We start from the raw sequence: 285,686 nt of genomic DNA on the forward strand, positions 1-285,686 counted from the left end.
TGAGGATGGTGGGCGTCTGGCACAGATAACACGATGATAGCTTTGTGATGGACAGCCGGGAAACTTTTTTCCTTTGCTCTCCTTTTCCCATCCCCCACTTAACACTATGACAACCTGCTGTAAATGGAGCTCAGAGGTGAGTGAGCGAGTGTGTGCGTGTGCATGTGTGTGTGTGTGTGTGTGTGCTTCTGATTGCAGGATTGAGTGTGGGTTGAACTTTATTTGAAATAACATTATACATGTACATCTTGCCTTGATGAATCCTAGAAATGAAGAAAACAGCCTCTCAGAAACTCAAAGCGGGGATGAAAAAAAAGAATACAAAAAACCTCCATGGATAAAACAAAGAACTTTTAATAAGAAATGTGAATTAATTTCCCTTTTCATTCCTTTTTTCTTTGTTTTAGCAGCATGCTTCTTTTCTTAATTATATCACCATTTCTAATACTGCTACTTAACTTGCTCCTAAGTTGTCAGTGGTTGTTTGGTTATTCACAAATGTCATTGGCATTCTTTTATTCTCCCCCTTCGGTGGCCTGTGGGGGAAAGGCTAATATGTTGTGTGTCAATTCACAGCATGAAACTGTTAGATCTATATAAATTCTATATATTGCAGAACTTATTTTCTAAGATAGAAAAGAAATCCATTATTTATGAACATATTCCCAGTCCATGGCTAATTGTATATTTTCTTCACAATTGCTTTGATGTAACCAGCTAGACACTTATAGAAGTCTGTCGAAAGCTGAATATGTTCCATTACACTCCTTTATTATATGATTTTTTTGTGTCATTCCACTAAAGTTTATTTTAATTCAATAATAATAACAATACAAATAAATTAAATAGATACTGGCTTTGTCCTGCTCTAAAAGATGCCACCGTGATGTATGTAGTATATTCCATATTTGTATTTCCCCATACAAACATTTCAATCCTCCCCCTCCCCTGTCACTGCTGGGCAGTATTATATTTTGTCTACATTGTGGTAAACACACATTTACTCTCTTTGGTTGTGCTAGTAAAACAAAACAAAAGGGAAATCACTCGCCTGCTACATGAGTAGAATAACAGAAAGTGCTTTTCGAGTGAGCTGGGCGGAAGGCGCTGTGTTCTTCACAGCGCTTTCTGTAATTAAGCGGGCTGCACATTCCTCAGTTAACATTACGTCTGCCTGATCAGCACTCCACAGTATTTAGAGAAGTTTAGGGTGGGCGCGGATGCCCAAGCCGCAGAAGAAATCCAAAGTTCATAAAATTGGTTGAAACTACAACAAAGACAATGCCCCACTATAATTAGATCAGGGAAACATAAAACATAAAAAAAGCCAGGGTTATGTATACACATCCTGCCAATATTGAATGTCTATAATGTCCTGAGTCAGGCTATTGTTTTGTTAAGGGATCAGTTGTAGTAGTCCCAGCGTGGTTTATATATATATATAGAATATATATATTTAAAAATAAATATATATATATATATAGAATATATATATATATATATTATATATGTATAATATATATATTTTTTGTTTTTGTTTTACTGATTTTTATTTTAGTAAATTAATTGCTATGTCACTGATTATATTGCAATACCTTCACCATTTACAAAGTTTTGGGTAGTTTTGTTATTTTTCCAATATTTGTAATCAATGTTACGTGCATTATAACATACATATATACATGGCATCATCCTACGTGCACTCGTATTAACAAAGTTGTGTAAAAACAATACAGCTGATGCTAACTACTTGCATGTTGCCCATGGGTTACTGTGCTGTCTCCATACAACCGCTCAGGTATGATCAGCGTTAGACCAGCCAGCCCCACCTGTCTAGACTCAACGTTCCCAGCTGGCAGGCTATAGGGGAATGGCCTCCTCACTGAGGCTTTACACAGAGCCATGTCGTTCAAATGCCAGGGTGCCCAGTGGCGGGATCCGCAGCTCTGTTCTGGATATCAGCTTTCATAGGATCAAAGCACTGGCAGCGATATCCTCCCCCTCATCAGCCGAGCAGCAGTGCACAGACCCAAGGGATATGATCGGCGGAGGGGGGGAGTGAAAAGAGAGAGTGGGGGAGAGAGAGAGACAGACAGATAGACAGGGAGGAGAGAGAGGAGGCAGAGGAGGGGGTGAAGAATGCTGGCGAAGAGGGGGATGGTTTAAGGGATAGGGAGATGAGAGCCAGGTTAAGGGCCTGCGGGGCTGGGGAGGACGAGAGTGGGTGAGAAAGGGTTGGAGGATGGAGAAAAAGGGTAGTTAGGGATGTTTGAAGACAGCGGGGGAAGTGCTGCTGGGAGAGCGATGCAAGGAGTGCAAGAACGGGGGGGGGGGGGTCTGTGTGTGTGTGTAAACGAGACGGATACGGCAGTCTCATCAACATATAGGGCCTGGCTCTCTAGATGGAGCCCTAACAGCTGAGTTTCCCCCAGCACAACAGCAGCTGTGCATCTCCCCCCCCCGACCCCCCCCCCCCCCCTTTGCCTCACCTACCTTCACCACCCCTTACGCCCATGAGTCTATTTACTCACCCGCTTGTTTGCCAAGAGCGACAGCATACCCCCCCCGCTCCATCTCCTTCCCCCCTCTTCCTATCCCCTCTATCATCTCCCTTAGAGATATGAGGAGCGAGGTGCAACACTTTACTCTTCCTGCTCTCCTCCTTCTCTCCAGGCGCTTTTTGATTTCTCCTCTCACCTCCTCTTTTTCTCTTCCCCTTCCCAGAGTGCTTCTTTTCTTCTGTTCGTCTCTTCCGATCGCGAGTTCTCCTCAAGGTATCAGTGTGTGGTATAGAGTCGTGGCGCAGTCTTTTCTTAAAAGTGCTGGCTCATTAAGGAGTGGGAGTGTTTGGATATGCGTAGTTTGTATTTTTAGTGTGTTTGTTTGTGCCGCTGTGCCGGGGCTGTGTGTGTGTGTGTGTGGCATGTGTGCGTGTTGGGTGTAAAGTAGAGGTAAGAACAGTGCTGAGTGTGATTCTTTCTGTTCCACCTCGACATTTGGGAAGCACAAACTTTATTCCTGCATAGCAATAACATCTGTTTACAGTGTTGAACATACCGAACACCGGGCGAGGTGAAACAACAAGATGTTTTTAAATCTTCCTGCATAATGTAACGATGTGACGGTACAGTAGACGGTGTTGATTCAAACTTTGCAAACCCGCTTTCTTATTATAGTTGTAGGGAATAGGGATCTCATCGACTGTACTCATAATATGTTGTTTTGACATTAAAATGTGACCTAAATAAAAAAATTCAAAAGAAAATGACAAATGTCAAATGTTTTATTCAGACATTTAACCTCAAATCTGCAAATAAAACCCTGACCTGTCAAAGGTGTCTTAAATGGACCCGCCCCTTGTGGATGCCCTGAAATCAAGTTGGGAGACACGTTTAAATCTCCATCTTTCTGAATGTTATTTGGTAAACTATGGGCTCAGAATGGTATATCTCAGTTAGTCAGTAAAGTATGCAGACATGTTCTGTACATGAAGATATTTCACATTTGGTATCTCGTCACATGGGTGTATTTTAAAAGACTTCTGATTGACATACTGTAGGTGATTCAAAGAAAGGCCATGACGTGCGTGGTAGAAACAACTGTAGTCATATTGAAATGTGTCACATGTAGTGTTATATTGCTCCAGTCTCACAAAACTTACCTATCTACAATTATCTATATGCATAAAAAAATGTGCTTCCGTCGTCATATTGAACCATTTGTCCATTTCACTCCATTTCACTGGGAATTGCTTTTAAATTGCACGATATTCTGTCTTTGACAAAATACCACACAATGACGAAAAAAAGTATTTCCGTGGCGTGTCGAACAGGCGGAGACACTGGGACAGCAGCAGCAGCAGCATGCGTGCCACAGAGAGTTCACCTCCTGAAGAGCCATGTTAGCTCTTGGTCAAGACAGCAACTGTCAAAGAAAGTATTGTTGTAAGTTAAGAGAGAAACTAGTTCTCGAGAGGAATCGGTACTGCTGAAGGGTATGGAGCTTATTGTAAGTCAGTCATGAGGGTAATGTTGTTTTAAGCTAGGCCCTCCACAATGTTATTCATATTTTGACATGTCTTTCCCTCCCCTATGATATTTCAAAAATAATAAAATCACAGTATGGCATTTAAAAAGTAACATGTGATGTTTAATAATAATATTTAAGGCTCAAACCTGACCCAAATCCTCACTACACACACACACACTGATGTGCCTTAACAGGAAGGGGCATCCAAATAAATAATCAGCCAACCACATATTAGCGAGCAGACTTCAAATGGATATGTTGCTGTCACCTTATCTTCTGACAACAGATTCCGTTACACACACACACACACACACACACACACACACACACACACACACACACACACACACACACACACACACACACACACACACCAGGATGTGTAGCTGCCCAGCTCTCAGTTTTGCATCCCAGCAACAGTCTGGCAACTCCCAGTTGTCAAGTCTGGCCCAGTGTGAGTATATGTGTGTGTGTATGTGTGTGTGTGTGTGATGGAGTCCTCAGCATAAATACTGCAGCTTTGAACCAGTTCCGCCGTGCTAGAGATGTCCCGTCTCCACCAGAGGAGACGCATGGTGTCATATATTCCAAGTGGAACTGAGTCCCTGTGACACTGCACTGTGACATCTCAACCCGCTTCCACTTAATTCATATGCAATCAGGATGTCAACTAATACTGTGCAGGCGCGATGGAAATTCATCGTGGACAAAATGCACGACTTCTATTCCACACACGGTGTAGACTGGTGCTTTGAGTTATGCACAGTTTATATCTGTGAAAATAAAAGGCCCGCCGACCCTCAACGACTTCTGAGATCACAGACAGAGAGCAAATATGCACACTTTCTTTAACGTGTGTATACACACACACACATACACACACAACCATGGTACACTAAGATGCCTTCAGGTCTATCCTGTATGTGCAGAGTCTTCCTGGAAAGAGGAAGGTAGCAGTAGCTGGCAGGCTCTCTGCTCCAGATCGATACAGGACTGCTTTTACTGCTGTTTGTGGACGCCTCCTCTCCACTGTGTTATTTTATCCTTCACTGAGCTCTGTTCATTTGTTGTTCATTTGCTCTGCTCTGTTGGTTCAATACATCTTATATCATCTTTGTTTTCCCCCCCATTACAAATAGACGTCTCTCCTTTGCCAGGCCCTCCGCAGTACGTCGGCTCATCCTCGGCACTTATTGTCTTTCCAACATTATCCGGCGGGCCCATCTGGGATCCGTGAGAACAGATTTGATAAAAGCGTGTGATATACAAAGAGAAATCCAATTTACATATGCACATTTCACATGCAAACATACTGTACGGTCTACTTTGAAACAACACACAAGACTGTATACTAATGCACGGAAACACACATCACAGCCCTCCCTGCGGACCTATACACACACACACATATGCTATAGCTACCCTGCCATAAGCTACATTTAGGTCACAGTCTGCCTGGCCACAGGTGGTCTTCCTGTCACAACCAATGGACCGTGACTATGAAGGATTACTTTGGAAAGGTACCGTACCACAAAACACAGTTTATGTTAGACGGGAGACTGAGAAGCTTGAGTTTCAATGAAAACAAGAGAGAAAGGTGGTTAGCTGTGGGACTGTATTGGAGGGAAGGGGAGGAGTCTGAGTTGCTCTGTCCAGCAGACTTCTGCAAACAGAGGGTGCCAGGCAGGCCGAGGAAGCTGTCACCGCTCCCACTGCCGACGACCCCGGTGCCACCCGCCTCTGTTTGTGTTTTATTCCCCTGCTTCCTTGTCATGGCAACCTGCAATGTTTCCCCTCCTCTCACCATCCTTCTTCTCCTTCCCTCCACCTCGTCGCCTCTAATTCCCGACGTAAAGTAATTCGCCAGGTGGACGTTGGCCATTGGGAAGTTTGTGGGACTGGCAGTTGACTGGTACGCGGTTTCTTCTTCAACCCGTGCTCACCCCAGGGACCGAATCCCAGGGGGCTCTTGAAGCTCAGTGTGGCTGACGTCCAGCATCTCCTCATCGAGTAAGACCGCCGCCTGGCCACACTTAACGCTCCCAGCTCCAGACAAAGGCGGCCATGTCCTGTAAATACTGTCAGAAGCAGTTATGAGTTACTCTGATGGCTGATTCATTTGCGTGGGTAATTTCCATCACAAATTGGGCACAAACCAGATTTGCCTACGGAAAGAAATTGTGTGACCTTATTCGCCACCATTCAGCAATTTTCTGCCATCTGTGTGTGTGTGTGTGTGTGTGTGTGTGAATGAGCAGTGTGATCCTGTGCATCATTTCAATCGGTCTGTTTTGCGTTGTCTGTCCGTGTGTGTGTGACTGTGTGTGTCCCTGTGAAGGTGTGTGTTGTGGAACAGAAGATCACCTTGACTGTGGCCAGTCAGAGAGAGCCGTGGGCACAACAACTGAGAAGACGGGGTCGAACGAGCTCCCAGAAGGCCGTTCAGTTCAGCACAGCCGTCTGTAGCCCTCTTTAGACTGCCCTCTCTCTCTCTCTCTCTTACACACGCACACACACACACATCCCCCCTCCAGCTGGGAGGTCCCGGGAGGTAGTGCGGCTCACTGACTGATTAGGTCCCAGGTAAAGCACTGGCCGGGAGCCTGCTACAAAGCCAAAGTCAATGATGACGACAACAGACACACACACACACACACACACACACACACACACACACACACACACACGACAACTGTACACCTCTCCCAACCCTTTTTTTTTACAGTACATGCACAAACACACACACACCCACACCCACACACGCAGACCCACACACACACACACACATGGAAGCTTGGTTTTTACACACAGACACACACACACACATGATAATTTGGTTTCACACACACACACACAAACACACATACATACACACACACGGAAGCTTGTTGTTACACACACACACGTACACACACATGCAAACTTGGTTTTACACACACACATGGAAGCTTGGTTTTACACACACACACACACCCCCACACACACACAGACATGGGCATGCCTACTGTATCTATCAGACAGCTGCTCATGCAGTCTGCTCACCACTGGGATTTCCCTGTATTGTATATGATATAATGATAATATTCCCTCTATTTGCTGGGTAGTTAGGCACCATGCCAAGCGTCTCGCTTGTGAATGTGGGGTAATAGCACAATGTTATTTCAGGAAAACAAATGACTATGGAGTAGAACTGATCTTATTTGCACTCTCGGCATTATGTTTCTGTTCCTCGTTTAATCGTCTCCTCTTCAGTCGTCTTTTATCTTATTTACTTGTCTCTCTCTCTCTCCCTGATATCCTCGCGTCTGAACTTTCTTAAGAATAGTCTCGCCGTTAACAATAGCTTTCGCAGCACTGTACCCACATGTATAAACCAGGCACCGAATCAGGAAGTTACTGGACAATGGCTGCATCCCCCTCCAATCCACAGGCAGTAAAACGTCTCTGGTTCTATTCTCTGCGCTCTGCATTTTACAGTCCGTCAGCCCATTCGTCGCTCTGGAGTTCGGAGCTCAGACCGGAACCCTCCGATGCTATTTCCAGCTCTTTTCTGAAAACCCGCTCTTGTGGAGGTGTAATTACAGGCCTATATTCTGTGCTTAATTCTCAAACAATAGGTTATACTTTTACACGAGGACATGAAATTACTCTCCATTCAGAACATGCTTGACTAGACAACAGAGCGCTTCATGTTCAGAGGACGTTTATGCTGCTGTGCAAAAGCCAGACTGTCTCTTCCTGTTTTCCCTCTCATTACTGTTGATGGCAACGATGACTCAGGTAGTCTTGTTTCTATCCGTCTGTCTGTCCATCTATTTCTCAACCCTTGCCTCAAATGAAAAGAAGGGAGATAGTGGACCGTCACAAAAATCCAATAAAGCCTATGTGGCAGATAATACTTTTTTCTATTACATTTATTTCCCTTTTCTCACTTTCCTTTATGGAACAAGTTGACAAAGTTCCTCAATTAATTTACTGGAATTCACTGGAACTAATTTTCTCCTTTTACAAACACTGTTTTTCGCCGTCTTTCCTGTGTTTATTTAATGTTCGCATCCTGCCGCGGCTCTGTTGTCCCTCAGTGGTCGCAGCCTCGTGTCTGACTCTGACAGTGATGGTGTTGTTCCCCCCGCCCGCTGTTGGCCTCCTTCTCCTCCGACAGGCACCCGGCTCCTGACTCCTAATTGGTGGTAATGCTAGCAGCAGCTGGTTCTGGTGAGCGTCTTTGTCGACGACGGTGGTTATCCAGCCGTTTGACAGCCGGTTGCCATAACGTCATCACCTTGGCGACAGACTGGACTCTGGCGCTGTTCTGGAGTACCTGCCACTCAGCATTACCAGCCAGCCTCACAGAAGAGACAGGGCATTTCATGCATCCAAGAAATGGGGCAGTTTCAGAGTGGAATTTGATAATAAGCTTATTTCGACCCCCACCACAACACAACACAACACAGCAGACGGCCCTTCCAGCTCTCCATGACTAACCCCGGCCTGTGGGAAAGGGACTAATATTTTAGTGGATGAATTATATGGCCTGTTAACTTTGAAAGATTTTGTCGACAGCGCGTAATGTTAGAATGCCGTTTCATATGATGCCATTTCCTTTTTCTACTTTTCACTGTAGGATTCCAGCTTCACTAGCGATAGGGGAAGCAGAAACATCGTTGGCCTGGAAAAGAGAACGAAGGAGAATTAAGTCTTTGAGGGAATTTTCTCTTTTCCCCTCATCTCTCTCCTAAATCCCTACACTCTCGTCATCCCCCTGTGGCCACATCCATGGTATTCCAGGAATACTCGGGCTCCATGCTAGTTTGCGTCTGCCATTAGTGTAAGACACTGGTGCGTCTTCTGCAGCTGATGGAGTCATTGTCAGGCCACACTTTGTATTTTATGCTTTCTGTGCATGGGAAAAAACAACAAAGTTGTGTCAAATGTATTTGTATTATTTGTTTTGACAATCATATCACAAGAAACGTCTGAGAAAAGAAACAAATATATGGCGCATGACAGACATATAGATGTTATTTATTCGTATTACAGTACTTTTTTTGTTTTTTTTGTTGATGTTTTGAATCTTAAAAAATAAGATACTAATTATAAAGATTAAATGTGCAATCACTTAGCTCAAGCCATTTATCCAGCATGTCAGCACACTAGCAGGATATGATTTGAAAATTCAGCAAAATCTAATTAAACTACACATTACCACTCAACCTCTTCTGCTTAATAATTGATGGACACGCATCTTTATTCATATCGCTACAACGATTGTCAGGAGTTAGACAAACAGACACACAAGCTACGATAAGCTGAATAAAGTAAAATAAACACGCATCTCCGCTCCTGCAGGGAGGCACTCATTTCCACACATCGCATCATATTTGCTGCTATTTCATATCCACGGATGAGCAAACACAGAGCTGGCCATACAGGAGAGGAGGCGGCAGAGGAGCAAACAGCACGAGGGCACCGTGTTCAAACTGCGGTGACCAGTGGCTTCTGTCTGCCCGTGGCCTCACAGCATTGCCTCTGACCCAGTGGCTCAATGCAGGTATTCACAAACTGGATTCCAGTGGCCACCAAAATATCCAACCCGAATGGGCACAGTGACTCTTCTAGGTAAATAGGGGCCCGAGCCAAAATCTAAACCGTACAGCCTCTATTTCTCTCCCAGTATCTAGGTCTTATTTTAGCACGCTAGCTTTGTCTCCCTCCGCAACCTTCGCCAGCCTAAAAATGAAAATGGGCATGCTGTGAAACAGATCTCACAACTCACATCCCGGAATGAAATGCTCCCAGTCAGTAATAAATGTAAATGCTGCGTTGGTGCTATTTACTTCCACGAAAAGGAACTAATGATGATTTGGGGGAAGGTTTATTTCAAATCTACGTTTCTAAAAAGATTAATCGAATGACATTACTTTGTGAAAAAGAACAAACGTGGTAAGCAACAGAGAGTGATTTCTCATCCTTTATTGTTAAATTGTGCAATTATTGTTCTACATTTAGTGTCTCACCTAAGCAGCTGCGGATGCTGGAGGAGACTTGATGATTTGGCAATTTTTTTGTGCAAAAAACAAACGGCAAACAGACGAGGCTACAGAAGAGGCAAGACAGCTCACGAGAGAACAAACCACACCACAGAGAGAGGAATTAAACACACGCACAGCCCTCTGAAAGCAGACAGCCCGATCTCACTGCACGCTTTGGCTCGGATTGTTTCTGCTTATTGTTTATTTGGCTGTTTGACTGATTGGTTTATTGGTTTCATTCCAAAGTGGAAGTGTAATGATATGAACTTACATGTTTAATGGATTCCAGGGAGTACTCCAAAGTTAGTTGCAATGCCCCTCTGACATGTTTTTATTAATCCTTGTTCCATCGTTAATACATTTACAGTAGCAGCCCGCGAACACCTGCATTTACAGAACAGTCCGGCTTGTTTCATCAACTGTGAAGTACATGACATCACTGCTTTTCATATCAGTTGATCAAATTTCCTGTGAGCTCATAAAACAATGTGCCTCCTACAAGCCGGACGGACTATAGCAAAATGTTGGAAATCTATACAGAAGCCGACTACCAAAGGCTGGCTAGAGGACATTGTACAAGTTATAGCCATGGAAGAAAAAAACATACTCACTGAAAGGAAAATATGCACATTTTTGAAGAGATGTGGACTTCCTTCTTGGACTTTGTAAAGGGCCCTTAATTTCTTAGGGCTCTAAAGTGACCTTACAGTCATTACCCCTGTACAATCTCTGAGCAACCCCCTGTCTAAATACTCCAAATGTACCAATGAGTGTGCCATCCAGTATTGAGTGTCATTTAATATAATTTATTTTATTTTTATCATTATTTGTATTTGTATTTTATTATTGTCTGGTAGCATGTTTCTTATGTTTACTGCATTTGTAACTTGTTCTTCCTTGAAGGGAAAAAAAAGAAAAAGAAAATAAAACAATGTTATGTATTTTTTTTTACTGTTACAGATGGCCCGGGGTCTCCAGGCCAAAAACATAATCGTTGAATACATATAGTTTAGGACCTGCAGTGGGTTCTGGGCCCGTACCTGATATTGAATCAAATATTTCTCACTCAACCTTTCTGCGTGATTTATTGGCTATGACATAAGTAGCGACGAGAGTATTTTGGTAGAAGCCTCAGCTTCGTCGATGGCAAGCAGTGGTCTACATGCTTTACACATTTATCGAGCATAATTGCTGCTTAAAGTCTTAAATTATTTATTATTGTGAGATCTGACAGGGCTGCTCAGAAGCAAATTGGGATCATCTTCCATGACCACCAAGGATTTACAGATTGGAGGCAGAACTAAATTTATTTCCTCCGCTCTGCTTTTATCCCGGCAAACGAAGCGTTTAAAAGGATCACCCGCGACAGATAACCACGTTACTGTACAGACGAATAACGCCGCTGCTCTTAAGATCCTGATTTTTTCTGTGGATTTTTTCTCTCTCTTCCCTTCACCCCAGTCTAATTGTGCCGATGCTCTCCCTGTGGGTTTTAATGTTTGACACGGCGAAACGCTCTTAAATCCTCCACACTGCTCCCTCCCTTATGAGGCCCAGTATCTTAAAAGCAAAAAGAGTGTATGTCTAATTCACAAATGTATCACTTCGCAAAATGATGCATTAAATGAGAGGGGACACGCTCGGATTCGAAATGCTGACTTTAGAAAAGAAGTTCTGATTTTTTTTCTCGAAATGAGTTTAGATGGGCTTCCCTTCACCCCTCACCCACCCGCTCGCCCACGTCATCCTGCTTTCTCAGTTGTATCACTCTCGCTCCTTGAGATGGGAGGCTATAGCGCTCTTTGTCTGCTTCTCTTTCTCTCTCACTTTCTGCCTCACCTCACACACACACACACTGTATATTTCATTGCTTAGTTAAGCTGGTTGTCAGTTTAACATGTGTTTGTACATGTCTGCGTTTTGCATGTGTGCGTATGTGGCTGCATGCTGTGTGTGTGTGTGTGTGTGTGTGTGTCTGCATGTGTGTGTGTGTGCATGATATATAGCACTGCATACAAACATTTCTTTCTTTTTTAAGATTGTGCTCACATGATCGCCTGCATGCAATTATCCTAGCTTTTGAGGACAAGGCAATAGATATACACCCTCTTTCACAAACCATGACTGATTTTAATTTCTCTAGCCTTGAGAAACACGGCACTTACATCAGTATCTGATTAAGGCCAGTTTAACATAATCAGACTTGTTGCAACAGACTGTTTAGCCTTATATTTTTCATTACAGACTTCCTCATATGTGCTTCATGTTAGTCCTCTCTCATGTATTGTTCATAGAAAGCAAACCGTTTAGTAATAACCAAAACACAGAACTTCATTTAAACATGGACACTGATATATGATCAGCAAGTTAGCGAATTTGTTATAAAAGTTGAGATTTTATTGACATCATGTCCTTGTGTTTTAATGCACACAATTCTTGAATGCATTCTTTTTGCATTATCGTTCAAAACTTTGTCCATTTTCTTTGTAATTGTATTTTCAAGCTCGCCGTTGATAGGAAAGCTGCTCCCCGGAGCATTCCGGGCTCCCAGGAGGCTGAAACCAGAGGAGGCCGTTTTGAAAGCAGTTGTAACAGCTTCTGAAACGTAGCTCAACTGGCTGCGAGGCACCGTGGGCTTCCTCTCGACAGGTCAACCTGCCAAGAAACACGTTTAAAGAGGAAAAAAAAAAAAAAGTCTGTTTAAAAAGAGTAAATGCAAATGTCTGCTCGAGCAGCAGTGATCCCTGGAGATGTGTTAAAACAAGGGCGAGGACTAAACTGATGACAACTCCATCCACACGATCCACACCGGAGAGAGGAAAAGCAATACAGGCTGAGTTTTAAGAGCTGCTCTCTTGACAGTGTTAATGACAGTGTTATCCTACTGGTGAAATCATGAAGGAGAAGAGGCCAAGCAGCATGTTTTGCTCTCGGGAGTGGGAGTTGTGTTTGGACAAAAACACATTTTAGACATCATTTGCTTTTATTTATTCGTGTTGTCTTAGTATCCCTCGCTGTTGATGAATGTGATCACTTAAAATTCAGCAATTTCTCACATGATATTTTTTCCAAAAGGTTGAACATCACCACTAAAACCACACATCTATATTTACCTTTCTTTCACATTACATTTAAATTATTCATAATGATTCTGAGCATATGATTTGGATGTGATGTTGAAATGCAGTTTTGAGGGGTGTCCTGATGATGACCATAACACAACCACGTTCCCGTCCAGTTAGACACTTTTTCGTTTGTACGTCAACCCTCCTGCATCTCATTTCTCTACCGACTTCCCTGAGTTTGCCTATAGATATATACGATACCTGTATGAAAATGTGGTAAATCAAACACGAACAGAGATAGTCTTTCATTCAGAAAAGCCAACCGTGACACACACGTTGTTTTGTACGGTACATATGGTGAAGGCCAGTGGTCCAATATACGGACTGCAGTGTCAAGTTACCAGGCAGCCAGAGTTATTTGGCTACTCACCAGACATAAAGCTGTAAATCAGAAGCAGTCAGCATATTACTGAAGCATGGCGCGTGGTTAGAGGCTGGCTGCAGGTGTGTGTTCTCAAACACGAGAGACGGAGGGAGAGAGGAATGGTAAAAAAAGCCAGAGAAGAACTGAGAGTGTGTGTGGTAGAAATGGTCACTTCCCTCAACTCTGCAGGTGCCGAATCGTATTGTTGGGCGAAAACAACCGCCCAACACTCAATCTTATCATATGAGATTCATTTATATTTATATATATATATAAATAAATATATATATATATATATATATATAAATATATATGTATAAATAAACATACATATATATATACATATATTTATTTATATATATATATATAAATAATAAATTTAAAAAAAATATATATATATACATACAATAAATAAGAGAAAAATAAAGACATGCATATATTCTCCCAATGATCAGAACGAGGGGCTCTTCACAACGTGGACGCACTTTGGTTTGTGTTGTTTTTCCCAATTGATTAGGATGCCAGGATGCACAGTCTATCTGTGTTTTTTTCCCGTGTTTGTGTGTGTGAACGAGTCCCAAAGGGTACATCATGCTCTATGTTGCACACTGTTTCATCCCTTATTGTATGTGACTCAAACACTGCTGTTCCCGTCCGTGTTCGTGCATCCCCCCCTCTTGATCGAAGCAAACACAGCCTCATTAGACGCAAACACACTCGCGCAAACACACACACACACACACACACACACGTAAACATACAAGCAGCATACATAATGAACATGGAGACTAGAGTAGGACAACATCCTCATTCTCTGGGTTTTAGAAGGTGAGGTTTGTTCCACAAAATAAAATTCCCGGCTTGAATTAAAAGCCACTAAATCAGAATCAGAATCAGAATCAGAAACCGTTTTATTGCCAGGGATGTTTACACAAACGAGGATTTTTTTTTGGCGGAAGGTGCAACATTTAGACATGACAAACAACAATCAAACAAATTAGATACTGCTATCGTGAAAATGTAAATAGACTACCGAGGGTGTATTTGTATTGCAATGGATACTGCTTATGGGAATGTTTATGATCAATGCACATAGGTACACACATCCATGAGAAATGTACAAGCGATTACCACTGCATCTGCTTTTATTTTATAGATTTGCAAGTATACAGGCAGGTTGCGTTTTCTAAACTTCATGAGACATCTGAGACCTGAAAAACATAAATCTGCACCACCAGTATCCATGAACCCACTGGGTATAAGGAATGGGTGGGGGAGAGTTTGAAGAGACTGTAAAGGTGAACAGGTGAAAGAGAAAAGCTAGCGTTGCCTGCCACCTCTCCGCCCTTTGTTGCCCCCCCCCCCCCCCCCCATCCCTGCATCACCTCGCCTCGGGGGGTTGAACAACTGCTCTTGAAGGGGGGGGGGGGGGGGCAAGTGTTCTCTCTGTTCTTTCTCAGTGCCTCTGGGTGTACAACCGACTCTCACTACCCTGGCGATCTCCTGCTGCCTCACACTCTCAGACTTCCACACACACACACACACACACACGCACACACACGTACCAGCACACAAGGGCGCTGCAGCATCCGTAGCATCTTCGCTCTCTGCTCCCTCTCATCATCCTATGTGGGGCTCTTTGTAGCTGATGTGCCTGAGCTTGGTGAGGAAAACAGAGAGAACAAAGCGAGGGAAAAGTGGGAGGGCTGGAGAGAAAAAAAAAGAGGACCGAGGTAGCGGCGGATGAAAAGGAGAAGGGAGGAGATGAACGAGAGCGAGAGAGAGAGGGAAGGAGATAATGTTCCCATCGCGTCGGGAGCGTCGCCTGTTGTTGCCTCGCAGAGCACGGGTCGGCGAGCGTTTGTGTGCCACAGCTTGATTTGGGGGTTGTCCCCAGCTGCACACGGAGACGTGGCAGAGACTCTAATTAGACGGGCCTAAGTGTGCTGAACTCAGGGAGAACCCCGGAGCGCGAGCAAACGCTGCTCAGCCCCCCTGCAAACAGAGCGGGAGGAGACCCCCAGCAGTAATTACAACGTTTCACAAACCAAGCAAGACACCTCCAGGAAGTTTTCAATCAGAAAAATCCTCTTTAAATCGCTGGGGAGCTGAAGAGGAGTTGCATTTCATTAGCCCTCACCATAGGGTCCTTTTAAAGAAGTGGGGATTAAGCTTCGACTGGGGGAGGTCATCCTGTTGCATCTGCCATAATGGCATACCATCAACTGGGATTCAGCATTGGTGGCAAAAATAGGTTAGACACAGTATCTCCAGGGACAACTGCAACATCTCAATAAGGGTTATATAAAATCATTTTTGGAGGTTTTTACTTGAGAACATTAACACGCTGTGTGAGAAAGTCCAGCAAAGAAAGAAATGGCTTCCTGGTTGGTGAAATAAAACTATAGGGAAGACATCTTAATGGCATGGAAGTAACACTGGAACCATTTTAGGGGATTTTGGTGAATTTATTCTAATATTTAAGAATTCCATTTGGTGCAGTAATGTAATTTAAATGAAAAGATTAATAATTTCATGGCATGCTAATGATGCTATTTGAATAAGTGTTCAGGGCACGGTCAGTAAATGGCGTGTAACATCGTGTCAATATAATATGACACGATAATATGTTTTGCACAACATTTATATATATAAATGTACTTCTGTCAATTGTATTCATATTTAAACATTAAAAAGCTGTGTTAATTTGTGAAGATTACCTTGCTGAGGAAAACATTATGGTACCATGAATATGTGTTTGTCACATAGTTTATTTATTTACGACAATAATCCAAAATTCAATGGTAAAAATCACATTGTGTTTTTGTACCAGCGCGATGCTGATTTCCAAGTTGGCCCACAAAAATATATAATCACTGCAACTCTATATTCACACTAATTTCATGAAGGCAGTTATCACGATTGGATGATATGAAATGGGTGGGCGACTCGCTTTCTGCACTCACGCCGTCTCGTCCCACGGGGGCTTCTCTCTCTTTTTTTCAGTCATGGTGAGGAATCTGATGCAGATGTGTTGCCTCAGATTGACGTCCTTCTCCGATCAGGTCGACATTACTACACTATATCTTTAAATGGCAAATAGCTGTTTACTGCTATATTAATTCTTGGATATGAGTCCTTAACATTGCCAAATAGAGCATCTGGCCTTGGCAAAGCTCCACCGCTCACTGAGTGCCCTTGTAGTGCTTTCTTTTAAACCTCTACGCTCCCTGGAGACACACGTTATATGTATTTTTTATTGACAGTTTGCTGGATGCAAGCGGGAGCACCTGCAGTTTGTTTATATTAGCCTATGTCACAGTGTCATGATGATGAACACGGGTGTCAGGTTTACAGCAGGTCTGCAGTTTTGTTTCGTATTCGAAGGTAAGAATGGCAAAACTCGCTCAGACGATCTCACAAGAGAAGTCAGGAGTGATGAGGGAACCTCAGAGAGTTACCTCAGCGACCTCAACCGTGCTGCTTTCAACACTTCCAATCCATAAGTTATCACTAGCATCACACTTTATTGGAAAACCTTGGAAATATGTATGAAGAAAAAAAATTTCCATTTGTAGATGGTTGTATAGCTTTATAAATGATGTTCAATAATACGCTAATTCATATTGTTAATTTTACATACACATTTAGAAGCTAAATGATTTTGGTATTTGGTAAAAATCTGTGTTATACAAATAAATGCATCACTTAGGACCTGTGTATTATCAGTTAAATATTGTTATAAATAGTGGCTGTATTCTTTTTTTTATGATATATATTTATTTGGATTTTACAAATGAACAAGACCGGACTTTAAGGATACAATACAAAGGGAAAGGAGAAATAAAAAGGTAAAGAACAACAAAAAACAGACCAAAAAATAGATACAAAATAATTAGAAAAACGACAGCAAATAAAACATTCGCACATCACCAGTCTGACATAAGTACAACTTCAGGTTATATCATCAAATCCAGTCAGCATCGGTACCAGTGTTTTTAACCAGGCAGGGCAAAGTCCACCCCAGAGGGGTCCACCACGTCTAAGACCGGTTTCCATATTTTGACAAATCCCTTGACCTTGTCATGGAGGGTGTGGGTCAACTTTTGGACCAATCATCCGTAGAAGGGGTATCTTTAGAAATCCAGAATTTAAGGATAGTCTTTTGTGCAATGTACAACAGTATAACAACCAGTTTAGCGCTGTTGTTACTCCTTGATACTGGCTGTGTTCTGATTGCAAAGGTCAAACTGGAGTGTAAGTTACATTAGTGTAAGTCCAACGATTAATGCATCTGTATTCATAAACACAATGTGGGAGTGTGTTTGTATGTGGTATATGTTACTGCTCTATGTGTGTGACAAAAACATCCGCAGCCAAGGTGTGAAGGCACTCTCACCTGTCTCAAGACAGAAGCATGCCAAACCTGCACACCCTCACACATGTACACACGGATGCATATTCACTTTGTGTCGTGTGTCACGCAGAACAGATGTGAAGGAACAACGCTGCATCAATTATCCCGCCAAGTTCACTCAGTAAATTAGAAAGGGTGAATTATGTTGTATTTTTCTAGCATGTGTATCTTTCAACTGTTTTCGTTTTTTTGGCATGGGTAGTGTCAGTTGTCATGGAGTGCATGTAAAACCATCGACGCAGGTACACATGTCTAATCTATGCTTTTCCTGTTGGGATTAACCAAGGATGCTGTGGTACGGCTGTCACACAGTATTAAGGAGGAAAAAAGAGAGGAGCAGGAGCAATATGGGACATCTACAACTCCACTGCCAGACTAAAATTCCCCAAATATACATGAAAAGTTCCGAAGACGCGTAACACAACCTTCAATACTGAGTTGCAGTTTCAGCCGTGAAATGATTACACTAAACACATTCATTTATAATTCTTATATAAACTTAAATCATAACCATCAAATAATCATGTTTTGCACTTACATTTTCTGTATATTATTTGTGAACATCTGAAACATGAATATATATTAGCTTTATCTGCTCTTCCGCCTCACTAAACCCACATGCTTTTACTTCACCGCAGAGATGCTAATTACAATCACGCTAAATAGGCTCGAACCGTATCAAAAAATAATTAATATCAAATTTATTTGGGTTATCCATTGCTAAAACACATCTTCTGTTGCATGCTAATGCCTCATATTTTGAAGCATTCCTTCAATTCAATTACTTGGGAATATCATTAAAAGCAACACATTTACAGTTTAATTGGTGTGGACTATTTAAGTCGCTCCAGAGCTACAGATTCCCCTTCCTCTATAAGTGGATTAATTAATTTGAATCAATAAAGTCTCTTAGTCGGGTTGCTCTACTCCACCAAAAAATAACTAACTCCAAACAAAGCCTTATCAGCGGCAGCGGCCGAGGTCCAAGCTCTTTCAGCTCGAGAAGGAAGTTTAGTTGAGAGAATTGCCAGCAGATGATTTCCCCTCCGTCTTTCGCTCTTTCGCTCTTTAAATCTGTGCAGAATATTAATTTGTTGAGCTTGTTTTTGCCCCATGTTTTGTTTTGTGATATTGCTTTTATACAAGCAGCTCTTTGTATTTACTCTATGGTGAATATAGGTCGTGGACACATTTAGTATCAATACACTATAACTAGAGCTTTAACGTTCATACTCTTAACTTTACAAAGAAATGTGTATTTTTAGATGTGAGCCATCATCCAAAAATGACCGAAAGAATAAATAATAATAATTACGCTGTTGGCTAATAACCCCACGGTGTTCAGTGCAGGGTGTGTACAGGCCTTTGTTATGAGACGCTTAGTTTTCAGTAAGCACAGCATCATAGAGAGACAACACCCTCCATCTCCTCTCCCTTAATGGATGAGCCACAGACCAGTAGATCAACAACATGGGCTGCAGGCTACAAACAGCACCACCCTTCTTCTTTCCCTGTATATGATAATGTTGTGCATGTTGTAATGCCACTATGTAATGATTGCATGAAAAATGTCTCAGACTGTTTCATAAAATTCTAATTTATGAACCTTTTTTTTCTGAAAAAATTGATGTTCCAGCGTGTTTGGTGATGGTGAACCAGAACTAAACATTCAGAAAATACTGATAGCTTGCGAAAACCTAACTATTATTTTCTTATAATAGTGACATCATTATTTCTTTCTGGTGAGTTTATTATGGATGGCCTCAACGCACAACTCAATAACATGTTTTAGGAAAGGGGAAGAAGCGAAGCGGACAGAGCAACTGAAACGCTGTGATCAAAATCTACTTGACTGAAACATTTCCACAACTTTTTGATTGTATGAGAAATAGAATGTATCCTGCGTCTGAGTAAAGCTCAAGGATGAAAACACAGTCACCACTTGACGTGTTTTGTGCGAAACAGCAGGAGACTGAGTTGCTCGATGAGTCACTATGACTACCCTGCAATGTAAAATTCATGTAAAGAACAATATTCTGCCTCCACATGTCAGTGTTGAACATTAGTTTTGCAGTTTTAGTGTCATTTTACATTATTGGGAAAGCATAAAAGTGCCGCGCTACGCCTTAACACATAAAACAGCTCCATTGGATTACTTCACATTTTTGTGTGCTCATGTTCATGGTTCATTTGGTTCTTACTTTCAATTAAGGATTAAGAAGAGCTGTCTGGAAACATTAAGATTATATATGTGATTTGTGTCTACTTTCCCTCCTGGATTCATCGAGGAAAGCCCAGTTTAGTTTTGATACTCGCATCAGAGTGAGTCTGAAAATAGTGTTGACAGATGACTTATTCATAAACAGTCAGAGGGTGTTTTGCAGATTGTGAGAACAACATGTTCATCACTGCACTCATCCAGTGTGTTTTCTGAATCGACAGTAAACAACGCAATCTCATATTAGTGTATATATAAAGTATATCCACGGTATATATATATGTATTCGTGCCCACACTATGTCTGTTTACCCTCCCCCTCTCTTTCTCACTCCTTCCTTCAGCCGCGGTGAGGAATCTGATGCAGAGGTGTTGCATTTCTGCTGGTGTAAGTGTCTGTCAGAAGTCCAGTTGGGAAAATGTGAACAGCTCCACTTGTCCTCAAACGGAAAGCCGTTCGACACGGAAGACTAACGACAGGAGACATTATTCATCAGATAACCCAAGCCTCCATGTGTTCGGGATCTGAGGACAGCAGTTCTGCGAGAGAGAAAAAAACATACGCTTGTGCAAAATGCCCCTCGCGGGGTTTGTCTCTCGCCGTCTGTCTTTTGTCGGCCATAGATGCATTTTATAAATCCTGTTGAAAATGTCGGATTTTTTGCCTTTGATTTATTCCTAGTCTGCATTTTATTTTCAGCCAAAAGTAAGTATATCTTCCTTTTTTTTGTTTACTTTTTCGATCAAAACACAGAAATTCTTCTTGTCACTCAGCGATATGAAACTGCCAATGAGAAATGAGGAACAACACTAAATATAACACGGAGCATCGGTTCCAACGACTCCAAACAGACGGATACAAAGGGGCTGTTTTCTGATGGGGAGGCCGTGCGTTTGCCTGATTAAATTGTCACGTCTGTGTTGTAAAGCTGCAGCCAAACCTGGAATGTAATCAAAGTCTTAATGAAAATGAGATCAGTGGAAGACACTGAAAGATGAAAGAATATCAGTGGATGTCCTCCACATTCAGAAAGGTCCCCAGACCCCCACTGAGAGACAGATTTTACATTTAAGGCAAACATGTCTGTAGTCATAGTTGCTGTTTGATGTTTGGCAAATCAGGCAAATGGAGAGTATCCGTAAAAAAAATTTAAACTCTGATTAGTTTCACAAAATGGAAATAGACAATGGCAAGTGATACAAATGTATTGATCTCTGTCCGTCATTCAGTGGAAAACGGGTCTATAGAATATAGTTACGATGTCTGTTGGCTTTTATAAATTGATATTGAGACGTACACATCTCTTCCAATGTATTACTCATGTATTATAATGCAGTCAATCGCAGAACCCATCGGTCTGACAACAAGCCTCTGGGGGCATGGTCGACGTTACAATTGTTGTTATTAAGAACTAACAGGAACATTGCGTGCAATCGTCTACCGGCTTTCAACTTATCTTCTCTCCACTTATCCCCTCTCTCTCTCTCTCTCCCTCCCTCTCTCTCTCTCTCTCTTTCAAAACACACAGCGAGCAATGCGCCGCTGTGTGCTAGTCTTTGAAATTATCTCAGTCTTCAGTCAAAATGTCAAAGAATGTTGGAAAAAAGATTAATGTCATCACTTCCAAAATTCACAACATGTTTTGAACTGTATTTGTTGCCGTGTAGCTTTCAATAAACTACATTTTCACAGCGGTCAAACACTGTTTACTGAACTGCACGCATGCACCCAACGCGGCGGTCTAGCAGCATAAAAACAATAACACAAAATCAGACTTATACGAGCATGTTTTTTTGTATACACTACACAGCAATGTGATGAAGCATAAAGGAAGCTAGAGGAAAAGAGAGAGAACATCTAAATGAGGCTCACAATTCATGACAGTCGTGGCTTAATTGAAATTGAATATCGTTTCGTAATCTTCTACACATGTGGACTCTCACTGTGGCCAACTGAACATTGCCTAGCACAATGGGTTTATATATATATATATATATATATATATACACATGTATATTATATTACAGATGCATTTCATAAAAAGCATTTTAAATTAGAATTTAAACCTTTTGTGTATTTCTCCATTCCCACTTTAAGAGAAGATGAATATGTCTTGATATGCCGGCCTTGGCTCTGCCTCACTTTGAGAGCTGATGGATCGGATCAAGTATTTGAGTCACAACCAAGGACACATGTTCCATTTCAGCAGATCTTTCAGATCTATTCTAATGAGTAAGAACCATAAGCCAAAGATTTTTAATGTGCCAACAGGACTGAAGCATCACATTTGTTCTTAATAAAGCTGCATTAACTAATGAGTGTCTGTGTGTGTGTGTGTGTGTGTGTGTGTGTGTGTGTGTGTGTGTGTGTGTGTGTTTATGTGTTTGACCAGTTTTTAGAATTTACTGTGGTCTCTTATTTCTGTCATTAGTGGAACATTTAACATGTTATTCCCACTGATAGAATTGTAATTCTTCCTCCTGAAAGTTGTTTGCAGGTAACTACTTTTGTTTTATACCTATTTGCTGTGAATATACAAGAAGTACACAACAAAGATTCTGTCAATTGAAATACTAAAATTTAGAAAAGAAAGGTCTACAAGGTCTCTGATCGTGCTCTGAATTTTTCCAAGAAAAAACATTTCAGTTCCGCAAAGAAGAAAAAAGAAGAAAAAAAAGTAAGGAGGCGGTGCCCTGAACCCATTCACTGTCTTTTCAGGTGCATTTTATTTAAGTTTGGAGAGTGGTGTACAGTTGGGCACTTTAACCTAAAACCCTAATGGGAGACAAGGTGGTATTCCACATCCATCTGCTCAGAACAGCGCTGACATGAACTGAGCTCAACCAAGAGCTGCCCTTTCAAATTGCTTTTACCACTTTGCTCCACACAAAGCGAGTAAGTTCTGAACTTGTGAAATGGCATAAAATCAATACTGAGAAGAATCAGAGCTACCGCAAGCACAAGTAATCAAGTACTGAAGTCCGAATAGCTCGTCTACTTATGTAATGCTAAATCACCCTTAGACCTAATAAGAAATTACCCTTTTACATGCTGTCTCCATTATTCTTCCTGAGCCTTACAGCAGGCACGTTTGTATTCCTGCTTCGCCTTTATTGTAGAACGAAGAACATGGTTGTCAACAGACAGAAAACAACCGCTCGTATTTCCAATGTTGACGGTGAAAATCCAGCCGGATGTGACCATAATCCAGCAGCAGCGCCATGACATATGGAAGATGGAGAGACATGCCTCTCCATCTTGGTGGATCCATCTGTCAGTCTTTGCCGGTACGTCGCTGCTTTCTCTGGCACATTTGACAGCCCCACGCTTTGGCTGGATTAGAAAATTACACAAAAAGGGTGGAAAGGTGTAATTGAAGATGGCAAAAGGGCTGATTGGGAGACACTTAAATGAGTATTCACCAGTGTTAAACATGGAGGGCGTGGGGATGTAGCACAGGACGCAGAGAGACACACTTTGAAATAATGACTGCTCCTGAAGGGTGGATAACAAGTCTCGCTCTCCCTTTCTTTCTGTGAACCTATGCAACACCGTGTCAGTGTATGCATGTACAGTATGTGTGTGTGTGTGTTTTTTTTTTTTTACTGACTGTGGATGGGTTTGTGTGTCTCTTTGCAGGTTGTGTGAACGTGCGTGTGATTTGTCTGGCGGGCATGTGCATAAGCCCCACAGTGCTCCTTACTCAGAGCCACCACAACATCAGACAGATTATTAGAGCACCGTGACAGTATCTAATGGAAGAAACAAGACACCTTTTAATGAAGATGCTTATTTAAGAAATATCACACTCTGCTTTGAAATATACATATACAATATGAATATGAATCAGTCAGAGATGCAAAAGTGGATGGAGGACATGAGCTGACACAGGGAAGTCCCACCTTATTAAGTGTGTAATCAGTGCTATATTTATATCTCATAGAGCTCTTCAAGTAAAGTAATTATGTTTTCCTTTGAAATTATTAGGTTTTTTTTCACAAAAATGTAGCAAGTCTATAGTCATGATTAATTTTAGTGTATCTTGCAGCATATAGGCAATGGAATTTAACAATTATTAAATTCATCAAATACTGTATGTGCTTCATGTTTTGTGTATTTCTGGATGGGTAAAGGTAAAGGTTTTACATTTCCCAAATGTTCTGAGAGAGATACACAAGATTACAGTTTCCACATTTTAGCAGAACGGTTCTTTTTTTTTTTTTACTCACCCCATTATTGTGTATCTGGAAATATACTCGACATGAAATATCAAGAATTGCTTTTTAAAATTCCTTTCTGTTTTTCTTCCACTCCATTGCATGCGTGGCAGTCATACATTATGCCACGATGAAACGACTGACACTTTTCCCCCTGACATATTCAGAGGTTTTCTATCTATGTGGTCTGAGTCAGAGTTGTGTTCTGTCATGTTAAATGCAGTTGACAGAGGAGCCAGGCAACACCCTAAACCTCTGGCCTGAGACTGCACTCCCTTTGGTCTGCCGTGAGCTGCAGGCTGCGGCTGCTTCGCTGTACTCTCTCATGTCGGGCATTTAACATCAGCGGTCAGAGAGCTGCGGCCGTTTGATTCCGCCATTTGAAGCGTGGCCGAAATAAAAGTTGGTGATAGTTTAACCTGCAGCCAATCAATAAACAACGTCCTGTGACTCCTGTGATGTGTTGACTCATATTACATGTTTGTTACAACTCGAAACCCGTGGACACGCCTCCGAGGCCACGACAAAATATAATTAAGCCGGCGGGGCGCACTTTGCTGATACTTGGTGTTTTTCCAGCGTTACACTTCTTTTGTCATCATAATCTTAAAGGGTGAATATACCGTAGACTACCGTATCGTCTTCCACTTTCACCAGATATCACTGCACACATGACAAATACCGGCAGTAGCTTTAAATCGGCATTACTGGAAAGATTGTAAGGCGTGTTAAAGACCAAAATAGATTTTATCAAAAGCTCATCCTGTCTAAATAACATACAAATGGGACACTTTCAAATTACACTAACCACACACACACACACACACTCACACAATCACACTTGTGTATGATATCAAATATCAAATGGGCATTTCATACTTTAGACCACAAATAGATATTTACACAGTCAACATTTCAGACATTCTATTCAGACTGATGATGATGATGATGATGATGATATACCTTTATTCGTCCCACAGTGGGGAAATTTCAAAAATTTCAAAAATGTGCAGTTTGATTTTCACATTAAATGCCAAAATGTAATTAGTTCAATCAAACGCTTGCAGTGGCAAAGTTGGAAAAAGAGCAAAATCATGAAGCCCATCAAGAAAAGCCGTCAGTTGCGTTCAGTTCTGATATAATTGATGCTCTTGCAGCATCGACGCTAACCACTTTGGAAGCCGCCATTGTCGGCTGTCTGTGTCGTCTCACACACACCGAAGCCGTCTGCCTGGAGCTCCTCACAGGACGCTGATTGGCTTTGCACCGGCTTGCCGGACACAAAAGCGTTACTTGAAGTCCGGATGGATTGTTCGTGTGATATGGGATCCCACAATTCTCTCGTGACTTGTGACATCACGAGAATCAGCTGCAAAAGGGACCTCGGGTCAAGTGAGAATGTATCATCCACACCAAACTACATCAAACTCACGTTGAAGCAAAACCAAACAAAGACCTCTGACATTTGAGCTGTGAGATTTCATAACAAAGCAGTAATATATCAAACAAATTATAGAATCAATTCCAAAATCTTAAATAAATTGAATATGAGCCATCAAAGTGATATATCACTTCCAAAAAACATGGAAACAAATATTTGAAAAACATTAACATGTGAATTTCCTGCAAAGTGTAGATATTCATTCTGGACATTAAATCGTTTTTTTCACAATGTCTTCAACATATTTACAAGATAATTATGCTTCAATTTTCAAAAACTTTAAAAATAGTAAAATACACAAGCACACAGGCTTAAATGAATTTCGCAAAAGAGATTTTATGAAAAATGTGTGATTTGAGGATATCAAAAATATTTCTTATTATTACACAAGACTCTAATTTAAGAGAATGATTATATACTTAAATTATAATCATTCTCTTATATTATCCTATAGTTTATGATTTAAAGCAGGATGGGGAGTATTGTGAAATGAGGTAATACATTTCTATTTACAGTTAGTAGAAAAGAATAACAAATATGTTTTATATCTGTATTCACCCTTTCTCTTGTTTTAAATTGGTTTACCTATTTTGCAAAACCCTTTTTAGCCTGAATACTTGTGCATTTCACTATGTGTACCACACTATCCGACAGCGGGTGTTATTATAGTTATTATACAAACATTGTAAATACATTAACATCACAATCATATCTGGTAATAATAAACGCAATGCTCTGATTCAACAAGCGAAGGATCAACTCCTTAAGCGTTGACTCTATATATAGCCGTACTTTGAAAAATATACTAATAGGCAATTTCTTGCTTGGCATGCATTCAAAGGAAGTCAGGATCATATACTGAGTTAATATGGCATTATTGAACATGGCACAGTTTGTTTAGTTGGGTTCAAATGGCATCACAAGTTCATCACTGTCTCTGTTCTCATTGGCTTTCAAGTCAAAACATCTGCCATGGAGGTGAAAACACTCAAAGAGGAAAATGAGAGATAAAGCATTGCGATTTAATTGAATAATGTCGTTGCACTGTGTCCAACGCCAGTGATTAAAACTTAAAGCGTGAATATTAATCAAGAGTTCATTTATGATATTGTGAGGTTTGGTCCAATCCACTTGTGAAGCATATTCAGTATGGCTCATCAAGAAGTCGTCCTATGTTTGCCCTTTCTCACCCTTTTGTTAATATCTTTGACGTTTCCGACATTTCAATTGGTCTTTTAAAATATGGTGCCGGAGGCCATTGTTTGAATCGCAGAATGGGAAGAAAAGAGGAGAGGAACGCTTCCGCCGCCACTCCCGATCTTCTCGTGAGTTCAGAAGGCACCGAATTATATACCTTTCATTATTTTGACCATTTTTATATACAGCAGGTATTTATTTCACATTCAATTAAAAACTATGCATAGTGTGTGTGATTTATGTTCTGAATGCTCGATAGTAACCGCAGAACTCCCTTTTATTTCCTGTGTAGCTGTCCTTTAGGAAAAATGTCCGAGTGGACTTACAGAAGGAACAGTGTGGGATAAAGAGTTAGCCATGGCACCAGTCATAATCCACCCTTCAAAAGAGCCAGATGGAGTGGGTAAAGTTTCACTCAAAATATTGTTTTTGGATTGTGGTGTGGACTCGCTCTCTCACTCTCGCGTTCTCTCCGTCTCTCTATGTCCTTGTCTCTCTCAATCTGTCTCTCTTGTACTCTCCAGCTCCCTTCCAAACCTGCCTCCCGCTGTGTTTTATCAGATCCCGTCACAGGGGGCTTCTTATAAAATCAACAGCGCTCATCAGGACAGAGCTCCGGAGGACCGGCTCGACCAGTCCACCCTTCGGTAATCCGCCGTGTTCCTGGGTTTAGGCCTCAGCTGGTATTTACCAGGCATATCAAATGCTGAGTGCCAATTCAAAGTCAACGCTTCAAATCTGTTTCACGAAGAGTGATTTGTGATGAAAAACGCTCCTGAGCAGCGGTCCTAAATCAGCAGTTCTACCCTCCGAGACGCTTAATAAACATACAGCCCCTGAGTTTGTGTCTGGGCTGGTGGAGGCGGCGGGGCAGAAGGTATGTGCTTAGTGGTGATTGTGCGCCGTGGCCTCCCCTCATTCTCGGAGGCCGAACACACACAGAGCGACCTTGTGTGGAGCAGAGGGCTGGGCGGACACGCTGAAGTCAGCTCACGGCATTCAGTGCTTTGTCTGCAAAAAAAAAGAAGAAAAAAACGATCCTTTTGGATTACACACAGACAGATATTTACCGATAAATCATGACTTCTACCGTGGTGTTCTCCATTCTTATCATATTAAAATAAATGTGTAAAACTAAAATATACACGCATGTATGAAGTGATTCTCTTAATCATCCGCTCCAAGCCACACTCGAGGGCCGCCCGGGCCCACTGCAGAGTTGTTATAGAAGCGCTCGTAAATCCACCCAGAGTTACATAAACCTGTCAGTGTGTTCATTACAATAATTACTTTAATTTTCTGCTGATGATTTAATGATAAACCAAACAGAAAAAAAGGGAGAAAATAAAAAAAAAAGAGTGAAAGGACTTTTCAGAGGAGAGGCCGTGCCACGTTTCCTGTCGAGCGCTCGTCACCTCTCAGCTGACAGAACGCGTTGTGTTCCGCCGCTGGCGAAGCCCACGGCGCCGTGAGCCACGGACACGCGGCCTCGCCCCTCGGGGGCACACACTCATATGGGCAAAACACACGTGTGTACACTAATGAGTGAATTTCATACTCGCACATACACTACCGTTCAAAAGTTTGGGGTCACCCAGACAATTTTGTGTCTTCCATGAAAAATCACACTTTTATTTATCAAATGAATATAAAATGTAATCAAGACATTGACAAGGTTAGAAATAATGATTAATATTTGAAGTATTAATTTTGTTCTACAAACTTCAAGCTCAAAGGAAGGCCAGTTGTATAGCTTATATCACCAGCATAACTGTTTTCAGCTGTGCTAGCATAATTGCACAGGTTTTCTAATCAGACATTAGTCTTCTAAGGTGACTAGCAAACACAATGTACCATTAGAACACTGGAGTGATAGTTGATGGAAATGGGCCTCTATACACCTCTGGAGATATTTCATTAGAAACCAGACACTTCCACCTTGAATATTAATTTACCACATTAACAATGTATAGAGTGCATTTTTTATTAATTTAATGTTATCTTTATTGAAAAAACAGTGCTTTTCTTTGAAAAATAAAGACATTTCTAAGTGACCCCAAACTTTTGAACGGTAGTGTAAGCTACACAAAATCCTTACACCTGACCAAACAGAGTGTCGGTGGGCTGGCTGGTCCTCGTTGGATTAGGACAGGATGTAGTCTTCAAGTTTACCGACCGGACTTTAGCCTTGCTGGTTCTTGTGGTCGACAGTGTGCCACAGACTGCCGTGCTGCTCCCTGTTTTTCCCCTCCTTGAACCTGCCACTCTCATAAAAAGACAGCCAGGATTTAGTCTTCTGTCTCTTTACATAGTCCCTCCAGAGGAAGTATTTAGTCAAAATACACAAGCTGATCAAAATGAACGCAGCATAATGGCTTAAATGGCTCTTACTTATGGTACTTTTGTTGTTCGACTATCTTGAAGAAATGTTACTTTCTGTATTTTTGTTGTTCTTAGTTTGTACTCTTGGTTGATCCACTTATTGTAAGTCGCTTTGGATAAAAGCGTCTGCTAAATGGCATGTTATGTAATAATGTAATGTGGATGTGTGGGTACATGCAAATGATTGTGTATTATTACCTTTGCATTGAAAATGCGGAAGGTTATGTTTTGATCGCCGTGTATTTATTTATTTATTTATTTGTATGCGTTTTAGTCGCATAACTAAAAAAGTATTAAACCGAATCGCATGAGATTTGGTGGGATGATTGGTTATTATCCGGGGACCATTTGATTAGATTTTGGGATCGATCGGGTCAAAGGTCAAGGTTATGAAAAGGTCAAAATCTTCTTTTTACCATAGCGTGGTCAATTTTTATCCAATTGGCATGCAACTAATGCCAAAATGTTCATAATTCAATGCCCAATCTTGTGATATGCGAAGGTATGCGCTCTACCAAGTGCCCGTTCTAGTTATTATTATTATTATTATTATTATTATTCAAACTCTGTTTTATCAAAAGCAATATGTGTTGCTTTGTGTGTGCAGCACAGATCACGTCACCGTATTAAAGCTTTGATCAAGACACTGAATCCCTCCCTCATCGAGGGATGTCATAATTAAATGAACTCCCACCAACATCCATCAACCTCTCCACACCCACAAACATCACTGAATTCCTGGCCATGAGGTCATCACACACACCAGACTGGGCCGACACTGATCCCTCAATGTATAGGGGTGCAGGTAGTCACGGCGACAGACATTTCCAAAAATAAAGCGATTAGTTGATTACCTGTGCCCAGAAACATGTAAACAATACAACCGGATCAATACAAAATATATTTCACTGTCAGAAGAGTGTGAATAGCGATCATCAAGGGAACACCACTGTTTTATCTTCTCTAACTGTGTTTTTTCTTCTTTTGGATGCATTCTGGGAAAATAGCAATCGATAATTTACTCATCTTTTCCTGACATTATCAATCTCCACATCTGCAAATTGGTCCATTTAAGACGGATATGTGATATGATAATTTGGGTTTATGATTCACTGTCATTATCATTATATTTTGGCATCAGGTATGAAACCCTGACGGAAAGATACGTGATAAAAAACCAACCCTACAGTATTCTGATGGGAATCAGTCACAGAGGATATTGCAATTCAGGCTTGTTGATATGTACATTATACTGAATGTATCAATTAGACTGAGTCGGATCAGGATGCCAGCAGCTTAAGGAAACTCAAAACTTTTCTCTTTGAATGGAGATATGAGATTTTTATCAGGTATTAATGAAAAACTGACATTCCCTGGGTATTGTGGTTCTTTGAAAGGCTGCCAGCGGATTTTAGTCATAGATGTACTTAGTTGAATGAGTTTATAATTACCAAATTATAGGTGTATACCATTGCACCTGGTATTTTGACATTTGACAAGATGCTATCAATGCCAGTTAATCTCTTCCGTTGGGTAATTTATTTACGATTGACATAGATTACACTGATGATGGTTGTCAGAGGGGTAATGGTATTTGTACAGCAGAGTTTATTTAATATTTTTTTGCAGCTGAGATATCCTACTTCATCAGATTAAAGAATAATAACCTTTTAAATGAGCTCCTAATCTGCGATTGCCCATCATACAGGTTTTTAGAAATCTGGCCCATTTAATGACACACATTGAAAGTGTAAAGTGAGCAAACTCATGTCGCTCCTTCTGTAACAGCTCTGTTTCAAAATGAAGAATGTCGTCCGTACAGTTGGGAGTTGTGGATGTGTGAAGGGGGAGAAAGAGGGAGGGGGGGGTGGGGTGTGTGTGTGTGGGGGGGGGGGGGGTGTCTTTTTTTGCCACTGTGAAGATGGCAACATTCTTAAGGGGGCAATCATCCAGGGCATATATGCCTGTGCTGACAAAGGTCTGGTGTGTGTGTGTGTGTGTGTGTGTGTGTGTGTGTAGGTGCGTGTGTGTGTGTGTGTGCTTGTAAGGGAATGGGGTTGGAGGGGGAATTGGGTGTCACCGATCCCTCGGAAGGCTAAATTTATCGAGGAGTGATGGGGGCAGGTGGATTCAACACGGACAGTGGGGGTGGGGGGGTGGGGGGCTGGTTGGAAAAGAACCCGACCCGGTTTCAGTCAGTCCAGACAGAGATCGGGGGGCAAACACACAACCCAAATCGGGGGATTCTATTCAAAGCCAGCTGGTCTGGCTTTATCACATGCAGGACATTGATTTCAGGCAATTTGCAATTATTTATCTATTTGTTGAGTCAACTATCTCTTTTATTTTACCTTGTTTTTTAAACTTTTGAACCTTTTGATTGAGCTGGGCCTTAGTCGGTGCTGCGGGTTTGAACTTCCTGGGGAAGCAGAGAAACCGCACAGGTGAGTTTTCACAGTACACCTATTCCCTCTCTTTTCCCCTCCTCTGGATCTCTTTCCGGTGGTGGAAAGCTTTTCTCTGTGAGGACTTAAGACCGTGCTCCGCACAGTGGGTCGTGACATGTTTAACAGATTAAGCCATCATTTTGATATTTGAGCTGCTCAATTTGAACTGAAATTTATTTTAATGTGCTGTTGCCTAATTGTTTCATTATAGCCTCGCTGGATTCGGTGAATGATGCCTTTGTCATGTAGCCCGACACAAAAAAAGACTGTATCAGTGTGAAAAAGCCCAAAAGATACACTTAATCGGTGTTAACTTTGAGCTTTTCCTGCGCTTGACAAAGTCAAAAGACATCGGAGAAGCTGAGGGAGGAGTCAGGTCCCAGCTGTCGACAATCACCTCTGAGCACTTGGCGAATCACTTATTGCAGCTCCTGAAAGTGTGTGTGTGTGTTTTAGCTTTAAAAGTCTACACTTTTATTTCTCTCAGGCAAGACAAATGGTTTTAGTCGCTAAAGTGGAACTTTATATTGTGTTTCTGTGCTAATTCTTCACAGTCAGTTTAGGTTACTGGTACTTAGAAGGGTAATTGCTTAGAACATCTCATTGCACAATCTGGAATTATCAGTGAGAGAAAAGAACATGACCTTAACATGCTGTTTGCTTTAGAAATGACTCACTCCCTCAAGGTAGCTACCTAAGTGGCAACTACACACTTCAGTGGCAATATGTGTCATGCAGTTCTGTGTTTAAGTAAGACATGTTAGGCAAACTTCAGAAACAAAGGAGAAAACTTTTGTCATATTAAATGAACTGAGTGAGGTTCATTCCCAACCAAACGGGATTTGGAAACGGTCTCTACTTCAGGGCACTTGTCCCAAAACAACCAAATGGAATTTCATACTAAAGCAAAGGCTCTGTTTGATTTTAATGAGTGGTGAAAGACTCTGTTGGACATTTTCCTTCAATATTTGATTTAACTGCAGCTTTTGGGTAGAATGGAAGGTGAAGTAATATTGTTCCTGAATGTGATATGCTCGTACTTTGAGTGAATTTTATTTTTTGATTTTCGTTTTGCATCACTTTATGCTGCAATCTGTTCCAATAACTACAAAAAAAATATATATATAAACGCAAACATTTTAATTTCACCCTCATCCGAGCAAAAAATACTGTAAAAATACTGTAAAAAATGAGGAAATGAAAAGATAAAAATAAGTATATATATATATATATATAAAAGTGAGTTTTCATGGAAGACATGAAACTTTTATTTATCAAATGAATTGAAAATTGAATAGAAAATATAGTCAAGACATTGACAAGGTTAGAAATAATGAATAATATTTGAAGTATTCATTTTGTTCTTCAAACTTCAAGCTCAAAGGAAGGCCAGTTGTATAGCTTATATCACCAGCATAACTGTTTTCAGCTGTGCTAACATAATTGCACAAGGGTTTTCTGATCAGATATTAGTCTTCTAAGGCGATTAGCAAACACAATGTACCATTAGAACACTGGAGTGATAGTTGATGGAAATGGGCCTCTATACACCTCTGGAGATATTTCATTAGAAACCAGACGTTTCCACCTAGAATAGTCATTTACCACATTAACAATGTATGGTGTGTATTTTTGATTAATGTTATCTTTATTGAAAAAACAGTGTTTTTCTTTGAAAAATAAAGACATTTCTAAGTGACCCCAAACTTTTGAACGGTAGTGTATAAATATATTAAAATATAAGTTGACATTATTCCCTTATTCATACCTAACATCTTGCAGGACCTGATAAACCTTGACCCAGTTTACAGGAACTGCTCGGTCCTCACTTAATAGCCTTTCTACCCCTGAATTCCACGGCTTTGATGGTCAGCGGAGTTGAGGAAACGCGTTGTTTTCTTTCTCTGTAGGGTGGCGAGCGCTCGTACGCAGTTGCCTCTCTGCCTTTGAAACTCTCCTCATCCTGTCGCTTCACCTTCACACTCTGCTGCTAGTTTCATTGTCGCCGTTCATAACGATATACGAGGGGATGTTTGTTCATCTCCACTGGTAACATCTGATGTGTGAGTGTAGATTACATCAAATGTTATTCATAAATGAATGAGAGAGTTACGACTAGCACAGACGTAATTTGCCGTTTGATTACTCTGTAACAGCTGCTGACAGGAAGCATGGCAGTAGATAGGATAGAAGTTAGTTTCCATGGTTATTTAGTGGGCACCACTGATACAGATGATTTTGAGTTACCTACGTATGTTACTGTAGAAACTGCATTTCATTTGTAAAACTAATTATCACTGAAACCAAGACCTACAACACATTTGGAAGCAGTTTCAACTGTGATTTGTTCCACTGCCGTGGCTAACAGTAACGGCATTGCAAGGTCTTCTCTTCTTTTCGCTTTATTATTTCATTTTGGAATATTCCCAGCAGCATACCAGCCTCTTGTATAAAAAACTATCTTTTCCTCTACCCCCCTGAGCTCTGTTGAGGCCAGAAAACCGTACGACGCTCTGCCGTCACCGTACAGCGCCCGTGTGCCGGGCCGCCTAGATCTACAAAGGCAGCGTCTTTGATCTACAAGCTCATCTCGGTCGCCTGCCTCCCCTCTGATCACGTCTGAATGAGAATGAGTCGGGGGTGATCCTGGAGGCACAAAGAGCTTAAGACGCTGCCGCTCATCTGCCGAGCTCCGCCGGGTGACGCGGGACTCCGCCGACGGTCGCTAGGCTAGGCCCGGCTTACGCGTCAGGGCCGGGAAACCCTCATTTAGACACACATTATATTCCACTTGCTTTTCTTCACAGTGAGATGCTATCAGCTGCTTGTTGAGAGTGTGGGAGAAGTTGCATAGCCATGCTGAGTGATCCTTAATTGTCAGGGGAATTGGCTGAGGTCAACAGCTGCAGGAGGGACTTCTGCTGTGTCACGGTTACTATGGGAATTGGAAACAGTGATGACTGTCGGCTTTTGTGCTAACGCTGAATGTACTACATCGTATACAGTTCAGGCCTCTGTTAGTCTGATACGTTATTAGTAAAAAAGAGATCAAATGATGACCTATACGCAGATCCTATGCTAAATCCTCACCCCTCCAGTTTAAGAACTATAACCAAACGACCAAATATATTGTAATCGCTTTCCAAAACAACCGAAATTCTGATCTGGGATCAATAAATTCTTTCTAAACGCACATCATAAAATATCTTCTTATGACTGTTTTGTGAACAGCCACCACTATGGTAAGGACTTTGGTCACAAACATACTTTAGAGGTTAAAGTTAGGGAAATAGGGTGGTTTAATTTTTAAAAGAATGTTGTTTGATTGCTTAACCCTCCTGTTGCCTTCGGGTCATTTTGACCCGATTCAATATTTAACCCTCCTGTCGCCCGGTCGGGTTGATTTGATTCAATGTTATTTGTCGTCGTTCTTTCTCGTCAACAACAAACAAACAAAAAGTACCTCACACTTAAAAAACAAAAAAAATTAATTCTAATAATAATTTTTAATTTTATTTTATGGGTCATAATTGACCTAGGTAAATAAAATAAATAATAAAGTAAAAGGGGTTAGGAACAAACGGGTTTATCAAAATTGATTGGCAAAGGGAGGTTAAGGGAACTACAGAAAACCAGGAAGAGGAAATGGAAATCAAACAGCGGCCTCCCATTATAAAGTCTGTCTAAAACAACAGGTCAGGTAATCGGGAACATCGCCAGGCTGTCATGGTTCTGCTGAGCAATATGTTAACCAAAATGTAATAGAAAAAAGTATATAATTTAAGTTCACACTTTTTGGTGTGTATAATTTACACATTTTCATGTTGTTTATGGAAATTGTGATTCATTCCATGTCTGCATATTTAACACTAACACTGATTCAGACACAGCTTTTGCACCACTTGAGGAAACACCGGTTGGAACTTCTTGTATAACAGACACACGAAAAGCTATCATTGGCATCTCCCCTTTATGCGCACTAAAAGAGAAAGGGCAGCAGGAACAATGAAATAACTGTGCCAGAAGTTCATAATACTTTACAACCATTCCACCACAAAGGAGGAAAAATCATTAGCACTAAGTGAGTTTCTTTTTTTCCCCTCGCATGAAGCAATCTAGTGCAGACAAAGACAACGTTGAGCCGTGATGTACAGACAGAAAGTCCAGCAATTACGGTTGCAAGAGAAGAAGACACAGGAAGGGGAGGAGGGAGAGAGGAGTTCCGATGTCTAGGAATAGAATTAATAAAATGAAGGAATTGAAATAAGAATATTTGAAATGGTTTACATGGGTTAATTGGTACTGATATTTAATTTCTGTTATAGTAAAAATCACTTTGCTTAAATGTTTAGATGACTTCTCGAAATGAAAATTTTACCCACTGAATAAGAATAATGTAGGGTTGAAAAATAAAATAGTGGTTAAATTTGCATGGAGACCTCCCATTAACCCATACAGTAAACTCGTTTATTCTGTGCTGAGAAAGATGCAGAGCTCCCCTAGAGGCAGCACCGTGTATTACACAGCAGTGCCTGAATGCACCTCTGTAGGCAACATGTGCTTCTCATATGAAGCAGGTGGGGAACTGATGGCACCTGTCACATATAAGACATTCAGGATATTAAAGCATTTTTATTATGAAATCCCAAACGCATTTTTGACAGTTTAATCAAAATATTTCATCTGCAGATATCCAGTCATAATAATAAAAAAATTAATGCCAACAGTTTCTAAATATCAAAATATCATTTGGATTGTTGTCGTGCGCAAACAATGTATTATAAGGCATTCAATTAATGATATTAAATGATCTGGTTGTTACATTTTTAAGTTTCATATATCCAGCACAAAGATCAGTGTGAATCTTCTCAGCACATGCCACTGCATGTGTGTGCGTGTGTGTGTGTGTGTGTGTGTGTGTGTGTGTGTGTGTGTGTGTGTGTGTCCATATATCTACACATATTCACATATACAGGACTGTCTCAGAAAATTAGAATATTGTGATGAAGTTCTTTATTTTCTGTAATGCAATTAAAAAAACAAAAATGTCATGCATTCTGGGATTCATTAATTCAATTCAATTCAGTTTATTTATAGCTCAACAACACAAAAATACAAATTTGTCTCGAGTGCTTTACAAATGTACATAGACATCCATCCCCCCAAAACAACATCGGACCAGGAAAAAAAAAAATAACCCTTTAAATCAAAAATCAAATATTGCAAGCTTTATCTTTTTTTAATATTTTATTATGGCTTATTAATTAAGAAACTAAAAAAAATCTAAAAAAAAATTTTTAATTTTTTCAGACCAAAAAAAAAAAAAAAAAAAAAAATAGTGTGTGTGTGTCAAGGCTCAGGAAACCCTTGCAGGTGTTTCGAGTTAATTAGACAATTCAAGTGATTTGTTAATACTACTACTAGTATACTTTTTTTTTTGATATTATTTATTTAGAGATATATATTTGAGTTTTTTTTAAGTAAGCCATAATCATCATAATAAAAAAAAAGAAAAAAATTGCAAATCAGTGTGTGTGTGTGAATCCAGAATGCATGTCATCACAATATTCTAATTTTCTGAGACAGTCCTGTACAAGGTAGTATACAAAGTGAAGAAGCAACAGGTCTGATCAACAGCTCGGCCAGCGGCACTGTGTCTCCGCCAGTCAGCGCAGTCACAGGACCATGGGGCTTTTCCTATGATGTAACTGGAGCATCAGGCAGAACAAAGGGAGAGCTTGTTGTTCAGCTTGTGCCTCATCCATAATGCATAAAAGGTGTACAGACAGAATACTGTTGGTTAAACACGACACATGCAAATCACCAGCGCCGTCTCTCCTTTAACACTGCTCGGTAAGGGGTCGTTACATGTCTATTACAGTTTCAGAGGCCTTCTGACTTTGTTATTATTGCATTCAAGTCTGTTCTGTATGGTTGGATCCAACAGGGCGCTGTTCTGAAACTGAACTGTAAGGACAAGGAAATATATGAAATGGTCGAGTGAATTTACTGCTGGCCAGTCAGTCAATGGCCAAACCACACAGAAAAAACATGTTATTGAAAATAAGGCTCTTTATGGCTTCACTGAAGAATGAGTCATGCCATTATAGAACACAGCAGCTAATGAAAGTTAGACAGAAGTTTTTTTTTTGTCCTTTGCTTTTTTTCTTACTTAGAAAACTACAATAATTGCATCTGACGAAAGCTTACAATTACTGAGGGGGATTTAAGTTTATGAGATGTGCGAAGATGTAGTGTGAATTCTTTACTTGAAAAAAATGAGAGAACCTTATGAAAATAATATAAATGACGATATCTAATGTCATTTAAGAATTTGTAGTGACTTTAATTTCCATGGTGACTTATCTACATAATATATTATATTTACATATATAAATCATTTGAAAGGTAATTGCCGCAAGGTGCTAATACCGTATATATGGTCTTGACTCAAACACTGCATTATTTCAGTGGTGGAATGATCAAGGGAATAGTGCTCGCAATCTAAAATTAGGAAGGCGAATATCACGTTACAAAGATTCATTTGAGTGTACAAATAAATACTTCTCAGAATTTCTTTGTTTTATATATTTTGTTATATGAGGACATATGATTTCAGTTAATTAAAACCGATTTTCTCACCTTTGCTACCCTAATTATACTGTACAGTGGTACAATTCATGCAACTATAATTACTGATGATATTGCCCTCTGAGTTTCATTATAAACCTTATTAATATGGATCTGCGAATCATGTGTAATATAACGCTGACTGAGACCAAGTGCGTATCGGCAGGGAAATGTCTCACATCTCTCCTAAGTGTGAGATTACTTCCAAAGAAGTTATGTTTTCTCCTGAGAACTGAATCCAGATGTTCAGGCTCATCAAGTCCTGCACAAACATTCATGGAGAATATTAGATTCGACATTATTCTCTCAAACACACTGATAATGGCCTTTAATAATATGGATATTGATCAGGTGTCATTAAGATATTACATAACATTTATTAAATTCACTTATTTATTAAAACTTTTTTTCAAACTTAATTGAGTATTTCTTCAGGCTTCTGTCATTTGCAACAGCATTTCCTACAAGTAAGAACACATCATTTATTGAAAGATGTTCCCGTTAATAATAATGGCAATTCATACACTACCGTTCAAAAGTTTGGGATCATCCAGACAATTTTGTGTCTTCCATGAAAACTCACTTTTATTTATCAAATGAATTGAAAATTGAATAGAAAATATAGTCAAGACATTGACAAGGTTAGAAATAATGATTACTATTTGAAGTATTAATTTTGTTCTTCAAACTTCAAGCTCAAAGGAAGGCCAGTTGTATAGCTTATATCACCAGCATAACTGTTTTCAGCTGTGCTAACATAATTGCACAAGGGTTTTCTAATCAGATATTAGTCTTCTAAGGCGATTAGCAAACACAATGTACCATTAGAACACTGGAGTGATAGTTGATGGAAATGGGCCTCTATACACCTATGGAGATATTTCATTAGAAACCAGACGTTTCCACCTAGAATAGTCATTTACCACATTAACAATGTATAGTGTGTATTTTTTATTAATGTTGTCTTTATTGAAAAAACAGTGCTTTTCTTTGAAAAATAAAGACATTTCTAAGTGACCCCAAACTTTTGAACGGTAGTGTATATATTCATTAATACAATCCCAATCAACTAATATCATGATTTATAAAAGCGTCACTCTTAAAATATTGTGATTGAGACTGTCCCTCAAACAACCATAAAGGTCTACCCTAAAGTCATGCACACGCACACACAATCACACACAGATGTGCAACAGTGAGAACCATAGATCCCCAGCTGAGCCCGTGTGTTAAATTGGCCTGCAGGTCTCTCTGTTACCCCTGTGAAGCTTGGTCGTCACATCATGTCGCATCAATCTACCGTCAGCACACCAAACGTCTCTCAGATTCATTAGGGAGCGAACGGAGGAAGAATGACTGAAAGCAGTAAATACCAAATAAAGCTCGCAGCATCCTCAGACATATCTGATATACAACAAGTACTGCGTGTGTCTCGCAGTGCTTCTGTAATAAGCACTGAGCTAATTCTCAGGAGCAGCGAGGCAGAGTGCTTGACAGCATCATCTACTGTGACAGGCAGATTGTGTTTTCACGTGAGCGTGATCGACAACAGATTGCACTGAGCCCGGGCTGTTCCTGTTTGCCCTGGAAATGTGTTAGTGTTTATCTTTTGCTTGAGAGAGGCATTCCTTTCTTTCTCCCTCTGTTTCGAAAAAAGCACACACGTTTTTCCGGCGAGCTGTTTTGCATGTGTGTGACAGTCTGTGAAGTGACTGCCAGCAGAGGCTTAAGAAACAATCCGAGCAAGATCAATATCAGCAAACCGCACTTATGTGTTTGACTTAACATGCAGTCGCAGTTTCCCCTCTTCTCTTTTTATGCGCAGTCAATGCCAAAACTTGCAAAATTGCATTTACCCAAAAGCCTAAAGTGTGTGTGTATATACAATATGACATATTTGAAATGACATAATTGTATTGGCAAACTGTTGATTTTTCTCCACACACACACACACACACACACAAACCTACCTCGAGCACGGTCTGCTTTTTTGATCACACTTATTCTGTTGCTAACTAAATCCATCAGCTGTAAAAGGCATCATGTGACACACCGTGAATGACATACTATAATGGAACAATAAACTGGCTCCTCTGAGCTTCTACCATATTCAGATTTAGCCGTAGACCACCGCTTTGTAGTCTACGGAGCAAAAAAATATACAGTCGGTCTTTCCTACTTTGCATTAAATGAGTGAGCAAAGAAGGAGGCGGTACGTATGCCTTCACTATAACTTCATCCCTGTAGAAAAGTTAGACAGTCATTTATGAATATGCATGAGCCAGTGTTTGCCTCGTTTAATGATTTTTCACCATCCAAATATATTCAATCCCCCCATTTATTTATCTGTACTTCACATGGACATTAAACACACACACACACACACATACACTACCGTTCAAAAGTTTGGGGTCATCCAGACAATTTTGTGTCTTCCATGAAAACTCACTTTTATTTTTCAAATGAATTGAAAATTGAATAGAAAATATAGTCAAGACATTGACAAGGTTAGAAATAATGATTAATATTTGAAGTAGTAATTTTGTTCTTCAAACTTCAAGCTCAAAGGAAGGCCAGTTGTATAGCTTATATCACCAGCATAACTGTTTTCAGCTGTGCTAACATAATTGCACAAGGGTTTTCTAATCAGACATTAGTCTTCTAAGGCGATTAGCAAACACAATGTACCATTAGAACACTGGAGTGATAGTTGATGGAAATGGGCCTCTATACACCTCTGGAGATATTTCATTAGAAACCAGACGTTTCCACCTAGAATAGTCATTTACCACATTAACAATGAATGGTGTGTATTTTTGATTAATGTTATCTTTATTGAAAAAACTGTGCTTTTCTTTGAAAAATAAAGACATTTCAAAGTGACCCCAAACTTTTGAACGGTAGTGTATATTAACATGAATTCTGCTCACTATGTGCAAAGTGCATGCAAACAATTACAATGTCACCAGCAGGTTGACTCTCTCCTCTTCCTCACGCTACCCTGTGTTACTTCTCCTCCCAGGTGCCAACCAAAGACAACCGCAAACGCTGTTGAACACGAAGAAGTTTTCCGATGAATTGCTGACAGAAATCTACGAGACCGAGGGGACGCGAGACGGCTGACGAAGGAATATCGAACGTGGTGAGTCCGATCATCCGGGCGCCCGTAGGTTCTCATATGTCACTGACATGTTCAAGCAATTGCCAGTAGCATGTTCTATGTGTACGGAGGAACTTGTCTACTCAGGGTGTCAAATCTGTATGCTTCATGCTGATATGTGAGTATATTGATATCTGCCATGTTGCATTTATGAACCCACTGTGTCTAACAGACTACACCTTATTGATTATTATGGAGGTCTGGGGGGCCAGAGGAAATGCTATTAAAGATTAAAGGGTCAGGTGATCTGAAGGTGGTATCCCGAGTCATCAGACACCAGCGGCTTCGGTTACAGGCTGTAATGCCCGCCCGTCAAGCAGATTAGCCAGCTTGATTTATTTATTAACTGATTTCATGTCCCGCCATTCGGTACCCTGGCTGAGTGACTGGGTGACTGGCTGCATACATGGCTTACGCTTCACAGGTGAACTTCTAAGGAAGGGAAAGATTACGGTGCTGCTTGGTGTCCACTTACACTTCACGCAGTCTGTAGTGTAGTGACAGGCATGTGCTGCAAAGCTGTAAGCTCATCGGGAAAATGCTTTGCCGTGTGTCTGTATTTGGACATAAAAAAAGTGTGGTTAGAAAAATGTAGTTGGTGCTCAACTGCCAATACAATGAAGATGAGAAGAAAGATAAAAACTCAAGAAAAGCTATTTTCAGCCCGACGAGGAGAATTTACAGTCCTTGAATGATTTGAGTATGAAAAATGGAAAACGATTATCAACTGTATTTAAAAGTTCAACGATCCAAAAAGATTACTTGAAACTGACTTTATCATGTTAATAAGAAACCAGGAGTATTTTCTTTTTCTGAGGGTGGATTGATGAAAACTCACGCGTGAGATCTGATGATGTATGGGAGTATAACAGGCTCCATTCAAGACAACCACTCTTTAGGCTGATACCGCGCCCATATAATGTGAGTATAATATAACTTTAGTATAACAAGGCCTATCTGGGATACATCTCTGTACAGACTGCCTGTCTGGGCCTTATCTGAAGTGGCAAACTTGCTGTTCTAATTGTTATCTTCACACTAATAGAGTGCATGTTTTGAAATAATTTGGTTGGATGGATAAAGGCTTGGTAATTCCCCCATGCTTACTGTCTGTGTCAGGGCTTATCTGAAGGAGATAGCTGGGTCCTGGAACATGATTGGCAGCATGCTGGAGGTGGAAAGTTTGTCGAGACTCAGACAGGAGCAGCATTCATGATGCACAGACATGGAATAAATCTGTTGAGAACTGAATGATATTATTTGGGGTTTACTGAACAAGATATACGAGTTGAATCAGATTTAATAGCAAGAAGCACAATTAAGTTTTCCTAAAGGATGAGATCCGGTCGTATAGAGATTTGTCTTTTTCTGTCTTTCTCTGCATGAAACAACAGGCCATAACTAAAACATCAACTTTGGTGGCTGGATTTAGCTTTAAATGGACTAAAGATGCTTAACGTGCTCTCCGTCGGTTCATTAGTTAAGCACACATCCCCGCATCATCTTCCTCTAGTGGTCCTCTCTGAGCAGTTAATTGTCCGTCCACTCTTTCGGGACTGGCGCGATAATAAAGCATTAAGAGCCGAGCCTCTTTCATTAAAGTAGAGTTGGGAAATGTGAGCCCGCCCCCTTTCAGGAGTAAAAAAAAAAAGAAGAAGAAAAAAGAAGAAGAAGAAAACATCGATTATTGCTCGTCGCACTGGGAGAAGAGAGGGTTTGGGAAAAGACTCGGTCAGGATTGTGGGAATGAGCAGAAAGAGCCTCTCTGCATCTCCATCAAGATCCAGACCTCCAGCACCACCTCCACCTCCACCATCACCGCGCCACCGGGTCCCTCTCCGCTCACCGGCACCTCGCGGAGAGACCAGGCGAAGCGTCCTCGCCGCCTGCTGAGCAGACACTGTCCGATCAGAGAGAGAGGGAGGGAGGGAGAGGGAGAGAGCGAGAGAGAGAGAGAGGGAGGGAGAGAGAGTAGTTGTCTCTGACATTATAGAGACTCCTACCACGTACTGTAGATTACTTTTTTTTCCCCTCGCGGCGACGTCCTCAGCTAAATTGCGCTCCTGGATTTTAAGTGCGTCTTGGCTAAGTCCGTCCCCATCCAGCAGCAGCAGCTCCCCGCGTCCTGTCAGCCGGCCGGACCAAACAACCGGCGGACCGCTTGTTGTATCTTTCACTTCCACCGGACAAGATTCCACGCGAAATAAAGTAAGTCACCGCGCTCACACTCACGCGCAACTCTCCACGAGACGCGTCGTGGCGTCGTAGTATTCCGTATTTTCAGTGTTTCTCAGAGAAACTTGAGGCTCCTATTTTGATGCGCGCTTCCTCTTCAACTAAGTACAGTTTCTGCGTCTATTGATTTGTTTGGGACCCCGATCGACTTGACAGCTACACGTCATGTAAATTACAGGCTGACATCAAATAGCTGTTTATGGTCCATTAGGAGCGAGTCATGTTTGAGGTAGTTATTCCTGTTGTCTCGACCTTGTGGATCTTTCTCGTGTCCACATGCAGGCGCGCAGCCCCGAAGCCACATCTACTGAACGCGCTGCCCTCCTTAATAATATAACATAACCCAGTGTGTTCTTCTCCTCTGCGCTATAGGGGGTGGGGGACATGAAAAGTTACTCTCTTAGTGTAAACGGTCGTGCTTAATCTACCTCAGGTATACAATTTGATTAAATACACTGATGAGAAACTTTCTTTCAACTGAAGTTTGTACTTCTTTTATTACAGATAATTAGCTTAAATCAACATAATGAAAGACAACTCACAGCACATAAAAAAGCCATATTTACTGAGTGAATATGGTATCATTTACCAGTGGTTTACACGGACTAAACTGTGGTGCTCTAATGATCACAATAATCACATTAAATAAGGATAACCCATGGCAACTTTCATAAATATATTAGAACAGGCTGAATTAAACATTTCCAAACTACAATACAAGAGAGCACCGTTTGCTCGACTTGTTTGATCGTTAATTCATACACAGAGAACTGTGAATCAGGGTTTAAAAAAAGGTTTGGAAGGTTCAGTTATTATTATTTTTTCTCTGTGACTGAGATTGTTAAGATTTATTTCACTAATTATTCACTGAGTTCAGTCTCGTGGTTCAAGTGAACCTGTTGCAGTGAGAGGATTAATAATGACACCATAATTAACCTGTGGCAACTTTCACAGGTTGCAGCTTTTGAAAACCAATTGGATGTATTTGTGATGTCCTTAATTAAAGTCTGGATATGAAGCCCGCTGATGAAACGTGCAGAATAACTAATGATGAAATTTAGAAGTACACATTTCATTTTAATTTAAACCGAATTTGGAACTGACTCGGCTGTGTGCATTTAACTCATATTCATTAATATAAGCATACGTGTTAATATCTGTAAAGATATGCTTTTGAATGTGTTCCAAAGATAAACATCAATTATAGTACAGACATAAATAACTTTCCCTTTTTGGAAGATAAATTCTATTTTTCAAAATTAATAAATCTGATATGATATTCATAGCACATTTGATATACAACAACTACTACATTTAAAATTGCCTAAAGGGTAAAGAACCTTTTTAAAGTGACAAAGTGTTTCTGTCTACAACAGCGTATCAACCTAATTTGTGACTCTGAAAAGTATGCTGCATACACTTACATTTCTTACATAACTTACATTTAAAAAAAATGATACAGCCTAAATAAAGTATGTGCAACATGTGATGAACAATTTCTTCATAAAACACGGTACTTTTCTCTGCATTGTCCCATCACTTTTTATAATAATTTATGCTTCATATGAGTTTTTTCCTCGTGTAAAAATATCTAAAAGTGTATTAGTTTATAAAAAGATGTTACGCGTTTGCCCATCGTCAATGAAGTTGTTCTGTGTGGCCTGTCTGGCCTGTTGCTCTCTTGGGATTTAGCGTTAGGTTAATCCGCTCAGTGGAAGGTGAGCACTCGCATGTGGACCCACGATTACACACAGAGGACTCTGTGAGCCAAGCTCTGTAATCTCAGAGACCCTATATACAAACACACACACATGCGCGCACGTATGCAGTCGCACACAGATTCACACAAATACAGAAGCAAAAGTATGGTCTACCTCCTTTCTCTCTCTCTGTGTTTCTGTTACACACACACACACACACACACACACACACATGCACGCACCGACACCCACACTAACTGGCCCGTGCTGCTTTTGTTTCTCCTATTCTCTGAAGACCTCTCCTTCTTGACAAATCATTTGGGATTTTGGCCGCTGATTCACAAAAGCAACACTGACAACAAACTCTTACCCCCTCACACAGAGAGGGATTAGAAGGTCACGTGTCCCTGTGATTGGCTAGAGCATTGAGCCGATTGTCAGGGCACTTTGCTGTACACCGGGGGCTCAGTAGAGCTTTAGTTAAGCGAAGGGAACGGACACACTGTGTGCCACGGTCAGGGTTTTGCCATGTGCTTTTAAAACGCTCAGACAAAATCAGCATAGATGGGATGGGCTGCTGCTTACGTCTTTAATCATAACTGTCCGATATAATTCCTTTTTTTTAAAGTAGTAAAGTATACCACTGTGCTGCCTCAGAGCATAGACATGTAATACTGTATAGCAGGCACATTTCACCATTCCCTCCTTCTATGAAAACATTATTCTTAATGGTAACATCAGAAGCATTTATGTTTAAGCAAATAATTTTATGGCCCCTTTTGCTATGCTTTCAAGTTTTCTTTTCACTAATGGTTTCAAATATTTTGGAAAGGGTTTGCAGAGTTTGCTCAGTGAAACATCAGTAAAACACTCATTTGCAGATTGCAGGTTGGCAAGATCTGCAGGGAGATATTGAAGTACTGTAATTGGACTGCATGCCCTTTGGCTCAAATAAGAAGGTAATATAAGAGTCAATTGTGGAAAATCATATTTACCTCATATATGAGAAGCATATAATATCTTAAACTGTCAAGAGACATCTGTGTATATCCTATAAATAAGGAAGCATACTTAACTTTCTTTCAAATAAATGTAACAGAGAAAACCAACAATCTAGACGTCAACAAATAAAGTTCACCTCTCTTTATCGTAAATTTATCTCACACAAATACGGTGGAAATGTTCTCTCCTGTTTATAAGCAGATAAAAATACCTCCGTTTCATAATAACTTAAGGGCTTGTTGTATTCTTGTTTATTGCATAAGGCAGGTGTTCCCTCTTTGGCTGCATGGCACTTTTTCATACATTTTAATAGTACAAATGAAACGTGTCGGGCTCAACCTCAACATGTGTTTATTGGCTCATTTTGAACAGACCTCCTTTCTTTGTCCTAACTGTTGTCTCTGTATGACTTCATAAGAGCTGCAATTACTCGGGAAACTTATAAAGTAATAATCTAAAGTAAATAACACAGTCCTTGAATGGTTTATGGTGGATTGAATGCATATATTTAAATTTGTCCTGTTTCTTGCATAATGATGCAAAGTATCCTTCTGTCTCTATCTAGTAATTAACGGTGACGTTCAGCAACTTTCTCTGTACGCTGTAAGTGGATGGGGGTGTATGGGGTTTGTTCACTGGGGTGTTAAAGATCACAGAGGAATATATCAGGCTTTGATGTTTAATTGTACTGTAAAACACACTTTAGAATATCTCTGCATAAAGTCGTCTTCTGGCTGTGCTTTCTGTTTGCTGTTTCTTTGTGTGTTTGTCTGTCAGCGTGTGCTGTGTGTCTGGGAGGTGTGTGTGTGTGTGTCTCGTCTCCGTCTGTTTGCGCGTTGGAATGTTTGTGCTTTTGTGTTCTTTTTTTTGTCTCGAGTTTCGTGAGGTTGTCGCTGGTGTATATTCAAATGAAAAATGCGTGTATTTTTTTTCTTCTTCTTCCCCTCCTTTATTCTCACACTGAATAGGGTAGGATTTGATGTCTGGGATGATGGAGCAGTCTGGAAAACAGTGTCAGTGTGAGGGCTGAAAAGGCAAACTGAGAAGACAGATGCGCAGAAAGACAGCAACAGAAACACACAGAGATAAAACATAGATAGAAATGTATTTGAGCGGAGGTGACTTCAGAGCACAGCGACAGAATATTTGGCCTCTGATCAGGTATTCTTCATTAAAGAGTGACGCTTTCGTGATGTCATGCTTAACACCTTGATGATCCGGATGTCCTGCCTTCTTCTTCTTCCTGTTTCCTGTTTCCTGCCCGGCCTGTTGGTCTTCACGGCAGCAGCTGCCTGCTGGGTGGTCTTTGCTCAGTAGTGCTGACCACACAATCGTATCGTCAGCTGCAGCCCACCTAAAGAGTCGCCCAAAAAGCTCACCGTGCTTGAGGCCTGCTCCCTGAAATATTTGGACAGGAAGAGAGTCCTGTGAGGAGGAAGGCAGGATGAGTACAGTGAGCAGAGGACTGCGAATGATAAGACATAGAGAAACATTTAGAGTAGAACAGAGGTTGGATTTCATTATCTAAACATTTGACGGTTCGGATCAGAATAAATCTCTCAGCATCGAGACTGACATCTAGAGATGAGAGTCAAATGAACACGTTTATAAATTGGTTCATTGACTTCACCACCAAACACATACTTTAGTTGCCTTCCTCTGAGATGTGTAACCTTTATTCAGCAGCAGTGTGGGAGACAGAATCCAGCAGCCCGCGATACCACATACACACAGTGCATATCTGTAATCGCTGCTCCAAACATGTGTGGAATTAGTCGGGAATCCTTTTTAGTGAGTTTGAGTAGTTAGTTTGAGGCAGACATATTTGCTGTCCATGTATATAAATCTGGCGACAAGGCATGTTCCATCATATCACACAGTACCTAACCTGTGAAGGTCGAGGGGCAAGAGTCCCCCCACCCCCACCCGCTTTAGCATCTCCCTTTAGTGTGGCACACATTTGGACGACACCCAATGCCATTAAAAAAAGGAAAAGCGGTGTGGAGAAAGGCAGAGGGTGAGAATTTTTGGGGTCGAAATGTGTTCCAGTGGCTGTAATTTATCTTTGTCACGACTGCGACGCAGCCGAGTCATTCCGCAACGTAGTCCAGTGCGACGCACAGAGGCAGCTCTGTGCCTCGGCCCCACACAAGCTCATGTCCATCTGAAACCCCTGCCACAATCTGCGCCGCCGCCGCTGCTCCCCAATCCGAGCTGCTGCAGAGCTTCACATCGCCATTGCATATTTTTTCAGCGGATCTTGTGTTCAACGCTAGATTCAGAGGGAATAAGGACGTGGAATTTACCAAGTCAGGCTTTCGTGTGATGTTGCTCTTGTAATAAAACACTCTCACATTAAATTGGCGCTAATAGGCAGCGTGATTGATAAGTCCATCTCATTTTTCTGCCTTAGGAAGAATATTAAAGTCTTAAATGCAATGTTTATTTTTTCATTTTAGAGTCTCAGTCTTCTGGGTAAAGTGTCTAACGTCAGGAGGTTTGCCGAACAACTCCGTGGGGGCCGTGCTGTTGAAAATGCTGTTAACACCGTCTAGGCCGAGAAACGGCGAAGTAAGAATCCACGCTCAGTGCTCGCCCTCTTCTGCGGAGCACACAGCTTAACCAGGCGGTGTCCTGCCAAAGTCCACACCAGTGTTCCTTTCCACTGTCATCTGTGCCATTCCCACACCAAAGGCCAGCCTGTAAAAGAATGCGCAGCACCGGACTGTTTTGAACACTTATTTTACTCAGATGAGGAGAAAAAAAAAGGTCAGGACAGAGAAAAGAAAAAAGAGGTGCTGCTACATGAAGACGTTTGAAATAGCGAGAAATGTATTGTGCTAAAACTTCTCAGCGAAAGTGTGTCTGTAATAACACACAGTAGCATACAGCAATAAGAAGTGCCCCTAGGGTGGAGAATGGTGAAGCAACGCCCCCCCCAACACCTTTTTTTTCTCTTCTCTCTCCCTCTCTCTCAACTCCTTTTTTTTTTGGTACTTTCTTTTTTTCCCGGCTCCTTCTGCCATGTGATGTATGGCTTTTTCCTACAGTGGCTCTTCCAAAGTGCAGCTCGTGATGTCATTAATTTTATTCATACTTTATGGATGCTCTGTCTCGAGAAAGAAAAGAAAAAAGCGAGAGAAAAAGGAGAAGATAGAGAGAAAGAGATCGCCTATAGAGGCAGAGTGAGAGAGAGAGAGAGAGAGAGAGGGGCGAAGAGATGGAGTTGCGGAAGGAGATTTTCAGTGCAGTTGCATGTATAATGAATGAGGGGGCACTTTGTTTGAAACTCCAGCCCGGCGCTTCACTTCAAGGTTTGCTGGGCAGAGTGGGGCCTTGTGATCTCACACCAGCCACTCTCTTTATCCAGCCAATAGATGCTTTCACCTGGCACTGTCGTTTCGACCCAGTGGAAAAACAAATAACCTTGTGTGTGTATGTGTATAAGAGAAACACAGAGAGAGAGAGAGAGAGAGCGCACTGACAATGGAGCAAGGGGTTGGGTGGAGAGGGTGAGGAGCGGGTGAGAGAGGAAAGAGGTGAGTTGTATAACAGCGGCGGTGCAATGACGCCCAGACGATACTGAGGAGAATACTGGCACCCGGCCCACACTTCCTAAATAGTGCTCTCTACAGAAATAGCTCAGCCTTGATATTGACTTTTTGTCTGGTGTGTGTGTGTGTGCGCGAGTGTGTGTTTGTTTGTGTACGTGCACAAGTGTTTATGTGTGTTTGTTTGTGTTTTAATGTTCGATAGGAGGACAGCGATGGTTCTGTTGTCTAGTGAGGCGTTTTTTTATTTCGTTGTTATCCGTCGTTAACGTTTGTATCGTGTCGTCGGGCCTTCTTTTACCCTTCTGGTGTGTGCGTTTGCGTGTGAAGAAAAGGAGCGAGCCACCTATTATTATTATTTGCGATAAAAATGGCCTCTGTCTTATTTTTGGCCCCGCGCTGGACTCATGGCTTTATAAATAGCCGAGGAAGTGCGGGGGATACCTGTCGTGACTCCAGCCCCCCTCTAGCAGAGTCCCGGATCCTCCGCGTCACATCCATCCACCGCCGGCCCACTCCGGGCTGCAGCGGAGCGGCGGCCCCCCTCAGGGCCGAGCAAACAGGATGGGACTCACATCGAGGGTGTGAGAAAATCCGTCTCTGTCGTAAAACACAAAAAGGGCTTACAGTTCAGCGTGAGATTTAGCAAAGTACGGATAAGAAAAGAAAGATGGCGAGTTAATTTCTCACCACCGACACTGAGCAGTGTATACGAAGAATGTCAAGATGGCAACACAATAGATCGTCTTCAAAAGGAGAAGTGTGTTTTTTTGACACTTAGTCTACGAGTGTAAGGTCACAGGGTGGTTTTCTCTCCACTCCGCCGTCTGTATTCCGAGGTGTCTTGTTAATTTAATTTCAGCGTCTCCGGCATATGCCATGTGAACAGCACTGGGAGTGTTAACTTTCTCTCTCTGCGATGTACACTGTTTTCCTCACATTCTGCTCTCACTTTGATTCGGGAGGAGCCGGCTCCACATTATTGAGGGTATAATCAGTGTTTTGGTACGATGGAGCCATAAGACATAATGTGTGAGCAAACGTATCTTTTACTGCCAATGGTGTTTGAGGGTAGAATTGACTGATCGTCGTCTTTTCTATGATGAAAAAGGTTCAGACCTTCCAAGGTCAAACTCATAGTTCATACTCAATCATGTGGGCGGGTAACAGTCTTGTTGCTTATTCCTCTTGCGCTTTACTGGGCATCCTATTCCTCCATCGAACCATCTAATTATTTGGTCTTGAACCCACATTACAACCCGAGAGGCTCTTTTATCTGTTTAACTGTCATCCAGCACAAGTGGATTCTGTCTTGTAGAAAAGTGGAAATCCAGCACATGTTAATCCTGTAAATTCTGTTAAACATGAGCACCATCACCATCCCTGCTGCATCCTATCTCGAGATATTGTCACCCTCTAAATGAGTGGCACTCTCCATCTTGCCCCTTCATAACAGGGGCCCCGTAATCACATTAAGAATGAAACAGAAAGAGAGAAATAGAGAGAAGGAGGGATCTTTGAAAAGCTTTGCTGCCCTTGGTGGACTGTCTCTTCACACGGTAAAAGAGAAATCATTCCCCTTTTTTTCTTCCGAATGTGCTTTTCCCCCCTCTTTCTCTGTGAAGGGAATTGTGCCGCCCGTTATTAATATGCTTTTCACAGCTTAATTTGATAAGCGGGCTACTTGTTAAAGAAGCCTTGGATTGTTCTCACAGAAAGAACAGGCTTTTTTTTTACCCCCTCCCATGTTCTTCAAAATGCTGCCGCACATTCTGTCGATGACCCAGTTCTGAGAGATGGTCGAAAACAAGGAAGAGCAGTGCGAAATCCACAGGGGAAAGAAAGGAGAGAAGGCAAGAGGGTAGCGGGAGAGAGAGAAAGATAGAGTGGGAAGGGATACTAGAAGTAAGAAAGGCACTTGTGGGAAGTTAACTCAAAATGCTTTTCTTTCTTCTCTCTCCCTCTTGCCGCCTCCTCGCTCGTCTCCTACCTTCCTTCCTCTCCCCTGTAGCCTAATCGGTGGAGAAACGCTCAGAACGATAACGGGGATTAGCTTCCCCTGCTCGCCAGCTCCCCTTGGTTAAGTACACGTGTAATGAGTTGTTTATTTGGGATAATGCACAGTAGGTGCAGCAGAAGCCCAGAGCAGCCCTCACCTCCTTCCTCCTCTGCTTATATTAACACACACACACACACATGAATCTGCACATCAAGTAAATGTATAACACATGCAGTAACACAGCAGCATATGCGGCGTGAACATTGACGTGCGCAGGTATGTGCAAATGCATACATTCACACACTCTACCCTCTCAAGAACACACCCACTCGTACAAATTCCCACACACAGCTGTGATGCAGGTCACTTTCTGTGCAGGGTTGTAAGGAGGGGGTAGAAGAAGAAAAAAAAAGGGGGGGGGGGTAACGTTCTCAGGCCTTCATTGGGTCATAAGGCCAGGGGACTTTTCTCAGGGTGAAGAAATTGAATGATATGAGAAGGAAAAAAATGAAGGGAAGGAGCCAAGAGAAAAGGGAAAAAGGGGATATGTTGTGCCCGCTAGACTGAGCGTGCGCGCGCGCGTCCGGCGATCTTGTGAGCACGCACGCAAAGTTTGAGCGTATGTGTGTATGTACGTGAAGTGGAAAAAGCTGTTGCCTTGTGGAGGGGACGTGCTCTGCTATCATTAGCCTGGGGGGAGGGAGTAGGAGGGGGCACGCGAGGTTATGTGAACAGTGCAGCTGTGCTCGCAGCGGAGGGATTTGAGTGGAGGGGGGAACTCCAGGCAGCCAGGTCCTTCACTGAACCACCAGCTCGCAAACACAGAGGAGGAGAGGAGAGAAGAATTCAAGCGAGCAGCGGGCCCTGTGAACCAAACACAACTCTCCGCCGCCCCCTCTGTCCGCCATCCCTCCATCCCCCACTCCTTCACTCCTCCACTCCTAGCCCTTTACTTTCCCAAATAGGAAAAATAAATAAATAATGATTGATGCTCGATGGCAAGGATAAGAGTGCAAGAAAGAGGAAGAGGAAGAGGAGGAAAAAATAAATACTCATGATTTATAGATAGTGAAGTGTATGCTTCTCTGTCTGCCATTTGTGGTGTTACTGTCAATTCTCATCTCAAATTTTCAATTTCAATCAAAATTATAATATCTAACATAATAATAATAATTGTTATTGGTATAACCATTATTATCTTAACCCTCCTGTTACCTTTAGGGTCAATTTGACCCCATTCAATGTTTAATGTCGGTGTTCTTTCGGGTCAATTTGACCCCAGGCTGTTTTTCACTGTGTCAAACATATAAGAAATATCAACTTTTTTATATATTTAAAGGGCTATTCAGGTAGTCGACAAACAAACATAAAGTACCTCACACTTAAACTTGGAAAACAATTTTAATTCTAATAATTTTCTGGAGGTTTTAATTGCTGGGGTCAAATTGACCCCAAGGGTAAAATATGTCAGTAAATATAAAGGTAACAGGAGGGTTAAAATAACTGTATTATTATTAAAAACTTGCTGCCTTCTTTTTGTTTGGGGGGGGGATTTCCCTACGATTTGACGTAGAATTTCAAAATCGCTCAAATTTGTTTCAAGCTTTCTCCCCGCCTCTCTTATTTTTTCCCGCTGAAAGAGTCTGAGCCCACGTAGCGAAGGATGGTGCGGCAGACGAAGACCCAAACTCGCTTGTCAGCCCGTGTGATCAGTAGCGGTAGAGAGAGACAAGGCAGAGGTGGCTGAGAGACGACAGAACACAGAACGGCATCGGCGTGCACTGCTAATGCATTCAGCCTGCCACAAAATCCCACAACAAGGCAGCGCATCACACAACTCACTTCATAAGATGTTCCTACGACGACAACATCAACAATAACAGTCACATAAATGCACACATATGTGCAGACATAGTCTCACACAGGCGTGCACACATGCATAAATAACCACACAGCATGTTAAAAAACCAACCGTGAGGAACAAGAATTTGAAGGAAAACAAACAAAGTCAGAATGTAACTTGTCGGAGACTTTCAGAATAAATGAAAGTTGAAAAAAACAACACCTTTTTGGTTCATGAGAAAGGGAGATAAATTGCGGTGGTGCACCAGGCATTCACATTTTGGGAGGAAAAAAAAACAACAACAAAAAAAGAAGAAAAAAAAGTTCCTAGTGAGCAGAGGGCTAAAAATAGAGCGTAGCCAAACAGCAATAGTGCTCTGGCAAGAGGGTCATCTCCGTGTGATACAGTGGGCCTCATATTGAGAGTGCCAGAGCATGAAGCTTCACAGCAGTAATTTAATATTTGTTTGTCTCTATTATTTAATTCCCCATCTCTCTACTTCTGCCTCTCTCCATTGCTTATGGGGGTTAAGTAACAGTACGCTTTATCAGATTACTGGGTCTGAGGTCTCTTTCAAACCTCTCTTTGCCATTTTGATTTTGTGCAGCTGTGCAGACTCTTTAATCATACACTATCTTTTTTCACTCCCCCCCCACCTCCCTTCTTCACGACGTCCCTCCTCCCTTAACATATGTTAATTGGCTGCTTTCTGTGACAAATTACGAGCGCTGGCTTTGATGAGGTTTGGTTGCGATGGTGCTGGGAGTGGAGTAGAGTGAAACTGCCAGACCCTCGCCGGTTCCCCTTAACCACTCCAAAAAGAAGCGCGGCACCCAGCCGATGACTAATGAGAGGCTTGGATCGGGTCTGGCCCGACTCTGGCCTTGGTGGGGCCACTCCCCTCTATCGAGGCTGATCTGTAGGTACCGTATGCCGCCACACGCCCTCCACCCTCCATACAACCTTTATCCTCATGCAGCCCACCACCAGCGCTCCTCTGGGAACTGCAAACCACTGTGGGAGTAGTTCAAACTACGTACTAATAAAACCCTTTTTATTCGATGTACACTTTTGAATCATAGAGATTGGAAAAGTTTAAAATAATTTTATTTTTGGATTTACTTTAATTGTATGTTTGACTTGAAACAAAGCATGGGAGTAGCATTCATTATAGATGCGATGCACACAACTTGTGTCTCGAGTTTACATTGTGTGTGTGTGGCTGGGTTTGTGTGTCTGTGGTGAAGGGACAGTGCCTGGAAACATTATACCAGCCTTGCTTAAACAAACACAAACACTGGAACAATCTCTGTCTAATGATGCGCAGCGTCAACAGGAAAACAATGCTCACCAATAATCAGCACAATCAGCTTGTGGTAACCAGAAAAAAAAGTGAACCTGAATCATCCTGGTAGAGTTTTTTTAAGTGTCGGTGGGGTGGTGCGGTGTCAAATTCCGACTCTGTCTCTTTTTCTCAGTCTCTCTCTACTCTCTCCTCATTTCAGTATCTCTCTTTCTCCGTCGCAGTCCCTCTCTCCCCTTACTCCGCAATCTAGGTTACTCGGTTTCCTAGCAGAGCACAGGGACCGGAGGAAGAAAAAAAAAAAAAAAACCCAGAAGGTCGAATCTATGAAGGACATCCTTGTTGAAGTGTGCAACCTTCTACTTCTCTGCAAATTACCCACATGCTGTGCATACACTCAAAGCAGTGGTGTGGCTCTCACTTCAGCTCAGCAAGGCTGCGACCATGACACATTCTGCTGTCAGAGTGTCACCGTTACAAGGAGAGGCAGAGTTCTTTCTTGTTAACTGTAATTTCTATATATATACACTACCGTTCAAAAGTTTGGGATCACTTAGAAATGACTATTTTTCAAAGAAAAGCACTGTTTTTTCAATAAAGATAACATTAAATTAATCAGAAATACACTCTCTACATTGTTAATGTGGTAAATGACTATTCTAGGTGGAAGTGTCTGGTTTCTAATGAAATATCTCCATAGGTGTATAGAGGCCCATTTACAGCAACTATCACTCCAGTGTTCTAATGGTACATTGTGTTTGCTAATCGCCTTAGAAGACTAATGGATGATGAGAAAACCCGTGCAATTATGTTAGCACAGCTGAAAACAGTTATGCTCGTGATATAAGCTATACAACTGGCCTTCCTTTGAGCTTGAAGTTTGTAGAACAAAATTAATATTTCAAATATTAATCATTATTTCTAACCTTGTCAATGTCTTGACTATATTTTATATTCATTTGATAAATAAAAGTGTGATTTTTCATGGAAGACACAAAATTGTCTGGGTGATCCCAAACTTTTGAACGGTAGTGTATATATATTTTTTAAGATTCATTTCTAAGACATCTATGCAGCCAAGCCTGAAAAGTGCCTGTTTTATGGGTTTTTACGTACATCAGTGGAAGCCCTAAGCACACTGAACTCAAGGCTTAACAGTTGATAATGAGAGGAGATTGCCAGCAGCTTCAGTATTTGCTTGTTACAGTCACAACTTCAAAAATAAGCCCTCCACGTAATAGTTTCATTGTGGAATCCAAATGCGCTGATGAAGCGAGACAAGCAAAAATAGTAAATTCCACAACCCATTGAGCTGCCTGCCCCCACATGCTGACTTAGTTACAACAAAAAGCCTGCAAAAAAAAGAGGAAATCATTCAATTTACCTCTTTCCATCGGCAAGTATTCAAAACAGATAATGTTCCGTAAGCATACAAGCATTTTCATACCCACCAAGTTGAAAGACACACACAGATGCACACGCACACACACACACACACACACACACACACATGCATGCTCCAAAGGGTGACACAACAAAGCTGGTGAAGAAAAGGGAAGTGTGCAGGCACCTCGTGGTTGCATGAGGGTTAGCCATGTTAGCAATAGCCTGCAGGCCTTAATTGAGGCCAGGAGGGAGCATTTCATAATTGCTGTCAGAAGATCAGATTTAATTCTCCTCTCTTCACAGCCACCACTGCTGTAGGGTAGAGTGAAACAAATTGTCATCAGAGATTCCTAAATGAACAAAGCTTTTAATTAGGGTGATTAGAATGCTGTGGCAAAGAGAGGGAGTGAAAGGGGGTGGGGGAGATGAAATCATCAGCGGATCGTCTTTAACAACGATGTCTGGAGTCGGTGCGGCGTGGGGTGAGGCGGAGGCTGCAGCGCGGACACACCACCTCTGGGAAGTTCACTGCGCTCGAAGCTAAATAAGCAACAAGCCCGCAGCCTCTGTTTCAGCCCTCTGACACACACACACACACACACACACACGTGCTCTCTGCCCTTCTCCCCCGCTGAAGAACATCGCTAACATCCTGAGACATTGTCATACTCGGCAGGGAACATAATTGGGTGAATATGTCAGTGCTTTGTGTTCTTAGTGACATGACTCCCGGCTGTTCCTGTGGGGGCTGGGTACACGCATTGAAGGGTTTATCCTGTTCATTACAGAGTGTGTTTTTTATTATTATTTTTAGCCTTGTTTTGTGAACATAATAGATAAGCAGGGAATTATCTGTGCACCTAGACGCGCTCTTGCGTGTGATCGCTCATGTGCGCGCGTGTCCGTTTTCTGTTCCCGTCCCTTCAGTCTCAGCAGTCGCTCACACCTGGGTCCCGCATGCGAACTGAGACTGCCGGTCGCTCTCTGTGGAAAGCGTGACCTGCGCAAGATCTCTTTGAAATGACTTCGCAATGACTGGAAAGAGAGACCGAGAGGAAGAAGCGAAAGACGTTGTGGCAGTGTCGATCAAGTGAAACTTAAGTGAAGTTATTTGCGTTTGAACATCGGATTTGCGTCTCACCACAATGTGCACCACTTCCATAATCAAAACCATTTCAATAACTCTCTTTCTCACACTGCTGCTCTGCTCCACTCTGTTTCCTCCTCAGACCACGTCACCTTTATGAAGTCGATTCTTGTTTTTCTCTATCATCTTTTCTATCTCTACTTTATACTTGAATGCACTCATCGCCCCACCTTATGCTCATGCCATGGAAAGACTGAATGCACTAAATGGTGATTCATTCCAGCCTTTCCGGGGCCTCTCCAAGTTGTGGCTTGCCTATGCTTCTGCTTTTTTTTTCTTTTTCTCTTCTCCTTTTTTTCTGATACCCATTTTTCCAGCTTGGCACAAGGGTATGTGTGTGGCAAGTTTGTCATTGCTGTCCCCTACGTTTATTTGTGTATCAGTCATGGCTATAAGCCACTGTCACAACGCAAAGCTGCTGACCGTCGACTGGGAATGTCTTTTTAACCACAACGGCTTTACCCTTCCTCCCGATCCATGTCTGTCTAGCTTCGCCCGGCTTCATGTGTGCCCTCTTGCTCGCCGGCCATTGGCCTAGCAGCTGCGGCTTTACAGCCCTTGGCCTCTTTTCAAAAAGGGGGGTTGACGCATTGTGTCAAGTCATTTTGTCCTCGGGGAAGTCAGCAATGGGCTATGGAAAGATGGCTCTCACCTGTCTCCATACTGGCTCTGACGGATGGCTACCTGCCTCCATTGCGGCTCTGATGGCCCAAGGCCCCTGTGTGCTTGTGCTGAGTGAGACGAGCAGCTGCCCAAATGAAGGGCGGGCTCCGTCCTCCTCTCCCTCCTTTTCTACTTATTACTACCTTACACTTTGCCAATACAGTTGTTAATACTCTTCAGAAAGTAGAAAATCCTAAAAATATATGAATTCATCATTATATTTAACAGAAAGTGTTAAATAGGCAATATCTTGTATTGCATTCAGTCACTAGATTTGAAATGCCACAAAGGACAAGTTAGGTACATATATTAAAATGCTGAACAACTACATTGAATAAAGCATTGTTCAAGTTCACAATAAAGAAAAATACTTTAGGTAAATACAGTGAGAGCAAATGGTGTATGATTTTGCATTACATTTTACAAGAAGAGCAGACATAAAACGTTAATTATATTTCAGTAGGACTGTTGTTGCGATGCAACTCTTGTGCAGCAAAGATGCTGAATTAATTGCTCGTAAAAATTATTACATTTATTTTGGTAATGCTGATATTTTTATCTCATTACGCTCCACTCCAAAGACGTATTTACCAAAAATGGGCTTCATTTAAAGTTCTGTATTTTAAAAAGTTCATATAATGTGTGTAAGTAAACTCTTTTATGAGGGTTTTTTACTTAAAATGTTTCAACCCAGTTCCCAAGAATGAGTTGTTCTGACGACTCAATGAAAAAGATGTTAAGCCATGTTAAGTTTAATTGAATTAAGACTTCTTAAACCACATTGTAGGGAATTCAAAGTAAGGCCTCGAGTATTTAACAGTCTGAGAGCATTTTGCTTCTGTATATTTGCTCATCATCTGCTGTTTTGCATTCCCAATTTCTGCTCTCTTAACAGAGTGATTTGGGAAGGAAGCACCTTTCCCACCTTTGATTGTCTGTGCCTGCTGATGTCACATCCTTCCGCTGAAGTGTCTGTGTGTGTGCGTTTCCTGTCTTTCTGTCGCCCAAGACCCTGGGGCAGAGCTGTTGGATTGAAGGATAAGAGAGGAAAGTACTGCGTAGTCTCATTAGTATTCAAATCAATTAAGTTTAAAGTTAGAGGATGAAGTTTTCAGTTGAGACATTTATTGAACTGTGGTTGGCCAGACATTTAGATCTCATCTTGTAGCACTTCAACTGGTACTTATAACAATATACTTTGTTCCATAATGTCAATCACACTTATGAGTGTCTGACAGAGTGTATAAAAGTTGTGCCAACCACAGGCTATTGGCTCACTTTCCTCCACATCAATAGACAGGTGTCTCAGTCCTAAGGCGCATAGAGATTGAAAATAGAATACATGTAAAACCGTCTCTGTCTCACTAATGATCCAACTAAATCATGAGCTAATAGAGAGAGACAGGTGAAGACATATCCTCCAACACACACACACACACACACACACGCACACACGACATCGTCTGAAATTCAAGTTTAGCTCAAACGCTCACTGGAAAATAAAAAGGAATGAACACATTATAAGATGATCCGCCACTATCACTCTAATCCCCAGATGTACATGTTGCTAATCTCTTTAGCCGCTAACATGTTTAATTAGCCCTAATATCTGCCGAGATTCAGAGCCATAGAGGCCCACCTACGCGTGGGCTACCGCCCAGGTTTAGGTCACTCTTCTCCCTCGGCACTCCAAAACGATACAGACATTAGAGTGGGGGTGGTGGGGGCTGAGAGAAGCAGCAGTGATGGCCATTCGTCACCCTGCCTATCTCGCTCTGACAGATGGGGAGTGCAGCGTGCCACATAGAGGAGTCACTGCCTGTAATGACATTAGAGGCACAATGAGACCTGATACACATTTCTTTGCCATTCCCATCCTGCCTGGCCATCCACTCGCTCTTTTGCTTGATCCTTCCCCTCCTCTCATTTCTGCTGGTACGTCTCCATCCATCTTGACAGGAGATAAAGGTGCTGCGTACCACTATTTCCAAATCCAGCACAAACACACATACATGAGATCACAAACACATTTACACCGGCGCCCGCGTGCATATAACCACATTAAAAACCCAAAGAAGAATCCCCAAAGAATCGACACATCTGAAGAAAAAAAAAATGTTAATGTTCTCGAGGAAAAGAAAACCATGACAGAAATGTTGGAGTAAAAATGAAGCGCTGTGAGTGTGTACGGACATTCAGATTGTATTTGGAAAACTATATGAAAGTGCTTTTTTTCATCCTCTTCAAGGAAATGGGAGTTTATTTAAAAAGAGAGAGCGTTTATTTAATGTACCATACACCTCCTAAAAGGTTTACTTACTGCAGTGTAATATGTTATTTCAAATCCTCACAACCACATTTCCTAGGAGGATAGGGGATAGTGACGATACATATATATATATATATATATATATATATTCTTTTTTTCTTTTCTTTTCAGGACACATGCTATTACCAAATGTGTTGCAGATGTACCATGAGCCGGGGCTGTGCTGCCGAGGTGGGGTTCCTTGGAAAAACATCGCCAATCCTGTCATGATAAATCACCTTCCCCAATTTGCTCTACCATGTGTAGAATTAGGATTCGAGAACATCGGCATCAGCAACATTTTACACACGCTGCATTTACAAGAGTGCCAGTTTCACGTGAACATTTCCTCAACATTCAATTGTGAAAAAATAATCTGTTCGATAATTGGGCAAAATGTTTGTTCTTGGAAGTCGACTTCATGTGCATTTCCTCTAAGTTCTCCTTATTCACAAACACAACCATGCAGCTGCCTTTCAAAGTGCCAAATTAGTCCTGAGCATGAGTCAAGGTAAAGTTCCTCTTTTTTTGTCACCTTCATCTTCAGCGTCTGTCCTCAAACGCAACGCCACATTAACAAGCACCCTACAGACCGTCGATTAGAATGTGGAAAAGCGCAATGTGCTGTATATTAGTTTTTAGTGACGAAACACTTGGGAGAGAGGCGACCTAGAATCAAGCCTTGTGGAGCTCTGAGTGGATGTGTTCTCATCGTCCTCTCAGCTCCACTTGTGAGACTCGGAGAGAGAGAGAGAGAATGCTCATTAGATCTATGTGCTGAATCGCTGCTCCCTCTCCATCTCTTCCATCCTCCCCCAACCTTCATCTCTCTCTCTCTCTCTCTCTTTTTCATTCTCTCTCTCTCCGTGTCCGTCTGCTTAACAGATGGGAGGGTCGTGGGTACAGCTCTTCCCCTCCCCCTGGAGAGGCCTGGTGCCTGTTCAAAAGATCCCTCTTCATGCTTCACTCCATTTCCCTCGCTTCTCTCCTTTTCTCGGTTTGTTCCTCTCTCCACTCTCCTTCTCTTTCATTGTCACCTCTCCAAACTCAAAGCACAGAGAGTTGGGACCCAGGGTAATAAAAAATAAAAAAAGCAGAGGAGCAACCGTTGTCCTTCTGTCTGTTCGGTGCGAGCGTGCTCTCTGACCCTCGCGGTCGCTCGCTCGAGCCTCCTTCCAGCTACCGAGCGAGTGTGAATGCAGGCATACCATTCGTCAGACTCCACAGAGAAGATAAAGGCACCATTTAGTGTATTTGTCATTTTTCACAACTTATTCCCTCTTTCCCTCCATCGTACTTCAACATAAGCCAAGCGGCGTAATGTGTACAAGCGCGTTAGTTCTCTCTAGTTTCATTCTGTATGTTCTCATTTATCCTCTTGTTTCTTTCTCGCCCTATTTGCCCTCTCAAGGTCAGGTGTCAGTGTCAGTCCCCCGTGAGAAATTCCTGCTGAAGATAACTGCCTTGCGCCACCGTCCTCACTAAGCAGCGCTTGTTTTGTCTCGGCGCCACGAAGCTAAATCGAGTGATTCCGTGGTAATCTGTTAAATGAACCGATGCTTTATCCGCTATGAGGGAATAAGAGGGAAGGGAGCCCGATGAGGAGGTGGGCTCTCGCTTCTCATCCAGAAGCTGCCTGGCACTCGTATGGGATGGAGGCGGGTGTGAGGAAAAGTGAGGCGTATTGGCGGGAGAGGAGGGAGATGGGGACGGAGGAAAAGGGGAAGTTAGATCGTTGTGTGGGAGGAGGTAGAGGAGGCAAGAGCGAGAATGGGCGGGGGAAGGAGGGGGCGGCTGAGTCGGGGAGGCGCCAACGCGGGGCTAAGCGACAGCAGAACCTCACCTCGGGGAGCGTGAGCTGGCGCTGGGAGCCAAAAGCAGGGATTACATGTTCAGGACACGGGTTTAGTCGTCGCCTTAATGTCACGTCAGGCCGACGGTGGTGTCGCCCCAGTGGCTGTTGACATCGAGAGGTTCGGATCGGCTCAGTGTGCTTTCGGGAGGAACGAGGAGGAGGAGGTGGAGGCCAGGAGGCAGGGATCACGTCGGTAACGCCTCCTTGTTTGGAGCGATGCCCGGGCCGGGTGGTGTTGAACACAATGACGAGGAGGGGGTGACGCTGTCAGCCCGTGATTGAAGTACGCCAACTTGATTGATATCCTTGTCTGGCTGCCAAGCGCCTTAGTGGTGGCTTGTAATCCCAGTTTTTCTGACAATCTTCCTTTTTTGTGTTTTCTTTCCGGAGGGCAGCTCTTTGTTTTTCCGTCTGTGGATGGATGTGTTTGCGCAGAGCGATGCTAAAATGTTTTGGATAGCCTCCTCAGAGCTGCCAACGAGTTATTTTAGATCTTGTTATTATTGTGATGGTGCAGTCCGGCTGTTGTCCTAACTGCCAAATGATGCATCTCTGTTTGCATCTCGTTTCTTCCATAAAGTGGGCGTATTCCAAACCATCAACACAGGAGGTTTTTTGTCATGTACTTTTCAGCATTGTTCAAATTGTATTGTCTCACTTGTTAAATAATCAAAGTGACGTTATTCCTTAAATACATTTACTAAAGAATGCATATGGACTGCAAATCGCCCACATCATCATCGTCAGTCGTAACTAAACTAAACATGACAGGACCCGAGGTCCTGAAGGAACCAAGCAGGTAGTACACAGCCTGTCTTCGGTTGCAAATGAAAAGATCTGCAGTCATGTACGACTGCTACAGGCCTCCGTCTGTCACGAGGAGACGCAGCATCCTTGGATGTCCCTATTACGCTCTTTCATTATCAACGTCCTACTCTCGAGCACAAAGAGGTCAAGTGCATAGCAATGTGCTGCGCTCACCTCAGGGGTTTAGAGGTTTCCTGTGCTTTCTCATGCATGTTACTCAATAAATACATGGATTCAGGTTAGGGGGAGACAGAAAAAGGGAAAGCAGTGGGAAGGAAGTGCATTACAATGTGCATGTATGTGTGCGAGAGAAAATATGAGAGATTGAGGAAGAGAGCGAGGTTGTATGAGAGAAGAGAGAGAGAAGGAGTGATGGAGAGAGAGACTGGGACTGACATGTCTTTTGGTGAAGCAGTGTCGTCTTCCACATCAACGTCTGATGCTTGTGCTGCCAGGTGCCGGAAATCTGGTTCAGAAAGGAGAGCAGAGAGAAGAAGGGGAAAGTAGGAGAGAAAAAAAAAAAGGCAGGGTAGATGGAGGATTCTTTTTTTTAATTCTTTTTTTTTATGTGACGGCACTGACAGCTCCCCTGCATTGCACTGAGCTTAAATAATGGGATGCTCATTTGCATAACGAGGGACGTTATCACCTCTACTGTCAAAAGAAAACACAACAACAGTTCTTCTGCTCCTCCCCGAGATAGATTGGGTTGGCCTACTTTTGCACTCTGGAGAGATGCACTGGAGCTCTGGCTTAGCCAAGCTCAGACAAGAACACACACACACACACACACGCATGTGCACGCTCACACACACACACGCACACACGGACACACAGTCACTCACTCACGCAAACTTTTTGGAGCACAGCTTGCTTCTTCGCACATGCAGTCCAGCTCATCAGCTGCTGGCCTCCACTCCTTGGACACGGGCAAACACGCACTTCACCGCGCGCACACAGACCAACGCGCAAGTGCATTTTATCAAAATGCTCTCACTGAAAAACAATGTCTCCAGCTGGATCAAGTTCATATTGGAATTTTCTTTGATTTCTGTCTCGAAGAAACGTCCTTCTACCGTGTTTGAAAAGGCCTCTTCTTCGTCTGCTTTTTTTTCTTCTTTTTTCTTTTCTTTCTTGGCTTTGTTTTGCCAAGATGTGGCAAGAGTGATGATCTCTGTTTTACATCTGTATTCTATCCCGCGACTCATGTCTACCATTTTGGAGATGAGCTGCAGAAAGAGCAGAAAAAGCTGTGTCTGGCAGTTCCTCTGTCAATACAGTGCAGTTCGTGGGAAGAAACAAAATGTGTTTCTCAGTCTGGAGGTAACGTTACAGTGTTGGTGATTAGAGCGTTTAAGTTAGCGGCACTTCCAAAACACTGTCAAACTCTCTGCGAACGAAGCGAGATCCTGACAGCGCTGTCTCTTCTCATAGTCGGTGCCTGGGAAAAAAAAATGCAAAAACTGATTTGCATGATATCGACAGTGAAAAACACAGCCGTTCTCACAACATTGTTGACAGATTCTTTGTCTTTCTTCACCCTCCCTTGTGGCTGCCGTGATGCCACTTTTATTATTTTTTTTCTCTCGGTATTTTGCCATATTTCACTTCATTTAATGCTTATGCTCTGCTCTCCTCCTCCCCCCCCCCCCCCTCCCCATTTATTTCTTGCAGGTACGGATGCTGGAATCTTTGAGTTGATTGGAACAAATAGAAAGCAGAAAAAAGCCAGATAAAGGAAGAGCGGGAGAGTGAGGAGAAAGAAGAAGAAAGAGGAGCGAGAAGAAAGCGTAAAGTTCTTTAGGGGAGAGAAAGAAAGAGACGGGGACGATGGGGAGGAAAAAGATTCAGATCACGCGGATTATGGATGAACGCAACAGACAGGTAAGTCCCTGGGGGAGGGGAGGATGGATGAGTATGAGGGTGAAAAATGGGAGGGGAGGAGGATGGAGGAAGGAGAAACACCCTACACCCCACATAGCCCTCAACAATGAAGGTCTTCAGGGAGTCTGGGCAATATGCGGACTGGGCGACAGAGAGGTGTATTCAGAGATAGCACAGTTATTGCTTTGGGTGGAAGAGTTCCATTGGGTAATAGCGGCAGCTTTGTTTCGCCACAATTTAAAACAAACCAATGTGAGGGCACCAGGAAGACCTGACCAAAAAGAGATTTGCATGAATTCTCAAAAAAACCATTCTGCTTATCACGCTCTGAGGGCTGCGGCCTACACACAAGACACAACTGTGTAGCACCCTCCTCACACACAGCATCACACACCATGCCACCCAGTGTAGCTCACAGTGGAATCTTACCGGGAAGAGGGTGGTAGCACCAGAGAAAACATACACAAACTAGAACGGGCACTCGGTAGAGCGCATATCTTCGCATATCACAAGATTGGGCATTGAGTTATGAACATTTTGGCATTAGTTGCATGCCAATTGGATAGAAATTGGTAAAAAGAGGATTTTGACCTTTTCATGACCTTTACCTTGACCTTTGACCCGATCGATCCCAAAAATCTAATCAAATGGTCCCCGGATAATAACCAATCATCCCACCAAATTTCATGCGATTCGGTTTAATACTTTTTGAGTTATGCGAGTAACACGCATACAAATACATAAATAGATACACGGCGATCAAAACATAACCTTCTGCATTTTCAATGCGAAGTTAACAACCAAACAGAGCTGGGATGGTCCGTAATGACACGCTGGAGTGGAGATGAAGAGCAGCCTGGTAGGCAAACACTGACGCAATATCTTTTCTTGAGCTGAGTCAGTCACAGAACGCCCGCTGTAGCTTTCCTCTGCACAACACGGCATTCAAACCGTTTTCAAACCGGCGATACTTTACAGACAAACCGACAACGACTCTCGCGACAATGGAATTCTTGCAAGACACTTTTTTAACAACAGCTGGCATCACTTGAGAGGGAGACATAATAAATTGTGAACGGCGTGATTCAAGCAGACGCTGCCTCTGTGGCAGGAAATAGATAGAGACAGAGCTCCCTGCACTGCCCTCCAGGCCCACAATTGATCACTTCCTGTGGCACGACTGACCACTGACACTTTGTCAGCATCCTGGCAGCCCAATTGGATCCATACGCTGCTAACGTGGCCCCCGGATCACAGGTCAAACAGGCACACACAACTCGTATGAACACACAGAGACACTTCATTTGCTTTGGTCTCTTTATCGTCTGACATCCACGAGAATAGTCCCCGACAGTTTTCTCAGCGTGCTTTATCAAACGGGGCCATTCGCAGCGAGAGTAAAGCGACATAAGAAGGTTCAAGGGATCGATCGGGCGACACTGAACGGAGTAATTGAAGTGGATTGCGACCCCTGTCGTGACTGGTCTCAATGAGTGTGATGCGTGAGTCGCAAGAGGATACTTAGAGCGAGGATGTGAAGTGAACATGTCTCCTCTCTAAGGCAGGACGCCTTTTAAAGCCATTCAGCATGGATTTTATGAATAAGCACGGACGTGTGACAGCATGCATCCACGTTCCCTGTGTTCTGATGTATGTATGTTTGTTATTGAGAGACAGGCAGACAGAGAGACAAGAGCAAGGGGGAGGTCACGGAGTTTCAGATGAGGACGAAAGCTATCGTGTTGCTGCAGCATCCACACCTCCTCCTTGCTGTTATCTCAGCCCTTCGCTCTCATCCCACCTTAGACTGGGCCCGCCAGTTGTACCAGGCACTCCGGCTCCTGCGGATAAGGAGGGAAAGAGGGAGACAGGAAGGACACCTGAGGGGAATCGATGCCTGAGATATCCGGGCTTTACTTACAGAGAGAGGAGGAGGGAGAGAGGGTTCAGGGAAAGGAAAATCAATATGTCACTGTATTTTGTTGTTTTGATCTCTGATATGATAGATTACTTATTTAGTTGTTTGTTTTAGTCGAACAGCGAGTCGTACCGACACAACGTCATCCAGTCATGTGCAAGCATTCTGAGCATATGGCATTTAGTGTCATTCAACCTATGCCCTAAATAAATGACATCACTGCATTTCGTCGAAGCGGACATCACAAGACAGAGACGACTTACATTTTCTCGAAAGAAAAACGGAAGCTTTGGCGTTGCATATTTCCACTTCCTTTTTGAAGAAACGTATCAGAGCCCAAGTCAAATAAACACCACAGGATTTATTGTTTTATGTCTGAAAAGGTTTCCGTTCAGACTTACAGTCTGCGGTCTTCTGCATTTAATGGATGGATGAATTATTTGACCCTTAAAGTTGTATTAAATAGAACATGGTTCAACACCTTTTCCCTCCAAAATAGAACTATAAATAAACAATCAATAAAACGTCGTTGACATTTCCCCTGATTCTTCAATGTTCATACTGCAGTCCTCTTTGGCGTGGCGCCGCTCTGCGTGGCTGTCAGCGCCACCTCGCCACCTTCGGGGGCCACGGTGCCTCCCGAACCCCGGCCCTCCCTGCAGCGCCAGCACGGTAGGAGGCCGAAAAGCCTGACTCTCTCTCTCTGGGCGGCCACTTTGGGCTGCAACCCTCAGGCCCAGAAACACTTCCCCAGAGCAGGGACAGAACGGCCAGGCCTCCCTGGCGTTGACTGGCTGCCCGGAGCTCTGGACAGAGGGCAACAGTGTGGAGCACTGGCTCCAAGCCCCCTGACCACTCAGACCCTCTCCCAGCCTCGGGCACATGAAAGAGCCCCCTGTGCCATAAACTCATGGACTGCACACAGAGAGCAGGCTCTCTTGCCACAGCTAGCATGCAAACACACACACACAAAGATAGGCACACACACCTGCAGTTCAAGATGCATGCACAGGTATTTGTGTGCACACACTTGTATAGATTTGAGACATTCAGATAACACACTCAAACTCATTAGGTGGTGTAGTTGGTGTCAGGTTTATGCAGCGTGGACCAATGATGCTTGTGAACATATGTACCCATCTAAAACGTGTATATCTCCCTGGAGTGGGTCTTGTGGATCGACTAATTTGCTGCAATTGGCTCTAATTAGTGCTACCTCTCCAGCCAGTACACTCAGTAGGCTTCATTTAGGATGACTTGTTTGTACAAATGTGTGTGTGTGTGTGTGTGGGGGGGGGGGATTGGGGGGAGGCATGCTGTTTTCAAGGGGGAAGGGACCCAGGGCCAAAGGTTAAACATGGAGCAGGTCATGAGTGACCGGAAGTAAAAACAGCCGGATCCCCGAGCTCCCGCCAACAGCGGTCACACTCACATATACTTGGCTGGAACAGATAGTAAACAAATATATACACTACCGTTCAAAAGTTTGGGGTCACCCAGACAATTTTGTGTCGTCCATGAAAAATCACACTTTTATTTATCAAATGAATATAAAATGTAGTCAAGACATTGACAAGGTTAGAAATAATGATTAATATTTGAAGTATTAATTTTGTTCTTCAAACTTCAAGCTCAAAGGAAGGCCAGTTGTATAGCTTATATCACCAGCATAACTGTTTTCAGCTGTGCTAACATAATTTCACAAGGGTTTTCTAATCAGATATTAGTCTTCTAAGGCGATTAGCAAACACAATGTACCATTAGAACACTGGAGTGATCGTTGATGGAAATGGGCCTCTATACACCTCTGGAGATATTTCATTAGAAACCAGACATTTCCACCTAGAATAGTCATTTACCACATTAACAATGTAGAGTGTGTATTTTTGATTAATGTTATCTTTATTGAAAAAACAGAGCTTTTCTTTGAAAAATAAAGACATTTTGAAGTGACCCCTAACTTTTGAACGGTAGTGTATATTTAAAAAAATCCATGTGTTCCTGCATAAAGCGCTTCTCTATCCCTCACCATGCTAACTGCGGCTGAGAGAAGGGGTCTTTTCATTTCCGCGACAAAGCATTCTTTTCTCCAATCAACAGCACTGGGGTGAGAAGATGTGTGAGAAAAATTAACAGCAGGAAAATAATGAGGCCCACAGGGTAGCTCCTCACCCTTGCACCCCTTGCTCTACCACCTTCTCCCATCTCCTTCTTTCACCCCGGCGAGTCGCACTCCTCTCCGTCATACGTTCAGCGCTCCGAGACCTCACCTGAAAAGGTTCCACTGAGCTCTCGCCTCCTCTCCGCCGTGTCGTTGTCGTCTTTTCCCTCCTTAACTTATGTCTTGTCGTGCTTCTCGCTCACATGCTTATCGCACGGCTCTCTCATCCCACCCCTGTGATGTTATCATTTTGCTAGTTTATATATTGGCTAGAAATAATAGCGACATTTGATGAAATATTCAAAATTCATACATATGAGTAACAATCTGATTACAAACATAGATTTGTTGCACATACCGACTGTCGTCTGGCAATTCATTTATTCTTTTTTTCTGCTTTTTAAAACAACTTTTATGACTTGTTCATTTACATTGTTCTATTTTGCTACTTGAAGCTAATTCTGAATCGTGTTTTTCATAAGAAAACTTCATTTCGTGAAAACCTGCATCGGAAATCGCAAAACCAATTTGATTTGCGAGTACATGATTTTCCTTAAGTATACAGTGTCAGACTCAGTGCCACGACAAAAGTTCATCCACCTCAAATGAATGACAACAAAGTTATTTTTGTCATTCCGGCCCCTAAATTTGGGCCCTGCATCGTAACTTCCACTTTTTATTTTTGTCAGTGGGCATATCCTTTTCCAGTTGTGGTTTTTCAGCATAAACAGGAGCATACAGAGAAGGAGCCCAGCCAGCTATTACAGTGCTGTCCTGAGATGTAATTACAAGTTTTTGGTAAGAGGAACAACTTAAACTGGCATGTATTTTAAGACAACTCTACCTAAAATAGGCATAATTAAGACACCGCGCAATCAGTTCCACAGGTCAGCTTTTAACAACTCAAAGTGGACACTTTCGATTCAGACACTGAAAGAAAAGTGTTTTGGAGTCCGCTGCCTCCGGCTCCTACTGTATAATGAAAGTGCATGAAAAAGGATGATAAGTGGGGTTTTAGAAGAGCAGAGCATATATTAGAGGTGGGACAAAGCCTCTTTTGTCGTCGTGCCCTTTTTAACAGCTTCTTTGGCTGTGAAGCAGAGTTCAGGCCCGGGTCCTGGGCTCCTCTTATTCCTTCTGCGTAAGCCCTGTGTCTTCCTGCTTGGCCCCTGACAATGGGATAAGTGTTTGTCTCAAGACAAATCGTGCTGCTCCATAGCTGAGAGACATCTACGTGTGTGTGTGTGTGTGTGTGTGTCCGCACAGCCATGTTTGGTTTGCTAACCAGCAGTTTTTTGGTGCCTTTCTCTCCACTCCTCCTCTTCCTCCACCTCCTCCTCCCCCAGGGAAGCAGGCAGGAGGTGGGAAGCAGAAGCGAAGCCATTGTGAAGGGGAAGCCACTGGCCTCTTCCTGTTATGAGAGGAAATGCATACAAATGTGCTTCCTGTGCGTCCGCCCCCTCTCTTCTCCCTCCCCTCTTTCTCTCTCCCCTCTCACCCATGTGGCATAGAATCAGCCACTATCCCTCCTTTCTTTCCGTCCCTCTGTTTATCCTGGGCGTTTTTCTCCTTTTATGCCCGGAAAAAAAATGTGACGAGTCAATTGTGCATGCAGGACAGAACCGATTATTTTATTTTTTTAAATTTCTTATTTATTGGTTATTTTCCAAAGGTAACATACTATTATTTGCATTTAAACAAACATGTAGAAAGAATAAAAACAACAAAAGAAGAAAGAAAAGCTTAAGAATTTTGAAAAGCAAATATCTGAATCTCTTTTGGGGAGTGCTCATTGTGGACAGAGGGCCCATTATGTGCTAAATATAGTTGAGCCTTATGTAGCATGTATAAAAAGTATTCATGTACATACGAAGTAGATATGATTGGGCAGAGATGTTTTTGTCTCCTTCACAAAGGATCGCAAATTCTGAAGGAAAATGTGGTAATATCGCTACCACAAGGTTTTCCATGACATCTCTTATTGTGTCCCATGATGCTATTATTATTTTTTTATTTTTTTCTACAACATTTTCCTGTGTGTGTGCTTGTGAAAATAGGTTTCACACCCTGGTTACCAATTTGCTGTGAAAAGACAAAGTTGGGATCACACTCAGACGACTGGACCGTTTTACCAGTAAGCACAGTTCCAAATGTGCCGTAATGTAATTCCCTGTGTTATTAACACAGTGGTGCGTCTAACACAGGGGTGCTCAATACGTCGATCGCGGCGACCTACCAGTCGATCGCGGCGTAGTATTGGAAGATCGCATGACATTAAAAAAAATTGGCCCGCCCCCCTGTAATTTTCTCGATAGCACGTCTTTGTACCTTTATTAAACTAAACAGCCGTCTGTTGTTGATCGTATCTACACAACAGCATGTCATTTCTGTCTCTACGTGTCGCGTTAACACTTCTCGGCTCTCCAAAAAAAGTTAATTGCACCCCCCCCCCCCCGTAGGTAGATCATTTTGACTTGGTCATTTTATAAGTAGCTCGCATGCTGAAAAAGTGTGAGCACCCCTGGTCTAACAGCACCCACGACCAAGACACGAAGACCACACCCACTCTGACATAGGGCAGGCGTACAATCTTTTGGGTTTAACAACAAGGACAGAGACCTCATTCAGAGAAAACTAAAAAGTCTAACGTAATCCAAAAGCACAAGCATCAGAATAATGCCCGCTTTAACAAATTCAAAGTATGAATGAGAAATAAGATGTAAAATGGTGATGAATAAAAGTGAGTTACTGAAACAATTTTTTTAAATACTAGCACTAATGAAACCTTTTATGGTCTTCCATTTAAAGCTTCCAAACTAAGTTAAATAATCATTCACTATATCATGAACATAGTCTATACCTTTTATAAACATGTTTCTGCTAAGGAAGGCTGATATATGCACTTGTCAGCTGTGTCATACGTAGCATTGATATTAGCCACTCAGCAATCGCTCTTGGAATAAAGGTCCAGCACACTAGTTTACAGCTGCTGTTGGGGAAGAAGGCACCAGCTTGAATGTTGGTGGGTTGAAAGGGTCACATGACAGCATCATGTGAGGCCATGAAGTCACGACAGCGTTGCCTCAAGCAACTGAATCCTAAAAATAAAGACTATATCGCTGATGCAAAGCACAAATAAGATCATCTCACGTGTTTTGCAGTATTTACCATCGAGAAAGTATTTTTAAATCTGCGTCGTTGATCGAGCTTCCACTGTCTATGGATGCCTGTGTATTTATGGATGTATGTGCATCGCGTTAGAAATATATGTGATTTGGGAGGTAGCAGGTTGTACGTGTCAGATTGAGATGTGGGGGTTGCGCTGTGATTTCCATGTCGGTGTTATTCTTTGGTCAGTCGAGGCTTTTCATAATCACGCTCCTTCTCTTCCTGTGGTGTTGTTAAAGTCACTCAATGTGAGAAGCAATATATGTGCGGAACATACGAGGGGGGGGGGGGGTTGTGCAGTAGTTTGGTATTATGTTAGCAATCCGTTAAGACGAGCTGCTCTGGACCTCTGGGACTCACACCCGGCCCGCTGTGTGCGCCACGTGCCACCTTTTGAAACATTCATGGCCCCAGCAGAGTGTGTGTGTGTGTGTGTGAGTGAGTGGGTGATAACGGAGCTGGGCCGGCAGCTAGCTGTGTCCTGCGTTGGCCCCGGTGCCCCTTGCATCACAACACCAGGGGAAGACAACACTCTCCATGTCCTTTTCCCGAATACTCTGCTTTGACCTTCCGTCTTACGGTCCGATCGTTTCATTCGCTCGCTCCGCCACACTTCGTACTGCAGCTCTGCGGTTGCGAGGCAGAGCAACCGCTCTGCAGCATGTTTCAATGTCGGACCGTACGGCTCGGAGTGGGTTGGATACGACGATTCGTTTTCTTGTCACAAGATGCCTTTTGATCGTACGGCGTTAAGAATGTGACTTGTTGTTTTCTTCATATTTCCTTATGCCCGCGTACATGTCAGCCTGGTATTTAGAGCCCAGGGGAACGTTCTCTGCCGATGTCGTCGGAGAATCCGATGCGTGTTTGTGTTGAGGTACAGAAGCTGACGTTGCACACACCGCTTTGTGAGGAGTTAGAATGTCGTCCGTTTCTCTGGTTTCCGCCTCCGCTGTCTCGCACATCGCTCGGCGTGACATGACGACATCGCTGGAAAACTTTACCTGGTCCAGAATACGGCAATTCACGCAAGGTTTTATCCACTCGCATTCAAGAGGGAGAAAGACAGGGTGGCTGTGAGGGATAGTGTGATATTCAGTTTCCCTGGTGCATCCTGGGAGATTTTATTTCAGGAAATCTAAAACTATCTATCAATATCCATTCAACCCTATGCCCTTTTTCAGACCTCAGAGTAGTAAAGAGAAAATATGAAGGGCGGCGCATGATAGATTTATGCCGCAAATCATGCATTACCCTGATTTACCACACGGAGATCTCTTCTTTAAAGCTGTTCTTTGTTAAGGTTTTTAACGTCTACGGTTATAGCCTTTATAACTCTGTTTTACAGAGTGTTGGGAGGTTTTCATTCTGTGGTTTTTGGCCCACTTGAGCGTCAGAAGATAATAGACAAACATGCAGTTAATCAACAAACTGAGATCTTTAGCTACCAGCTGGGCACAGCGTTGGCAGTATTTCCTTTGTAAAAGAAAAAAAAGTGTTGTCAATACAGATCTCCAATGTAAATAATACACACAGTCACTGAAAGAAATGAAAGAAAGTTGAATACAAAAACCCAGCGTCGCTCAGACAAGGAAGCTGGCCGTGGCGCATTTTCTCGTTTTCCCATAGAGCCGAAGAGCTCGCACACATGGCTTGGAAAAGAAACCAGGTGCAGCTCACTGGAATTAACTCACTTTCACTGCTCTAGTTTTGATCCAAACAATAGAGGAATAGAGGCTGTTCTATTTTGACAATGTGGGCACTTGTATGTGTGTGTGTGTGTGTGTGTGTGGTTACCAGTCTTACCAGCACACGCACACATACATGCATATACACACATACCCAGAGAGAGAAAAGGCCCTATTAGAGAAGACACATTAAGTTGAGTGTATTGTCATCATTTGAGCTCTCACAAACGGTTTAAAGCGCAGTCAGGGAACCCATCCGTTATTTATATCAACAGCTTGCTATTCCCTATGAGAGGCGGTTAATTAGGCAACAAAACAACTGAACAATGTGTGTTAATGTCACTGTGAGAAAATAAATAGTATGCCTCAGCTATTTTTTTTTTAGATGGAAATAGTTACAGGTATGTGTATTTATTTGTGTCAAATCCGGAACGAGAGAGCGAGCACATTCGGGCCACGAGGAAGAGATTATTTAACGTGGCATATGTTGCACGATGAACCTCGGTGCGCTTTGATGTACAAGCGATAACCGTTATCCGTCTGAGACTGAGTATTTTCAGTTCCTTAAATACAAACCCAGCTTTTTTTTTCTTCTTCTTCTTCTTTCTTCCTGGTATAGTTGATGGACTCGTACAGTCAGGGAGCGTTGCATCATCGGCAGACTCCACTTACAATTAATTCAGTGTCCCTGTGAATTATTCATTTTAAAGATGAAGCGTTAGGTCTTATTTGTATTTTAATTGTATTTTATTCATTGTCTCATTACAGAGCACATTATATATATATATTTTAAATATAATAAAATCATGACTACATGTGAGACATATTGATTGATTTGATTATGAATATATTGCAGTAAAGTGACAATAGATGTGGGAACATAAATCTTCGCATGGTGAACATATTTTTTTGTCTCTCTCCTTCTCGTCCCCAGGTGACATTTACAAAGCGAAAATTTGGCCTGATGAAGAAGGCGTACGAGCTGAGCGTGCTGTGTGACTGTGAGATCGCCCTGATCATCTTCAACAGCACCAACAAGCTGTTCCAGTACGCCAGCACAGACATGGACAAGGTCCTGCTTAAATACACCGAGTACAACGAGCCCCACGAGAGCAGGACCAACTGCGACATTGTAGAGGTAAGAAGATGCAGACGACGTGCGTTAATGCGCTCGGACTCACGCGCGCAGACACACGCACACACGGAAACGCACAAGCAGACAGATGGTTACAGCATTTGTGACTCATTCAGCAACCCTTACTTCTCCCTTTTCGTCTTCACACCTCACATAGTGTAAGAAATAATTGCTCCCATAGTTTGCTGGACTTCCACAAGGATTCAGTCTCCCAATATCAATTCGATATTTTTTTATGTAAGCAATTTTAACACTTCATATTGTTAATTTCAAGAGAATATGTTTATTTAAATTGCCTTCTTGTATTGTGTGGATTTTGTAAGCAAAACATGTTAGCCTATCATTGATCTGGACCTTTCAGACAGTCGTCTGTGATGTGCGATCACCCGCCCTCGGTGTCGCGTCACCGTTGATGTGCCTCTTAGACGAGGATGTTGATTCGACTTGCCGTGGACACATGTCGCTCGGATAGCTCAAGGCGATGTTGAACACCGCTGTCAGGCCAGCCGGTAGGCAGGTAGATAAAGCAGGAAATGACGCTGGCACCCTCCAGGATCGTTAAGCTCCCAACGTGAACCTGTCATGCAACATTCACACTGTTGCTCTGACAAAACTGGCGAGCCACACACACACACACACACATACATGCATGCAGGGTGTATCCATATCTCTTGTGCACACACATGTACACTCACACCGTGCTTGCTGATTAAACTGTCCCACAAAGTATACTTGAATAAATTAAATCATTTTTACTATATGAAAATATAACATACATTCAGTATTCTTTGTCTTCTTGAGACATTAATTATTTCAAGCAATGTGATGCTTACAATGTGTTAAATATGCAACTCCAGATACACATTAAATAGAAGTTTTTTTTTTTTACTGTAGGCATTATATGGTAATAAATAACAAAACTTATAATTTATAAAACATGTACGATCTGGCAGCTGAGAGCGTCCAAATGTATCCCCTTGTTTTTATTTTGTATCCATAATCAGTTTGTAATGCAAAAGCGTCTTTGAGTACTATGAAAAGCGCTATAGAAATTGTATGTATTATTATTATTATTATTATTTTATTTTTTATTTTTATTATAAGACAAAAGAAAATACATAGACATAACACCTAAAGGACAATGAAACAATGCGGATGACAAAAAATATTATTATTATTATTATTATTATTAATAGGCACCTGACGGTAGCACAATGTTAATATGTTTGGGTGTCTCTGCGACGATTTAAAAAGACCAAAAGAATCGTGGGGACCCAGTGAGATATAATGAATGTACACTCTCAGCACACTCACACCTATGGAGCTGGCTGTCCAGTCCAACACAGGATCAAACAGCATTGGACATGTTTTTATCTTCATTCATTAGGGTGTTGCTGTGCTTGTCGCCCGCCCACGGGTGGACAGGCCCACCGGGAACAGTCCTGCTATTCCAGATGGCACTCTGCACCTGACTATAAACCTTTTGTATTCGCACATTGATAATAAATGTATTTTCATTTCGAAAATATTTTGTCTAAGATTATTCCCATTCTTTAAATAATTACCTCTTCCTTCCAATCAAATCTGGAGGTTAAAAACCAGCATCGATGTATTTATTGCTTTTGTTCCATCACCTAATGCACCTTTGTTACAGTCACATATGTAGTGTGTTAATGTAACTCATACATCAAGGGATACGGCACTCAACATACTCTTAACCTTAATGACAAGACTGGGTGCATTATCATGGACAATTCTTCGAACACAAATTAATCCACCGGAGACAGCATAACAGCTTATTATTTTCTGCAATGCAGGTTGTGCTCTTATTCCCACCCTATAGTTCATATTATTGAGCCTTTTTTTGACTTGTTAATGTTGATAAGGCTATAACTACGTAAGCTTAGATTATTTCTCAAAACATGAAATCGGTTTTGCAATATTAAAACACGCGAGAATCAATAAACGCTGTCTCCATTTATTTTTAGAAATACATAATTCAGTTTGTGCAAAATGAATCATATCAGAGTATATCAGGAGGGATAAAAAATAATTCTCTGTGCATTATATAATTGACATTGACCTATCTTGCTACCTCTCTACCTGTAAGGACTGATATGTGTTATGCAGCACGCCCTTCAGCCGCTGTGGTAACGCACTAGTCAGTGTATTACCCGGCTCCGGCTGAAGAGAGTAGTCACATGTTTCCGCAAGTACCCGTGACGAGAGCTCCCTGCTTTGAAGCTCTCTCTTTTAACACTGTTCCCATTAGAGGGTAGAGGACGGCTAACGTGTAAACAGCCGTGTCGGGGGAAGCCGCGGCGCACTACCGACACTGCGATCCCCGGAGGACACGGAGCAACTCACAGCGGTAGAAATTGATCAGAGGAGGCCTTCAGCCTCGGCTGCGGCGTGCTTACGGGATTGGCCACAGGGCTGACACTAGAACGTTTAGCATGGGTGGGAGGAGGGTGTGTGTGCAGAGGGAGGGTGAGCGAGGGGAACAATGGGGGGTGGGGGGGGGTCTGGATCTCTCCCGCCGAGCCTCGTGTGCCGCTGCTAGGCTACGTCACAGGTCCGGGAACGTGGGTGGATGAGTTTGGGGGGGGCGGGGGGGGGAGTGAAGCGGGCTTCCTGTTGAGAAGGCAGGATGATGAGGAGGAGGAGGTCAAGACACTTGAGGGGGGTGGGGGGGTCTGGATTCAGAGGTGTGGATTACATCTAGGTCCACCCCCTCCGCCCCCCCCCCGGAAAGGAACACGAATGCCTTAACCCTCCTGTTACCTTTCGGGTCAATTTGACCCCATTCAATGTTTAACGTCGGTGTTCTTCGGGGTCAATTTGACCCCAGGCTGTTTTTCACTGTGTCAAACATATAAGAAATATCAACTTTTTTATATATTTAAAGGGCTATTTAGGTAGTCAACAAACAAACATAAAGTACCTCACACTTAAACTTGGGAAACAATATGAATTCTAATAATTTTCTGGAGGTTTTAATTGCTGCGGTCAAATTGACCCCGAGGGTAAAATATGTCAGTAAATGTGAAGGTAACAGGAGGGTTAAATGTGACATTTGATACGTGACACATTTAATTTCAAATGTGTATCAAGCGCTTGTCTTTAGAAGTATACAAACGGTATACATCTCTTTCCCTCTGTTGCTGCTGCGCCTGAAGGTGTAGTGGGAGGAGAGGCAGAGGTAGGGGAGCGGAGCTCAGAGAGTGGGCGGATGGCATAGAGGCCTGCTACATTAGCAATAAAGCTCTATGTAATTAGCATGTCTTTGGTTGATAATTAGCGTTGTTCAGAGAGTGGCACTGAGAGCGCTGCACAGCCTCTCCAGCTACAGCATGTTTACAAGAGGCTGGAGGGCTTTTTTCTATCTCGCCCTCGCTCTTTTTTTTTCACTTCCATTGAACGTACATAATCCCCCAGAGGTTTTTTCTGTATTAGGTTGAATGTATTGATGGGTCAATCGGTCGATGTGAGAAACCGAAATAGGGGGTTGAAAGAAAGAGAGATAGAGAGAGGAGTGGTGATGACTCACTTGAAAACAGTCTCAGCTGGAAATGACACTTCCACAAATATCTGTGAAAGCAAAAGACCAAGAAACCAAATCTATCCCTTTTTGAACACTAGTGGTAAAAAAAAGAAATTAAAAAAAAGCATTTGCTGATCCAAATGGCTACAAGTAGTGTCACATTGACAATGACCCATAAAAACTGTAATAATTACTTAAAAACTGTTTTTCAAGGTTAATCTCATTACAAGCCACACGTATCATGCAGGATGCATTGACATCGAATCTCCCTCTAAGAGACTGTAATAAAACATGTACTACATGCTGTCATCAGCTGTTACATAAACAACCGAGGAGGTCCTCCTAATTAATGCTAATTGTTCAAAGACGTGCAAGCTCATCGAGGCTCTTGTCGTCTGATGAAAGCAAACACAGAGACGGATCCTCCCATCGTTGGATGTCCGAACGGAGTTCAAACGTGTCGTCCTGGCAGGTCTACAGTACACTCTGAGTTTGGCTCCAGATAAAACAGTAAAACAAGCAGATAGATTTCCCATACTGCGTGTCTGCCAAGCTGGTTTCCTGGACATGCGAACGGCATTAGAGAAGAAATGGGAAGCCGTGTTGGGAAAGGACAAAAGAAAAGATCCATCCCTCCTTTTTGTATACCTGCTTAAGAACAACCACTTTCACCTCTTACTAGTGATGTATTATGCCGGTAAGGGGTTTGTTATTTGCGTTAACAAATAAAAGAGTCCTTTCGTTCCCCTTCCGATGAAGGCAGATCAAGCCAAAACCTAAGCAGCGCTGGCTGCTTCTTGCTGTGATTCGACGGCCCCAAATCCAACGACACACTCGGGCTGTGCCAAATCCCTGTCCCGCAATGTGTTTGTTTACCCCTCTGTTGAAACAAAGAACACAGGTTTGTGAAACAACTAAAGCGTTAGTCAGTGCGTTTACATGATGGTATAATTCGAATCTTTCTTTAGTCGGACTCTGCTATCTTTTGGGGGATCTGCTGTTATCCCAATATACATGGCAGTGAGTAATTCGAATCATTGGCCTTTGAAAGCATGTCATATCCGATACGATAGGTGGCGCTGTTTTCATTACAACTCGTGGTGATACAGCCATTTCCGCTTGACCTCTTCACCACTACCAACAACAACCAACAACAACAACATCAACATTTCGAGAAAGATGGCGAACAGAGAGCAAGGCGAAGCTACATCCCTCTACTATTCTTGCATGATGTTAATAGTGACATTATCGTCTCTTTCGACTCTTTCGACTCTTTCGACTTCCGGGTCACGACATGGGAGGGAGGGGGGAGGAGGGCGGCGGGATCTCAAGCATGCGCAAAGACGCAAAGTCCAGTTCCTAATCCAATTCACCGTTACATGCCGCGATAGTCGAATTATCAACCGGATCGAGTTATCCAGGGGTGTTAATCGGATCGTAGTCGGACCGCACATAGTCGAACAAAGGTGTTTACATGAAACGGATCATTCGATTTCAGTCCGACTAAGCCAGTTATTCGGATGCATGTAAACACGGTCACAGAGCAGCTATGCCCCCTGAATGCCTGGATCTACCTGAGGGCTATAATGCCGTTATATTTGTTCGTACTGTATTTGCACGTGAACAAAAGTGTAATTAGCCCGCGTACGCCTATACTCGCAATGACTGCACTGCACGCGTGTCTGCATGTGTGCATACACAGGGACAGTTGGTTCCAACCCTGCAGACTTGACGCCATTGTGATGACCTCCGCCAGCACAGCACACGCTGATGCCATTGGCTCAACGATCACATGGAGCGGCACATGCCTCTCGGTGCTGAGCTGACCGGCCTCTACCTGCCAGAGGAAAGGTTGTTGGCCAATCCCATTTCCAGCAGATTAACCGAATCTAAAAGTTCAGCTCACCCTGTAATCTTAAACAGCAGCGATTGAACTATTGAATGAGAGGGGGAAGGGGAGGGACAGAGGGATGGATGAGTGCGAGAAGGGAAGGAGGGAGGGGAAGAGGGATGGAGGGAGGAAGGCTGGTAATTATTTCCAAAGGTCATTCTGTTAATGACTACCCGCTTGGCTAATGAGATTCAGCAAAGCTCCCTCGCCATGTTTCACCCTGCGTATGTTTCACCCGTGTGCCGAGATGTGTGAGAAGCACAGGTGTGATTTCAGCCCAGTGACAGTCCACTGAAGGGAGGGAGGGAGGGAGAGGAAAGTAAGAGGGAGTGGGGGTTGGGGTGGAAATGAAGAAACATAAAGAGAAAGTAAATCGAGCAGGTGCGCCTGGAAGATGGCACAAAGAACACGAGTAGTGGAGCATATCCACACTGTACTGCAGTTTACTGCAAGCAATGTTACAATGAGCAATAGAACATGAGTTATCCTCACATTTTACACACCGCAGAGACTCATTTCACACATTTCACTGTCATATGCTTAAGAATTCCAGTCTTTATTGATTCACATATCTTTTTCTCTGCTTTCTCATAATATTCGCTCAAGTCAACATGACATGTGATCTCCCTCTCTGAAGTGCCAGTGTGCTCATGTTCTCACGCCTCACGCTTATAAAAAATATGTTCCAGCATGTGTGCTATTCTATGTGCTTATTTGGTTTCTAAACAGCATGTAGAACATTAGCCTTAAGGTGTTTTCGTGTCAAACAGACTACTGAATGACTTCTTCTCATGGCTCTCAAACACTGTATAATTGCTCTGGCTTGAATGCCATCGCTAATTCATCCTGTATGACTTTGACATGTGTCAGCATCCAAGTAATAAGGGTAGTAAAAATAAGGGAGTCATATCAAATCTCCTGTCCACAGTAATTTAGTGTGGAGTCATTTTGAGGATATAAGGATAGGGTACATGTGGTGTGACATGGGGTGGAGGTAAGGGGTGGGGTTGTCCCAGAGATCAGAGTGCCTCAGTGTTTACTAGTGACGGGGAGATCGGCAACATGGCTTGTTTTTCCTAATGCGCTGAGGATTAAGGTCTGAAGCTTCTTTGACTGACTAAGTCCATTAACCTTATGACATTGGAAAGCTCACAGTATCACAGTTTGTTAAAACAAAGACTGATAAAAGTGTGCAAGCAACCGCGCATCCCCAAAAGAAAAATGCTTAGTTAGTATATGCCAGGGGGGAGAATCACAAGAAAAGGGCAAGAGGAATTCTTTAGATATGAATAACTTCTCACACACCTGTATACCGTCAGATCATACTTTATATTTACAGGGATAATGATCATTGTAATATTGGCTCTGGAAGTCTCTATACACTTACAATCAAGTTTAAAGGTTGGTGGGAAAAAATAAATAAGCATATTTTAAATATATGTGAAACACTTTTTGTTGTCCAAACTTCACCTGTTTAAACACATCTATGTCTTCTTTGGTTTGGACTTGAAGCTTTTAGCTAAACAGTTGCTCATTTATAATGCATGAAAAAGGGTGGGACGACAAAAAGTAGAAAGTTAAAAAAAGTCACTCCATTTCCTTCACACTTGAAAACCTAGTTCGTTAGATGGTCAAAATAAAGCGCCACCCCCAAACAACCACAAGCCTCACTCCTATTTGATGTAGTCTTTTTAAATGCCTCAAAAAGTGGTCCCGGTCTAAAAATAGCGTGTGGTGAAGCTAAAAATAGTCGCCTAGCTGGCGGTCCTTGCTGGGAGAGGGTAGAAGAATAGGCATGGAATCACTCTCTCGCTCTCTCTTTCACTCCCCCCTCGTGTTTGAAAAAGGGTGGGTGGGGGGTTGTTTTTGAAACAGAGGAGTAAGTAAGCGAAGTGTCTGAGTATTCATTCGGCCTCCGCCTCTCTTTCTGAGTACCGACCATGAAGAGTTGCCCTCGGCGACCACATGCATAAGGCCATAGATCTGAGACCACGCTGTGCCTATAAACATTTGATCCCTCGGATAAAGAAGTCTATCATTCAATTCACTTGTGTTTCTACCTCCACACTTTACCAAACAGAGGCTTCCTGTCTGGTTGTTTCTGAAAACTTCATTTATTCCGGGGAAAATACATTCCTGTAAATGTATCTGTGTCCATAGAATGAAGAGCACTTTAATCAGCAGGTCTGCCCGTGATATCAGAAACAAACCCCGAGAGGAGGTCAAGCTCACATAACCAAGCCAGTCTCCTCACTCAGCTGAACATTGCCTGTCATAAGTTTCAGGCTGGCACAGTACAGCACATCTGTCTGCGGCGCCAGCCTCAGACATAAAGCGAGCAAGTTTACCGGGTTCCTATTTTATAGACGATATGCCTCATCCACTTCTAAAGAGTGGCTAAAAGCAAGATGACAGATAATGCATATGATCTACAGCCTCAGCATTTTATTCCACATCAGAAGCCGCTGCACAGAAAAGCAGAACCCCAGAAAAGAAACTAAGTAGCACTTGGATGTCAGAGGTGTTTTTTAAGGTCAATATACTGAAGCGGAAGTCTGAGGTAGGCACACAACAACAACAAGAGGTTTTTAAAAATAGACTGTTTGAAATGTGCCAATATGTGGTCCCTGTGGTGTGGAGCGGTGAACGAGGCACGCCACTTCTGAGGCCACACTGCCAAAAGGGAAGGCTTTTCCATTACACAGCCCAAAACAATTCACGCCAGCCATTAAGATGAAATGATCCCTTGTTCTTTGAAACTATTTGTGGAAAATTCAGAATAATGAAGATCTATTTTTATAGATGGCATTCCCTGCCCTGCCTACAGCTCCCCCCCTGGCCTCAGCCCCTCCCCTCCCCTGCCATGATTACTGCTTTGGACAGGGTGTGGAAACTCAAGGTCACAGTATAGAGGTCAACCGGCTGGTCATTGTTACTCAAGGCCTCCCTCAGGCTCCCTTTTCCTGCTGTGGTACCACACGATAAGAGACGGAGAGACAAAAGACGATAAGTGACGATTGGTGGGGGGACAAGTACGGGATAGAGGGTCGCTTGAGTTGTACCCATCGCCACCATAACAGAGTCATATTACACTCAAACTATCTCTTTAAAGAATGTAATTGAAGGCTTTATTGACAATGTCACAGTGCAGCCCCGTAGTGACATGGGTTAAAAACTGAAATAAACGGCTCACAGTAAATTAAGAAAGTATAAGAGTGTTTTCCACATACAATTTAGCCTTAACAAATCGATTTTCATGGTAAATGAGAAACACGAATGGAAACATTCTCATGTATGTCTTTCATTTGAATTGAGACAAATTATGCAACTGGAGTGTAGACAGGATGGAAGATGGGTCGGTTGAAGGGGTGCAGACATAAGTGCCCTCTTTATCCAATTTTCACTGAGCTGGCATTGTGTCTCATCCTTTTACAGCGTAGTGACTATAGTGTGAATGACCGCTTTGTTGCCATGGCCGGGATGCTGCTGTCGCAAACGGGGTTGGATTCTGACATGTGCTTCGTGTTTGTCTATTCCATATGGGAAACACTGCACCATCTGGTATTGTGCGATGTACTGGCTAGCTACGACTGTCTGTCTGTGAGCGAGCTGCCGTTTGAAGTGGCGTCTTAACGGCGATTTTAGCACGCGCACCATCGCAATGCCACATTTTGGAGACATGTGAAGGAACCGTATTGCGCACAGGACCCTTTCTGTCTCTTTCACTTACTCTTAACACTCCTCTGAAATGTGTGCTCCATTTCTCACTCCCTTCTTAATGGTTAGTCAACCTAGTAATCCCTAGACAGCTAGTCATTACACACACAGTTAGCCAGCGTTATTACTGAACACACGACCACTTTGCCAGGGATGATGGATCCCAGGCGCCAGCCTTTGATTCCTGATTATAGTGGAGCGGGGCAACAGGAGTAAGGGCCTTCAAAGCCACCGAGTCATTGACGCATCGTTTTTCAAACGTCGCCTCAACCAGCGAATCAGGGTGCACAGATGATGACTGAAAAAAAAAACACAGGCAGGGGTAGGCTGGGATTTGGGGGATCCCATTCCTCAGATTGGTAACCTACAAAATCAACCAGCGAATGGTCGCTCACACACACACACACACACTCACACACACACCGTGTAGCCATCGTCCATGGGCATGCCCCTCGACATGGTCCTGGCATGTTCAAACCACGCTTCATGAAACTGTGGCCTTCTTGCCTTTGGTCTGCCATCTGCTTCCAATAAACTAAGCCAGCCTGATCCCTCTGATGTTGCCTCCACGATGAAAAGCAGAGAAAAAGAAAGAGTGAGCGAGAGAGACAGAGAGCGTGAGGGCGAGAGACAAAAACGAGAGCAAGTCAGAATGAGCCAGACAGACAGAAGAGAAAAAAAATGGAAATAAAGAGAATGAGAGCACATCACCAACTATTACCCGATCTGTGCCGCCAGGAAGGCCACCCTGGGTGTGCTCGCTGTGCAGTGGTGCTGGGGGTGGAGGGGGTGTCCTAATCCACAGCAGGTCCACTTCGTGACAACCTCCATCTCGTTATGTGTGATGGGAAGGGAGAACTTGTTCTCCCCATTGCGTCACCCTTACTGACGCTGAGCCACGTTGCTCTTTGCCAATCTAATCTGACGGAATTGAATGTTCCCCCTGTTATCACGTGGTTTTCCAAACCTTTCCCTTTTTGACACATTTTTACCCTAAAACGGTGATAATCTAAACTGTGGGTTTGTAATAGTGTAAAGACCAGTCAAAGGACGTGTCGATTTGTTACGGTTACACCTCCTGTAACCCGTTCAGACATTCATGCATTGTACGATTTTAGAAAGCCTATTTAAATATTGTACCCCTAAGCTTTACATTATATTTTCTTGAAGATTATTGCGGAGTCCTTTTAGATTTTCTGTTATTCACGTTTGAGTCCTAAACCAGTTGCAGAGAAATCTGTCGTGCATGCTGTATGTGCCCCCTGTGGTCACACTCGACCAACACTAATGGTGACATAGTGTCTGTGAGTTCACACTGTCATGTTTTCAAGGAGTGTCTCTGATGGTCAGAGTAACTTTTCTCAACATTGTGACAAACAGAGGCTGAGACCCTGCTAGGCAAAGCTGTTTATTCCACTACAATTTTATGATATTTTAACAGCACATCAAACATGAGTATCCATAATTGGCACAGTTATTAATGCGTTCATATTGTGCTCATCTGTCAGCAACTTGTTTTCCATCGCCTGCTGGAATATACTGCAAACCATAAACTGCTGCATTTATTGGGGAACATTCTTTGTGCTTTGTGTTACTATACTATCTTCTTTTATAAGTCTTGTTTTTGCTTACAATATTATGTGTATTCTAAAGACCATACAGTGCTGGCAAAGATATAAAAGGCCGATTATAACTGGCTGTTTTTGTTGAGGTTTTTTTTCTTTTCGCTGAAGCTGTCAGCCATTGAAGACATTGAGAAACATTCACTGGCGTGGCTGTCGCCGATAGCCATAAACACAATATTGAATGTGTCGTACCCTTCAGCCACTGCCAAGATAACTGGGGAGGGGAATGGTCAGCAATGAGGCTCTTTCCAAACACAACCCATCAACTTGCCCAAGTCTATCAGAAATAAAGATGTACCCGTCGAGCCAACAATGTTTTGACTCAGCTTATGTTGAGATGTGGTCGTGCTGCAGAAAAGGAGGGAAAGAGGACAGAGGTAGGGAGACGGAGACAGACTGCGCAGCAGACTGAGACAGAACGACGGGGGCAGAAAGATGGATAGAGGGATAGCGAGGGTGAGCAGGGTGGCAGAATGCCGAGCAGACGGATCCTGGTATGGCAGGAGCTCTGGGCCGGCGTCAGCTGTCCCTCGTAGACCCCCTGGGGCCTCCCTGAATTCACACCCAAATACCCTCCACAGATTTTCTCAAGAGCCACATGAAGTTATTACCCACACCCTAAACTATAAAAGGAATATACGGCGGGACTTTTTTTCCCTGCAAATTAAAACATCAGAGGACTCAAATGTTTGACAGATGTATTCACGCCAAGCAATATACAATATGATTCAGTTCCCTCGTAGCTCACACCTGCCTCTAAATTATTTCAATCCTGACCTGGCCGTAGTCCTCTCGCCCATCTCAGCCCAGCCCAGTCGAGGCCGGTCTAGCTGAGGGTGCAGAGCTGAAGGGTACCGACAAGACGGGTGTCTAAAAATGTAGGACGCCGTGTCTACGCTGCGCCTGCTTCACGCAGGCCTTGTGACAAGTCGAGCCACGAGGGAGCATCATGAAGAAGGAGTTTAATTAGGAGCAAGCCTCCAAAGGGGCCGCAGAGAAAGACACACAGCCAAGCAAGCATACACGGCTTCTTTTCAGTCTCTCCTCACTGTAATACTTTTTTCTCCTTCCTCTTATTTTCTCACATTAACTCCACTCACTCTCTGTAGCACGTTGATTCGTAGTCTTTTTTTTTTCTTCTCGAAATGAACAGACTGACTTAAGAAATATATTAATTAATCAACAGTGAACATACTTTTGGAATCGGTAGAAATACAATTTCCATAAACTCGAATAATGCTCGAAGAAAATGCTCTGGCTTTTACGCCAGCAGTCATTTTGTAAGAATAAAATAATGAGCATTTCTTTATGAGACAGAAAATCCCAGTTACTTGTGAAATTGAATAATTTGAATATGAGAATGATCATTTGGAGGAACATTTTTGCATAGAATTCTTGGCACAAGTGAATTGCACCAAAGTGTTTTTTGCTTAATCCTCATCTTATTAGCATATACCCCAAAGACTCTATTTTCATGACAGCTCTTCATACCCACACTAATTTCTTTCAATATAAGGGGAGCAGCTCATTTTCCAATGATCTTTATTTTCGCCGTCATTTTTAAATGTATGCCTTTGATGTGTCTTATATGGTGATGATGTCACCGAATAAGAGACTCGAAGCCTTGTTTGGGGCAGCAGTCGATGACTCTGTGGCTCAGAGCCATGAAACACATGTTCACGGCACAGATTAAGCAATGGGCTATGAGAGAAGGACATATAGGATGACGTGAGTCGGGCAGCGAGGCGGAGAGCCGAAGAGTGAGAGGCCCTTCTACGGCTCTATGAGCTCTCCGGTGGATCTGATTGGTTGTGGGCTTGTGTGTCAGCCTTTGGCAACAGGTGTGATGTCTTTAAACAGGTGGGCATAACTGGGATGAGTGGCATACCATCCTTGTACCGCACCCTCAATGTGCTGAGCCCCCGATGGAAAGCTAAGCCTTGGCCACATGCTTCAAAGTCATATGACACCCATGCCCTGCACCCAATCAACACCCAACGCAACTATTGTCCAACCCTCCGTCCGACCACCAGCTCAGTCGCCCCATTTGGGTGTCACCTCTACCCCTCGTCCTCCTCCCCCAGCAATGCCCCACTGCTATTCTTCCAAGAATGGAAGTGAATCTCTCGTGCGCTCAGTGCTGGCGGAGGTAGGTGGTGGACTTACTGTGCAAGTAAGAAGAAAAGTTGCTTTTCTCCGTTGCATGCATTTCCATGTGAACAGAAAAAGGCCACTGGTTCAGCTCTTGTCAGTTCGATATGATGCATCGCCAAGTCCAGAATGAAACGACACCAAAGAAACAGCAAAAGTTTTACATCTCGCACCTTTGCCAAAAAAGACAGCGTGCTAAACCTTCGCAACCCCTTTGTTCCTTTGACTCATCCGCCTCTGATGGAGCAAGAGCGCCCGATTCACTGCGGGTCTGTTAGAAGTCAGATCTCCTGCACCGCCTCGGTTGATTTGTTCGGTGTGATTTCCTGAAGACTGTCAAAGATGTGAGAGACGCTTTCAAATTCTGAATTCCAGATTTCCACTCCGGGGGCCGAGTGAGAATTCAGAGAGAGAGAGAGAGAAGAGGAGAGCCGGCAAATGTTGACACGCTTACAGTAGCTGCCTCGCCACGAGACGCCTCAGGAATCAAACAACAGTTATCGCACACACAAAAGAAGCCCTCTAAGTTTACTAAAACCACACTCAAAACAGGCCTTTGTTGTGCTGACATTAGAGATGACTGGATTGTTATTTGTTTTCCAAGCAGGCAGATCGCTCCTTGTCACTTGGGCTGCGGGTTGTGATGGAGCGGCTCGCGCTCGTATCTCCGCCGTGAGTGAGTACTGACGGAGACAAACAAATGAGAGGAAGAAGTTCACTAAGATTAACTTATCCTAGCGTCTATCTTCCTCTGTCTTTTTTTTCTTGACGCTAACACCCACTCGCACACACCCACACATGCACACACATACACAGACTGGTTCCCCTCTTTCCCCTCCCACACACACACACACACACCAGCAGACACATACACACACTACAACATATACAGAGAGTGAGACAGACACACACACACACTTGATCAGCATCAAATACAGGGTGTGCTAAAGTAAATTTAATTATGTCTGTCTGATATTGAGCTTCAGATGAAAGTAGGAGAGCGCAGTGTGAAGCGACGACTGCACCGACAGGAGCAGGCCCGTGATATTCCTCCTGTAGACTAATCTCCCTTTATTAAAGCCAGGAGGAGAGAGAGAGAGAGAAGGGGGGTGGGAGGAGAGCGAAAGCGGGCTGGAGAGGAGGAGGAGGAAGAGGGGGGGGGGGGGTGCCTTTGATGAGATCTCTAACTGTCAGCTACTGTACTTTTCTTCTCTTCCGCTCTCTCTTTGTCTCTTTTTTTACGAGGCGAGTGAACACAGCACCTATGGGTACATGCCCACTTGCTCAAGCAAACACACCCTGGTGCTATCACATACAGTAATGTCCTGTGAAACTTATCCCTGTTGTTATGGTTGTCAACCATATCTAAAAAAAAAGGACAGAGGCAGCTCTCTCCCTCTTACGCTCTCTTTGTCTCTCTTCCACTCAGAGGGAGTGGTGAGTGTGTGCTTTTCCGCCCGTCTGCTGTTTTCCGGCCACTCTAATGGGGGCAGGTGGCCATCAGGTGGCCAAAACAGAAACTGCCACTTTTAATAACATATATACCACAGTCGTGAACTCAAGTCACTCAATTGCATTTTAATTCTATTTCGTGAAACACCGATGATTGTGGTTATAAAATGTGTTCTACTTTGACGACGTTTTCCTTTCCCGTGTAATTACGAGGTTTCAAGGTCCCACGGTTTTTCATCGGTTGAAGAACTTGATCACCTGTCACGTCTGGTTATTGGAGGCGATTAAATCCGTTGTGCCATTTTAATGTGTCGCTGCATGTTTTCTTGTTCTCAAAGCGGCCGATGTATTTTCGCGTCACCCCGTGTTAAACGGAGCCTGCCAAAATGATCAATTTATGTCGGCGAACAATTTCTCAGAAACAGACACCATTTTTTTTACAGGGAAAAAGTACTCAAGTAAATCAATTCATTTGAAATAAATCAACACAGTCGAGCAGTTTAATTCGTCTTTTGGCAGGATCGATTCTAAAGGGTACCGCTTCACAGGTCGTCAACGTGTGTTCCTCCCAAACTGTTTACCTGGGTCATGTTTCCGATCCCACAACCCTTCAACGATGTTGTGCAACTGCTCTGTTTGCAGACATTGAGAAAGAAGGGCCTAAACGGCTGTGACAGCCCTGACCCCGACGCAGATGACTCGGTCGGCCACAGCCCCGAGTCCGAGGACAAGTACAGGAAAATAAACGAGGACATCGATCTGATGATCAGCAGACAGAGACTGTGTGTAAGTACCTCTCGTTAGAAGCTTCCTCTCACCTTTCTTTCCTCTCTTTTTTTCTTTTCCCCCCCCCCCTCCCGCTTTCTGTCGCTTCGTCCTCGTTTTTGTCGTCCGTTCCTATACCACCCGTCTCTCTCCGTCCCTTCATTCGTGTCCCCCTCCCCGCGTCTCTGTGGTTGTGGGACCCGGCAGGCGTTGAGCAAGAAGGCGAACAAAGGCGGCGAAAGCCCGGAGCTCGAGTCTGCTCTCGTCCTCACCCCACGCACTGAGGAGAAATACAAACAGATTAACGAGGAGTTTGATCACATGATTCAAACGTATAGGATACCTGTAAGTACTGGGTTGACGCGTCGCCGCATCCTCAGCAGGCTAACACGATGCTGAGTTGCCAGTAACTCCTTGAGCTAACCCAGCTAACCACCATTGTTTGCCAATAGACTAAACACACAAAGTGAGAGTGAGATGAGACTGAATTGATATTGTATACTTACAGTAAAAATAAGTACAGCTCTTTGATTTTGCTTGATTACAGTCGAGGAACGGTCCTCTAATTTGACACGACTGTAACCATAACGAGCGGACATTTTCACTGTATAATTCCAGACTTTCGCTCACGACAAATTTCAACCTTGCTGGGTTCCCTCCTTGAACCCGTTACCCATAATGCCTTGCCTTGCTCTCAAGGGAGGTGTGGTCTGCATGTGCTTTTCCCTGCACCAAAACACAGCGCTCAGTCACCCTTCACAACAAGGACAGGCATTGTGTCAATGAAACAGCAGCAGACATTCAGAAGCTCCAAAGCGTATCTCCGTACCTCACAAAACTCAATTATCTGTCGTCCTTGCTGGAATAATGAACGGCAAAGTCTTCCGTAGCCGAACAACATAGCTGTTAATAGACGTCAAAACAACATTAAAGGCTGCTCTCTGTGTAAACTGAGCCTGCCTCTCCGTCAGAAAGCACCACACTGGAATGGTTAGTGCTGTAGCCTTACAAAGAAAGAGATACTTCCACGGCAGATCATTTAGAGAAGAACAGTCGTGTCTTAAGCCACGTGGAGCAGGGGGAGATGTGGTTAGAAGCAAGGCGGGGGTTGGTGAGCTGGGATGGCGTGGCGGTGTAGGGGGTTTGGGATCAGAGTTGGGTGGGGACGGGGGTGGAACAGCAGGGTGGTGGTGTTTGAGGGGTGGGGGGGGGCCTCCGCAGACAACAAGTGGCAGTTCAGTGTGTGGTCAGGGTGGCTGCCAAGCACTGGGCCTCTGGATTGCAGGCGACTGTGAGGGGAGGCGAGGAGGAAGATGAGTGAAAACAGGAAGGATGGCACCAGTTAAAGGACAGCTGACAGACGGGGCCCTCACACCCAGCGGAGGGATGTGTGCACACGCAAACGTGCACACATTGAAACAGCTTCCCCGCTCGAAGAAAACACAGCACAGGGAAGTATTGATGTGTAAAAAACTAACTCCGACAAGGAATCCGAGATGGAAGAAATTACTGAAAGTCTTCAAAAAATATAACATAACCAGAGGCCGCCCCTTACTTACATAAGGAAGCTCGCACAGCTCTTGGCTCGCCGACGCTTATGTGAAGTTGCAGTAAAAGCGAAACGTTTAGAGGCCCACAATGAAATAATATTTGTCCTACAAAAAGAAGCAGACAAAGCATCGCAACGGCACATATTCCACTTCCACGTAAGCCAGGCTGACGATCCCCCTGATGGGTTCTCGACATGGCTCTGAGACACATGGCAATAATTTAAGGCCCTATTTTCTACTTCCTAAAGCTAACATGCAGGATGAACCACTTCCAGGGCACTCCCTAGGTTAAGCCCTTCTGCCAAGTGACACAATAAACATGACAAACTGGACGCCTGGGGCCGACGAGCTACCTCTCCTCATGTTCCTGATGAGACTGCTGACTGATCTCAGTCTACCCCTTAATAATGCTTTGCATTCGCTCCATGTGACAGACAAATAAATTGTCCCTAATTGCATTCAGTTATCCAGTCTTGAAGCTACTTTTGCGAGAAATATTGCCGATGTTTTTAGTGAGGGAAAGACAAACTGAATTATCTTTAGCTCTTTGAGAACAGTTTCCTCCCAGTAAACCATTTCCTTCTTATTTATCTAGCATCGTAAACGAAGAATGGATTTCAGATCAAATTAATGAGTGTCCACAACATTATATTTCCAGGTCAGCTTTTTGCCTTCACTAGGAAAAATCTCACAACGTATCAGCGACAAAATCTTAGGCCTTTGCAGAAAGATATTGTAACCAATTCTGGAACGAGTTTGAGTGACTGAGTATTTCCAACCCATCATCTCGGGGGCAATTTGAGTAACTCTGGGAGGAGTTTTCTCGATGCTTACCCTTTCATTTCAGTGCTCCCATCCACCATCCATACTGTCTTGTATTTTTAGTCTTTGTCTTAGACCCTTCATCTATGCATGGCTGTCTATTGTTAGTTGTCCATTTTTCCTTTTCGAACTTGGCTGTCTCTGTCTTTTTTCCTTTTGTTTCACTGTTTTGACTGCAGATAATCAAACAATGTAGAATGTCCATTGTCTTCCTGGAGTGTTTCTGAATTGTCACGTCCGTCTCTCTCTTTCTGTGTCCATTCCTTTGCTCGAAGGCCTTGTTTTAGTTTCTTCACTCACTGAAATCATTACTATCTTTAGTCTAATCAAACGTGTGTCTGTGTCTCTTTTTCCCTCTCTCTCTCAGCAGGCCGTGCCCCAATCGAACTATGACATGCCTGTGTCCATTCCCGTTAACAACCAGAACAATCTCATTTACAACCATCCCGGTGGTTCCCTAGGCAACCACAACCTGTTGCCATTGGCGCACCATGGCCTACAGAGAAACAGCATGTCTCCCGGAGTTACACACAGACCCCCCAGTGCAGGTAACACATGCACTCATGCTCCCGTGAACACACTGTTATCCCCTCTCTTTACCTTGTCGACTGTGCGTCACCCTTCTGCGATGCTAACAGACACACACATCAAATGTGTGATTTATTATATGACAGCGACCTGCAATATTCCTAAATCTAAAATAATAATAATAATAATAATAATAATAGATACTTTATTAATCCCCAAGGGGAAATTTGTGGTCACAGTAAGCACCAGTAAACTAAACACACAAGAATAAAATATAAAAAACAGGGATGAAAGATGTATACAAGTAAAATATAAAATACAAAATATAAAATAAAGTATATATGTATATAAAATAAAATGAAACATACATGTATATATTTATACACACACACACAAACAAATATAATACAATGACAAAGTATACAAAGTATAATATAAGTACAAAATAAAATATATATGTATATATATATACACAACATATATGCATACACAAATATAATGCGAAGTGAAAAGTAAAAGCAGTGATTTAATTAAAATCTATATTCAGATATTGCTCGCTCAGTATTTTTCTTAAAGTAAGTTATAGATTTAATACCAACAATCCAAGGCCCGCAGTCTCGTTGATTGAGTGAGATGTTCTTCACATGTGATGTCTATGTGCAAGCTTTGACTGGTGACACATGTTGCTTTGTTATTGTTGTCCAAAGTCCTTTTTCTGTCCCTCTGGTCTGAAAGCTGCTGCCCACACCCTCATCCTGTCATTACAACTGGATGCTAGAAGCGCTAGCACAAACTAAATATGAGTTTTGGCGCTCGCAGCATCCACACCAAACCGCACACGTTCTGGACCCTCCCACTCTTCCACCTCGCATGACTTAAGAATAATAACGTGTCATTTTTCTTGGACGGCTGCTCCATGTATCCGCTCACAGTGTCCAGTTGCTCAGAGTGTTTCAATTTGAGTGGGAAGCAGTTTTACTTTTCGTATCAGTGCACATATGATGTACCGACACCCAAACACACACACACACACAATAGTGTGATTAAATGGAGTTATCCTCTGAAAGGCCACCGAGGTAAGAGACAGGAGGCATCGTGGATGTTATGTGGGCGCCTATCCTCTAATGGTTTTCTCTCTTTTGCTCTCTCCTCTCTCTTTCATCTTTCAGGTGGCCTCATGGGGGCTGACCTCACCACTGGCGCAGGCTCCAGTGCTGGTAAGAAAGGCCTCCTCTTCTCGCTTACAGTTGTCTGCTAACACGCACAACCACACACACACACATGGCACCCACTCACCCACTCTGTGCCATAAAATACATGACTAATAGTAACCCAAACTCGAGTGGAGATGTGTCTCTGATGTGTTGATGTTAGTGGTCGTGGAGTTCATCTGGGAATGTTTGCCCAGTCCTGAGGCCGTGACACATCCTGCCTGCGTTCAGCTATAAAACGGTCGAACAAGTGTGGGGGAAAGATAAATAAAATCATACGAAATACTGAAGCAGTAAATCGACTGACGGGCAGTCAGAAGAGGTGCTTGATTTTTGAGCGTACTCTTGAATTTCCTCTGTTTCTCTATACGATGAGCCATCTCTTCATTTCTACCAATTCTTGGATTTAGATGATAACTTAAAATATCAACACCGCTAGCTCCTATTTGACGCTCACGGAAACCCATGGCACCGTAACCGCTATCATATGTCTGCAACCAAATTAGTTCAATGTTTGGAGTGGCTCGCCATGCCATAAAGATCCTGTGGAGAGTGGAACAAACCATGTTTAAGGAACATATGTAAGGAATCTTATGTGTCAGCTTCTGTGTGCCGACGGATTTGTCCCCGAGGACATGTCAGGGCCACGTTTATGCTAAAGAGTCCCTTTTAAAGGGTTACATTTTACAGCCTTGACATACAGTGCAGAGTGTAAAAATGGAGAGTGTGTGTGTGTGTGTGGGGGGGGGGGTCAGAGGGGTACAGCTGGGCAGCCTTGTCTGGCCCCTAGGGCTCCATCACAAAGGGTCAATGCCTGGCCTCGCTGTCTGGTCACTCATCACACACACACAGACAACAGGGCCATTTGTCGTGGCGTGTGTTCCAGCAACGGCGTGCTGCAGAGCATGCTTCAAATGTAGCCTTTGTGTCACTGCGCCGAAGGAACAGAGGCGCTCTGTGAGAGCTGCGCGACGCTCGGCAGCAGTGAAAAACACGACGTGGAGAGAGAGAGTCATGTGGGAGCTAAAAGATTCCATTCAAAGCTCTCTTAAATCTCATCCAGGGGGTGGAGGGCGGGGGGGGGGGAACCCCCAGTGATGAATATCCACTGATGGTGGAAGCATGTGTGCGAAGGAGAAACAGTGGGGGAACACAGATGGAAGTGTTCTGTGAACTTGGTCGGCCGTTTTAATGATGCTCCTCTAAGTGACTCAGTGTGAGGTGGCCCAGCCGCTGTGGCACCACAAAGACCTTTTTACTGTTCCTCTTCTCCTCACAGTAAGTTGTGATAAGCTGATAGCACAAGTAGTTGTCTGGCCTGTGTATGGGGGTCTTAAGTGGCCTGGCCCAAGTGACAGACGAGGTGCCTTGCGTGTGTGTGTGTGTGGTTCAGACGTGCACATAAACATAACACCTCTTTTGTACCTCAGATGTCATTGTTGTCTGTAAAGAGAGAAAATCACAGATTTTCACATGGAATTATTATTGCATTGCCTCCCCATGAAGTTTGAAGAGAAGTTTTTCTTAATCCCGTAAATATTTGTCACGTCCTCAATCTGTAAAATTACAATTCTACTGCTGGTAATATACATTTGACCAAAGTAAACTCAGTAAATTGTCTTTATATATTGACTCATATCACAAAGATTCCTTTATTTCTTTTCCTTTTTCCAGGCTTACAATGATGCAGGTAAAAGTGTAAATAATATATTAGTTAGCATTTACAGTGAAAATGCAGTCATGATACAAATTGACATTTTAAAAAATACCATAGGCTTAGTATAGTTATCAAAGTTACTTTCCATTTTTCCTTTTACTTTTCGTAATAATTACAAAGTTGCAATAAGTACAACATCCTTCACTAGGGCATGTTTCTGAAAGGCTGAGTCATCATCTCGTCTCTTCAATGGACATATTATGGGAATTGTGTACGTGCATTAGCTCATACAGTATGTGTTCAATCTGTCAACTCCTGGCTAGGAGAGAGCGCGAGGTGAGGAAAGAGACAGAATGCGAGGGAAGGAGAGAAAGAGAGTTGATGAAGGGAGCTCCGGACTAAGGCCCGAGCTTGTAAAAAAAAAAATCTCCCACCTCCATCTGTGCAATTATGTAGCTGTCATCTATGCTCCGATCAGCACAAAAGCACTGAGAGGAATTAACGAGAAACTCGAGCCACCTCTCACCTTGATCACGCACCAATTACTTCTGCAAATGAGTTGCACACAAGGTACATCTTGAAGACATCTGCGGTCAAAATCACACAGAAATACAGCTAAAGAGCATGCATACAAAAACTGAAAACAAGTCGGGTTCAGTAGATCGCACGACGCTCGTCTCGATCTTGGCGGCACCTCACACCAACTGTACACGTTGTACGCGTGAGTGTGACACCTTAGTTCAGTTGGAGAATTCAGGGTTGAATGCACATTTGGCCAAACCGCAACGGAAGAGTGTGTGTGTTTGGGGAATAGAACGGAGTGCGCCTGTTAGACCACAACAGGACATCAGAAATTTGTTCAGTAACAGTAAAATGTATGAGTTTAACCACACATCTCTTCTTTGTGTGTGTGTGTGTGTGTGACAGAGACAGAGAGTGCAAAAGAGAGAGAGAACAAACTCTCTGGAGGTGGCTTGTCAAACACGTCTATCTCGACTTGAGATGCGTTGGAACCGTGGCACCTATCGTGACAGATTGCAATCCTTCAGCTTTGACCTCAGCTGTCCTCTCCTCCCCTCAGAAATAGCAAAAAGCTGTTTATCGTAATCTCACATGTTTTTCTCAACGTGTGAATTTTACACTGCAGCAAAACAGACTCCTGGCTGAGCTGCGTTTAATCGTGGTACTTCCTGTAAACGGTTGACGCCAGCCTTTGCCGCAACTCGACCGTGCGGAGGAGCGTTTGAAGAAGGGAGTTGAAATGAACTCTGGAGGTTGTGTCTTCGGCTGATGTTATAGTTGAGCCTCCTGAATTCAACTGTCCTAAAAGCAGGGTGATCAAGCTGCAGAATAGAAATAGTCATTTCTTGCTTCATTGGCTTAATTAGCCAAGGATTTTGCTTTTGAAGTGCTTAAGGACTGGCCTCTGCCACTCATGATCATAGCCAACTAGCAGATAATTGACTGGACTGCAGCCATCTACGCAGGGCGGCAACACACAGATGTCTGATTAACTGTCGCCGAGATGTCGTCCGTGTCATCTTGACCAAAGTGTGTATTAATGTCTCTGTAAAGCTCCGTCTCTTTTTTAATTCATCTGTACAGGAACGCTGATGTGCTTCCTGCTGGGTTATTTACTAAAGTGTGTGTACGTGCGGTGTGTGCGTGTGTTTCATGTGTGTGTGGGTGTGCGTGTGTGTGTGTGTGTTTTTTTTCTTCTTTTTCTCATTCATCTCCACATGCACCCACTCAATCTCACAAAGGGCCATGCCATGAGAATGAGAGAGCGGGAAAACTGAAGAGGCAGCTGCCTCTTTGCTAATGTGAAATTGACACTGGAACTAAGAGGGTCCAATACAAAAAACACACGTGCACCCATATGCATGGCTCGTGCATAAGAGTCACACAGCATGTCTCACGGAGTCTCAAGTCGCTCTGTGCTTACGTCCTCTCTGTGCGATAGACACATGTCGCTTGTGTGGAATCGTGCGCATGTAAAGTTGGATGCAGCAAAACATACAATAACACACAAAGTCTAGGTTGTTAACATCGACTTGAACACGCTCGCACATCACACATGCCAGCAGAGGCACGAGCAGTCACACACACACACACACTGTTTTTCTCATTTTCTCTCACCGCTAGCGGTCGTTTACTCTTCAGATTGTTCAAATTGAGCTTTTGAGACTTTTCATTTCCAAACAACAAAAACCTCGCTCTCAAATTAAACAAAGATCAGCGAGGGAAATTGCCCAGGAAGACATCTGCGACTCATTTTCCCCTGGAGTATATGATTAGGAAATTCATTTATGTCTAACGTATAATTCCTGCCCGTCTTTCAAGTGGGAACGTCCACACAGTGCCCTGTGTTCTACCCCTTGGAAGAGGGAAGGAAAAGTAAGGGGAAAAACAGCCTGTGGGATTGGGTTAGAAACAAAGACCATGTTGCTTGCGAGAATGCTCCACTCTCAGATTTTTTTTATATGATCTGCTGGGATTTCGCCTCACCGTTATTTGAGAAGGAAATGGGTGCTGCACTTGGTCCCTCCGTATTTCGGGGACTGATCTGGTGGAAACCCCAAGGCAGAGCCTTTGTCTGGGAGAACCACACATGTGTTTAGCTCTGATGGCCAAATGATGGGTCCCATCCCTCTGTGGTCTTGCTACCCGTAATTAGATGTTTTTTACACAATTCACTGGCTGTTGCAGGACACATGTTGCCTTAATTGACAGTGACAGAGGTGGAGGGTGAGGTCCTCTCAAGTGGGCGCCTTCGTTGTATGACTGCCAAGCAAACGGTGGTAATCATCAAAGCACAAAACTGTTTGCTTGTTTGAACATACGCCTCGCCAGTGTGCGCCACTTTCATAAAACACCATTTGCAACTCGGAATGGAGAGCTAATACAATGTCGACCGCAGGAAGTCGAGATGAGACAGAAACAGGGGAAAGAAGCGCACGGTGGAAATGGATTCCTGTACTTCACTGCAAAAATTCAGCCTCAAAAAACAAGAAAAAAAAGTAATTAAATGAGGGAATATTACTTGAAATAAGCCAAATTATCTGCCAACAGAACAGGAACATTTGACTTGCCAAGATTTCTTAAAACAAGTGAAATGCTCTAACCCTAACCCTGCCTTGTAAGAAGAAATATCTTGTCAGTCAAAAAACAAGCATAGATTGCCTTAATTTGAGATATTTCATCTTACTTAGATTTTAATTGTTCATTTGGCGACACTGTCAACAAAAAGAGGATTTGATTAAACTTCAGAAGCAGGTTTTATAACATATAGATGTGTCCTTGGTTCAAATACCATTCGAGTATGTTTAATGCGTCTCCCACACCTTTCTTTGCTCTCTCAGGAAATGGATACGGTAACCATCGCAACTCACCAGGTCTGCTGGTTTCTCCAGGTGGCATGAACAAGAACATGCAGGCCAAGTCTCCCCCACCTATGAATTTAGGCATGAACAACCGCAAACCTGACCTACGTGTGCACATCCCTCCTGGCGCCAAGAACAACATGCCCTCCATCGTGAGTAATCTGTCCATCCCTCTCTCCATTCCCCCACTGTATATCGTCCTATCTATGGGGGGAGGGGGATCTTCCGAGTGTGTTTGCTATTGTTGATTTCCTTTCATGTCCCCTCTGCTGCTTTCATCTCTTCATATCAGACTTGGGTTGATGAGGTTATGTTTGAGAAACGCTTGGACTTTTTTGTTTTTTCGTGTTCTCTGGCAGCTTCTTAAAGACATTTACGTTGGCCCAAGTCTGATATACCGTCAGATATATTTCCTCTGCTGTGTAGACATAAGTGGTCGCTTATACATTAGGCCCTCATATGTCTCCTCTCTTTCTAATAAGGTGTGTATAGTTACAATAGTTCTTAGCATCCTTTTTTCACTCAGTTGACTCAATCCCTAGATCCGCACAAACTCTCCCTTCCACATTCCCAGTCACACTTCTAATTTGAATGTATTGCCCTCCCCCTTTAATGCCGTCAGTCTGAGGACGTCGATCTGCTATTGGTAAGTCAGACTGCCCCTCAGATTTAGAAATCTGAAACTTGAAAGCTTTTCTAATAAGAAACTGGTAAATACAGTCCTTGAGCATGATGTGCTTTGTCGAACTGAGCGCGGTGCACTCACCTCAGTCTGACGTCTTGATTAGCATTCTTTTTTTTCCCCTCCGCTACTGACGTTATTACATTAAAATACAGCGTTTTTTTGGGTAAAAGCCGTCCTGACTGCAGACGAACCTTAACCTTTATCGTTGCTGACTCTGCAGAAGGCTCCAATGTCACCCCCTCTGCTGTCTTGTGAGGGCACATAGTGCCATCCAGTGGTGCGCCAGAGGAGAAGCAGCCTGGCCTCTTTTCTGCCAGAGACGTCGTCGTCTCTTCTCCTCCCTTCCTTCCTTTTATCTTTTCACCTGCACATCGAGTCTCACGTCGCTCACGTTTAGCTCACGGCTTTTATTATTCAGCATTCACAAGGGCGACGAAAGACGACTCGCGTCGAACCTCCGTTATTTCCTGCCCCTCCGCTACAGTAAAGTGTCTCTCCCTCGCTGTCGCTACCCTGCGTTGCCTTGGAGACCGATGGTGTTACTATAGCGACGGCGGGCCCTCGGAAAAGGGTGGTAAATGATAGGGTTGGCAGGGTTCAGCCGTGCCGCATGTCAAGTGATTAATTTCCCCAGAAGTTGGCGTCACGTTCATTCTCTCAGCATCTGTTGAGTGAAAGAAAGAAATGAAAGAAAACGAAAGAAAAAAAGTTTCTCGGTTTATTGCAGTTTTTTGTTTGTTTTGTCTGGGAGTTGGTTTCATGTTCTCAAGTCTCTGCCGTCTCTCTTGCTCTCTGTGTCTTCCTTTCCTCTTTCACAGAACCAGAGAATAAACAACTCTCAGTCTGCTCAGTCCTTGGCCACCCCGGTGGTATCAGTAGCAACTCCCACTCTTCCAGGACAGGGCATGGGCGGTTACCCATCTGCCATCTCTACTTCTTATGGTACCGGTACGTACTGTGTCATCTTTTTATACATTAGATAGATAGATATAGATAGATATATACTTTATTAATCCCCAAGGGGAAATTTGTCGTAACAGTAGCAGCACCAATAAACCAAACACACAAGAATAAAAAACAAAATATGAAAAACAGGGATGAAAGATATAGAAGTATACAAAGTAAAATACAAAACTAAATATATATGTACATATGCAACACACATGCATACACAACACACAACACCAATGATTACATTAATGGAGTGTAATATAATACACTCTACGGTACCCAAATAAACCAACGAATAAAAGTTTAGTTTTAGACCTATTTCAGATATGTGTGTTGCTTTTAAAAACCAACCATTCTACCCACATGTAAATATCATACATCAGTCCACCTGCAGAGGGTGCTATTGCCACACCAACAATAACATAACTCATCGATGTAACATCACAGCAGCATTTATTAAAACTGCCCTCTCTAAGGAACTGCTTGGGCTTCTTTGAACAACCTGTAATCCTCCTCCTCCTCCTTTCCGTTCTCACACAGAGTATTCCCTGAATAGCGCGGATCTGTCCTCCCTGTCTGGCTTCAACAGCGGCAGCTCCCTTCACCTCGGCTCGATGAGCGGGTGGCAACAGCAACACCTTCAGAACATGCAGCATTCAGCCCTCGGCCAGCTAGGGTGAGTGCATTGAACTTGAGGTGTTGAAATGCATGATGTAACGTATGAATCACAAGAGTCCTTCACGGTTTTCAACTTTCACACGCAAAGGTCCCACATAAATATCACAACTCGCTGTTTTCTTGAATACAAGTGTGTGTGTGTGTGCGTGTGTGTGTGTGTGTGCATGTTTGGCTGTGACAGACTTTGTTTCTTCCTCTGTAACTCTGTAACCCCTTTGCGTTTCCTTTCCTTCCTACAGAAATTGCTCTAGCTCTCACTTGTGTCAGGGTTCAAATCTCTCCCTGCCCTCTGCTCAAAGCCTGCACATCAAGTCCGAACCTGTTTCTCCTCCTAGAGATCGCACCAGCAGCACGGGGGGCTATGGTGGGCTCCCACCTCCCCAGAACCCCTCGTCCCGCCTGGACTCGGGACGCTCCCCCGTTGATAGCCTGAGCAGTTGTAGCAGCTCCCATGAGGGCAGCGACCGCGACGAGCACAGGAATGAGTTCCACTCGCCTCTGGGACTGGTCCGGCCCACCCTGGACGAGCACGAGAGCCCCTCCATCAAACGGGTGCGCCTGTCAGAAGGATGGGCGACATGATAGCTCTGTCCCCTCCCCGGCAGAACCCAGAGTTACCCTGAGCCCCCCCCCCCCCCCCCAAAGTCAGATCCTCTTCCTCCTCTCTCCTGATATCACGAGTCACTCAACCACCCAACCCCCTGGCCGCTCTCCTTTTATCTTGTTATCGCTGAAGGAAATGAAAGGGACAGCCCTTTTCTCTAAAAATATGTTTGTAATTTTTTTCCCTTTTTTATTTTCTTTTTGCTGAGTGTGTGTGCTCTACATATTGACATTATATAAACCAGTGGGGTGTTGTAATGGGGGTTTGGGAGGGAGGGCGTGGGTTGGGATGGCATCTGGGGGTATTTCTGTCGGGGGAACTATGCATAAATTGTATCGTGTGTGGATAAAAAGAATCACGTATGCATATATCTTTACACGTGTGTGTATGTGTATATATATGCATATCAACAAATAAACAAAAAAATAGTCAGGTACTCTGTTTCATAAAACGTACTTACACTTTGCCTCAGCGATATATCAGTGAGTAGAGACAAAAAAAGACAAAAAAAAACTTTAACATGAGAGTGAGTGTGTCCAATGGAAAACACCTTAGCACTTGAGTTGGACAGACATGTGGACATGTGTACAGTGTCGGTTTCATTGCTATATACCTTCTCTGCAGTTCTCCCTTGCAAAAATGTGTGTTAACATTAGATGATGTCATGTTGCAGGTTCAACGTATTTATGTAAATAGAGGGTCGAGGGGGGGGAAGGGCAGGCGTCAAAAGTTGCCAGACATTACAAGATTTATTTCCTCACTCAATGAAAAAGCTATTATGCAACATTTGAAGAATTGTACAGGTAAAGAGGCAGACCCAATGCTAGACGTGTGGAACCTTTGATGATCTTAGCGCTCCCCTTAACCAACGGAGCCGAGCGAGGACCAGCCTCGGATCGAAGCGCTGCGTTAGTGTAATCAAGAAATCTCTGGATCTAGTATTAATATTCAGTATTAATAAATGAAAAATGGAAAAATAAAAAACAATTGTACGATACACTTGCTTATATTTTCATATGAAAGGAATACAATGCAACGCATTTTTGTGGCTTTTTGTAGTTTCTATAAGCCAGAATGTGTTTTTTGATAGCTTTGCTAATAAGAGATGGATAGTTCACCCAGAGGGGAATTGACAGGGCTCCGCTGCCCCAAGCCATTAAAGACAGACTGAGATCCAATGCTTTGCTGAACTGTTTTATCTTTGTCGAGGTTTGTTTTTAAACGTGTATTTCTAATTATATATAATAATGGTAATATTAAGATTCTTTTAAAAAAGTCTGTGAAATTAACATGCTTGTGTATAGCTTTCTAATATATATATATATATATATATACTAATGACTTCTGTTGGTTTCTTAGTGGAGTTTCAATGTGCAGTTGCACATGTTGTCTGGTTTGTTTCATTTGAGCCCTGAGCAGTGCTGTTCAGGCGCGTATTTAGTCTAACCTTCGAGACCAGCTGGAGAGCGTTGCCTGGGTTTGTGTGACGGAGGGAAGACAGGCCTGAATGCAAAAGCACCACCTGTTAGTGGAACATGTCATGAGACTGGAACTGGGAATGACACATGATGTTCATGATTGTCATACTGATGAGGAAATATGGCTGACCGTCAATCCATGGCTGGATGTATTTGAATGCATCCGATATTTCATTCTTAGCCTCACTTATCTGATTTCGTGATGTTAATCTCATAAAACGTGTTATTGAAAGTAGTAACCACAATCATAGCTTGTGTTCTCAATGTTGCACAAGCCCTGACCCAATCAATACCATTTTTATTTTGAATCATATTTATATAATGTCATTTTGTGAGTGCATTGTGATTAATTATCCCAGATCATTTGCAAACCTAATTTGATTCGGTGTCGCCCTGCGACTCCTCATGTTCCACTCTTCAGAAAAGGGTTCCACATCATTTACTACATGTCACATGACAGTTGAGTGTCAGATACACAGGGGAACATGTAACATGCTGGTATGAAAGAAGCACAATTGTTTATTTTAAGATAAATAGCTGTTTTGTTTGACTATCTTTCAAACAATGAAACTAGCCACGTATCTCTCTGACTCCCACTCCTGTATCTGCTGTCACTTAAGTGTTATAATATTTCAATGTGCATATTTCATGCAGGTTCACTATGTTGTTACTGTATACAGTCTGTGTAGTCAAACAGGGGCAGAGCCTCTATAATGGTGTTCTTCTCTTTATTTTGTATTTTTTATTCAATACAAAAAGGTTGAGAAAAAAATAAACATGATGTTTCAGGCAGCAAAAGTGTGGAGAAACCAAAGCCAGTGGCATTTCTGTGTTGTAAACTCAACTTTATTTTCACATTCATTTATGGTTTTTGCAAGCATTGAAACAAGACAATAAAAGAATATGCTCAAATGTACAATTGTTTTCACATTTCAATTTCAGTCCGTCAAATGTAGCTTCAGATGTCGATACCAACCGCAGCAGTTCATATTGTGTTGATCATCTGTCTCCCTGTGCATTGAAAAGGTTATATTCAAAAACGTATTTTGTATTTACAAGTTGTTATTCGCTGTGAATGAGCTCAATCATTCAGGCCTGATCATGTGCCGCATGCTGGCTGTCCACTTGATCACCGCCTGCCGCAAACCAATTATCATGCTACTTGCTCACTGATTGAAATAATGCCAACATGTCCTGGTGGGTGATTACAGTGCTGTAGTTTTGACAACAATTTGACCCAAAGACAACCAAGAAAACTTGTCTTTCTATCTTTTTTTGTGTGTTAAATTTGAAGGCGTTCTTTATCATCACCTGTTGACCAGTTGTTCATTGTCATTATTATAATAGACTAAATGTTGGTACCTCAAAATTTACCCGAGCAGTATCAGCTGATGTTTTGAGAAACTTGCAGTGAAAAGAGGAGACCATACGCCTGTACAGCCATGTGTAATAACCATGTAATAGCAATGCCTATACATTCATATGGGATTGGTTGTTGCTCCACCGTGTTTGTGGTTTATTTAAGTTGTATTCAAAAGCTAAAAAAGATTTTTTTTTTTCAAAAGAGTAATATGTTAAAAATGCTTAAAAAGTCAGTCTGTAGTACCAAATGTAGCTTGTAACAACCTGAAAATGGTGGAGGTTTGGAACTAATGTTTTCTGGAACGCAAGAGCGGCTTTCAGCGGCATAAGCTGGCCTTTGTCGCCACTTGAGACTAAGATGGTATTAAATTAAATCCACATCTCTGTAACTCAAGGCACTTGATTCAGCTTTATGTAGTGAAAAGGTATGGGGATGAAATAAAAGTCTCCTCTGCTGGAGGGGAAGGCTATTTGTATTTTGCAGAGATTTCAGTAAAGTTACTGGCTTTATAGTTTTCCTGATGTGACTTGGTGTGATTTCATTGTGTTTGACTTTTTTCTGCATGCTTCTCCAATCCGTGCATGGTTATAAAAAAAACCTCAACATGAAAATACTGGAAATCAGGGCATGGTGCCATGTAGCAGCTTCCTCATTCCCAGAGCGTCTTTCCATGTCCATTTAAAAAATATATGACTTTCTGACATATGTATTTATACTGGAGACATTTATTTGACATTTAAAGCCAAAGTTTATCTCACTTATAGCATTATACAGCAGTTGCATCACCATCTCTGAGTCATACATTATGCTCTCGACAAAACAAATGGAGCTTACAGTCACTGCAGGGAGAAACACGTGCACAAACAATGCACACATGATCTGCTTATCAAAGATGTGCAAAATACCAGATGATATATAACAGGGGAAAGAAAATGAGGGGAAAGAGAACAAATGAGACGAAGACGTTTAGTTGAATCCATAATTTCCTTTTATTTATTTCGTGTCACCCTGTAACAATCGTGTCGGACAGTGACGCACGCACACACACAGACACAAACACACACTCACACACACACACACTCACACTGCGCATTAAATAATAATGACAGTGGATGACGCATATTTGGCTACTTAAAATGCAATAATCAGTTAGAACAGATTGTACATGAAGAGATCACGGTGTGACTAAACGACGTGTCAAGACGCAAACACTGATTATCGAAATTAGACACATTTAATCTGGCGGATTGACGCGTTTTACCTACAAATCAATGCTTCTTTTTCTTTATAATTCATAGCGATTTAAGATTAAAAACAATCAAGCAAAACAAGAATGTATGTTTGTATATTAAAACTCGTTGGTGAGCTTTTCTCACTTTATTCTGTAATCCGGAAGTAGCCTTTTTCCGTTGCAATTTTGTTTTAATAGATAATATCTATGATTATTGTGGAGTTATTGTTTAGTTTTCGTTAGCCTCTTGCATAATACTGTTTGTAAGACCATTCTCACGCCATTATAAAATGCATCTTATATCAAATATTTAACTTGCCAGGCTGACTCGTTGGAATAAAACCCGATCTTGAAGTGACGACACATTACTATTTTAAATCATCTCAGGTGTGGAAACATATTTATGTTTCCTCTTTAAACGAATCAGTCCCACATCAATTAATTCAAATAATTTCAAGAAAAAAGTGTGTGTTTTTTTATACGTTGACTGAAGGTTGACTTACATGGCCTACAATGAAGTTAATGTGAACCGTTTCACTGTCTCTAGTTACTTGTAAAAACATCCAGCTGCAGCTTCAGGTTGTGTGTTTGCGTTTCTTCCCATTAAATATTTAATTTGAGAGTTACATTTTCCATCTCACTATTTATTTATTTTTATTTAAACCTTTATATGACCAGGTGAGTCCCATTGGGATTAAAAAGCTATTGTTCGAGGGTGAGCTGGCCAGGAAAACATAAGAAACACATATTTACAAAGAAAAAACACAGAACAAGACAAGTTCAAAGAAAATAAAAGCTAAGAGACATTACCAAGTTAATTTAAGACACTTTGACATTTTCGGGAATATATATATATATATATATATATATATATATATATTATACACTACAAAGTTAATGAAAATTCAAACTAATAATAATAATTTAACGGCTTGTGACCCAAAAAAGAAGATCAAACATTATTTGCATCTTTTTCTTTCTTTCTTTCTTAACATGTAAAACTACAAACACAAATACGTTAATTTCTCAAAATCGAAGATAACGAGATAACGCCAATGAAATCCTTTCAGTCTCCTGCAGTCTGTCATGAATCATTTTCTTTAAAATCATAGTATGATTTTCGCTACTCAATTGATAGTTTAGGTGACATTAGAATAACGATAGTATAGCAATACATTGTACTTGCTGTAATACTGCAATATATGCACACTTTCAACAATGCTCTGCAATCCTAAACTGTCTATAGAAGTTATTCTCAGGTTTGAATTAGGCCGCACTGCTTGAAGTCCCTCCACTTCTTTATTACATTACGCTCCTCGAGAATGTGAAGGGTTAACAGTATAGCCTGAGGTGAAGAAAGTTGATCAAGTCAGTGGAGGCACAACGTCATTTATTATCTGCCAGACATAATCGATTGTGACAACAGTTCTCACAGTTTCTCAAAAGGTCAGGCTGATGCACAACTCGTCACCGTTTGAACTGTTTGCTTAAATCTGATCAATCTCTAAACGCTAATGCAAGACAAATAAAAAACAAGAATAAGGTATTAGAATATGAAAGGAATATACGCACATTTTAGTTTCAATCTAAATGTACAAAAAAATCAAGACAGCATGGCTTACACAATACTTATTTATATGTTTACTAGATAATAGTTCATATACATAAATGCATATTTGTACTTAATAATAGTTCATATACATATATGTATATGAACTATTATCGAGTAAAAATATAAATAATACGCCTGGCTAATGTTTTAACTGCAGAAACTAACAGCATAAATCCGAATTAGTGCAGTAGTTTATAGATCTGACGTCAGGTGGGACATATTATCTTACTGAGCTGTGGCAACAGAAAGGCAACTGTATTTCAAGAACGTACACGTGCATGCACTGTGTATGTAATTACACGTGCATTCATGTGGGTGGGGTGGCAGTGCCAGCAGGTGTACGTGTAATCTACGTCAGTGTCCGTATAGGCCACATTGTCATCAGCGACATTCTGCAGAGTCACCACTAGGTGTCACCATTTAGTCGTCTTGTGGACCTCCCCTCTCCCCCTCAGCCTCCTCTTCCTCCTTGTCGATCGAACAGACATGTGTGCTCTTCACGAACATGTGTTTCTGGTGAGGGTTAATGTATGATATGTATTCCTCCCTGATAATTACAATCTACACCTTATTGTTTAAGAATTTGAAAACAAGTGATATAATAATAATAATAATAATAATAATAATAATAATGATTAACAATACATGATAGTAAAGCATAATAATAATAATACAAATACACATATACGGATCTAATAATACACATTTAATATGAACTTCTGTTTGCCCCCTATAACTAAAACATGTTCGCTCTAAAAGACTATTTCAAAGCTACAGGTAAACTATGTTTTTTATTTGGAGGTGTTTCATACGCCAATATCAAAACAGTGCTGATAAGCTCGCATGTTTATTATTATTATTATATTAAAACTGCTTTATAATGCATCATAACGCTGATGTGTGGCTACTGACAAAACATGTATTTTAATATATGAGTTGCCTCGCTTGTGTTTTCTGGAGAGAAATGAGCGGCCACACTTTGGCTTGGCTCGTTTTCAATTAACTATGTTTTAAAGGATTGGCTCACACTACATCTCTGGATGAGAGCATTTTAATATGAAATATGTAAATACGAAAATCGGTAAATAACATCAACTTATTTGTTTGAAATCGACACGCCTCTTGTGTGTGTGTGTGTGTGTGTTTATACACGCGGCCTGCACGGCCACACAACGCCGTTATCGGCTATTAAATGCAACCAATTCGTTTAATCCGCAGAGACGCGGAGAAAACTCGGTGTCCATAAATCGTGTCACGATTCAAATGAGGAACACCGAACAGAGCCCCGCGCTGCTCTCCAACTCCCTGCAGTACAGACTCCGGACCTGTCTGTGGTCAAGAGAAATATGGTGGTCTTAAAAAATAAAGGTGAGTAAAGACCTCGTGCGATTTGCCCTGCTAATGTTGTAGGTCCACCTTTCCCAGAGAGAAGTGAATTGTGATAACGAACTCATTTTTTTTATTTTGTATGAGAAGATGACACCCACCAATCGAAAGAATTAAGAGGTTGGCCTAGATTATACATTAACAACCACCTCAGACCCCTTTTCCCTTTCCGTTGATAAACTCATTAGAATACATGAATCTTATTGAACAAATTATACTTACATTTTATTCCAAAGTGTGAAACAATACACACTTAACACTTAATGAGTTGGTTATTTTCATTTTGGAGGTGATACAAACGTGGTCCGACAGAGGATGGATATTCAAGCTCCCATCGAGCAACCACATGAGTAAAGTAGTATTCTAATATGTCATAACAAGCAATGAGTGAATATGACTTTGTAGAGCAAGAAGCCCTATAGGTTGTGATGGACTCGTGTGGCTTTGAATATCTTTACGCGAGCCAGCCCGACCACATGGCGTGGAGCCACGAGCAGTTTAAGAGCAAGGTTCAATGACGAGGGGAGTAGCCTGCAGGGACTGCATCTGCTTTGGCGGATACCATTAAGTTCGCAACACGTCCCACCAACTTGAAAGAAACGTCGCACGTAACCAAGCACCGAGTTACCGCAGCGGGACCGTTGGATTGTGTTAATTGGAGGTAAATTACATTTAATTTAGGACACGCTCAAAGAGAGAAGCCATACAAATAGAGACAACTTAAAAAGGAATACACGTCTTCTATTTGTATATTGGGTCGTAACAGTATATATTTCTCTAAGTTCAGTGCACTTGCATGCGCATGCACGCTCGTCCCTGGCACTGTGCGCGCGCACGGGACCGAGGAGACAACCTGAGCAATTGCCCCCTAAATGTCAGCGCTGCGTCACCGGATTTCTTACAAACCGGGCAGGATACTTTTAGGTTATTAGTTATCCCACAGCCCGTGTCCTTCTCTTTTTATGAGCCAGCCGTCTCCTTCTTAAAGTATCACCTCCTCGGTATTACCTCTGAATCTCCTCTTTTGTTTGCCCAGCGGAGAGCTCTTTGTTCATGCATGCATGTTATATATGAGTAGTCAAAGCCTTTCGTAGATTACATCATTCAGATTAAAGAATAACTTTACAATTAAGACACCGCAATGCCTCTTACATGGTAGCACTGCAGCCAGCGCATACACAATTTGAAGATAAGAAGTCTGATATTTCAGGTTGTAAATGTCATCGCTTTAACACGATAAACAAATGGCTGGACATCGATCTTAAGGCAAAGACATGGGAAATAAACACTGAACAATACGTGTGTAATGCAAATCTACCAACTGAATAATCATCAATATTAAAAATAATACGCACACCAGAGCCAACGGCGTCGGAGTATTGAGCATGGCGGAGCGGGTCGTCTCATTACGCATGGGCGGTTTTCCACGCAGGAGCCTCGGTCTCTCTTCTCTTCTCCTCTCCCGTCTGTCCCGTTCACATTAACGAAGCCTCTTGGAAAAACCAACATGTTGGCTTTAAAAACAGCAAACAAAAACCCGAGTACTGGCAGGGGGGAAATTACTCCGTCTGCGGCCAGGCGGACTATGTAGTCAACGGGATTAGCATATTTTGATGCGCTAATTGCCTTGATGTATTTAAATATGGCTGCACGTAGCTGATATGCTTGTCGACGTCATTGAACGTGCCCTCGCTGTTAAACTGAAACGTGAATGCGGCTGAATGTAATGGTTACGCCTGCAATTAGGCAAATGGAGAGGTTGGAAGGGGGGGGGGGGCAGCAATATGAGAGGGGATGCGTTGCAGTTTGCTGTCCTTTCATTCACATAATTATCAGACATTGTTAGTTTTAAATTCTGAAAAATAACAGAAAAATAGAAAAATAAATCAAAACATTGTGAACGGGGGACATATCAAATCATGTGTAGCACAAAGCAAATTAAATATATAGTATAATTGTAGAGTATAGCGCTCTTGAATGTTTTTAAAAAAAGAAAGAGAATGATAACTTATTCACAAAACAAATAAAAGTATGTTATCAGCTATAGAGAATTAGCGGGAGACATGATGCTACTGGGGCTACTGGCAGGTCACCACCTCATTCAACTTTTCTTGCGTGAAATATTTCTCTTATATGTTCACTTGTGTGTGTGTGTGTGTGTGCGTGCCTGCGTGCATTGAGTCTTATGAGATAACTTCGCATAAGGCAACTGGGAGGTTACTTTCATAACGTAATACTGTACACATCAAAACACGTTGAATGAAGTTTAAAGCCGGTGTTTTCCCTTTTCTTTTTTCTTATAGACCTCATTCTATACTTAGTTTGGGAATTGCATGTAGCAAATCATTTCCCCTCTGTCTGAAAACCGGTAAATGCGTTCCGTTTGTCAAAGCGTGTTAGCGAAGCGCCGGCAGCAAATTCATTACCACCCAACTGCGAGGCTCACTTCGTAACCTGGTCAGGGAGAGGAGGAAGAGGAGGGAGAGGAGGGAGAGGAGGGAGAGGTCCACGCCAGCCCGCGAACAATGCTGCCTCAGTTCGTGCGTGCAACAAAAGAACCGAGGGAACTTGTTTGAATTTCAGAGCACGTCCTCTCCTCAGACAGAAAAGATGGACTTTACACCCCTCCTCCTCCTCCTCCTCCTCCTCATCATCATCATCATCATGACCTCCTCCCTCCTCTTCCCACCCCACCACCAACAGGGGGAGGAAAAAAAACTTGCACACTATGATCGCTCAACTGTGCAGGCACTTTTCTATTTGGTGCTTGTAGCCGTTATGGGAAAGTTGTCTCCCTCCCTACATCTCTCTCTCTCTCCCTCTCCCTCTCCCCACCCCTCCCCGCCCCTCCTTCTATTCGTCTATCGTGTGCTTGGGATATGCTCATGCTTTGCACAGAGCAGCCGAAGCACGACTAATGCAGGCAACTGAGTGTTAACGGCAATTTTAAAGTGTTGCTTCCCCCCCCCCCCCACACCAAATATTACGGCTGGGATATTTGAGGGGAACATACCACATCACGGCACACACGGAGCCGACTGAACGCCGCGGTTCTTCCTCTGCTTGGGACGCTTTCATGGTCGATTGCAGTGATTTGACTCACCTCGAGGAAGTAAGTGCAACTTTTGTGCCTGTTGTATTGGGTGCGCGGAGGCAATCGCGTGCGTAAAGGTTTCCCCTGTGCGCAGAAGTTGAATATATAAGGCTATTGGTAAATATATGCGTTGTGTCAAAAGTTGATTAGGAGAGACAGTTCATGGCGAGATTGCATGTAGAAGGACATGTGAAGTTTGTGACTGAGTGCTTCTTCACTGATTAGACTTTTTGGCACCGTTTAAAAGAAACTGTATTCTCCAATTGACTGGTAACTCAGCAAAGTCTGCATCAGGACCAGGTGTGTATATATATATATATATGAACATCTGTTTTTTTTATTTTCAATCATGCATTATTGTAATTGTATTGTAATAGAAATTATACAAATGGACATATTCTTTTATGTGCAGAAACAACTCAGCATTTCTTTCCCACCTGGAAACAAGATGATATGTGCTGAAACAAAAGTAGAAAGTTCGGTTCACATTGAATGGGGTCACCAAATTCCCCACACCATGTATTGAATACAAATGGTTAATTGTATATGTGTATGTGTTATTACGCATGAAAGCCTTGTGTGTTCAATTAACACAAGTCATACTATATCATAGCATCACGCAGCCTTCTGGTTTTGTTCTTTTTATGTAACATTAACCCACATGGCCATACAGCTTATTGAAATGTCTGGAGGATCAGCTGGTTGTAAGTTTTAAAAATGATGTGATAAACCATGGCCTCTGTGGGAGGCCTTTTCTCAAGCCTAATTTACACTAATCTTGATCTTGATGATACCAAGTTGGCCTTACAGTTTAGTATTCACCAGTTCTACATCAGGGGGACATGCTGATTGTGGATGTGTATAAATCGGCACACTAGACATTTGTGAATTTGTAATATTTTCCATCATGCAAGAGCCATTTGGCCACATGCTGCAGGTGGAATATATTATTTAGAAAGGGAGGATGAAGACAAAGAAATATGAATGTAATAGCTGTGGCTGAACATTTGAGGGACAAAGTGCTGTTTATAGTATATAAGAGATCCCTTTTTGAAATGCACAGGCCTTGTGACTCGTGTTTGCTCATTAAAACATCTCTGATGAGCCCCTCCCACCGGCCAGAAAACTTGAGAGCCAGATCTAAAACTGTAACAAGTGAATGGGACCCCTACATAGAAAAAGAAGAAGCTGATGATGCCATTGACAAATAATACAGTATTAATGTATCGCCACCTGATAGTTCAATTCTCCTGTCACACGAGAGCGCACGCGCGCAGACCCACACACATGCACACGCTCCCTCACACATGCAGGCACACACTAATTGAGTCGATTAACGTCAGAGGCTTACTTTTCTTCCTGAAATGGGAGCGTGTTATGCTCCAAACAGAATCAAAGTTGTGCACAAGGTACCACGGCCGGACTCGCTATCCTGCAGTTGCATGCTCCTGCGCATGATCCATCACATGTTCCACATTGTTATTGTTTGACCCACTTCCAAAAGATCCGATATTAACCCGTGTGCGCTGTAGCTATCGGTTAACTGCTCACATGTCTGTGGAAAAAGTGAGCCGAGTTCACTCACACACTGGTACAGGGTGAAAGCGCGTGGGCTTTCTTTTTTGCGTGAGGCGACATCGCCAGGCTACCTGGACACCATAGTCTCCCCTTCGGATGCGACGATGACAGGCAAAACACACGGGGTTAGTAAGGAATTCGACGCAAAACCGAGCACGTGAAAGCAATTTAACTCATAGTGGTACCTCTTATAGCAGGAGCGAGCCAGCGAGTATATAGCGTGTTATTGTGAATAGAAAAGGCAGCCAGCACGAGATGCTGGCGCGCAGCCAGCTCAGGGATTCTCTCACAGAATTGTTTCATTTTTATTGTCTCGTCGATACGCATCTTCCATTAACAGCAGTTGAATTGCTTTCTTTCTGTGTAAAAAAAAACATGGTTACCTTGCTATCTATTTTCATCCACGAGTGTGTGAGTGCGAGGCGGATTTATTCCAGCGCGCTCACTGTAATGGATTGAGAGATTGTGCATGGATAGCAGGGTGCAATTGCGATCTTTTTTTTCTCCTTTTTTTTCATGACATCACCGCAGTTACATTGTCGTGGTCCGAGGCCCTTGACCTCATCGGGGTTGGTCCATATTTTGGCCACCCCCAGCCCCCCTATCGTTTGGGGATGGCCCTTATTCCCCCCCACTCTTTTCAGACCGACCGACCATGCAGCCCGCAGAACGGACCCTTTGGCTCAGAGTCATCGGCGGTATCCCTCCTTAAATAAACGCTGGATGTGAACGGACAACTTAATTCTTTGGTCAAAAAAACAACAACCTCCTTTCTTCATAATCCGAAACCTTTGCGTCGTAATTCCCCATGCCGTTATTGCACTTTCCACAGGACAACCGGATTTTCTCCTCTTCTCTACCGCGTCTCTTCTCCGCCGGCCTCACAGGATATCCATTTCTACTGCCACAGCGATTTAATAGAGGCGAACGAGCCTTGTGTGGGATTGGAGTTATTTGCATTGCAAATTAGGGCCCATGTGCAAGGATGACTGCACGTTACCCGCGATTTTCAAGGCCTTCTTCAACTATAATATTGAGTAATGTCAAGCGAATATGGCATTAACATTGGGATTATATCTCGTTTTTTCGAAGAATTGCTCTCTTTTCACGTCGGGTGTATAACACTTCGGGCTGTATATGGCCCTCAATGGCAAGAAGGGAATATAAGGAATATAATAATATGACTTGAAAAAGGACACTGATTACTTTTCCTTTGCATATTTGAGTTCGAAGAGCTGGACACTTGGAGACCAGAAGAGGAAATGTTCATGTGGATTATTGCTGAAGATTGGGAAGTGGGTTGTTATCTTTGGTTATCTAGCTGTATGAGTGTTCTGCTCGTCATAAAGCTAGATAACCGAAAGTAAAAACTACTTCCAGACTCGTCGAGGACTTGTGGATGACTCATGACATATTATTAAATTATCCCGTGGACCAGATGTTATTCATATAACTGACATTAATCTTGAGAATATGTTTGCCTTTTTCCCCACAATGTATATGTCTATTAATTTGATATGTTCCCCATCAAGGGACAGCTTTGTTTTTGCATTTTCTTTAACTTGATGATTCACTTTTTTCAGGAGCACACACACACATGCACACACACACACACACACACACTCTATCTCTCACACACACGCACACAAACACACACTAAACTTCCCTTCTGCCCTGCATTGCATTGTAAATATATAGCCTATGCGATCCTTTAACATACGGTATGATTTTAAATGTTCTTTCCTTTTAATTACATTTTAATTTATAGGCTCATCTGGAGTATTTCGAGTGAAAGAGTGACTTTTATGGCTTCTGTAGCAACCCACGTGTGCTTCTTATTTCAGCATGATCGTATTCCCGCCAGGAAACGGCGCTGGCATCCCAAACAGTAATAATTAGGACCTATACTGAACTGACAAAAATGGAGAGGGAGAGATGTGGGGGAGAGGGGTTCAGAGAAGGAGGGAGGGGGCATGAGCGAGGGGATCGGGGAAATGTCTGTGTGTGTGTGTGGGGGTCGGGCCTGCTTAATTGATTCCGTTAACCGCAGTGCAGGAGATGTGAACGACTGGACGATCCCATTCCCACGCTCGGTGGGGCAAGTGGCAATGCCATGCCCAGGCCCAATATGACAGACAGCGCCGCGAGGGCCTGGAGAGGGGGGCTGGGGGCCGACAGGGGTCATGAAAAGACGTCAAGTGCACCAGACTCATCTGCATCCCCAAAGAAAGAGGCGACGTTTCCCAGCCCCAGCCGACGCGGCGCTCCTAATGTTGGAGTAGTAACGCTCTTGAATGCATAATGTCTCGTCAATTGTACTGCTAATGAGGGCGTTGGGTCATTATCTTAAAACTATCCGGGTGTATGAATTTGAAAGGGATGTGCTGCAAGTATGGAATCCTACATGGCCTCATTGCGGGCCGCGGGTCCAGTTGTTGTAATTCTCCCATAATAATTAGGAATAGCGCAGATAATGTTTTGAAAAAAAAGTCTGGGGCGTTATGTGCATCGTTTGTGTTTGAACTTGACCGTGGATAGATTTGCATCTGAAGCTTTCTAGAAGAAAAGAAATTTCAGAAGCATTTGGAATTTCTAGAAACACAATTGTGGGGGTCAAAGGGAAGGTCTCATATACATATATTACAAATACAGAGATACAATTGATGTATTCTTTAATTAATGATGTGAATCTGCACTTATGGTATATATATGGTATATAGTTGCAATTATTTAATCATAAATAAGTGTTTTTTCCCCCAACCCCACAACTTGAGGTGGCTACATCCACAGATGACAGGCTGTTTCCGGCATAGACCACGTGTTTAGAACATGCCTAGTCAATTAGAGCATCTATATGTACCCACCTGTATTGCACTCTTGTTGAATGTGTATATCCCTTTCCTTTTTCAAGTTTCAAAATATCCGATTAAGTCATATAGTTCAAGTTTAGCGAATGTTCAGAAATCTGTGACGCTGGCTTTTTTTTTTGCAACAGGGGATTATTCAGTGCAGTGTTAACCAGCCACAGTGGCTGAATTCAACACTGCCTCTGCTGAAAAGGTCTCTTGCCGACATTCTCACACTGTCGGACAAAACTAGTGTCTCGTGTTCCCGACCCCTGTCAAAGACGGCATACAATACCACGTCGTATACCCGAAAGAAAATTTGAGAACACAATTTGGGTTGAGAAGCGCTGAATAAAACAAGTGTTTTTGTCCTCGGTTAAGTCGATTGCTATAGCCGTCTAGCTGTATGAAAGAGAACACTGTTTTCAAGTCTGGGGGCCGCACTAAATGACAACCCAGACGAGGAAAAGAAACGTAGGATCTGTAACTAAGCCTCCACTCACTAGGTTTTTTTCTGAAATCTCATGCTTCTCATAAAACCTGTACAGTTGTTTCTACATATTTTTCTACAACTGCTCTTCTGTATTTATACTCAAGCCTAAGATGCAATATATATGTTTGAGATGTTTACAGTTAAAGGTCAGAACACACAAGATAGACACTCAACAATACTAAGCTGTAGGTCAATTCAAGGCATCTAATTAACCCTCCTGTTACCTTCACATTTACTAACATATTTTACCCTCGGGGTCAATTTGACCCCAGCAATTAAAACCTCCAGAAAATTATTAGAATTAATATTGTTTTCCAAGTTTAAGTGTGAGGTACTTTATGTTTGTTTGTTGACCTAAATAGCCCTTTAAATATATAAAAAAGTTGATATTTCTTATATGTTTGACACAGTGAAAAACAGCCTGGGGTCAAATTGACCCCAAAGAACACCGACGTTAAACATTGAATGGGGTCAAATTGACCCTAAAGGTAACAGGAGGGTTAAAAAGGACCGTAGTCCACATAGCTAATAGCATATGCAATGCTAAAATGTACTGTTGCCAGAAAGCAGCATCCCATGTATATACAACTGCAAATCCCACGTGCATGCATGTCCTTTCTTAGCTTCTCTCCGTACTCCTGTGCTGCTTGGATGAGAGATGCAGTCGGCAGCGGTGATCATGTTCTTTACTGCCTGTATCTAGAAATTGAGTAAATCTCACTAATATGGTTCACATTAGTGTTTTGTTCCAAACACTGACAACCACTGTTGCTGTGAATCCTTCAGAATAATGACCTGTCTTCTCGATCTGCGACGATGCCGTGGACTCACTCCATTTCTATATTTAAAATGTACCTGATACTGTGAAGTTCATTTCCACTCTTCCCTGTGTGTCTATAAATGAGTTTGAATTGTGTCTTCTAGTGTGTGAGGTGGTCAAAAGTAGGCTTTTAGATTATTTATAGAAGTGGTCCTGCATGTTGGTGTGAAAGAAAGGCCCCATTATTCATTTCAAAGATCCCCATTTCCATATATATATATATATATATATATATATATATATATATATATAGCGGTGTGATTTGACTATGCATGTAGAAATGGGTGGTGACAGGCCCCTTTCCTTCTCAGTAAACGGGTGCTACTCGCTTGGCTGTGCACTCCTTCAACGTTCACACACACAGTGTGCCGCAGCCATCGTCGTCACGTGATTTGTTGAGTAACAAAACCATGGCGACCATGCAAGGTGTTTTCATATTCATTGGATGGGCAATCAGCATATTTTATATGAGCGTTCCCGGGTTTTTTTACGTGCTTCCTCTCTGCCTCTGTATGGCAGGTGCAGTAGCAGGTTCATAATCTGGATCTCAGGCCAGTGTCATTGCTGTGCCAGACAAAGGATGTAAATATCGTCATCATACGGGTGCCATTTGTTAATGCATGTGTTGCATGGCTATATTTGTTGTTACTCACTGCTGCCTATTCACAGATGTTTTTGCAATAACAAAAATGATTAGATATATGTGTTGTTTTTTTCCGAAGGAAAAGTCGTTATGCTCTGCCGTGTTAGCCGCAGTCAAATCATTTGTATCGAGGTTAACTGAGAGGAAGGCGGGGCTGTCTTCACGCTGCCGGGGCTGGTGGTGGAGTGAGAAGCTGCATGTGCGTCTACTTACGCATGTCTGTCTCTGCATGCGTGTATCTTTGCCTGTGCGTTTGTCTCTGCGATTAACTGACGTCTCGGATAGCGAGTGAAGCCACGACGTCGTGTTGATGAAAGGGAACAATAGCTGTGTCTCAGTCAACAACGTCTGTTTGTCTGGCTTGGGCCATGTCTCTCTATTTGTGTGTGTGTGTGTGTGTGTGTCTCCTGGATGTGAACTTGAACTTGAGACACGCAGCCAGACACCATCTGTGCACCAGGGGTAATGAATTCAGTGCATTCATGGCGGTGGTGCAAAGCAAGGCCACCGCCACCCATTGATGAGCAGGTGACCCCGAGTCTGAGTTAGCTCTTCATCACTAATATAATTCAACAATACCAGCTGGGATAGGGGAGGTTATTTTGTTTGCCGAAAGAGAAACAGGAGTAGTGATGTCCCGGAAGTGGTGGGGTTTGCGTGTGCGTGTGTGTGCCAGCCTGCGTGCATCTGTGTGCTTGTATTCATGAAGCCTCGCATGCTTCTCTTCCTGTTTATCTTTGTCTCACAATCTAGTTTATGCAAATGATTTGGCATGCTCCCTTTCCCTTCCCATTTACTGGCCTTTCCACATTAAAGCAGCGGCCTGCTACTTTAACGACACAGCCATGCTGAATTTATTGCCTTGATAATTGAAAGGGCCGGTTCAGTATTCCCCCTGATAAAGTGTAGTAAGTGAATGAGGCATAAACCTTAAACAAGCCAGGCACAATGTGAATTCCTGCAGGCCCTCCTCCTCCTCCTCCTCCTCCTCCTCCAGCTCCAGCTCAAGCTTCTGTCACAATCACAATCGCACACACACACACACACACGCATGCGCACACACAATGAGGCTTTTCCCTCTGGTTGGTGTCGCCACGGCAACGGTAGGTGAGATCACCGTGAGCATGGCAGCATCAGCCCCTGCCAATGATGCTGTTTTTTCTCTCTGTGCGTGTGTGTTTGTCTGTGTGTGTGCGTGCGTGTGTGTATTTGTGTGTATTGACTGCCTAATGCAAGAAACTATAACGCCACCAACTCCTTCTGTTCGTAGCTCAACGTAGACACATTATAGTGTGCATGTGTTGTCTGTCAGGTAACTGCTCATTGGTTCATTGATTTAGTTAAACTGTCTGTAGTTATCTGTATAACTAGATAACAATGTAAGATTGTGGCTCATTTATGGCAAAAAACTTCGTCTGAGATTGTTCATTGGCCTTTTACACACATACTGACACACAGAAACAGTCAAAAGGCGTCGTCGGCTTCATCAATGGTGTCATTGCCGACTAACAGGGATCCATAACAGACCAGCCGGCCATAACTTGCCTATAAGCCACGGTGGAATGTCATGGTTTGGCCCTTTTTAATGACATCATGCATGGCCACTTGAGCGTCTTGTGGGGAGCAGCAGGCATGCTGTGCTCTGCCACGCTGTATGGCCCTCCCCATCAGCTAAACTGCGACAATATGCATGGCCGACATGCTAGCAGACCGTCAAAGATCTATTCCACACATGAGATCATGTGATTGTGTTTGAAAGTGATAGAGTTGTGTTGCGAGTGTGGTGTGGGTTTGCCGTTGTCTTGTATGATTAGATGGTTCACCTCTTATGGTATTAAAATAATCAGTTTGGTAGTTTTACCACTCAGTGAAACTTCAGCCTAGAACTAAAAATGGGTTTCAGAAGATCTGTCAGTTTCATGACGAGGATGCTCCGAAACTAATGAAAATGATCATAACTATGATTATGAGAAATATAGTCAGCTTATTTTAAACGGTTAGGTTTGGTTTATTCCTTTAATTGTACATCAAGCTGACAGTTACAAGAAAAGTTTCAAGAAAATGAATAGTACTAATAACAAATAAAAAAATTAAAAAAGATGAGTCCAACCATCCTAAAGTTCTGTAACTGTTTTGATTTTTTCGGGGAATAAGTGTCCTTTGTATTTTTAACATAAATATATATATATATGTATATATACATATATATATGTATATATATAGATATATACATATATATATACATATATATATATATTCATATATATATACATATATATATGTAGATATACATATATATATATATACATATATATATACATATATATTTACATAAATATATACATATATATATATATAATCATCTGTAGACATTATTAAGATACTATAGTGGTTATGTTGCATTATTGTATATTTTAAGTGTAAACACATTACAAAATGTAAATGTCTCTAAAAATATATCTCGGAATTGTTTACTTGAATTATACTACAGTCATATGATGCCAACTTTCAACATACACTAGCCTATATTTTCTTATTGTAATACAAATCTAACTGCAAATGTTGTCAGGCTTTAGATATAGAATATGATGCAAATGCTGTGTTTTACACTTTGTACCTATATTGCCAAAGATAATAACGCCAACAAGTACAATATACCTTCAGCCGTGTTGCCGCCCTATTAGAAAGCAATACTGCAGCAGCAGTTGTGCACAATAAGGCTAAATGTGTAAATGCTATTTTTGAACTATCAGCCTGTCTTCTAGGATATCCGGGTTCCATTGGCTTTTGATTATTCAAATGCTATGCACTATAAATAAATTAGTATAATTGCATCTGAAATATGCTTTGAATCTTCCTCGAAGATAAAAGGGTGTAAATAATATATTTCGTGTCACTGCATTATTCATCCTCTATTAATTACAAACATCGGGGTGCTCAGTCTCACCATGAAATATGTTACACTGCGTAAGTAGTCTTTAAGTTGTTTTTTCAACATACAGTGCACCTTATGTATGTTCACAATCTGTCAGTATGAATACCTTTCTCTAAATTATAATGCTAATTGTCTCTCACTGTATTCACTTTCAATTTCCCATGAGTAAATTCCTCGTTTCCAGACCTTAATTGGCTTTTATTGTTGAAATGGCAATTCATGTTTGAATAAGCCCTGACTGTCAAACCCAACGTTCTCGTGTTCATCGTCTGAAAATCAAGATTTTTTTTCCTTTCATATTATGCGTAACGTCAGTATTTTCATTTCATAGAAGAGGAGGGGCTTCAGGAAACATTAAATATGCATAAGTACTGCAGTCGTGCTGCCTCTATAATTAAAAGATGCCCGTCTTCATGCTGTTTGTAAAGCATATGGTATTGAGGTCCATATGCAATTTGAATATGGGGAACCATTTGAAAAATATATGCTGTTCGGCAATTAAATGACGGTCTCTCGGACAAGGGAGCCATAGTGCATATGGAAGAGTGAGCAGTCGGTGCTATGCTCGCATTAGCATCTGGCCCTTTTATGTAAATTTGATGAGAAAGGACTCATGCATATACGCCAGGGCTGGGGTGTACTCGCCTAATATCCTTATTAGAGAGGGGTGAATTAAATATTTATTCGGGGGGCTGAGGGTTAGGAAGGGGGGCCTGTCCTGTGTTGTCGTGAGGACCCGAGGTGGATAAGGGGGAAAGGGAGGAGGAGGTTGGCTTCTCTATGACTGTCTCTCTCTGCCTCAAGGTGCCACCATCTTAAGGCGTTTGGCAGTCGTGAGAGTGCGAGGAGGGTAGACCTAAAATGTCCGCTGGCATAGACACACGCACGCATACACATTAACGCATACACGTTAACGCGTACGCATTTCTGTGTGGTATGTGAAGAGGAACGCAGCGCTCTGAAAGTCGATTATTCAATTACTGTCATCGGCAGCTCTGCATGCTGAGCGTTTCATTTGCATGTATTAATTCCCTCGATTACTGTCACCTACGAGATCAGCCGGCGTTTAGCTTTCTGGCGCGCGAATACGAGCATCGTCAGGAGTAAACTGCTATTTAGTCGTATTTAGGAATTTCAGTTAACCATTGCTCTGCGTTTTCCGCACGAGAAACGATTTGAAGGTGTTCTTGTTTTGAGGTCAGTTTGACAAATCGCTATATTTAAATATTGAACATATTTAAAGTTACAGAATAACATGTTTATTTTAGGTACGAAGCAGTTCATTAAATTATTTGATTGCCGTAACCTTCAACCAGAGCTTGCCAAAGCGTGTCACTCGTCATAGAATTAAAGTCGACGTCTTGTATATATCACACGTGTGTGTGCTTACCTCAACGCTATGATGGAGGCGCAGCCATTAGCCTGACAGTATCTCTCTGTGTGAGAGTATTACTTCTGTTACCTAAAATCTACTATTCAGATGATTTAGAGTCCAGAAAGAAGACAGTGGCAATATTGCCAATTTATTAAATCCGTGCTATATGTTCCACCTATCATTTTCTGTCTGACTCTATCACTGTCACATACACACACTGCAGCTGACCTCTCCTATCTGTTAATTATCATCGCTGTGCATAGGGAGGCAGCTTCCACACGGGCCAACACACCTGAGATACAGACACGGCATTAGTATTCTCTTTCATCCTCAAGTGCTCCTGAGGCATAGCGTGAGGAAGAATGTGCATGAAATTATTCAAGATGAATTATACCACCTATAATACCTATTTTTTCAGGCATTGACAAACAGACGAAACACACACATGCGATTCACCAGAAATACGTTATGGAAGGTATTTCACTAAAATTACAGTTTTGATTTGAATGGTTTGTTGATGATTTGCTTTTGGAGATACATATGTATGGCTGTGTGTGTGTGGGTAGTTATCTGGAAGTGATCATATTTTGTATATTAGAAGTACACTACCGTTCAAAAGTTTGGGATCACTTAGAAATGACTTTATTTTTCAAAGAAAAGCACTGTTTTTTCAATAAAGATAACATTAAATGAATCAGAAATACACTCTCTACATTGTTAATGTGGTAAATGACTATTCTAGGTGGAAACGTCTGGTTTCGAATGAAATATCTCTATAGGTGTATAGAGGCCCTTTTACAGCAACTATCACTCAAGTGTTCTAATGGTACATTGTGTTTGCTAATCGCCTTAGAAGACTAATGTATGATTAGAAAACCCGTGCAATTATGTTAGCACAGCTGAAAACAGTTATGCTGGTGATATAAGCTATACAACTGGCCTTCCTTTGAGCTTGAAGTTTGTAGAACAAAATTAATATTTCAAATATTAATCATTATTTCTAACCTTGTCAATGTCTTGACTATATTTTATATTCATTTGATAAATAAAAGTGTGATTTTTCATGGAAGACACGAAATTGTCTGGTTGATCCCAAACTTTTGAACGGTAGTGTATGTATGTGGATATTGTGTATGTTCGAGCTGTGTTTCGTACATCGTAAGCCTGTTGCCCCTTTTTACATGCATAACATGTATTTACAATATCAGCTGTTCCCGTTTCCTATGATGAGCGGTACGCCCCCCCCCCCCTCCCCCCATCTGCCAAAGAAGTGAGAATAATTAAGCGACTGCGTGTTTGAGCCTGGCGTTGGCTAATGGATTGTTACCGGGAGGAAATGAGACAGGCAGCATGGGGGAGCTGGGTGGCAAAGCAGACCTCGACTTTGGATAATGAAACACTGAAAGCCACCGAGGTGGAGAGGAGACACACCTCTCGTGAAGGAAGTGCTTTTGTTCCTTGACTTCTTCTTTTTGTCATGTATGTCGGTGCAATTGGTGAAGCCTCACACTGTGAGAAAGGCACAGTCGGTTCTGCATCACTGAAGTCAAGATATACATGTCGTTTTCCAATTTTGAAATTTCTTACACTTTGTTTCAAATCAGTGCATCTCACTCAGCAAGTTTTGTGTTTCATTGTAAGTCTAATATCTGTGTGTTTCTTCTCGCGTTGTGAAATAATTCCTGCGCATGATTCTATGTAATATGTATACGTACGCAATTTACATTAGATTTAGACTCCTCTGTATCACCACCCCGTTGCTCTGGAGAAAGCACTGTCGCCAGCATAGCCCACCCACCCACCCTCCCACCCTACACACACACACACACACACACACATGTAGGCTAGAAGCAGAGTCGTGGTGAGGAGAAGGGGGAGCAGAGAAGAGGAGGGCGATCGGATGAGACAAGCCACACAAGCCGCAAAGGGAACGGGGTGAAGGAGCAGGGGGGAAGAGCTGTATCGTTACCCTAAACCCTGCCGCAGGGCTAAAATACACACACACACACACACACACACACTCTCACACATACACTCTCACACTCACTTGTTTGCCACACAACCGCAAAACATCCTGTGAACCGCATAGATCATTGCAACGGGAGTATGAGAATATGCCCTGCATAAAGGTATCTTAATTGTTTTGATTGATTCTTCCTATTACGCCTGAAGTGTACATCTAATTTAAAGATTATGATTGCCTGTTGTTCCAGTTTTTTTTTTTAGGATCCTTGATTTGATGCATTTTTTTAGTTTGAAGGATATTTTATGGATCAAAAACATCAATAAAATGGAAAAAAATACCGTAATCATGAGATTATTGTGTGGTTGTATTATTTATATTGACATGCAGTATTCTGACAGTGAGTGTGTCGGCCCAAATACAAGTGTTTGGTTATGCATGTGTGTGTGTGTGAGTGTGTGTGTGAATGTGTGCGCTTTGATGTGGAGCTCTAATAAGAGGTGGCATCTGTCAGTTTGATATTGACATGCTAGAAGAGCCTCACAATTATTAAGGAATACAGTTGGAATGAAATCCAGAAGAAAAAACGATGTATAGTGTGTGTGTGTGTATATATATATAGCCACCACATGAAAATCAAATTATAAAATGAACTGCTGTATCTGTAATATCAAAAGCGCACTATTTACGAAAATATCTTTGACCTGTAACCAGTTTTTGAAAGCTATCTTCACATGAGGATGAGGTTAATGTACAAAAGCTAATAGAAAGACTGTAACCCCAAAATTCTTATGGACTCAAATGCATCGGCATGTTTCCGTGTGAGGTCAAAACATTTGTCTCGAACTTCTGTTACAATCTATAACAGTACTTTTGACCTCAAATGGACTTGTACGTGAGCTCTAGCATCTGACTGTTGACCTTGATCACGCCAGTATCCATGTGTCCATTAAACTTTCAAGCTAATTTTACGAACTTTTAAAACATCAGAGAAAAAAGAAGAAAAAAAGCGAAATAGGCTAATTTCCATGAAATAGGTTTGGAGCGATTGAACCACGGCTAACGAATAGATTATTCAGAAGTTGGCTATAGGCTATGCCTTTAATAACAATATTAATAGGTATTTTTATCCAAAAACGAAACAAAATTGTATCGGCCATCGTACCATCTACGATCATATACAGTCTTTTTGTCTACAATAGATACAAAGATAATGGATAGAGTCTTCATTTGACTCTTTCAATTGGGAACGTTTTGATCATGTCAGCTCGTATTGTTCATGTGTCATGCTGTCTGCTGATAACAAGCATTCCACTTTATGGAAAACAGCTGATCAGTCATGTGAGTTAAATGTTCCCTACTTCTGAATGTTTTCAGTTTAGGTATGCCATAACCGATGAAGCGCTTCAACTATGTTTTGCTTCGGGAGCAACAAAAAAATCAAGCAAACAAAGAAACTTATTTTTCTCAATTGAGGATGTTTTATGGAATTTCCCGTCCGCATGCATCGATTTGTCAAAATGAGGACGGAAACATGGCGAGTAAGTGGAGGCCGAGCAGAAGTCAAGCAGCATGAGCCTGGAAGACCTATACTGACATTAACCCAGGTTTAATATGACATAATTAAGTCGACTATCTCTGCTTTGATAAAACAACTTCAGACCTCTATTCTAACACTCAAGCAAAGTTTAACGTTGAGATTTTTAAGTATGAAAAAACATAACTCCAATGACCTTCTAAACTGCAAACCAGCTGCTCCTGCGCCAGAAAAAAGTACGGAGTTTGACTTGGTATTTGTGGCGAGGTGTAAAGGTTGAGAAGACATTTGCACAAAGTTATTGCCAATTTGAATTCCCGCAAGTCAACTTAGCAATGGTAAATGCTACCTCAGTTTCCCTTCTTCTCCCTTCATTTTAGTGTAAACATGTTAATTGTGATTTGCTCAAGAAGAAGTATTCAACATGGAAAGGTTACCTAGAAGTACACATCTTCACTCCCTGCCTGTGTGCTTTCACTGCTGCAGCGATGGAGAAGCGGAGCTGTGGAGGACTGCAGGCAGCAGGAAGTAGAGGTCAAGAAGAGATCTCTGGGATGTTTCTGTCCATTGAACCCAAATGAGGTTTGTCAATACACACAAATATGTGTTTGCAGTTTATATCGTCGAAATGTGTAAACTCAACATGACCTCTTTTCTTTGTATCTCTTTTTTCTTATCGATGAAACATAATCTGAGAACTAATGCAATCACGGCAACACAATCATTGTTTTTTTAAAATTATTATTTACAAGTCGCTTAGCTCTGAATTATTTACTAGACCAATTATTTTTGTAATTATCTGACTAATTTAATGGCAAAAGTGAAAACGTCCAAAACAGCCAAATGTCGTTGTTGGCACGGGTTTTGGTTCTTCCCCCTGTGCCAATCTTTGAGTCTGTGTTCACGTGTGTTTGTTTGCCCGCAGCAAAGTTAGCCCGTGTGTGTGTTGTATGAAGGCAGAGATGTTAGTCGTGGTCCAGTAAACAGAATAACAGGGAGCTCAGGCAATGTGGGCAATATCAGATCCCATGACCCATTCTTTGCCCTGTGATCCATATACCAAAGACAAAAAGCACGGGAGAAACAGAGGCTACTGTTCACTGTTTACCATCGCAACAACATTACACACACACAAACAAACTAACTAACAGTAGCATTAACAAGGAAGTGTCCTTTTTCCATTGTAATCCATGCGCTAACAGTAATTGCCCTCGCCCTGGCATTGTTTGCATTGCGTGCAACACATCTCGCTCTATCAATTAGACCTCCAGCCTTTATTACATTGAATGTTTTATGTCATTGAAGAGAAACAAACATTTTAATGAGCTAAGCTCGCTCTACTGACAAGGACAATATGTATCATATTACTATCGCAGCTTCTTACCATCCGTGCCGTCTTAATTTCTTAACTTTGACCTCATTTGTATGACAAGGTGACAAAGTGTCAGATACACACTGTGCACAATTAGCTGAAGTGATTGACTGTCAGCAGCACATATGCAGTAGCACTTGTTTTTGCCGTGCTTACGCCCTCGGCGATGAGACGATACCACGCGTTGACACCCTCGGTATGAAAAAATGAAACCAAATAAAAAATACTTTGGTGATTCTACACGTTCTCCGTCGAGAGTTCTCAGACTTCAAAAGTGTATTTCTTGGTGACGCTAGAAAAAAGAATAAGTGGCTGACAAAAGAGGCGGTATGTCAGCGCCCATGAGCCTCAGTGTGTGCGAGGAGTTACTCGTCCTAATTACTCCCAATACTCTCTCACACATTTGGTGGACTGCTCCGAAGGGCCAATTAGAAGGGCAGGGCAAGTCACTGGGTAGGAAAAGTCAGCGCTCAAGTCTGTAGCCATCGAGAATATACCACAGAGAGATGGAGCCTGACAGCCAACCCTGCAGTACGTTTACACAAAGTATTTATTTATATACAATTTATGCTTTTCAGAATCAGAATCAGAATTGTATTTATTGCCAAGTAGGTTTTCACCTACCTGGAATTTGCCACCATAGCATTGCTTCAAATGCAAATTCTTATAACTTCAACATTGTTATCTTTCTGTAATTACTGTACACATCATTTTATTCCAGCATAACTTCAGTTCAGCATTCAGGAATGCTGCTTTTAGTCACTAGGGTTAGGGTTAGTGATCATATATAGTCACTAGATGATCCAATAAGATAGAGTCAACACAACATTTTTGCAAACATTTACAAGACTATCATATTTAGATAGACATCATCCCCTCTACTAAGTGTGTCAGAGTCATAAGACCCTTACATATAACTTTGCATTATTTAGTTAGCGTAGTAGACGTTTCCCCTACCAGCCATTCCCTGTGTGCAGAATGTAGCAGCGTCATAGATTTGAAGCTGCAACAGGAAACTAGAGCAGCTTTTTATCTTTGCAGATACAGATGCACTTTGACAATATCCAGGTTACCACCTGAAATAAGGACAAGTACTCTGTATTAACATTTCTAAGGTGATGATTCATCTTTTTTTCAACGCTCCGACAGTACAGATAAGACGATGAGCACACATGAAAACATTGCATGTTTACTATTGTATACAGTATAGTTTGTTAACATTGCCCCGCCTCATTTGTTATGCTATACTCATAATTATTCATCAGACATGAATATTTTAGAGTACGCCTGCTTACTATCAGGGTGCCAGCAGGGGTAAGTATTTATAATGCGGCGCCCACATTCGTGGATATGAACCCTCTAGTTGTAGGCCGGCTTCTGTATCATCAGAGCGAGCACGGCGCGATTAATGAAGTCGTCCGTATTTGTCTGCATGATGAAGGAGCGCTAAAGCGTCCGCGTGCATGTGCATGTTGTTCCAGATAAAACAACCACAGAGAAGTAAAGCCTGAATACTACAGGAAAGCTTTGCAGCAGCTCGATTCATAAGCATCAACATAGTGAACAGTGAAGACAGCTTACTAAATGCAAAAGCATCATTTATGATGACCAAATACAGGAGCAAAGAATTATTAAATATAACTAAAGCCGGGGAGGCAACAGAGGGGGGAAATAGTCGATTATGTTTTAAAATATGGTCAAATATGTAAACGGTGTTTATTTCCTTTTCAATTATTTACTCCAAATCTATAATTTTTATTTTGTTCCTTACTTGTGAAGTAATTCCATATTTCATGCTCGGGTGCAACCCCTTCTTTGTGCTATATATTGCAGATGCTCTTGCCTCTTAGAGATAGCACAATATGTCCCTTCCTTGTCCAAAAATTCCATAAAACTAAAATATTCTCCTTTTTTCTCTCATTCTATCTCTGAATTTTTCTGGTATTTGTGGAAATCTTGCTTTGTCAATTCATAAATGAAACAAAAATTAAATATATTTGAATATCCAAGTAGCGTTCAGCTGGCTGTGTGATAGCGCTGCAAGGGGGGGGGGATTCTTCTGCATCATCATCCAGTCAGAACAAAGGACATGCACATTGTAAAATCATGCAGATGAATGCAAATCACCGGCAGCGAGGAATAGCGAGGTGGCAGGAGGGGAGTTTGTGTAAGCAGAGGGATGCCAAGGACTTTGTATACAACACTTTGCCAGACAATCTTCAAATATATTGGTTTCAAAATGTATTTTTCCACTATAAGGCAAGACTTTATAAAGTTATCTCTCTATATAAATGCTGGATTGATCTGTTTTGCTCCCACTGCTTAAACAATGTGCTGTAGCTTTGTATTATTCCTTTACTGCTGGAAATTATTCTTTATTTTTCACGATGATACGAAAAGAATAGTGTTCACTCAAAGAGGCTGTTCTCAAATACCTGGAACGCAAATACAACACAATGGCTGCAAACAGCATTGCAGTACGTGTGTGTTGGGATGATGGAACCGCCTCGTGGAAATGAAGAGCAGAGTTAGTAACGCCAGTGCTGATGAACAACCTCCTCCTCCTCGCCCTCACAGTAAAACTCCAACTTTGTCAAACACGTGTGATTTTGATGAATGTGTTCAGTAACTGAGGGGATGAGGTGACGAGGAAATGGATCGGTCTTCATTTTGCTTTAGCCACGAAAAGAAAAATACGCTCGTATTTATTTCCCTGAATATTTGATTTGGTTCTCGCCATGAATATTTAAAACACTGTAGTGACCTGTGTACTTCTTCTGGGCCATATCACTAAAAGTGAAAAAACATTAATATTTACATAAACATTTACATTTGCTTTATTTAATTTGTTTTAGGATTCCTAATACAAAACACATATCTGTGTCATGTAAAATATCCCAGTCTGTCACACTCACCCCAATTTAATACAAAGTGTTATTCAATCCTAATTTATAAACCCGAAAGTAAGTAATAAAATACAAATATTCAATAATTTTGCAAAGCATGTATTTTCTCATGAAATAAATTCCCCCAACAAAATGTTGATATTAATGACATGGTTTGACAATATTGCATTTAGAAATGTAGAGGTTCTCATAGACATACAACAATCAGTAATTAGTTTCAACTTGCATACAAAAAAACATAAAATAATGCTGCCCTCGGTTCGACACCACACACACACACACACACACAGACACACACACAAACCGGCAGACACAATATGGTAGGGCAGTAAAAGGGGGGAGGGCACAGACAGACATTCACAATTGTGCATAATTATGTTAACATTCCTGCATGTCTAATGCAAAGGATATGGAGACGGACACTCGCCGGCCGTCGGTCTTGCGGTGTGTGTTCACGGGAGTAAACTGGAGCGGCATAATGATGTGTTAATCGTGGTCTGCTCTAGCTCGTGGTGTTTGGGCTCCTTGCCGAGGTTACGCAGCCTTTGATGCGATCGTTAATCTTATTAAATATATGCAAGGTCACGCTCCACTTTATATTCTCGTCTGCTTGGCTGAAACGATAGGTGCACTGTAATATATGTGTGTATATATGTGTAAGTAATAGCAATGGCTTGGGTTACTGCTACTTACAAAATGGCGATCATTGGGCAAATGCTTATTGTTTTATTTTTCAAATGATGTTCATTTCGGAGGGATCACCCCAGATTTCCAAAGCTGTTTGAATATAAAAACTCAGCAATGGGATCTTTGTGTAAATCAGAGGCGGCATTTTAGACAAAATGCTAAATTGAATGAAATAGCATGACAACAACAATTAAAAAGAACTCATCTTCACTCAGTTCATATTTGTATTCGCAAGGAGTCGCGTGCGTTATTTTTCAAACGCAGGCGAAAAATCCTTCAATACTGTGATACATTTTCAATCATCCTCATCCGAAATAGAAAGGGAGGGGAAGTTGATATGAAAATGAAAAGATGGAAACAAAGAGGGACAGACAGCGTACACTGAGGAGGACGGGCACAAGATGAAGCTCATTTCTCCGTGGGCGCCCAGTGGCGTCTGCATTGCAGATCGCTGAAATCCCCTTCGAATGCATCCCTGGGCTTAAGGGGGGTCGGGTGGGGAAGGGTGAACAAGGGATGGGTTTATGCTATCTCTGCTTTAGTACACTTTGTTTTTTTCCCTCCCCCCCCACCGAAATATATTTTTTTCTGTCTGCATCAAATGTCAAGTTAATTTCCTGGGTGCTATGAGGGATGTGTCCTCCCCTCCGGTACGTGTGGCAGGGCGCTAGATTGTGGCAGTGTGTGTGTGTGTGTGTGTCTTTCTCTGTATGGGTGAATGGGGAAGGGGAAAGGGGCATGGCAAGGCAAAGAGGGAGATGAGAGGTGGTGAGGGGGTTTCAGTACAGTATCTATAAATTGGCTCTCTCTGAAGAGCCAGAGAGGTGTGTTGAAAGTGTGTGTGTGTGTGTGTGTGTGTGTGTGTGTTCGAGTGTGTCTGGTTGTTTAAGAATATGATCCAATTATTCACGGATGCTTTTGTCAGTGTACCTATGTGCCTGTCCTTTTTTGTGTTTTCAAATATTTGGTTCTTTTGAAGCTACATCTGAATTCAATACTAATGCAGGAAAAAAAAGAATACTATAGAAGCTTAGTCATGTGATGTCATTGTAAAAAAGCAAAAACATCTTATAATCAGGTATTGCTCGACAACAATGTGCATACAAAAGTGTGGATACAAATGAACTTGGATTCTCACATCAGCTGAGCTGCATTTCTTGGTCAAAGGCAATAGAGCTCATTACCAATTGATATCTTGGAGAACATTATGTTAAACATCCATGCGTAGCAGTCCTGTTTTAACCTCGTTGCTTGGCAATAGCAGTATTTGTGTCTTTTTTTATTTACTCCAGGTTTTCTCCTTCATCATTGAGTAATTGTGTCCCTCTGATATCCTCATTTCTCCTCATTTTAGGCACATTGCAACTAGTTTTCTCCTTTTTGTATTGTAAACACAAATGCACTCTGGCTACCTGTCTCTCTGTTGTTGTGTTACTTTTTTTTTTTAAATAGACTGTGATCTTGAGTTTATATTTGTGTGCAAACAGATTTATTTTAGTGCTCATTTCAAGTTTATTTTTGCATGTCCATGCAGGCGTGACTGTACACACGCATGCCTGTGTGTGTTTATCTGAATGACGTTTAGCATTTTTTTGCAGGCAGCGGTTAAGCGTGTGATGGCTAACTATATATTTTGCATTGCAAAGTGTAAAATGTCTTATTGTAGAGAAAGGGATTATGTATTTGTCAGTCGTGCTTATGCTGATGAATATTCCTGCCCCACAAATGTCACATCCCATAACCCAGAAAAATTATACCAGTCCCACCTAATCACGCATATTCATGATGCTGTTTTGCATAGTGCTGGTAGCTTACTTCTGTTACGAGCTGAGGGATGTGATTGAGTGAAAGGGCTTTCAATCCACTGATTCTGTGTTTCCGCCACGAGCATCAGCTTGATAACACTACCTCCATGACAATTTTTGTTTTTTATGATCTGAAACCATTATGGAAAGAGAGTTTTCTCCTATTTCTTGCAGTCAGTCATTGTGCCATTGCCTGCAGCATGTTCAAACCTAGTGGGAATGTGTAATAAAGAAATTAGCCTTGTCCTAGATTATGAAGGTCATTTTGAAAATAGATCTAATAGTTCCGATTCCATGTTTTTTTCTGTCTATCTTTTTTTATCTTTGGGTGTCGTTCCTTTCTTCTACAGTAATGGTGGCTTCCTGGTTACTGGTAATGAACAATATGTACATCAGGGGGAGTCCATGCTAGAAATCGGAAGCAGGGATATACAGAGTGAGAAAATCCAACTAAAGTTGTGGCTGTAGAAGAAAGACGGGAGGAAGTGTTGGAGAAAGAGATATAGATAGAGCGAGAAGGCAGAGGAGAGTTGATGAGCTAAGTGGCTTATTGTAGTACTTAATCAGACTTGGCTCGAGAGGGTCCAGGCTGTAGAAAGTGATTGTTTCAGTCCAGGGTTCCCAAAAACAGGCAACAATGGTACTATTGTCCTGCCAGCTCTTATTAAGAGGCGAACCGGAGACGGGGTGAGGTGCGGAAGAGGGAAAGGGAGGTGGGTGTAAAAGGGGCAAGTGGGGAGAAGGTGGGTAAAAAGGAAGAGGTGAGAGCAGGAGCCATCGGGAACCTGACAGGAATAGAGGACAGGGTGGGAGGGTGGGAGGGGGAAGTGGGGGGAAAAAGAGGGATGGAGGGAGATGCTGGGAGCTGCTTTCGGATCTGGATTTTTTTCTTGCATTATATCTTCGTTTCACACCTTCTTCCTCTTGTTTCCATACCTTTTTATCTTCTCAGACATCAGACCTCATCCTTTCATCCATACTTCCTTCCTGCATTATCCCACCAACCACCGACTCTATCCCTTCCATCTGTCCTTTGTTCCTCTTCGTTTTTTGCATGTGGGATGGCGAGGGATGCATCCCTGTCATACCACCTTTGCATCACCTCTCCCATCTGGTGTGGGAGAGAGAGAGCGAGAGAAGCGAGAAAGGGGCAGAGAGAAGAGGAGCAAGGCAGAAAAAGAGGACTGGGGGGGGGTGGGGGGGATGAGAGGAGCAGGGAAGAGAAAAGGCGCAGGAGCGAGACGAAAAGAAAAGATCACGCCGCTTCCTGGCTTAATGAACATGGGCAAAGGATGATCACAATAGAATACATTATGCTGTTGTTAGTTGAGGCAATCAATTAGCAGAGAGTACACCACTGGCACACCATCGTTCCCGCTTGGGTCCTGGCTCATTCACAGCCCAAACGAGTGGCCCAAGGAACCCCTCGCCTCGCCTCGTTTTTTCCCACCCTCAATGCCTGGGGCCACAAAAGATTTGATTTCATTCCTCAATGTGAAAGGAGACAGCATTGCATTTGCATTTCCGCCACATTCACTCCAAATTAGTTGAAATATTGGTCAGGTTTGGCTATAGTCAAAGGTCTGGACTCGATGTAGAATGTGTGTGTGTGTGTGTGTGTTTGAATGTGTACGAACATGTAATAGCAGATATAAATTAACCAAATTAATCCCCAAACCCTATTTACTGTAGATTCAGTTATACCCATAAAAGCGTTGTGATGTTGATTGGATTTCCTCAATGGAAAGCGGTCCTCTGACAACACTCTCCACCCACTGCAACCTGGCTCCACCAGACGGGAGTCAGACATGACAATGTCTCTGTGACTGACAATGACAATTGCATACCAAATTGTCTATCAATCTCATCAGCTATTCATACATTGGTCGGCTGAAATTCCTTCATCCTTTCCCCCACCCCCATGTTTTCGTCTTCTTTTTTTGTGTCGGCTCGAGGAATAGCTCCGGATAACGGCAGCAATCTATATTGTGAAAGAGGCAAGGGGTAGTTCTGCCTTAGCACAGGCACAAATCACCACTCGATGGCTGGGGATCTGTACAAGTGTTGGTGATGAGTAGAACACACCGCTTTCACTGGGGAACTTTGCTGTGATTCCAGGAAGTGGTTAGAAAAGAAAGAAACACAAAGAAGGAAAGGGAAAGATTGTATTCGGAGTCATGGATGTAGGACTTTCTTTTTCCAAAGAGAGTTCATGCTAAAAAGAAGGTGGCTTCTGGGTTGGGTTTGAGGGAATCCATTGTTGCTGTGTTTGACAGCATTTACACTTTTTACAACCTGAGACATAATTGATGTGTTTGTCTTAAATAATGCGAAAAACATCTATCATCATATATTTTAGTTCTACTTGGACAGGCACATGACTCTAAACCTCAGCGTCCTTGCCACCTATAAAAAAAAGACACACACGTTGATTACATTGTACAATAAGAGCTTCTTCACTAATGCGTGGATATATAAATGCATCCGTACATATTTTCTCGTCTTGCCCGTGGAGCTGTATAGTGGATTTTTATCTCTTTTAACATTGAATGCAAGCATTGAAGTGTTTTGTTGTGTGATACAGCATGGTGCAGGGTTGTGTTTTGACCTTTAAAGGATATACTGTATGCATGTTTTTTTTGTTTCTACCTGTTGGAATATTATATATAAGTGCAAAATGCTTTCAGTGTTTCTAGACTGCAGAGGGAATTGTGTTCTCTCTCCACTTTAAAAGTTGAAATGTTCATCATCGAAGCAGGAATGGAAGAGCGCATGAAGGAGGGACGACACAGGATTGCATCTGAGTCATGAATTTGACTGAAGGGGGATGTTTTGGAGAATAACCTCAGGCGTTGGTGTTTAATTAATTTGTGAAGTCAGATCAATTAATATTCCACTTGTGTACAAATAAGTTAACAACTAAATTGTTTCATACAGGTTACCTGAAAAGAGTTTGCCTTTGTCCCGTTTTCCCAGCTTCTTCCCTCTTTTCATCTTTTAACAAAACACACAAAACATGAAAGATTTAAAAAAGCAGAGCACTTTGTTATCTTCCAGTTCAGTTTACTTTGAATGAATCATTTTGGTTTAACAATTTTCTTCATACCTGGGCTCAACATTTCTTTTTTACATTGTTATTACATTACATTACACCTTCCATCCAAAGCGATTTATAATCCTGTTACATTCATACACCGCAGACGCAGCTACAGGGAGACATTCAGGGTTAAGTGTCTTGCTCAAGGACACATCGGCTAGGGCGGGGATTGAACCTCCAACCCCCTGATTGAGAGACACGCCTGCTACCCAGTGACCCACAGTCACCCATGAAACTTTTTTCTACCTCGTATTTTTTCTGGTCAGTAATGTCTCTCTCCATCTACTTCCTCTTGATTATCTCCTCTGCTCCCTCACCACTGGGTCTCCATGTCCAGCTCGTCATGCTGCTGACATTTGTGTCCGAGCAGGGCTGGGTGACACGGCCTCCCTTTGCCATCCTTACCCCCTGCTGCCATTCTTAACCCACCAAGTCCTTTTCATCCGCTTGCACAAACAATGTGTGTCTGTTTGTGTACTTTGGGACATTCCCGTGTGTACAGTGTGTGTGTGTTCAAGCCATGTCCAGATCAGCCACATGCATGCTTGCCTGTGTGCACAGTGCGGACATGGCATGGAGCGAGCATCTCTCTCTCTCTGCTGGATGCAGGGTGAGCAAATACAGCCACTGCAGGCAGGGAGGTTAACGTGGATAGCTCACTCTCAAGTGACCAGATAGTACAAACACACAAGGTCTATCCTAATGAGAATATGTCCCATCATGTCATTGTTGTCAGGAAATTTCGAACATTTCCACTTTTGCAGAAAGGAACACTCACGTTTCACTGGCCATACGATCTCGCCTACATTATTACCTTCGCATTGAAAATGTGGAAGGTAATGTTTTGATCGCCGTGTATTTATGTATTTATTTATTTATTTGTATGCGTGTTATTCGCATAACAAAAAAAGTTTTTAACCGAATCGCATGAAATTTGGTGGGATGATTGGTTATTATCCGGGGACCATTTGATTAGATTTTGGGATTGATCGGGTCAAAGGTCAAGGTCGTGAAAAGGTCAACATATTCTTGAATCGCATGAAATTTGGTGGGATGATTGGTTATTATCCGGGAACCATTTGATTAGATTTTGGGATCAATCGGGTCAAAGGTCAAGGTCATGAAAATGTCAAAATCATTTTTTTTACCATAGGACGGTCAATTTCTATCCAATTGGCATGCAACTAATGCCAAAATGTTCATAATTCAATGCCCAATCTTGTGATATGCGAAGGTATGCGCTCTACCGAGTGCCCGTTCTAGTTCACTATAGATTACTGGGAAATATTTGTATCCTGACTGTGATACAAAATCTTTGGAAGAGCTATTTTGTGCACACCTATAAGTGCAAAGCCTCATTATTGTTCTTCTCAAACCCACGCACACAAACAAACAGACATGCTCACTGTCCCTGCAGCCATGGGAATGGAGAATGCTGAGGTTCAAGGTCATTTCAAGTATTCAGCAGCCCGGGGCTGTCCTTTGTCAGCGCACCACATCCTTTTGTACACACACACACACTCAAATGCATGCGCAAACACATTGTTGTTGGTAGGCGTACATTCTACACATCGCATCTCAGACTGCAAAGTGTCTGTCAGGTGAGAACACAACACTTTGTAAGTCCACTCACACGCACTAACAGTCGCAGGTGTGACTCTTCAATACAGACACAATTATCCAGTTTTGTTTCCGTACCATAGACTGTCCAGACACAAAAGAATGAAAGCTTTGACTATTGGACGATTGTTATTTTCCGTCATCATTTAGCCATGCTGCTGTGATTGTTTAGTCGTCGTGCTCCTAGGTCGACGTATCGTGTTGTATTGTCTGAATTTCGGTGGACAGTTGGCATTATTTGACCTACATAGTATTACCTTCGCATTGAAAATGCGGAAGGTTATGTTTTGATCGCCGTGTATTTATTTATTTATATGCGTGTTATTCGCATAACACAAAAAGTATTAAACCGAATCGCATGGAATTCGGTGGGATGATTGGTTATTATCCGGGGACCATTTGATTAGATTTTGGGATCGATCGGGTCAAAGGTCAAGGTCAAGGTCATGAAAAGGTCAAAATCTTCTTTTTACCATAGCACGGTCAATTTTTATCCAATCGGCACGTTGGGCAGAGTTGTTGGCACTCAGACTTTGGCATTAAACCGTCAGAATGACAACATCGTGGAGAAGCTGACGGCTCTGCAAATGAAATTGGATCGATTTGAAATCCTATTGGCAAACGGGAGGAACGTGGAAGAATAGTGGGTGCGCAAAACTGAATTGCAGCTACTGGAAGACCAAACAATCCCAATCTTATCTACTTTCGGCTCCCTCTACCAGGACGGGCCCAAGGCCGTGACTGGAATAACAACTCTGCCGAAGATCACTGAAGAGACTCTCTCATTCCCATTCCTTCCCCTATCCACAGACACCTGTGGTTGTTTTCTCCCAGGCCCTTCAAGGCTATCTCCATGGCGACGACCATCTTGTGGGCTGAGAACTTTGTCTGTTGTGGACTGGGGAGGGACCGGCCATTCACACACGAACTTAACAAACTGAAATGCACTCACTACCCCCATCCCACGCGCCTGCTTTGCCCCCAGGGTGACAGGACGGGTTCACGTCCGGCGATGGACCGGCTGGCTGCTTGTCGGTGCTGGTTACCTTCTGCCCCAATGACGGGCTATCGCCCAATCTTTGGATTACCTCCCTCCCCCTCCTCTGTCCCCCCCCTCCCTGCAAGTCATGTCTAAGATGTATGTGCTTATGTGCAATGGTGTTTTTTGTTTCTCCTGCTCCCACACTGTACCCCTCTAGGGGCATAGTTGAACTTGGGGTGGCTTTTCTTTTCGCCTCTCTCCCTCATGTTATGCTGTCATCTTTTATCCACCCTTTCCTAGATGGCGCGTGACGGCAGCTCAGTTGTCTTGGTCTGATTCTTGCACCTTCCGCCAAAAAAAGTTCCTCGTTTGTTTGTGTTTTTTTAATATGAACATTCTTTGGCAATAAACCTGTTTCTGATTCTGATTCTGATTCTGAACTAATGCCAAAATGTTCATAATTCAATGCCCAATCTTGTGAAAGGCGAAGGTATGCCCTCTACCGAGTGCCCATTCTAGTTCATATTTGTTTTTTTCTTTAGTAAAGGAGTGAGATTTTGTGTCAATGGTGGAGATAGAGTTTTTAAAGATGGAGCGAAGGTGAGGGAAAGAGAGAGAGAGAGAGAGAGAGCAGCAGTGGGTGTGATTAGCTCCTTTGTTGGAGGTCTGTTGAGCTTCATTGGCTGCAGAGAATAGGTTCCTAATGAACCCAGCCAAGCTTGGACCAAACTTTGTGCTGAAGACAAACTAAGTTATGGTGGTCTGGCAGAGCGCTGAGGGCGAGCCGACTGATATACAACGCCTGGGCATATGGTCCCCCCCCCCCCCCCCCCATCAGGGCCTCTCAGACACTTTCTCATGTCCTGGCTTCTGTGTGTGTGTATTTCTGTCTGTGTATGTGGGGGATACACACAATATGAATATTTATAGTGTGATTTTTTGATGCGTTTTTGATAACTCATTGGAACAGAGAAACGGGGAACTGGCATAGAAACACAGGGAGTGGAGGGGGCGAATGGGGGGATGGTTGATGCTTACTGAAAGCGACAGAGGAGAGAGGGCTGCAGGCATTGTCTTTCCAGCTGACCCCAATACAGAATCCTTTCTGACACGTCCTACAAGACAAGGAGTAACTGAGTAAATCAGGCCAACCTGGCAGAGACTGCACAATGACAAACGCAATATGGAAGAGAACCGCGCGGTATCACGAAGAACTCCGTGACATCAACGAGAATGTGAAAGAAAGACGTTCGAAGACCTCGACGTACTTTCAAATCTCAAGTTGCAAGAGCGCTATTAATTTGCTCAGAAGTGGAGGATTAAATAGCACATGTGACGTATGTGAAGAGGAGGCGCAGGTGAGCCTGAGTGCGGTTTTAAAGCTAATTGTTTAGGTCAGAGTGGGAGCGTGGGGACGGGTGGCTTCCGCGTCCCACCAACAAGGCTCTCAGTAACTGAGCCGGCGAGGGGGAGAATGGGCCCACTGCAGGGCCACACAGCGGGCTCAAACAACACTTATTCTACTGGCCAAACTGTCAGCCAGAACAACTTCATTGTGCCCACAATTGGAGTTGAAAGCAAAGGCACAGACTGAGGGGGAGGGAGGAGGAGGAGGAGGAGGAGGGGGTAGTGGGAAGGTTGGGAGAAAGAAGGGGAGGATGCAAAGAGAGAGATGGAGAGAGGAAAGAGGGGGTCTGTGAGAAACCGGGGGACTGGAAAAGGGGGAGTACCAGGCAAAGTGCAGTCTTGGGGGATGAATAGGGTCGGACAGTGTGAGTTCATTTCAGTGAAGAGAATTCCCACAGATGCTACATGAGGGGCAGACGACCAGGAGCAAGGCAGGAGCTCGAATGGAAATGTATTAAAATACGTTCCGGGTCGAGGGGATGAACTGTGGGAGTGGTGTATTCCACTGTCTTTATTGCCACCATTTGTTCACACTGTTCAGACATGATAAACACAACATAACTCACTGATAGTCCTACATACAGAATGTTACTACAACTAGTGCACACTCCCTTTAATACTGCCCTATATATATATATTTTTTTTTTACACAATCTCTCTTCCTGTGTTGCTGTTGTGTGAAGCTCCACCCCCAATAACTCATGCCAATATAAGATTATATATTTGAGCAATATTTCTAGCATATGCAATAAAATACTATGGCACACACATTGGCTTCCCACAAGAATTGGATACCTCCCCACGGGATTTCCCTGCCTTGGACCCCAGGAGGGAGCCCAGTCCCAGGCTTTGAACTGTGATTTGTATATAGTGCAACAGAAAGCCCATTTGGACTGACACAAAACCTAAATCTAGTCTAAATCAGTCCAACGCTGATTTAAGTCAACATTCTCCTCTTTGTCTCTTCCCCCTTCTTGCTGGCTATTTCAAATCCATCTTCCTGCCCTCAGTAACTCTACTGCACAAGAGTGAAGAAGTTAACTTAGTCACACTGAGTCGAGGGAGTAGAGGAAAGTCTGTGAATATATGTGTGTGTGTGTGTGTGTGTGTGAAAAATGCAGAAATGTACACACACCCCTGTTTGATCCAGAGCTAGCCCTACAGCTCCCAGAGCCTCAACAAAAGGCCTCCTCTATCCATTGTATGAGCGGTGTGTTTCCCAGGAGAGCTCTGGCTCAGTGAGAGAAGGGCCCCAGATCGCTTTCTCCTGACATGGATGTTTATTCACTCGATGGTCGAGCAGAACACCCTCAAAAAAGGACTGGCCCTAGCATTTTGACGTGCATGACACACAGTTTGGGGAAAGAGAAGAGGGGCTAGAGGGTGCGAAGAAGAGAAAGAGAGAGCGAGTGTCTTGACAGATGCACTGACAGACGAGACAGACAGACAGAGAAAAGGGCCCGTCTACGAAGGTGTCCTCTGTGCCTTCCGATGAAAAAGAATATTCATGGTGTCTGCCATTTTATTTGTTTTTCGTCTTTACACGAGTCAGCTTTCTTGTCAACCTTGTTCATGAATGTAGATCCTCCCGGTGGGTGGGTAGAGATTTCCCCCTGATCTTGACAAGCTCTCCCATCCCTCACTGCATACTAATTCTATCCAGAACTACTGAGCCAATGTAAAACAAATACACATTGCCAGGTCTGCTGTTCAATGCTTGAGAGGCAGGATCTTAAGAGTTTAGCAGAAAGTAAGGCTAACTAGTGTGTGTCTGTAATTAATCAGAATGTCTGCTGTGGACAGAGAAGCTTACAGGGACTGTATTACACTTTTCAGCCATGATAAACACAACATAACTCACCGATACTCCTACATACATAATCGTACGAGTGTACACTCACTTCAATACTGCCCTACATTTCATTTTTACACAATTGCAATCATCCTGTGTTGCTGTTCTGTGCAGCTCCTCTCCCAATAACTCGTGCCAATATTAAACAATAACTGACGTCCACCAAAGACGTCTCTGTATTTTACTTGATGGGCAATGATCTCTTCTCAACTGCTTTCTCTTTACCAGTTGCCTTTATCTCAGACGTTGGAACGGTTTCTATCAAAGTACTTTCTCCGGCAATATCCAAAAGTATCGTTGAGATTGAGAGTGCCTGCGGGGTTGACCACAGATCTCAGTCGATCTGGAGAAGCCGACAGTTGAAAACAAACATGTCGGGCTGTTATCCATCTAATCTGTTGAACACCATTATCGTCTACGATAACGCCATACCCCCCTCCGTCCCCGCACGCCCTCCAAACCAGACTCACTCTCTCCCTCTACACCCTTTGAGGGAACAGCCTGTGTGTTGAGTGAATGTAAGCCATTGTTATGGTGTAACCCGACTCCACAGCAGGTTGTTTGATCCTGTTTTCGGCCTGAAAAGCCTTTTTTTCCCCTTTAAAAAAAAAAACCCCACCACATCAGCTGAGTGGTTCAGACAACAGACTCTATTTGTAGTGTCCTCTGTCTGTCTGCTTCTTCTTTCTTTCTCCTTTTTCTTCCTCACTTTTGTCCCTCTTTGTCAGTCTAAATCTCTCATCCAGATTCAGATTTGAGTCCGAAGCTTTAATTACCATAAAGAGGAGCGTGCCCTCATTCACGTACTGTACTTACACACGAACATATGCTGTTGGACACACTCTGCCGCTCTCTATTTCTCCCTTCTTCTTTCTCCCTTTTTCTTGAAACAGGATCTTCTTGTACCTCTCTCTCTCTCTCTCTCTGCAAAGACACTGGGATGGCAGAGCTCTGTCTTTGCACCTCTGGTGTGGCAACAGGAGAAGAGAATGTGACGGAAAAGAGTTTAAATGACAAAACTAGGAAATAAAATGTAGCCCGCAACACTCGCTGTGATATATCCAAGCCCTTATGGCGTGTTCATGTTTACCCAACACCGTCCCGTTATTTACATTACAACATAAAACCGCCGGATAATGTTAGGGGTGCTTACTTGCACTCCTATGCTTTTGTCAGTGTTTTGACCCATTGTATTCTCAATTTATGTTCTGTTTGGCGTTCAGCGTGGACAATGTGCATGCAAATATCCTCGTCCCATTATGCTGGCTGTCTTTGTACGTCAGCTTTCTTCCCATAGAGGTATAGATGAAGAGTTGGAGGGGGGATGGAATGGCGCTGTATGTTTTTGGAGGGAGATTTGTGCAGGCACACACACACACACACACACACTCACTCGCCCATCTGTGACCCGAACCCATTTCAGACGTGAGAAACTGTACCTTCATTTGCATAAGAATAATTGACACTTCAAATTAGCCCCCCAATCACGATCCTTTTTTTCAGCATATGTTGAGCACTGCCTTAATGGAGAATATGAAAGCGAGGGAAAAAGAAGAACACGGGAGGGGATGCATCATAAAGGATTAACCCTTTCATTTTCTCAACTCAGAGTAGAAGGTTGATGTGCCTTTTTATTGCAAATATAAATTGATAAACAGTTAAAAACGAATTTTGTAGTGAAATAATAAAGCATTTATTCTCTGAATCAAGAGTTCCCATGACTGCCTTGTCGGGAAAAACAATCCTTCTGATTGATAGGTATTTGTTTTTCAAAGCTTCAGGTGCACTGACTGCGTTATGTGAACGTTTACACATCGATATTCACCTTAGTGGCATTGGGCGCAGGCCAAGAGAGTGAGTGCTCCTAATTAGAGTGTCTGTATGTGTCAGTGTGGGTGTTTGTGAATTGAGGGTTTGCCCACATTAAACCATTAAAGCAAGTGCAATGTTGAATTATTGATAATGGCTAATGAAAAGGATCAGGATAAACTCCAGGCTTAACCATGGCCCTGAGGGCTAACACACGCATCAATACACACACAAAACACCAGTCATTTCCCCTGTTCTACATCTATTTGAGGTTTTCTCAGAGAAGATTTCAACTGGTGTAAGCATACGAGGTGATCTGTCTGCATATAGTTCCCTCCATGTTCCCGTTACATTACAACCCCCCTCCAGTTAAAAGCAATGGAGGCCCCAACGCCGGGACAAGATAGCAGCTGTTTTCTCCCGAGCCGACCCAGCTGACAGGCAGAGAGACGTTTTTGAGGTTGAGCCGGTTTTTCGGGGGAGAATGAGGGACAGGGATTCTGTTTTGGGGGAAGGGGATAGAGAATGGTTTGGGGGATGAGGGGGGGGGCAACCTCGGCGCCAGACCCTCTGAAGCGCTCAGCATCCCCCCCGCTTATGGGATGGCGGATGTGTCTGGGGGTATCCATGACAACACTGCTGCATTCCAGGGACATACCACGGCAACATGGCCTAGTAGAGTTGCTGTGTGTGTGTGTGTGTCCATTAAGGCCCACATATCTTGGTGACATTAATATTCACTCAGTCAGACAGGGAAGCTGCTGCAGCCTCAATCAGTTTGCTGTTAGACAGGCATGCTTCACAGAGCTTTATTTCAGCCTTTGACTGAGAGGCTCAATATGTCAACTGTATACATACCGGCCATGACACAGTTGTCAAGAAAAGCACCTACTTGCTCCAGAGTCGCTATATACCACAGTTTTATTCTTGTATTATGTATTTCATGCTTTCACAGTCACAGAGAGGTGCGTCCCCACATTCACTCAGGTGAGGAAGCACAGGTCAGGACTCACTGACTCGCTAACAAACATGCACACACATTAACACACACTCTCGCACACACACGGTGACACAATCCCACTGGTGGCTCTTGCACAGATCAAGCTGTTATAAAAATCCCATCTGGGACAACCTGGATTCTCACTCAGAAAGTAGCCACATAATGATGCTCTGATGAGTTCCTGTGTGTGTACAGGAGATAATGTAAGCTGCTTTATGTGTCACAGGTTGTATATACTGTATGTTTTTCTTTTCTTTTGAAACCCACATCCCTGCCCACACACACACACACACACTCACACACACATGCATGTCGACTCAAAGTCCGATCCTGTGGGAGTGTATTTTTAACCCCGACTGCCTGTGCATTTTCTGGGGGGTTAAAGGGCCGAATGTGAATCAAGTAAATAATTCACAATCCCTGAAACTCTTTCGATGTAACCTCAGAATGATCGGGGGAGGGAGACCAAATGGAGTTACGCGGTGGAACAAAGTAGTCCTGCTCATTCCTGCGTATTGTTTTGAGTTAACTGCACAAAGTAAAGAGAAACAAGTAGGTCAAAGAGAAAAAGCGATAAGTCTTCTTGGACCGTCGTCGTTTAATAAAGTCGGATTTTTAGCAGGGTCTGTACAACGATATGATACCTTGCATGCACTAAACATTACGCCTATCCCGTCTTTCTAGGTTGGATGGAGACCTCGTAAACCATGACTCAGAAACGAATGGCATAACGTGTGGAGTCTTCAGGCTAAAGACGTCAAGGATATTCAGCTGATCTCAGAGGTGACTGCGCTCTCTCCTTTCAAGCAGAACGATATCTGCCATCTCGTTATATGGGCTATATTTTACGAATCGCCTGCTACGGATCAGTAGTCTCTGCATACTTTTTCTCGGTGAAATATGAACATGTCTGCATTTTGAGTGACATTGCTTCTGTCAAACGGCCGATCGAAGGAGAAGCAGAGAGAAATGCTGAGCCAATGAAATTGTCTGACCCACATCTTTTAGTGCTATCCATTTCTCCAAAGACACAGAAAGGGCATTTTACAGGTAAACCAAGGCTGGTCCCTGAAGTGAAAGAGGGTTTTTTTTTTTTCTGAAGGAAGAGTAACATCCATTATTTACTATACTGGGGTTTCTAGACACTTAGGAGATAATGCAGTGTTTCAAGCATACAACACATAGAGCCTCCTCGGTGCTGGCGAGGCCATTGTTGTGTGTTTTGAACATGTCTGTTTCCATCCATACTGACAGATGAAAAATAATATGTCTCCCTAAGGTTCAGAAGCACGGACAGAGATGTATAGCAGAGAAAGTAGGAGAGGGATATAATATGATGGTGGAGCAATGTGTTTGTGTATGTGTCAGTCACAGCGGCATGTGGTGCATCTTTGGTATTAATGTCTGTATATTTGTGTACATGTGTGTCTATTTATTGCCCCCAGTCTCTATGTGTCTAAAGTTACCCATGTCCTAGATGATATGATGGAAATAAAGTATAGTCTTCCACATGCTTGTAACTGTATGTGTGCAGGCGGGGGTATTCATCAGGTTCCTCCTGCGTCTGATAGGCTTCAGTCGAGTCTTATTCTCTGCAGGTCAGCCGCAGCATGAGTAGAGGGGAAGGCACCTGACTGCAGTCTACTGGGAGTCGTTAGCAGAAGGAGAGCGCGGCATACAACTCCTCCACCCTGTTATCAGATGTAGGCAACACAAGGCTCTACTTTCTGCCTTTGGCAATTTCCCAAGGGACACTTTGACAAGAAATCCTTTTTTGTGGATGAGGGGAGACCACTCCCAAAAAATCCTATATTTTTCCGAATAAATGCGCATTGTGATGGTGAACATGACTATCCGTGATTGTAAATCTAGTTTGCCAAAATATAAGTAATATGTTACTTGTGAATTGTATTTTGTAGAAAATTACTACACTTTTACTGTAAGCAATTTTCTTGTTTTCCATGTTTTGGCTGTTGTTCCTGGAGTGGCTAATACTTTAGCAATAGTGTTAATCAGTTTCATTGCAACGGCACCAAAGACCTTGGCATTACTGAAATCAGATTGTGTGAAGCAAGGCAAACATTAATGATCAGAACCTTTTAACCACCACCAATACTGACCATATTGAATCGGTCAAACTGGGTCATCTGGCAATCAAAAAGAAAGAAATATTAAATAAACCTTTGAACAAAATGTGTTTCAATGACCTGTTGGTCTGCTACAAAGCTCCATCTAGACCTGTCTCATAATGTCAAAACTCTACAGTCGATTTAGTCAATGAACTTTTATCACAACTGACGCTGATGGATATGCCCAGTGTGTAAGAGTTGACTTTACTTTCACACTTATTATCCGGTTTTGAGCAGATGGCTTGTGTCAGGGAACTAGTTTCTACTAACAGGCTTTTGTAGCGTCCTTAAAGACAGAAGTACACTTGTATAGTTATTTTAAGGCATTTTGTTTGAGTGAAGGAAGCATGTAAAGGGTCTGAGAGCAATCATTATTATTCTATAACCTACATTTGCATAGTGTTGTTTGCACTGGTTTTGTGCAGCATTGTTTCGATTTTTAATTCACCTTCTAAACATCAAGCTCAACTCCACTTGTGAGTGAATGCAAATGCTTTGTTTGATGTAACCAAAATATCAGAGGCACTGAGCACACTCAGCAAAGACCCACACACACATACACATACACACATTTGACACACAACTCCACACATTGCACAACTGCAGTGTCAACGGAGAAGATGAGGAGGATGCAGAGAGGCACATGTAGCTTTGACGAAGATCAGCTGCCACAGACAGACAGGCAGGCCAAGGAGGCAGCGTGTGCCCTTGAGGTGCCGTGTGCAGACAGGGTGGTTTGCTTGTCTTGTCTGAATCCTCCTCCCTTCATCTTTTGCACTTGGGTTGAGTTTGGGTGTTGACGTCCCAGGGACCCCTTGCCAACCCTGATCTGTTCTAAACTGTCAGACAAACTTCAGAGAAATTTGTTGAAGGAGACAACGTGGACAAAACAGTCCTTTGGTACTTTTTTTTAAATCCTTGGAAAGAAAACTGAGGGGAGTTACTGACTTTCAAGAGATTTCAAGTGTCTGACAAGATAAATCAGCAAATACATTCAGCGTAAACCTTTAGGAACACATCCGTCATCAGATCCTCAAATTCCGCGTTGGTTTTCCCTTTGTTGTCTTATGCAGACAACGACACCAGACACCGAGGATTTAACTGAGCCAGTCGGACATCCTTGCCATCTCAAATGACCCCAGATGTTCTGTGCAGCCTCTACATCAGGGGTCAGGAACCCTTTTGACTGGGAGAGCCATAAAAGCCAAATATTTCTAAATATATTTCATTGAGAGCCATATAGTATTTTTAACGTATAATAAGAAATGACATGCTGGTGTGTAGAGACGATCAATAACAGATGGCTGTTTAGTTTAATAAAAGAACAAAGATGTGCTCTTTAAGAAAAGGGACCTTAAATTACTTACTAGATTATTAATTACTAGAAAATTACAGGGGGGCGGGCGGAGATTTTTTTTTTTTAAACTAAAAATTGTCTGGGAGTCATATGCCGTCACCGGAAGAGCCATAGGTTCCCGACCCCTGCTCTACATCCATGTCGGAGCCCAGAATACTGCTCATGCTTGTCAACAAGCTCTATAGTTTCAGAGAAATGTAATACCATCATGTCTTTCTGGAGGAAGGAGTGTCAGGTATGGCAAGAGTAATGGAGAAAGGGCTAGAGGTGCAAGTAACCCAGGTTAGGCCGGGTGTAAAGGGGATCCAATAAGGCTCCCCAGACCCGACATTCTCCCGGGATAATAAGCAGCTGTAACCCTGAGACACTCCCAGGCCTGTGTCCTCAGCGACAAAAACCTTCACCTGGCGTCTTATCAGGTTCTAAGGATATCACGTAAGACAATACATGTGAGAAGTGCAGTGCAAACAATGGGGGGAAAGTGCAGCGTGATATGAGGTGGACTCATGTCAGCGGCTATTGTTGAGGCCTTTGTCACTGTCAAGTACACTGGGAACGCACACCTCACTGAACTCCTTTTATTCAAGGATCCTGCTTTGGGATGTGATGAAACACAACAAGTCCAGTGCCTCGGTAAAGGCAGATTTTACACACGCAGATGTTATGTGTGTGTTGTGGAGAAACTGCAACGAACAGGTTGCTGTAAGACCCTTCTGGCTGGGAATTATTATTTTGTTTCTCCAAAACTTTGCAGTAGGAAGTGTTGTGTTACAGCGGACGAGGTGAAAATTCACCAACTGTTCATCATGAAACTTATCTACAAAGATGAATGTAATGTCTTTAAGGTGTTTTTAATTATGTTCCTATTCTCTTTTTAGGTAAATGGGCCATCCTGATCATCTGGAGAGGAGCCTGAACCACATCACACAAGGAGTATCGAGATGTCCATTCATAACTCCCTTTAGCTCTATGAGCTTCACTTCACTCGACAACAATTGAACCTGCACTGTACTCTCCAATTCTGTGTTATGGTTATATATATATATATATACACTACCATTCAAAAGTTTGGGGTCATCCAGACAATTTCGTGTCTTCCATGAAAACTCACTTTTATTTATCAAATGAATTGAAAATTGAATAGAAAATATAGTCAAGACATTGACAAGGTTAGAAATAATGATTAATATGTGAAGTATTAATTTTGTTCTTCAAACTTCAAGCTCAAAGGAAGGCCAGTTGTATAGCTTATATCACCAGCATAACTGTTTTCAGCTGTGCTAACATAATTGCACAAGGGTTTTCAAATCAGATATTAGTCTTCTAAGGCGATTAGCAAACACAATGTACCATTAGAACACTGGAGTGATAGTTGATGGAAATGGGCCTCTATACACCTCTGAGGATATTTCATTAGAAACCAGACGTTTCCACCTAGAATAGTCATTTACCACATTAACAATGTATAGTGTGTATTTTTGATTAATGTTATCTTTATTGAAAAAACAGTGCTTTTCTTTGAAAAATAAAGACATTTCTAAGTGACCCCAAACTTTTGAACGGTAGTGTATATATAATACTGTACCGGTCAAACAGACCCATAATTTGACATTGCACTAATATAATTATTGATTTATATATTCTTGTACTTTAAACGAGTGAATAGAATGAAAATGTCTTTCATATTGAAACTTGTATTCATTTCATGTAATTGATTGAGTCTAACAAGTCTATTTTATGACAGCTTAATAAAGGCTTTCTTTTCTTTTAAGTGATGTTTCAGTGCGAGTTATTTTCTACTTTCTGCGTAGTGCTTTGGCACTCCAGGTAAAGAACGATGTGCCTGACATAATTGGGTCCTATTTGGTTCTGAAAAGAGCATGCATGCTGATAAGAGCTAGAAGGGTGATCAAAGCACCATGTGTCGCGATCAAAATCATACACCTGACACCGTGATAGTGTATCCTGACAGACGAACGAAATGTGGGGAAACAGGTTCAGACAATACCAAGAAGCCTCCTTGTTTAACATTTTACATTGTGTGTTTTTGATCTACTTCTGTTTGTCTGCCAAATATAATGTACCTGTTTGTGCAACATGGCATAACAATTAAAAACTAGAATTATTCTATGTTTCTTTACACATTTTGCTCTCCATGCTGCATGTCAGGTTTATTTTTATGAATGAAGAAGAGATTTTTGTTTTCCTGTCAAAGTTTCCCTCAAGTTACATTCAAACTACAACAAGACAGATCAAAAGTAGGATCCATAACATCTTTGACAAATTGTTTCCTTTGGGAAAAGAAGCCATATTTCTCACCCTTTTCTATCTTTCATTACTCTTCATCGTTTTGGCTTCTCATTTTACCTTCTCCCTCCTAATCGCATTGACGTGTGTTGGTGGATCTGAGGCTGTCTCCATAAAGGAGCTGGCTGGACAGCAGATCGGGAGTCAGGGTGGAGAGCAGAAACACAGTCTGCCATGGAAATAAACATGATTACCAACTATCCCTCTGGCTGCTCAGTCCTTCTTGGTGCTTAGGGGGGGGGAACCTACTGGTGACGGCAACACGCGTGTCACATATGTATTTCATGCTTTCACAGTCACAGAGAGGTGCGTCCCCACATTCACTCAGGTGAGGAAGCACAGGTCAGGACTCACTGACTCGCTAACAAACATGCACACACATTAACACACACTCTCGCACACACACGGTGACACAATCCCACTGGTGGCTCTTGCACAGATCAAGCTGTTATAAAAATCCCATCTGGGACAGCCTGGATTCTCACTCAGAAAGTAGCCACATAATGATGCTCTGATGAGTTCCTGTGTGTGTACAGGAGATAATGTAAGCTGCTTTATGTGTCACAGGTTGTATATACTGTATGTTTTTCTTTTCTTTTGAAACCCACATCCCTGCCCACACACACACTCACACACACATGCATGTCGACTCAAAGTCCGATCCTGTGGGAGTGTATTTTTAACCCCGACTGCCTGTGCATTTTCTGGGGGGTTAAAGGGCCGAATGTGAATCAAGTAAATAATTCACAATCCCTGAAACTCTTTCGATGTAACCTCAGAATGAACGGGGGAGGGAGACCAAACGGAGTTACGCGGTGGAACAAAGTAGTCCTGCTCATTCCTGCGTATTGTTTTGAGTTAACTGCACAAAGTAAAGAGAAACAAGTAGGTCAAAGAGAAAAAGCGATAAGTCTTCTTGGACCGTCGTCGTTTCATAAAGTCGGATTTTTAGCAGGGTCTGTACAACAATATGATACCTTGCATGCACTAAACATTACGCCTCTCCCGTCTTTCTAGGTTGGATGGAGACCTCGTAAACCATGACTCAGAAACGAATGGCATAACGTGTGGAGTCTTCAGGCTAAAGGCGTCAAGGATATTCAGCTGATCTCAGAGGTGACTGCGCTCTCTCCTTTCAAGCAGAACGATATCTGCCATCTCGTTATATGGGCTATATTTTACGAATCGCCTGCTACGGATCAGTAGTCTCTGCATACTTTTTCTCGGTGAAATATGAACATGTCTGCATTTTGAGTGACATTGCTTCTGTCAAACGGCCGATCGAAGGAGACGCAGAGAGAAATGCTGAGCCAATGAAATTGTCTGACCCACATCTTTTAGTGCTATCCATTTCTCCAAAGACACAGAAAGGGCATTTTACAGGTAAACCAAGGCTGGTCCCTGAAGTGAAAGAGGGTTGTTGTTTTTTCTGAAGGAAGAGTAACATCCATTATTTACTATACTGGGGTTTCTAGACACTTAGGAGATAATGCAGTGTTTCAAGCATACAACACATAGAGCCTCCTCGGTGCTGGCGAGGCCATTGTTGTGTGTTTTGAACATGTCTGTTTCCATCCATACTGACAGATGAAAAATAATATGTCTCCCTAAGGTTCAGAAGCACGGACAGAGATGTATAGCAGAGAAAGTAGGAGAGGGATATAATATGATGGTGGAGCAATGTGTTTGTGTATGTGTCAGTCACAGCGGCATGTGGTGCATCTTTGGTATTAATGTCTGTATATTTGTGTACATGTGTGTCTATTTATTGCCCCCAGTCTCTATGTGTCTAAAGTTACCCATGTCCTAGATGATATGATGGAAATAAAGTATAGTCTTCCACATGCTTGTAACTGTATGTGTGCAGGCGGGGGTATTCATCAGGTTCCTCCTGCGTCTGATAGGCTTCAGTCGAGTCTTATTCTCTGCAGGTCAGCCGCAGCATGAGTAGAGAGGGAAGGCACCTGACTGCAGTCTACTGGGAGTCGTTAGCAGAAGGAGAGCGCGGCATACAACTCCTCCACCCTGTTATCAGATGTAGGCAACACAAGGCTCTACTTTCTGCCTTTGGCAATTTCCCAAGGGACACTTTGACAAGAAATCCTTTTTTGTGGATGAGGGGAGACCACTCCCAAAAAATCCTATATTTTTCCGAATAAATGCGCATTGTGATGGTGAACATGACTATCCGTGATTGTAAATCTAGTTTGCCAAAATATAAGTAATATGTTACTTCGTGAATTGTATTTTGTAGAAAATTACTACACTTTTACTGTAAGCAATTTTCTTGTTTTCCATGTTTTGGCTGTTGTTCCTGGAGTGGCTAATACTTTAGCAATAGTGTTAATCAGTTTCATTGCAACGGCACCAAAGACCTTGGCATTACTGAAATCAGATTGTGTGAAGCAAGGCAAACATTAATGATCAGAACCTTTTAACCACCACCAATACTGACCATATTGAATCGGTCAAACTGGGTCATCTGGCAATCAAAAAGAAAGAAATATTAAATAAACCTTTGAACAAAATGTGTTTCAATGACCTGTTGGTCTGCTACAAAGCTCCATCTAGACCTGTCTCATAATGTCAAAACTCTACAGTCGATTTAGTCAATGAACTTTATCACAACTGACGCTGATGGATATGCCCAGTGTGTAAGAGTTGACTTTACTTTCACACTTATTATCCGGTTTTGAGCAGATGGCTTGTGTCAGGAACTAGTTTCTACTAACAGGCTTTTGTAGCGTCCTTAAAGACAGAAGTACACTTGTATAGTTATTTTAAGGCATTTTGTTTGAGTGAAGGAAGCATGTAAAGGGTCTGAGAGCAATCATTATTATTCTATAACCTACATTTGCATAGTGTTGTTTGCACTGGTTTTGTGCAGCATTGTTTCGATTTTTAATTCACCTTCTAAACATCAAGCTCAACTCCACTTGTGAGTGAATGCAAATGCTTTGTTTGATGTAACCAAAATATCAGAGGCACTGAGCACACTCAGCAAAGACCCACACACACATACACATACACACAATTGACACACAACTCCACACATTGCACAACTGCAGTGTCAACGGAGAAGATGAGGAGGATGCAGAGAGAGGCACATGTAGCTTTGACGAAGATCAGCTGCCACAGACAGACAGGCAGGCCAAGGAGGCAGCGTGTGCCCTTGAGGTGCCGTGTGCAGACAGGGTGGTTTGCTTGTCTTGTCTGAATCCTCCTCCCTTCATCTTTTGCACTTGGGTTGAGTTTGGGTGTTGACGTCCCAGGGACCCCTTGCCAACCCTGATCTGTTCTAAACTGTCAGACAAACTTCAGAGAAATTTGTTGAAGGAGACAACGTGGACAAAACAGTCCTTTGGTACTTTTTTTTAAATCCTTGGAAAGAAAACTGAGGGGAGTTACTGACTTTCAAGAGATTTCAAGTGTCTGACAAGATAAATCAGCAAATACATTCAGCGTAAACCTTTAGGAACACATCCGTCATCAGATCCTCAAATTCCGCGTTGGTTTTCCCTTTGTTGTCTTATGCAGACAACGACACCAGACACCGAGGATTTAACTGAGCCAGTCGGACATCCTTGCCATCTCAAATGACCCCAGATGTTCTGTGCAGCCTCTACATCAGGGGTCAGGAACCCTTTTGACTGGGAGAGCCATAAAAGCCAAATATTTCTAAATATATTTCATTGAGAGCCATATAGTATTTTTAACGTATAATAAGAAATGACATGCTGGTGTGTAGAGACGATCAATAACAGATGGCTGTTTAGTTTAATAAAAGAACAAAGATGTGCTCTTTAAGAAAAGGGACCTTAAATTACTTACTAGATTATTAATTACTAGAAAATTACAGGGTGGCGGGCGGAGATTTTATTTTTTTCAACTCAAAATTGTCTGGGAGTCATATGCCGTCACCGGAAGAGCCATAGGTTCCCGACCCCTGCTCTACATCCATGTCGGAGCCCAGAATACCGTTCATGCTTGTCAACAAGCTCTATAGTTTCAGAGAAATGTAATACCATCATGTCTTTCTGGAGGAAGGAGTGTCAGGTATGGCAAGAGTAATGGAGAAAGGGCTAGAGGTGCAAGTAACCCAGGTTAGGCCGGGTGTAAAGGGGATCCAATAAGGCGTTCCCCAGACCCGACATTCTCCCGGGATAATAAGCAGCTGTAACCCTGAGACACTCCCAGGCCTGTGTCCTCAGCGACAAAAACCTTCACCTGGCGTCTTATCAGGTTCTAAGGATATCACGTAAGACAATACATGTGAGAAGTGCAGTGCAAACAATGGGGGGAAAGTGCAGCGTGATATGAGGTGGACTCATGTCAGCGGCTATTGTTGAGGCCTTTGTCACTGTCAAGTACACTGGGAACGCACACCTCACTGAACTCCTTTTATTCAAGGATCCTGCTTTGGGATGTGATGAAACACAACAAGTCCAGTGCCTCGGTAAAGGCAGATTTTACACACGCAGATGTTATGTGTGTGTTGTGGAGAAACTGCAACGAACAGGTTGCTGTAAGACCCCTTCTGGCTGGGAATTATTATTTGGTTTCTCCAAAACTTTGCAGTAGGAAGTGTTGTGTTACAGCGGACGAGGTGAAAATTCACCAACTGTTCATCATGAAACTTATCTACAAAGATGAATGTAATGTCTTTAAGGTGTTTTTAATTATGTTCCTATTCTCTCTTTTTAGGTAAATGGGCCATCCTGATCATCTGGAGAGGAGCCTGAACCACATCACACAAGGAGTATCGAGATGTCCATTCATAACTCCCTTTAGCTCTATGAGCTTCACTTCACTCGACAACAATTGAACCTGCACTGTACTCTCCAATTCTGTGTTATGGTTATATATATATATATATACACTACCATTCAAAAGTTTGGGGTCATCCAGACAATTTCGTGTCTTCCATGAAAACTCACTTTTATTTATCAAATGAATTGAAAATTGAATAGAAAATATAGTCAAGACATTGACAAGGTTAGAAATAATGATTAATATGTGAAGTATTAATTTTGTTCTTCAAACTTCAAGCTCAAAGGAAGGCCAGTTGTATAGCTTATATCACCAGCATAACTGTTTTCAGCTGTGCTAACATAATTGCACAAGGGTTTTCAAATCAGATATTAGTCTTCTAAGGTGATTAGCAAACACAATGTACCATTAGAACACTGGAGTGATAGTTGATGGAAATGGGCCTCTATACACCTATGGAGATATTTCATTAGAAACCAGACGTTTCCACCTAGAATAGTCATTTACCACATTAACAATGTATAGTGTGTATTTTTGATTAATGTTATCTTTATTGAAAAAACAGTGCTTTTCTTTGAAAAATAAAGACATTTCTAAGTGACCCCAAACTTTTGAACGGTAGTGTATATATAATACTGTACCGGTCAAACAGACCCATAATTTGACATTGCACTAATATAATTATTGATTTATATATTCTTGTACTTTAAACGAGTGAATAGAATGAAAATGTCTTTCATATTGAAACTTGTATTCATTTCATGTAATTGATTGAGTCTAACAAGTCTATTTTATGACAGCTTAATAAAGGCTTTCTTTTCTTTTAAGTGATGTTTCAGTGCGAGTTATTTTCTACTTTCTGCGTAGTGCTTTGGCACTCCAGGTAAAGAACGATGTGCCTGACATAATTGGGTCCTATTTGGTTCTGAAAAGAGCATGCATGCTGATAAGAGCTAGAAGGGTGATCAAAGCACCATGTGTCGCGATCAAAATCATACACCTGACACCGTGATAGTGTATCCTGACAGACGAACGAAATGTGGGGAAACAGGTTCAGACAATACCAAGAAGCCTCCTTGTTTAACATTTTACATTGTGTGTTTTTGATCTACTTCTGTTTGTCTGCCAAATATAATGTACCTGTTTGTGCAACATGGCATAACAATTAAAAACTAGAATTATTCTATGTTTCTTTACACATTTTGCTCTCCATGCTGCATGTCAGGTTTATTTTTATGAATGAAGAAGAGATTTTTGTTTTCCTGTCAAAGTTTCCCTCAAGTTACATTCAAACTACAACAAGACAGATCAAAAGTAGGATCCATAACATCTTTGACAAATTGTTTCCTTTGGGAAAAGAAGCCATATTTCTCACCCTTTTCTATCTTTCATTACTCTTCATCGTTTTGGCTTCTCATTTTACCTTCTCCCTCCTAATCGCATTAATTCTCCGTCCCTCCCATTCATTCTCACTATTTTTCTCACGCTTAAGCCGACTTCATTTCCTCTACCAGCATCACTCTTCCCTTCTTTCCTCCGACCGTCTTTCAGTCCCTTCCGCTCCCCCTAGTCTTCCCCCACCCTCACCCATGCTCTCGCTACCTTTCTGTCTCTCTCTTTCGCTCGCCCTTGTCTTTCTCTCCCTCTCAGATGTCAGATCACAGTCTACTCTTCTACTTGCCCTGTCATCACATTTTTCACACAACCCCATCCCTTAATTGGGCCTGTATCATCATATCATATCATGTCGAATATCTGATCACAGCAAGAGATGAAAGATGGCCTCCACCTATCCCCAACAGACAGAGACACACACACACACACACACACACACACACTGTGGACTCATACAAACACGCACACACGTCAGTGGTCGTATGGGACATGAATCCAAGCAGATGGCTGAGTCTGTGTACATTTTTACACACAGTGTTTGCACCAAGTTGTCGATGTGATGGTTACAGTGTGACAGGTGAGATGGTGTGTATTCCAAGAGTGTCCACTGATGTTTGTATCAACTGCTAGTGGCTTTTGTGATGAGACAAAGGATGCCCTGGAGCCAGCAGTATCACATCGACAGGTAACTAGCTAAAGGAAAAGGAAAACCTCAACAGAAAGTGTCTCAGGAATGCTAAAAAAGCTCCATCATGTCTTAGCATCAACTTGCAGGATGGAGCACAACATCTTCTGCAAGATATCCAGTCCTTCCTGCAGCTGAAGAAGCTTCAAAAATACAGAAGCAGTTAGCCATGTGATGAAATTAAAGGTAATTAGTTTCTGGATTCAACTGTATTTGTGTTCTCTATGGCTACCTTAATCAAGATGAATAAAAGTGGCAATGAAACAGAGGCCACATCTCCGGAGTGCAGCATCAAACCGAACCCCTACCGACAAGCATATGGTGCTACTTAGCTGCACAATCTTGAGCTACCTTTCCTGAAAACTAAAATTCCAAACGAATCCAAATTGTTGTTCTATTATCATTTTTGTCATTTCTTGGTCTTAAATGGTATCTTGATCATTTCATTTTGGACGGTCAAAAAATGTCTTGAAAGGGCCACAATGTGCAGGTCTGGCCTGAATCAAATCATAATGGTTCAGCAACATAAATGCTTTAATACATGGAGGTGGTCACAAATCTTATCAAGCCAATCAATTTTAGCAAACATATGTATATAATATATAATAATATTCAGTATAATATTATATATAAATACCATATAATATACAATATAAATTTCATAAATATATTATAATAAAATATAAATATTATATAATATAAATCACATATATATATAAAATATAATAGAACATGTTTATATATTAAGATGTCCCTATGAACCTTGTTAGGGTTAAAGTGTGCCTGTTTTAATCCACCTCCTCATTGTGTTTCTTCACCTCAATCTTGAAGGGTTAAAAAATAAAAAAAATGCTTGTTTTTACATATAGCGTTTTTTTGGCCCGGGAACATGACCTTGGAAGCTGCCGGCAAAGAAAAGTAAAGAATAAAACTACTAAACTCCATTATGTGAACTTTTCTGTTATATTCTTTGTCTCCCTGCTCTTTTATTTTATTTCATTTTTTTCCCTCTAGACGGCACAGTATTTCACTTTTATCTACAGATAGCAGTACTTTGTGTTATCTTATTTTGTCTGTGAGAAGATTCACAAGTACAATCCTTCCCATTATCCCAACAGACGACAAGAAACAAAACTCCAAGTCTGGAAACTTCACAGTGAGAAAAATGAGGTCTTACTGAAATTACCTTTGGTGTCTGTTTACATCTCTGGTCAAAGAAGATCTGGAAACTATAAAATGGCACTATAAAATGTATTACAAGAACGTGTGCAGATTTTTTTTAAGCACGTTGTTTAAGATCACAACTGAAATCTGGTGCTGGAAACTGGCGTTTGATTGGATGGTTTAAGGTTGTTGGGGGGCTTGAAAAAGTAGACGTTTTCAAATAAGAAGATTGTCAAAAATTAATATCAGATACATCAACCTAAATATTTTATTCTGCTAAATAGTTGTTTCCAATCTTTTTTGTCTGATGTACCTCCACAGATTTCCGCCCGGTGGCCAGCCAGGCTGCCACCAGCAACGTGAAGAAAGTGTAACACCCTGTTCTGTGTCTCCTGTGTCTCCTGTGTTCCGTGTCTCCGATGTCTCCTCTGTGTCTCCTCTGTCTTGATTGTTTCATTCCCTGCACCTGCTAAGCCACTCTTGTCTCGTTACCGTCTGATGTCGTACACCCGTTTCCCCCCGTATATATTGTCAGTCTTTCCCTTGTCATCCTGTTGGATTGTTCTGTCAAGTTCGTAACACGGGGTGAGGCTCAGGCGCAGAGAAACAGGCAGGGCTCAACGTGAATAACAAAAGGCGCTCTTTAATGAGGCAAAAGTTTACCAAAAAAACAACAAGGTTCAAAAAGGGGCAGGCAGAAAATCAGGGTTCAGGGCAGACAGGCAGGGTCAAAACAGGCAGAATCAGGAATACGCATGAAAGACAGGACGATGGGAAAAAGACACAGAACGACAGACGACAATCCAACAGGAGACAAACGAAAGACTGACACAATATATAGGGGGGGAAACAGGTGTAGCACATGAGACAGTAACGAGACAAGAGTGGCCGAGGGCAGGTGCAGGGAATGAAACAATCGAGACAGAGGAGACAGAGGAGACACGGAACAGGGTGTTACAGAAAGGGACTTCCCTGCTCCCACTAGATGTTATAATCGTACCTCTGATTACAGTAACACATGTGTCAATCAGCTACGTGCTACTGTAGGGCAGGTGGTACCGACAATCGCCACCTCCCCTCACTCCATCAAGTAGATCATCCATGTCATGCCAAAGGTTAATAACAATAAGGAAACATACACAATCTTAATTTCTCATGAGCAACATTTATCTTATTTGCATGCCAATCCATTGCCCCACTGCCCACACTCCAGTCCAGGAGGTGTCAGTAAGCCTGTCAGTTGGTTTGCTAATTGCCAAAGAAACAGGGGTCAGAGGTCAGGTGGGGAAATTAAATGAAATCAAGACAGAAAGAGTGGAGTTAAATGAAAAAACGCATTTAATCGGCTTTAATTGAGCTGCGCATCTTGTGTTGGTGATTTTATTTGTTAGTCTGTGTTATTGGTGTTCATGTACTTCCTGTTGATGGAGGTAAATGTACGTCTCTAATAATACATATATATGCTGTCGGGTTTAATGTGTGTGTGTGTGTGTGTACCCTGTCGACAGCCCATTAATTTTAACTATTTCCATTACTTTCAGCCAAACGTTTAGACTTCTCTGATCGTCATTTCCATGCACCCTCAATTGTAACAGTGTTCAAATGTTACAGCTGACTCAATATATCATTCTTCTTTTTGATTGCTATAATAATTTTCTTCTAATTCGTTGAGAGCGACGACAGAATCTTTCCCCGGACTCCCTAGCAACTGCAGAAATACCCCCTGAGGCACCCGTACCGCTGGTTGGGAATCACGTAGATGACTTCTGCACGAGAGATTTGGTGATCGGACATTTTTCCAGCAGCCCGACATCATACACGGCAATCACATGCCCGGGCCGACTGGTGGAAGTCTTTGCGTGTATGTTTTTCGAATGAAAATGTTTGTGCGTTTGTGAGCGTGAACATATGTGTGGACATGTGTGTGGACATATATGTGTCTTTCTCTTTGTGCTCAGCCGAGAGTGATTGATTTTGAAGTGTAGAATCTTGACAGAGTGTTCGACTATCCCAAGAGGCACGAGACCACAGGGCCGAAACAGACGAGCAACATCACTTTCTTCTTCCCTCTTTCTTCTTACTTTTTTCTCTCTCTATCCCCCCATTCCCCTCTGCCCTCTCTCATTCCCCACATCCATACTCCCCCTTTCAATCCAACCCCATTTTCTCCCCGCTATTTCTTCCCAGATGGGTTTATTGATATGTAATATTGATATTTATTGCTGGCTAAAATGAGCTGCCGTCTTGCAGGTAGTGGTTGGGAATTCCTGATGTGGGTCAATAAGAGACAGACATGGTGATTTGCTTTGTGGGAATTCACAGCTGCTATAGCTTACACTGCTGAGATGCAGCCCATGTCAAACTCTCATCCATAGGAATAAAACAATAAAACAGCAATGTGAAATGGAAGGGTCTCAGGGAACATTGCAGATTCCCAATATTGTTTAAATAGAATAGCTTCTTTGCTCTCTCTGCAATTTGTTCACTCACCTATCACTTACTGTTCCCAGCTATGCGTATTTATAGTATATAGGTACCGTATATGGAAGGGAGTGATATGGCAGGAGCAAGTGAATCCATAAGTGCTCCTTCTGCCCTAGATCATGTATTTGTGGCAGCATGAAAACTATATCAAAGGGAAAAATATGGAATTCAATTTACATCAAAACACACACTAAAAAGACATATTCATTTCTTTGAATTACGCTGATGATTGACAATATATTTCCTAAAAGAAATGAAAAAAACATTGAAACCAGCACCCATGAGTGCTCTGTCAGATCCTGGTGAACCAACTCAAATATAGCTGTGCAAATTCCAGATTTGATTTTGTGAACATTGTGTAGTATCTTCAGCCTGCTGGTTGTCACAAAAACTAAGGGTAACTAAAGAGAGGCAGTGTTCCCCTTCTGCTCTGCCATTAGTGGTGTTGTGTCACGTGCTCCTAGGGCTCTGGCTTTGTTTTCCCATCATGCCCTCACTGCCTGCTGCTTGGTTTAAACAAGCAGTATTCTTCTTCTGCCTTTCAATTATACCATGCCCCGGAGCATCACCCTGCACCCTCCATACACACCAAGACAGGAGCTAGAAGAGAGTAGGAGGGATTGATTTGAATTTGGCATTAATAGGTGTTTTGCGTTGAAGTTTTACACACTGATAATCTCTGTGGTTCCGACACCTTTATGAAATATACTTTCTGTATGACGGTTTTGTTTCGAGGGGCACACTCCTGCAGAGGAACTCAACAAATGTAGTAGTTCAGCCTTAAAGGAAGACCTGAACTCAGTCCGGCCCATTTTGGGGTCAATCTCAGGCTGTGAAACAAAGTAACTTGAAAGTTCAAAAGTCCAAATATATTTCCTAATTTTATTCCACTAACATGTTTTAAAAGTCAGTCTCGCTACTTAATTGGCCGACACTTCTTTCACTGCTTTCCTACTGTCTCGTCAGTCCATCTCTCCCTGTCTGCTTGTCTCTTGAGTCCCACGGCCGCTAGACACGGGTCAAGTTCTCCTATTGAAAGGGTGAAATAGAGGCTGAAACCCTGCAACCACAAAAGCAGGCAGTCTAGACAAGGCCCCATAGTCCTGACCTCAGTTGGACCCTTTCCCCCCCAGGGGCCTATAATACCTTTGTTTCCATGTTGATAAATTCTATTTCCTGTCATACTAGTCGCACAACAAACACTGTGACATCCAAACTTTGAAACTTGGACTACAGACATGTAAGTGACTTAGTGACTTTCAAAGTATAAACACAATTGGAGGCGGTATTTTACAGATACGGTGGCAATATTTTGAGAATTTACTACTTACGAAATTACAACAAAATAAACCACGTAGTAAATGCTGCATTTATAGTGTCCAAACCGTTTGGAGAAATGTGTAACAATAAGTGGTGATAAAGAATAAATACATCTTTAGTTACATTGATACTTCATTTTGTTTTAATTTGGTGAGCTAATTTGTTTAAATGTTCGTGACGCAAATACGTCTGGTGTCATGTTGACTTCGGGTCTTTGGTTCCCATAGATGCATGTCTGGATTTTGGGGTGCAGTCTGGTGATTTAGGCATGAATTATCATCTAGTAACACAGCGTAAATTAACATACAGGCTTAGATAGAGTACACAAGAGCAGGCCACTTCTATTCAATGGCCAACAAGGGAACACGGTCTGCTGGCCTGAGACTCCTCGTAGTGTCTGCTCACGGCGAGGTGTTATGCTAATTAGTAGCTCGCATTGTGTGCATCAATACGTTGTTATATTGTCTACATGCCAACACCTATTATCTGAACAGGAACAAAGACTTTCCAAAGACAAGGATGTGAACAAAAACTTTTATCAGTAACCGAAAAGGGGAGAACATTTTTAAAATAAGATGCATGTTGGCATTTACAGTGCAGAAATACATCAGTCACAGCATGTCGTCATTCAAAATCATATCGTCTGTAGTTAGTAACCTTCTCATATTGGCGGGGATACTCTCAGAATAGTCAGCTGAATATGTAATAAAGCACAGAAGCATAATATTGCGGTTTATAACCACAAAGCTTCATAAATGCAATACGTGGGCAAAGATAACTGGTTTCATATGCAACATTTTTAGGGTTTAAAAAAGAAAATTATAGCTATGTGGGTGATGTTTAGGGTTGCACCTAACCATTGTTTATCCATTCATCTAATGATTTTTTAAAAATAGTTAATAAACTATTCTTTTTTTTTTTTTTTTCAAAGATCATTAAATAAAATTAATATTTCACCCGAAATAAATATCCCAAAACGTGTCTGATTAATAATTTAGTATATTTATCTCATCATATTCTCTTAAAATCAAACAAATGTAACAAGATAATAGACCCTTTTTGTCAGATGCCTGATGATAGAAAAACTGGATCTCAAATTTAAAAGTATTGGTGTAACACATAGATTCATTTAGATTTCATTTTAATTTGTCATAACTCTTTCCCTGAATTGGAAAATATGTAGATTTTGCAAAGTGCTTTACTTATGACATAGATCGATGTAATCTCTGGAGTAAAATGCAGTTAAAATAACGAAAATCACATTCATTCTCTCGTCGTACTGACTGACGTTATGAAAAGTGTTGTATTTCTTTAATAGATGATATTGATTGCTTCGATGAGTTACCCCAGCCCTCGTTACGTTTTACTCTTTATCAATAAGTATCTCAAGCGTAATCCGGTATTTCAAAACCTTACTTCTTGTTCTTTGTTTACTGCCCCCTTGCCTTTGCTGAACTTGCCTTGGAGCTAAAATGTACACAAAGATAACACAAGGTCACGCAAGTTTTCTTCCATTGTTCATACAGACTCCTTGTCCTCCAAACTCCATCTTCTGCCTCCCCACAGAGAGCCGTGAAGTGTCTGAGTCATTCTCGATTACAGTATGTATTTATAGACGGTAGAGTCAGGACCCAGCATGCAGGCCCTGTGTGTGTGTGTGTGTGTGTGTGTCTGTGTGTGCGTGGGTGGATGTGTTTTTCTAACTCGCACTGCCTAAAACTAGTGCCAGAAGTCCGATGACTCACCTCAGCCACTGGACGCTTCTACCAGGAGAGCTGACGTCACCTGTCCTGAGACAGAGAGTTACCGCTCGCGGTGACCTCATTCTCTTTCAGGTTAGAGAAAAAAAGTGCCAGAGATTGTCTGTCATTTAGGGGCTTAAAGACACTGCCTCATTTCCTCCTTTTCCGAGCACAGGTCAAAGTAGATATGTGGCCTTGCACTTTGTGATGGTGAAGGTGATGAGGCCGCGGTTGTTTCAGGAGCCAGGAACGGAACAGTAAAAATTGTGCGAAAAGAGTTATCACACACTTTGTATCTCCGTCACTCACACTGTCATTCACCATGTCTGTGTATTTCTGTATGTGTACGTCCAGATGTACACATGCATGAATTGTCTGTGATACTTACATTTGGAAGAACCAGAACAATGGACATACACACACACCCACACATACACACACACACTCGTACAGACACAGGGCTGAGGCCTTCGTGTTGTTGATGTTTGAACATTTCAATTGAGGAGGCTATAAGACCTGCAGCTGCCTGTCTCGCCTGGTTGAATAGGGGTGGGGGGGGATTTTTTGGAGGGACGGGAAGGCGAGGAGGCGGTGAATGCTTTCCCGATGAGAGATGAGGCATATTGAAAACTATATTAAATTACCCTGATTAACAATTTAGCCACGATCAGGCTAGCCATGGGGGTGCTCTATGGGGAGGCCCAGTGACTATTCATTCCCACAGCGCCAGGGTCGAAAGGTGCCCCAAGTTCACAGGCTCAGGCCCTTTGTTATGCTAACACCCTATCCCAAATCAGCTGCCTGCTCCATGGCCAGACACAAGCACTTCCCTGAGAACTTTCAGGGAGTCGTCATTCCACTTCATCTTAACCCCCCTCCCCCGCTCCCCTCCCAACACACAGACAGACAATCGCCATTGCCAAATTCCATGCACAATTCAACATTTTTTTAAAGTGGAAAATGGGTGGGAGTGGCGTGTCTGTTCTGTGATCTTAAGACCTTCATGATGTCTTTATATCTGTAATATGTTGTCATTTCAAGCAAAATGTTGCAAAAAAATTGCATTGTTTTGGAGTGACTTTTTGAGTTATAAAGGGACGGGGGGAACTCTTATTTCAATATGTTTACAAGTGCTTGTTTGAACTGGAGAAAAAAGCTTTCCAAAAAAGACTGTCAATAATATATTTCAGTCTTTCTGTCTCAAGGGAGCCAGGATCAATACACATTAACGGGTCAGTTGATAAGACATGTATTAGAGGTCAAGAGTCAAATGCTGGTCAAACACCCTTGACCTAAGGTCAAAGTCTTTAGCTTTAACATGCCATTGGTGCAGAATCACATATTTGTCAAATCTTGACTCAAAAATGACAACAGTTCATTTATTTGGATTAAAGAGAGTTGTGAGACTTTTATTGTATTTTTTATACATTTTATCATATGAAAGAAAATATCACAATATTAATTACAATATTTCTCAACCCCATAATATGTTGATTGTCCATTAATTCCAAAATATCTTTGTGTCCTCAAAACATTCCGAATTATAATAAAAATGTATTCCAATTTTAGGATCAAGCATACATGATGCACTCACAAACACACCCTCTCTCACTCACTCTCTCTCTCACACACACACACACACACCCAGACACACACATTCTCCGTTTCACAGACACTAACGACATTAACAGCAGTAGCAATGCACATACTATACCACGTGAAATATAATAAAATGTAAAAAACACTGTTTGTGTACAGCCATGGTCCTGAGTTGTAGGCGTGTATAACTGCCCTCGTCTCTCACAACCGCTGAGCCAAAACCTCAGGAGCAGGAATGAAAGGAGAAAAAAAATCCTATTCAATGCAAATTAGAACCCATAACCTGTGGAGCCTTGCTTGAGTCCCCGGTTTTCCAAAAAGCAAAAATCACAGGCTTTTTACCTACAAATCTCGTTGTCATACACGAGTACAGATGCTCCATATTAGCACAGAATAGTCATATCCATGGATTAGTCTGCAGTCACTTTAAAAAACGTCTCCACACTCAGGCTGCCGGAAGAGAAAATAAGGACGCTTCTAATTCTACCAGCATAATTGCCTGATTATAATGAGCTTCTCTCTCTCTCTCTCTCCCTCCAGCTCTGCCTTTATTCCTCTGTGTATCTGTTGCTGGATGTGCACACACACACACACACACAAACACACACACACTCATTACACACACATTATACATATTCACACACTGGCCTAATTCTGATATAAATCAGTATTCAATTGAATAAGGGGGGGGGAATCAAATTTTCTGCTGCTGTAATGGTGCTCTGCAGGGTTTTCTTGTGACTTCGACACAATAGAGTTCATAGCGGGAAGTAACCAGTAAGAAAACGAAATACTGTAACCCTTTCATAATGAATTGATTTTTGTGGATTTTCACAGAGGCGGTAACTGCCGTGCTTTCAAGCATTCTGTGCCTTATTTTGCATTTTTGTTTTGCTGACTTTCTTTGTGTGAGACATAGAAGATGAAAACAAAACTCTGGTGTAAAATGTGTATTCTGGGAATGGATAACCACATGCACCCAATTCAAGTAAAAAAACTGATCAATTGCACATTTTGGAACATCTTAAAATAATAAATGCTGGCGGTGTAAAGTTGAGAACGTATAAAATAAAGAGCATAAAGGGGTTAGTCACACCTAACATAAGTAGAATTTACAAATTAATAAATTCTTGTATCTTATTCTTGTACCTTGCGGCTGGTAGCTTCGGATACTATGAATATGAAATATCAAAACCCTTGAACAATTAAAGAAAGGCCCAAAAAGAGATGTAATTCTTCAGTCTGAATAGATTCATCTCATTGTTTACAAAGAGAAAGCCCTAATTTATGATCGTAGACTGAGATTTTATTACCGAGCCAGTATCACCTAATTTCATTTTTGTGACTATTTTATTCAAATGAGAAAACAATATAATTAGGTAAAATTGTAGTCTAACATATTATTATCAGGATTGTGTGTGTTTATTGTGTTCATTATTATGTTTATTGTTTTTATGTTGACTTCATCCAAAGCAATTTGGGTGCACGACCATGCACCCCAATTTATATTTAGAATTAGTATTCACAATAATGTCAGCTTTTAGGCATAACAGTTAACACTTAATAAATATACCCCAAAATACAAGGATCTTGGTGTTCTTCTACTTCTGTTTATACTTCAACAAAAATAATACATTCATTCAGAAAATAGGGCTTTTGTAAATATGTTTCCACAGACATGTTCAGTCCCATGTATGTCCCAGCCCCAAGCATATGTAGTTTAACAATGTAAGGCATTTTCAAAGTAGCCTAAAGCCCACAAAGAACAGAAAATACACACTTCTTATGACAAAAGAAAATATTGCTGAATGTTGCTGGGAAAAAACATGCATATAAGTTTTGGATTAATTGTTATTCTGTCTGCAACGTTTTCACTTTAGCTCTTGCATACATTGCCTTGTTCGACCAGGATTTGTTCTTTCATCCCTCTCAAGCAGCCTAAACCCAGGCGCAGGCTAAATGAGCATGCCCACTCATGAATGTTGTTGCTTAATTACAATCTCTGATGGAAAAACCACAGAGGGAGAAGCCTGAACATAGCCACAGGTTAGGATGAAAACGCAAGTGTTTCCTTTTCCTCAAAAAAGCCTAAATGTATGTGTTCAAGTGTACAGGAGTGTCATTAATTGTAATAGGTGTAATTATTGACCCAGCCTCCAAACTAAATACAAAGGCAATCTGCATGTGCTTCAACTTGATTCACAGACATCGTATTGATGTACGGCAACAATCCAAAGCCCTGCTACTGTTTTGGATGCATTGTGGCATCTGAAAATGGAACCTAATGTCAACAGTGGTTTGGACTGACATTTACATTCAGTACGTTGGAGGTATCAGCTGCACTAAATATGGAAAATAAATGGAAAATAAATAAATTACTGTCAGTATAATTTAGTTTCTTGTTGCCATTACATGGGCCAAATTACACCTACGCATCAACACCAAACAGCAATCAGGAATGTAAAATCAAATATGTTTAACCGGTAAGACAAAGACATGTCTGTGGTTTGATGTGTGCACAGCTTGACTTAGTCCAGCTTTCAGCAATATACAGAGCGCACAGTTGAGTACTGCATTTGAGATGATATCATTCAGAAATAAAGATTGCGCATACTGGATATTTCATTCTGATACCTTCAAACCCGTCACTTAATTGTTGAACGGAAATCCGAACAGTGAATTTCTCTATGGTATATCTTTGCAGTTAACCAAATGTGTGCTCTGAATGCCACATTACTCTATTTAAGCAAAAAGCTCCCGGTTTCTGTAAAGGAACTCCACGCTTCACATAAATTATTCAGTAGTATTTGCATTTACATTGTGATTTGCATTATTGTAGATTACAGAGAGTGGAGAAGGAGGCGCTGCACCAAAGAGAATTACATTCTGAACCATTTTCAGTCTTACTGGTGACGAGTTGACATGGATTTTTGTTCCACTTTCCTCCTCTGCTTCGAGCTATACTGCTGAGATCAGTGGCACACATTTCAAACTGTTGTTTGATTAATAAAACAAGGAAATGATGTATAATGCTCACCAGCACTCACACACAAAAAGCTCTGCCATTAAAAAGGAATCGTGAAATTGAACAATAAATCTATTTGATTGACTTGGCTGAGATTTGAACCTCAAAGGAACCAGTAGGCATGGAGGAGATGTCATATGGATTAAACACTAGGAAAGGGTGTGAAACTCTCACAGTACACTGAAGATCCTGACTATTATGTTTCATCTAAAAATAACAAGCCTGACTAAAAAGAACAGACAACACTGAAATAAGAAAATAAGAAAGAAAAAAAACACGTGCTCCATCGAGAATAGAGTTCAACCAGCAGCGATAGTGCCGAGTGTGATAAAGAATACAATAAGAGGAGTGTACAGTACGAGACTCCCTTCAATTATAAATGAAAAGGAAATCGGTGTGAAACGTATGGAATGAGCCAGATACTGAAATAAAACATTGTCAGTGTTTCTATAAGGCAAAAAAAAAGGAAAAACAACCTTTTTTGAAAATCTTTAAGATTCTATGTGTCTTAATGTAAAAATAATAATAATGTAAATCGTGTGAATTATTGCATTACTTTAACTTAATTGCATTTGTTGCTGACATCAGCATTAGTCAAAAGCAATCTTGAGCAAGATACCTCCTATAGGCTTACGGGTTAAATTTATCTATTCATACATGGGAAATGTGTGAGAGTAGATTGAGACAGCGTGGAAACACTCTTGCAGGGTATGTGTGTGTATACATGCAATGAGGGGCTGATATGATGCATCACGGGGGTGGGGTAGGTCTCACTGCAATAAGAGAGGAGGGCTTAGCCAACATATGCGCATGTGCAAATACAGAGTAGCCCTATTATACCCACATGTTGATGTAAAGCCTCTCTGTGTCGACAGTTGCAAAAAGAAATGCAGACACTTGTTTATTGTGTTTGAGTGTTTAGCATAATTCCAAAGCATAATTTTTGTCTTGGGTTCATCATTCATTCACGACTTATTTGCATAATGAAACAATAAAACAAACAACATGTAATTTTAAGGGTAGGATAAAGTACTTTACTTAATCATACCTGCAAACTCATGAGGGGTGAAAAAGGTGACAATGGGGGGGGGGGGGGGGTGGCTTTTTGTTGTCTCCACACCACATCCACGTTGTTTGATGACACCTCAAAGCTTTTATAACTACGGTCTTTTGATTGTTCTGACCACAAATCTAAATAGTAATAACAAACATTTTAAGAAAAAAAGGTCCTCTGAATAATTCAGTGATCGGGCCCTAATAATAGTAATAACAACTTTACATTATCATTATATATAATATGGTTAAAGTCATTCATGAACCAACTTCCTTTTTTTAATTACTTGTGTGCTCTGCTGAGCTTTGAGCCTGTTCCATGAGTCTGTTCCATAATTCTGTTCCATGATTCTGTTCCATGATTCTGTTCCATGATTCTGTTCCATGAACCTGTTCATGATTCTGTTCCTGTTCCATGACTCTGTTCCAGGAGCCTGTTCCTTCGACGTGTCCCATCAGAGATGTTTTATTGCGAAGATCACCACATTGCATGTTCTCCTTGTCTCACTCCAATCTCATAAACGCCGGCCGTCCAATTTACCCCCCCCTCCCTACCCCAAAACAAAAACTCTTCGGATCTACACTATTCACGTGGATGACCTATTTTGATTTAAAATCGGCGAATTTCGCCGAAAGGTGACCAGTTTGCAGGTATGCTTAATGGAAAGTACTCCATTTGTAGTATTGGGTGCTAACAGTGCTAACTTAGGCGATAGTGCTGACAGAGTTAACAGTGTTTACTTTGTGGGGGGGGGGGGGGGGTACCTGAGTGTGGGTGCTACGTTTTCGGGGCAAAGATGTCGTTCGAGATGGAGTCATCAGCTGTATGAGAGCAGAGCAGTGACCTTGAGCTAACCAGTGGGACATACTGATACGAACTAAAAGCATATGTCAACAAAGCCAGGAGAAGCCATGTTGACAATACACTCAGAGGACGACTGACTTCATGCTCTGCTCAGTTAGACATTCTTTCACTATATCTTTACGTATACAATAGTTGTTTGCAGCTATATTCATCCTCTGAATGTTACACACAGCTTATTTATGATATTATTATAAAGAATGAGCAAGGGCCTACAATGTAATTAAGTATCAAAAGTACAAAATTGTATTGATGTATAATGGCATGTAATTAATTAATTAATTGCATAAGTGTTGTTTTAATGCTGTGAGTGATGCAGCTATCACTATGTCTATTGTACTTAAAACTCCAAAAAGTATTATTATCATTCACTTTTCATGCAAAGGCCATAGACCTTCGCAAAAGAAATAGTGAATCATATTGGAGTAAAACATAACATATCAATTACAGATATGGTGACGACAAACAACACATGGTAACACCATGAAAGTATACGTGGTGCTTAGGTAGTGCTGCTTGTTCTAATGTATACTTAGTTTCCCCCTCCCAACTAAAGAAAGATGTAGTTATGTTGTCTCTTTATTATTGCATGAAACGTATTGGTTCATCAGAACAGTGTAACCTTAGTTTATTATGAGGATTTAATTTTCAATGTCAGTAAAATATAAAACCCTTTGTCATTGAAAACTCATATCATAACTTCAATATATTGTCATTGATTTTTAATAAAATACAGTCACTAAAATGCAAACTTTGTTTTTTTCTGAGGCCATTGGTCTGAAGATATAAGAGATGGATTTGAGTCCTTCTGACTCTAATTTGGTTAGTTAGGACTCCGTTGCTGTAGCCTTTTTTGTAATTAGTTGACGATTCGCCTTACAGTTAATCTATTGACTTTATAGCACTAAACAACGTGAGGAGCAGACTGTGAGGGTCAAGCCTCCCTTAACAGTCACTTGATTCAGCGAAGAAACAACCCACATTGTTACAAGTTACAAGTCTTTTATTGTCAGATGCACAGAATGACACAGGGTCAGACTGGGCACTGAAATTCTTAGGACAAGGCACCACACAACTACCATAGCATAACATAATATAACAAAACATGACATACACTCTGTACAAGTACTCTGAACATAATACTAACATATATACATATAATACACATATAGTAACATATAATAAACTAAACTACAGACAAATGGGAGTAGCAGGTAGTGAAAGCAGGTAGTGCAATAAAAAGTGTAAGTACAAGGCTGAAAGTGACAGTGTATGTAAAGTGACGAGTGCAAAAGTGTCGATTAATTAACTCGTTGATACAGCCGCAAAGTGCATGGTGTCCATAATCACATCCAGAGAGGCAGATCAACACAACCAGAATAAGGGAGACTGTGTTATTTGCCTCCTCGTCTGTCCACTGCCAGTATGCAGGGACAGATATGTAATGGGTAGTGGTGTATTTTCTCTCACTTCCTGTTGCGGCGGTCCTGGTCCCAATGCATACTTAGAGTGTTCTTGTCTAATCCTGTACATAATTCCAACCTATGTGTCATTATTAAATCAAATTAAGAATTACAGGACACACGAGTTAATGCAAAGTATTCATAATCCTACTTTTATTTTAATTTGTGAGAATGCAAAATAATGAAATCCTCATATTGTCCTATTTACCTACAGGCATATCTGAGGACACCTTCTTACCCAGAGTTTTAGCGCGACCTCTACTGCTGTTGAACATACTTGGGAGCGGAGGTTGTACCCATTGATTTTTGACGATGTGACCCATCTCCGCCAGAAAACGGTGACAATTTGAATCAGAAACCCCTTGATGTTGTGCATAACCGTCGCAAGGAGGGCTTATGTGCGCCTCGCCGCTTGAGTTCCGACTCGCGGTGCTCAGTGTTGTTGGGGTGAAGTCCGTTTCAGCTGCACTGCATCAACATGGTGAGTGTGACAGCATGCACCTGCACGCGCCGGGTGCTCCTATTAGTCGATACCGTTCGTTGTCATGCCTAAATTACTCCCAAGGTGCACGACAATTGATGTTTCGACCAATGTGTTATTGCATTGCAGCGTGACGTTAGCTCGGCTTGCTAGCCAGAGCAGGTATTTGTAGCCGGCTAACTGGTGTAAGCTAGCGATACACCGGTTAGCTAAAAGGTCGACTAAAGTCTCGTGGTGTTACTGGTGCGTGACGGTTACTGTTTTACAGGTGCGCGTTGTGTTCCTTCACAACGTTGCTGGCATCAGCTAGTGTTTCAGTGTAACGTTAGAGGTTGAAGAGGAGTTCAATGGAGCAGTGTTAATTGTGCAAACCAGCAGTTAGCCTAACGAAGCTATTCAGATGACAGCATACCTTTGGAAGAAGTCAAGGTGTGCTGACCTTCATGTCAAGGGTTTTTATAAAATCCTGTCTGGAAAATGTTTGCATTGTGAACTTAGTGAGGGCAGTTGATGGCTGTTAACTACAGCACTGTGTGTGTGTGTCTCTTTACATTTTAAGGCTGGTCAAATAATTGGCAGTTAAGATTGTATGCATCCATGTTTATGTTTATGGAGACAATTCTTCCTGGGTCCAGGCAAAAAACATTACAATACAAATACATAAAATGCAATACAGCATGATCAATTATCACAAAAACACTAAGACTTAGAAAACAACATTTACATTAAAAGTAAAATAATAATACCTAAAATAATAATCTAATCTACTATAATTTCCTTTCTGATTATTGCTGCCTTAAGTGACCGTGTGCATTTGTTATAGCACCCACTAATCTTAACATGTCCTGAAACACAGTTGTTGTCTTGAATCTCAACACAACCTGTGCAAACTCTCAACATCATGAAGACTTTCTGCTGGGTTGTATCCTCTGTTACAGCAGCTTGGACTGCACAATAGTTGTCAGGCACGTCATCTTCAACATCAGCAGTTAGCAATACCTTGTGGACGTTTCCAGTTTATTGTAGCATCACAAGTCTATACACTATTAGTGGAAGTAAAGAAATAATGACAACCTTGAGGTACACTGTATCGCAGAAATGACAAACATCCAGGATGTCATCGAGTCTCTGACGGTACGAGGCTTTTGGTTGGCGAAATGGAAACTATTGTTGGCTTTCTTAGTCGCCTTCTATTTTGAGTAATTAAGATACTATGCAGTTATACACCAGGTTGAATAATGAAAATGTAGCGTAAGAAATAAAAACTTAATTTCAGCGACTAATCGATCGTTTATATCATTTTGTATTGTCCATTCCTGGGATACGAAATACCAGCAGCGTTTGTCATGTTCTTCACAGCACCCTTTAAAAAGGAATCCAGCAAGTCACTAGTTGCTTGTTCACCCATTCTCTCCTTGTTCGTGTTTTGGGACCTTAGTGCTGATCACGGATCTGTTGGCCCTTCAGCATTGCAGTCTTGGATTGTGGGTCCCTGCAATGACACCAACATGTGCTTGTCTCCTTCCATATGCAGCTGACGAGACTTGGGTGCATGTTTTGCTGTTTGCTGTCCATATTTTGCATATGTTAAAAAGTGGTTGCCAATGATGGCAACCAAAGGCAAAGTATTGGTTGCCAATCTCTGAAAATGGTTACCAATGGTATTCTGGCAACCCTTACTGTTGTTCCCTGGCCCATTCCGATATACAGCAGTGTTTCCCCTAGGTTTACAGCTTCAGGGCCGCCACCCTGTTATAATGGTAGGGGAAACACTGTACAGTATGTCCTATATCTAACCACAGCATATTTCTATTAGAGCGTTGTCTTATATGTCCACAATGCAATAGTTGAAGAGTTTAAAAATAATAAATACACCCAAAAGAAGTCGATATGAATGACACTGGGGAAGCATCGGTCAATGAGGAGTTTCACTGCTTCAAAGTTACTTTCATGGGCAAAGTAGTAGTGAGGTGTTTGAGCTCTTATCACTGCGGCGCCGACTCTCTACCCCCTACAGATTTCATTTGGTTGTTGTGTGGAGGGGGTCAACCGGACTGGGAAAGATAGGAGAGTCCATGCTGGCTCAATTTCCCTCCGGCCTGAGATCCTTGCAGGGCTCCCGCAGAGAGTGGTCAACATTCACCCAACTAAGACTGTTTGTGTTTGGCCTATATATCATGACCATTACTCCCATGGAGGATGTCTTGAGTCAGAGGGTGTGTTTGGTCACGCATCACATCTTACCAATTATAATTGCCAAATTATTGTGAGCCACTCTCCCCTCTGACTCCAGAAGTTACGTTTTTGGAGCTAACCCCATGCAGGGGGACTCTGGGGGTCCCATGACCCATCTAGAATCTAGGTCTAGTGTCCAGGTCTGCCCTCATCATCTGTCCTGTTTCCGTGTCATTCACTTCCTCCTCTACCTAAAGCAGTCTGACATAGGTTTAACCATCTCATTGTGTGTCTCAGTAAAAAAAAAAAGAGACACAGACACTCTAAAACATTCCTAATAACTAAAAGGTCAAAGGTAACTTTAATATACCCGCTAGATGAAGATCTGACCCAAAGGGCACATTTGCATCACTTTTTTAAAAGTTTTTGATTCCTGACTTGGTTTCCCCTGATATAAACAACTATTTTAAACTATTCTCTAAAAGCCAAGATAACTTATCATTTTTAATTACCTGTTTATGGTGAATGTAGGGTCTCCTGAGTAGACTTGGAGCAAGGAGTTTTGTTTAGCCTAAAATATTGATGTATAAACAACACGTTGAGAAAACAAGGGCTGCAGGATTTATTATTTGTCTATTTAGGTGATGAGTTTGCGAGAGTAGATGCACTTGTACTTGCCCAATGTGTGAGACACAGACATACGACTGTTATTGGAAAAAAGAAAAGTATTTAATTGGGGATTAGTTGGCTAATTGGTTCCTTTTGCTCAAGTGTGTGCAGGCACAGATATCAATGATTCCTAAGGATTTCTAAAAAGAAAAACTCACTCGCAGACCGTACCTATAGTGAAAGGATATAAGCGCAGCAGGATAGAAATGATTTGGGCCTCTTAAGCCTAAGTGAATATTGATCCAAGTGTGCTGGGTTGATATTGAGCTCCTCATGTTGCTAAATCTTCTGCTACCGACCACAGCAGTGCTGGCTGTTGGGCACATTGAGACAGATGGAGCAGTGTAATGAAGTGAAGTATTAGTACGCCGTTTACTATGATGTAACATGAGTTGTGAGGGAGATCTGGTCGTCGTGTTAAGGCACTCGGGATAGAGTGGACATCGGGAGCCCACGAAGCCTCGACGTACTTTCCGGATCGATGGAAACGTGGAACTTTTACCGGTTGCACACACGCGGTTCCCTTCATACCAGTATTGAGAGTCGTCGGTCTGCCATTCGACGCATTTTCATTTCCAAATACACGTTGGAAGCGACAATGCGTGCATGTGTGCGTGACATCAGGACGGCAGGAAGTCTCTACATCTTCCGCCGGAAACTAAAAACACATCTTTTCCGACTATCTGGAATACAACACAGATTGGCATTTAAATGGCTCTTATTATGGTACTACTCATGGTATTACTTATGGTATTACTCATGGTATTACTCATGGTATTACTTATGTTATTACTCATGGTATTACTCATGGTACTACTCATGGTACTACTGATGGTATTACTTATGGTATTACTCATGGTATTATTTATGGTATTGCTTATGGTATTACTCATGGTATTACTTATGTTATTACTCATGGTACTACTCATGGTATTACTGATGGTATTACTGATGGTATTACTTATGTTATTACTCATGGTACTACTCATGGTATTACTGATGGTATTACTCATGGTATTACTCATGGTATTGCTTATGGTATTACTCATGGTATTGCTTATGGTATTACTCATGGTATTACTCATGGTATTGCTTATGGTATTACTCATGATATTGCTTATGGTATTACTCATGGTATTATTTATGGTATTACTTATGGTATTACTCATGGTATTACTCATGGTATTACTCATGGTATTATTTATGGTATTGCTTATGGTATTACTCATGGTATTATTTATGGTATTGCTTATGGTACTACTTATGGTATTACATATGGTATTAGTTATGGTATTACTCATGGTATTACTTATGGTATTACTTATGGTACTTTTGTAGTTCGACTATGTTGAGGAAATGTTACTTTCTGTATTGTTGTTGTTCTTAGTTTGTACTCTTGGTTGATTCACTTATTGTAAGTCTGGATAAAAGCGTCTGCTTAATGACATGACATGTGATGCAATGAGGGGAGAGAGTCCTTGTTCTAGATCTGTGTAACGAGACGGAAGGTCGTTCTGTGTTTGAGCTCTGGCTCTTCATCAAGGTTGTGGAGCCTAATCTTTCAATGACTTTCCTTCGTACAGTATGCTTAAAGAAACACGCTGTGGTCGTTCATGTGGAACAATCTAGTTTGTTTGTGGCCGCGTTGTTAATCAAACACTAAACACAGCGGAAAGTGCCATGCGGTCATGCCACTAAAAAACGTATATAATGTTTGTGCAGTGACATGAATTGTGCTAAATGCATCCATATTCCACTTTTTTTTGTTCACCTGATGGCCGAGCTATAGGAAAGGTCAAGGGTCATGGTTACTCAAAATATGATTGTATTTTTTGGGGACTCACTTATTGTACTGCCAAAAAATGCCTCAGAAATACTAGAGACAGTGATATTGTGTATATATGTGTGTGCGTTGTTCTTGAGTTTATGTTGCTAAATGGTATATCGGAAGTATACATATATTGATATTGGAATGGTAACATACTTTAAATTATATTTGTGACACTTCTATGTTACTTTTGCAAGATATGCTTCAGCCTTTCAGTCTACATAAACGTGTACTTCATATTTCTAACCGCTCTACGGCATGTATAATTATTATTGCTATGTTATTTTTAAACCCCCATCCTTTTTTTCCACAGGGTGTGATTGGTGTGCAGCTGGTGGTTACCATGGTAATGGCCAGCGTAATTCAGAAAATCATACCTCATTATTCCTTCGCAAGATGGCTACTCTGCAGTGGCAGGTAATGAAGAATCCTGTACTCGCCGTTTCCTTTTTTCAGTTATTTAAAAAAAAGAGTCCAGAACAATGGCGATCAAAATGTTGAAAAAAAGTGTTGGATAGAAGGAAAATAATCATTAAATAATACTGCAAAGACCAAAGGGCATCAACATATTGGGATGACCAGAGAGAACAGTGAATACAAATAGAAGTCTCCGGATCATTTCCTCTAATTAGTGCCTATATGTTTTTCAATAAACAACTTCTTGGAACACATTTAACAATTACATTTGTTTTATTTACAAGGCACAGTCGAGAACATCTTTATGAAATCTTTTGCCCGAAGTGGAAAGCCTCAAGTTACCCTCCAGAATATTCTTTTAAATTCATTTTCACGTGTATAAATTAATATACAAGGGGTAAAAACAAGCTGTGCTCCTTCTATCCTCCTCCACCACGCCGAGTGCTTCTATAAGATGCTCTGGCAAGAGGGTTTCTTAAACAAAGTTAAAGGATGTAACAAAAAGTTCAAATAACTTGACTTAGCTTCGACTTCAAGCCAGACAACATTGCTGTTGTAAAGCCTCTTAACCCTCCTGTTATCTTAGGGTCAATTTGACCCCATTCAATGCTTAACCCTCCTGTTACCTTTAGGGTCAATTTGACCCCATTCAATGTTTAATGTCGGTGTTCTTTCGGGTCAATTTGACCCCAGGCTGTTTTTCACTGTAAAACATATAAGAAATATCAACTTTTTTATATATTTAAAGGGCTATTTAGGTAGTCAACAAACAAACATAAAGTACCTCACACTTAAACTTGGAAAACAATATTAATTCTAATAATTTTCTGGAGGTTTTAATTGCTGGGGTCAAATTGACCCCAAGGGTAAAATATGTCAGTAAATATAAAGGTAAAAGGAGGGTTAAACATTGAATCGGGTCAAATTGACCCTAAGGCAACAGGAGGGTTAAGGTGCGTTCACGCCAAAAGCGAAACTATTTTTTATTTTTCGCCCATAAAAAAAAATCATAAAAAGAGATGTGTGGCGCTAGTAGACCCAACATTTTTCAGCGCGCATTTTGGGGCCAGTTGAAATATTTCAACTTTGAGGCAGTCATCTCGCAACTCGGGCCAATCAGCTCTTGAGTTCTCTCTTGTAGCGCTGGAAGCGGAAGTCTTTCAGACGTAACAGTAACTTCATCGGTGAAAGTGACCGAGCTGTGTGAGCCTACGGGTGATGTCATGAACCCAAACACGAGGGCGTTAGTGTGTGGGACGTCCACGACAAATATAAAGCAGAACTAGTGGTTAGTTATTCTGGTGGATGAAGGAGATGATAACGGTCTTTACGGAGACGAGGCACGGAGATAAGCCCCGCCCCTCCCGGAGCGTCTCGACGCTCATGGCCTGAACACGGTGAATGGTCGAGCGAGTAAACTCACGCTTTTTGGGGCGACACGATAAATAGTTTCGCTTTTGGTGTGAACGCACCTTTAGATGTGTATCAGAGTTGCTGATATGCCTGAATGTCTGTTTATTATACATTACCATTCAAAAGTTTGGGGTCACTTAGAAATGTCTTTATTTTTCAAAGAAAAGCACTGTTTTTTCAATAAAGATAACATTAATCAAAAATACACACTATACATTGGTAATGTGGTAAATGACTATTCTAGGTGGAAACGTCTGGTTTCTAATGAGATATCTCCAGAGGTGTATAGAGGCCCATTTCCATCAACTATCACTCCAGTGTTCTAATGGTACATTGTGTTTGCTAATCGCCTTAGAAGACTAATGTCTGATTAGAAAACCCTTGTGCAATTATGTTAGCACAGCTGAAAACAGTTATGCTGGTGATATAAGCTATACAACTGGCCTTCCTTTGAGCTTGAAGTTTGAAGAACAAAATTAATACTTCTAATATTAATCATTATTTCTAACCTTGTCAATGTCTTGACTATATTTTCTATTCAATTTTCAATTCATTTGATAAATTAAGTGAATTCTCAAAGTTAGCAAAGTATCCATGTTAGAATCAATTTGACCTGCTAGTTCAATATGATTTATGTTGTTTTACATTGTATGTTTTAATTATTGCATAGTAGGTGAACAAATCTAGCGTGTGTGTCAGAATAATCTGCTTTATTGTGTCCTCTTCTCAGCCTTTCCTTCCTTCCATGTCCCCACCTGAATCCACATCTCTCTCCTTTTCTTTGTTCACAGTCTGCGGTGGTATCAGCACCCGACGGAAGATGAGTTGAGGAGCTTGGTTGGGAAACAAAAAGGACAGAAGAAGAAAGACAGGTAGGTGGGGGGGGGTGGGGGGGGGCAATGAAGATGGGCAACTGTTTTATGAGTAGGGGGAGAAACGGTGGCGCACAGGAGGTACGAAAGGCGCCCCTTTCATCAGAGAGGAAAGAAAAGATGAGAAGCAGACATTTGATATGGATGGAGACCACAGGCATGGCGGCAAGCCGATGATGTTTATGTGGCTCATTTAAGGCCCGTTTGAAGTAAGGAGGCAGACGTCTGTTTTTGTTGTTTTGGCTCTATCGAGGCTCAGAAGTGTCCCCGTCTAGTGGATGTGAGGGAAGTCTGTCCCGTCTCTGGAGCCATTGCTATTTGGCTATTTTAGGGTATGACACTTTAAAAGGATTGCATCTTCTCTGAAATCAAAGTTTCCCAAACAGTGTTATCTCTTCAAAGTGGTCCGATGTCAAGCTTTGATTCTGGAAGATGAGTTTCCATCAAGGCTACTTTGCAATTCCAAAAATGTACTATTCAGCGTTCAGGCTGCAGGTGGAAGTTGAACCGTATGTTGAACACGTGAATTAGGTGCCGTTTCCTTTGTACTCTTTTTTTAAAATGCGAATTTAAATTCAAGTCTCGACAGAAAGTTAATCCTCACTTTTCCTCGCTGTGTCCGGCTCCTACCCTCGCGGGTTTGCGGCGCAGTCCTTTCTCTGACCCTGTGTGAGGCAGGTCGAGGCTCTCTAGCACCACATGATCAGTAATCCCTTAAAGAAAAAGATGGACCACTGTCCTTTTGCCAGCTCGTGCCATGCAGCTCCGCTCCCTTTGTTAACCGCCTGACTCCCTCAGTCTGGGGTGATGCTTAGTCCCTTTTGCCCCCTTTCAGGTGCCTCACAGATGAAATCTGTCCAGGGCATGTTTGGGCCTAGAGTCTTACAGTGGTATTGTCCTGTGAATCCAGCGCACACAGGGCTCAACAAACAAAGCACCGAATTGAGGAGGCCCACCAGACGGCTCTTCAAGCCCCGAGCCTAAAGATCGGCTCTCCGTTCGCCTGCTGTTAGCGATTTAGCGCTGCTGCTGCTGTGTAGTGCAGCCTCCCTCCCTCTGGTTATGGAAGAGTCCAGGAGTATAAATATTAATTCAAAAAGTAACTATTCCCAACTTTTGACATTGGAAGCCAGCGCTCCATTGAGTGCACAATAGGTGGAACGGCTACCTCTTGTCAATTGTATAAAATTAAAAAAAAGTAATTGTTAAAAATACCCCATTTAAAAGGATATCTTCTCAACATTATGTATTGTATAATCTGTTACAACAAATGTAACGGTCCAAGATGTTGTATACTTTTTGAAGTGTGTTTCTGTTCTCCTGACCTCCGTTGTTTTGCATCTCTCCTCTTTTTCCTAGGAAGCACAATGGTCACATAGAGAATAAGCTGCTCACGGTTCCCAAGGACATAGATTTACAACTGGAGACGAAATACATCGCAGAAGTCGACACATTAGGTATCGATCTAATTGTAGTTCAAGCATTACTCTTCAGCCACACGTTCCTTTTGCATGAACGTTGTTGCTGTGTATATTTTATGATTTCATATAGGTTATTTGTATTAAATTGTACTCTCTATGCCCCCAGCATTGCACTACTTCCCAGAGTTCCAGTGGCTGGTGGATTTCACAGTAGCGGCGACTGTGGTGTATCTGATCACCGAGCTCTACTACAGCGTGGCTCAGCCCTCGGGAGAGATGAACATCAGTGTGGTCTGGTGCCTGCTGGTACTCGCTTTTGTCCTGTATCCTTCCATCAGTTCCTCCTTAGATCTCGGTTAGCCTTTATTTGAATCGCGTCGCTGTTTTGTTGGAAACTGTTCTTTAAATTGGTCGCACATTTCTGCGGTTCATTTTGTAGGTGGGTCGGCAACATTTGAGGTTTTAGCTGAATAAAGTTATTTTCTAGGGACTCTTCTCGGGTTATTTTCCCTTTCCGTTGTTCACCCTCATCTTATGTGTGCCTTAGTTTAAAATAAAATGTTCTACAGTGGAGCGACTCATTCCAGCCTGATTGTGTGGATGCAGCAGTGGTAGAGAGTGACTCTAAAATGACTGCTCAAGCTCCTCCGCTCTTTACTGCCAGCACCTTTCATCCTCCACAGCTACCTGATGTTTTGCGACACTGAATGATGGTTAAATGATACGCATTATCCTTGCCAGCGACCATAGGGATCAATCTCTCCAGTGCTAGTGGCCGGGCCTGGCTGATCGTGGTCAGATGGTGTGTCATTTCCTGCCTCCTTCTGAGATTGGAGGCCCAATTTCCCCAGCTCAACAGACTGATATGCTTGGGAGGGAAAAGGACCGACGGTGGGAACGGATGAAATAGCAATATGAAGATCAATATAAGTGTTAATGGGACACTTGATTTCAGTTTTCCGGTTCCAGCTCTGATGATATGTTTAAGGCTCTTGTCAGCTCTACTGCCTTGACCTTCACTGATTACCGTGGAGCAGCATGCTCTTCAGGTATCTGCACCTAATGGCATCTTGCTTGGCCCCCTTGTTGGCTCAAATGTATTAATGCTACTCTACATCCTCACCTTTGGCCAATGTTGACAGGCAAACTCTTTAATATTAATTGTGGCCCACCACGTGAATGCTCAAACACCTCTTTTCCACCCCATGCTGGCTTGAACTTGTCTTGTGAGTGTTTCTACAGCTGTCTTCAAAGTGCTGAATCGAGGGATATGGGGGTCGGGAAGACATAGAAGACTTGATTGTATTCTATATTTACCTTCGCATTGAAAATGCGGAAGGTTATGTTTTGATCGCCGTGTATTTATTTATTTGTATGCGTGTTACTCGCATAACTCAAAAAGTATTAAACCGAATCGCATGAAATTTGGTGGGATGATTGGTTATTATCCGGGGACCATTTGATTCGATTTTGGGATCGATCGGGTCAAAGGTCAAGGTCATGAAAAGGTCAATTCTTATCCAAAATGTTCATAATTCAATGCCCAATCTTGTGATATGCGCTCTACCGAGTGCCCGTTCTAGTTTTAAATGTAATAAAGAGTTTAGTGTGGCGTTTAGGGGTTGAGGGTTTACACGGCCTGCGAGAATGCACAAACTCTGTACTTGTGTAAAGACTGCTGCTACATTTACAGTTCCCTTGAACTTGTAAAAGGCATAGAAAGTATATCCGTAAAGCGGTTGAGATTTGCGTCGTATGCCAGTGGGTGTCTGGAGATGTCTTTCCTTGACTCTGTCCCCACAGTAAGACCCTTTTCTCTATAACGGCCCACTACTTCAAGCTGGAGGAAGGAGGCGAGCGGTCACTCTGCATTACTTTTGCCTTCTTCTTCTTTGTCAAAGCCATGGCCATTCTCATCGTCACTGAAAACTACCTGGAGTTTGGTCTCGAGACGGGTGAGGGCTCCACTGTGTTTGTCTCTCAAATGATCCTGTTGGTAACAACCGCACGTTCATACTTTGGGTCCCAGTGAGTGAGTCTCTCTTAAAGATGTCTTCATTTGTTTAGGTTTTGCGAACTTCTCCGACAGCGCTTTACAGTTTCTGGAGCACCAAGGCTTGGAGTCCCAGTAAGTCCAACATCTGTGTTCTCACAGGAGTATTTTTGCTTTCATGATTTCTTTGTGACTCAATAGTATCTCGCTATGTTTTCTCTTTCACAGGGGTCCCATATCTAAACTCACCTTCAAGCTCATCCTGGCCCTACTCTGCTCCCTGATTGGAGCATTTCTAACTTTCCCTGGTCTGCGATTGGCCCAGATGCACCTAGACGCTCTCAATCTGACCACAGCCAAATTTACACAGTGAGTGCACGACAGCAATTGTCTTCTCTTGCAGGTTTTTCATTGAAAACATTTGATGACGTTATCCTTAATACTAAAGATGTCAACAGTTGAAAGTCAAGAAAAATCGTTGTTGAAATGCAACCTTTGAGATTAGTTCCTGTTCAGGAAAAATACTTTTTTTTTAAACTTTGGTATGTTTTACAGCTGCTCTTGTGGCCCCCAGCGTGTAGTTCGAATGTGTTAACCTCACTCATTTTCAGTGGTGTTTTTAGGTTTAACCCTTGTGTTGCCTTAGGGTCATTTTGACCCGAATCAATATTACACCCTCCCCCCGCTTTAGGATTAATTTGACCCCATTCAATGTTTAATGTCGGTGTTCTTTCGGTAGTCAACAAACAAACATAAAGTGCCTCACACTTAAACTTGGAAAACAATATTAATTCTAATAATTTTCTGGAGGTTTTAATTGCTGGCGTCAAATTGAACCCAAAGGGTAAAATATGTTAGTAAATATAAAGGTAACAGGAGGGTGAAACATTGAATCGGGTCAAAATGACCAAAGGCGGGGGGAGGGTGTAATATTGATTCGGGTCAAAATGAGCCTAAGGCAACACAAGGGTTAAAATAGCATACAATGTGCATTTTATCTTGCATAAATTAAAACTAGGAGAATATACATGTTTGTAATGATAATTGAAAAAAAGCTTCAACTTTGTTTTCAGGCTTAACTAATACACAAGGTGTTCACACTGTACCCAAGTACCAAACTGTCCTTTCTTGGCGACGCCAACTATAGTTCAGCTGTACTCGTCTCCTCCTATTCAGAGTGTGTCGGATACAGGAGAGAGCTCCTCGCGAGTCGGATGAAGACTTCCTCAGTTTGGGCTAGATTTCTATTTTAGAACTAACTGGGTGGCATTTCTATAATATGATCGGGGTGCAGAGCAGGGAGCGCGTCATAGCTAGATAATCCACCTTCTCAAAGCAGACTCTCCAAAATGGCCTCCTCTCCTCTCTAAACTGCCATGAGCTTACATCCTCAGACCCTGTCACCAGCATCTATAACTATCTTCTCACCCCTCTCATGGAAAGTTGCATTGATAGCATGGACCTTGTTTCTGATTATGTTCCATTCAAATTGAGGTTAAAACGATTTCAGTGAGCTAGTTTTCCCACTTGAAATGCATGGGAGTTATTGATGACACTTCTCAGCAAGTATGTTTATATTTATCAATCACTCTTTGGGGTTCAGTCAGTGGTCGGATAATTGTGTGATTATCAGAAGTCTTCTGGGGAAGCTCGGTGTAAAGGTGGACCAGTTATCCAATAACTTGTCCACCTTTACTGTAAGTAGTTTTCAATGTTCAGCATCATTCAATTCCATTTATTTTGTACAGCCCAAAGTCTCAAATTACAAATTTGCTTCAGAGGGCTTTACAATCTATGTTTACGTACGACAACCTCTGTCCCGGGACCTCATTATTAGTGATTTAACTGGGCATCTTCTCCTTCACCTCCCTTTTTCTATAGGACTCTGCTTCATATCAACTTCCTGTCCCCTCTTATCATGGTCCTGCTGTGGGTGAAGCCCCTTACCAAGGACTACATAATGAACCCCACACTGGAAAAGGAGGGTGTGCCTTTGTAAGTGATTATCTGGTTTCAACAATCCTTTAACTGACTGGTCCAGATAAACTTGCCACTACAACTAATGTTGTCATGTTGGCACACAACTCCCTGTGTTTGATTTGTGCTCAAAGCCAAACTTATTCGCTAATAAGAAATCGTACCTTTTGTTGTTGTTGAGTTCACTGTAACTATTTGTAAACTTTCAAGTAACTCCGTTACTGTAATGCTTCTTGATGCTTTATAGCTCATGAATGAGATTTCCTAAACATTTCTTGCAAACAAGACTGAACCGCCGTTTGATCCGTACTTGGAAGACAAGCCGGTCGGACTCCCTTGATATCTCGCGAGCTAATTACCTGCCATTCAAACCAGGGGGATGACACGGCCTTGGCAAGCTGTGAAAATAAAAGTAATTGTGGCTTTTTTTGCTGGAAACAATGCAACAGCAGTTATGAGAATGGAATTGTCCAATGAGAAACGGGATGTGTTCCGCTTGTCGATGAAATGACAAAACACACGTTGTAAACAAATGCAGTCCTACCTCAGGGAAAGCTCTTTAGTGCATCTGTAACTGCTGTCATTTATCGGCCCACTCTCAGACGACCTCTTTCGTGTGTTGCAAGTTTAAATGATGTCATGCGTTACCCTTTTTCTGCTTCTAACGTTGACTGATAAACATGATAAAGCCCGATTTTCATGTTACAATACCCCCCTCTTCACCTTTTGTATCTCTCTTTTACCCTCTATAATTTATATTCAGACATGTCTTTACTCTTGCTACATTTCTTTATTATAATACCTGCAGAAATATTATGTGTTAACCTTTCAAGCCAGAGGAGGCTGTCACGCCTGCGTCGTGTGTGCTCTCTTACCCACTCCTGTCTTTCTTTTAATCCCAGGATGACTGAGGACACGTATGACACGTTGCGGTTATGGGCCATCATACTGATGTGTGTGCTCCGACTCGCTATGATGAGGCATCATATGCAAGCCTACCTCAACCTGGCCCAGAAGAGTGTGGACCAGATGAAGAAGGAGGCGGGACGGATAAGTACCGTTGACCTGCAGAAGATGGTGATTATGATAAAAGATATAATAGTCCTTGATAATACCCTTCTGTAATGCTGCATCTATTTAGAAATGCAAAACGATGACTTCATCCCACACAACACACGCCGTTGGAGTGTATTAAGGGACGGAGCAGTGTTATGATCCGTCGTCATCGCTTCAATAAAGCCACCGTGCTGGTTTTGCAGAAGTGGATACATTAATGAGTGAGGCAATATCCCTTTATTAAATGCAAATACAGAATTAAAGAACGGAGCACACCACTCGGTCATCCGTCCACAGGACATGCATTATGCAGGAGGCGAGCGTCCCACCTGTGGTGCACTCGGAATTGGAAAACATTATCAGTGAGCGTGTTGTGGCTAAACACATCAGCTTCTAACCCGACCTGCCGGACACCGTGCGCCAAAGAGCCGTCCGAGAAGCCGTCCCTCAGGGTTCGTACGCTCATGGAGAACCTGGAAAAGTCATGGAATTTTAAAATGGTAATTTCCAGGCCTGGAAAAGTCATGGAATAAACTTAAATCACAAAAGTTTTGGAAAAGTCATGGACATTTGTTATATTCGCATGTTCATTTACGTCGAGTTTAAAATAATTCATATGTTTTTGAAAGGAAGACTCAAATTATAAGCCGGCGTACGCCAAGTCCAAACAGATGGATTTGCACATAAAGGATAATAGTTTGATTAAAAGAATAAACATTTATAGTAATGTTTATTCTTTAAATCAAACTATTGTCTCATTCGTTTCATGTAAGGTGTATTGTATGCTTTGTAATTCTCATTGTTTGAATACGACATTTTCAAAAAGTTTTCACGCACACACCCAGATTTCAGTTTGGTCATGGAAATTTGGTTTAAAAGTCATGGAAAAGTCCTGGAATTCCATTGGTCAACATGTGTACGAACCCTGGTCCCTGGAAACGGTTGAAAAGGGGCCGACACTGACGAGAAATATGAGGCACGTGATTGGACAAACCGTCTGTAGATCAAACTCATCCCGAAGGCTGTCGGCAAAAGAGCAAAAACATCTTTCCCATGGAGAGAAGCCTTCAGTGCCGTTCTTTGCTCCTATTGGAAAGGAGTTCTGATGTAACTGGTGCTGTTGCAGCGTCCACGCCACGCTCTTCACGAGTCGCCATTGTTTTGTGCGGCGCTACAACGTGGGCTTGGTTTTAGTTTAGTTGAAAAACAAACTGACTGAGAGAACATTTCCGGAAAGGTTTCTGTCTTTTTAATTCAATTAAATTCAGTTTATTTGTATCGCCCAATTTCAAAAATTACAAATTTGTCTCGGAGTGCTTTACAATCTGTACACATAGACATCCCTGACCTTTGACCTCACATCGGATCAGGAAAAACTCCCAAATAACCCTTCAGGGGGAAGAAAGGGAAGAAACCTTCAGGAGAGAACAGAGGAGGATCCCTCTCCAGGATGGACAGAACAATAGATGTCATGTGACTAGAAGGACAGATTTAGAGTTAAAACACATTCAATGAATATGACAGAGTGTATGAATAGTTGGTAGTCGGCATATTCCACGATGGAGACCTCCACGGTCCATCTGGCAGATGGAGGTAGAGAGGAAGAGTGGGCGGAGTCTTTTTAAAAGTCCTATAAGATATAACGGTGTGACCCCGTGTTGCGCTGTGTTCCGATGTGCGTCGAAGGAGAACCGCGACGCGGCTGTGTTCGGTGGTCAAACGTCATGTCTTGCGCAATACATGGTTTGTGTCAAGTGATGTAGTAAAAAACAACTCCTCCTCCCACTCAGGTTGCACGTGTTTTTTACTACTTGTGTGTGATCGCACTCCAGTACGTGGCACCGCTGGTGATGCTGCTGCACACGACTTTGCTGCTAAAAACCTTAGGTGAGTCCCGCGCCGCTCGAGAAATGTCCAGCTGATCGGGTTCGCCTTGCAAAAATTCACCCAGTTGTCTCATCCCTTGCAGGCGGACACTCCTGGTGGGTTCATCCTGAAGAAGACCTGCCTTGTCTCTATGAAATTAACTCTGACTATGCGACGGAGGCGGCCCCGACGCCGGCCGCGGCGGTCGAGACGGGAGCGCGGGCGTCGGTCGCCCAGCTGTCGATCGCTCTGGGGGGCCTGCGGACTGTCTTCAGCCCCTTGCTCTTCCGGGCCCTCTTCTCTTTCTTCACTTGGTGGATCGCCGCCTGCCTCTTCTCCACCTCCCTGTTTGGCCTCTTCTACCATCAGTATCTCATGGCGGCATAGCAGCGGCAGCCGGATCAGAAAGTCCTGAGCGCTTGGTAACGGAGGCCTGAAGATGACTCTGCTCCACAACTCCTCCTTTCCTTTCCTTTCTCCCTCTGACCACCTCGACAGTGACTGACCATATCATCAGTGCTCCTGGTTCAGCTTCCAGTGCTTCCATCACAGATGACTCTGTGAACTTTTGTCATTGTTTTTACTGCGACCACTACCTTTTTTTTTTATTTAATTTTTTGAGCGCATGATTTTTAAACCTTGATAACAGACTAAAGTATGGTTTAGAAGAATGATAGGTCAATCGGCATAGTCATGAGAAGTTGGTCCAGTTTGCTGTGTGAATTTTGACTAATGTGAGGTTAACATTTTTTATTATCTCAGATGCTGATGACTATTAATTTCACGTGTTTCGTGGCAGTTCTGCTCAGTTCCACCAACGTCAGGGTACATTTGTTGATGTTCTTGTTCATATTTGTTTCATAACTGATGTAATGAATTTCAATATTCGGCATCTTCAGTACCATGCTGTCTTTTACTTTCTAAACCCCTAAATGCAGCTTCATGCATGTCGTTAAGATCAAAGTTCAGACCGTGGTCCTAATTTAAATCCCTTCTGTGGTCACTGAGCCATCTTTAAACTTATATTATCAGGAATGAATTGCATCAAAGTAACACCGTCTATATTCCAGTCTGCAGCACAGTTTGTGACGGGGCATATTTCAGTGTGAAGAAGCTACATTGAGGTCATCGCGTCTGCAGATTATCGTGGAGGTACGACGTCATATCAGCAGACAATCCCCTTCTGTTTTTCTTGTTTTTGAATGTTTTGGGGGAAACTGATACCTGCTATACGTGTGCCCTGTGTCTGTCTTTGGATCAAAACTTTAACGTATGTGTAAAATGTTATTCCAATGCCTCGGACCACCAGAGGGTCTGAAATAGTCTTAAAATGTTGAGGACCAGCACGTCTGTTGGGAGCAGAGGAGGGAGGGAGGGGCGGTCTGGATATTCCAGGAATGGCTTTCAGCCGAGCGGGGTCAGAGCGGACGACGGAGGAGGAGCTGCTTCTGCGGGGGAAAAGAAAGACGAGATAGATGTTAAACATCTCATTGACTTGAAGCCGACGTATTTAAATGTTTAATCTGTGCTGTAACCGCCCTGGTTTTAACTTTTAGAAGTTCTGAGAGAATTCTAAGCTCTTTCTTGGAGCCGCAGCGACGATCTAAAGGGAGGACGGCGCCGAGGGCTCGGCCAAGGTACGCGCTCGTTACCGCGCACCTGTGTGCCGTCGGCCGGCCGTCACCTGAACGGGCATTTCGATCAAACGGAGATGTCGACTACTTTTGATGAGCCACCGCCTTTATATTCCGCTTTCCTTTTTCTAACTTTTACCCACGCATCGGTTGCTTTTTAAACTCATGTGAGAACCATTTCTCTCTTTTTTTTGTTTTTTTAAATCTTTTTCTGATGGATCAAATTGTAAAGTTGTAAAAGTTGTAGATTTTTTTTTAAACAGTGCCAAGTGAGTCTGTCCCCCCCCCCCACCCCACGGCTAAAGATGTGGTGTTTGCTCGTGTTTTGAAGCTGTTACCGTACTACAACTATGCGGCCTTCTGTTGTCTGTAGATCCATCCTAATAACCCGGTTCACAGCCAGACTCAACGGTATTTACAGTGTCTTTGCCTGCTGTAATTCTTCGGTCGGTCGAGCCGTCGGAAAAGGCCAATATGATTGTCGAGTCCGTTCAGGAATGTAGGCGACGTGGTGCCAGATCAATTACAGATCACACAATCTTGTGGCACCATGGTATTTCATTTAGTCTTTTTTTTTTGTGTGTCAGAGCTGTAATTTATGAAATCAGGCTCTGGGTTTGTACAAAACACATTTTACAAAATCAAGCAGCACCGAGTCACATTTGTTAGCTCCTGATGTCAAAAGTCTTAACTTCTGTTTTTAAATGACGGGAAATATGCACATAATGAATGTATCAATCCTGCCTATTTTTTTTTCTTTTTCATCAAAAATATTTGAATGCTGAACAGATTTAACTCCCCCCCCCCCCCCCCAGCACTTCCTGAACTCTTAACTACAATCTGTGATTTATTTCAAACTAAATCAAATTTGTCCTAATGACTAATTTCATCGATAGATTTATTGTTGTTTTTGTATTTATTACACATGCCAAGGCATGTAAACATTTCTAATGTTAACATCAACCACTTTATTTTGTTATTGGAGTGCATGATGGCTTCTATTTTTTTTTTCTATAATTGTGTTTGACCAATCAGTTACAGATTAACCTTATTTCAATGGTCTGATCTGTTAAGAAGTACCAGGGATGCTCAGAATTCAGTGGCCTGACGAGGCAATGTCTCTTCTGTTTGTTATCACTGAAAGTGTTAAGTAAATTACACACATTGTTCTTTCATGTATTTATTTCTGCTCTAGATTGTGTCTTAAATAAATTTATGTTCTTTACTATGTCCTTTTTATTTTATCTTCATGCTCTGGGGTTCTGGCTCACCGGCTTCATACATGGCCTTAGAAGTAGTTCAGGAAGACGGGTTCATTTACAAAGCTGTATTTGTATTTGCTGTGAAGTACTGGATGTATTAGCATTTGTTTTTAGTGTCGAAAAAACAGCTCATAATCCGGTCAGCGGACATACCTAAGAAGTAGAACTCTAAAATGGATTCATTGGTAACGGTTATTAAATACTGCAATGAAGCAGAGTTTACAGATGTAATATATCAATACTCACTTTGGTGAATTTGATAAAGTAAAAAAATGACAGTATTCCCAAAGACATTTGATGATAGAGAAAAAGAATAAATAACATCAGAAATGATTCCTCACCAAAGACTCCGAGTGAAATAGTTCATTGACTGTCTCAATTGTTAAACCTCCGTCTCTCATTTCCTCCACGTGCCAATAGGATAAAAAATCCCTCAAAGTTGGTTTAGAACAATAAGGTAAATATTTGACAGTCAGTTGCAAAAATTGTTCATCTGTTTTAGCTCTTGTGCTTTAAAAAAAAAAAAAAAGACTAATAGTTTTTCTGGAATGAAGACAATATAACTTGTGATTTGTTTACAGTCAGAATGTAGAAAATCTGAACAATTACTTGAATAAAGTGTTTTATATATAATTTTGGCTTTTACTGCAGAGCTTTTTTTTTGTGGCATGTTCTTGAATTCATTCTCGAAATTATGATATACCCGATTCAAATTCCCATGTTGGACCCTGGGTTACAAAATAGTGACACACGGATGTCGAGCGCTTTTTTCTCTAATCGGAGAATACAAGCACACAGGAGCATATTCTGCTTTTCTCGCATCAACAGCGGCTCTATTTTGGGTCTCCAAGGTCGCAGACAAGATTTCAAATTGTGTCTTTCTGAAGAGTCTTTGAATAATTGTGCTCAATAATGCTGTAATTATGTGACAATATCAGTCGACTTAACGAAGTATGTCCTCGTTAGTGGCCATTGATTTGCTTTTCTAAGTTTGTGTGTGAAAGATTAGTAGAATCATGTTAGGGATGAAACTACAAATCTTTAATCAGGGTTCACTTGCATCCTGGAAAAAACAGTTGACCAAGTTGTCCTGGAAGATTTCAATAATATTCAATTTTCCTTGAGCTGAGACTGAAGTCATGTCACATGAAGGTCCCCGACTTCCCCATTAGTTGCAAGTCAGTGTCGCACTGACCCCCAGTTGCTTCCCGCGCTAATAACTAAGGATGGGTTAAATGCAGAGAACTAATTTCCCCTTGGGGATTAATAAAAGTGTATATTCTTATTCTTATTCTTAGTGTATATTCTTGTTTTAAAGTTGGACGATATTTTGTCAGCATTTCTAATTTGAGTACCGTGTGATTTCATAATAAGTTCTAGCCATGGACTGCACGTCTTTTATCAGTATTAGCACATCAGCGTGCGGCCTGATCCCTTCTCGGTCATAGCAGATCATCTCCGATAATGTCCTGGAAAGGGACGTCTGGAAGAGAGTGGGAACTCCGTCAATGCCGGCCGTTCTCTGGGAACGGCATCCGGCCCGTTCATACAGGCCTCGAGTGCCATTGTCCGCACGAGCAGAAGAACTGGGCCGATGCATTCATTCGAAGGTAGACAGATCAATAAGACAGCTTCCAAAACAAACCGGTGGAGAGGCTCCTTTATGCCCCTTGAGTGGGGTCTATTCACGAGGTCCCTTCTCCGTAGAGCTCTGCTCCAGGGAGGGGAGCAGAGACCCCCAACTCTTCCATCCACAAGACCAACTGAGCAGCTTCTGGGGGGGGGGCTATAATAGTGTGCTTTCTGTGTGACCCGGAGGTGATCCCACCCTCACGTCGATGTCGAGAGGCAGCAGCCATACTTCATGACTGACCTGACCTCGTATGGTGAATGGTCTAAAAGAGAACACTTTACATTGCTGAAGCTCCTCTGACCTGTTTATTCTTTCTCTTTTTTCTCTTTTCTTTTTTTTTTTACTTTCTTTACAATGATCCCTCTAAATTAGGACTAAGTTTAGAAAAAAACAGAAAAGGTCCCCTGCTGAATTTGAGCGGCGGTTACAGATTGGTCGACTGAGATTAGCATTTAGCACCTTAAATATAATACTTGCAATTATCATCTTTTCATTACCATGGCAACAGCTGAGAAGGTAGCACAAAGCATGCAAGTGTATCGAGCTACAGCGAGGATTTTGAAAAACGGACAGAAAAAAAAGAGGCCATAGTTATTAAGTTCATTGAGCAAATTGTTTATAAAAAGCTCAAAGCAGCAGAAAACATTAGAAAAGGGAGAGATGTGATGACAAGTATACAAAAGTGAAACAGTTTTATTTCTAAACAGTGCATACAGGAACAATTCACAAAGCATTCAAGCATTATTATTCTTTTTATTGTATTTAGACATGGTAGTAAGAAGGTTATATTTAGGAAAGAACATTAAATAATGAGAATACAATTTGTAATTGTATTTGAACCATCGACAAATGTACGAGGTCAAGTGTACCATACAGTGTTGTATGAATCTAGGTCTATCTGTGTGAGTAGACAAAGAGCATAATGTACATTACATGTCATAATACACAGAAAACCAAGATACATTCTCATCTGCATTTATGTGGAGGGCAAACTCATTTTTTCCTTACTCCATGTCATCCCTCTGACACATTCATACTGATGCAAACCATCCTTCACTCCCATCCAAACATATAGGAAATATGGTTCATTCATAAAGCTGAGTGTATCGTCTAATTGAGTTAATCATGAAGCAGTTACTAGTGCAAAGCAGGGGAAAAGAAACAGATTCTCGCCAAATAAAGTACATTTAAATCTCGTCTGGGTTCAAATTTGAGCTCCGCTGCCTTCGCACTGGAGATATGAAATGGCTGACCGCTCTCGTTCTAATCACCACTGCTCTTACATTAATTAATTTCCAGATGAACATTGTTCCAATGGGGTTTCCGTGCTTCATCAGCAGCCCTCCGACAGACAATATACCACGGACAAACTGCTACAGTAGAGCTCAAAGTGTGTGTGTGTGTGTGTGTTCAACGCTATGATGATTTGCTTCTCTTTGACGCTGAATGCAAACCATCAGAGACATTTCCTCCCTTTTTTAAAGTTAAATATTTAGTTTCATTATTCCTAATACATCTTAGCCTCTTTTAAAAAAAATACTCTTTTTGAATTGAAGTGAAACGTATTGTGCACTGCTGTGTGCAGCTTATTGTTCATTCAAGCATCACACAATATTAATACATACAACCACTGGCCTGCCCACTAACAATTTGAGATCAGCCTATTTTCTAAGGGGCGCTCCCTGATTGTATCACTTATCTCATGTTGTATTAATAACACGTGTATGATGCGTGTGACTATAGCACGGCTCTGCAATATTTACCCGCCAGGCCACTTTCAGTTGACGTTCTGTGTCTTTTATATACTGTCATCCGTAATTAACTGTAAAAACTGAACTCAACTGATGCAACAAATTAATGGTACATTCCAAATTAATTAGCCACGCTGAAGCTCAGTTTAATGTCATTCATATTGAAAAAGCAGGACATAAGGCTCACAGAAACCTAAACGATTTTTCAAGGAATCAACATGAATTTATGTATTAATTTGTATATATATATATATATATATATATATATATCCAAATTAATACAATTTGTATATATATATATATATACACACAAATTAATACATTAATTCATGTTGATTCCTTGAAAAATCGTTTAGGTTTCTGTGAGCCTTATGTCCTAATATATAATAATATATATATTTTGTTTTTTGTTTTTTTGTTCTAACTCTTGTGTCCTATTTCTCTTGATGAGAATCCTACTGAATCTGCCTCCTTCACAATAACAACCAACAGAGTGGACTGCCCCCTAGTGCCACCAACCGGGTGTGACATTGTGAGGAGGGGGGAGGGGGAGAGGAGCCGGCTTGCTTCAAGCATTAGCAGAATGCCTGCTTTTCGGTGCCATCCAATCAGAGAGCGCCCTGGTCACGCGCTCACACGTCTAGTGGAACTAGGTGACAAATGCAAATGCTCTAAGATCAAGGTTTCTCCTTGGCGATGGTGCAGCACTTGTTTTTCTTCTTTCATGTCCGAATGATGATGGCAATAATAAGAGGGGAGGACAAGCCTCAGATTGAGCCAAAGGGGGAACGAGCATCGATGAGATCTTTGATATGGAATGCTGCATCATATGATATTAGTGTCATTCCCCAAGCAGTTTGATTGACAGTTTATTAGAAAAGAAATGGTGAGAATTGCACGATTGTCCTCATCCATGTTTTATGTTTCAATTGCTGACACTTTGATGCACTTTGGTGAATGTGGCGCTCAAAGTCGGACAAAGTAGCTGCAGCCCACATCACATGTTTATTTGCAGAGTTTTGTCAGTTCCAAACCAAAGAAGGAATTAATACAGTAACAAACATATTTCTATTATTGCCTCTTTTGCGATCCTACGCTCAAGCAAATACAGCTTTACAGTATAAACATATATATCAACACACGCATCGTTTTGCTTCGGGGATGCTGTTCTGCGTGCCTCATGTCCAACAGACTTCATTTTCAGCGTTATATTGTATTAGGCTGATGATGCACATTGCATTCACGGAGCACTTCGACCCCAAATTGCTGCATATGTCCTAATTAACATGATGTAATCTGGATAAAGGAGATTTTTCTGTCAGTTATTGCTTGAACCTTCAAAAATACCTCCAATGGTTTCTGCATGATTGTGAATATTTGCCCAACAGATAAGTTGTGCTGATATTGACATATGTAGTGATACTTCCTTTGGAAGATGTTTTAAAATATATATTTTTTAAACATGCAAAAACACAGAGTATTGTGTTTGTGCTTCTCTGACTGTCGTCTGTGACCTTAAAGGGTCATTTCAACAATAGCACATTATTTGATTATGTATTCCCTTGTCACATTATTGTTTACACTGTGATCCCCCAGTTTGTTAGATTTGACTTGAAAGAGGTATTCATCATATTGTTTCTCTTCTTCTTTATTGTATTTTCTTGTAATCATATGCATCTAAAACAACATTTTGCCAGAATATATATATATATATACATTTTTAGATGAGATAATGAGTTGAAAACCTTCATTAGAAACTTAACAAACCAAAATAATTGTCCTTACGGTGATTTAAATCCTTCAAACAAAATTCAAAACGTGACCTTGTTTGGAGAGTTAATTTATCGTGTGATCCTGTTTGCGTGTGAGAAGGTCACGATTTGACATTGTGTTGCTTCAAGCGACCCTTGACCTCCTGTGGTGACCTGCTGCCGACCACGGAGAACGGAAACAAGTCCTTTAAAGGAGTCCCGAGGGGAATGTGGCTCCTGGACCCGAGGCCCCCCCGCTCCTCTCGGTGCAGAAACACACACACACACACACACACACGCTGTGGCTGCAGCCTCGTCACTGTCTGCTGGGGAGACATGGAAGTAAAGCTAGAAAGAGAAACAGATGTTTGTGACTGAGACATGGAATACATATTTATGCTGTATATGAATCAGTGGATGTGTGCAACATTCTTTGTGTGTGTGTGTGTGTGTGTGTCAGCTCCATATACACTCAGGAGACTATGGGGGGGGAATCTGATTTAATAACTTTTTTCACATGCAATATTTCACTCAAGAATATGAAAAAGGAGCAATTATAGAAAAGGCACACTTTCATCACTATCAATTTTGTTTCTAATGAAAGACAGATAATTATATTTCACTTTTAGCACATAAGGGGAAGATTAACATAAAAATGCTTTGGTATTTCTTTTATTCTTCCGACACAGAAAGACTATTTCCTGGTCGTGGCGAATGAATATTAAGCAAGAAAAACAACTATCATATCCTTCGACAATGCATGGCTGTGAATTATGGCATTATCTCTGCTGGCTAAGAGGGAAGGAGAGGAGGAGGAGAGGAGGAGAGGAGGAGAGGAGGAGGGGAGGAGGTGGAAAGAAGGGCCGAGGTGGAGATGAGGGAGGGTGTGGAAATTAAAGAACAGGGTGTGGAAAAAAAGGACAAACCTACACACTGGTACACACACGTACACACACGTACACACACCCTTCAGCCTGAAGTCAATGAGAAAGATTATGCTTGGCCTTATCCTGTAGGGCCTGTCAGATTTATTTCCAACATCAAGGGACTCTCTGCTGCCTCTAACCCCATCCATCAGTACCTTGTCTGGGCTTCTGTGCGGTCAGTGTCCTGGATGCAGGCTGTGTGTGTGTGTGTGTGTGTGTGTTGGGAAGGGGGGTATCTGAAGCTGGAGTGGTTGCCAGGGCACACAGGCCACTGGCATTCTCCACTGCCTGGCATCCCATGGTGCAATGGGAGCACTGGTCCTCCTTAAGACACCATTGGAGGTGAAAAGCACTGTCACAGAGATGAAAGGGTGCTTCCCCCCCCACACTCTGATCTATGAGAGAACTTTTTTTTTTTAAACAGTGGAATATGGGGAGAGGAAGAGAGCGAGAGAGAGTTTTAGCGAGTGTAAAATCTCCCTCGCTGTATTCCATGTCAATATGTCTCACATTTGAAATCCTTATTCTAGTTTGGGTGTGGGGAAAAAAAGGGATGTGCTTTCATTGTTCAGGGACGTGTCCCCTCACACACCTACACACACACACACACGCACATCATTCCCCTCACCCGGGTGCCTATGCCACACCACCCGCCCCTGTCGTTCAGCACGATGTAACCTAGCAACTATTTAATTAAAATAGCATCAGCGAGGAGAGAGGCTTTTTTTTCTCTATCCCTCGCAAGGATTTCCTCCAATCTCCGTGCTTTTCAGCACACTATGAATCAAAACTGACGCCACGTATGCCACCCTATCTTACACCCTCACATCCCTTCTCTTTTGTTTCTGCGTTTGGTTATTTCCACGAGCGCCAGAGCACGCGCCATTGACACCTTGGCAGGACGTACCTGTCGTCGTATATTCTCTGCTTCCACTGGCCGGAGATTTAATGCAGGGTGTCATTATGCCACAGAGTTGTACAAGCAAGGCCATCACCTCTCTGTCCTTCGGAGTAGTCTATCAGGAATAATAGAATGCCTCCTCTTCAAGCACTTCTCCCCCCCCTCCTTGTGCCTCCTTTTTTACTCTTTGTGTGCCAAATCACAGCACCCTCTGTTTCGACCTAAAAAGAGGCGCCTCTTGCCATGCTCTACATGTGTGCCAAGCTCGGGCGATGCGGAGCAATTAGAGGAAATGTGAAGCGGCTCCCCATGTCGGCATACATCGGACTCACTGTCACTCAAAGCACATCCGTGACTCCTTTGCTCCGAGAAACAAACAATGGAGCAATATTCCTGTTCAGCGCTGTCAAAACAGAAAGGCCCGATCTCTATTTCATTCTCTCTTTCGCCCTGTTCTTTTTCCACTTGTGCTTTTCCTGCCGCTAATGGATACCCTGATGTGTCATAGAGCAGTGAAGTTACCTGCCCTTTCTTGATTTTCCATAATGTTACATTTTGTATGGTACAGGTGCACCGGAGGGACACACATAAGTCGTTTCACTTGCTCTCAATAGGAGGACCTCTGGCATTAGGACTGAAGATGCAATGCAGTGAAAGTCATAGTAAATAGCTCCAATGAGCCTCCCTCCAAATGGTTACATTATCGGGCTGGCCTCCACTTCAGGTGCATTCACACTTTCAACCAAAAGTGACATATTTCTACCTTTTATGTCTCTCTTTGCCTCTCTTCTCACGCACACTATTTCCATTCCCGCAAAACGGCGAAACCACTCCAGACATGCGAGTCAAACACAGACATTTAAGACCAGTGAAAGAGGAAAGAGTTAAGACATGTAAAAGGATCAAATCACATATGCACTTCTACCTAATAGTCACTGAGCAAATCACATACAATTGATTTCAGGGGCTGATGGCATTCAACCATTTAATATGATCACTTTAATAAAAAGTATCATTGGAGGAAAATCCTCTTGGCTTGAAGAATATATCTAGATTTCAGGATGTGTCTGACTGGCTTGAATTGAACTTGAGGCCACACATATTTTGATTTGTTCAGATATCTATTTGCTTCAAATTTTAATTTTGTATCTACTTATATTCAATAATTAAAATAAAAACAAAATTATACCAATGCTTCTTTTTGTCTCCGAGAAAATTCTGAAAAACACAAATGCCCCTGGGCAGAGATGAAAAATAAAAGTATTATGTTGTTGAAATAAGTGGTGAATGGACTGCACTTACAATATATAGCGCTTTCCTACCTGCCCTTTACAATGTGCCTCATTCACCCAATCACATCGAGCGATGGTGACGGCGCCGCCCTGCAAGATGCTGATGTCGGTCCATCGGGATCAACTTGAGGTTCAGTGCCTTTCCCAAAACACGTGGACGGGAGGATTCACTGTCAACCCTTTGATTAGCGGGACGCTCCACCGCCGGAGACACGGCCGCCACGCACATACATGTTATTACAGTGACGGTGTTTTAATCTTCAACGGCAAATGTGAAAATATTCACTCATTTTCATATGCAGTATCTCTTGGATTAATTCTGTAATCATGTGAATTCACCACTGCCTGTAGCCCATGTAAATCTTTGAGTGGGTGTGTTCACACATTGATTTGCATAATGGCACATGATTTTGACAGGCAGGACGAGAGAGAGGGACCCCCTTGACATTTTTATAATGGCACTTTACAGGGTGGACAAGGTTGGGGGTAGGATGGGATGTGAGCGGCACTACCGGTGGAACAAAACACGGGGACCTCCAGTGTGTGCTGTTCTCCTGAAGAGAGACGGCGGCCTCCAGTTTGTTCTATCTTTCAGAACATTGTGTTTCACATGGAAGTTACTGTCTGGAAAATGTAACAGAACAGAAATGCATGAATGATGTTGCCACTAATCAAAGGATATTTATAAGCATCTGCTTTTAATATTTCACTCGATAATATTTTACTTTTTGATAGCCTTCCTGCAAAAGATAAAACCCTATATTAAAACTAAAAAAGTGGCTGTTCAGAATTGTACATACATTGATCGATGAGGACAAAGTAGAGCATATTTCATGAGTGCATCACATCTGGACTGGGTCACCTCCTCAGAGATATTAATATTGATGCTCTTGAAAATTATTTTTAATTCTCCACAGGTGACAATGCAACATATACAGCCTTGTAGTAAGTCTCTCACCGGCCATAACCTCTCAGCATTTCACCTAATTTATCTCAGCCTCCATAGTGAAAATCATTTTTTAATTTTTTTACATGGCATTTTGAAAACAAACCTTTATGGATTTCCCTCCTGGGCTACACCAGTGAATTTGAATCCAGAAAACATATCCCATGTCAATACGAATTGATAGAGTCCCAAATCACAGAGTGGGGGACACAGTGGTCTGTGGGAGAGGTCACCAGCAAATTAAAAGGTCATGGACTTTGATGGCTTCTCTTTCTCTTTGCCCGAACACACGACACGCCCCGACGTCTCGTCTAAGTGACACGCAACAATGGCATGTCTTCATCTAATGCAAACAACTCAGAACAATGCTGCCGCCTTGAGCCATATGCTGCGCCTATGGCCGGCCACACGTTCCTCATCTATTGGTCCTTGGGACCAGCGGGTAGACAGACAGGGTTGTCTGGGCGGAGGCCCTGACCAGATCTCCAAGGATCATTTTGTGTCACGCAGTCTGGAAGATGACAGACGATGTGATTTAGTCGTGAGGATGTAAATCAGACAGGATCCGCCGCACAATGATTGTGGCAGTGCAGGTTGCAGCAGAGGAAGTTCATTAGATTATATGCATTGATAAATAATACTAGCAGTAATAAAAATGTAAAAAAATTCACAGTTCTTGATCAGTGTGCAAATATACAGAATCGGCATGCTTTTTTGCCAATGTAGTCGACAGCGGCCCTTGTGTGCTTCATAACTGTCCAGTGGATTTAAATGCTAAACATCATATTATAGAGCAGTAAGAGGATGTTGGCGGCATTATTAAGTCTCAACTTAACCCTCCTGTTACCTTTAGGGTCAATTTGACCCCATTCAATGTTTAATGTCGGTGTTCTTTCGGGTCAATTTGACCCCAGGCTGTTTTTCACTGTTTCAAACATATAAGAAATATCAACTTTTTTATATATTTAATGGTCTATTTAGGTAGTCAACAAACAAACATAAAGTACCTCACACTTAAACTTGGGAAACAATATTAATTCTAATAATTTTCTGGAGGTTTTAATCGCTGGGGTCAAATTGACCCCGAGGGTAAAATATGTCAGTAAATATAAAGGTAACAGGAGGGTTAAACATTGAATGGGGTCAAATTGACCCTAAGGCAACAGGAGGGTTAAAGTAATTCCAAAACAAATGATTTCTCCACTCCAAGATGCCTCTGCTACGTTCTGCACTCTTTAGCCTCCGTGTTTAAAACCCGGTTGAACATCCATCCCACTCCACGCCTCAAATCCCCGTCAACCCGACAGGCACATACACAGAGACCTCATTAAAATGCATAGAACCCTCACTCACACGCACACCCCTGCCGCATGCATTAATTAGCACGCTGGTAACAAGCTAGCCTCTCCATTCACACCCGGAGCCTCTTTCATTAGCATGACATTGGCTAGCAGCAGCCAGGGGCCCATCGGCTGCAAGGTTCTCTCCTCGGGGCCCTTGATTAAAGGGAGAAACGTAGGAAACCCGGGGACACAAAGCTCTCGATTCCTTTCATCATCGCACCCATGTGGCGTCTCTCGGATGATCCCATGACCGCAAACTGTCAAGTGTACCTGTTTCTATGGGCCAGACCTCGTTTCCATGTGTTTGGCTCTCTTCTCCATCCCTCCACAATCCATCCTTCCTTAACTCTCCCTGACCCACTTGAGTGTACTTTCCTCCACCTCGATCTAATTGTCACCTCCTATCTCTCTGCGAACCCTTATGGGCTTCTCTCTTTTCACTATAGCTTTTAATAAATGTATGCAAACGGGGAGGCCCGGCTGATGTCTGTCTTTTTCTTTGCCCATAAATCCACATCACATTTGGCATACTATGTTGGGGTTCACAATAGCAGCCCCAGGTGCGCCAGAGAAGGGTGTTCGTGCTATTGTTAGGTTGTAAATTGTAATAGTTTATTTTGATAACATCTGCAGAGGACTTATGTTTTAAATTAATACATGTAGAAAGATATTATCATAGAAAATATTAGGGAGAATATTGATATTGTTATTAATGTATTATGAAGCATGGGGGTAATGTTTACTCTATGCAAATGTAAATGGCAAGAATTAACGTATGTTCATGAGAGTGACTGTATGTTCGTATTATAGATTGACGAGGCCGGTTGAATTCCGTCAAGTGACTTACAATAACAAGGGACTTTTATTGTGAAAGTGACTTTAATGCGGACAATAACAAGACGTGACTCTTATTGTGGAAATACTTGTTTAGCGACTTGACCGGAAGTGACGTTTTGACCGGGGCCAGAGACATTGAGTATAAAACTCCGTGGATTCGAGAAATCGGGTCTCTTCCACAGGTATTCTCGACGCCGGAAGGAGGGCGGAGGAGCCGATGAAGATCACGATCATGAGGCCTTGACTGTTTGTTTTACCCTTCCTGCCATTAAATGTTGATAACTTAATTCACGCGCGTCCGGAGGCCTGTTTTCCATCATTTGCGAAGTGCCCAGTTTCAGAATTACTTAACACTATAAAGGCGTGTCCTTATTCCTCACACCACCGTTACCCTTCTCAGCGGGAAGAGACCTGGACGTACCGGGTGGCTATCATCTCCAGGCCTCACCCCCCCCCCCCCCCACCCAGCCTGGATTTCAAGGCAAAACGTCTCATTAGCCGTGGTCCTGAAAGAAGGGCACTCAATTTCAAATTCGCATTCCCTTTGAATTGAACTAGGAGGCAAAGGAAAAGAGAGGGAGAGGAGGGAGAGGAAGAAGGCATGGGATATGGTCTTCGGCGAAGGCCTTGCACCCAGAGGGAGAGAGAACAGAGAGGGGAATAAGGTCTGCTGAGGCAACCATCATTTCACGCCATCATTACCTCTATGGGCTGGAGATTTATGCTAATGCCATTTCAGGGAAGAAGAACTGGACAAAGCGGGTTTAGAGGGTCAAAAGCGAGCCGTGTCGTTGCTTTGCCACGGCACTGGACAGATTTTTTTCTCCAGCACTGAACATGCATGTCAGTATCCAATCCATTTTTTCACTTTGTTCACATTTTTGTGTGTCGAATTTTCTCTTCTTTTATATGTTGTAAGATTACCCGATGTAAGTACGCAGGACATGTTGGGAGAGTGGTCGCTCCTCTATCGCTCATGTCTTTATGAATACAGAACGGCTGCGTTCCATGAGGCGCTGCACTTCACATCCACTGGTCCCCACGATGACATCTCTCGAGCCAGTTAAAGCCTCACACCGGTCGAGATAGAGGTGAAAATCAGATTTAGCTCAACCAGGTGATGCTGTTCTCTTCCACTCCAGAGCTGAGAACTCACGTGGATGTCTTGCTCAGCCTTATGGTGGATGTAAAGAAGTTCTGAAACCGGGCACTTCGCAAATGATGGAAAACAGGCTTCCAGACGCGCGTGAATTAAGTTATCGACATTTAATGGCAGGAAGTGTAAAACAAACATTCAAGGCCTCACGATCGTGGTCTTCATCGTCCGGCTCCTCAGCCTTCCGGCGTCGGGGTACCTGTGGAAGAGAGCGCTATCCCTAATCCACAAAGTCTTAGACTCAAAATCAGCAAATCCTCACTCTCAAAGGTGAGTCCAGCTTTTAACACCTAGTGATTGGTTCAAAGTCACGCTAGAACACTGGAGGGGTCGAATGTCACTGAACCCCGGGTCACAAGTCGCTAAACAAGTATTTTCACAATAAAAGTCCCGTCTTGTTATTGTCCGCATTAAAGTCACTTTCACAATAAAAGTCCCGTCTATTATTGTAAGTCACTTCACGGAATTCAACCGGCTTCGTCAATCTATAAAACTAACATACATTCACTCTCATGCAACATACATTAATTCTTGCCATTTACATTTGCATAGAGTAAACATTACCCCTATGCTTCATAATACATTAATAACAATATCAATATTCTCCCTAATATTTTCTATGATAATATCTTCCTATATGTATTAATTTAAAGCATAAGACCTCTGCACATGTTATCAAAATGAACTATTACAACCTAACATGGACCAGAATTGCTGTGGGCTGCTGAGTGGTCGAAGGTCCATAATCTGGACCCCATCCTGCTCCATGATAGCCTCCTGGAGATCAAGAATGCTGGTCCAAGAACCTCGCGGCGTGGCGACCACCATACAGCGCCGTCACTCGGTAATGATGGTTGTATGGCAGCGGCGATGCAGCAGGGGGCGGGCTGACTTCCTCCTAACGAGGAACTGTCTCACAGAGAGACAGGTCAGGGGTTTGAGAGCCAGGCAGATATCATAACGTACCACATCACACTCAGATGAAGAAAACGTCGCCCTCGGCCCCTCCAGCCAGAGCGGAACTAATATTTAGGATTAGTTGATGTTGCTAAACGCAGGCAGGGGTGCTGGCGTCCTGCAGGGTTTCATCGTTAATGACCAACACGCAACAGCAGAGAGGTTGCAGTGTAATAACGAGGGAAATCGATCGGTGCTGACCTTTCAGTGATTCCACATTCTGACCTATTGATTATGACACCTATTGATCTCACTTTCTGCTGTGTTCTGCTGCAACTGTGAACATCAGAGGTGAGATCAGTGGTGGAGGCTTGCACCGTGGTGAGATGGAAGGGGGTGGATGGATAGTTATCATCAAGACCACCTGTCACTCCTCCAACCTTCCTCGACAACCTCATCAGAACTCTCAATATACACCACAGGAGGTCAGGCCATGGTAATAATAAACCAGTTGAAAGGATACGGACACGGACAGAAAGGAAATAGGCGATGACAGGTTTCACAGCAAATGGTAAAAGCATCAGTGACAATAACAAGCGAATACAATTTTGCCATCATATCAATTCAACATCTTGACAGCGCTGGGTGATTATATAATATCGATCATGTCAAAGAGTGAAGGCATTTCTGCTATACAATCAATCCCAGTGAAAAACAATGACGTGTAGTACAGTTTTGCTGAGCATATTTAAATTCCAAGATATCAGCTTCTGGGTATTGATCGCAATGTGCTCACATACGATGTTCTACTTCCAAAAGGTGGAGGACTATCAGTAGCCAACAGCAGAATGTGTATAGTTCAAATCTACAGAGTGTCAGACGATGGAAATCCACAACTCATGCAGCACCGCTTTGTGATTTAGGCCAAAATAACAAACAGATTTGTCCTGTAAATCTTGATTGCGTACTTTTGTTTCACCAGAAAATCCGTTTCAACTATTTTAAGAACACACAAAAAAAAGCTTCTATAACTTCCCTTGATGTTTATTTGAAGTGAGAGGATTTCTATCTATGCAGCGACTGAATAAAGCTATTCAATTCAATTCAATTCAGTTTATTTGTATAGCCCAATTTCACAAATTACAAATTTGTCTCGGAGTGCTTTACAATCTGTACACATAGACATCCCTGCCCCAAAACCTCGCATCGGATCAGGAGAAACTCCCAAATAACCCTTCAGGGGGGAAAAAAGGGAAGAAACCTTCAGGAGAGCAACAGAGGAGGATCCCTCTCCAGGATGGACAGAACAAGAGATGTAATGTGTACAGAAGGACAGATTTAGAGTTAAAATGCATTCAATGAATATGACAGTGTGTATGAATAGTTCATAGTAGGCATATTCATGTCAGACCGTTTCCTTGAATTCATTTGTCAGATGAAATTTGATTGCCTGTCATGGAGCCTGAATCGAGCGCTAAGGATTGTCTTCGCTCCGTCGTCAAACCGCACATGGCATTTGGCTCGACTCTAACCATGTTCTATTTCCGATAGTTCCTACCTTGCGCACGACCAAGTGCCAATCAAGATACGGCTACACATTAAGTAGATGATTAGATTTTCAGACACGGAGACAAATGTGTGAAAGTGTGCATACTCTAATATAATAGCTGTCAAAAAAATCGACGTATCCCTCCTTCCGCCATCTCTCATTGGTGCAAATGTAACTGTGCCACACAAGTGGAGTGTAGAAGGAGTCAAATGGCGAACGCTTGGAGGAAACGTGCGTTGAAAGCGCACCAGGCAGCGGCTGTCTGTTCGCAGTGCAGGAGGGTGAGGAGGACTTGTGCCCTCCGGCACACTGCAGGGGCTAAAACGTTCCTCCACATCTACGCAGACAGCTCAGAGACTGGAGGCATACATGCGATTACATCCTTTGCTATTGCCCTAGGCAGTCACCAGGAGAGGTAAAACCACACACACAAGCACAGGCAGCATCGCAACCACACGCGTGCTCACAAATACACACTATGTTGATCTGCACTTCACACATTTCATTTATTTACACTACACACATGCACACACATTTCATTTACACCACACACATACACACACTTTGCATTTTGCACACTGTCTATATTTTATATTTTCATATTTAATTTAATTTGTCAGTAGTATTGTGTATTGTGTATGCATATATGTTATATATACATATATATTTTATTTTATATTTTACTTTGTATACTTCTATATCTTTCATCCCTGTTTTTTATATTTTATTTTTTATTCTTGTGAGTTTAGTTTATTGGTGCTGCTACTGTGACGACAAATTTCCCCTTGGGGATTAATAAAGTACATATCTATCTAGAATGCAAAATGGCGTGCTTACTGGTATATTCTATTTTTCCTGAAACACATTCATCCACAATCTTGTTTCTTTTTTTGTGTCATTTCTGAACTTGATATCAGCAGGTAGCTCACCGGAGGAGCGATGCGTTTTGAAGAGCTTTGTCTTTTGACGCAAAGGGCAGACAGTCATTTGAATGTTGTTAAATATATATGATCAAGTGTCAAATTAAGGGCGGTTACTGGATATGCAATGGAAATAAAGTATGTGACTCCTCTGTGGTGCAGACCCTCAGGTGACATATCTCCCCCGTTTACCATTCAGATACACACTACAGACACGCACACACACATGCACGTATGCCCTCAAACACACACACACACACACACACACACAGTAGGATATGTGTGGTTAGCAGATGAAAGTATCTTCCCTGCAGTCATGTTGGCATTGTGCAGGAAGACCCAGGGGGGGTTCTCGAAAGTCTGGTGCATATACAACACTCCCCAGACAAACACACACACTCACACAGTCACACAATGATGTGTGTTGCATATTGAAGAACTCGGTAAGTCGACTGGAAGGTCACATAAGGATGTGCTCCAGTTTCAGTCTGGAGGGGAAATTCTGATATGTATTTTTAACAATTAACCATTATGTAAGTGCCGTTCCCAGCAGACCATAATCAGAAAAATGTATCGTACACTTCAAAAAATGTGGCGGTGATTTCAGGTACAGTTCGATATTTCACATCTTTGAAATCAATCCCCGCTGAGGTTGAGCTTAGTTTATGTTTCGCCTGATACCTTTGGATGTGTTCTTCTCCAAGCTCAAAGAGAGACATAAAGAGAAATGTCAGGAACATTTCTCTTACTCTCTCAACCCTTGTGCCCAGTAGCATTTAGTGCTCGGAGTAATTGTGATTTGAAGGTAACCCCAAATCTGTTTAATGAGAGCAGTGATCCGCAGAGGGAGCACAGGTAAAGTGCTTTTAACGAGAGGGCCCTTATTTCACCAGCCAGAGAGGAGCAGAGAGGAGCAGAGAGGAGCAGAGAGTCGCTATTTCACATTCAGCTTCAAAGCAGTGCTTCAAATTGTGAAGACGAGACTTCATTTCCTCTTATCTGTCGGTGTATAGATCCTCCAGAGTAAGAGTGCACAGAGTGAAAATGTGAGGGAATGGTTGAAGATGTATAGAGCAAGACTCAAATTAGCGGAATATGAGAAGGAGCGATGGAGGAAGTTGTTAGACATTACAGCCCGGCGCTCTGGAGTGTTGGCTCTATAGTTATGTCCTCCTCATAGAGACCTTGAAAGATTTACAGAGAGCAAAGTCCACAAATGTCATTTCACAGGGACTCTGTTTGAACTGCATTGACTGAATATCATAACTGCCTTGGCCCAGGGCTCCACTCTGACTTGTTCAGGTGTTCTTAGCATCCCATATTGCATATGTTTACTGAATATTTTGAAGAGAAAGGTCAAAATGTTATCATGGAGCTGAAGGAAATGAAAAAGGGAAGTCAAATTCTAAGCTAACGTTTTTTTTAACCCTCCTGTTACCTTTAGGGTCAATTTGACCCCATTCAATGTTTAATGTCGGTGTTCCTTGGGGTCAATTTGACCCCAGGCTGTTTTTCACTGTGTCAAACATATAAGAAATATCAACTTTTTTATATATTTAAAGGGCTATTTAGGTAGTCAACAAACAAACATAAAGTACCTCACACTTAAACTTGGGAAACAATATTAATTCTAATAATTGTCTGGAGGTTTTAATTCCTGGGGTCAAATATGTTCGTAAATGTAAAGGCAACAGGAGGGTTAGAGGGTCAACTCTGATGGGCTATGAAGCTTAAATAGCGTTTCTCAAATAAATTCTGCAAAAAATAGCTCTAAAAAAAATTAATGTTGCAGATATATTATTTAGTAATGCTCTCTGGGTTTATTGTATGCATTGTATCCAGGAAATAACTTCATAACACGTTCACGAGTGCTGCATTTACAATTTGCAAATGTACATAAATACAACCTGCAATGGGAAATCCACTGAAGTTAGCCTCTTCCTTGTAACTACAAGTGCCCGGTGAATTTTTAAATCTATGTATAAACAAAAGCAAACAAAATCGTTGAGTGATTTTTTAGCAAAACCAATTTGATTGCTACATCAACCTAAACAGACAGAGTGCTGGCTTTATTTGAATGAAAAGCGTGAAGCTACACCAACAGAAATTAAACACCTCAACCAAATATCGAGTTTGAGCTCTTCTATACAATTCAGGGGAAAAGCTTTTAGGGGAATAAAGGGCAAAGCCAGAGTGACACAACCTATAGAGGAAAACTGACAACCTTGACTGGCATTAGAGGACAGAGGCTGTGTTTACCTTTTTTCTGCTGCTCGTGTTAGTAAGTGATATATTGACCTTAGTATGTAAAAGCTTTTCAATCAACTGGACAATTTAGAATTGTATGACTGACTTGTAGGTTTAAAATCAATGCACAATTTTACATTTTTCTAAAAGACCATTTTTATTCTCGCATATTTTGGTCGGTTCTGTGGCTTCAGGTGAGTCTTGAGGCTGTAATCCCAGAAAAAGATGATGTATATAATAATAATAAAAGGATCCATTCACATTTCCTAGTATGATTTAATACGATCCAACAAATCATTGGAATGTTTGAGCTGTTATGGTAGATCTATGATATCACAGTGCAATGTACACTATGGTCTAGCATGGTATAATTCAGTTAAAGTGAGTACACAAGTGTTTCCAATGTGCTTTGTATCTTTGCTTTTCTGACTTTGGAAAAAGGATCTAAATTGGAGCAATCTGGACGCTGAGCTCTGTGTTACTGTTGTTAGTAGGCAAGACACATCAAAAAGTATATATTTCGTCAGTAACATCCTTGCCAAAATCTCCTGGTGTTCCATTACTCAGTGATAGAAATCCTAGTGGGGAACTACAGCCAACTTGAATGGCCCACCCCTCCTCACAACAAAGGATCGTGGACTCGAGAAAGACTGATGGAAACCTTTGAGGTTGGATTGAATGAACGAAAAAAGAGAAAATGTCACCAATTCCATCTTCGAAGATTTCAGATAGAGAGTCTTACAATGAAAGAACATCAAAGGGAAATGCAGACCCCGCAGTCTTCAAAAGGCACCGTGAGCTCCACATTCAGGGTTATTAAATAGTTTAATATTTTCCTATTTGAGGTGAACGACACCTCGGCTATCTCCACGGATCCAACAGGACCAGAGAGATGGCGAGCGCGGCCGGGCGCTCTCCGCCTCCCGGCCGTTAATTGACAGACGAAACCCCACCACGGCTCTTTTTTCCCCACCTCTCGCCTCCTCGCTGCTAACTTTGCCCACTGGACCGAGCGGGTGCCGAGCCAATCAGGGGGAGGATTTGTTTATTGAACTCAAAAACGTCCTTCAGCACTTTGGCCCCATTCATCTCACCAAACAATCCCCCTAAGAATTTAACTGGGCAAACACACGGCACACGGGTAATGACGGGGGCACCTTGACTGTCTGCGTGAATGTTTACCCTGTCGTCAAAGGAGGGGCATGCATATAAATCTATGCCTGAAATCCCATGTTCGGGTTCAGGCTCGGGGTGTGCGGGAGGCGAAGCGGCTGAATAGTCCTCAGATCTTACAGCCGACGGAACGTGACGGAGCCTTTGAATCTATGGAATGTGATAGAAAATTAGCTTGCTTTGTAACTCCACGGGCACGCAAAGGTTGTTTAAAATGTCAGAGCCATGAATAAATACATTGGAAAATAAAATGGCAGCCTCCCACGCGTCAGAGCTATTCGACGAGAGGCGTGCGGAAATGCTGCGGCGCATCCGAAGCGTCGAGCTCTCCGGTTCCTCCAGCTCCAAAGGTCTCTTCGTGCCCTCTTCCACCGGAATGAAATTGAAACAAAGTTTGGTTTTTTGAGTTCTGTAAAAAGCTGTGACCTTTTCCACAGTCTTGTTGTTTAACACTTGATAAAGCATCCCTATTTCATTGTTCAATACCTGATAAACTCAATTCGTAAGGGCCAGGAAACAATCCTGCTTAAAGGGAAAAGCAAGAAAATAGCTGCAATCAGCCGCTAGATTGCAATGTTTTCACCGCGATTTGGAAGAGTGGAGAGATTCTATCAGATTACTTCTTGCGGCTGATATGCTTCTGGTAATACGTTCAGCCCAGGTAAACTTACAATGGGATGAATAGACATTTTATTTAAACTTTCATATCTGGCATCCAGCGCCAAACAAACTCCATTATTTTCCACGTGTAAAGAAATCTAATTTCTACAATATTTGTATACCTTGAGCAGATTGTAGCTTCATCATTACTCTGTGTTGAAAACAACAACATATTAAATGTAAAATGTTAAAATAATAATTGTGTTACCAAAAGCATGATAATTAATGCTGCTCGCCATGGAACAGGAAACAGGTTACTCTGTATCCTGTTCCATCATTTATGACCAGGCTACAGAGATGAAGTTAAGAAGTAAGATATGATGATAAACAGAAACATATTAAAACTAGAACGGGCACTCGGTAGAGCGCATACCTTCGCCGCAGCCACATTTTGGCATTAGTTGCATGCCAATTGGATAAAAATTGATCGCGCTATCGAAAAGAAGATGTTGACCTTTTCATGACATTGACCTTGACCTTTGGCCCGATCGATCCCAAAATCTAATCAAATGGTCCCCTGATAATAACCAATCAGCCCACCAAATTGCATGCGAATCGGTTTAATACCTTTTGAGTTATGCGAGTAACACACATACAAATAAATAAATAAATACACGGCGATCAAAACATAACCTTCCGCATTTTCAATGCGAAGGTAATGATTCCTGAAAGAAAAGGGGGAAAAAAAGTTAATAAAGATTCATTCAAACGCTTAAGTAGTGTGTATGAACTGTGTCATCTATCCTGTTTATTAAAGTCGATCATCCGGGGGGAGGGAGCACTCGCGGGTATTGCTCTCACTAGATTTACCGCTATTCAGGCTGATCTCTAACTCTGCATGGTTACCATACCACCGCATCCTCTACTCAATGCCCAAACAGGCCTCTGGACTGGCCTTTTATTCATGTGTGTGTATGAAAACATCTGATTTGTATTTGGGCCTTCCACCACACCATTTTGGAGCAAAGCAGATTTTAAAAGAAGGCATGCATATTGGTGTTTTCACTTTGAAAATATTATCAGGGAGTTTACGATTCAGTTTGGAAAGAATACTCAGAGACTGAGCTCAGGCTGCATGCACTTGGTTGTGAATTGTTTCATCTCAGTTGTCAAATATTGTGAAACTGACACCACAGTGCAGTGAAAACATACATACTTCCTACTTCTTGCCTTTTAACCCTTGTGTTGCCTTCGGGTCAATTTGACCCGATTCAATTCACCATTCAATGTTTAACCCTCCTGTTACCTTTATATTTACTAACATATTTTACCCTTGAGGTCAAAAATCTCCAGAAAATTATTAGAATTAATATTATTTTCCAAGTTTAAGTGTGAGGTACTTATGTTTGTTTGTTGACTCGAAGAACAACATTAAATATTGAATCGGGTCAAAATGACCCGAAGGCAACACAAGGGTTAAGAGGTCTTCAATTCAATTCAGTTCATTTTGTATCGCCCATTCTCACAAATTACAAATATTCCTTAGAGTGCTTTACAATCTGTACACATAGACATCCCTGACCCAGAACCTCACATCGGATCAGGAACAACTCCCAAACAACCCTTCACGGGGAAAAAAGGGAACGTTTGTTCTTTCTTCTTCAGTGACACAGGTATCGGGATGGATCGTAGACGAGTGTCTTGCAGTTGGATATTCATCACATTCCCAAGGAATGACCTTGAAAGATTTAAAGATGGGAGTTAGAGTTAGAGGATCTTTAGCTTCTGTACCGTGAGTATTTTCCCAGGGAAATGCAATATATGAGCGGTGTACAGTAACAAGAGGGATGACGATCAACTCCTTTACATTAGAACAGAGAAGCTAAAAAGTGGGCGGGCTTTAGAATACGGATCCAGCATCTTTGACCGAACAGCACAGACTGTGGCTCCACACACACATTGCACAATATTGCACACATTGTTCAATAGATGGACAATGTGACCGGGGACGAAATCTAGGAGGGTCGGAGGAGACATTTATTTATTTAATTTAGATATAAATGCAAAACACAAAGCATCTGCTATTCGTCACCACATATGCGAGCTACACTGTACCACAGACCGCTTCTCCCTCAAGACCCTCCGCTGTCTTTGCTCTCCACGGTAACAGTGCTGGTGTGTGTGTGTGTGTGTGTGTGTGTGTGTGTGTGTGTGTGTGTGTTGGGGTGGAGGGGGTCTTTCTCTACCATCATCTCTCAGAGCAAGCGAGCACCCACCCCTCTCAGATCAACAAAGCTCTCCTCACACATGTGCATGTCGTTTCCAGAGCGAAATCAGACCTGAAGATGGAAGAAGGCTAGAATTAAAAAAGATGACTTTGTATAAGTGGGAACGTTGATTATATATGTTTCATGCATGTAGACAGAGAAAAGGTGATAATGGCAGGATGGTATGTTTTATTTATTAATTTTGCTGATTATTCAATGGCTCAGTGTGTTAAAATGAAATCACTACAAGAGGCAACATGTAAATTCATATCTACTTATAAGGAAGAAGGAATGTGTGCTCATATTGCAGAGCATGCTGTGATATGAATAAATATTTGGTAACATTAGAAAAATGTAACAATTACAAAGTAGACGTGTAAATAAATAATAATCAGATATTGTACACATATTTCGTCTTTAGTTATTGTGTAATTTACATTGATATCATTTTCATTTTCAGAGTTCAACTATAGTCAGTAGATCTGCGAATACATCGAGCCTCGTGAAGGAAATGTACATTATGATACTGTCATTGTCTCATAATTCAAATATTGTAACACGTCTGAAATTAGTTCTCACATATCGAATGTGAAGCACATTTTTTATTATAAGATATTTGACTTTCTACATTCCGAAGTTATTAATTTTTAAAGAAGTATATGTGACAATACGGACCACTCGTCAAGGGCAGTTGCAATGATTATTGAATCATCATCCCATATTTGGTGATATTGTTACTGGTTGCTGCCCTTGGCCGTATAAAATCACCATGACATTATTTAACTTCCGTATACATTAGCACAATTAGTTTTGTATAAAACCGCAGACAAAGATTTATAGCTAGCATGTAAAATAAACATTTTAATACTCACACAAAACTGCTGATGTGTGTCGTCGGTCACACATCGTTCTCTCCAACACACACACACACACACACACACACAGACAAAGCCCTTTGTACTGTCTTCCACACCAGCACTCCTCCAGGGGCCAATACTGTGCTCCAAAGCCCTATAGAGGGGCAGCAAGCCGGAAAATGACCCCATGCTGTCCCCGCTCGCCTCGGCCCCGCCTGGTTACGCCCGTTTCCCAGGGACCCGCTGAGGGCCGTAGGCCTCCCTCTCACGCCACACTACCTCCCAGGGCCAAACGTTAACGGGGGCTCCTCACCGCGGACAATAGGAGCCAGGAAACGTGGGAAAGAAATGTCACAAGGCTCTCTGACAACCGAGGTTCGTCCCTTTGACCTCCAGGGCTGGTCCCACTGGGCCTCTTTATGTAAACACAGGGTGTCCAAACAAAAGCAAACCCTGTGTTAATCAGATTCATAACCTAGTTGAGAAAGATGTACAGAACTCAAGGTGTGGAGGTTTTAGGCTTGGACTGCTAGCTGCTCATTCAATCGAGTATATACACTACCGTTCAAAAGTTTGGGGTCATCCAGACAATTTTGTGTCTTCCATGAAAACTCACTTTTATTTCTCAAATGAATTGAAAATTGAATTGAAAATATAGTCAAGACATTGACAAGGTTAGAAATAATGATTAATATTTGAAGTATTAATTTTGTTCTTCAAACTTCAAGCTCAAAGGAAGGCCAGTTATAGCTTATATCACCAGCATAACTGTTTTCAGCTGTGCTAACATAATTGCACAAGGGTTTTCTAATCAGATATTAGTCTTCTAAGGCGATTAGCAAACACAATGTACCATTAGAACACTGGAGTGATAGTTGATGGAAATGGGCCTCTATACACCTATGGAGATATTTCATTAGAAACCAAACGTTTCCACCGAGAATAGTCATTTACCACATTAACAATGTATAGTGTGTGTTTTTGATTAATATTATCTTTATTGAAAAAACTGTGCTTTTCTTTGAAAAATAAAGACATTTCTAAGTGACCCCAAACTTTTGACCGGTAGTGTATATATTTTTCTTTCATTTTCATATATTTCCATTCTTAAATCCTCTATGAATTAACTTCATCATTTGGATGAATTATTTTGTCTTATTTATTCTTCAATTAAATATTCATACTTTTTTTTACCAATAATGGCTTTAATACTCCGTCTCTCCACGCTGTCTGACTTTAATGGAGTCATTAACAGGCTGAGGACAAAGATGGATAAGCATCTGCTGTTTGAAATCCCCATAGCCTTGTGGACAGTCCTGGTCATTTAACCTCTGACCTTTCAGGAGTGTCTCTTTCCATATTGGAGATGCGGGTCAAATGAGGATATGGTCAGCCACGCCGCTCCCTCCACAGGGTCAAGGGGGGTTTGCACGACTGGGTGGACATAGGTAGGATGGGTCTTTTGCAATGGTAGGGGAGCAATTTGTTGTGGAGCAGGGGGTTAACGAGGGAATGATAGGCATTAGGCAACAAGTGACTTCATCCTGGAGCTGGCTAGACTTGGCTTTGACAAGTTTTTGCTGGTATTAATGTATGATTGGTGAGTAGAGTTTTATCATTTTTAAGCTGCTTTTCTTTTATTCTTTTGTATCAAATATTACGTCTTGTTTAACCCTCCTGTTACCTTTAGGGTCAATTTGACCCCATTCAATGTTTAATGTCGGTGTTCTTTGGGGTCAATTTGACCCCAGGCTGTTTTTCACTGTGTCAAACATATAAGAAATATCAACTTTTTAATATATTTAAAGGGCTATTTAGGTAGTCAACAAATAAACATAAAGCACCTCACACTTAAACTTGGGAAACAATATTAATTCTAATAATTTTCTGGAGGTTTTAATTGCTGGGGTCAAATTGACCCCGAGGGTAAAATATGTTAGTAAATGTGAAGGTAACAGGAGGGTTCAAATGTAGAGCATTTGAATTTGAATCGAGTTTGACCTAACATGATTTGTAAGCTCTCCGATTTTCATAGCAAGGTGTTGTTAAAAAAAAAAGAAAATTGCGCAATAGAATACAAATGTAAACATGCATGGAGAGCCTTTTTAAATGACTCGGACAACCGCTTGAGCTTCCAATAAAACTGGGCCATGTGTCCGTTTTTCTTCTTCACGGGTCACATAATTAAAGTGACGGACAGTGAGGCAGCTGGTCACCCTATTTACAAACAATGGGCCTAATCTGTTTGCTCAAGGCCCTTGACAAGAGCTCATTGGTAAAAGAGCACATGTGTGGGTCAGACCACTATGATCACTGGAGGTCAGAGGTCATGAACCAAACACCACGACCTCATTCCCAGGAGACTCTTGCTGAAGGATTCCTGTGCTAGTTAGCGGACATCATTAAGGACTCAGGCTCGACAAGTGAAGGTTTAATGACCCTTAAAGTGATGACCTTGCTTTCAGAATTAGGACCAAAAAGCTTGGCCAATGCATTGAGTTCTAATGCAGAGGAAGAATAGGACCACATTGGAGGCATGGCATTCCCAGTCCAACACCTGTCTGTATAAAGCCCCATGATAGGAAGTATTATACTTTGAAAAGCAGAGAATATATGCACGGGAAGTCATTACCAATGCAGAAATGGGAGCGGGAAATGATAATTAACTCTCTAGATGGGGTCTTTAGAGGATAGCATTTTTCCAGTGTTGATCTCAAGGTTAACTATTCAGCATGGAAATAAGGGGCCAGAGGTCAACCTGTTCCTGACCACGAGCTCCATCCAGAATTAGCATGTTAATGTGTTTTGTGTCCACATGAGCATTTGAATGGGAGTTACCTTCGCATTATGTTTTGATCGCCGTGTATTTATTTATTTATTTATTTATTTGTATGCGTGTTATTTGCATAACTAAAGAAGTATTAAACCGAATCGCATGAAATTTGGTGGGATGATTGGTTATTATCCGGGGACCATTTGATTAGATCATTTGGGATCGATCGGGTCAAAGGTCAAGGTCATGAAAAGGTCAACATCTTCTTTTTTCCAGAGCGCGGTCAATTTTTATCCCATTGGCATGCAACTAATGCCAAAATGTTCATAATTCAATGCCCAATCTTGTGATATGCAAAGGTATGCGCTCTACCGAGTGCCCATTCTAGTTTTCATATGAATTAGCACAAACGCAGTGGAGCTCTATTATCCGTGCAAAAGCATCACATCTACAACGTCTTGCGTAACAGCTTACCTGCTGCCTTTCCCCACCTCATCCCAGCCTCCTCCTATTTGTCCATCTCCTCCTCCTCCTCATCATCATCATCATCATCGCTATAAACACCACCACCATGACCGCATACAAACCCCAAACTCAAACGACTGCTATTTATAAGAGTACAGATGAGATGCTGCATTGTCGCACGTCTCCTTGTAACCCCCCATAATCATAAATCTGCCTGCATGGACTGTGATCATTTATGAGCACTTTACATGAAGATCACTCTCACAAACAACGCCCTTCAGGCAGTAATGAAAGCCAAGCGTCAAAGTCGAAGATCAATGTCAGGTTAGGAGATTGGGGACAGGGATTGCTTGTACGTCGGCCTATATGACCCCCGTATGTAAAGCGGCTCTCCAATGGACACGCCGCAATCCATTATGATGAGGAGCTTAAATAATGGCATGAGCACCTTTTGTAACTGCACTTTAGACCTTTACACATATCTGTCCATCAAACAGCCATAACAACAAAAGCAATAACCACAACTTTTATATTGTGAAAGTTGATTAAAAAAAGATCATTTGATTCAAAGTCTTTTTTAATCAATTTTTTTGATTATATTATGTAAAAGAAAAATGTTGTTGCAAGTTTCAAAATTCAAAGTTATTTCAAAATGTGGTTGCAGAACTTGATTCTTGGTACATTTGTTTGAAGCTACAGGCCAACTGAAATAAACTGAATCCTCAGATTGGGACATGCTCTGGTAGCTGAGGTCAAGGGTTAAATGACTGAGGTCAGGGAGTCTTGAACCTTCGCCGAGGGACCTCTTAGATCAATGAAAGTGAGTTAGACATGTGTACTCATAATGGCGGATTGATTAGAAGAACAAGTGTCAGAGGGTTGGATTGGTCTGTGGTCTGTGTTACAGAATGTGGTATTATATAATACTTAGTTTACAAATGGTGAATCCATCATTTAAAGAAGTGGAAGAATGCTTTATAAAAGATTAATTAGGGTACCTCCATTGTTATGGTTACAGTAATAATGTTAGTTAATAATGGTGGGGAACAATTATGGTCACGGTTTTAAAAGGACAACAACGTTATGTTATGTTATATATATATACATATATATTTTATTTTATATTTTACTTTGTATACTCCTATATCTTTCATCCCTGTTTTTTTATATTTTATTTTTTATTCTTGTGTGTTTAGTTTATTGGTGCTGCTACTGTGACGACAAATTTCCCCTTGGGGATTAATAAAGTATATATCTATATCTTTCTATCTTGCCCCGTGGTTTTAAAAAGAAAACAAATTGTTGTCTCCTCTGTTAAAGTCCATCCCATCCATCCCCTCAACCACTTATATGTGGATTTGTCTCTAATAATTTCACTTGAACGTAAACAAACAGGGTTTCAGGGCATTTGCCAAAACAACTTTTTTTATTGGAGTACAGACCAGAAAAAAAAAACATAAAAGAACCATTGAAGGCCATGATGTCAACCTGATGCTGTGGCCAGACTCAGCCCTGGCTGTGCCCAGGCAGGTGGCAGGTGGCAGCTCAGACCAGGACCCCACTCTCTGGCCCGGGCCACAGATTAAAACACGTCTCCCTTTGCCCACTTTCATCTCCGGCCAACTCTCCAGCCAAGCACACCCTGCGCCTCCTCACTCCTGCATCTCTTACCCTCCCTCTCCTCTCGCCTCTGCCTTCTCTCTCATGCAGGCGACCGAGATGGGCACGCAGGGTCAAACCTGAAACCTTTTTTTTTTAAAAGAAGAAGAAGAAAACAGGAAGGGAAGGACATTGAGGGGTGGGGAAGGTAAGGAAGAAAGGAGGCGGGTAGAAAAAGAGAAACGCACATTGTACTTTTCAAATGGATGGGAAATGATTCGCTGGGATTTGCCCACAATTATACGGTGGGGTTTAATCAATTCGGACCATTCACAGCGTGGAGAGGGCTGATCCCCCAGTACAAAGGAACAGACCGTGGGAGGGCGGTACCTGAGAAAGCGCCGGCCTGGTGTAAGTAACATGAGGCAACACTCCCCTCCCCACACATTGCACTGCAGCATATGGCCCCTCTCTGAATTTATTAGCCCGCGGATTAAGGCCAATCGCAGGGACCCGATGGCCTGTGGCTGCCTCTGACGCACCCTCCCTCGCTCCTCTTCACCCCCAGGAATGAGACTGACTGACAAGGGGCATTGTGTTGGGCACCTCGCCCGCCACACCCCTCACTTACCCTGTCATGCAGCGCAGTTTGATGAGGTTATTTGGTAGAGAGAACAGAATCTGACCGTTAACCTCACGGCCGCAGAACACGCCGCGCGTCCGCTTCGATAATGACCGCGTCTTGTTCGATCCGAACGGCTCTCTTCAAACACGTCTCCGTCATAATTCTTCGGGAGATAATTTGTGCCCTTTCCCTTGACCACTATCGTAATACTACCTGCAAATTAGCAAAACTGCTCGTCTATGGAGTGGATTAAAAGCACCTGAATGCGAACACACAGATTAGCCCTGTAGATATGAAGTCTAATTAGCGTCTCATTGCAACTCGACATGAGAGCTCAACATGAGTGCAGACACGCTGAGAGAGAGGGCTCCATTGGCCAGGGGTTGATTATAGGTCTATTATGCACACAGTACTTAGTGATCGGCTGAGAGTAGGAATTAAGAGCTTGATGGCTCCTGCGAGGGGACCTGGGCTGAAGTACAGAGGTGTTAGCAGTCAACAGGGTCTCAGGTCTACAGGAGGCCAAGGATGGGGGAGGCTATACAGTCGTCTCTGGCCTTCCGGAGTATTATTCATGGTGAGAGATTTGACAAGAGAGAAGCCCCCCTACTTAAGCCTTCATTTGATCTAGCAAGCGGCAGGTGATCCTCTGCCTCTTTTTGTGTTGGACCGTGGGGGTTTGTCGACCCCTGTGACCTGTCTTACCTGACACCCCTCAGGACACCTCATTTAGAGGGGACGAGAGAGGCTCATTCAGTCGTGGGTGTCCGCCCATCGAGGAGCTCCACCTGGCCACAGGGTAGCGAGGTCGGCTCCGCACTGAGGCAGCGGGGGGCGCGCCAGGCCTGCTTCGCTAAGCCCCTCATACGCCGGGAGCTGTCGGAAGACCCAGAAGGGCCAGACACGAAGCGGAGGAGCCATATTCCTGATTCTTTTAGACGGGATTAATGGCCCAGCGAGGGTTGGTCTTCAGGGTTGAGGTTTCACACTTGGAGATCATGAAGGCATCTCTGACCGTGTTTACATGCATTCGAATAACTGGCTTAGTCGGACTGAAATCGAATGATCCGTTTCATGTAAACACCTTTGTTCGACTATGTGCGGTCCGACTACGATCCGATTAACACCCCTGGATAACTCGATCCGATCCGGTTGATAATTCGACTATCGCGGCATGTAACGGTGAATTGGATTAGGAACTGGACTTTGCGTCTTTGCGCATGCTTGAGATCCCGCCGCCTCCTCCTCCCATGTCGTGACCGGAAGTCGAAAAGTCGAAGAGACGATAATGTCACTATTAACATCATGCAAGAATAGTCGAGGATGTACCACCTTGCTCTTTGTTCGCCATCTTTCTCGAAATGTTGATGTTGTTGTTGTTGGTTGTTGTTGGTAGTGGTGAAGAGGTCAAGCGGAAATGGCTGTATCACCACGAGTTGTAATGAAAACAGCGCCACCTATCGTATCGGATATGACATGCTTTCAAAGGCCAATGATTCGAATTACTCACTGCCATGTATATTGGGATAACAGCAGATCCCCCAAAAGATAGCATAGTCCGACTAAAGCAAGATTCAAATTATACCATCATGTAAACGCACTGACTGATAGTGCACAACCACAAGCGTGACGCCGGAGAGTTTATTGCAGGTACAGATTTGACAATATAGAATATAATCTATTGTGGGAAGCATTTTCTCCCTTTCATGGTTCCCTCCAAGTGAATACTGGTTTATTTGTTTGTTTGCTTTCAAGAAGGGGTTCTCGTTAGGCGAGAGCCAAGCAGTTGATCTTTAATGAGAGGGGAAATCCTCTCCCCCGACTCCCCGCAGGATGGTTCGCTATATACCTCATCTTGAACCTTCCCTTTGCTCGCTTTCATGTGCGTCTCGTCATTCTGGGGCGAGTGACTGCTCCTCAGAGAGACTGTGTCTTTGAGAACCAATGATTAATGCTCTTCGAGGAAGGGGGGTGAAGTGCCACACCTCTCTTTCCATACAAAGCAAAAGACCGAGCTTTTTCCGACACAAACAGGGATGCCACGGAGGGTTGGCGAGAGAAAGCCTCGCAGGCTGCCTGTGCTTCATAGACACAGATATAAATAGGGGTCCTAATAACCACATCCTTTTCTCCACCCGCCTCTCCCCAATCAACACTTCTGCACATTGCATCTCACCATTTCCGACACACTCTCACCTCTGAGAAAAACACCCGAGACGCCCGGCCTCTTTCATCGATAGCTTTTCTGACAACAAACTTAGCCACAGTGTATTCAGTGGCGACCAAATATGGAAATGGGTTTGAACATAGATGTTGAGTGGGATCAAAAATCCAACCATGAAACAAAACTCACTCAGGCATGATTGCATTTGTATTACATTTTATTTCTCTCATTTACTGAACGTGAAAAAAAAAGAAACGAGAGAGCTTGTCGATGATCGCCGCACTAAATGCTTGTAATGCTCAAGAGCATTTAGCGTAAGCTATCAAATAGCCATCGTGATAAAGCTTAGAATAACATCAATGCAAAGGCTGCTGTTAACATTTCAGATTCGCTCCATGCTGAACCGCGGGGTACGTTTGGCTGCATTTGCTTCCATTATCGACGGAATGAGCAGATTCGGCTGGCGGAGGTCCATTTCTCTCCACACACTAGCACTCCATCTCCGTCTGAGCCCACTCAACTCAGGTTAGCCAGTCAAATCAGGTTAGCTCCTCTTAAGCGTCAAAAGTATAATTCAAAGCATCACTTCATCTGCACCAGACTTGTTGGCATGCCAGAGCTCCAGTTGTCAGTGCCTCCGCACTGATCCACATCCAACGGGGTCAGACAGATCAGGGTATTGAGCCACGCCGTGTGTGTGTGTGTGTGTGTGTGTGTGTGTGTGTGTGTGTGTGAAGGGGGAGTGTTGGACTTTGAGATATTTTAGGGTTGGATGTGAAGAGTTACTTACAATCTGGCAGTCCCCCACACTGACATGTGTGTTTGATGGTACACACAGCCCGTGGGCGGCCTCCCCGACCCGGTGCTGGCACAGAGGGTCGAGTGTGCGACAACGCGCCGCTGTTTGTGCTGCAGAGCGCCGAGATTTGTCGAGGGTGGGTTGGTGGGGGGGCACGGACCACGCCGGGGGTCGAAGCTGAGGAAAGGGGGTCGCGTCGAGACTGCCAGTCTTTGTGGTTATTGTCGAGTGGAGAAATTCATCCGTCAAAGTGTTTTCTCTCCATCTGGATTCCACATTGATGTTCAGATGTATATTAAAAACACATCAATCAGAACAATGTAGGCGAATACATTCAATGTATTTTTTAATAATCATGCTTGATTGCTCATAGATATTCTGCCATCTCTGGACTCGGCTGATCGTGGTGGTGTGAGACCGGCATCAAATTAAGCCCGCTGCAGGTTATTTATTTTTTATTTTGGTTTTATTTAGTTGTGAGTGCTGTATTGGTTTATGTAGATACAAATGTGTACGGATGGGTGTAGGTAAAAACTGTGTAGAGACTGTGTAGATGTATAAATGAAAGGAAACTGAGAGCCATACAAGGGGAGGGGTGGGATGGGGAAAAAGTTTTGTGTAATGTTTTTGTTTTGTTTTGTCTTGTTTTTTGTTGTTGTTTTTTTCTCCTTGTTTTCATCTTATGTAAAAAAAAACATCATCCTTGTGTGGTGATTTCCACAAGGTTATACATTTGTATATTTTCTTTTGTAAAATAATATTTTCAGCATAACAAACTGTAAATGCTATTTCACTACAAATATTCTGTAAAACAACATTTTTGTTAATAAAAATAAATCTTAACAAAAAAAAAAATCATGCTTGAGACAACAAATACAAAGCCATATCTAAGTCAAGAGAGCGCCTTTTTCAACAATACAGATGAGTTTGATCAAAATGGACTTCTGCATATGTCACTGTGTACTTTCTTGTGCTCATTTATGTCTGACCCTCTACAAATCCACATGAAAAGCAGAGTTGTACGCAGCAGTCACAGTGTGTGCTACCGATGATACATCAGCACTGAATGCGGGATAGCAGCGCTACACAGAAACAGCATTTCACAGTTTCTAACTACGAGGACTTGGTGTGGACATTGATAGTCTGACTATGAACCAAGCTGGATTCACCAACAGACCTCTGTTCTTATCCAGCTCACTTCCTGCCAGGTACAAGGTGTACAAGGTGCAAATGAACGAGATGGACTCTTTGTCAACGCTTGCATTTTCTCTTTTCATGCGCCTGAGGCCACACTTGCATCATGTAGGCTTTAATAACACTACCTGACCATATATAAAATGTAAAATCACAGGGACTATGCTGAGCTGCAATGTCTGTATATTACAAGAATAAAAGCAAAATACACTTTACCTGTATTCACAAACATTGCATCGTGTATTTTCTCGCATTGGATACGTTTGTTTTTGCATTATTCCGAAATAATCTCGAATATTTCCGGTGTCTCATACATTCAACTATCTTGAAGGACACACTTTCTTTGATTGTGCTTTTTCAAATTGATGCACGTCATTCACACGGAACAATTATGCTCTTGAAAGTCACCGAGGACTGCAGGTCGTTGTGATTCATACGTATGTCGCGAGGTGGAGTCTGATTGTCTGAGGCTAATGACAATAGAGTGGGAGGAAGAGGTGCACAGAGGGGAAGTTAAGAAGGCTATGAGGCGGGCTCACAGTGGGTGTAGGCGTACGTCTGGGTCGGGGTGTGTGTGTGTGTGTGTGTGTGTGTGTGTTTGCAGGAGGGCACAGCATAAGTGTAGGCACAGTGGTATTCTGATAAATATGTGGGATGTAAGGATCGGTGTGGAGCCCAAAGCCAATCTGCCCAAGACCCTCACCGCAGCCTGAGGGCCCCCTCAGTGCCGCCCTCTAGCTGCCCGTCTCTATTTACCACTCTCCTGTTATTCAATCACTCCAGGATAGACAGAGTAAAAAAAAAATCGCCCGTGTAGTTTTGAGTGTGTGAGTATTTATATATTTATTTTGGGTAGGAAACTTAACTTGTAAAAATATTCAACTAAAGTATCCTCATAATCAGCCTTGTCTTGAATTATTTAACTGCTCTCAAAATCAAATTCCCACCTCACTGACGATTCTTGAAAAGGTTAAAAAAAAAAAAAAAAACGCTGTTAACATTTTTAGTAAGACTTTTCCAAGACATTTTACCATTTTTCTTTGGCTGATTAGTCCATCATTAAGAACGGCCCGTATTAAAGCAAAGGCTGAAGCCCTCCTCCGGTGAAAGGGTGGTGAATTAGCTGCTTTGTTACGGCACAGACAGACGCCTCAGGACAATCACTCTGCAGCAACGCTGTAATAACTGCACTATGCATCAACGAAGACACATTGCAAAATGTGTGAAATATAGATGACACAAACACTTTGTAAATGTATTTTTTGCATTTGAACTGATGAGTGGTGCAATACACTGAGCTAGAATCAAATAAAGATTGCGTGAAGGGAAGATGAGAGTGATGCAGAATCTGTGTTTGTGTGTGTGTGTGTGTGTGTGTGTGCGTGTGTGTGTGTGTGATGGAGCTGAGCAGCAGACGGAATAAGGTGGTTTTGATCAGGAGTTTCTCTGGGATAATTGTCAGGATCTGCTGTTTGGAAGATGACTGACAAAAGGAAAAATATGACAGTGGAATTTGTTGAGGAAACATGAAGAAGTGTCACACATCCGTCAAACAAAGAAATGCAATATTTATGGATCTTGAAGAACCTCTCTCTCTAGACACAAACGCGCACATTGTGTCTTCTCAGCGTATTCTCTACAAATAATTTCCCATGTCGTCATGCGTCTCCCTAACGTTCGTCCATGAAAGGATTAACATTCGAAAAAGGCTGTTTACATAACAATGACAAGATTGTTTAAAAATCCACACTTGAAAACGTGATTATGATAAGCATGTGAAAGTTTTAATCGTCCCTCAAAAATATGTGGGAAAATATTTTATTCTTTTGCTACCCGTATTGCTGAGGATTAAAGGACGAGTACAAAACAACACATTGACAGCTTCAAATAGCGATGTGTATTTTAATTTACATATTCAGAAATATATATATATATATATATATATATATATACACAATTGTACATATTGCACACACATTGTCATTGCTAAGGAAGGAAAACAGAAAGAAATATTTTCAGGAGCGTCCCTTGATTAATTAAAGCTATCTGTCAACCTCTCCCTCCCAACCTCTCTCACACACACACACACACACACACACACACACACACACACACACACACACACACACACACACACACACACACACACACACACCTACTAAGAAAACAAAACCCCACTAATCATTTGAAGCCTGTGCATTGTAGGTGGGGGCCCAGTCATTATCGGGCCTCAGCAGTGCAGGTTTTTGTTGGTTTTGGCTCTGCATCCTGAATCAACCGCTAACAGGAAGAACTTTAATCAGGGTTTTAATGAAGCTGTACAAGAGGTGGGCCGGCCTGTCTGGGTCTGAAAAGGTTGATCAGAGGGGAGTCCTCTCGCGTTTCTTTACATTCACCTGCTGGGCCCTATTGGGTCTCTTTCTGAAAGAAAAAGACAAGGGGAATGAATACAGAACACAGTGTGTCCGCTCAACCGGCCGACGGGCTAATCAAGGAGCTACTTGTCAGCTCAACAGAGCCGCACAGTTCTGTCCGCTAAGCTCTCCCTTTCTCCTTCCCATGCCAATTCAGACACGCCGAGGAGCTGAGACAGAACGAACAACAGCGGGCCATAACACAACCATGAGCTAATGATATACTCCTCTGAAATCAATGTCTGAAGCAGGTGTGGGGGGGGGGGGGCTGTGTGAATCAGAGAAATGCAACTGAGTCTGAATATATGCAAAATAAAATCAATTTAACCATCTTATTTAGAACAACAAAATATTAAATTTTCCTTTGTATTAAGCCACTCATTCTCTACATACGTATTGCTTACACTTCCGCTATGCATAGACGAATATTTAAGCAGAATTTCTTTTTTTTGACACCTTCTTCAGAAGTTCAATACACGTGTTGAATCTCTGAACAAGGTGACAACATGTTTTTTGATAAGGTGACTTGAATTCAGTCCTTGCCAAAACCTTGGATTTCTAGAAAAATCCAAAAGGAATTTAAGTGCAGTTTTATTAAGAGATTACTATTTGCAAAAGGTGCAGTGGGGAAACGTTTGCCACCAGTTTCAAAGCCTTTAAATGATGCTCTCACCCCATCTAGTGATAAGAAAAGAGTATTCCCGTCATCCACGCGCGAATGACTGTGTGTGTTGTGTTACACTAAATTAACATCTCAAGATTCCCAAGAAACTCAGAGGGAAAAAAACGTTAACAGTAAAAATGTCTAATAGTAGTATATTTGGAGAGTTAATAAAAGGAAAAAAACACAAATGCATTGGTCTTATGATGTCTGATGATGGTTATCATATTAATTATATATTTACCTCTGTTTAATATTCCCCATTAAAAAAACACAAGGGGCATTATTTAATCAGGGCAATGTAGCAAAGGATATTACACACAAGTAAATATATATATATATATATATATATATATATATATACATAAAAAGCTTTGATTTAGATGAATAGATTAATGTTAGGATGTTTAAATTAACATTGAGATTGATCACTTTCAGAATAACTGTACATTTTATTTCACAAAGTAATACGTAGCTATGAATTTAGAATTTTAATTGCACAATCTCCATTGGAAAAAGAAAAAAGAAATGGCTGAGTCATACCAGTAACTATCGATCAATGAGACTTTATTTGTATTCCATCTCGATTGAGAAAACAAATTATATTTAAATAAATAAATGAGTCATACCAGTCATTTTTACTTCATTAAAAAAAAAGATAAATAACTAATAGCATTCAATAAAAATGAATAAAAGGATCTGGGGAAAATCTAGCAAAAATACCAATGAGGAAACATTTGGCAGAATTTAAATGAGATAAAAACTTTGATATGTATCAATCAAAATTTACCAATGAGAAACAGAGACGAGATGCATGGTTAGATGGACAGATAAATAAATAAAGAAGCCAAACTAAAAGGGTATACGGTCTTACGTTTGCTTTTACAATTTCTTACATTCTCTGATATGACAATAATAGAAATCTCTGTTGACAACTAAATGTATTTAGATATTTTCTATTCCATTAGAAGAGATTTAACTGAGCAAAGGCTCAAAGAGTTCAACCCAATGTTAATGACATTTCCAGGATAAAACGCATGCAATTTGTGGAGCACTGAGGGTGCTTTTGAATTATGTGTGTACTTTAAACATCCGATTTGTCAGAGACAATGTAGAGGGGTGACTAATGGCTGATCCACCTGACGAGGCTTTTTGTTGAAGTCCACAGGAAGTCCATGTGAAGCCTCAGAGCTCTGCAACAGGGATTGATGCAAGAATGCTCTCTAACAAAATGGATGGCGGCAATTAGGAAAACAAGAGAGGAGGGTGCCAGTGATGATTGTCGGAGCACTTGAACAGCCAAGACCCAGCGTGCACTGTCAATTAGAGGAGCAACGCGCCAGAAAATACACCTTTTGGTAGTTTAGATTTTTTAAATAAGGTTTTTATGAAAGCTATGTGATGAGACTATCTGATTACAATTATATTGCTTCAAATAAATATTTGTGTTTGATTGAAACATGTCAATATTTTTTTTTTCCGGCGAACACAGGCCGTGCAAACCGTAAACCTGTGTGATTGGAAAATAAAAAATGAACATTGTGTTTAATTCATAATGACTGCGTTTAAACTCACTTGAGCCCGCTCAATTTACAAAATGTAAATGAGAAAAAATCAATTTAAATGTATTTACTTTTGCAAGCTCGGTTTAAAAGCTTATTTTGGCTGATTCGCAGTGTTAGAGTGTTAACGTTGACAGACACTCGCTGCAGAAGGTCAGCAATGCACCTGTAAGTAGAGAAATTGCCCTGCCTTATTGTTGCTGTCCTTCAGGTGCCGCCTGACATCCTTCTTTGCATTTTAATGCAGACAACCTCATTATTAAATCTTAGAGGGCTTTTTTTTGTGTCTGAAATAAATGATTTTGGTTGCTGGGCAACCTGACTTGATGAAACACCGCTGCCCTCCCCCATTCTCAAATAATTCGGCATCTATATTCAGGGATCTAGTTCTTAATTAGATTAAGATGCAAGCAAATTCACACTGATGTACAAATCCACACACACACACACACACAGACACAGACTCACACATACCCTCAATATATAGCTTTGCTTTAGAGATGTACACATCCATTAAAAAATATATAATTTTGTTCTTTCTTTTTTTGTATACATTTTTTTAACGAAGAATGCCTCATCATTTGAACCGAAATATTGAATATATTGTCACACTTTTACCTTTGCAATTGCGCTAGGAAATTATGCAAGTGCAAATAAATTTAGTATGACAAAAGCACGCCACATAATTGCAAAACACAATATGCGGCTCGACACGTCCGTTCTAAAATACACAAATACACTCCGGCTCTTTGGGGGGGGGGGTAAGTGCCAACAGACCGTTACTCTAGCAGCACACTGTACATGGACCCACTTCCCCCAAACGGCCTTGCTGTGTGGAAAGGTGAGGACATTGCACGTTGATATAAAGGGTCATTTGGAGGACTTGTTGGAGCTTCGTTCTGTGAAGGATTGGCTTTCCCCCAGAATGGCTGCACTTTAACATCTCTCCATGTGCCCTTCTTCTGCATTTCACTCAAAGCTAGGGTGCTCAGAATGATGGAGCACGATGTTGGGTTTTCACTCCCCAGGGATTCAAATCCTAGCAATCATTCACGAATAAACACAAGTTACTTTGTTTTATAAATAAAACATTTCCATCCAAACTGATTAGGGAGGAGAGAAAAAAAATCTCCAAGATTTTTTGCACTGTTTGCATTTGTCTTGAAGGTAAAGTTAAATGGATCATTACATTTCACACAATTCTCACTGGTGTTACTGTGGAGGAAAAAAAAGGCTATGCATATAAACCAAGGATAGCTGCATTTGCCATCAAGAGCGTGACCTTTTTTTTCTCTCCCTGAAGCTACGGCTTTGATTGAATCCTGAAATGAGTGGAAATGTCCCAAATCCCTACCAATGCGCTAGAAATGAAAGTTGGCCTCGGGGGTTTACAGTTCCCATTAAGGGTGTGCTGAACATATTCTGTTAAGTGTGTTTGGAGTGCATCAAAAATACACCATCGTTACGTGTCTCCGCAAACTCGAGCAAAATGTCCCTAACATGCCTTGATCCCGATGTGCAAGAGAGCTTCGGGTCAGGCCTCCACGGGGCTGAAGCCGGAGACAAGCCAGGTACGAATTAAACCTGGCAATATTCAAGCCAGACGGGAGAAATGATCATGTCAGACTGATACCCAAAAGAAGATGGGTAGAACCCTGAAAACCCTGTTTGCGTTATCAAAACAACTCTGAAATATCGGTCAAGTCGGAGCGCATAATAATTTATGTCTCAATACAAACATGTGTGTTGAACTGGCTGTTATGATGACCTTTCTTTATATATTGTTAGGTTGTAATAGTCTGCAGAGGTCTTATGTTTTAAATTAATACATATAGAAAGATATTATAATAGAAAATATAGTCAGAATATTGATATTGTTATTAATGATTATTATGAAGCATAGGGGTAATGTTTACTCTATGCAAATGTAAATGGCAAAAATTAATGTATGTTCATGAGAGTGACTATGTTAGTATTATAGATTGACGAGGCCGGTTGAATTCCGTCAAGTGACTTACAATAACAAGGGACTTTTATTGTGAAAGTGACTTTAATGCGGACAATAACAAGACGGGACTCTTATTGTGAAAATACTTGTTTAGCGACTTGACCGGAAGTGACGTTTTGAGTTTAAAACTCCGTGGATTAGAGAAATCGGGTCTCTTCTACAGGTATTCTCGACGCCAGAAGGAGGGCGGAGGAGCCGATGAAGAACGATCGTGAGGCCTTGACTGTTTGTTTTACCCTTCCTGCCATTAAATGTTGATAACTTAATTCACGCGCGTCCGGAAGCCTGTTTTCCATCATTTGCGAAGTGCCCAGTTTCAGAACTACTTTACAATATATATCATATGTCTACTTTTATGTCAAATGACAGTCTTTGATACCTGCTCCAATGTCTCGTTTTATTAGAAATACAAAATTCTTCTTCTCCATCCTTTCCGGCTCTCGCTCTGAATGCACTGATACAAACCGTCCTCCTTCCTCTCTCCGGTCGCTGTATTTTCAGGAAACGGGAACATCTCTTTTCCCGGTTGCTTAGTATTCGCGTCACGTAAAGTGGGTCTGTGTTCCTCATTTAGTTCTGTACTGTACAGCTGGGGAGCCGCCCGGCGTGCGGCAGCGGTATGCAAATGACTCTGGATTTGAATGGAGATGGAGGTAGACACAAAGCTCAATTAGAGACACAGAGGGAGAGAGAGAGAGGCTGGGGGAGCTTTGAATGTCTGGAAGGGAGGGGGAAGGGAAAGGGGGGGGGGCGTGGCTGCTTAATGCCAACCTGAGGAAAACCAATGAACGGACGCATCCAAACACGAAGGCAGAATGCACTTCGAGAGTTTCCCCAAAGTCCTCAGACAGGCAGCGGATCTCTGCGGGGCTCAGGCGGCTCGGCCCTGTGATGCGATTCGGTCAAACCAATTACGCTGAGAATATTCCACGACGTCAATAAGCAAAAGGTGTCGGGCGAGCACAGGTGCGCTTCCTCTTGCGTTTGAAGCTCAGAGAGAGACTCTCCCATGCGGCAAAAGGCATATGGGGGGGGGGGGGATGACGGGCATTTTGTTCTTGGGCGTTAGCCGATGCCCAGCAGTCGTACATCACCTGACCCCGCCCCTGCGTGAGTGTCCTTGAAAGAGTCTCTGACATCAGCACTGCAACCCCTGGTTGTCGCAGCAACCGCAGTACTGTGTGTGTGAGGGCAGGGCGTTTTCTGATGGAGGGCAGGATAATTAATATGCACATGTATGGAGTTGCAATCAGGGTTTAATCACATTTGTTAGTGTGTGAAGCTGAAATGGATTCAACGCTACAGCAAAAACGGGGAAATATCGGAGAAGGGAAAAAGAGATTCAGCGCCCTGATTGGTCAGAGAAATCATTTGCATCTTTGTCAGCGTTATTTATTTATTTCTTTGTATGCGTGTTATTCGCAAAACTCAAAAAGTATTGAACCGAATCGCATGCAATTTGGTGGGATGATTGTTTATTATCCGGGGACCAGTTGATTAGATTTTGGGATCGATCGGGTCAAAGGTCAAGGTCAAAGGTCATGAACAGGTCAAAATCTTTCGCAGAACTCAAAAAGTATTGAACCGAATCGCATGAAATTTAGTGGGATGATTGATTATTATCCGGGGACCAGTTGATTAAATTTTGGGATCGATCGGGTCAAAGGTCAAGGTCAAAGGTCATGAACAGGTCAAAATCTTTCGCAGAACTCAAAAAGTATTGAACCGAATCGCATGAAATTTGGTGGGATGATTGTTTATTATCCGGGGACCAGTTGATTCAATTTTGGGATCGATCGGGTCAAAGGTCAAGGTCAAAGGTCATGAACAGGTCAAATCTTCTTGAATCACATGGAATTTGGTGGGCTGATTGGTTATTATCCGGGGACCATTTGATTAGATGTTGGGATCAATCGGGTCAAAGGTCAAGGTCAAGGTCATGGAAAGGTCAACATCTTTTTTTTACCATAGCACGATACATTTTTGTCCAATTGGCATGCAACTAATGCCAACATGTTCATAATTCAATGACCAATCTTGTGATATGCGAAGGTATGCGCTCTACCGAGTGCCCATTCTAGTTTTAGAATGATTTCCTTTTATACGAGAAAGTAACTTCCGAGATGAGACGGTAGGGAGGATGGGGATCATCATCCTCCTCAAGTTTCTTCTCCTTCTCCACAACAGTATCACAAATAGAAGATAAAAAAAAGAGGCATAAAGCCACGGCGATGCTTCACAACGCCTCAATTCGTTGGTCAAAGGTTGACTTTGTGTCTTTGGATTGCAATAACTCCCCCGCCCCTGGTAATGTTTATCAAATGCTGAGAAATAACAGACGCACAAAATCACACAACTCTGATTTCCCATTAAACACTGCCTGTCAGAATATATAAGCACAACCTGTAGTCAAAGACACACACTTCTAACCAAACATCTCTCTCTCTCTCTCTCTCTCTCTCTATCTCTCTCTCTCTCTCTCTCTCTCTCGCACACACACAGACACACTTTGCGTTAGTAGCATCCAAATATGTATTCCCTAAGTAAAGAGACTGCACGCTGCAATAACTGAGCCTCCTTACTGACAAAAATATGAATAGAAAATTCAACACCAATGTAAAAAAATAAAGGCCTGTTATACGTTTTAGAATATTCTACAACAGGATAAAAACAGACAAAACCAAGTCATCTACCAGACTGCGGAATTATGCAAAATATCGAAGGAAAGGTGTTTGGTTATACAGACAACACATATATATAGACACATGCACAGATATATACATGCACACAGTCAGGCACGCGCGCACGCAAACATTACACGCCCTATCCGTGCGCGCACACGCGGGCGCACATACAGAAAACGTTGCGATGGTCTCATCAATAATGCATCGGCACTTCATGTTTATGCAATCTGCAGGGCGACACCAGCGATGTAACACTGGCGCACACTGAACGTATGCGGCGTTTTAACAGCACGTCGCAGACGCAGCACACACATTAAAGTTAAAAATCGTTTCCGCCCGTATCAAGAGATTAAGATCATGAAACAGTCCTCAGCACATACCTGTTAACGCATTATTTCTCTGATTCTGATTCATGCAGGCTTGAAGGACTTCGTGATAACACCGCGCTAAGGAAATAAAACTGTAGCTGCGGTGATATGCAAATTACAGCTCCAGCTGAATGCAAGGGCATTTATTATTCATAAATTACTCATGTTTATGCAAATTGCGGTATACGGAAAACACTGGTGGGGGTTGAGTCGCTGCGTCTCAACGTGGCGCGGGATTCAGTTCCTGTGATGCTCTTGCATCTCAAATGATCCACACAGGAATGTGTGTCCGCGAGGAGCCTCGTGTGATTGTTGTGTTCTCAACCTGTTGGTCCTGCTGGTGTGTAGCCTACCAGGTGTGTATTTGTTATAGTGACCCGTGGGCTTGAACTTAAATGCAGGATTTAAGCCTGAGCCTCAGTTGGGGGTCTGGAGATCTTCCCCTGGAATATTAATTTTTTTATGAACAAGCTCTGCTTTGATTTAAGTTATTGATCTGCAGTCTGCATCCACAGAATGTCTTGATGCTGACAACATGTGCTACACAAAAACTGTGGTTTACCTCCCAGATGAAACGTCATGTAAACACTATCAGTGGTTAGTGATAAGTATATTGAGTAGAAACAGAATACGAACACCGTTGTTCTGTATTTATGTTAACGGTTATGTTCATTTAAAGTACCTGAAGTTCCATTTGATGCTCCCTTCACTATCTCAAAAGAATATATGACACTTTAATAAAATACAATGTATCTGTGAGTTTATACTTTACAGATTCAGATCATTTAAAAATATATATTACCAACTCATAAACAATGATGTATTATAAATAGATAATCTCCATCAGCTGCTGCTGTCTGTCTGCTTATCTGCCTGTCTGTCTGTCTGTCTGCTTATCTGTCTGTCTCTCTGTCTGTTTGTCTGCTTATCTCTCTGTCTGTCTGTCTGTCTGTCTGTCTGCTTCTCTGTCTGTCTGTCTGTCTCTCTGTCTGCGTATCTGTCTGTCTCTCTGTCTGCCTGTCTGTCTGCCTGTCTGTCTGTCTGTCTGCGTATCTGTCTGTCTGTCTGCCTGTCTGTCTCTCTCGCTCTGTCATTCACAGTTTTCACCTTTAGTCAAATGTGTTGTTCATGGTTTTATTTTGTTACTGATCCACGAGATCACACGATCAGATCTTATGATCGTCTGATTCTTTTTAGAGAACAAATGTATCCTATAGCGCATATTGCCTGAGCGTTCATTCAGACATTACTCACTCGTGCCAGCACCACAGATTTGTTCTTAAGTGGCTCGTGCAATTGATTTAGGAACTGGCAACATTAACCGCTTTTCTCATAACTTAAATATCGGACATCATTTACGAGAGGTCCAGTTGTATTCGTCATGTGCTATAAATCTGCTGTAATCCGAGCCTACGTTTTTCACTTCCCGATTTATGTATATTTCATTACAATTTTGCGTAAGAAAAGTGTATATCATTTATAATAGTATTAACATTATCCTGTTTGATCATCAAATTGAATTAAAATATCATTCAAAATGGCATATTAATGTTATTGTACGACACTACAATATGAATATATGAACATAACCAGCTGCAAAAGACCGAAATTATCCTCAAATTGAAGATTCATTTGTGTAAATAATAAAATCAGTAAGAATTGTAACCAGGAGCATCTTGGGGGAGAGCGTGGTGAACAATATTTCCCTTCATGAATTCGAAAGCATTGAAGCATGAATGAACACTTGGCTCTGAAATGACATCCCATGTAAGGATCTCATTTGTTGCTTTTGTCGTTTCTCAGAGAAATGACACAAGATGCTGTGGGAGGAGCATCAGAGTGGACGGAGAGACGTCAAGATGAGGTGGACATGAAAAACACGACCTTCTTTACACAGCTGGAAACAGCATCGGCCAAATGAAAATCGGTTTAATATTTGAATGATTATGTTTCTTTAATATGTTATTGGTTTTCTAATGAACTCACCCACTCAAGCCCGCCCACCCTCTCGTCAGCTGCTGTCAACCCGAAAAGAGCTGCCATCCTCCTGGCGTCCCTTGAGGGAGGTGATGGGCTTCTCATTTGGAGGTATATTTGGAGTGTAATTGCATTTGGCAGCCACATGTCCCGTCTTGTATTGCAGAACATGTTTTAAGATCCTAACGTCACTAATAGTTACTACAAGTCATTATGACAGCTTCAAGAACTCAGTTCACACTCGTTGAATAGGTATAGAACACGTCTGTGATTTTGAGTCACTGATGATTTAACCTCACACTCGACTGTTGTCCGTATGCCAATAAATACATTATATACAAAACTTTTTACAAACTTTTCTATCAGTATACAGGACATCAAGGAGATGGCATCATGAGAGACTTGGAGATATCCACCAGGCGAATACATGTCATCAACAGCAGGGGTGGAGAAGCTGGACATTATGATGACATTGACATTAATGCTGGAGGAATAATCATGCTGGACAACACTGGGTCTGTTGAGGCCAGGAGTCATATGCACTGAACATGTGAATTCATTCACACTGCACTCTCGCTTTCCCTAAAAGTACTTGGACCAAAGCCCAACATCAGTGCTGGACTGGTGTATTTGACTACCCCCTAGCCCATGTCGATGTATCCTTGGCAAGATGCGTATTAACTGTGCCTACGGTGTATACTTGTTAGTAATTCCTGATAGGCAGGTGTCACTTTACACCTTTACACTGACATCAGTGCATGTGAACAATGACAAGTTGTGTGAACTTCGATTAGACAAACGCTAACAAAAAAGTACAGGCCATTTCCCAGTGAAATAACTTACTATGACTTTTTATGGCATTTTTATGACATACTATACAATTATTGTTTTATATTTTTATAAAATATTATTCTATAACAATGTATAGAAGTCATGTCAGACACCTTTCTTTTAGAAAAGGTGCTTAAAAGCCTCTATCTTTATAATACATAAATATGTTCACATTCATATTGCTTTAACCCTCCTATGACCTTTGGGGTCAATTTGACCCCATTCAATGTTTGACGTCTCTAAAAAAAATTATTGACATTTTTTTTTTTGCTTCATATTTCATGAATTTTCCTAATTTATTGGGGACAACTGGGAAAACATAAACTTCACATGATGATATGTTTTCAATGTCCTGAACACAACTTGTACGCATCGGTGTTCTTTGGGTTCAATTTGACCCCAGGCTGTTTTTCACTGTGTAAAACATATAAGAACTAGAACGGGCACTCAGTAGAGCGCATATCTTCGCATATCACAAGATTGGGCATTGAATTATGAACATTTTGGCATTAGTTGCATGCCACATGGATAACAATTTATCGCGCTCTGGTAAAAATAAGATGTTGACCTTTTCATGACCTTGACCTTGGACCCGGTCGATCCCAAAATCTAATCAAATGGTCCCCGGATAATAACCAATCATCCCACCAAATTTCATGCGATTCGGTTTAATACTTTTTGAGTTCTGCGAGTAACACGCATACAAATAAATAAATAAATAAATACACGGCGATCAAAACATAACCTTCCGCATTTTCAATGCGAAGGTAAATATCAACTTTTTTATTGATTTAAAAGGCTGTTTAGGTAGTCAACAAACAAACATAACGTACCTGTCACTTAAACTTGGGAAACGATATTGTGTAGGTTGTGTACAGGACATTGAAAACATATCATCATGTGAATTTTATGTTTTCTCAGTTGTCCGCAATAAATTAGGGAAATTCATGAAATATGAAGCAAAAAAAATTATGTCAATCAATTTTTTAGAGACGTCAAACATTGAATGGGGTCAAATTGACCCCAAAGGTAATAGGAGGGTTAAGATGTATGGCAGATATCAGGACACTAGTAGCCGACTGCAAGATATTTCTTGTGCGCACTGTATCCTACACTACGGTAATATCAACGTCATCACCAGGGGACAACGTTGACGCAAGGCATTTGCGACGCGCATCAGTTGTTTTGGATTTTTAAAACAGCGATTCTGAAGCTCCGCGTGCAGTTCAAGAGGCTGTTTTGCACACGGCTACCTACCCACTGCCCCACGACCGTCGTCAACACTATTCGGATGTGAATGGGCTCCAAATAAAGTACGTTAACTCGTCCAAAGTGCACTCTTATGTTCCGTCACTGTTCACGTTGTAACCCTCTTTTCTTGCACAGGCCGCCATGTTCCACAAAAGTTCACAGGGAAAACACTGGATTTTTCGAAGTGAAGACGATGTTGAGCAGAAGAGATTAACGGCCAACCAGAAATTCCGCAGCGTTACACTTGAGAGCGGAAAGGTAAATTGGGACGATGCATCAGAAATAACACAACGCGTGAGCATAACGTGACTTTCCCGCCTCTCCGCCAGCCCGCGGTGAGCGAGTCCATGTTCCTGGAGCGTCACGAGGAGGACGTTTTGTTCCGACACTACGAGAAGAGGATGGTGGACTTCTGCAATGCCTTCAAGCCCGTCATGCCCAAGTCCGTCGTGGTACGTGTGTCCTCTCTTTGCGTCTGTGTGGGAACACGTGTGTGCAAAGGGAACTGCGCACCGCGTTGTTGATTTTGGTACCTTTTCATGACTTTGACCTTGACCTTTGACCCGATCGATCCCAAAATCTAATCAAATGGTCCCCGGATAATTACCAATCATCCCACCAAATTTCATGAGATTCGGTTTAATACTTTTTGAGTTATGCGAGTAACACGCATACAAATAAATAAATAAATACACGGCGATCAAAACATAACCTTCCGCATTTTCAATGCGAAGCTAATGAACTTAAAAACTCTGGTGCTCTGTTTATTATACATTACACATACACTGCTTCTGTATTGATGTTCTCATAGAGCATGCGCACTGGCGTTTCCTTAAGCCCCGCCTCCCTCCCAGCCGACAAGGAGGAAGGGAAACTCCTCTCTGTGGGTGTTGTGGCATATCTGACCTCCGTGTGTCTCACCTGTGCAGGGTACGGCCATCATGTACTTCAGAAGATTCTACCTGAACAACTCCATTATGGAGTACCACCCGAGGATTATCATGTGAGTACAGAGATGTTTCTGGGGATTATGATTGAATGTGTTCCAACTGTGTAAATGCTGGGATGCCTTTTACATTTTTTTAATTAGTTGTACATGCAAATACAGTGATGTTATATGAGGAAGGAGTCAGTCAACTTGACAGTTTATTCAGTGTTTTATTCAGGTCAAGTAATTGATGAGTTCCTTTCTTTGGTTTAAAGTTTAGGAATTGTAATACGTTTATTTTTTATTTTTTAAACGAGTGGTTTCTTCATATCTCCCGCAATCCAACTATTGCCCCCAAACTGCTGGACGAGTCCGTTGTTCAGGCTCGTTCTGACCCGAGCTTCTGGTTCCAGGCTGACTTGTGCCTACCTGTCCTGTAAGGTGGATGAGTTCAACGTTTCCAGCACCCAGTTTGTGGGCAACCTTCTGCAGGAGACTCCAGCAGGGCAGGAAATGGTTCTGGAACAAATCCTGGAGTTTGAGCTGCTGCTGATTCAACAACTCAACTTTCACCTGGTGGTCCACACCCCCTACAGGCCGATGGAGGGCTTGCTTATTGACCTCAAGGTAGGTGGACCGGAGAGAGCGCTCCTCATATTTATCTTGGACTCGTCCTCCAAATCTAGCTCCTTTTTTAGTCGTTCAGATGTGGTGTCCCGTCTCAATGAATGAAGTGATTTCCTTCAGACGAGGTACCCCACCTTGGAGAACCCAGAGTCACTGAGGAAGAATGCAGACGAGTTCCTGACGCAGGCGGCCATGACGGACGCAGGGCTGCTGTTTCCCCCCTCTCAGATCGCTCTCACGGCTATTCTGAACAGCGCCTCGAGAGCTGGTCTCAGCATGGAGAGGTGCTCGTCTTAAAGCAAGCAACAATGACACGTTTACATTTTAGTAGGAAGTAGATTTTGAAATAACTTAGTACAGGGTTCTTACGGTCATGGAAAACCTGGAAGTCATGGAATTTTAAAATGGTCATTTCCAGGCCTGGAAAAGTCATGGAAAAAACTTAAATCATAAAAGTTTTGGAAAACTCATGGAAATTTGTTATCACGTGTTCATTTACGCCAAGTTTGAAATAATTAATGTTTATTTTCAAGAAAGACGCTCAAAATATAAGCCGGCGTACGCTCTCGATACGCCACATTTTCTACATGTTTTAATGTTTGTACCGAGATTTCAGTTTGGTCATGGAAATTTGGTTTAAAGTCCTGGAAATCCATTGGTCAAAATGTGCAAGAACCCTGTTGGTAATATTGAACTTGAATGAAATAATTAGCTGGAGGACCATCATTAATTTGTTGTAACAATTGTTTAGCTATTAAAGGAATATGTTCTCCCAGATTAAAACAAAAACACTTGAATTTAGTTGAATAATCCTTTTTTTTCCTTTTTCAAATGCCAAGCTACCTGAATGAATGTCTGCGGCTGAAAGAGGACAAAGAGACTCTCTCCAAGATGTACGACTCTATGAGACGTGAGTACGCCGCACCTTCATTTGAGACCACAAGGTGGTGCCACTGAGCCCCTTGAGGGTCACTAACGTGGAACAAGTCTGAGCTGAGATTAAAGAAGAGGTGTTCTGTGTTCATCCAGAAATGAAAACCCTCCTCAGGAAGTATGAACTTCCCAACGCGGAGGAGGTAAATGCTTACAAGAAGAAGTTGGAGAGGATTCATGCGGAATTTTCCATTTCAAGCAAGTAAGTATTAAGGAGATGAAGTTACTCGAGCACGTTTACTTTGAGATGTCCGATGATCAGAGAGAACGACAATATATCATCACAATATACACTGACGTATTCAAATGTGTATAAAAATGTGATTATCGTGGAGGTGGGAAGCCGACGACAATATATTTTTTATCTCGTCTTTCTATTAAGATAGAACTAGTGTTGTGTAATTTTGGGCACATTTTGAGTTTGGTGTGTGTGTGCGTCACCCACACCAAAGGAAGCAACTCAAGTTTTCGGTTATACATAGTAAGTTTTATTTTTAGCCAGGTTGTCGTATCTAAGATGCAAAAGGTTTAAGGTTCAGTATCAGGTAGAAAAATAAAAAGGAACACATCATCAGTCGTATGAAATACAGAAAGGAAGTACAACAGCACGCCACATTCCTGCCTACAGCATCCATACCATGGAGCACAGCGGATATCGGTGTGAGGAGGAGACCTTTAGGCCGATCCGTGACCTGAACACTTGGTGAGGTCCGTGGTATCTTTAAGTGCAACTACAGTAAACAGTTTGGTAAACTAGAGCGATGACAGGCACAGATTCGGACTCTGCCGCGGCTCGAGTCGTCTGGAGGCACACGGGGGGGGGCCCGACCCGCTACGACTTTGAAGTTGATAAATCTGTGCGTGGCATGACTTCTCGGGATGAATCGATATGAAAATAGTCGGTGCAGAAGTGTTTCTGAAAAGCCACCCGTGATGGCGAGAGAGACTGCGGATGCAAGAAAGCTTCGAAACCCCCACGGCTTGGTGGGGGGGCGCTCAATTCCCTGATGACCGGCAGAAAGCGCTACGTCGATGCCCCCCCCCCCCCCCCGGACATCCTGGCAAGTCGTGTCCCGGGAACGCATTCTTCTAGCGTCCACGTCGATCAGGGCCGGCGTGGCATGCATACCGGGAGAATAGAAGTTCCGACATTTGCGTCGAACTGCATCTTAGGTCCATCTTCACGGAAATCGTCGTCAAAGTGTCATCAGCTCGACGCAGCTCGTCGGGAGCGTTTTGGGGGAAGGAGTGTTGAGATGGGCAGCGAGTGGTTTCCCCACGGAGAACAGCCGTATGGCGAGGGATCGAGGCCGCATGCTTATGAATACAAACTGCCGTAAGTCTTCGGTTCGGGCACCTCGTGGGACGAGGACTCACTTTGTGTGTGCGGTCCGACTACCACACTTGATTCCCAGGTGGAAATCTGTACAACTCACATTACCTGGATGGCAGCGGCCAGTGACATGATGGTGCATTCTGTCCTGTAAGATAAAGTGGACATGTTTGTGACCGGCCCGCTTTGGAGAATCACTTATTGGGTGGACAATTGAAATGCCATGTATGGACATAGTGGTGCATGGTGTGAACTGGAAATGGAAGAGTCATGGGGGGGAAACTACAACTACCGATGGTGGAAACTCGAGGCCGCGTGACTTTCCGAAATGAGGTGTTGAAAATGGACTCGGTCACAAACGGTGAATGTCAGGAACTAAAAGTTAACCGAGTTGGGGGGTCGCAAAGATAGATCCGATTCTGAAATATTCACAAGTTATTCTGGTATGAGTCGACTTATCGGCTCAAAGTAAAAACTACTTTTTGTATATTGCAGCAAACGAAAGAGAGGTTATGAAGAGGATGGTCATGTATCAAAAGAACCTCGTTTAATAGAAGAGGTGAGACCATATTTACATGATATGCTGACAGTTAAGCAATCTGGAACTACATATTTTCACTCTCGTTTCTCGTTGCAGGAATGGACCGATGAAGACCTGGTATGAGCGTTTACCCCAAAATGGTTTGGGCCGTAAAGATGTTCTAGTATACCAATAGTTTATTCCGATATTAAACTGTCACGATTGGCTGACCATGCCGTTACAGAAACACAATGGAGAGTCAAAGACAGTTTGCATAAGTGTACATGTTATATTTACTTTTCTACAACATAAAGTCCTGATTTGCTTTTGTTCTGCAGTTGGAATAAAGATATTTTTCTACATTTGTGTCTTATTTCTGCAGATTAATCAGAATAATGGATTATTCTTTACAAGCAACTACATGATACCGTGTGCATACGATTCCCCAGCTTGTCAGGGGACAATGAATGACTCCATAATCTATTTTACAAAAACTGTTTAATAAGTGCATGCAAGTCTGATACAATCTGTACTATTCAAAAAAGTTGCTGCTGTAAACACTTTCATTTTACTTGGTTTCTCTGATTATGCGTCTTATCTGGCATTGAGAAGTTTCATAAAAGACCAAATAATCAATAGCAGATACAATCGGAGGGAAAGAACTCAGCTCATCTCACTTATATACTCATGATTCCAGCAAGAGAATTTATTCTTAATATAAAATAACCATACTTTTATGAAAAACTTTGTTTCAATCTAGAAAACAAAGACATACATGCTAGTTTCAGCACTTTGCGGATACCGTCACAACCTTAAAATAAATCAGTCAATTACAGTATAAAAAGCTTTATCGCTCATAATCCAGTTACAAGAAAAGGGGACAGAGAACTAGCTTCTTCATGTCAGTTTCCTCATATTGAGCAGGGAGGGGGGGGGTGTACACTTTGGCAACCTGTGCTATCAGAACACACAGTGGGTACAAAGAAACTCTTAAAATCTTAATATTTGGCCCTCGCGATGAAGGGAATGAATCCCGAGTCGGTATTCTGAACACAGTTTGAGGGTAAAATACGGTCCCTGTGGATTCAGCCGTCAGTCACAGGTGCGGCTTCTTTGTTTTTAATATGTTTTTCGGTACGGCGTTGATTGTTGCATCGCTCTCGCGGGTGAACGGGACAGAATGGCATGTGGGTGGGACGATCGGAGGAGGAGGAGGACATGATGGAGGGGTTGCCATGGTGATGAGGGTCGAGCATGCTAGGTCTCCTCTGCGCTGCCCTCCGGTGGCGGAGACTCGACGTGGGGATGAGGCGATGAGGAGGCGAGGGGGTGCGGTACTACCTGCTGCTGTTGGACATGGCGTACTGAGCCTGCTTCTGCTGGAGCAGCTCCGTGATGGCCAGCAGCTTTTTCAGCACGTGCTGCAGAGGGCGAAACGGGCATTAGAGGACGCCTCGGTAACGGGGCGGCGGAAAGACGTCCTCTGCGTGAGTCGGACCTGCTGCGCTCCCCTCTCGTTGCTCAGCGTCCGGAGCTCGTCCGAGTGCGAGGCGCAGACCTCGTGCAGCGCCGCCAGGTCCCGGGACAGATCCGTCCTAAAGTGCTCTGTGGCTTCGGGGAGGTCAGGGACGTTCTGCAGAAAACACGGGGGACACTTTTCTAAGCCTGCGAAGCTCAGCCTGAGGATTTGATCGAAAAAAGGCGACGAACGCGAGTCTCACCCCCAACTCATCCAGAAACATGATCATCCTGTGTTTGTTGTTTTTGATGAAAGGGTTCACACCCTCCATGTAGGGTTCCTGTTTCAGGAGAGAGAGAAAACATTGGCGGAACGTCGACGCGACCATTTCTAATGCAAATCGCTCCCCCTGACGTACGGCCACCGTCAAGACAATGTGTATTCTGCATGCTAGTGTTGATAGGACACGATCCACACCTTAGCACCGAACTCAACCAGGTTTGCGAGGTTTTGGACCGACTTGGCCACCAGTGTGAGGGTCCTGCCTGCTGCGGAAGACGGAGGGTCTGCAAGAAGAGCGGGGTGCACAACACACACATACTGAAACATGTCACATGGGACACACGGGTGGCTTTCTGCATGTTTGTTTGACAGATGCTCACCAGCAATGATGTTGAACAGTCGGGGGTTGAGGATGGCAGGACAGATCAGTCTCAGAAAGACAAAGCCGCTGGAAGTAGAACGGATAAAGTAAGTTAGAAAGAGTAAGAATAAATAACATGCACTAATGGACAGTTCACACAGACAAAGAATATGTTGACAGAGTTTTTACTTTGTGCGTCTACCTTACGACCCGCGTCCTCATTGTGTTGTTAGTGGTCCATTTCTGCTGCACAGACTTCTGCAGACAGCCATAGATGAACCTCAAAGTCCTGAACGGGTCATCAGAGAGAAAAATAAACGGTTTATTTGGGTTCATCGGACCTTAAAATCTCTCTGAAGCCAGTTGGCGTGATCTCCCCTGCAGCACGGGGCAACACTGTGGGCGTCAGTACGCGGGGGTTTGTTCTTACGGTGGCAGAATCTCTGCAGCCATGAAGATCTTCTCCACCAGTTCGGACAGGATGTTGAGGAGATGAGCCAGGTTCAGGGTCACATCCTCATTCTTATCCAGTTTGGAAGGGTTCAGCTTTGAAGTGAAGATGGAGAGGGAAAGAAAAGGAACGAGATAAGAGAAACGACGGACTATGAATTCATACAAAAATTCCCAATGCAGGATTGTGAACCATGATATAATAATCAGATTCAACGGAAACATGCATCACGTGTTGTATCCGTTGTGTCTGTGTGTTGATATTTCTGATTTGTAACACAAGAGAAGTTAAGACAGGTCATCGTTATATACCAGGACTCGCACAGCAACTACGAGACCTCGGCTGATGCCGAGTCACTGCACGTTTGGATTTCAATCTCCAGGCAGGGGTGAACCGCTTAGCAACCCGTATCGACGTGCGTAAAAAGGAAACACTTTGTGGGTCTTTACCTCGCAGGACTGTTTGCTCTCCATGATCTTGAGGATGGTGTCTTTGAGAGCGTGGTGGACAAATGGCGTGGCCGTGGCCTTCATGTACTGCTCCATCAGAGTGCTGGCCAGCGTGGTCGCTCGGAATAATGTCGTGGCTTCATCTGGAAGCAGAGCAGCGGCAGAGGAAGTTAAGTTTAAGTCTAGAGGCGACAAACACACCAAACAGCAACGCTGAACCCTGTGACACTAAAGACTGAGGTGTCGCTTCAGAGAAGGTCTCAGCACTCGTTTCAGCGTTCTTACACATTTTGACCAATGGATTTCCAGGACTTTTAACCAAATTTCCATGACCAAACTTAAATCTCGGTATAAACATGAACATTTTAGAAAATGTTGCGCATTGAGAGCGTACGCCGGCTTATATTTTGAGCGTCTTTCTTTAAAAAACAAATTAATTATTTCAAACTCGGCGTAAATGAACACGTGATTATAACAAATTTCCATGACTTTTCCAAAACTTGTACGATTTAAGTTTTTTCCATGACCTTTCCAGGCCTGGAAATGACCATTTTGAAATTCCATGACTTTTCCAGGTTTTCCATGACCGTACGAACCCTGTCATTTACACGTAGACATTATCGTATTATTCACCGTGAATATATCGTGGGTTCCTGGAGTGACTTGTATGCAGATCCATGACTTCAGCAACGCTATCCGTTTTCGCATCAGTGTTTGTTGTTGTTGTTGTTCTTATTGCCCCTTTTCATGTTTTCATCATCTCTTTGTATCGCTCTTACCTTCCACGTTAATCTCTCGGTCGTTGAGCGTCCTGAGTAGAGGGGCTTCGGCCTTCTCGTGTCTGAAGATGCGCAGGAGGAGGCTAGCCAATAAGGTGCGGTCCTGACCACACACGTGCGCCAGAGCGTAGATAACGTGGAACTCTTTCTGCAAGATCATCTGCAGAGGACACACGGCAATGATATCAATGTCATTTTAAGTGGATCACAGAGAAGCAGAGACGGTTAATGGACACTCAAACCGCTTCTCAGTGGCTCCGACCTCTTTGAACTCGCTGTACTCCTCTTCGGGCATGATCTTCTCCATGGAGTAGCGGGCACGCACGCGTAAAGAGCCGGGCTCGATGCCCTTCAGAGGCACGTGGGAGCTGAGGGGGAACCACTCGTCAATCATCTGGCCCTTCTGCAGACGGTTCAGCTGGCACCGCATGAACACTGAGGAGGGGAGGGGGAGATAGATCGAGGCGTTAAAGGGTGGCAGAGCTTCCAGATGTGAAATTAAACTAAAGGGGATGAGGTGAATGCCAAAACTCATAGCGATTAGATTTGTAAAAAAAATAAAAAAATAAAAGAAGATCCTTACAGATGTCACTTTCTTTGCTCTTTTTTGTTTTGTTGCTCAGGCTGATTTCAAATCTGTTGATTTCACTCGAAAGATCACTAAAAAAAACACAGATAAACACATTTGTATTATTCTGGAAATAAGTAGAAAACATTGTATTTTTGTCTCAGCAAGAAAAGGTTGCTCGAAATGTGAGGACGATAAAATACAGAGAGATAAAGAGCAGTGGAAGAATTTAAAAGGATGGTAAAAATCTGCAATGACACTCACTCAAAGATGAACTCCTCTGTGAAGACGGGGTTCTGCCCCTCCCGCGGGTGGGTTTTAGCCACCTGGACGCTGTTCAGGTAGATGTTACAGTACGGGCTGTTAAAATATTTCACGGGCAGCTTGTGGGCCTCCTCCACATACAGCACCAGGCTGCTCACCTGAGAGGAGAACCAGAACAACACGTCGGCACATGAAACACACATTTGCATAACTTAACATATAGAATGAATGGGTTGCAATAATTGCTTTGTGATAATTGCGCAGCATTTTCAACAATGGTCTTTACTGAAATACAGATAATAAATTGAAAACAGTTAATGACCAGAAAAGTTCTGATAATTAAAAAAAACACAAGAGCGAGAGATTCCATTTTTAATCTGCGCGTTTTCCAGCCGTTACCGACCAATCCCGATGAAGCGCCACCTCCCCTCTACGGAGGATCTGATCCATCCCGTTCACAATACACTTATAATGAAAGTCACACGGAAAAAATAAGTAAATAAATGTAATATATTGAAGGGCTCGCCAGGCATGAAGCCTTCAAAATAATAATTTAGGATGAGCCAAGTGTGGGAATCGTGAAATGATGCAGTAAGAGGATCGACTTGTCTTACAACGGCAGTACAACGACGCAAGGATAAAAGGTCCCTTAGTCTTTTCTTGTGCTTTATTAAAGAAGCAATATGGATTCAGATATTAAAATTGGGAGTGTACAAGTATATTAAAGTCTTTCTGTGTGCCCGTGTTATAGTTGTGCTCACTTTGGATTCATTCTGAACTTCAAAATGTACAATTATTCATTGCTACTGATCTAGAATGTAATACCTTAATACTGGCGTGTTAGATTTGATCCTCTACTGTTACTACTTTGTCTTCATGAACACACACACACTGATTAAAGGAACATGTACCTGTCGAAGCCTTTTGTTGGAAGTCGGCTGAGTGGTTTTTCTTAAGTTACTGCAAAAAGTGTGAAGGCATTTCATCCAATCCTGCAAAAACAGAGCACCGTCCGAACATTTAGAAATCATTTGTCAGGAGCTCCGTCTCTGGAAGAACTCTCAACACCGTAAACTCTTCACACAGTTTGTTCTCATTCGTTTCATAGTACTTGGGACGGTTATCAGAGAGGGGGTGCTGCTGACCCTCTTGTTACCTGAGCATGCTCTGAAGACTCCCCTGCAAAGTAGAATATGTACTGTTCCTCACTAAAGTGCTGTACAACAATCTGGAAACAGTACGGCCTGAGGAAGAAAAGGAAAAAAGAGAAGATTTTTAATTACTTTGTACGAAATGATTTGAAAGAAATGACGTGGTGGAGTCTGGGCAGCTGATCATCGGCAGCCGAGGGACAGCGCTTCTTGCCAACTTTACTGAATTCGACCAAGAGCTATATTTGAACATCTCACCTGCCAAATAGACTGTCATGCACACCGTACACGGAGCACACGCTGAGGTCAATCAGCCCTTTAGGTTTGGTGGCTCTCTTCTCGCTCTCAAAGTAGATGAGCTGGGCGTCGTTACCCTCCAGGATAAAGTAAAGGTTCTTCCATCTTTTGCCTTTTCCTGAAAGGGGCAGAAATCCTTAAAAGTTAATAATTATTACCAGTAGATCCCGACCGATGTGACCACGAGACGGGACGGGATGACGTTACAAGAGGCTACTGAAAGCCCTGTCATACGAGACGGATGTCCCACGCACCTTTGTTGAACTGGATGTAGCCTTTCTTGACGATGTTTTTGTAGAAAGCGTCTTTTGTTTTTCGTCTGATAGTGTTATAAATTTCTCTCCCATCCACCGTGTCAGAAAGAACTTGTTCCTGGTGCTACGATAAATACAAAAACAGATCAAGCCATCACACAACCATCAAATCAATTCCATTGGAAGGGGCAGCTCACATAACAATGCTTAAATGAAGTGCGAAATCTGCTGCCGCAGAGAGATGTTCTAAATTTGAGGAAAACAAACAAGAAAATGTCTGATGCTATATTTTCGATTCAGAATATACATTTACAGTTCAGTGAGGCTCAAGATTTACTCTTTTGCTTCCATCAGTATTTGGATACTTTGAATGGCAATAAAGATAAGAAATGTGAGCATTTAAGGATCAGAAAACCCCTTAAATGGCAAATGGCAAAAATATAACATCAAACAGGCTCAATAATGCTAAAATATACACTACCGCTTAAAAGTTTAGGGTCACTTAGAAATGTCTTTATTTTTCAAAGAAAAGCACTGTTTTCAATAAAGATAACATTAATCAAAAATACACACTATACATTGTTAATGTGGTAAATGACTATTCTCGGTGGAAACGTTTGGTTTCTAATGAAATATCTCCAGAGGTGTATAGAGGCCCATTTACAGCAACGATCACTCCAGTGTTCTAATGGTACATTGTGTTTGCTAATCGCCTTAGAAGACTAATATCTGATTAGAAAACCCTTGTGCAATTATGTTAGCACAGCTGAAAACAGTTATGCTGGTGATATAAGCTATACAACTGGCCTTCCTTTGAGCTTGAAGTTTGAAGAACAAAATTAATACTTCAAATATTAATCATTATTTCTAACCTTGTCAATGTCTTGACTATATTTTCTATTCAATTTTCAATTCATTTGATAAATAAAAGTGAGTTTTCATGGAAGACACAAAATTGTCTGGATGACCCCAAACTTTTGAACGGTAGTGTATGTGTACCGACCTGCACTGAAACCGGCTCTTTCAGGTTGTAGCTCTCGACAATCTGCTCCTTCTTGTAATGGTCGATGATGTCATGGACACTGCCAGTTAGAGAGGGAGAGCAACCAGAGTCAGCATATCAGTTATTGCAACTCAAAATGCACATTACAAACTAGCTGCCACTTCGAAAATGCTACAACTAGCATGTCATCTCTCCTGGTAGCATTACGTTGGAACAGCAGCTGAAGGCGGCAACAGTGCCAAACGTACCTGTTGTAGTACCTCCCCCCCATCATGAACTGATTGTTGGGAGTGGGGGAGATCTTAAACCGTTGGATGTTTTCATTTGTGCGAAAAAAGAGCGAGTAGTCCCCAGGTGTGTTGTCTGACGGTCGGACTAGAAAACTGCAGACCTGGCCAACTTTGAAATGAGAGGAGGGCGAGAGAGAAAGGTTTCAGTGCACGCTCTGCAAAATATTTTTGATAAATGGACTTTGATGTTCATAACTCATTTCTGACAAATTGAATGCATATTAAAGCCGCGAGGAATTAATAGCGTCCGCCGAAAGAAATGCAAAAAGGAATGGTACCCGTCATCAGCAGGTTGTAGGCCTCCTGCTTGGTGATCTTTCCATGATACCAGCTGCTCAGGCAATAGAACGAGAGGAACGGGAGAATGAGGTGGAGACAAGAACATTTGCTAAATCGACTAAATGAAAACATATTCTAGAACCTGCTGCAACAACACCAATCTACACACACAGTCAAACTTAAAGACTGGAGGACGTGGGCGGTTAGGAGACAGTCATGACTCATCGTGTGGACAATGTGCTGTTATTCATACAGACAAAGCAAACTAGGTCGAAGTAGATAATATCCTCGTGACTAATAAGTGCAGCATCACAGAGAAACGCATCTAATGAGAAAATTACGCATGTGAACCTTTACATCCTGCTTGGAAATCTTCCAATTGATTAGATTACTAATAAAAGTGAGTTCAGTGAAACACAACTTACGCTTTGCCCTCATGTGGATCCTCCTCCCGTCCCTAAAACAATTAAAAACCAGAAACCACAATCTGTCAAGCCACAACTCTAATGGACCAATGAGTGCAGTCTTTGTGACATCTATGGACTGTTGCGCTGTACATTTATTTATCTTTAACACTATGCTTAGGCCATTTTGGTATTATATACTCAGGGTGTCTACAGGAATAAACAAGTGAAATTTAAGACTTTTTAAGACCACGTTTAAATAAAATCTAAGACCTAACTTGTGATGGAAATACAAATCAAAAGTGGAAATATACATTAATCTAAACAGTTTGTTCAAAATGAACAGTATGGTGTAATGCGAAAGGATAACACAAAAATGTCATTGCTGTTGTAAATTATATTTATTAATACAACATTTTCAGAACATTTAGGTCCCATGAACAAATGCTTATAACATCAAGTAAATATATTTTAAAAAATACGGGCAACAGTTCCTTTTGAACAAAATAAAATCTATAAAATAACATAAATAACAATTCCAGCTGCTTTTAAAATGCAAATACATTTACATAATAGAATGTATGTGTGTGTGTGTGAGTGAGAGAGAGTTCTCATGTCTCTATGTGATGGATGTTTGTGCACAGGTTCACATCTACTCCTGAGCTTTTGTGAATATACTAGGAAAACAATCCTTTTCAAACTATATGAATAAAATAAACTTCCAGTTGACATTTGGTCCATTCTCCTGAAAAAAAAAAAAAAAAAAAAAGGTAGACATTAGCCAAACAACAGTCAACACATGTCTTCATGACACCACCACTTCAGATTAATGTCAGACTGGATAAATATGAATGAATACTATTTTTTACAAATTAAGCAACGCGAGCCATCCCTTGAGCCTAGTGAACACTATGTAGACATATTGACAGGTAAACACCACTCTACTACCATTCTAAAACTATTTTGTGTTAGTCTAATTAATGTGTAGTGCGCCTATGCATAGCTGTTATTAACTTGACACATGAGTAAAGCTTAACTATATGAAACACATACTCATATACAAGAGGATAGTTAATACATATATTTATGTTAGACTTACTTTGAGATGCTGAAGTAGGTCCTGGGCGTGTCATGGCCCATGAGCTCCACAGGATCCTGACGGGACGTGGTCATTTCACCAATAGCGCACATGAAGTCCAGCTGTCTGCTCGCGGTGGTCTGGTTCAGAGTCTCGTGGAACAGAATGAAGAACGCGCCGGAGCGTTGGACTTCGGTGATGAGCTCTTTGTTGCACGGCGCTGGATTTCCTCCGGTGACCTCCAGCGTTGTAGCGTTGACGTCGTTGCTGGCGGCGGAGCAGGAGCTAGCCCCGCGGGCTGCTGGCGGCCTTCGCTAGTCTCTGTGCTTCTTGCTCTGCACGTGAGATTCCACCGCTGGAAAGTCTCGCGACACATAACGCAGCTTCAGAAGCATTTCACCGACCGTGACCAGAAACACTCGTTCTTTTCAAGCCGTTGTTGAACTTGCATCCTGCCATGTTTTCTAAAGTAGCCGATGCTTCACGTTGTAGGGGATGGGACCGAATACGCGGGGCCCCTTTAAGAGAAGGGGCGTGGCCCCGGTGACACCAGAGACACCGCAGAGCGACCGGAGCAAAATATTAGACCTGGCGGAACAGATTGCCTAATATTCGTAGTGACATGACACCCAACAAATTTAAGACCAATCCAATCTGAATTTAAGACAATTTAAGACTTTTTAAGGCCATATTTTTTGGAAAAGGAATTTAAGACTTTTTAAAGACCCGCGGACACCCTGATACTGCAGTCATACGTCTTCATACATTGTTTAACCCTCCTGTTACCTTCAAATTTACTCACACTGGGGTCAATTTGACCCCAGCAATTAAAACCTAGAGAAAATTCTTAGAATTAATATTGTTTCCCAAGTTTAAGTGTGTGGTATGTTTGTTTGTTGACTACCTAAATAGCCCTTTAAATAAATAAAAAAGTTGATATTTGTTATGTTTTACACAGTGAAAAACAGCCTGGGGTCAAATTGTACAGGACATTAAAAACATATCATCATGTGAATTTTATGTTTACCCAGTTGTCCCCAATAAATTAGGAAAAGTCATGAAATATGAATCAAAAAATTTATGTCAATCATTTTTTTAGAGACGTTAAACATTGAATGGGGTCAAATTTACCACAAAGGTAATAAGAGGGTTAAAAAACTCTATACATCTTGCGCTGTACTTACCACCTCCTCCACCAGATCCTCCACAATAAGGCCCTGCTCCTCTGTGCGAACATTGGTCACCCACATCCAGCCATCATCCAGTTCATTGTGAACAATAAACATGTCTCCTTTCAGGAAGCTGAAGATACAAGTAAGTCAGAATGGGCAAGAAGAGAAAGTGATACCGTAGTGACATGAAGCAGATTGTATGAATAAGCCAACACATTACTGTAAACTCTGCGGTACACATGTCGTTGTAATAAGACAAAGCCACGTTTGCTCAGTCAAGTCGTTGCAATCTGGAGAGTTTGAAATAAAGTGCGCGTCTGCTGCCTGTGTTCCGTTGTAATACCAGAGCGCCGCCAGCAGGTGTCTCCACCGACTCATATCATTTGAGGTAAATGCACGTCTGTGTCTTCCTTTAAGCCAGAGGCTCCCTAGCAGACTCATGGCTGAGATTGACTTTAAACAGATGTTTATAACATTTAGGAAATCAGGGATCGCTTGGATCATCAGTAAGTGTGCCTACTGCCGCTTTATGACGGGGGTAAGACTGTTTTTAGGCTCTATAACAGATCACCTCTTGCAAAATCCTAGTGCAATAACTGTAATAACTTCATATTTACACTATGTTGATCTGCACTTCACGCATTTCATTTATTTACACTACACACATAATTAATTTTAATTTACACTACACACATACACACACTTTGCATTTTGCACACTGTCTATATTTAATATTTTTATATTTAATTTAATTTTACACTGCAGTCATTAGTATTGTATTATATTTGTGTTTGCATATATGTTGTGTATATATATATATATGCATATATTTTATTTTGTATACTTTGCAGTCATTGTATTATATTTGTTTGTGTGTGTGTGTATATATATACACTACCGTTCAAAAGTTTGGGATCACTTAGAAATGACTTTATTTTTCAAAGAAAAGCACTGTTTTTTCAATAAAGATAACATTAAATTAATCAGAAATACACTCTCTACATTGTTAATGTGGTAAATGACTATTATAGGTGGAAACGTCTGGTTTCTAATGAAATATCTCCAGAGGTGTATAGAGGCCCATTTCCATCAACTATCACTCCAGTGTTCTAATGGTACATTGTGTTTGCTAATCGCCTTAGAAGACTAATATCTGATTAGAAAACCCGTGCAATTATGTTAGCACAGCTGAAAACAGTTATGCTGGTGATATAAGCTATACAACTGGCCTTCCTTTGAGCTTGAAGTTTGTAGAACAAAATTAATACTTCAAATATTAATCATTATTTCTAACCTTGTCAATGTCTTGACTATATTTTATATTCATTTGATAAATAAAAGTGTGATTTTTCATGGAAGACACGAAATTGTCTGGGTGATCCCAAACTTTTGAACGGTAGTGTACATATAGGTTTCATTTTATATACATATATATACTTCATTTTGTATTTTATATTTTACTTGTATACATCTATATCTTTCATCCCTGTTTTTATATTTTATATTTTATTCTCGTGTGTTTAGTTTATTGCTGCTGCTACTGTGACGACAAATTTCCCCTTGGGGATTAATAAAGTATATATCTATCTATCTATCTATCTATCTTTTCAATAACAAGTCAGATGATGTGCTTTCCAGGCTGCTGTGAGGGGAAGAGCAGGCCTGTGGCATCACTAAAAAAAACAAGAATCTAAGGAATACTAGTCGGCTATTTGGGAGCAATAAAATCAAATACTTTTTATTTTAAGCTTAGGGAAACAACGATGTAGCTCATATTTATGAGGGTTTAAAAGAACTCTCATAACTAGACAGATGTAAACATGTTAGACTGCAAGTATGACAAGGGAAGTATTTGTGTGAATAGTTACACACAGAACCGTACCTGATCTCATCGGTATCTGGCACTTTGGTGTATGGAAGTATGGCCCTGACTCTCCTCCGGTCTTCTACAGGCTGTGGAGACATGCACACAGAGAATAAAACCCTTTCTTAGCCTTGACCTTCAAAAAACACTTCGATGTTAAATCCTCCAATTAGTCCACAAAATCAAGTATTCTTCTACAATCCCCTCTGGGAGATCTCACACTCCTCCTAAAACAGTCATTAGCATTAGCTTTGCCTTAAACAGTTGAGAATACTGCCTAAAACCAAAAGAAAAAAGGAAGACGTGAAATAAATACTCCCTTGTAAATTGAGCAAGTGGCTGGTTAAAGGAATCAAGGCCGACTAAGTTACCACAAAGACATGAATATATTCCACTCATCTTACAACCCTCAAACATCAAAGTACTTTTACGGGACCGAATTTCATGAGATTAAGCATATTTTCGAATACCTAAGGGATCGTCACAGTTTTTTTGCATACATTTGGCATATTTTAAAAGTTGTATATTTCGTTTTTTCTCTGTAGGAAGTTGATCCTATTCCATTTCAAACAGCATCGGAGACTAATTCACTCAGTCAGCGAGATCGCTGAAAACAACAAGCTTCTGGACCAAATGTAGTTTCCCTTAATTTAGAAAACTTTGATTTTGAAGTGTTCGTTTTTCAAGTAAATGTGATGTGCGTGTCAGAGCTTGAACAATTATATTTTTCCCGCAAAAATCTATAGAGGAAGATGATATCGGAAGATCATAAGTATCGAGCCAAACCTTTTATTATTAAAGAATACTATCATACTTTTCTGTAACCAAGCAACCAATCTTCTTCCTGCTTACATCAGCAGCGGTAGGCAGTAAATGTCATGTGATATTTGTTTTCAGACACGCAAGTATGGATGGAAATCATTTCTAAAGCAATGCTGAAACACCCAAATATTATACAATTAACCAACTGGGTGTACCGAATATTATTTAAAAACGGTGTATTTTGCAATATTCAGAGGGAAAATTTAATATCAAGTAATGTCATGGAACATGTACAATTGCTACCGGAATTGACCATTAACGTGTAGTATTAGAATATATTGGATACTTCCCGCCATGGAGTCAGCCTTACCTCAGGGGGCGCCACTGGCGATAGCAGTTTCTCTCCTTTTAGCAAGCAAGACACATAGCTGTAGTAACCAATCAGGTCTGAGAGAGAAGAGAACCGCCGCCCACCAATGTAATAGTCCCCACACATGGCGATTATCCTGTTGAGAGAAAACACAGCAATGATAGAAGGAAGCACAGTCGTTTGTAAACACAGGAGAATCTCTGTGCACAAGAGGAAATACAAAATGTGAAATATCCATCTGGACGTGTTTTTCATCAGGGCTTCTATACCACAGAGGAAACCTGCCACATATACAGGGTTCTTACACATTTTGACCAATGGATTTCCAGGACTTTTCCAGGACTTTAAACCAAATTTCCATGACAAAACTGAAATCTCTGTATAAACATGAACATTTTTGAAAATTGTGCGTATTGAGAGCGTACGCCGGCTTATATTTTGAGCGTCTTTCTTTAAAAAAAACATATTAATTATTTCAAACTCGGCGTAAATGAACATGTGATTATAACAAATTTCCATGACTTTTCCCAAACTTTTATGATTTAAGTTTTTTCCATTACTTTTCCAGGCCTGGAAATGACCATTTTAAAATTCCATGACTTTTCCAGGTTTTCCATGTCCGTACGAACCCTGCATATAAACTAAGACATCAAACTGTACCACAATCTATAAATGCCAGAAAATAGTCAATGTAAATCTAAAAAGGGTTTCAATGAGAGAAAGAGGCTTACCAGTTGAATCCAACTATCATAAGTAGGCTGTTTGTAATGCGGGACTGATAATCAGTACAACGGTATGATACAATTATTGGCTCCAAATGATATCCTATTTCACAGCCAATAATCATAAATCTCTGTTCATCTATTGAGTGCTTCTTTGATTGATGGTTTTTACCAAATGCACTTGTGTGATTACTCATTTGCTGTGTGCACAATCTGAGGATGTCAACCATTAAGTGTAGGTGTCATGCAATTAACCTTGTGTTCATAATTCCCCGAATAAAGGGCTTCCTTTTCCAGCATCAATGACATCATGTCTCCACGCTAAATCGACGCGAGTGAAATAGATGATGTCATTGTTACTTAATTAGGGAAGTGCATTTTCTGGAAGAAATGTCTTTAATTTTTCACAGCACAAACCTTTTTGCTTTCTAAAGTGAAAAATGAAGGGCAGTAACAGGAAATACTGGGGAGTTATGAAATTAAAAGGTTAGGCAAAAACAGCACAATGGAATAGACAGATATGCAGCAATAAAAGACTTTCATCACATGCCCACATTAAGTCTTTGAGCACTAACAGTTGGTATTAAGCACACACCATGTTATTCTCAGTATCAATCTTATTGATCTAAAATAAATGCCGAACAATGGCTGCATCCACACTAATATGCTTCTGTTTAAAACAGGAGTTTTAATACAAAAACTATATCCATCCACCCGGGCGGTTCAGCATCGTTTTGAAAACTGTACTTTTAAATGAACGCTTACAAATCCGAGTTCACTAGAATAATTCAATTCAGTGTATTTCGTATAGCCCAATACCACAAATTACGAATTTGCCTCCGACATCCCTGTCCCAGGACCTCACATCAGATCAGGAAAAACTCCCCAAAAATAGAAAAAAAGCTTTTCACAGGGACTATGGGTCACTAAACTTGGTCATCACACGTCACTCACTCATTTCCTTGGTTTTGTTGTCACACACACACACACACACACACGTTACTCTTTGACTTCACTGTCGATGGCTTTCTGCCCTTTTGGTTAGCATGTAATAAATAACTTCTTTACTTCCCCAGTCCTCATCTTCTACTTTAGGGAAGCTCGCTGCCAGCTTATTGTGACATGCCCCACTATGTTATAATCCAACAACTAAAAGGGCTCTACAGAGGATAGAAATACAACGGTTCATGTCAGACCAAACTATTCAAACTATTCCAACTACAAAGCTCTCTCAGTTGTAGGGTATGCCATCTTCTATAACTGGTGCGGTAAACACAGATGACACCTCGTGGATCCTTAAATCATCCTTTTGGTTTCCCATTAAATTATAACGGCAATGGAGAGAAAATAGAGTTTATTGGACGAACACGTTGCCAGCAGTGTGTCTGCCAAGTCAGGTCACATGAACAGGGTTCTTACACATGTTGACCAATGGATTCTTTTCAATGACTTTTCACCAAATTTCCATGACCAAACTGAAATCTCGGTATAAACATGAACAATTTAGAAAATGTTGGGCATCGAGAGCGTACGCCGGCTTACATTTTGAGCATCTTTCTTTTAAATTTTTTTGATTTTATTTCAAACTCGGCATAAATGAACACGTGATTATAACAAATTTCCATTACTTTTCCAAAACTTTTATGATTTCAAGTTTTTTCCATGACTTTTCCAGGCCTGGAAATGACCATTTTAAAATTCCATGACTTTTCCAGGTTTTCCATGACCGTACGAACCCTGCATGAAGTTACAGCTCGGACAAGATCAACCGCAAACATGCCAAATGATTTGCAATGGGACCACCGACTTCTTCCCCAGGCACTAAACGTAGACGCTGCAGATTCAAACCGGGTCCGTCACTGAGGTTAACGTTATTGCCGCTAGGTACCGCGTCGTACCTGAAATGGTTGACCACGTTGGTCACACTGAGGAACGACAGGACGAAGGAACCGGGCCGGCGGTCACTCTCCCGGATGAGGTAGCTGCCAGGGTTCCGGGCCTGGCGCAGCCGCTCCTCGGCAATGTTTCGGTCCAGCTTGCCGTGGTACCACCTGCGATAGAAAGATGAGGGGGAAATAATTACAAAGGGTGGCAGATGATGCGTTAGTTCAAACTATATCGAGACAGAAATATGTTTTTCAAAGAAGCACATATTTCTATTGAGAAGGAAATGCACCCTAAATCCATTTTTTTCCGAACAGTTCTAAATAAAGTAAAAGGACCAATTAAATTAAATACTGAAAGAAAATGAAATCAATATTAGATATAAAGCTCTGGTCAATGTTACGGCTTATTTTCACGAGAGTGAAACCCAGACCGAATGAGCAGGTCATGTATTCTTCAATAAATGGAAGCTTTTACTTCCAACACACTATTATGGCTCCTTTATTAATGAAAACACAAGCCTCAGGGTCAACACTCTTTAAAATGTTAGCAAGCGAGGTTGAACTTGACAGGGCCTTGCCAGCAGGGGTATAAAATGTACACGCAATTCCAAATAGGCCACTGGTGCCTCTAAAACTGGAAAAAAAAAACATCCAGTGGTGAGACGATGAATTTGGTGTTGCAGTCGCTTTTAGAAACCCATCTGGCTCAGGGGAGGAAAGGTCGCTTCTTGTAAAGAGAAGCTGGTGAAGTCTGCCATCAGGGAGGAAGCTGGAGAAGGTTTGCCGAAGAGGAGGGGAGAGTTAAGTGTTTGTGAAGGGGCTTTCGGGGGATGAAGAATATTGAAGAGGGCGATTAAGAGCAGTCTGAGGGTAGGGCCAAGCAGGAAAGATGGAAACACGAGCCAGTGTTTCCATCTTTCCTAAACTGAAGAGGAAGATGATTGCAAACCAAACAAGCTTGGTTCTAATTATTACAGCATACTAATATTGAAATAGTTCATGCATCCATTAAAACATATACTTTATATGACCCATTATACCCTGTATAGAATAAAGTTTACAAGCAAATACAATATGTTTGGGATACCAACTCCAACTAATCCTGAACCAAACCAAGAAAAACCGTATGTATCAAAATCAAATTATTCAAACTGCAACTAGAATCTAAAAAACAAGCCACAATTCAGCATGAAAAACAATGTGAGGTCCAGTTACATTGCCTGAAGCCATCATCAGCACAGAGGGAGCAGCTATTGTCACGCCTGCAACCAGGAGGCTGATGCACGGGACTGCATGGATCCTGATGACAGGAAGACAGCGGGTATAACCAGCCTCTCCTTCCTGTTTACCAACTCCAAAACATACTTCTGGTTCATGCGTGTGTGGTGCGAAGGGATTTTTAAATGTTAGGGTGGTGTGAGTCTCTCCCATCAGTGAATCTCACCCTTTCACAGTCCACAGGCTTAACATTCAATATTTCATTTTGAATACATCTTTAACACCTGCAGGTTTATAATTACCTTCGCATTCTGCGGAAGGTTATGTTTTGATCGCTGTGTATTTATTTATTACCTTCGCATTGAAAATGCGGAAGGTTATGTTTTGATTTATTTATTTGTATGCGTGTTACTCGCATAACTCAAAAAGTATTAAACCGAATCTCATGAAATTTGGTGGGATGATTGGTTATTATCCGCAGACCATTTGATTAGATTTTGGGATCGATCGGGTCAAAGGTCAAGGTCAAGAAAAGGTCAAAATCTTCTTTTTACCATAGCACGGTAAATTTGTATCCAATTGGCATGCAACTAATGCCAAAATGTTCATAATTCAATGCCCAATCTTGTGATTTATGCGAAGGTATGCGCTCTACCCAGTGCCCGTTCTAGTTGTATTTTTGTTTGTTTCACAATATATTTTATGAGCTTTACAGTTTTGTGTTGCCGAAGAAACCTCAGACATGTGGATTTGTTGTGCATTGCATTGAGTTTATGTGCATTATTTACATGTATCACACATCTAACAAAGACACCACTAATGTCCGAGTGTCTGAACCTTCGGACCTGAATTTTTCATTTTTTGTTGCATCACACCTATACATTTGGAAAAGCTACTTCCTTCAAGTTTACTGCAGTTTTTTATATGAGCTATAATAATAAATTATTAAATGACACCTTCCATGATGGGATGTGCCAAGAAGGCAGGAAGGGTGTTACGACAGGCTATTATGAGCATAAGCCGTGACAGTGGTGATAGGATACGGTGCTATCTGCTTGAGGAATGCCGCGTCATGTCAGGACACGAACGGCACAGTCCTCTCCTCTGTGGACGCTCGACTCCGAGTGACACGGCGTTCATCCCTCTGCAACCGGTGCACTGAAACTATCCGATTGATCTTAATCCACACAACTGAGGCAACTCAAATGCGTGGTAACTTACCGTGTTTCCCAATCATAACCGAGTCGGAAATATCTTTTATGACGCCGCACTAAAATGCGTTTCAAACTACTGCGGTGAGTGATTTCTAGTCTTTCGACTACTCCGAGTGCTTTAGCGCTACATGACATCGTTCACCTATTCATACCCTGATGGGAGGAGCCAAGGGTCCACCTGCACATCAGCAGTAACTGAGTCACAAACATTCACACAGCTACAGGAGCAATTCTGGGGTTAAGCGACTTGCCCAAGGACACGTCGACATGGAGCCAGAGATCGAACCGCCGATCCTCTGATTGAAGGGCGACCCGACTCGCCACTGAGCCCGCCACCCGCTGATCCGGGAGTCACGGACAACCTCACCCTCCTTCACTCCGACGCTCGCATACTGAACGAGACCCATTGAGTCACTTCATTAGGAGACGAGCGCCACAGGCAATGCGTTCCACTGTTCCTTTGAGCAAAGGAGTTTGTATGTTCTTATGCAGAGTTCAGCCAATTGTGTCACGCTGTCAAGAACAATATTACTCGTCTTAACCCTCCTGTTACCTTTGGGGTCAATTTGACCCCATTTAATGTTTAACGTCTAAAAGAATGATTGACATTATTTTTTTGCTTCTTATTTCATGACTTTTCCTAATTTATTTGGGACAACAGGGAAAACATTAAATTCACATGATATGTTTTCAATGTCCTGTACACAACTCAATTTGAACCCAGGCTGTTTTTTACTGTGTAAAACATATAAGGAATATCAACTTTTTTATTTATTTAAAGGTCTATTTAGGTACTCAACAAACAAACAAAAAGTACCTGACACTTAAACTTGGGAAACAATATTAATTTTCTGGAGGTTTTAATTGCTGTGGTCAAAAAGGGTAAAAGATGGGAGTACATTTGAAGGTAACAGGAGGGTTAACATGGCCAAGCCTAGTGAGCTTGTGCATGACACCAACGTATAGGGCTCCAGCAACATGGCAGCATTATTTATTGTGAATACAATCCTTCTGTTAGAATTTAGGGTTAGTAGGTTTATAAAGTAAGATACTTTAATAAATATTCATATATTTTGTTATTCTACAATTCAGTAATCAGGTTGTTTTATCTTATAGAAATAGAATAGAACACAACATGTCTAATTTGTGCTGTAATTGCAGAAGTAATATATTTGGGAGCATGATACATCCCCAGCTGTTTTAGACAATACTGAAACACTACCTGCTGAAGTATTATGTACACCACCCTCGGGAGAAATTACGCAATGACCTACGATTAAGACAATTAGTGACAAGAACATGAATAGAAATATAGTAGAAAGTAAATCAATTCTCTGGGGCCAAATGTGTCTTCCCAGGAGGAAATAATTGCCAAAAATAGTCCAGACGTTTAAGCAATGACAAGCTACGGTTGGAAAAGGACACCAAGTCCTCTGAAAGTTCAAACCGAGGACACTGCATCTAACCTACTGACCAAATCAGTCAAGCGTGACAACTTTAAACATTGTAATGATACTCAGATTATGTTGGGTATCACTTAATTATTTAACTAGAATGGGCACTCGGTAGAACGCATACCGTCGCATATTACAAGATTGGGCATTGAATTATGAACATGTTGGCATTAGTTGCATGCCAATTGGATACAAATTGGCCGTGCTATGGTAAAAAGAAGATGTTGACCTTTTCATGACCTTGATATTGACCTTTGACCTGATCGATCCCAAAATCTAATCAAATGGTCCCCGGATAATAACCAATCATCCCACCAAATTTCATGCGATTCGGTTGAATACTTTTGAGTTATGAGAGTAACACGCATACAAATTAATAAATAAATACACGGCGATCAAAACATAACCTTCCGCATTTTCAATGCGAAGGTAATCAAGAGGAAAGTACACACAATCTAATTCCTGTTTGCTGGAGTCTGTCGGGTCAATAAGACGAACCGGACGGATCGCTGTGACTCGAGTGAGTTGGACCTCGTCTCTCTGCTCTTTTATCAACTCTTTTGTTTCCGCTCTTCATCTTCTTCGGTCTCGATAGATGCAGCTGTTCTCAAACATCTGCACAGACGTACCGCCAGCCTTCATCAGTATCAAAATGAATGACACATTGCAATGCAGCTCAGTGGACCTGGCTTTTTAAAAGGGGGTATCGAGAACATGTTTTCCACGCAAAACTGTTATACCATGTAAACTGCACTCACATTTTTAAACAGCGCCACTATATTTAATTAGACTCACCCCTTAAAATGTAGTTACACGTGTAATATGAACTTTCCTGACTCCCATGTCAGATATATGAAATATATTATTAAACATATAAGGCACATTATGCCATCATCAGTGTTTCACTATCCAGTTAACACTTTTCCAATATCCAACATTTTTTTTCAAAAATCATAAATTCCCTGTGATACTACAACTGAAATGTCAGATCATATAAAATTAATAAACTACACAACCCTTCAGATTTCCCCTTTTAAATAAGATAATTTAAAAAAATGGTGATCCTAAAATACAAAATAAAAAACTGTTGATAAGCAGGAGCCCGCCGATTGTTGTTAGGGAGGCTCGGCTGGAGTTGCCGGGTGATTCCATGCCCCACTTACGCCGAGTTCGCCCTCTGCTGCATCTCCCTCCCGGGTCCTGTGGTCTCACCAGGTGTCCCCGCTCCACCGACGCTGCGGCCGGCCGGGCAAAAACTGTCAGCTCCAACACGGAAAGCAGAGCAACGGTCGCTCTAAATCCACACGAGCCATGATGATGTGACCCCGATGCCGTCATCTCCCGTCACTAGTGTCAGAAAGCAACATCCTTGGAGGGAAGATGAACAGAGGGACACGGAGATGCCGTGCATTTAGTCGCGATGACTAATTTGAGGATGATTGTAAGACCATCTCTGGTTCCGTTGTCCTCGAGATTCTACCTCGGATGAAACTGGTCTTTCAGAATGCAAACTAGTCCCGTTGCCTTTGCTCCAACTTCATCCTGCTCTGACGTTCTCTTACCCTCCCCTCCTTCTCCCTCATAAAGGCACGCATCGTGAGCATGCTGCCGATTGGTTTTGGGAGCAGTGGGACAGCAAGGGTAGGGAGTGGCATCTTACGGCATGAATACACATCCATGTGCTGCCTACGATACTCAAATACACTGATGTGCACCAGTGGAAACAAATCACAACTGTCTGACCTTCACAGGCCGTAGAGTAATGTGTATAGACACCTGGCACTGTGCTTGAAGATCAAACACAAACTTCCAAAACGGTTTTCACTCCACACAAAGCATTCTTTCGGTAAATGAACACCAGAGCTTTCAATGTCAACACGGTTTGGGTTTATGTACCAACCAACCAGCCAAACTACGGTTATGTAAATTGTGATCCCTTAAATATTTACTCATTCGTGGGCTAAAGTTTCCACAATGGAAAATGGTTGAGAGCTCCGGAGGCATGACGGCAGATTTGAATTTTTCTTTGCGCATAATGAGACTGCCTAACTGGCCAACTAACTCAGTCAGGGCAGGAGAACGGTGGCACACAGCGGCAGACTAAAAGTGTACCGATGGCGAGTTTGCAAAAGGCTCGTCAAAGCATCTTCTGCATCTTCTGCATCTTCTGCCTCGCTCGACCTGAAAGCCGACAAACAGCCAGACACACCGGGACCAAAGCCGACATCTCGGCTTTCCTGCTGCGAATCAGCGTCCCTGAAATAATATCATTACATCAGTGACAATCGGCTTCACCGTCATCAACCCATACAATATTATGTATGGGTCGGGAACCTATGGCTCGCGAGCCATATATGGCTCTTCCGGTGACGGCATATGGCTCCCAGACAATTTTGAGTTAAAAAAAGAAAATGCAGTACCAGAAGTCGTATTAAAAGCAAGACATATTTAATTTATTATACGTTAAAAATACTATATGGCTCTCAATGAAATATATTTAGAAATATTTGGCTTTTATGGCTCTCAGTCAAAAAGGTTCCTGACAGCTGATCTACGCTTTTGATTTCTAAAAGTGGGAGCCTCCAATTAAGAACACTTTCGTCCTGCAGAATTGAAACATGCACCTGTAGTTTGGTTAATTTATTCCAGACCAAGCAAAAAGATACATTGTTGCATTTTAGTTCCGGTTTGTGTTCTCACTATCTTTTTATAAACAAACAAAGGAGTAAAAAAAGTTTGACAGATTGACAGATAATGCATTGGACAGTTTTGGTGATGTCATCCTGCATCACAGGGACCTTCACGAGGGAATCTAATTCTGGTAACTGGCAGAACCACTGCAGCACATACATGGGTTTGCTTCTAATATCAAAAGCAGATTTGTTCCATCGTTTATCCGCGACGCACACAGATCCACCCCAGGACGTTTGTTTGTACATGTTAAGATGTTTTCAGAACAAAATAAAAATATATTAATGAACTGTTTACACTAGCTCTACGCAGCTCATACGTCATTTAAACTACTTTATATTTCTTGGGAGTTTTTCCTGAACCGATGTGAGGACAGGGATGTTGTATATGTACAGATTGTAAAGCCTCCTGAGGCAAATTTTTTATTTGTGATATTGGGCTATATAGGATAAACTGAATTGAAGTAATAACAAGATTTATTTTAATCAATAAAAATGCAAATTATTATTTCCGTATCACTTTGAGTGCGTGTTCTTATGAAGAGAAGAAAAAACTAAAAAAGGACTACAATAATGTCAAAGGATAACATTCAGAGCAGATCAAATGCTTTTTGGGACAGTGGCAAAACAACAATAGTCCGCTGCTATATTCAAACAAAGGGATCGGTATCTGTCAATGTGGATCATCAACGCTGTGAAACTAGTATCGGCGCCAAAAACAACATGACCGAGGATTTATTTTGTGCCGATCCGATCGCCGACGCAATCCGGACCATGAGCAGTGTGATGCATTGAAGCAGTATTCGTATTATTAGAATGAAAATGGGATGAATGTGAAGATGACTAATGGCAGAAAAGGACAGTGCAACATTCCCATTGCACGCTCCCAGATAAGTAGTGCGAGAGCAGAGTGCGCACAAACACCTGGATGAAGTATGAGGCTGGGATCTGTCGGATAGACATCACATGCTTATTAATGGCGCTAATGAAATGACAGAGACTTTCTGGGTTTGATTGACAGCTTTCTTACCGGCCAAAACAAACCGCACTCACCGGGAACACCGACCAGAGTTTAATATTAACGTTCGACGTGAAATCACCCCAAACCATCATTTATTGTCAAACTGAATGTGGAGTAACTGAACCAAACATCGACGAGACGGTCCAAATCCTGGGAATTGTCAAACGCGAGTGAAATGCGCCTGAAGATCCTGTTACGGCCACAATGAGTGGCTCAGAAGTCTTGAAAACAGGATGTGGGACAGAAAAGGCAGGGCAGCGTGGGTATTAGAAGGGTATGACAGAACATTGCGCAACACATTGGAAATGCATGGAGAACATCGGCATTGCCTCATCAATCCACAGCCACTTCGATCAATGGGGTCAAGTAAAACAGCCCTCAGCATGCGCATCCGTTGCTATAGGAGTTGCAAGACTGAGGGGGCAGGTGTGCAACAAGATGCAAACAAAGAGGATTGCAGTAATTAGAGAAATGTATAACAGAAAATTACAGGCGTAAGACGAATTGCTGGGCTCACCAGTCATTTGAACTGTGTAATGACTGATCCAATTCCATTAGTAAGACCATGCTTTGTTGTAAAAGTGCTGCAACATGCTGGCTAGTGGGAACAATCTCCACCGGGGAATATCCTTGTTAAGCTACGCGACGTGATCCGACTCCACTGTCTCCGGCTCCCGAAACAAAAGGGCAACTAGAATGGGCACTCGGTAGAGCGCATACCTTCGCATATCACAAGATTGGGCATTGAATTATGAACATTTTGGCATTAGTTGCATGCCAATTGGATAAAAATTAAACGCGCTATGGTAGAAAGAAGATGTTGACCTTTTCTTGACCTTGACCCGATCGATCCCAAAATCTAATCAAATGGTCCCCGGATAATAACCAATCATCCCACTAAATTTCATGCGATTCGGTTTAATACTTCTTAAGTTATGCAAGTAACACGCATACAAATAAATAAATAAATGGCGATCAAAACATTACCTTCCGCATTTTCAATGCGAAGGTAATTAGGTCGTGCGGCTACCTCGATTAACGCTGGAGTTCGATGTTTCCACAGCCAAGTGCTTAACTTATTCGCACAGCCAGTTCTTCAAATCCAATCCTTTCCCTCCCGTTGTTTCCGCCTTCATCCTACCACCTACCCTTTATAATTTAAAATCCTCCCTAATCTTCGTGTAAACTCAAAACCAACAACTATTTTCCCAACGTTGTGTTTGTTTAAGCTCATGCCCGGGGCCCGTGGTTTATAATGGCAGCAGGAACGCACTCCGTTCGGGCCACCGGACTACTTCCCTCTTCATTAAACTATCCCGAAGCCATTGTTTATGAATGAATGATTGTCGCACAGAGGTGTGAATGATTGTCACTGCTGTTTGTCTTTCTCTCACCTCTCAAGCGCCACGTTTATCTTTCACTGTCAATGTGCAACACACAGTCGGATGACTCCCAACGGTGTGGAGATTATCCACCGACACTCTTCCGACATGTACTTTGCAGGCGGCGAAAATAACTCAAAAGGAATACAAGATCAGTCTTGAAGCCATTACACAACTACTGGCTACTGTTAAGTTGTAATAGTTTATTTTGATAACATCTGCAGAGGTCTTATGTTTTTTAATTAATACATATAGAAAGATATTATAAGAGAAAATATTAGGGAGAATATTGATATTGTTATGAATGTATTATGAAGCATAGGGGTAATGTTTACTCTATGCAAATGTAAATGGCAAGAATTAATGTATGTTCATGAGAGTGACTGTATGTTCGTATTATAGATTGATGAGGCCGGTTGAATTCCGTCAAGTGACTTACAATAAGGGACTTTTATTGTGAAAATGCGGACAACAACAAGACGGGACTTTTATTGTGAAAGCGACTGGACCGGAAGTGACGTTTCGACCGGTGAGAGGAAACTCCGTGTCTTAGAGAGATCGCCCTCTTTCACAGGTAATCGGCGAGGCCGCAAGGGAGCTCATCCCGGGGGAGCCGGGACACGAGGAAGAGCGCCTTGAATGTTGGTTTTACACTTCCTGCCATTAAATATTGATAACTTAATCCACGCGCGTCCGGAAGCCTGTTTACCATCATCTGCGAAGTGCCCAGTTTCGGAATACTCTACACTACACAGCCTAAAGGACAGGGTGAAAATCAGCATCATTCAGGGAAGTCAGCCGTAAGCGTAACACCCGTTGCTGGTATATTATGGCATTATGGTATAATTTGCCACGTTCCAATTACAGGCACACTGAAAGAAAAAAAAATTCAGAACGACAACAAAAACATGTTTTTAATTCGTAATTTGTGAAAATGGGCGAAACAAATAAACTGAATGTTTACCTTCGCATTGAAAATGCGGATGGTTATGTTTTGATCGCCGTGTATTTGTATGCGTGCGTGCGTGTTATTCGCATAAGTCAAAAAGTGTTAAACCGAATCGCATGAAATTTGGTGGGATGATTGGTTATTAACCGGGGACCATTTGATTAGATTTTGGGATCGATCGGGTCAACGGTCAAGGTCATGAAAAGGTCAAAATCTTATTTTTACCATTGCGGTCAACTAATGCCAAAATGTTCATAATTCAATGCCCAATCTTGTGATATGCGAAGGTATGCGCTCTACTGAGTGCCCGTTCTAGTTTATTAATTGTATTACACATGGATTGGATGTTCACATTTATGCCATCTATTTGGCCATGAGATTCACTAGATTGCCTGCTCAAAGCTATGCCGATGACGCACTTGCCTCATTCTTTGTATATTAGATGTGGCATCATGTGTAAAACGGCACGACTGGATGAGACAGTAATCTCGCAGAGGGTCCGCGTATCAGCGCCGTCCATCACAGTGGATCAGTGACAAATGCTGAAGGGACAGACCCTCGCCGTAACTGGGTCATCATCACAGGGCGATGTCAGCACCGTATAACTCCTCTGTTCTTGAAAAGGCCTTCACTGCCAGACAAAAGGAGGAATGAAAGCTGTATGTCTTGCTCTTAGGAGAGCATCCAATTATCTGATAAAAGTAGTAAAAAGCAAGCCAGAAATAAAGAATACAGTAGTGCATTGTGATAGCGTGATATTTGTGTCACTATCCTTTTCGGGATCAACATCCTGCAAGGCCCGGTCTGGATGAACACCATCATCCTCTTCACAAGACATCGGCAAGTTGCAGACTAATAAGTAGAAACTAAAGTAATGCGGTCCAGCTTTCCGGTGCGTTCTTCACCACGACAAGCACTTCACCAAAACCACAACCCCAATATAGGGAACCAACTCGTGTTGCGTATGAACTTTGCACAACGTGGTTGAATAAAGTGCCTCGGAGGAGGCAAGAGTGAGAAAATGTCTTTAGACTCTCAGCAACATGTCAAGTCGTGTGAGTTAGTGGCTATGGCAGATGCTTTCTTGGCCTCAAGACGCTCCTCTCAAGAAAGTAAAACAACTTCCACAGTCGTACTGTGTACCAGACATTGCATTCAATTGCTGTTCCATTTAGGGGTTCATTACCAATACAAGCAAGATCGGTGATATACTCGACGGTATTCTGACAGGGAGATAAAAGGGTGGCTCCTGAAAGAAGAGCTGCATCCACACTGCAGGTCCAGTCACTTCCAGACACAGTATGAGGGTCAGAAATGACAACGCTCAGCAGTTCTCGAATGAGACTGAAAGAAATGGGAGGGTCGTATTTAGGTTATTACACCACCAGCACACGCGCACACACAGACATTTTGACATGTGCTTTTGTGCATGCCTGATCAATTTATAAATATTCCTATAATTAGCGATGCTATTCTAAAACACACCGTTATATGATGTATTTACGATGCTGCAGTCAAAAAAGGTTACCGTATGTTCTATTTTAAGCTCATTTATCTCTATTTCCCCATGTAGCGAGATAGAAAATTAAAATGTAGCATGATAGAAAACTAAATGAATTAGTAAATTATTAACAGTATTGTAATAACAAAGTTGACAGGGCAGAATGTGCGTCTCGCCTATATATGTTGGTGTTCAAAAGCACCTTGACCCGAGTGAACTCTGTAGAGTTATGAGCAGATCAGAAGCCAAGATTCAGCCAAAACAAAAAAAGGCTCGACAGGAAAGGCACATTTTGTTGGCGCTTACCTGGATGACATGCATTTACCTCACTGAGTAAAGTAAGCCCACGTCACCTGCAACTCTTCATCAAACCAGTTCACTTCAGCTGCCTCTTTTTTTCATGGCAATATTGCTTAAAATTGGCACGCTTTACTCTCAATGCCTTCATTTTCTTATTTCATGGTCACACCTGTTTGGTTACGGGTTAAAACAATTCGCAGAACATGAAGCAATGATTATAGGATGTAGATCTTAACTGATGATAGCTGTGAGCAGCACAACGCACCATTACACCTGCAGGAGCCAACACTAAGTCAAAGTCAGACCTCACGTGTACGACAGCAGGATGGAAGTGAACACATCAAGAACACGTTGATTCGTAGGTGTAACTGAATACCTGATGTTTACGGGTCGTGTACTTACTGGTTCGTAGGAGGTGCCGAAAGGGGGAACACCACCTCTTCTTCCTCGTATTCCGGTCCATCCTGCATGTCGCTTTCATCCAAAGTGACACCGGGCACCCCGCCGCCTGGAGGGGGGGGAGGAGGTGGCGGCAGCGGGGGGAAGTCAGCGGGTCCATCCGGGGCTGTCGACGTGGGTGAATTCAGACTGGCTGGACCCTCCGAAGGGGGAGAGAAGCTCATGCCGCCCACGGTCCCTGAACTTGTTCCTTGTAAAACTGAATGTCCACCTCCTGCTCCGCCACTCCCTGTTGCGGAAAGCGCTGGTCCGGTCACATCCCCAGCAGACACGGGGGAGGTCACACTGGTGTCGGGAGGAGAGTCCGGCGAGGGGTTTGAGTTTTGCCGTAGGGTCGGTGCTGGTCCTTGTCCCAAATCGGTGACTCGCACTCTGCTCGGCTTGGGGTAGTAGGGGAAAGGGGCCGTCTCCGGGCCTCCTCCGTCCGCCACCCCCGTCCCTGTCGTGACCAAGCCCGTATCCTCACTGCTGACCTCCGTCGCCATCATATTAGGACAATGCGTCGAGAGGGAAAGTCCAGAAGGGAACCTGCCCTTCCCCTCTGTTCTTCCTAGCCTCCTTCAGCGTTTGGGCTCTGGGGAAACAACACCAAAAGTTTCTCTCAACACGTTAATCTAGCCCGCTGTCGTCAGCCGACGAGCTAACTTAGCTTAGCACTAGCGGGCGTTAGCTTCAGATCGCATTCGCTCTCTACGAGAGAGCTAAGCTAAGGCTAGCGGGACGGCTAGCAGCCTCGAGACACTTGATGAGTTTTGCTCGCTATGTCTTCATTGTTTCCTGACTTTAAAGTTCACTCAGAAACACCATCTGCAAATAAGCACGCGCAATGTCAAACAGAATATCGCTTCGCCAATGTTTCTCGTTGTTTAGTCCGGACTTCACACTCGACTCAAAGCAGACCACTTGTCGGGGAGTGTTGTTTTATTGTCGTCTTTTTCCAGTGTTGTTGTTTTCTTTCCTCTCGAGTTTCCAGCCGCCTCGTAGAGAGTCCACGCGCGACCCAGCCTTATCTCCGAAATCCCGGTTGGTCTGTGCGAACCCCCATGTCGTAAAAGTACATTATTCTTTCGTTTGCAAGCTAAATTCGCATTTGTTTCGTTGTTTCGGGGCTGGTGGCTTGCCCGCTGCTGCTGCGCTGCTCTTTCTCCCCTCCCTCTCCCTCTCCTCTTCACAGACAGAACCAAGTGAGCACAGAGCCGCACCGGATCAATCCATGATGTCTTCAATCAGTGCTCTGACAAGTTATACCGTGTTCCCATTGCTTAAAGTTCAGCTTCATTACCTTCGCATTCGAGAATGCGGAAGGTTATGTTTTGATCACTGTGTATTTATTTATTCATTTATTTATTACCTTCGCATTGAAAATGCGGAAGGTTATGTTTTGATCGCCGTGTATTTATTTATTTATTTATTTGTATGCCTGTTACTCGCATAACTCAAAAAGTATTGAACCGAATCGCATGAAATTTGGTGGGATGATTGGTTATTATCCGGGGACCATTTGATTTGATTTTGGGATCGATCAGGTCAAAGGTCAAGGTCATGAAAAGGTCAAAATCTTCTTTTTACCATAGCGCAGTCAATTTGTATTCAATTGGCATGCAACTAATGCCAAAATGTTCATAATTCAATGCCCAATCTTGTGATATGCGAAGGTATGCGCTCTACCGAGTGCCCGTTCTAATTTATTTATTTATTTATTACCTTCGCATTGAAAATGCGGAAGGTTATGTGTTGATCGCCGTGTATTTATTCATTTATTTATTTATTTATTTATTTATATGCGTGTTACTCGCATAACTCAAAAAGTATTAAACCGAATCGCATGAAATTTGTTGGGATGATTGGTTATTATCCAGGGACCATTTGATTAGATTTTGGGATCGATCGGGTGAAAGGTCAAGGTCATGAAAAGGTCAAAATCTTCTTTTTACAATAGCGCGGTCAATTTTTATTCAATTGGCATGCAACTAATGCCAAAATGTTCATAATTCAATGCCCAATCTTGTGATATGCGAAGGTATGCGCTCTACCGAGTGCCTGTCCTAGTTTATTTATTTATTTATTTATTTTTATGCGTGTTATTCGCATAACTCAAAAAGCATTAAACCGAATCGCATGAAATTTGGTGGGATGATTGGTTATTATCCGGGGACCATTTGATTAGATTTTGTGATTGATCGGGTCAAATGTCAAGGTCAATGTCATGAAAAGGTACCAGAAAAGGCTGCGGCGAAGGTATGCGCTCTACCGAGTGCCCGTTCTAGTTAGCGTATGTTTTAGTGGGTCAGGGAGTAGATACACAAACTGCTTTTCTGTATTAATCTTATCATGTTAAGTCAATATCATATAGTATCTTTGGGTTTGAACTGACAACACGTTAAAAGACACCACCTTGGACTTTAAGAAACTGAAAAAAAATTGTTTACATGTCATAGACCAAACGATCAATAATGAAATAATTGTTAGTTAGGCCCTACCAATAATTATTTATTTTTGGTGATGGGCATTAATCTTGCCAGTCCGGACTGACATCATTCAGTCCTCCTCAATGAAATATGCCTAATGGTCTTGTGAGAGTTTATAATTAGCACTTTGATATACGGCTGAAGACAGTCTGAATATAGCTCTGGCTTTGTGACAGAACCTCTATCTAAAATTTGTTCATTTTCGCTAGACTGAGTACTCCATTTTAATTCAACTCATTTGGCCTCTACAGAGTGGCTTATTTCAATGCAGTCTGAAAGTATTAAGACAGTGATATATTTTCTAATGTTTTAGTAGTTCATATTGTGGGTGCCGTATATGTGTCGGCATTATAGTTTTAGGACAGTGTAGGAAAGCAATGGTCCTAAACACGGAGGCAAGGCAGCCAACATTTAATATATTCTGATACCTGATTGGCCAAGTCAGATAATGTCAACAATACAACTGAAGACCAGACTTCATGAAGGAAGGCGTGGAGAAGACTGCAATGCAGGCCCGGCAGAGCATGATGCCTGATGGTAGTGGACTTGGATTTAGCAACCACTAAATAGGTGCTAGGACACTTTTTTTTAAGCAAACATGGACACACAATCATGTGGGATATTTATTTTTAATGAACAAAACATACAATGAGGTGCAATCAGATGTAATATTAACCATACTTTTTCTTGCAGCTGGTCCTGTAGCATCTATGGGGCACATTTAAAGATGTTCACATTTTCTTTATACATTACAAATACAATTGCCACATGACATTGATTTTAGAGCACAGTTTAATAAAAAAATCTGAAAAAAACAAAAATTGCACATCTGACCTATATATCAGCAAACTCAGTGGACATTGACCTCGTAGCAAGACAGTGAGTTTGCTCTTTTGTGTTATTTCTGATCGGGATGAGCTTTGAATCTGTCCTTCTGTACACATCACATCTATTGTTCTGTCCATCCTGGAGAGGGATCCTCCTCTGTTGCTCTCCTGAAGGTTTCTTCCCTTTTTTTCCCGTGAAGTATTGTTTGGGAATTTTTCCTGATCCGATGTGAGGTTTTGGGACAGGGATGTCAATGTGTACAGATTGTAAAGCACTCTGAGGCAAATTTGTAATTTGTGAGAATGGGCTATACAAATAAACTGAATTGAATTGAATACCTGTTTGGACATTCAAATGTCGTTTGCAGGCTGGGAAGTTGATTTGAAAGCTCCAGTGAGTCAGCCATGGGCTGAACTTGACCTGAGCCAACACAGTGTTGAGTAGCTACGGCCGTGGGCCTCTCTTGGTCTCCCCTCAACATCTCCAGTCCCTCTGTGCAGCTGCCTTCACCATTCAGCCGTCACACTGACCTGTCTTAGAGCAACTGGCACTGTAAAATAAGGATGTCTGGATATCCCCTCCACTTTCTCATTGCTCCCTCAAGTCTTTTTTATGATCCCTCATAAATCTGCTCTCTCTTTTGTTTGTGATTGGACAGGCTTTTCAAGACAGATATCTTAGGATTTTATAGCTCTCATGACAAATGGCCCCTGAATGCGCTATGACAGAGGTGGACAGGCCAGGGTGCAACAAATTGCAACTCAAGAGGGAGCACACATTTGCAGTCCTGAGGGTCACTCAAGCAGCGGTTCTCCAACACAGCACAGGCTTCCCCTAGGTCCTATGACACAGATGGTCAGTGAACTGTAAAATCTAAAGCCTGACATTGACTAGACATGTAACCATAAAAGGTACTCAACTTCAAACGCACAAATAAACTAGAACGGGCACTCGGTATAGCGCATACCTTCGCATATTACAAGATTGGGCATTGAATTATGAACATGTTGGCATTAGTTGCATGCCAATTGGATAGAAATTGACCGCGCTATGGTAAAAAGAAGATTTTGACCTTTTCATGACCTTGACCTTTGACCCGCTCGATCCCAAAATCTAATCAAATGGTCCCCCGATAATAACCAATCATCCCACCAAATTTCATGCGATTCGGTTTAATACTTTTTGTGTTATGCGAATAACACGCATACAAATAAATACACGGCGATCAAAACATAACCTTCCGCATTTTCAATGCGAAGGTAACAAGTAAACACGCAAGGAGGCATGCACCCCGAGTGAGAGTCAGACACCCGAGCGTGGCCCTTAAGCACGTAGGGCACTTCTGGGTGAGCGGGTTCTTGAAGTGGCACAACTGCCCGGTCTCAAGATCAACGTCGCCGCTACGTTTACAGCACGGCTATGCCTCAGGCTGGATTATTGCTCGGTCCAGTAGTCCCCAGTCTTCATTTGGCTGTATGTGTTGGTTTAATCTGGAGGGCGGGGATCATCCTCTGTCTCTGTGTAGCAGTGTGACTGTGTCCTGTGGATCCTACCAACAAGATTGCAGACAGGATGTGGCTAATCATCTTTCCCTGGCTGACAGACAGTTTAAGAGGGCCAGCTCTCAACCTGCTGAGAGGTGGCGTAACCACTCTCGACCATGCTCGACTTCAACCACTGAGTCTGACGTGTGTTAATATGAAAAAAGAGATTATGTACCCGTAGAGGTGAAATAAGCAAGTCCAAAATCTAGCTCTGAGTTGAACACATACACTAACGTTCAAAAGTTTGGGGTCATCCAGACAATTTCGTGTCTTCCATGAAAACTCACTTTTATTTATCAAATGAATTGAAAATTGAATAGAAAATATAGTCAAGACATTGACAAGGTTAGAAATAATGATTAATATTTGAAGTATTAATTTTGTTCTTCAAACTTCAAGCTCAAAGGAAGGCCAGTTGTATGGCTTATATCACCAGCATAACTGTTTTCAGCTGTGCTAACATAATTGCACAAGGGTTTTCTAATCAGACATTAGTCTTCTAAGGCGATTAGCAAACACAATGTACCATTAGAACACTGGAGTGATAGTTGATGGAAATGGGCCTCTATACACCTATGGAGATATTTCATTAGAAACCAGACGTTTCCACCTAGAATAGTCATTTACCACATTAACAATGTATAGAGTGTATTTTTGATTAATGTTATCTTTATTGAAAAAACAGTGCTTTTCGTTGAAAAATAAAGACATTTCTAAGTGACCCCAAACTTTTGAACGGTAGTGTACATGTACAGTATATCTGTGATTTTGTGTCCACCTTCATGTCTTCGTCTTCATCTCTGTATCACTGCATGTGTGTCATGGGAGGAGGGCCGGCACCGACAGCATGGCCGTTCTGCTCTGTTTCACCATAACTACGTTGTCAGATTTGAGGATGGGCCCTGATTTGAGCACTTCCACAGGAGCCCGACTGTGTGCCGACCGAGGGCCCTCATCCATATTAATTGTCATATTATCATAACGCTTCATTGCCCTCAAAGGCGGCACGTGGGAGTATCGTTACCCTCCCACGCCTTTGAAGACAATGCGTTTTGCATTCACTGACGTATTGCTTGTGATGTGAAGTAGTTGCGTCATGTCTTTTAATGTTATTAAAAAAACAAGCTATTTCTCACATTGGTAAATGTGAATGAATTAACATTTGGGAATGAATGTTTTTTGATCGTGTTAGTTTGAGGAACAAGATGTTTTTTTTGCTGTCATCATGGTTAGATGTGTCGTAAAAGTCATACATTAGATATAAACTGTAACATGGCAGTGAGTGTGACATTCTCACACACGCGCGCACACACACACACTTTCTTTAGCAAGATCTTCATTATGTGTGTCAACTGAATCACCCCTCAGTGTCTCATTTTAGCACTAAAGTGGTGAGTGTCTGAGGTGAAGTACACGCATTACCACACATTAGCCGGCTTGCCTTCTCTTCTTGACTCAGGAAAAGGAGACTTTCAGGACACATTTGAATAAATCACCAGATTAACATAAAAGTTTAAAAAAGGGAGTGAGTGTCACATGGATGGATAGCGTGAGCAAAAGTCCTTAGAAGTAGTGGGCTGGGTTTTCCAACATTACTTTCTTGGGGTTTATGAAACTTGTCAATGCTATGTCCAATGTCAGCCAAATGTGTTTCATGTCATAAATCTGTCCTTCTGTACACATTACATCTATTGCATCTGTCCATCCTGGACAGGAATCCTCCTCTGTTGCTCTCCGGAAGGTTTCTTCCCTTTTTTTCCCCCTGAAGGGTTATTTGGGAGTTTTTCCTGGTCCGATGTGAGGTTTTGGGGCAGGGATGTCTATGTGTACAGATTGTAAAGCACTCCGAGACAAATTTGTAATTTGTGAAATTGGGCTATACAAATAAACTGAATTGAATTGAATGATCAATGTGTATTTTAAGATGTGACAGTAATCCTCTCATTGAAATTGAAACAAATAACTCCAATGAGAATGTTTCCATGAACATGTCTCAGTTCATGCCAGGATGCAATGCCGTTAAAATACATAGCTCACATTAAAATCAATTGTAATAATAACTTTGGGAATATGCTTATAATTTATCCATGGCATTTAACGTTAACATTAACAGCACCACTATATTTTAGGCGTTAACTTTCTCTTGCTGGTTCCAGTATTGTATTTTTGTTTTGCATTTAATCTTGTCTGTTCACTATTCTAACACATTACATGACTTCAGTTCCTCCTTTGCACAAGATGAATAATATGCTGCGGGTCCGTCTGTCTCTGAAAAGATCTGTGTATGTATGTGTGTGTGTGTGTGTGAGATGACATTTCAGTGAGTGCTGTGGCGTATGTAAAACAGAGTGAATGATACAGAAGTCCATGTTTGTGTGTGCAGCACACTCCTGCCTGCATTTGTTTCTCCGCCTTCACACTTGTCGTGTAACATTGTAATTGGTGCCGGATGAGACTTACGCTGGCATCGCCTCAGTGTGTGCCATATGTGCCCGCCTGGCCGCTGTGTGTCAGCGAGTGACTAATGTGTTGAGCAGTCTGCTGTTCTCCACTTCCTGCAGGCCCCAAAGAGAGTTGAAGAAGGCAGATGGGGAGGCCACTGCAGTGTTTTTATTAGTGGATAACTGCAGGTTGTGTGTGTGTGTTGTGTGTGCACACAATGAATGCATTGACTCAGTCCAAACACAGTGGGAAACTAGAATGGGCACTCGGTAGAGCGCATACCTTCGCATATCACAAGATTGGGCATTGAATTATGAACATTTTGGCATTAGTTGCAAGCCAATTGGATAAAAATTGACCGTGCTGTGGTAAAAAGAAGATTTTGACCTTTCCATGAGCTTGACCTTGACCTTTGACCCAATTGATCCCAAAATCTAATCAAATGGTCCCCGGATAAAAACCAATCATCCCACCAAATGTCATGCGATTCAAGAAGATGTTGACCTTTTCATGACATTGACCTTGACCTTTGACCCGATCGATCCCAAAATCTAATCAAATGGTCCCCGGATAATAACAAATCATCCCACCAAATTTCATGCGATTCGGTTTAATACTTTTTGTGTTATGCGAGTAACACGCATACAAATAAATAAATAAATAAATAAATAAATACACAGCGATCAAAACATAACCTTCCGCATTTTCAATGCGATGGTAATTACGCAAAAGAGTGACATTCCTTCTCTAAAGATGAATTCGACAGATGAAAAAAGTCCTTGCAAATGATTGGTTTGCTGTTTTCTAACCACGATAAACAAAATAAACTTTTTTCAACTTTTTTCTTTTGGTTTTCTTTACGACATTCACAGCGGCAGCCAGACACGTTCTGCCCGGAAAAGTTCTCCTACGCAGTCGCCCGGGTGCAGGGGGCTGTTTTTCACTTTCCTTTTCAGAGGGCAAGCGGGGGAGTTTGCAGCTGCCACTCGCATGCACATATGGGGAGAGAGGTTGTGAAATGGGGAGGTGGAGAGCACATGGCCCCCTCAGTCACACTTTCAGAGAGAGATTGCAGTAGGAAATGGGGAGCTCTCTGATTGCAGAACTTTTACATTTCTTTTTATATGAAAGCAACGTTGACAAAAGAGAATTTCCCCAAAATGTATTTAAAAAGTAACTTAGTTGGTTGCCGGAGAGCTCTGTTGCACCACGATTTGATGTCAAATATTTGATGAAATATGTGGTCATGGTTTTGTCTCTTGCTGAAATAAATGTTAGCACTCTTGCACACATGCAGAACAAAGCTCAACAAAGAGATGTATGTCCATTTCTCTCTCTTTCACACACATACATTTAGGGTCAGTGATGCTTTTTTGCAAAACTGCTTTTAATGTGTGATTGTGTCATCTCGACGTTCTTATTTGCTTTTATCGTTTGTTCTTATTGTAATTTTAGTTATTTTTATTGCATAGCTTTTAGGATATTTTAACTATGTGTTGTAAAGCGTCTTTGAGTATTTTGAAAAGCGCTCTAGAAATGTAATGTATTATTATTATTATAATTCCGTAATTTCTTAAGAAAAGAATGTGAACAGAGACATTAGATAGTGCTTAGTCATGTATTGAGACCTGATTATTTCATTAATTTACACGCTTTATCCGCATCAAAATTGTTAATGTAAATGCACTTGCACGCTGCTACGATAACAAGTATAGACTAACGCTTTAACATGTTTGAGACTATAAATATAAATTCAGGACATTTTTGTGTTATTATTGTGCAAACGTCCAGCTCGTGTGATGCATGCGTCTACATTTTGTATTGCAGTGCCTTGTCATATTGTTTGAAAAACATGCTTGTCCATATGGGCTCTGGAGGGAATTAAGAGCACTCAAGCACAAGTATAATGACAACTGATACTCCACAGACAGACTACTATTACAACTAATGGACTGCATCAATAAGAGGAGCTACATACAGCTTGACGTGAAAAAAAAGAGAAGGATTTTACAGATTAAAGTTAATAAGCTTAATTTACTTGGCAACCATTTCAATATATAAAGTTCACAACTTCCCATTTTATATGACAAGCCAATTTGACTTGTTCTGCAGGATTAATACATGCAGAAAAAAAGTCCCTGAATATAAAAGGGGAAAATGAAGGATGAAGACCTTCCACAATATGAAAATGTACCGCGTGGCTCAGCGCCATGTTTGAGGTTGACGATCAGATGATGATATCACCCTGGCACCGATGGTATGGGCGGTTCCTTTTCCCGTCTGGGGTTGCCATGAAAGATGGACAGCAGCTCCCTGAGGGACAATGAAAGGGGTTGTTATTAGAGGCACATCCTGTAAAAAGTTACTTACAAATATCATACTCATAAAACACTTAAGTGTGTGTGTATGAGAGAAAGAGAAGGGCATGTAAAAGCATGGTCTTATCAAGCCAATATCCATTGTATCTGAGATAATACACAAACAAGTTCCACACCCTGCATGGTTAGTCCCGACGCACATGTTTAATTACCTTCGCATTGAAAATGCGGAAGGTTATGTTTTGATCGCCGTGTATTTATTTATTTATTTATTACCTTTGCATTGAAAATGCGGAAGGTTATGTTTTGATCGCCGTGTATTTATTACCTTCGCATTGAAAATGCCGGAAGGTTATGTTTTGATCGCCGTGTATTTATTTATTTATTTGTATGCGTGTTATTCGCAAAACTCAAAAAGTATTGAACCGAATCGCATGAAATTTGGTGGGATGATTGTTTATTATCCGGGGACCAGTTGATTAGATTTTGGAATCGGTCGGGTCAAAGGTCAAGGTCAAAGGTCATGAAAAGGTCAATTTTTATCCAAATGGCATGCAACTAATGCCAAAATGTTCATAATTCAATGCCCAATCTTGTGATATGCGAAGGTATGCGCTCTACCGAGTGCCCGTTCTAGTTTATTTATTTATTTGTATGCGTGTTACTCGCATAACTAAAAAAGTATTGAACCGAATCGCATGAAATTTGGTGGGATGATTGGTTATTATCCGGGGACCATTTGCTTAGATTTTGGGATCGATTGGGTCAAAGGTCATGGTCAAGGTCATGAAAAGGTCAAAATCTTCTTTTTACCACAGCGCGGTCAATTTCTATCCAATTGGCATGCAACTAATGCCAAAATGTTTATAATTCAATGCCCAATCTTGTGATATGCGAAGGTATGCGCTCTACCGAGTGCCCGTTCTAGTTTATAAACATGCAATACTCACTGTTAAAAGCTATTGTATATTAATATATAAGCAAGAAATTCACCATCCATTAAAATTCAACATCCCCTTCTGTGACCTCAATGCCTATAAGTCACATTTCATCACTTCACTGTATCAGTGGGGGTATTGCCTGAGTCTTTTATTGCCGGCAGCTACTGTGTATTGGTTCGCTGCCTTCGGGGATGAGTCACAGCCTCTATGAGGTTATCCCATCTGGACATACAGCCAGGAGCGACTCACTGCCCAACCTATTTGAGCAACAGCTGAGACATCACACACCCCACTAACTGTCCACTGAATGCATGACATCATCTTCATGTTTTATATGCGCCAGTAAGGGATTCATATCTGGCTAAATTAAGATTGAGCTTGCCTCTCCTCTCTTTCTGTCTAATTACAACATCGTCAAGCAATGGATGTCATTCCTGTTTGCTGTTTCCTCCTCCTCCTTCTTCTTCAGCCAACTATTTTGCTTTTGCCCTCTCATGTCTCTCTTCTGTCTGTGCGTGTCTTTCCTCGCCGCCTCACTTCCTTCCAGCCCTACCGGCCGCGACATGTGCGTTGCAATCTGAAGCTCCGGTGCTCTGCCGTCTCCCCGGGCCTCCCCGAGCACCCTGTACCCTCCCCCTTGTGCTTTTAGACCCCTCTGTTTAATTCATGAGCTTCCTGTGGCTCCTGTCGCGTCTCATCGGGGCCACAGGAAAGCACAGTGTAAATAATGGAGCATCCTCAAAGACATGTTCAACAGCGAGACACGGCAGCGCACCGTGCGCTCCCACGGAGGCCACAGCTCTTACACACACGTCATGCACATGATGACGTTATGGGGAAACACGCCGTGTAGTTACAGTTGGGCTGCTGGCATGCGGACACACATACTGTATTGTGTGCCACATTTCAACTCAAATATGTTGGGCTTTGCAGAATATTCCAAAATACATATTTACAATCAGTAACAAATGTAAATGTGAATGAATCAGGCTGTAATTGAATCTTCTGCTTCATGCAGATGTTTCAACATCTCAAAATCAAATAAAAAAAACATTTCCAAAAGGTAACATTTATAAATTACTTTTTACGTATTCACTTGTTTAATTCCCATCGTCTACATAATCAAAAGCACTATATTCCCCATAAAACAAGCTCTGCCTCATTTATCAAACCAGCTCAGCATTCTCCCACTGCTAGGATCATTATCATTGATCACCTCTGGGCGTTTTATTGGCATAATTCACAGCAGAGGTGGTATCGAAGCAGCATCCCATCAGCGATCTTCTGTGGAATCCTTCCTCAAACTCAATAACAGGATGCTCAGATCAATACTGTTGTGAGACAAAATGAGTTATTAGGGCAGTGGTAATGAGGCAAGGCCCTCACTTAACTCTCGCAGGGCAATCTTCAAAGGCAAAGTCTTTCAAATGATCTGCATGTTAAACTTAGCTGAGCGATACCTCAAGCACAACAACGATCCATTTGTCCCACTCAAATATCTACCCTCAGGATATTTGTTCTGCGTACATCAATAGAGAAGGGTTCAGGACAAGAGACTGAGCCTGGATAGGAGTGTAAAGCTCCAGGCTCCAAACACACTGTCCTAGTAATTTTCCTCATTTCCTTTGCAACATCATCCCTCACCCTGCAGGATGTCTCCATTTTCAATTTTCGGGGCATCGGGCATGTTTATGACTTAGGCTTCTGTATTGGTCAAACAAGTCGGTCACGTAAAAAGGGCTCAATGGTGTGAGGTGCAGGTAGAAACGGAGTCAGCTGTGGAATAAAAATAAACACATTCAAGGGATGAATCTTTTATACTTAAAAAATACATTTGGTGAAACGTGTTTGTGTTTGCAGGTTTTCAGCGAGAGCTATTCACATTCACCCAGTGAGGCTGTTATGTTTACCATCTCACTCTTACACTTGACACTACACTCTAAAAAGCCCAACTTCAAATTTGTTGTCCTAACAATTTTTTTTAAGTTGAGTCAACAAATGCCTTTGAAAAAAGTTGAACTAACTCAAAATGTCAATTTCATTAATAAAGAGTGGAATCCACTTAAAATGTTAAGTTGAGAAAACTTAATATAGTGGTTTGGGCATCTGCTGAGGTAACTAAGGCCACTGCGCATGTATGTCAGTAAACACACACATATATATATATATATATATATATATATACAAATACATATATAAATACATATATATATGTAAATACATATATATACTACTTTAATCTTATATTTTAAATAATAAAATAATATAAACATATTTTCTTTAGCCCCTGTTTAAAATACATTGTTTTTTGATACCATTGTTTGATTATTATATTTAGATATGGATTAGATTTGGAAGGATATTGTCCATTGTTTAATGGCAGATTTGCTCCAGTTCAGGTTTTTGTCACTTATTGAATTAAAGGGAGCCTGTACCGTGAGAGCAAATGTTTCCCTGTATTTTGCTCAATTTATTTATTTAATTTAACAGACTATGAAGATTGAAATACTATAATACTAATGTGTAGGAGGTGACTCTTGTATGAAAGTGGTATATTTTAGTTTTTAAAATCTGCATAAAAATGTCTTTTGACTTTTAAATTGTATTGTTACAGAATGGGAAGAAAAAAAATGAAAATTTAAAAGAGGCGGTGAATGTATGCTTGTTTTCTCAAGCAGCTCAGTTTCAAGGGAATGCCATTGTCCTTCTGTGTTGTATATATGTTCCATCATATACCATTGTGGCAGCGGGGGGTGTTAAGGCTCGGCTGCAGAGTGGGTGGAGCGGGGGTGTGGTTCAGGGAACGGTGTCTGATTGTCATCAGCTGGACTGATTGGTAATCAGATTGGTAATCAGTCTAGCTGATGACGATCTGTGTTGGTTATCTGAGTCTGTCTCCATAAAGGAGCTGGACAGACAGGAGATGAGAGGAGCGTGGAGAGCAGAGAAACAGTCTGCTGTCGGAATAAACCTTATTACCGAATATCCCTCTGGCTACTTGTTGCTTATTGGTGCTTTGGGGGGGGGGAAACCTACTTGTGACGGCTACACACGTGTCACAACCATGTTCCAAAGCTTGTTTCAAGGCCTTGATTTTGGATTCACAAAACAGAATTTTTTCTTTTTTTTCCTTTATGCAGCCGTTTTGATTTTTAAGGATGTTGACCCTCTGCTGTCTATGTTCAAGTGTTGACACCTGGAATTCATATAGTTATGCAAACAAATGTTTAGTTATTGTTAATAAACATTTTGTGTTTGAAGAAGTTTGTTTTCTTTAACTGTTGACTTTTCCAAAGAAAACGGTGTACATTTTTAATTAATTTAAATGAAGGCAACGTTGCAAAGAATGTTGAGTGTACTCAAATAATGGGCAGTGAAATTTAGTAACAAAACATTTTAAGTTAAAAGTATGTTCTCTCAACAAAACATTTTAAGTTAAAAGTAAGTTCTCTCAACAAAACATTTATCAACAAAAAATGTTAAGTGCTGTTGATGTATGTTTTTAATCTACAAGAACACACAATTTAAAGTTTCTCCAATTTAATATTTTAAGTGTTCTGAACTTAAGTACATGAGTAGATGTAACTATCAAATGCAATATTTTAAGTAGTGTTAACTTAAATACATAAATACGTCTGAATAGTAATGTTACGTTTGACAAACTTAAGATATCACTGAGTGAACTGCTTATCATAAGTTGACACAACACATTAGCCCTTAGTTGAGTGAACTCAAAAAGGCTTTGCAGCTGGTTGCCTCACTTTTTTAAGTTGACTCAACTTTTTCTTTTTTAGAGTGTACCTGAGGTCATGAATGTTGCTTCCTTACAGTAAAGTCTCCCGGTGAAATGATATCAGAATTAAGTGCCATGTCTGTGCGTGCACAAAAGGAATGTGCATATGTTCACATACAGAGAGAGACCGTGACATCGAGATGCAACTGCCGCATCAACACAGGACATATTTAGGGAGTAACAGCCCGACAACACATCATGCCCTTATGGATCTACGCTGTGTTCAGAAAATATATTACTGAGGCTCACAGAGTGTATTACACAGTGTCACCTGGATAACCTCCTACTGCTGCATACTGAAAGGTATATGTTCAGCTTGAT

At 42.0% G+C, this 285,686-nt stretch overlaps 4 protein-coding genes and 1 long non-coding RNA gene across 32 annotated transcripts; 4 read left to right on the top strand and 1 right to left on the bottom strand.

Moving 5' to 3' along the window:
- Window positions 1–31,645: 31,645 nt before the first annotated feature.
- Window positions 31,646–105,983, top strand: mef2cb (myocyte enhancer factor 2cb). Of its 24 annotated transcripts, XM_056418516.1 has the most exons (15): window positions 31,646–31,866; window positions 41,522–41,641; window positions 43,765–43,867; window positions 49,056–49,167; window positions 65,133–65,342; window positions 75,212–75,415; window positions 90,435–90,578; window positions 90,765–90,902; window positions 93,297–93,477; window positions 94,627–94,674; window positions 99,688–99,860; window positions 100,331–100,354; window positions 101,212–101,341; window positions 101,885–102,020; window positions 102,262–105,983. In XM_056418516.1, the coding sequence occupies exons 5-15, from the start codon at window positions 65,289–65,291 to the stop codon at window positions 102,602–102,604; spliced, it is 1,575 nt and encodes a 524-aa protein (XP_056274491.1). In that variant the 5' UTR covers window positions 31,646–31,866; window positions 41,522–41,641; window positions 43,765–43,867; window positions 49,056–49,167; window positions 65,133–65,288; the 3' UTR covers window positions 102,605–105,983. The 24 variants fall into 24 exon arrangements, with proteins under 24 accessions (XP_056274491.1, XP_056274488.1, XP_056274502.1 ...); XM_056418513.1 differs by lacking the exon at window positions 49,056–49,167; XM_056418527.1 differs by lacking the exon at window positions 49,056–49,167 and having other exon boundaries at window positions 102,358–105,983.
- A 6,548-nt stretch (window positions 105,984–112,531) lies between these two features.
- LOC130197324 (uncharacterized) lies at window positions 112,532–151,031 on the top strand. The gene is made up of 4 exons (XR_008832424.1): window positions 112,532–112,808; window positions 127,467–127,562; window positions 146,202–146,300; window positions 149,882–151,031. It is a non-coding gene; the product is annotated as an uncharacterized LOC130197324 (long non-coding RNA).
- Window positions 151,032–173,179: 22,148 nt separating this feature from the next.
- On the top strand, window positions 173,180–191,899 carry tmem161b (transmembrane protein 161B). Of its 3 annotated transcripts, XM_056419252.1 has the most exons (12): window positions 173,180–173,353; window positions 178,339–178,442; window positions 180,647–180,727; window positions 182,087–182,184; window positions 182,315–182,471; window positions 183,952–184,103; window positions 184,216–184,276; window positions 184,370–184,510; window positions 186,023–186,136; window positions 187,021–187,195; window positions 188,965–189,061; window positions 189,144–191,899. In XM_056419252.1, the coding sequence occupies exons 1-12, from the start codon at window positions 173,351–173,353 to the stop codon at window positions 189,425–189,427; spliced, it is 1,467 nt and encodes a 488-aa protein (XP_056275227.1). In that variant the 5' UTR covers window positions 173,180–173,350; the 3' UTR covers window positions 189,428–191,899. The 3 variants fall into 3 exon arrangements, with proteins under 3 accessions (XP_056275227.1, XP_056275230.1, XP_056275228.1); XM_056419255.1 differs by lacking the exons at window positions 173,180–173,353; window positions 178,339–178,442; window positions 180,647–180,727; window positions 182,087–182,184; window positions 182,315–182,471 and adding exons at window positions 182,478–183,197; window positions 183,391–183,450; XM_056419253.1 differs by lacking the exons at window positions 173,180–173,353; window positions 178,339–178,442; window positions 180,647–180,727; window positions 182,087–182,184; window positions 182,315–182,471 and adding an exon at window positions 182,478–183,450.
- A 46,373-nt stretch (window positions 191,900–238,272) lies between these two features.
- ccnh (cyclin H) lies at window positions 238,273–243,058 on the top strand. Of its 3 annotated transcripts, XM_056419954.1 has the most exons (10): window positions 238,273–238,419; window positions 238,493–238,615; window positions 238,687–238,809; window positions 239,287–239,360; window positions 239,699–239,912; window positions 240,033–240,196; window positions 240,752–240,822; window positions 240,942–241,047; window positions 242,674–242,737; window positions 242,816–243,058. In XM_056419954.1, exons 2-10 carry the CDS (start codon window positions 238,499–238,501, stop codon window positions 242,840–242,842), a joined length of 960 nt encoding a protein of 319 aa, XP_056275929.1. In that variant the 5' UTR covers window positions 238,273–238,419; window positions 238,493–238,498; the 3' UTR covers window positions 242,843–243,058. The 3 variants fall into 3 exon arrangements, with proteins under 3 accessions (XP_056275929.1, XP_056275928.1, XP_056275930.1); XM_056419953.1 differs by having other exon boundaries at window positions 242,674–243,058; XM_056419955.1 differs by lacking the exons at window positions 242,674–242,737; window positions 242,816–243,058 and adding an exon at window positions 241,474–241,832.
- Window positions 243,059–243,177: 119 nt separating this feature from the next.
- rasa1a (RAS p21 protein activator (GTPase activating protein) 1a) lies at window positions 243,178–272,148 on the bottom strand. Its single transcript, XM_056419949.1, has 25 exons — window positions 270,975–272,148; window positions 258,856–259,008; window positions 256,236–256,371; window positions 255,122–255,192; window positions 253,252–253,369; window positions 251,011–251,042; window positions 250,585–250,637; window positions 250,265–250,415; window positions 250,017–250,095; window positions 249,014–249,137; window positions 248,721–248,877; window positions 248,468–248,555; window positions 248,223–248,303; window positions 247,312–247,469; window positions 247,063–247,139; window positions 246,742–246,914; window positions 246,480–246,639; window positions 245,701–245,843; window positions 245,231–245,346; window positions 245,003–245,089; window positions 244,820–244,887; window positions 244,635–244,723; window positions 244,420–244,497; window positions 244,197–244,331; window positions 243,178–244,119 (listed from the first exon to the last, which is right to left on the bottom strand). The coding sequence occupies exons 1-25, from the start codon at window positions 271,517–271,519 to the stop codon at window positions 244,036–244,038; spliced, it is 3,156 nt and encodes a 1,051-aa protein (XP_056275924.1). The 5' UTR covers window positions 271,520–272,148; the 3' UTR covers window positions 243,178–244,035.
- Window positions 272,149–285,686: the final 13,538 nt, after the last annotated feature.

The sequence above is a fragment of the Pseudoliparis swirei genome, chromosome 7, assembly GCF_029220125.1.
Source record: "Pseudoliparis swirei isolate HS2019 ecotype Mariana Trench chromosome 7, NWPU_hadal_v1, whole genome shotgun sequence".
NCBI classification, from domain to species: Eukaryota; Metazoa; Chordata; class Actinopteri; order Perciformes; family Liparidae; genus Pseudoliparis; species Pseudoliparis swirei.

Excerpts from the sequence above, each read along its gene's own strand:
- ccnh (XM_056419953.1), top strand. The coding sequence starts at position 238,499 with ATGTTCCACAAAAGTTCACAGGGAAAACACTGGATTTTTCGAAGTGAA. Across the intron at positions 239,361-239,698 it reads TACCACCCGAGGATTATCAT|GCTGACTTGTGCCTACCTGT; the intron begins GTGAGTACAGAG and ends TTCTGGTTCCAG. Across the intron at positions 240,197-240,751 it reads GCTGGTCTCAGCATGGAGAG|CTACCTGAATGAATGTCTGC; the intron begins GTGCTCGTCTTA and ends TCAAATGCCAAG.
- tmem161b (XM_056419252.1), top strand. Across the intron at positions 184,277-184,369 it reads CACCAAGGCTTGGAGTCCCA|GGGTCCCATATCTAAACTCA; the intron begins GTAAGTCCAACA and ends TCTCTTTCACAG. Across the intron at positions 189,062-189,143 it reads TTTGCTGCTAAAAACCTTAG|GCGGACACTCCTGGTGGGTT; the intron begins GTGAGTCCCGCG and ends CATCCCTTGCAG.
- mef2cb (XM_056418518.1), top strand. The coding sequence starts at position 65,289 with ATGGGGAGGAAAAAGATTCAGATCACGCGGATTATGGATGAACGCAAC. Across the intron at positions 90,579-90,764 it reads TCAGCAGACAGAGACTGTGT|GCGTTGAGCAAGAAGGCGAA; the intron begins GTAAGTACCTCT and ends GGGACCCGGCAG. Across the intron at positions 93,478-94,626 it reads ACACAGACCCCCCAGTGCAG|GTGGCCTCATGGGGGCTGAC; the intron begins GTAACACATGCA and ends TTCATCTTTCAG.
- rasa1a (XM_056419949.1), bottom strand. The coding sequence starts at position 271,519 with ATGATGGCGACGGAGGTCAGCAGTGAGGATACGGGCTTGGTCACGACA. Across the intron at positions 255,193-256,235 it reads CGCCAGTGGCGCCCCCTGAG|CCTGTAGAAGACCGGAGGAG; the intron begins GTAAGGCTGACT and ends ATGTCTCCACAG. Across the intron at positions 251,043-253,251 it reads AGGATCTGGTGGAGGAGGTG|GGACGGGAGGAGGATCCACA; the intron begins GTAAGTACAGCG and ends TAATTGTTTTAG.